The 288,358-nt window shown below is 38.3% G+C and overlaps 1 long non-coding RNA gene and 1 pseudogene across 1 annotated transcript; both read right to left on the bottom strand.

Annotated features, from left to right (window-relative positions):
- Positions 1 to 118,978: 118,978 nt before the first annotated feature.
- LOC114204754 (cilia- and flagella-associated protein 53 pseudogene) lies at positions 118,979 to 151,441 on the bottom strand (annotated as a pseudogene).
- A 34,600-nt stretch (positions 151,442 to 186,041) lies between these two features.
- On the bottom strand, positions 186,042 to 272,504 carry LOC148164411 (uncharacterized). The gene is made up of 3 exons (XR_015768264.1): positions 272,446 to 272,504; positions 263,466 to 263,617; positions 186,042 to 186,093 (listed from the first exon to the last, which is right to left on the bottom strand). It is a non-coding gene; the product is annotated as an uncharacterized LOC148164411 (long non-coding RNA).
- Positions 272,505 to 288,358: the final 15,854 nt, after the last annotated feature.

Raw genomic sequence — 288,358 nt, 5'->3', positions numbered from 1 at the left:
ATCACAAATTCAAGATGGTGGTTTCCTCTGAGAGAAGGAAGAAGAATAAATACATTTATTTTATTTTTTACCAGTAAAACTGGTAATTTTTTTCCTTAAGGCTTAGGCAAATATTGTTTTGTTTAACATCTTTTTATACAGATGTTCTTCTAAGCACTTTATAGATATTAACTTATTTAACCCTCACAACAGTGCTGTGAGTTAAAACCTATTATTATCTCCATTTTACAGACGAAGAAACTATGGAAACTGATTAAAGTCACAGAATTAGTAAAGGACAGAGCCAGGCTTCAAACCCAGGTAGCCTGATTCCAGGGTTTGTGACTTTACCCCTGTGCAATGCTGACTCTGATTAGAATTTTATAAAGAAACGAAAAGGCTGTAGGTGACATTAACTCTCCAACACAGCTTTGGAATGCCTGCTGATCACATTCTGCCTGCTTGTTCCTGTGACGGCCCTGCCTCCCGACCCCTTGTCCTTCTCTGTCCTACTTTGGCCTTGTACATCGGCTCCTGATGTTCTCCTGCCCTCCCGCGATCAATGGACTCATTTGGACTCATTTTTCTGGCTTTGATCATGACCTCAACACCCTTTCCAGGATGTCTGTCCCTGGTGTCTAGACTTTGACCATAAGGAGAAAGTTCTGTCCTGACCTGGGTCTGGCCCTGACAGAGAGAAAATGGGAAGTCTACACTACAGCTGAGCACAACAGTGCAGAGCCGCTGGAAAAAAAAATGTTTCTCTGAGGAAGGTTTTAAGAGAGATTGGGTCAGAGCCCCTGGGTGGTGCCATCAGTTAAGCATCCGACTCTTGGTTTCCACTTGGGTCTTGATATCAGGGTCTTGAGATCGAGTTCTGTGTCAGGTGAAGAGTTCACTAAAGTTTCTCTCTTCCTCTCCCTCTGCCCCTCCCCACTCTCTCTCTCTCTCTCCCAAATAAATAAATAAATCTTAAAAAAAAGAGAGAGGAAGATTGGGTAGAAGTAGAGGTGATCGCAGATGTATGTGAGTTTATGTGTTTGTGTGTGTGGGTGTGCACCTGTGTGTGTTGGTTCAATAGATAAGCTACTATTTTTTTTAGGAGAAATACTAGTGAAAGATACAAATTGTGGGGATGATCCCAAATAACCAATAATCCTTGAAACAATTTCTACCTGGCTTTCAGCATCCTCACTCCCTTTAAATGGAGCTACCCTGATCCCCCACCCCCACCTCTGCCCCATGACAGGGAAAGCATAGTTATTCTGGTTAATATTGAGATGGATTCTCCTCCTCAATCTATCTTTGGTAAAAGAACATTTCTCCAGGCCAGCTCAGGGAAAGAAACCTCATCACCAACTTCTGTTGGGAGAGAAGCCAAAGCTCCTGTAACCCATCAGTGGGCCTCTCCCCAGATTGCTGTCGCTTCAGTCTTCCATGGAAGAACTGAGCTCACCAAAAGTGTGTTTGCTGAAGAAACACCACCTGGGAAGGCTAGGTTGGGTGTGGGTTTGGATGGATGAAAAACCGGTCCAGAACAGTGCAGTTGTTGCTGAAAATGCTTAAGTCCTGAAGTCCTGTTGCCGAGACCAACCAGGAAATGTGTAATCATAAACTTTAAATGTGTTTATCTGTCCAGTGGACACATTCGTTATTTTGGTTTATAATGAGGCAGTTTTTAAACTAATGTTAGACATTAACTACACTCAGTAATTTGATAACACTGTCTCGTCTCCCTCTTTCCCTTCTCTCTCTCTCTCTTTCTCCCTCCCTCTCTCTCTCTCACCTCTGTCTCTCTCTCTCTCTCTCTCTCTCTCTCACACACACACACATACACACACACACACACACACACAACACACACCCCTTTATATTTTGTTGTGATTGCATTTGAGTTATAGGCAATAGTTTTTTGGTAAACCAGGTCTCTGAATAAAAAAGCTCTGATTTACTGTGCTTGCTGATTTCCATGGAATAACTACCCCGGCTTGGCTTATTTCAAGGCGTCATGTGATGTCATTGAATGTGGAGATGGAAAGAGATTTGCACATTCAGCTCCATGATAAGGTATAGACTGCCATGTTCTTTCCTAATATGTTGACTATGGAAGGGTCTCTTTTCACAATATTCCTGGTCAATAGTAATCAGTCAAATTGATTAATCAACTACCTACAAATGAAGAACACCAAGTAAAGTCTCTCTGGAACATTGGTGTTTAAAGATCTGGACCACAATGTTTAGATACTTAAATAGAATACTTGCTTTGTTTTCCTGATTCACCCTGTAGTACAGTGAAAATCACATGGGATCGAGATTCAGCAAACATAAATTAGAATCCCCGTCTGTCCTTAACTATTCATATGATTGAACAAACTGCTTAACTTCTCTAAACTTTCCATTTCTTACGTGTGAAATGGAAAACAAGGCATGTAGTGCAGGCTTATTTCAAGGATTAAACGATACAGGAATGGATATAAAATAACAAATTCTTGGTACATAGCAGGCCCTATGGTAGCTATCAATGTGAACTGCAGGAAAAAGGAAATGCTCAATTCTTCTCATTTTAAGATTTTCTCATAAAGCCAATTCTTAATCTTCTGGTGCTTGCCTCCATCCTCTGGGAATGAATACGAACAGGTGACAAAACACTTGATAATAAAAGAGATAAGTATTAATAGGGAAAAATCTGGACCATTTTTATGTGTTATTCTTATTATCTGATAGCTTCTAACTACTTCCACTGCTACTAGTGTAGTCCAAACCATCATCAAATTTCTCCCATGGGTCATTGAAATAACCTCTAAGTGCTTCTACCCTTATCTCTCTCACAGTCTGGTCAATATAGCAGCTAGCGGTTCTCATGAAAATGTCCAATAATATCGCACTTTTGTTTAGAAGCCTTCAATAATTCCTATTTCCATCAGAGTCAAAGCCATCGTCCTTAGAAATGGCTTTCAAGGCTGCGCTGCTCTACCCTCCACCCATTACCTTTGTCACTGTTGCTGTTACTGATCTTCCCCTCACCCCCACTTCACACATCAGGTCCGTTCACATCTCAGACTTTCACATTTGGCTACTCTTTGCCTGGACAGTCTTTCTCCAGATTCATGGCTGTTTAGCTCTCTAACCTCTTCAGTTGCTCAAATATCACCTTCTCATGGAGAAGTTTTTGACCATTGTATCGGGTTGGGTAGGGTCCTTCAAAAATTCATGTCCACTGGGACCTTGTGAACGTGACTTTATTTGGAAATAGGGTTTTTACAGATGTAATCAAGTTAATATGAAGTCCTATTGGGTTAGGATGTACCCTAAATCCAACAGTTGGTATCCTTATAAGAAAAGGGAAATTGGACACAGACACACAGGGAAGAAGATGACATAAAGATGGAGGCAAAGATCTGAATGATGCAGCTTACAAGCCAAGGTACACTGAGGACTGAGGTTGTTAACAGAAGTGAGGAAAGAAACATGGAATGGATTCTTCTCTGGAGTCTTTGGAAGAAGCAGGGCCCTGACACCTCCTTGATTTCAAACTTCTAACCTCCAGAACTGTAAGAGAATAAATTTCTCTTGTTTTAAACCACTTAGGTTTTCTTGTTTTGGGGGGGTGTTTTTGAGAGAGACAGAGAGAGCTAGAGTACGCACACATACTAGTGAAAGAGGAGAGGCAGAGGCAGAGAGAGAGAGAAAATCTTAAGTAGTTTCCACACCCAGCACGGAGCCCGATGCAGGGCTTGATGTCATGACCCTGAGATCATGACCTGAGCTGAAATCTAGAGTTGAACACCTAACCGACTGAGCGCTCCCCAAACCACCTAGGTCTTGGGAGTTTGTTAAGCAGCCTTAGAAAGCTAATGAAACCAATCAATTTTAAGTTGCTGCCCTACTACCTTATCCTTATTCCCTCTTCTCAGATTCATATTTTCCCTGTAGCACCTATCCCAATGGAGCCTGATGATTTCTAACTTCCCTTAAGCAATATGTTTCATTGATAGTAACTATCAGCAAATCATTGTAATCTCCAAGCATGATTTAGCTTTCCCTTCTCACCTTCCCTTGCAAACTGGAAATATTTATTCTTACCTGTAGGACATCCTTTTTTCGGTGAGGGGAATGCCCACTAAACTGGTCTGACTTCTACTGTTCCTCTTGTTCAAGGTTCAAGGAAATAGCTGCATGTAGTTAGTTACTGCATGCATACAGATCCATCAACACAAGTAAAACCAAAAAGAGAGGGTATATATTGTTTAATTTGAGGATGTGATTTCTATTAGGTCCGGAATATGAACCTATTATGTTCTATATTTGGCATGTAAGCAGGCCAAATAGATTCCCACTGTTTGGTGCTTTTTAAGGATCACTTCTGTGAGACACTGTAGGAAGTACACAGCTAACAGTGAAGTAGGCTGAATCCAATTAAGCCTCTAGATATATCTACCAGTTTAGGGGAAATATAGATAAAAGATCGAATTAAATGACACCCCGAGGCATGTCAACCAAATCCATAATGTGGTACATTATACTGGATAAATGGCCTGCTTTCTCTTACAAGTCAACGGTGTTAACGAAATAGAGTGGCGTGGAGTGGGAAGAACCACTATTATAGACACTTTAAAAGACAAGCTATGCAATTTTATGAGTCTTGTTTGGATTATGAGTCCAACAAATAATACACTAAAAGAGATTTTTGAGGCAGAGAAATTGGGATTTTTACAAGGTATTAAGAAATTATTGTTAATTTTGTCAAGTGTGTAAACACATTATCCTTGTATGTTAGAGATGTAGAGTACCTATGGATGAAATGACAGTATCTTGGATTTCCTTCAAAATAACCCACTCCATTCCTCAAATTGAGGGGGGATAGACAAAACAAAACTGTTTTTTGTTTTTTAGAGAGAGAGAGAGTATGCACAAGTGGGATGCAGGGAGGGGTGAAGGGAGAGGGAGAGAGAGAATCATAAGCAGGCTCTACGCCCAGCATGGAGCCCAATGCAGGGCTCGATCTTATGACCCTGAAACCACGACTGGAGCAGAAATCGAGAGTCAGACGCTTAACCTACTGAGCTACTCAGGTGCCCCAAAACACAATTGTTGAAGCAGAGTGATGGGTATATAATTCTCTATATTTTTGTTTACATTCAAAAATTTCTGCAATACAAAAAATTAAAGACCACCGTTACCATTAGGTATTTCATGGAGTTCATTTGTTCATCATTCCTTCACTCATTCATTCACTCAACATTTTCCATAAGCTAGTTGCTGCTCGTTCACCAGTTGGGTCCTGTAGATAAACAAGCCATGGCTTCACTGCCTAGGATTCGATGCTTCAGCGTAGAGAGCTTCCCACATGGAGCTATTTTATAGGAAAACCAATACGCTTTCAGCATTGAGAAGCCCAGAATTCAGATTCCGGATATCATGGTGCCCTCTGACTGAGAAAATGGCTTGGTTTCCCTAGCTCCCCGCCCCCCAAGCGGACGTAGACATCTGTGCGTGCTGGAGGAGCGCCTCCAGGGTCAAGGGCCAATGCAGTCCTATTAGCCACTCTCCACTCAACGTTACGCCGTATCAGAAGGCCCGGGCCTGGCCCCCTCTTTGATATCCCTATGCTCCCAAGTGCTTTTTCTCTGGGTTACTGATTTCAGGCTGGAGTCAGATGATTTGCAAAATGACCTGCCTTTCCCGTCTGCTTCACACCACAGGGGCGAGGAGAACAAATAGGTACAAAGTCTGGCTTCCCAGCCCTAGAAAGAGGCCTATATTGCTGTCATGTGCTTGTCTGCTGAGATGTTCCAGAGTTTGTTTTTTCTTTTTCCTGGCTTGATAAAGTTTGGGAATTAATCTACAAAGTTTTATGCAGATTTTCTTTTGGGGGTGTCTTTGGTAGTCAGAATATAGCAGCAAGAGGCAATTCTTTCTTGTGAAGGTACTGCTGATCTCTTGAGGGTGGGGGGAGGGGGACATCACTTCTGTTCCTTATTCTTCTGTTGCTCAAGCATGAGTGGCACCTCTAACCAGAGAGCAGAAAAGAAATGGGATAGGACTTTGACCATGAAGACGATGCTGAGTATGCATTTTTGCGTGCAACTTTAAAAAAACTTGCAAAAATATTCTCATTTGATCCTCATATCCTTGTTGTAAGTTAGAGCGGTATGATTGTCCCCACTTTAAGGGTGATAAAAATGGGTCTCAGAGAATCAGGCAACTCCTTCAAGTGCTTGTGAAGGTGCCAAGATTCAAACCAGTTCTTCTTATTACCCTGCTCAGTGACCTTTCAACTGCTCTGAATGAGCTCTTAATTTGATGAAGGAGAAGGAAGAAGGATATAGATATTTGAGTTTTAAATTATCCCTAATGTTTCTCTTAGCACAGATACTATGACTTTACCTATGTTTTTATTTTATTTTGCTAGATGTATACACTTTTTTTTTAAAGATTTTATTTACTTATTTGAGAGAGAGGGAAAGCACAAGCAGGCGGAGGGGCAGAGAGAGAGGGAGAAGCCGACTTCCGGATGAGCTGGGAGCCTGGACTCTGGGCTCCATCCCAGGACCCTGAGATCAGGATCTGAGCCAAAAGCAGACGCTCAACCGAGATACCCAGACAACCCTAGATGCATACACTTTTTAATCTCCAAGTATCTTTGAACATTATAATGTAAAATCATAATGCCTTTTATTTCTCTTTTGCCTAAAATATTTTAGTTTAATCAGAAAATTCTTTTGGTACTATTGTATATATAATAAATGGCACTATATATATAATATGTAGGACAACTCAGGGCTTTCTCCAAACAGGTTGTTCTCCAAAACAGTTGATTTTTTGCTCCATACAGGTAGGATTCTTCTGCCTTGTGTCTGCCATCAAGATAGGACAACTGTCCTTTGTTATTTGGATTAGTGTAAGTCTCAGAGCAGTGGTAAGTCAGCACACCTGTCCCCTGCGAAGAAGGATTGCCCAGAGGACATGTGAGGGAAACATTAACATCTCCTGGCCATCTGGTTCTTTTTAGCTGAGGAATGCTCACTGGTTAGGGCAGTCCTGAGGAAAGCTCATAGGGAGAGATAGAACCTTCAATCTAAGCAAAGGAAACGATGTGAGGGAATAGAGGGAGAATAGAGGTAGAGTTGGCAACAAAGTGCTACTCACAAAAAAACTAAAACCTGAAATGAATCAGGTGAAAAACTTATTCTTTGGATTGGGAAACGTCCGAGGCTGAAATCATCTCCTTGAAGAATTATTCACTATTCAAAAATGATTCATTGTTATTGAATAGTCCCCACACTGAACTGCCACTAAGTCTGGACTCAACAAAAAAATTTTTTTAAAACCATAAAAGTATTATGTTGATTAAAGAAGTAAGTAAAGGTATTTATCTGAATGGATCTTCTTAAAATATAATGGAAGATAGTCATTTCAAAGAATACAAATGTTAATGAGGACATAAAAATCATAAGATAATTTATTTAAAGTAAGGAAGCCTCAAGTTTGAGATTCCTCAGTAGAAAAGGTCCTTTTTCCACTCCAACAGAGGGTGTACTGGGCCAGGGTATTAGTTGACCTTGTGGCCAATATTGGCACAGCCACTACTTTCTGTCCTGTGTCAAATAACTACTCTCTGTGTGCAGCATTCTTCAATTTGAAAATTACCTGCCCTGCATATTATGGTAAAAGAGATAAAATCGATCATGATAGAAATGTTATATAAAATACTATCATTATGCATTTTTGATACAAAAAAAATTAAACATAAACATTTTGCTTTCAATTGATTTATGTAAATCCTAATATATTTTATGTTGCAAATAATTTGACCTTGTTCTGAGTTGGAGATCATCTTACTTTTTTAGGGGAGCCTCAACCTGCTTAGTTAGTAAGATTCATGTTTATTAACCCTTCTCCAAATTACAAATAAAAACCAGGCAGAGGGTGCCTGGGTGGCTCAGATGGTTAAGCGTCTGCCTTCGGCTCAGGTCATGATCCCAGGGTTCTGGGATCGAGTCCTGCATCAGGCTCCCTGCTCCTTGGGAGCCTGCTTCTCCCTCTGCTTCTCTCTCTCTCTCTCCCTCTCTCTCTCCCCTCCTCTGTCTCTCATGAATAAATAAATTTAAAAAAATCTTAAAAAAAAAAAAACCAGGCAGAAAAAGATGTTGTTATTTGCACTGAGTATATAATATATCTACAGAGTCTGAATAAATACACATCCAAAAGCAATTGTTATTGTGAAATTAAAAGTGGATTATAACCTATTTAATAATAATATTAGATGCTTCATATGTGTCTCCCAGCAACTAAATAATATGGATAGGTAAAGAAATTTTTTGAACACGCCTCCAATCATTATTATAATAACATATATAAATTGAGTATTTAAAAAAAATATCCAAATATATAATCTTTTAGTTATAACGTAAATATTATGCAGATCCAGCTACTGAATTATATAGCGATGACACCAATATTCCAATTAAACCTTCTAAGAAGCAATTAAATGGAATAAATTTTTTTCTCTCATTAAGTCTACAGGTGATATTGAATACAGAATAGATTTCTTAAGTCTTCTGATAGTTGAAGAATTTCTTACAAAAAATTTATTCTGGCATGAGTCCCAATTTTACTCTTTCATATCGCCTTCTCTCAGTGTCAATAGAAGTTGAATTTTCTAATATCAAAATACAGAGTTTCTCCTAAAATTGTTAGATTTTATCTTACAACATTATACACAACTGATTTAATAGAATAAAAAACATTCTGCTTCTTGGGAATACTTTTTGGAACTTACTAAATGCTAAGCAGTCTGTCCCAAATTTTTGATCTAAAAATACTAGGATTTACTTTCTCTTCAGCTTAATTTAATTTTACTTTTTGGAAGGTAGGGTGGGGAAAGAATATCCCTTTAAGAGTTCCTATACCACTCCAACTTGCTATTGAAACCTGTAAACGTTAATGAAAATTTGGAAGGTGACACTGCAAAAATATTTCAGTCATTCTGAATAAGACTTGAAACAACATTTCTACATTGAACTCCAGGTAAAAGCTGGAGGCCTGGGCACCCAAACAATGTTGCTTCTATCAGAAAGCAAGCCAAACATGAAATCCTATTTTCTTTCATTTCCCTCCCTCGACACTAGAAAGAGAGAAAGAAAGAAAGAAGAAAGAAAGAAAAGAAAGAAAGAAAGAAAGAAAGAAAGAAAGAAAGAAAGAAAGAAAGAAAGAAAGAAAGAAGAAAGAAGAAAGAAAGAAGAAAGAAAGAAAGAAGAAAGAAAGAAGAAAAAGAAAGAAAGAAAGAGGGAAAGGGAAGGAAGAAAGGAAGGAAAACGAGATGGAAAGGAAGGAAGGAAAGCTATCCAGCATACTTTAGGAATGCTGCATGCCTATGTGTGTGTGTTGATGATTGTGAGGGTATGTGTATGTTGGATTTCAGCTAGAGAGGATTTTCTATATCTCTACAATTTCTACACCAGCTTGAAACCAAATAATATTTAATCACTTCCATAAAAAAATGCCAAAATAAGAAAAACATGCATGAAAAAGACAGCAATACGAAGAAGGCAGCTATATATGTTAGAGCTGACCACAAATATCATTCACAAAGCAAGCAGGCGGCCTAACCAGGAATTTTCCAGATGCTTGTTTTGGGAGAAGTTAACTCCCAGACACAGAGAGCTTTAAAATAGAAGAGGAAAATGACAGGTTAGTGCCAACCCTTTTTACTGATTTATCCCTAAAATAAAGCAGCATCTTGAATTAAAATGCAAGTCTCCGGAGGGAGCTTATGAGAAAGCATCACATATACAAATAATAATTTAGCATGCCGACCCCTTTCTCAGACACAAAAACCCGGTCCAGACCGGGAGGAGACCTCTGGGTAAGAGGCTGATCCTGCTCTTCCAAGCTGGCCCACCTCCTCCTGGTTTCGGAAGCTTTTCCACTTTCAACTCTGTTCATTTCTCCTTTTGGTGTTTTTAGAGAACGACAGAACCTATCCAACAGGAAATACTGGAACGGTTTTTGCAAGACCTCCATTTCCCCACCAGCGGCTTGAACAAGAATAAGGACTACCATGTGGTGTGGCTGAACTTTACTAAGAGAGCTTTGAGGCATATACATAACATCAGTTTGACTTTAGTTACATTTGGGGAAAATTGGAATGGTCTGAGTCTGCTTAGCTCCTAGAACCATAGACTCTCAGGATCTTAATGAACCTTGGGGGCCATCCAGCCCGATCTCCCACCTGATACATTCCTTCCACCTTACCACTTCTCCCTGCCCCAATTTACCCCAGGGACACTTTCAGCAAAGGGGATTTCCTGAGCCATTCTATTGTGTCCTTACTTAGGTTAAGTACTTTTTCCATTTGGTCCTCCTCAAAAGCAGGTAGAGTATTAAGACGCAGCATCCTTCAGCAAGCTACATGCTTACCTTTTTTTAGGCTCTGAGACATTGCATAAAACTAACCCAGATGTCAGCTGATGTATTATGAATTTAGAGTGGGAACCTTGAGTTCCTTCCTGTCTCTCCGTGGATTTTCGGGGGGAGATGATTTACAGTTTTCCGGGCCACTGCTAGTTTGGAGCTCTTGTGTCTGCTACTTTTTTTTCCCTTCAGTTCCTGGTTTACTCTGCTGTTCCTCATCTGCCACCTCTATTTTGTACCATGCCAAACTCAACATTCTTCCTTGCTCAGTTCACTCTAACCCCCTTAGGAAACCCACCTAAATCAAGGCGTTTGCGTGTCTTTTCTGAAGGTGTTTGGAAATGAATGGGATTTATTTTGACATATATATTAATTAAATATACATTGTATTACATATGTTAATAAATATTAAAAATACATATTTATTGTGACATGTACATATACACATATTTGAATATTAGACACCCCTATAATTAAAAGTCTTATTCTTAAAAAAAAAGTCTTATTCTTTGCTCCTTTGCAAAGCCATATTCTTTCCTATCCTCGAATTCCTATGCGGAGTGATTTAGAAATCCCCTTTGTGTGCTCCCTCCTGTCTTTGCAAGCTTCTAAATTCTTGTTGGCAACATGCTGAGATATCTTTATTTCTTTGGTGCCAGCCTTTTTCATGCCCTCAGGTTCTTATCCACACCAAAGGTTTATCAAGACATTTTAAATAAAATGGCTTCCCTCCTTAAGGAGGATACCTACGTATATATTTTTAAAGGCTTAGTGTTTGAGAATCTCTCCAGGTCTTGTCTGGTGGAGAATGCATTTGTTGAGAAGGTTACAAGGAAAAAGGAAGGAATCAAACAATCAAGCGGGAGAATACAAGTATCCGATTAACCAACTAAACCTACTGCAAAGTGCAGAATTTTAAAAAATCTTAGTTGTCGGTTCAGTTGTGCTGTGCCAAATGTACAAAAGTAATAAAGATATGTTCTCTGACCTGAGAGTGGAAACGTTGACCTTCATCTAGATTAAAAATCTGCCAAAGTTTGCAGTTGTGTGTGTAAATTCCCTAAAGTATTGGTGAAAGTATCTGAGGGATCATAAGTGAGAAAGTTGGGATCGCAAGAGAGAGATGCCTGGGGTCAAGTTTTCCTGACATCTTATTATTCCATCTTGGCTTAGGACTTTAGAAAATTTAAATGAGGTCAAAAACAGCATAAAAATAGAAGGAAGCAGAGAGTAGGTGTTAACTAGGAACTATGACCACGGACTTTAATTTTTCAGGATAGCTCTGACTTCAAATGTCTCACATAATGTTCATATCACGCTCATTGATTTATGGTCCAGAAACTATGTTTATTTCATACATGAGCCTAAGGAATTATTTGAGCTAAAACATTGCAAATACAGTATTCAGTTAAAGAAGGCAGATTGAACTCACATGTTTATCCCCTCTTTCTCTCAAGCCCCCACTAAATTTACATGAATAAAAGGCTATACACCTAAAAGGACAAAGAAAAGAGAAGAGGGCTTCAGCAGGCAAGCTATTTAAACAAATCACTGAGGGATAGAAAGTAGATGAAGGTGTGGACATTGACTTATTAAGGCAGAGGAATCCAGACCTCATGCCCACGCAGGTAGCTTAGTAACTGTGGTAAAAGCAGTTCACACTGAGAGCCCCCAAGAGGCTTACCTCCCAGAAGTGGCCATTGTGGTAGATGGAGGGTTGAGGAATGGGGATGGACTGAGGAATGGGTGGTAAAGTTATCTAAGTTGGTCCTCTCCCCAAGGAATGGAACCCTAACAGGTTCTTCCGATTCCCCAGGGCCTGCCATGAACAGAACATTCGTGCCTACAACACCTCCCACTGTTTGCCCATTATTACCGCAAGAGACCAGAGCTTCATTTATTAACTAGAGAAACTGCACGAGAGTGGCTGGTGATTTGAAGACACCAGGCATAGTGACGGATGAGTGAAGGTGACGGATGAGTGATGACACCGGGCGCTGTGATGGATGGCTCAACAGAAGGGAACTAATAAAATTCTGTTCTTATTAGAAACTTCTAGAATGGTTTGATCCCACAGTCCCTTTTTCCCCATACAACTAGGATGCTGCCCAAAGACAAAAGATTGGAAGATTACTTTTCCAGAAAAACTGAGTCACCAGAAGAAAGACCCCTATAGACCAGAGGTTGGGAAGCCCTGACAAAATGGCCAGCTCTCTATAAGACCTCCCCGAAGGGGAGTCCGCTAACCTTGCATGTGTGCACTGAGCTGCCACTCAGATTTGAAAGTTCCACTCTTAACTGAAAAAAACCTTGGGTCACCAGAAATTTAAGGGGAATACTCATCATGGAGAAAGGAACCAAAGTAAATAAGGTGGAAACAGGGAAAAAGAAGAAAATAGAGATAATGCCAGGATCATGTAAATGCTTAACTGTTTATTAATATTCTTTGGGAGGACTATTCTTGGGAAGCTATTAAGTCCATAAACAATAACAGATTGCTGTAAAGAAAAAATACAATAGAGTTCTTAGAAATTCAAAATATGATAGTGCTGTTCCTCCCATAAAAATATGAGTAGTAGGGTTGAAAGATAAATTCTAGGAATATTCCCAGAAGTAGAACCATAAGATGAGGAGATGGAAATTTTGAAGAAGATAAAAATCATAGAAGATGAGTCTAAGAATATCTAACTGGTGAAACTTTCAGAAAGAGATATTAGAGGGAAAAAATTATAAAGTACTAAAGAAAATGAATCAAAACAGATAGATAGGCATCTCCAGAAGGAAAAGGCAAAAGTGGTTATCCAGTGCAATCATGGTGCAACTTCAGAAGCCAAGGCAGAGGGAAGATCCAGGTTATTATTCCTCATTAATTTGATCCTCACAAAATGAAGGTAAGACAAGTTAAAAGAAAGAGTTTCACTGATCTTGCCCCTTTAAACTTAAGCCTTTTGCTGGTTGACCATGTCCTCAGAACCAATTTCTATCTCCTCTGCACAGTAGACAAGGCCATTCAGGGGGTTGCTCTTAGCTCACCTCACTGCTTCCTGTCCTGCAGTCTTCTGGAACACTTTGCATTTGCCAGAACACAATGCTGACCTCTCTCTTGCTGCCTAGGGTGTTTTCTTCACCTGAGTATCTCTCCTTTCTTCACCTGAATATCTCTCTTTTCCTCATCTGCTTTGTCCCGTTGAATGGCCAAATGTTCTTGTTTGTTTTTGAGATCTTGGCTCAGATGCTGCCTTTCTGGAGTGCTCTCCATCACCTATGCTGGACTGGGTCAGGTCCCCCTTCGCTGCTCCTGTCGGGTTCTGTGCTCTGTCTAGTAGAGTGACAGTCACTCTATTGTAATTCTTAGCAGCTTTTTGTATCCATGCACCAAACCAAAAGCATCTTGAGCACAAAGACCGTCTCTTGTTTACTTAGTGGCCCTAACACCAACCGTAGGACCTGCACATAGTAGGCCTTTTTTTGTTGGTTAATAAAGAAATCAAGAGAAGGAACAGATAGGCAGGACTATAGATAATCAGGAAACCAAAATGAGAGAAAGCTGGCAGTTCTATTAATGCCCTTATAAGGATATTTAAAGCTCTTCTCTTTTCTTTTTGCCTTAAATTACCATAGTTCATCAATTCAAAGATAAATTTTTTTTTTCACAGCTCAATATTTCTGAAGTTAGAATGTATCATATACATGACGGTGCACGTAGATTTTTAAATTGGCAGCATTTTCATTCTTTTAGGTGGTAGATAAAATAATGGTGTGTCTTGCAATCAAAGGAGTTGAAGAGTTAATGAATTATGGCTCATGTAAATTAAACATAGATACAACACGTACACCAAGTCTGTGAAGGAATAAAATGGAATTGGAGTCTTGAGATAGACCTACAGAGCATGAGGGGCAAGGACTGAAAGAACTTCGAGCTACAAGGTTTCTTGGCGTGGAGAGAAAAGAGGGAACAGAGCCATGGAAGAAGAATGAGAGTGGTGTAGGAATATTGTGGGTTCTTTTTTTCTCCTCCCAAATAAAGAAGATAGGCTGCAGGTGGTTAGAACTCCTTATCCCCCTCTGCTTGCCCAGGTCTCTGACAGAGTAAGTGGAAAGGTGGCTGGTGAGTCTTCAGGTCTTCTTGTTTGGCAGTGTGGAAATAACAGGTTTTAATTAAGTCTCACAGGCCACCCTGCCGGAAGGTGGTGGTAGTGGTGGGAGGGGGGCAATTCTTGAAAAACAGGGATTCTTGTTTCAGGAGGCGTCACCAGTCAGTTAGGAAAACTTGGAAAAGTGGCAACCCTTTATGTTCTTATAGGCCACGACGCCAACACCAAACCCCAAATTAGCCATTGTTGGGTAACACCCCTGATGTTGCAAAACCCAGTCTCAAACCAGCTCTCACTGGGTACAATCAAGTGAGAGACAATATTTGGAAAATATTTCTTAGAAGAACAGCAGAACGTTCAGTCCAAGAGGAGAAAACCCAATCCTTGAGCCCGTAGTGAAATTAGTAAGGGCAGGTTACAATGATCTTGGCGACACGATTGTGCTAAAATAGATGTTTTGGCAATTTGTGAGCAAACGAAGTGTGCATACCACCAGATAAATAGGACTTCCATCAGCTACTGACTGTAGTGTCCTGTGGGAGGCTCTAAATAGAATTTAGTGGATATCCTGATGCATGTACTCCCTCTTTTCACCACGACTTTACTAAGGTATCTAATCTTTTACATTCTTTCTGGGTTTTATTTTGTTCTAAACATTACAGCTATGAGTAATGCTACAAAAATCATTGCTAAGGGAAAAACAAGGAAGGAACCCACAAACCATTTTTGAAATGTGAATTCTAGAAAGAGCTAAGTAATAGTGCCTCTTTTTAATGCTGAGTAAACTTACCTTTGGCAATAAACTGCTCACCCCGCCAGGAACCGAATCACCTATTTCCTGGTAAGAACATCTTATTGGAGCACAGCAGAAGAAACCCATGACTCTGTGTTGCTTATCCAGACAGCTGCATCATTAATGTGCTCACCGATGGCCTCGCCATTAGTTTTTACCACAAGTCAGCCACAAATATTATTGGAAAGGTAGGATTTTTGTATTTTAAGTGATACTTCTTTTTTTCTGGGAGGTTATCACTTCAAGGCCTTAATTATCATGGGGAGATTCTTTAAATTATAGAAGTAATGAAGAAGGACGCCTGAGTGGCTCTGTCAGTTAAGCATCTGCCTTTGGCTCAGGTCATGATCCCAGGGTCCTGGAATCGAGTCCCCCATCGGGCTCCCTGCTCAGCGGGGAGCCTGCTTCTCCTTCTGCCCCTCCCCCTCCTCGTGTTTTCTCTCTCTCTCTCTCTCTTTCTGGCAAATCAATAAATAAAATCTTAAAAGAAAAGAAGTAATGAAGAAGTGCTATCCTTTACAATCAATGAAGGAAAGAGGGTAAATTTAGACACTCACTTTTCTGAGTTACCTCCCTGCACAACTGGGTGGCCAAATGACTTTGATGCTGAGCTCCATTTGTCTTATTAGAACTTCCTCTTAGTATCTTAGGTTTGATTTTCTGGCAGTTGCTGACAGTCCCAGTGACTCAGGATTGCCCTTTCCTGCAGCACCTCTGGGAACTCTGGAGATATTTCATATTTCCAAAGAAGCATCATTGTGGTTTTTGTGTGAATTGATACCCCAAGCAAACAGTGTGTATCTACAAATTGAGCGAGTATTTCTTAGACAAAGATGGCCATTGTAGCCTCAAACGAGCCTATTTATTTGGGTGAAGGGAGTATTTTGTGAAGGAATGACAAGCTGACATAAATTATTAACGTCTCTCGGAGTGTGTGACAAAATCTGGCAGAGTAACTGTGAATGGAACAATTTGTCACAATTTTGTAGAATCCCTTCATACGCAGAATCCATGCCTTGTCCAAGCTGCCTAAAGCATTTAAGTTTTTAAAGAGATTTCTTGGCAAAATTCCCACAAAATCCCCCCTATTATTTTCAAAGCTTTTAGCTCTTTCTTATGTACATGGACTTGCTTTCTTTCTTTTCCCCATTCTCCCCAGGAGGATATATCTCTTTAGGAACATCCCGGCAAAAAGACTCGAGTTTTCAAAGAAAAGTTGTTGAATTTATATTTCTATTGGGTATTTTCTTATAAAAATGTTAATCAAATTACATGATGAGCATTTTCGGCTGGGAGATGTATTTGCAAGAATCGGTATCAGTGAGAATATGGCCACCTAATTGTTTTTTCAATAGCTGAGGGCTATTTCTCAATGCCTTTGCTTTCATGCCGGCTTCTGCTGGCCGCACTACTTTTCCTTTATCTAATTATTGGTTCTATAATTTTGATTTTTGCTATTTACCTCTAAGAAATTGGGTTATAATTGCCACTCAGGTAAGACATGGAATAGAGCCCAAAGATGTCCCCAGACATTTTGGTAGCTTAAATGAATACAAATCTATTTTTCATATATTTAAAAATATATTTTAGGATGTTTTATAAAATATATGCTTACACATAGATATGGTATGTATAATTTAAAATATAAAATATTAAATATATATGCAATTTTGCAAAGCTTAGATGGCTGACCAAAGACACAATGGTGAAAATTTTAGGGAGGCAGAATATGGCTCAGTGTCTGCTTTTTAACCATCAAGAATATCCTGGCACAGGAAGGGCTGCCCTGAGGAGCAGTGGGTTCATCCTTCCTACAGACGTTCAGGCAGAGACTGGCCTTTTGCTGAGGATATGGTCAAACACGGCAGGCATATACAAAAAGATCTCTAAAGGCCCTTTCGTTTCTGGGACTCTATGAAATAAAAATACCATTTGAGAGAAATTGAGTTTTTTACTTCATGCTTGTTTCAACTGAAAGGAAGTCTGAGGGAGAGAAACATCATTAAAATTAACTGAATGCTGAATGTTGAGATTTGGACAATCCATTTATACAGCATGGTATTTGTTGTCTAAATGTTTATCTTAGAAGGGATCAGGACCATAATAGCACTTAATCATGCCTGCATCACTTAACTAGTAGTCTTATTAACCAATTTTTGGGTTTTTCTTTAAGCTCTGATGGCCATATCCTTCTGTTATGAATTGAATTTGTCTCCCCAAAAAGCTACGTTGGAGTCATAACCCCAGTACCTCAGAATGTGACCTGATTTGGAAATAAGGCTGTTGCAGATGAAATTCATTAAGATGGGATCTTAGTGGAGTTGCATGGGACCTACTCCAGTATGACTATTGTCTTTAAAAGAAGCAGGCCATGTGAAAACCTAGAGATGTGTCATGAGAAGTTAGCGACAGGATCGGAAGAGATGCATCTACCAGCCAAGGAATAGCAAGGATTGATGGCCAGCCTTCCCTGGATTCTAGAGAAAGGCATGGAACCGATTCTCCTTCACTGCCCTCAGAAAGAATAAGCTGGCCACCATTTTGATTTCTGATTTCTTGACTCCAGAACGGTGAGAGAATAAATTTCTGTTACGTTAAGCCACTCATTTTGTGGTACTTTGTTATAGCAGCCCTAGGAAACTAATACATCTTCCTTATAGTCAAGGACATTTAAAAGTGTGCTTATATTCTTCCAGAAATCTTCTGTGCATATGCACACACACACATATATATATGTATATATATATATATCTTGTTTTTTTTTCCGGTAGATATTGGGAGTATATCATAAAGCTGCTCTGTGTTTGGCTTATTTATTTTTTAATTACTGTAATTGAAGCTTTTTATATATCAATACACAAATGACTACTTTGTTCTTTTGAATCGATGTATGCTAAGCCACTATATAGATTTAATAACATACTTAACTTGTCCTCTACTGATGGCCATTCCAATTTTTTAAATGCAAACAATACTTAGTGGACATTCTTGGATAAATTCCTTTTTGAACACATTCAAATATGTATATGTGATAAATTCTTGATAGTGCAAATATCAAGTCCACAGATATATGCATTTTAAAACATGATAGTTTTTGACAAATTGTCTTCAAAACAGTAGTTCTAGCTTACCTTTTTACCGACTTTTGGGAATGCCTGTGTCTCAGTGCTTCTACTGACATTGTATAGGACCACACTTTTGATTTTTTTCCCCTATCTTTAACTATGAATGAGGTTAAGTATGTTTTCATATATGGTTTTGGTTGTTTATATTTCATTTCCTTAGAAATTAGCCGATTTTTCTAATGGGTTATTCTTATTTATGTGTAGGAGCTCCTTTTAAAAATTTTATTTCTTAGCCCTAATGAATTATTGTGAGGAGGGGCTAATACGGGTGGCAATTCTTAAATGTGAATATTTTTGTCCTAAAAGTGGCTTTTGTTTGTGGAAGAGACTATTCAGAGGTTTACTTTTGCTTAAAAATTCAGCACTCAATTGATTAAAGTTAAAAATCTGAAACCCTACTAAAGTTTTTAAATTCAGTTTATAGGTTTACTAATCTATTTGTAAATTTGGGTAGTTTTAATAACCATTTTTTGGGGAGTTTTGAATGTGTATGATCACATTTATAGACTTAGTTAACTCAATTTCTATGTATATTTAGATTAATTTTGTAAATTTAATCTTGACCTCCTCTTTAAGCATGCCCATTATCTATCTGAAAAACTTTTTTTAAAATCTTAAAAAAATGCACAGAAACATAGTAATGTTTAATCCTCTTTCATATTCAAAGCTTTTATACCCATTGTATATGAGTAAACAATAGTTAAAATCAGCTACTGCATTATGCATTTTATTTTATTTTTATTTATTTTTTTAAACTTTATTTTTCTTTTTTTAAGATTTTATTGATTTATTTGACAGAGAGAGACACGGCGAGAGAGGGAGAGAGGGAACACAAGCAGGGGGAGTGGGAGAGGGAGAAGCAGGCTTTCCACTGAGCAGGGAGCCCAATGTGGGGCTCGATCCCAGGACCCTGGGATCATGACCTGAGCGGAAGGCAGACACTTAACGACTGAGCCACCCAGGCGCCCCTGCATTATGCATTTTAAATTGGAATTACCTTATCTCTCATTTTAATACGTCAAGTTCCCTTAAACATTAGTGATATTTTATATAGATGTATCATCTAACCAAAAACATTAGTTAGATTGTTTTGATTCTCTTAAACACACTTCTATACTTAATTTTAAATTTTTCTATGGTCGAAGAATGCTTAACTAAAGAATTATGCCATCTAATATCATTTTAGGGGTTACATTCTGAGCTCGCTTGAAGTTACATAACAACAGAAATTTAGGTCAAGACAGTCACTGAATTCTGATAGAACATACTGAGTCTTATAATTTATGTTTGTAACAGGCACTTCATCATTTGAAGACTGGTATTTTAGTCTTCTCAGCTCTTTTAGGTGGAGACCCATGGTCTGTTCAAAGCACCTCTTATCTTCCATCTAATTGATTACCTGAGAGATTTGGCCTTTTGGGGGGGAGAAGGGAGGGAGTTTTAAAGATAGAAATTATTTTTTGATCTAACTCCATAGGTGGTAAAAGTTGATGGGAACCTGCCTTCTTTAAATAGGCTTCCAAATATAACTCCTGTAGATATTAAAATAGCATCAACTGAACCTACTTATTTTCTCATGACTTTCTCTTACTATTCAGCTGCAACTTCAAAGGACATTGTATTGACAAAAAGAATGGCGGGGCATTGGTTGCAATTCATCTGTAGCTCAACTACTTTTGGTTATCCACTTGTGTAGAAGTCCTACATCTTGATAATATGGTCACCAAATTGATGATATGTATCCTATATACACATTCAAATGTGTTCACAAAGATATTTATCCAGAGATTTCCTTGGCAGCATTATTTATACTGAAATAAGGGGATTAATACTAAAAATAGGAGACGGGTTATATCACTTATTAAAAGGTATTTAAGATTCTGCTTCACATTTCATAGGGCTGAAGATGACCTAGTTTTTAGCTCTAATGCTGTAGTTTCTGGCAAGCTCAGCTCTGAATCCCCCTGACTCCTCACATCATGATACCCGGCTTGCTGGGGAACAATCTGAAATGCTGTTGCCATAAAACAGAGAAGGTAGGGAATGTGTTTTGATGCAGTCATCCTGATAATTCATCACACCACTACCAGGATCTGCTCTATTTCTCTGTAGTGTGATGTTTGTGATGAAAGAATGTTCGGCATTTGGAAAGGAGTAGATTCGAACATCCTTTTCTCACAAGTAATGTTTGGAACTACAGTCACTAGAATCTGTTTGACTATATATGTATATACTTAAAAAAGAGGGACCACAGAGGCATTAGGCACAGCTTTTGTTTTCAGAAATTTGTGATCAGAAGGAGAAATATTCATCTATTCTGATGGTACTTTATATTATGGGGAATAAAATGTTAGAACCAGAAGGAATCTGAAAGTTAATTGTTGACCTTCCTTATTGCATAAATAAAGAGAATGGGCCAAGGAACCACATTTCCCAAGATTTTAAAATTGCACACAATGTAGCACACAATACAGGATCCTTAGTTATAGGGGAGCAAAGAATGCCCTGAGATTTTATGCAGACTCCTGCATTTAAGTGAGTATCTTTCATCTGGATAGAAGATCCACAGTTTAAAAAAGGTTTTCAAAAGTCCATGCAACCAGAAACAGGCATCAGTAATTGTTTCCTCCTAGGCACTCTGACTAAAATTCTCTGCCTGGGGAAGAATGTGCCAGCAAGAAGTAACTGTTTCTAAGATGTAAAGGCTGAGTTCCCCCAATATTTCATCCACAAACCCGTGAATGCTTTATTCTTTTCCCTATAGAGATTGCAACTCTTTAATAAAAAAAAAAGTAAGGATTTCAAAGAGGTAATTATGAATTACTGTTTTTTGCAAGCTATAAATATACAGATATGATACCAGATGTGAAAACACCTGCATTGGGAATTAAGTAATTTCTCCCAAAGAACTTAAGTATTGTTAATCAATGCTTCTGGAATCCGAATGTCAAGGGGGTCCTCTCTTTAAGATTTAAATAAAAAGTGGTTCTATTCTCATTCCACATTCTTACTGTTTCTCCCAATATATCTAGAAATCGGTAGTGTGGTGGGAGAAAGGCTTTATGCTCCCCAACCCCAAATCAACTAAAGCTCCTGTTTTGTATCTGCTCCAGGCCATTCTAAACTTGAATAAAGCCTGTTACTTTGTTATTTTTCTAAAACACTTGGCTGACTTTAGGGAAGGTTTAGGGCCATGCAGGGCATTTCTATTGCAGCACTACAGATAACTTTAAATTGAGTATTGAAAACTCTGTTTATAAATGAACCCCAACTCCCACCCCTGGGCTTTCTCATAGAACCCTGCTTTTTTGTTTTCTTTCTTTTTAATTTTTTTAAAGACTTATTTATTTATTTTTAGAGAGAGAGTGTGTGCTTGAGTGAGGGTCGGGTGGGGGGAGGGACAGAGGCGGAGGGGCAGAGGAGAGACAGAGGGAAGAGGAAGAGAATCTCAAGCCGACTCCACCCTGAGCAGAGCGCATGCAGGGCTCCAGCTCCCCACCCTGAGATCATTACCTGAGCCAAAACCAAGACTTGGGCGTTCAACTGACTGAGCCACCCAGGCACCCTTCCTTTTCTTTTTTTAAGTGGAAGTGTAGTTGACACACAATGTTACCTTAGATTCAGGTGTAAAACACAGTGATTCCGCAACCCTATAGTTATGCTATGCTCACCACCAGTGTAGCTACCGTCTGTCGCCACACAACCCGGTTACAATACCACTGACTAGATTCTCTAGGATGTGTCCTGGAGCCATGCTTCTACAGGCTCTGCAGGCTGCCATGCTTCTTAGCCCCTGTTTTCCTCTTAACTTTCTTCCCTCTTTTCTCTTCTTCCTTTCCCCAGTCATTGCATAGCTGTTAGGTCTTTGTGAAGAACAGCTTATCCAATCTGTTAAAAAAATTGCCATTTTACACAACATGTTTTTGCAGGGGGCTCATTTTTTCCACCCAAAGCAACGTCTCAAGGTATTTTCCCAGACAAAGATAGTTTTTCTCTTTAAGGGACATTCAGGTGCCCACTATTAAAATTATATATGTGTATATAATTGTAATAATTAAAATTATAAGTGTACATACTACTTTAAAAATTAATATGAAAATAATAAAATTATTTGCTTTTCATCATGCTGCACTTTAACTTTCCTTTCCAGGACTTTCTCATTTCTTTTCACCTGTGTGTACCCAGCTGCACTGTATGAGGTGTAAACATCTCCTTGCTTTTATCTGCTGTTATTTGAGACCTCTTTATGATTTTCTCTTATTTCTCAGTTCTCAACATTTATATTTCTCTCTCAGAAATAATTTTCCTATGATCTTTAGGAAGGCTTATGTTTATGACTTCTCCACACTTAGAATGCCTTTCCTTTTTCTTCTCATGATCAGAAAAATAGGGGGGAAGAAATCCCACTCTCTATATTGCTAAAGCCATCCTCCAACCCCGAGATGCCTTCTTTCCAATGAAGAGAAGGCAACCAGTAAACACAGGACTGACTCACACAGTTTACTTTCCCTTTCTCTACACTACCACTACTCAATTTGTAATTCAATTTTTACAATTCTAAATCTTTAAAATAAACAATAGTCTTTATTTGGGAACTACGTCTTTCATTCTCTGAATGCTTAACGACACATTTGAACAAAGTGCAGCAAACCTATTTTATACTAAATGATCTGGGGTCCTATCAGCATAAGTAGCTAGTGATGTTTTGAAGATGTCAGGGAGGTTGGGCTTACAGGCAAGGCCATGTGGACGCTCTTTTGGACTAAACACATAGATGTAATTAGGAACGAGTAGGAAGCCATTCTAGGATATCCAGGTAGTAGGACAACATGGTACTTGGGGAATGGCAGTGAGAGCATACTTGAAGGGGTGATGGGAAGGGCTGCCCAGAAGGAGGAAGGTGGTCCAGGTGAGAGCAGATGAGAACCACAAGATTAGGAGTGTAGCAGTAAGACTAAAGAACAGCAGATGAGCCATATGGGGTAAGTGTTCTATTTGGTCAACTGACTGCACATGGAATGTCAAAGACAGTAAAAAGCTAAAGATTTCTCAGTGTAGATCCACAAGGGTATCTGAAAGACATAATACTTGCTCTGGTAGGGATGGAGGAAATGAAAGATAAACTGTTAAAGCTTTGTAATGTTCAAGGTCAGTTGATATTTATACACCCATTTTAGACAGTGCATCAAATATGATTTATTTCCTGGGAAAATTTTTGTCTTTGAAGGAAAAGAGTTCCTAATTAGCATCTGCTTCACTTAGACCATGTAAATGGCAAACACCATTCAGGCAATGTCATGGGTCCTATATTGTTTGAAAAGCTGTCTACATTAACCAAACTAATTGTGTAGCACTAGCCTTCAGATTCTCAGATTAATTTTTTAACACATGTACAAAATGTTTCTACTGGTGCTTTAGAAAGTCTATTTTTTAAAAAATAGCTATGTCTAATGACTTTTTCCTTCAAAATCCCATGTTTAGAATAATCACTGATGGCTTGCAATAAATTGCTTCCAATTTCATTCTCATCTTAGGCAATGTTATCCAGATCTGTGGTTTTAAAAACCATTCACATGCCAACAATTCCTAAATTTCTGTCTCCACCTCTAACCTCTCCCCTTAACTCTAGACTCATATACCCACTGTCTCTTATACATCTCTACTTGGAGGTCTAAGAGGCACTTCAATCTAACAGGACCCAAACCGAACTCTTCTGTTTCCCTTCCTTCAAACTTCTTCTTCCTCTTTCTTTCTCTTAGTTGAGAATACCAACGTCCACTTGGTTGTTCTAGTTCAAAATTTAACAAAGCCATCCCTGGTTCACTTTCTCTTGTCCTTTATGACAACACCACTAGCATGTTGGGTCTTGTTTATAAAACTCTTTATGAACCTGCCAACTTTTCTCCATCTCCTCAGCTACTACTCTGGAGTGTCTTCCCTTCTAACATTGGGTGCATTATCCACAAGGTAGGCAGAGTAATCTTTCAAAAATTCATATCAAAGCATCTCTGTCCATCTTCCTCATATTTAGAACTGGGAACTATTCGATACTATATCCATTTACCTCTCTGGCTTCAACTGATCACTTTCCCTTCTCACATGATGGCACAGCCACACTGGCTTACTTTATGCTCCTTGAAGAGCCCAAGATTATCCATGCTTTGTGGATTTTCATGTTTATCAGCCTGGACCTTCTCCTTCTAGAGCATCAGATATCTGGATTCTTTTAGCTCTCTAGTTCCTATTGTAAATCTCACTTCTTCAGTTTTGCCTTAAACTGGGGAGTCAGAGTCCATCCAGGAAAATGAAACCACTCCTACATATTTAAAATAGGAAATTTAACACCAGCAGTATTGGTTACCTATGTGGTGGAAATACTGAGAAGCCAAATAGGAGATAATAAAACAACCCAGAGATTAGCAACAGCAGAAAGCCACAGTCAACCTTTGGCAGGAGTGACAAAAAGAGAAGGTAGGTTTCCTGAAGTCTGAGACCACAGCAGAAGCTAGAACCACGTCAGGCATGACAGGAGAGAGCCAGGGAGCAGATGTATCCTCTGCTGGAGACACCACCCAAAGCAGGGGGGGGGGTGGGGGGTGGGGGGATGCACTGATTTCTCCCTTCTTCCAGCGCCCCAGTCTCATGTCAGTGATTTCATTGGTTAAGCCCAGCCATAAGTTAGCGAACATAAAAGCCTGTGGATTGTGACCTGCCAAGGTCAGCTCCACTGTGGTATAGAACAGAGCAGGACACTGAGGAGAAATTAATCTGAATGGAATCAGATCGAGGATGGGCATATTACCCAACTTAAAGTGGTCCCCCTTGCCCAGACAAGTCCTATCCCACCGTTCTGTTCTTACCATAGCACATTATCACATAGTTGCTTATCTGTTTACTTTTTATTGTCTCTCTCTAGGTCATGTCCAACACAGCATTTGGCATATTTTGTGGGCTCAATAAATGATTGTCAAATGAATATAAAGGGGAAATGATTTTCTCTATAATGTCATAGTAGAAAAGATACATAAAGGATTACTTAATGATTTTCGAAGTTTGTGCACAGTGTAACTAGAAATCAAAGCTGGGTTATTCAGTAAGTCAGTGGCAGATCCACGTTTCTTCTGGCTTCTCTACCTTGGGGGGAGGGCAGTGTCTCTACTGTTATACTTTACCGAAGAGATGATTATGTACTTTTTAAAATAAATACCTATTGATTCAGTCTTAAGAATTTAGTTTTTGTTTCCTTAGCCATTCTTCTTTAGGGAAAACTTACTGAAATAGCTATACCATGTTTTTAGAATATTATAGAATGTTTTTGTTTACAGGTGAATGTTTCTAAAATCAAGAAACGCCAAGGAAGACTTAAATATCTAAAGATTACAGAGTGCCTCTTTTTTCTTCAAGTCACCAATTTCTCCAATGAGTGATAAATCTGTTGTATCCAGGCTGTTTATAACATCTTTAGCACGAAGATCTCAGAACACTGTAGACACAGTTTAGCATTGCCTTTCTCCTGTTTTTAGTTGAAAAACATGAGGTTTAGGAATACCAAGAAGTTCCTCCCAGAATTATAGCTTCAGAGGTCCAAAGGAACCTTAACAAGATAATCAAATCCACTCCCTTTGCTGCCAAGGCATGCACTGAATTATTGAGCTAAAACAGGATTACATCTAAATCCACATTTGTTAAAGGGCTCTTGGGGAAGGAGTTTGTAATGACCCCATTCTAATAGCATTTACTGTTCATAAATGTTTCCTGATATTTATTCTATATCCCTCACACTACAGTTTCTTATTTGATCATTTGATCTCACTCTTTCCTCACCTCCCATAATACCCTCAATTTTGTATTTCTTTTTAATTTTTTCAAATACAAAAATCTCATCTCTATAACAAGATCATCAATAAGAATTACATTGTTTTACATTGTTTCAGTTCACCCTGGAGCCTAGGCTCAGGGATGTGTCAACTAGCTGATGGACTCCTTGATGGGCCTTCTGTAAATTTAGAAGTTTTGGAAAGGCATAGCAGCAAAAGCACTTAAGAATATCAGATTTCATTCACTTGGGAAATGGCACTTTTGTCAATTGCATCAGGTGCTAAAAGACTTCTATTGTTTCTCAGTTCTCAGTAAAAATTTGTCCCCAGTAGAAAGGTTAAAACTGAACGGTAATGTAGTATTCTCTCAGGCTCGGTATCGTCGTTCATACTGACACATAGAAATAAATATGCCGGTCTGCCTGGGTGGCTCAGTCGGTTAAGCGCCTGCCTTCGGCTCAGGTCATGATCCCGGGGTCCTGGGATTGAGCCCCACATCGGGCTCCCTGATGGGTGGGGAGCCTGCTTCTTCCTCTCCCACTCCCCCTGCTTGTGTTCCCTCTCTGGCTATCTCTCTCTGTCAAATAAATAAATACAATCTTTAAAAAAAAAATGGAAATAAATATGCATAGAAATACTCAACTACCTAGTTAAATGATAATGATAAAGATTATAATTTTAGAATCTATTTTAAATGGAGAAACTTAATGAGCGAATGAGTGAGATGCCATGCAATCTACATGATATCGGGGCAAAAGAGATTTAATAATAAGCAGAAGAATAATACGAAACAGCAGCAGATGACCTTTATCGAGTACCTGTTATGTGCCAGATAGTCTTCTAAATCCCTTTACATGTATTAACTTAGTTAATTTTCACGATCACTCTATGGGTTGGCACTATTATTACCCTATTCTAAAAAAAGGAAAGCTGATGTACAGAAATGTTAAATGCCCAAGAGTATGCAGTTGGTAAGTTGCAATGCTGATGTTCAAACCCAAGAACCCATTGCTCCTAACCACTAAACTACAGCTTCCGTGGGTGAGGGGAAGGGAACTTTCATAGGAAGTGTCCAGGAAATGGCCTATGGTGGTTCTGGTTTCAGTTCTCACTACAAGAAGAAGTGACTGTTGCTTGCCGCAGCAGACCGAAGACCATGGTTCTCCCAGAGGAAACACAGCTGCCTGAGAGAAGGCACAGACAGACTCAGAAGCTAGTGCAGCAAAGCCATGGTCAGAATTTGAGGAACCTATTGGAGGGAAGCAGAACTTTATGAAGAACTCAATCAATAAAGATGAAATAAAGGTGAGACTTAGAGGCAGCTGCAACATGGGTAGTGACCTAGACTTAGAAATAAGGACAAGGAAGCAAGAGGTGGACATTCCAGGCCAAACACTGCAGACACACAGACGGTCAGACAGGATCAGATGTGTTATCATAGCCCCTGAGCCACACAGATGAGGTCTTACGACTAGCTGCTTAGTAGAACACATGGGTGGTCTTCTACAGGTGATTGTTTATAATTAGAAAATTGAAGTGCATAAAATTTCTGTATGAGAATGTAAATCCCGGGTGTAAATCTCAGTAAAGCCTTTCACCATATTACAAAAGTTCCCAGTCAAAAGAGTCCTTCAATATATGAGTTCCTAGATAGAAGAGTAGAGTGCACACCCACTCTGACTCCAGAATTCTTTGAGTGTTGACAAAACTTGGTATGGATACAGAGTATATGTGTCAGCATTATTACCTGGTGTTACATTGAAAATGCAAGTTTCAATAATTTTTCTAGCTATTAAATAAATACACATATACAGGCACATATATCGCTATCTGCACACTCGCATCCATTCCTCTAATGCATTGCCCTCTCCCATTCCAGTCTCCTCAACTGATTGTCAAAATCTTCCCATGATACTGCCCCACCACACTGAATGGTTATATTTTTTAAATTTTCCGTTATTTTCTGCAGACACAAAATCATGCCATGTCCCTTCACCACCCCCACCCTAAACTTGTTCTTGCTACTTCTGCCAGTAATGGATTTCCAACTTCTAGCTTTATCCAAATTCATTTACTTTTCAAGGCACAAATCAAGTGCTATTTCCTCAGATGATATTTTCTACTGACCCTGATCATTCTCATCTTCATTCTCCTTTGGTACCTCCCTCTTTGGTAATCAATCACATGTTGTGTTGTGTTTCATGTGTGTATGACTTGTCCAAAAAATCAATCATATACTTCTTGGGGCTAGGACCTGACTTAAACTTCTTGCCCTTGCACAACTCTCCGGACAATGGCAGGCATATAGCTGATTCTCAATGCACAATTGTTTGTGATAAAACGAATTGAAAGCACTTAATTGTTTTACTTCAGACTTACTGACGTCAATAAGTAAATTATTTTTGAAGGCCTTTCATCCCCCTTGGATTCCAGAAGGACCTGTGGGACACACTCTCTGTCGGAATGACCCAGAGCTCCCTTTAAATCTATTGTATATTCAATGAGATAGACTGGGTATATCCTCTTCTCCCCATGTGTTTTTTAAAAAAGATTTATTTATTTATTTTAGAAAGAGGGGAGAGGGACAGAGGGAGAGAGAAAATCACAAGCAGACTCCGCACAGAGTGCAGAGCCTGACGTGGGGCTCGATCTCACAACCCTGAGATCATGACCTGAGCCAAAACCAAGAGTCGGACACTTAACTGAATGAACCACCCAGCCACCCCTCTCCATGTGCTTTTTAATTTGGGTAATTTATGCTTCTCTAATGTTGGACACAAAAGCATTTCATTGAAAGAGAAATGGAAGGGAAGGTTCTGTTATTATAGAAGCATGCAATTATGTGGGCACAAACATATTGTTATGATAGTCCTCAAGTTGACTTTCTCAAATGGAGTTGATGCCTTTGTCAGCTTAAGTCCTCTATGTCCAGAAATTGGTACACTTCAGTTTTACTCGCATTGATATTTGGGCAGGGAGCTGTTGAATGGACTATTGAGAAGCAATGGACATAAAATATAAAATTTACCTGACAGGTTAAACTCAGTAATCATACACCATAGTGATATGCCTCAGTTTCAAACATTCTAATCCGCCTTGATAATTGTAATACATGAGGATCCATCAGCTATATGAAATTACCTAAAAACTTCACATTATTTGTGCTTTCAGTCTGAACCACCTCCTAGAATTCTGACTTTAACAATACCAGTAATACTAGCAGTTAACATTTAGGAAATACTTGTTATAAGCTCACAATTATCACAATTAATTCTCTCGATAACCCTGTTATAAAGGTACTATTTTTACTCTCTACTAGAGGCGAAGAAATTGAGGCTTAGTGAGGTCGAGTTACCGTACCAGGGGCACACGGTTAATGGAACCAGGACTCAGTGTTCTTCTGACCTCGTTAAGCTCTGCTAGTCTAAACCCTTGCTGTGCTCAGCACCAGCATCACCTGGGAGCTTGTTAGGGATACACAATGTTAGGCTCCACCTAGACCTACTGAACTCTCATTGGAATTTTAACAATTTCCCAACCGATTCCAATGCACATTAAAGTTGGAGAAATGTCTGTTCATGTCTTCTGCCCATTTTTAACTGGATTGTTTGGGTTTGTGTGTGTGTGTGTGTGTGTGTGTGTGTGTGTGTGTGTGTGTGTTGAGTTGTATAAGTTTTTTATATATTTTGGATACTAACCCTTTCCTGGATATGTCATTTGCAAATCTCTTCTCCCATTCTGTCGGTTGTCTTTTAGTTTTGTTGATAGTTTTCTTTGCCGTGCAGAAGCTCTTTATTTTGATTAGCCCACTAATATATTTTTGCTTTTGTTTCCCTTTCCTCAGGAGACCTATCTAGAAAAATGCTGCTATGCCCAATGTCAGAGAAGTTACTGCCTGTGCTCTGTTCTAGGGTTTTTATGGCTTCAGTTCTCACGTTTAGGTCCTGAATTGAGTTTAGTTTTGTGTATGGTGTAAGAGGTCAGTTTCTTTCTTTTTTTTTTTTTTTTGCGTGTAGCTACCTGGTTTTCCCAACACCGTTTGTTGAAGGGACTGTCTTTTTCCCATTGTCTATTCTTGCCTCTTTTGTGGAATGGGAATGAGAGAAATAGGTGAAGGGGATTAAGAGTACGCTTATCTTGATGAGCATTGTGTAATATATAGAAGTGTCGAATCATTATTTGTACACCTGAAACTAATATAACACTGCATGTTAACCATACTGTAATTAAAAATAAAAAAGTTTGAGAAGCACTGTTCAAATGCAGCTGGTTATAACGCATCCATTCTCCACCCCTTCTCTGCCCGTCTCTATGAAGATAGAGTTTTGTCTCTTATGTGTTGTAAATTTCTCTCTCCAGACTTCAGGGGGTGTCACAGACTAATTTATAAATATATCTTTGATTATTCCTTGGACTTGACTTTTCCTTTCCTCAGTTTTCAGTATTTTACATAAACCTTTAGGAGATTTGTTCTAACTCTCAGCAAATTTCAGTTGCATTTCTATCGTCATTTTCCAGTTCTTTATGGGGTTCTTAAACATGAACAATGCTAAAAGGAGAAAGATGCTAAAAATACTATGTCAAGATAGAAATATAGTTTTACTTTGTGCGGGGAAGGCACAATGACTCCTAAAACCATTTCTCAACATGCCCAGCACTGTGTTGACTTCCCCACTCCCAGTTTTATTGAGATTGGATTGACATATAACTTTGTATTAAAGGATACAGTGTAACGATTTGATATATGTATATATTGGAAAATGATCAATGAAATAAATGTAGTTAATATCCATTGCCACACATAGTTACAAATATTTATTTTCTTGTGGCTTTTTTTTTTTTTTTTTTTAAGTTCAGGGACACACACAGACCAGTATCCATCAGGAGCAATGACTACCACAATCTTGGCCGAAAATAGGTGCTCACTAGGACATGAGGAAGAATGAGGCAAATGAGTATTTTCTGATTCTCTTTCCTGAACCCTAATTACTCACTCAGAACCGTTCATTCCATATGTTCAACCCAATCCATGAGTCCCTGTGCCACCCGGGCCTCACACTGCTTCCTAACTCAGGAAGTGACCATACCATCCTTTCAGTTATGCAAGCCAAGAATCCAAGAGTCTTTCTGGATATCTCCATCGCTCTGTCCTTTTATGTATGATGTCATCTTCTAGATTTCTCTTGAATGTGCCCACCCTTCGGTGACTACAATAATCCAAGTCACCATCATCTCATTATTGCAGCGGCTTCCCAGGTAGTACTCTCATCTCCTTTTGCTCTTCCCTCCCCACCCCAATTCAATAAGCAAAATAACAATTTTAAGTGCAAATCTGATTACGTTACCCTTCCTTCTGGCTTAAAGTACTCAGCACTTTCCCTTTGACCTTAAGATAAAAGCAGAACTCCCTAATTGGTCTTCGAGGACCTGTCTCCTGATGCTTCGATCCTTGTCCCATCTTGCACAAATGACTCCCTTCCTTCTTCATGACAACCACAGTCAATTGTCCTGCCTTTCCTCCCAACTGTCGTGCCACGCTTCCTCTCTTGCACATGTATTTCCTGGCGTAGTCTTCCCTCCCTCCTCTACTTGATGAGCATCCTTCAGAAGTCAGGGACTTCATTTAGGGACTCTCTTCTCTGACAACTCTATCTCATGTCCTTCTACTGTACACGGCCCTTCATTCATTCACTTATTCATTTATCCAACTAATTCAACGAGTATCTATGGAGCAACTCCTCTGTGCCAGGCTCTGTGCCTGGTGCTGGGGACACAACAGTGCATAAAGCATGTGTGGTTCCCCTCCTTTTGTCCAAATTAGAAATCAGAGCATAAATCTCTCCTTTCACAGGACTTATTGCAGACACAACTTCCTACTTTCATGATTTTTACTTTATGCCCATTTCCTATATAGACTATAAGCTCCATGCAAGCAAAGATTTTGCCCCATTGTTTTATTCCTAGTACCCAGCATGCTACCTGGCATATAACAGGTACGTAGTAAATATGTATTGATTAAATGAATTTTGAATATTTAGACCTAGATACTCACTTTAAAATTTACCTGCCACAAACAGACATTTTAGATCTTAAAATATTTTTCTTCTTAGTCCTATCATTTCATGAATCATAGTTTAATGTCAGTCACAAACATAGATTTTTTTATTAATTTATTCCAGAATATTTATTTATTGCTTACTCATCAGTGCTTGCTCATTCCTCTCTATTATCTCCCCAGATATTAAATAACTCCTGTTTGGGTAAAGACTCCTGAAGTATCTGGGAACATTATTTCCTGTATAGTAGTGTCCATTTATTAACCACGTTGAGCTTGCTATTTTTAAGCCTTATTCAGTCTCTGATTCACGTCTAAACACTGCACCCAACTTCACAGTGACTAAAGTTCAAAAACAGATTTTATAATGACTTTCAAAAATCTAAACATACTACACACACTTATTACTCCCTTTCCCTTTCTTGAAAAAAATAGCATTTCTCAATTTGTGTTCAAAGGGTTCCCTGGTCGAATACTATTGGGAAATAAAGGCTTAAACCAAGCAAAACAAGCTTCTTGCTGCAGCATTTTTTCAGAGCCCTTAACCTGTTGTTTCACATTGAGAATCTCCAAGTGTGTGTTGTTGAGGGGCGGTGAGGTATATTACATATTCAGAAGGCCAGTTTTTTCAAACACATCTGATAGGGGGCTCCTTTCTCCAAGACCACTTGTTGAGCTCTCTGGGAAATAGTCACTTTTAAACTAGCCTGATTCTAGCTAGGGAATAAAATGTCGGTAGTTCACTGTTACTACTTAAAAATGAACTGTTTCAGTTTTCTCTGGAAGTCAACCGACTCCTAAAAATCCATATGCCTAAATCAACTTCAAATGGTTCAAATGATTACTGAACATCTGTTATCTGACTATCTAGTGCTTGGCAACCCTCTTGACCAAGAAAATGACAGCCACCTCTCTGCTCCTAAGCGGTGGGAGGAAAAGATAGTTGGGACTGCGTTCTTATTATGTGCCAGGCCTACTGCAAATGCCAACACACAGTGTCTCTAAATGTAGAAATTATTATTCTTGATGATAAGACAAGGGGTGTTCAGGGTCACTGAGCCGTGGGAGATCTGGGAATCAAGGCAAGGGCCCTTCGCTTCTAAAACCTATCCCCCTTTTCCTGGCCATATCATCCCTGATTTACATATACTCTTCTGGAGGAACTCACTAAAAAATAATGTGAATATTGTATAAGTAAATGACTAAAGTCCTATGGAAACCATTGGAACTGTTTTGCTGTTTCCTAAAGATGGTATTCTTCTTCCCTACACTGGCTTTTCACCCAGAACCCAGCTTGGAGAGTATGTTCCTGGAGAAATATGTAGCTGGCAAATCCTCTGCCTCCACCACTCAGTCTTCTTTAAGTAAATTGTGAAATTTCCATTAATGCAGAAGTAGAACTACTGCTCAGCAGAAATGTATAACTTGTGTTTGTGGTTTACATTGGTGGCAGATGTGATTTCCTTCATAAAATCTTAGAACTGGAAGGAAGTGAAGAGACTGTCATAAGGTCCCACTCATGCATAACCAGGGCAGTTGAAGCCTGAAAAAAACTTAATGATTTGTCCAGAATCATATCAGAAATAATAATACAAGTAAATATTAATGATGATGTTAAAACAGTAACTCTTGTGTATTAAGAATCTACCAGATAACATGGCCTTTGCAATATACTTGTTGTGTATTATCTATTATCTCTATTTTCAAATGGGATGTCTGAGGCTCACACAGGTTAGGCAATTCACACAAAGCCACCCAGTTAATAGGTAGCAGATCCTGGGTTCAAATAGTTTGACTCCAAGGTTTAGGCCCTTTCCACCACGTTGCTCCCTGTCTCTATAGCATGGGCTCATCAAGATAAGCAGAAATGAAGTGATTCAGTCTAATTTTCTTCAAACCTAAATCAGATAGAAAAGGGGGGGGCAAGAAAACCTCGACATCACATCATTTACACGAGGTATGATTGAAGAAAAATGGGCCCAGATTTAAAAAAACATATGTCAAATGTCATTGCTCCAAAGTGAGGGGTATTCCCTTCACACACTCATTGGGGATGGATCTATTTCAGTGGTGATGTCACAACCTGAAACCATTGTCGAATTCCTTTCTATGCGGTAACTTGCAATATGTTTTGTTTTGTTTTTTAGTTGTAAAATTTTCACATAATTTTTTTATTATTGAAGTATTGTTGACATCAATGTTATATTAATTTAAGGTGTATAACATAGTGACTAGGCAATTCTATACATTACACAATGCCTACCACAGTAAGTGTAACTATCATCTGTCACCATACAACATTAGTACAATATTATTCACTATATTCCCTATGATGTACTTCTGTAGTTTGGGTTTGTTTGTTTGTTTTTAAAAACATCATTAGTGGTAAAATTCTTTTCTTGAGAGCATATTAAATTTTCCCCATTGTTTGGAATCTGGATTGGTGAATAAGTGGGGATCAGGCTGGATGATAATGGTGAGTATCATGTAATGGGACCAGTGTCCTTGAGTGACTTTATTTACAGACTCAGAAGCTCTTATCTAGAGTTAAGCTTGGTCCTTTGGATTAAAAGTGGTGTCAGTGAAATTCAAGACTCTTTCAAATCTGCATGGAATTTGAGAGAGCTTCTAGACTTGAACCTATATGTGCTATATAAAGTAATTCAAAACAGCTTCATATGAATATACATCTTCTTTATTATTCTTTATTTCAAGTGAGTGTGAGATTATGATAATTATAAACATTTAATTATTTTTCATGGTGTAACTAGTTCGTTATTTTGAAATCTTACCTATCATTTCATTAAAGGCTCAGCTATATCACACTTGGTTCAAGACAATGCCCTCCCAAAAAGAGTCTCTGAACCATTATAACATTGCTATCTGCTCTAATTTCTTAGAATCTAATCAAGTACTACACTATTTTTATTTTACCTTTCATGATGTTTGTCTTGTAAAGACTGTAATATTTTTTAATTTAATTTTATTATGTTATGTTAATCACCATACATTACATCATTAGTTTTTGATGTAGTGTTCATGATTTATTGTTTCCATATAACACCCAGTGCTCCATTCAATATGTGCCCCCTCTTTAATACCTGTCACCTGGCTAACCCATCCCCTCACCCCCCTCCCCTCTAGAACCCTCAGTTTGTTTCTCAGAGTCCATAGTCTCTCATGGTTTGTCTCCCCCTCCAACTTCCCCTTCATTTAATATTTTTAAGAAAATAAGAAAAATAATTCTAAAGTTCCTCAGTATTCCTTTTTTGTTTTGTTTAGCCCTGTGATGGATGCGTTATAAAATGAATGCTTTTAAGATGCAATTCTTCCCTCAATCACTTCCTCATTTTTGTATATCTGCTCTCTATGAGTACAAACTGAGTTCCTAGAAAATTGCCAGTATTCAGTATCTTCTTCCATTTGATGTTACTCACCCTGATCTTTATTTTTCCTGCAAGGTTCCATTTACCAACATTTCTTCTTTGTTATTTGGAAACTGCATTTACCATAATTATATTCAGTTGTTGATTCAAGTGCAAAGTTGAGCTGTTTTCAAGTGTTTTAGGTCAATGTAGGCAACCTTCATCACTAATTTAGGTTCAATCTTCTATAGAAAGTTCGGATATTCAGAACTAGAGAAGTTTTCTGGGATAAATAAAATTTCTGTTCTCCCGGGTTGAGAAGACTTTCTTGAATTTATCACCTAAGAATTGTCTGCCACAAACATCTGTTGTTGCTGTTTGATAAAACTGAGGTCAAGTCAAAGTTATTTATTGAAGTGAGTTTATACAACACCTACTCTCTGCCCAGCTCGTGCAGATTTCCTACTTTCAGCAGTGGGAGGTTGACGCATAGCTGTAATTCCATTCTGAGACAGCCTCAGAACAAAATGAAGCAGTATGGGTCAGCACCCAAATTCTAGCATTTAAAATCCATCCACTGCAAGCAGAGGAAGTCAGTGGTGAGTAAGAAGTAGATTTTTCTGCCAGTGGATAAGCCTCATCCCTGAAAAGGAAATGTTCTTGGTCTCAGAAGGACTGGCGAAAAATGCAGAGGGTGCCTTTCTACTTTTTCCATCATAGAGGAAGAATGAATTGAGAGGCCTACAAAACCACACAGGATAAAATACTGCTGGCCAATGGAAATAGACACATTTGGAAGTCAAGAAGTTGACCTGCTCCAGAAGTGGTGTCAATGAATGGAACTCCAGCATTGGAGGTGTCTTGGGAGAGGAGGGTAGTCTTTAATGCTTACTAATGAGAATCTTCAGAAGAATTAGTCCGTGAGGATAGACTAGAAAGTGGGGTGATAAACTGTGGTAGGGCTTGAGAATTCCATCCGTAATGGAGCTCAGTTTTTAAAAACCTGATAATTTTGTATTCTTCTTGGTTCACAGTAACAAATGGCATGAGCATTTGCAGATCTTATCTAGTAGGGAATTCCAAAACCTTAACACAGCTTTATCAAAGCAGTCTCATTATCTTGTGAATTTGACAGAGAAAAGCCATATGTAAAACAAATTTGAGTTGCTTTGCATCAAGTAAAATTGAAGAAATATTCTCAATAAGAAGGAAAACAATCTGAACTAAATAGTATGACCTAGTAGATGACTCATTTTAATAAGGCAGAACATGACATCAGAACTGTTCCTAGGAGTTTGGATAGTCAAATGAAGTGGTTTCCCATAAAGTTCTCTTAAAATACAGATTTCTGTTCCTTATCACCACATCACCACCACCAACAATCCCATCCTCCACCTGCTCCCATCCCTAAAGATTCTGATTCAGTCCCTCCATGCTTAGGAATCCTATTTTCAACAAATATTTAAACACCCATGTTTGGGAACTTCCAGTCAAGGAAACCAATGAATTAGAATAATTTCAGCCATTGGTTTTCCATTCTGACTGCATATTGAATCACTTGGGGAGCTTTTAAAAATAACCAGTGTTGGGGTGGGGAGTTCCTCTCCCAGACATTCTGACTGTTGACCTTCCTTAGGGAATTGCTTGGCTAGAGTAGCAGCAGGAGTGGGAGAGTCTGTGACAGACAGCTCTTTTCCCCCAAATGTTTGAATTTCTTTTGCAAATTTCTTATTTTTTTTAAAGAGTGTACTCGCCAAAAGATAGAGATTGTGAGGGGAACTCTTCAGAATAGATAGAAGATCCCCTTACCCCAAAAGGCAGCCCAAGAATGAGACTGAGCCAAGATCCTCAGTTGTCCTAAGAGAAAAGGTATTAGAAAACTTCCGGAAGCTGCAGTACAATTCTTGTCTGAAGCTATTCTTCTGCTCTGCATTTTGACTCATTTGGCTGAAATCTGCCCGTTTGCCCTATAGACTCTCCAGACACCACAATCCCAACTAAATTTGCATTTAAATTTAATGTGCTATTTTATTTTGCCATTAAAATATTTGCATCTTCTGTATTACATCTGAATCCTCAAGATGCCGGGTTCTGCCAGTGTGTTGACCTCCCAATCCCTTATCATTCTATTTAACTCATCAGAGTACATGTTGATAATTTGAAGAGTGTAATACCTGCCTACACCACTGGCCAGTAGACCAAGACCCAACAAAATAACTTGACTGTCCCTAGATGGTTATGGCATTCTCTTTAGATGCCTTTTACATGTCTTGTCTGGACCTTAGTAATAAATAGATGGGAACTTGAAAATAATAACCATTTTGGTTAGCCTTTTTGGTAAGAGTTCTAGGACACAATTATCTTAGAGTCCAAGAGGAATTTCTTGTTGTCAAAAGCTTGTAGAACGCATGTTGTGAATGAAGTAGTAAGAATAGATTTCTTTTCACAAACAAAACCTTCACAAGTGTTTTGGGAAAGGGAGGGTATGGGAAGGGAAGGCGATATTCAACCATCCCAAAATAGCTGGTTTATTACTACAGGAAAAAGATAAGACGAAGACAGATTAGTCACATTTCCTTATTTGTTATTGTACCAAAATTATCCTGTGAATTGCAGTGTCATTTTGTATTGCCATTGAGACTTCTTAAATGCATCAAATCACTGAGACTGGAGTAGAAAAAAAAATTACTTAAATCAAAGCACAAGTCTTTATAACAGTGAGTGACTAGGGTCATTAATTTGTATTTGCTTTTCTTCTTCTTCTTTTTTTTTTTTTTTCTTTTGGCAACAAGTCCAGCATTGTTCCTTTAAGCTATCTGGTTCACTCCAGGGGTGCATAGCTGATAATAAAACCGTATTAGCTTACTTCAACCTTCTTTGCCATTCATATACACATGCAGATTTGTTTTAGATCTTCTTGACCTGCAATTAGGATTCTCACTTACTAATATACTCATTCAACATATATTATTAATCATCTATCTTGTGCCATGCACCACTCTCTGATTTATCACCTTGGCTTATGTCACTTCATGTCATAGGAGTGACTCATATATAATAGTAATGTCTCCAGCTTCCATTTTGTTTCTCTATTTGTCTATAATAATAAAAAATAATGACAGTTGCTAATACTATATGGCATTCACCTTTTGCAAGTCACTGTTCCAAGTGCTTTATATATGTTTTTTATATATTTTTGATCCACATGAGAACTCCATGAAGAAGTCTTCATTTTAATGTTCATTTTTTGGAAAAGAAAACTGAGGTACAGTTGAGACATTAATTAATGAAATAATTTCTCTGAAGACAGCACAGCTAGTAAGTGGTTGGACTTGGTTTTGAACCTGGGCCATCTGGCACCAGAGGCTGTGTTCATAATCACTATGGAATTTCTTGTTGTGTCTCTAAACACACCATTAGTGGGCAAATATCTGGCCTTTGCTTTGAATTAGCCCTCCATGATAATGCTTCTACCTGACTTATTCCACTCTTAAACAGAACTCAGAAACTGAAGACCTGTCCACTGCATACTTTTAGCCTTAGTTATAAAGACAATTCCTTTTGATAAAGTCAATTTTTTTCTAAGCTGGTATTTTTTTCAACAGTGTTAGAACATTTGCTTTTTCCCAAATGAAGGCTATATTTTCTTTATTATAAAGATATCATATGTTCTCATCCCAGTTAATTCTAAGATTATTTGTTTCTCTAGTGTCAAGTGTTTTATAAATATGAGGTCTTTCTGTGTACTTGATTTTTCTTGGCTAATGTTTAGCATAATCATTTACACATTAAAAGAAGTAAAAGTTTTAAGTCAAGGTCAAAGCCTTTGGCTACACAATACAGTTAGACAGTTCCCTTTGTGGCCAAAGTCATGTTGTTCAGCTCATAATCCAAAGATGGCATATGAGCCAGTATCAAGTGACACATGAGCCATTTGTCACCACCACTCACTTCTTTCCTGACACCTTCTTGATTTTTCATAGACCTTCTCTTAGATTCACCGAGATTCCTCACCTTCCACTCATGAAATTATACTGATTTTGTCTGTTTCCTATCTTTTGACTTGAGAGATCTACTGGGATTTAATCAAATGAATGGTTAAAAGTTCTACATAGTTTTTTTTCCCCAGAATCTTAAAGCAAGAAATAGTTTCACAATATCCAGAAAATGGTCACATAGACCATGTCTAAAGAGGAAGAAAATGAAGACTTTACACTGAATGAAGGTAACAATGATTGCTGTTGTGATGCATGTTTTGGTAGAGAATGTTTTTGAAGACAATAAGAATTCCTGAGACCTTGTTGGGAAATAGTAGAATGGGAGGAACCAGGATCCTTCCAATACCACCTCCATGTACTCCTCTTGCACACACTCAGTCTTGATCTGCCACGAGTTGCCAGGGAAATCGTATACACACACACCACACCATATCACACCTTGTATGTATGCCTCAATTCTCTTTTCCTTTCTCTTCAGCAAGGTCTGCCACCTCCTTCCCTTTCCAAAATAGGCAAAGGAATAGGCATTTAATTTCAGATGACAGACTTATGAAAGACTTCTCTTGATGTGTTAATTTGACAAAATGCCTTCACTCAGAAATAAACAGGAAGTCAGGAGGTGACATTGTGGGCGCAGCTTCAGTTCATTGATCTCTGGAGAAAGATAAGTTGAATAATTGGAAAAAAAAAATCACTGAGTTATCCAGTTTGTATATCTCTCATTGATCCAATTAACTGGACAGACAGCAAATGCCCATTTTATGTTATGCTGTGAATGGCATTATTGTAAAAGTACTTTGTGGTTCCTGGGGAAAGTCACTCTGTGGTACTATCAGCAGTTTTTCTCCTTCTCACTTGTTATGATAATAACTTTTGTTTTTATAGTCAACACTCAGAAATTCAGGATAATGTGAAACATTCTAAGCTTATGACTCAATTTTTCTAGAACCATCCTGGTTTAAAATATTTCATCTTACCATCCCCATAAACCACTGTTGTAGAGAAGTGAAGCTGTACCAAATGCTATCTTTTGGATTTGGATGAACGAAAATTTGGATCCCTGCCACCCACTAGGCTGTGTGACCTTAGGGAAGATGTTTTACACTTTGAGGTCTCATTTTTTTTTTTCAATATGTTCCTTCTTCTTAGGGTTTAAGAGAGGATAAGATTATGAATGCAAAGCTGTAACATAACAGTGGCTGTCTATAAAATGTATAAATATTAGTCATTATTATTAGTTAATTTAAATATTTTTGTGTCATACCACTTATTCTAGACAGCTTTTCATAGCCAGAAAACTCCCCCAAATTGTTTTTGAAATCCGATATATTTTATTTGTAAAATACAATGGCTTGATCTAAGAGAATGCAGACTATATTAAAAAGAAAATCTCCATGTGTATTTTAAGTTAATACTTGGAACTTTTTTCTCAGTTACAAAGAAATGAATAAATAACAAAATGGACTTATTTGAAATTTACTTTTATTCTTTCTTTGGCTATTGATGTTTTGTGAAATTGCTAAGTGAAATAATGTGGGGAAAGAAAAGGAGAGGCACGTAACACAAACAACAAATTGCATAATTATTTCCTGAATATTTAGATAAGACAGAACATCTCTTCCAAGGTGTTAAACACCTATTTGTTCTAATTGCAATCTTGTGACCTGGTGAAAGGGAAGAATGATTAGCCTGTATTACAGAGTGGGGAGACTGAATGTGGAAGTGTAGGGAGTACATTCCCAGAAAACCTTGGCCCAATTATTAATTGCTTACTAATGCTGCTTCCTCCAATCACTGAATCATACTGTCTATCGGCTGAGTCATTAACTGATTTCTATTAAGCAAATATCTACTGAGTGTCAGCTATGTGCGATCTAGGTGTTGGGAATAAACAAGTGAGCAAAGCAGACCAAAATCCCTGATCATGTGGAGTTGGCAAAATAAACTGCATATTATGTTATGTGGTGATACAAACTACAGAACATCAGGAACACAAGATGGGGAGTAGTGTTCTTACAATCTTAACAAGTGGGGATTAGCAAGGTGCACGCTGAAAAGGTTGCATTTGAGCCAAGACTTGAACGAGGCAAGGGAGGGAGCCATGTGGGGATCTGGGGGATTTGCAATCCATGTGCAGGATACATGAAGGTTGAGGAAGAAGGAGGCCTGGGGCGAGTGGACAAAGGAAGGAGTAATGGAGGCAGGGGCCTGTCAGGGAGTGTAGGGTCTTGCAGGCCATTCTGATGACTTTGGCACTGGCTGGGACTAAGTTGTAAGCGTACTTAGAGGTTTCCAAACAGAGGAATGACATGATCCAACTTAAGTTTTATTGGGATCACTCTGTGCTGTGTGGAGAATAGATAAGGATCAAGGATCGAAGTGGGGAAATCAGCTAGGAAGCTATTGGAATGATCGGCGCAGGCTCCAGCAGAGGAGGTGGTAAGAAGTGGTCATTGCTGAAACAAGAGCCAAGCATTGGCTGAACATAACTGGATGAGGTTTGTGAGAGAAAGGGAACTGAGAATGACCTCAGGCTTTTTGGCCTGAGAAACTGGAAGGGTTGAGTGGACACCATTATGGGGTTATCTGAGAAATGCAATGTCTTGGTTCCAGAAAAATAGTAAAATCATTTTATTTGCACTGTACTTATTTAAAATGTGTACATTCAATTTGAGCAGGGGCTGAGATGACATCTACCACTGCTTTTCCTGGAGGTAATAAATTGCCTAAAGATATAAATCATATAAACAAGACTCCATCCAGAAAAGGTTCTTTGGACAGGAGGATGTATCAAAACGTACTAAACAGATTTTTAAGCAAGCATTCTCTCCTGGCTCCACCGCAGACTTAAGCAAGATAATGGGCAGGGTGGGTCCCAGGTTTAGCTATTTAAAAAAAATCTCCCTAGATGATTCCGATGCACAGGTCCTCAACCCTCAGCCTAAGCTTTCTCACTGCCACCCCTTCCCCTCAGACCGCTGAGAACTACCGTGTTTTATGGAGCTAGCTGATGTTTTAAGTACGGGTGAAGCAACTTGGAAATGGTTTGTATATTATAAACCACACACTGGTTACATTTTTGCCTTCCTCAGAGTGAGTTCTTCCAGGATCTATCAGCATATTGGAATTACAATGCTCCAAGAAGCTTTGAAATCATCTAGACCCACGAACAGACTTAGTAGAGTGGGCTAAGGCTCTAGACGGATGAATGCTTATTGGAGTTCTGTGTTAAGAAACATTCTGAGGCTGTTTCTTTGGTTAACAGAGAGTTTACAGGTTAGCAAAGCTGGCCATGGAAGCAGGAGGGAAAGTGACTCTGCACATACCACATACCTGCCATTCTGTTCTGGTCCCAACCTCTCATCTCAGGGGAATTTTGCACACAGCCCCACAGACTGACAGTGCTCCCGGTGCTGCTTCCAGAACATTCCACACACTAAGCCATCTGTGATACCCTAGAATATAAATGCCCCCCTACAGACAAGTGCACATACTTATACATATGATAAGAACTTGAATATTGGAACTCCATAACTCACAATCCGGACTTTTTACTAATCTGGACAGATCTGAATTATGGAGATTTTACTGTATACGAAGGGCAATTTCCTTAAACTTAACAAAGCCTTTCTGTTGTTTTTATTTGTTTTTCCTTTCATTTTATTTTGTTTTTTTTTTTTTAATTTTATGAGTTGGCCTAAAGTGGAAACAATGAAATAAAAATTGTATTTTATAGACTGCAGTGGAGTGGATTTATTACTAACACCATGACCTACAAAAACTGGCATAAGGAATTTTTTCCTTCTGTCTCCAGGGCCGTGGAATGTGAAGGAAGTGGCTGAGCAGCAGCTGCAAACAATTCCTAAGCATTTTCAATGGTCTTGTGAAATGCCGCGAATTCAGAGCCTCACTTCAGAAGCCCGGATTTGCACCCCTCTGAAGAAGTGCATCATTATTGGCCAAACCCACTTTCTGCCCCTCCTTGGCAGAGTTGACGGATCAGACTTTTATTGAGGTTCTGTCTTCTGACACCCTGACATAAAGAGCCTCTCTAGCTTTCTCTTCTCGACCTCTCCGTCCTTGCTTTGCTTTCGTTCCATCTTCTAGAATGTATTTCTTAGAATTCCTTTAGTTTTAGCACATTGCAATTCATCAATGCAGGAACTGGCTGGTAGAGAACAACTCCTTTCTGCGCATGCAGGAGGGAATTTTCCTTTAGTCCTGTCCAACACAAGTGAGCTAATCATGAAATGCTGCCTGTGTGAACGTTCCTATTCTTGCACTGGGAATTTCTTTCTGAGTTTTAGTGGACTAGAAGAGAGGCTTTTCTGAAGAAACTTAAATCCTTAGACTAACATGTGAAATCTGCCACATAAAATGCAACTGAAATGTGCATAGTAAACTATGGTTGCCATCGTCAACTTTAACTTGTGTTCAGCGAGAACGTGTTCCACAGGGGATTGGTAGGAGTGACAGGAGCCCGGAAAAAACCTCAGTGATGTAACCCAAGATTGGATGGACTGATGACATTCCCGGCCTGTTTGTAACTGTCACACCAGGCTCTTGATTACACGGGGGCCCCAAGTCACATCATGGAGACCGGAGAGGGTCAGCAATAATTATGGACTCATCTAGTCTTTGGTTAATGATTTACCTTTCTGTCATTGCCACAGTGAAAGAATAACTTTGCGCTGTAATGATTCAACCAAGCTAGGTCAGGATCTGAATGAGCAGAAAGCTGGCAGGGGCTTTAGAAAAGACCCTTTGATCTTTCTCCTTCCGTATTTTAAAGGAGTAAATAATTGGATGAAATTGAAACATGCACTCAGGTATCCTATGTGTAAGAAATACGTCAGATAAGGACTGACTTTGTTGGTTCCCAGAAGGAAAGGACTGATTTTCTGGCAGGCTATAGTAACAGTGTCCCCCTCCAAAGTTACAACAGGAGGAGTGGGAGAAGGAAGCAAGCAGACCCCACCCCCACCTCTCTGACCCGACATCTTACACACTTGGCAGAGACACTCTTATCCAACATCAGCAACAGGTTGTAGCTCTGGAAGCCTTGTCACTTCAATGCTGGGTGGTTTTCAGATCTCAGGGTGAATTCCATGTTAAGGAAAATGATCCTTGTGCATTTCCTTTTTTATGTGAGTCCAGTGCAAAATAAAATTTTCTGACAGTCTGTCCTCAAATATGGAAAATATTTATGAGAATGTCACAAGCTTGAGCAAAAGCGTGTTTGATTGTGAAGTATCAAAGCTGAAGTTTGGGATACAACCAAGAAAAGGAAATAAAAGTATTCAGATCAGATAATGAAAAGCATGTAGTTATAGGTCTAGAGTTAGCATTAGAAAAAAAGTATCCCTATGACTTTGGGATGAATTATTAGGAAACAAACATTTTAAATTGTGACCATCTGAAGCAAAGTTTTAGTTGTTGTTTGTCCCCTCTTCTCACCCCTCCCCCCAATATTTTTACTAAGAAAAGATGTGTTTATCTACATGTGGTGTTACTTTCCAGTGCACCACAGGACAGGGTCGTCACCTTCATATGCTGGGGGACCAGCAGTCTGCACTAAAAGACAAAAACATTCTCACATCAGGATTTTTGATAATGAATGACCTCTGGGTTTACTTATTTATTTTTTTGAGTAGTTTACATGTGTATATATTTTTAAAGATTTTTTATTTATTTGACAGAGAGAGAGAGAGAGACACACACGGCGAGAGAGGGAACACAAGCAGGGGCAGAGGGAGAGGGAGAAGCAGGCTTCCCACAGAGCAGGGAGCCTGATGTGGGGCTTGATCCTAGGACCCTGGGATCGTGACCTGAGCGAAGGCAGACGCTTAACAACTGAGCCACCCAGGCGCCCCTTGAGTAGTTTATATTTTTAAATTTAATAGGCAATCCTTGTAAGGAGAAAACAAACATCTGCCTTATGGTTTATGGATATTATAAAGGCTGGCAGGAAATGAACAAAAACAACAACAACAACAAAAAATGGAGAAATCCAAGAAGTCTTAAAACTGCTGAGATTCACAGAGAACCTGCCCCAAACTGGAGCCGTTTCAGCTCAAGTAGCTAAGGCTGAAGATTCTGCATTATTACTGAAAGATCTGAAGTTATACATGTATCTAAATCTCGTCCACTTCTGTCCTGTATGGAGATAAGCTAGATTAAATCAAAACAGTGGATACAAATGTAGGGATCCGAAGGGGTACGTGCACCCCAATGTTTATAGCAGCAATGTCCACAATAGCCAAACTGTGGAAAGAGCCAAGATGTCCATCGACAGATGAATGGATAAAGAAGATGTGGTATATATACACAATGGAATAATATGCAGCCATCAAAAGGAATGAGAGCTTGCCATTTGCAACGACGTGGATGGAACTGGAGGGTGTTATGCTGAGTGAAATAAGTCAATCAGAGAAAGACATGTACCATATGACCTCACTGATATGAGGAATTCTTAATCTCAGGAAACAAACTGAAGGTTGCTGGAGTGGTGGGGGTGGGAGGGATGGGGTGGCTGGGTGATAGACATGGGGTAGGGTATGTGCTATGGTGAGCGCTGTGAATTGTGCAAGACTGTTGAATCACAGATCTGTACCTCTGAAACAAATAATGCAACATATGTTAAGAAAAAAGAAAAAGAAGAAGATAGCAGGAGGGGAAGAATGAAGGGGAGTAAGTCGGAGGGGGAGACGAACCATGAGAGACGATGGACTCTGAAAAACAAACTGAGGGTTCTAGAGGGGAGGGGCGTGGGGGGATGGGTTAGTCTGGTGATGGGTATTAAAGACGGCACATTCTGCGTGGAGCACTGGGTGTTATGCACAAAGAATCAATCATGGAACACTACATCAAGAACTAATGATGTAATGTATGGCGATTAACATAACAATAAAAAATTAAAAAAAAATCAAAACAGTGGAATTAGGTAAACTCTACAAAACTATGCAATAGATTGCAGAGCAAATAAGGAAAAAAAGAAATAATGAGCTGAGGATGTAGGTGAATATTTAGATGGGTTCATTGGATGTAGGGATTGAAGAGAGAGTTGTTCTCTTTCCAAAGAGCCGTTCAGTTGATTGTCTAGCTTCCTTTGTTACTGGCTTTATAGACATTTTCAGATAAGTTACTTATTATGTTAATATTTATAATATGTTTAACTATTTTAATCAAGATGACTAGTTAATATAGTTTTACTTGTAGAGCTGGTTTGGGTCTCTGAATTCCTTTCCAAAGAAAGTAAAAGTAAAGCAACATGAAAGGAACATTTTTGGCTCATGGTTTGCCTAGTTCTGGGAAATCAGTATGCTCCTAATCTTAATAATAATTTTCTAAACTTTGAAATTTTTCTACATCAGATCTTTGACTCCCAGAGGTCTTTCATTCCCACTCGATTACCAAAGGTTTGATTCTTCAATATAGATTCTAATTTTCACACATCAACCTGCTAGTCTTTTTTAAAAATTTAAAATTTTAAAATTGTGAAGCATAATGTCCACTCAAAAAAGAACCAAACATCTAAAACTATCATTTGACAAAGTGGTTTGAAGAGAACATCCATGTCACTGTCACCCAGATAAGAAGTATAAAACACAACCCACCCAAGAAACTCCCTTCCTCTGCTCTTGCTTTGTTTCAATATACATTTTCCCCTACTGTCAGGACCTAGATGATACTCATTTCCTTGCTTTTCTTTAGAGTTTTATGACAGTTGTATGCATCCTCAAATGATATAGCTTTGTTTGCTCTATTGAACTTTATACCAAAGGAACCATACTATAAATATTCCTTTGTGTCTGGCTTCTCTTACTGAATATTGTGGCTCATTCATGCTGTTAATTAGCTGTAATTTCTTTTTATTCCCCTTGCTGTATGATATTCCAGTGCTACTGTTGGTTAACATTTGTGTTGTTACCAGATTGGGCTATTATGAGCATGCTATGAAAGCATTCTTGTTCATGTGCCCTGGAACATGCCATGCTTTTCTCTAAGATATATCCCTTGGAGTGTAAGTGTTACATTATAGGCTTCAACTTTACTATACGATGTTGAACTATTTTCCAGAGTTGCACAAATTTATATTCCTACCTACATTGTGTGAATATTTCTCCTGCTCCACATCCTCACCATCACTTGACATTGCAATACTTTTTAGCTTTACTCATCTATGTATTACCTTATCATGGTTGTAATTTGCATTTTCTGATTACCAAAGATGTTGAGTCTATTTTCATATGTTTATTGGACTTTTAGTTGTCCATTTTTGTGATATGCTTCTTCAAGTCTTTTGACCATTTTTACATAAGATTGTCTTTTTTTCCTTATTAATTTGTAGAAGTTCTTTACCTATTTTGAAATCTAGTGCTTTGTTGGCTATACATATAAATGTATATATCCCATATCTATCTATCAATACATATGTGATTATACATAAATTATAGACTATTAGAGAGATAGTACATATAATAAATATACAATATTATGTTTATTAATAAATACAATAAATATAATATATAATATATAATGAATATATAATTAAAAATAAATAAATATAATCTCTAGTCTTTTCTTTAGAGAAACTTAAGAATAGGAGAATAGGTATTCTGGTACATTCTGTACCAATGTAATGATTGATATAGATTTAGAAGACAAGAGAGTATTATGATCTACACTGCCTCAATATTAATAATGCACTGCCTTCTTATTTACTCTTGCATTGTCAAATTCAGAGCAAGTAAAATCATTAGTAGAGTAGTACAGAAGAACAAAAGAAGATTCTAAACCTAGAAGGGACCTTAAAGGTAAATATATCTCATTAAAAAATTCATGTTGCTCAGGGACGCCTAGGTGGCTCAGTCAGTTAAGCATCTGAACTGACTGAGTCCTGGGATCAAACCCAGTGACGGGCTCCCTGCTCAGAGGAGGGTCTGCTTCTCCCTCTCCCTCTGCCCCTCCCCCTGCTTGTGTGCTCTCCCCCTCTCTCTCTATAATAAATAAAAAATCTTTAAAAAAAAAAAACAACAACATGTTGCTGGAGTGCCTGGGAGACTCATGATCTTAGTGTGATGAAATTGAGCCCCACGCCCTCTGTGCAGTGTCTACTTGCGATTCTCTCTCTCCCTCTGCCCCTACTCCACTCTCTCTCTCTAAAAAATAAAATGAAACTAAATCTTTAAAAAAAAAAATCATGTGACTCTGCCTAAGGACCTGAGTAATAAAACCTAGGTCTTGACGACTCCAGTACTCTTTAAGAGTTACGTGTTAGGAAGAAATCTTCCCCTGACAATTTCAGTTAGCATAGGTCACCTCTTTGAGACTTACTTCATAGACACTTTTTAATCTATTAGGAAAAAAAAGTCGGAGATTCGAGGAGATGGCAGCAAGTTTCATTGTTGTTATATTCGGGGGGGAAAATATCCCTTATTAATTTCCTACAGAATGCTGGTTTTTCAAGTTTTCCGGATCGGGCTTCCTGCCTGGAGGGTTGGGATCTTAATTCCAGAAATCCGCATTGTTGATCAGATCCAGAATCCATCTGTGGTCTTGGGCTGCTGGGAGGCCCAGAGGCCCTGACCTATACAAGCATCTTCCCTTCTTGGCTCCCAGGGCTCCAGGCAGTATGTTTACTCAGGGCTTTGGCATTTATGTTTGCTCGGCACATTTAGTCACATGGAATCTTTAATGGCCACTCTGACTGCTCAGTGCCAATTTCAAAGCTGGGCCCCAAAGGAGAGCAATAGGAAAAGGGAATAGAACTTGGCAGGGAGGAAGGAAGCTTAGAGAAACTGCAGTTTTCAGTTTTTGTTTTCATTTTATTCTTTCTGGACTGTCTCTGCTTTCATGAGGGCATTGATAGAAGCATTTGTTGTCTTATGCTTGAGGTGTTATAAACTATATTTTATATGACATTGAAAATGAAATAGAGTAATAAAATTAATTTGGAACTGGCTGTATCTCCCAAGAGCAGAAAAAGGATCTGGTGAAGTGTAAGTGAAGTCCAAACTGACCATGACAAAATAATAAAACAGTGTCATTTTAAAAAGCAGGCTTGCTATTGGGACATATAAATAGACATAAATTGGCAGCTCTCTAAGTGTGGTCTGATGAGCATTGGTGGGCCCGAAGGATCCTCCCGGTGGCCTCTGAGCTGGTCTCTTATAATTTCAGCATTTAAATACTACCACATTTATACTTTCTTTGTAGTCTAGAATAAATCAGTTTATAGCCCTCATTAATGTCTCTTTAAAAACAACATGTCTCAATAATTTTGGTCAGGATATGTGGTCTATGATGTCCTGTGCCATATGGAAATGATACGTGGGCCAGAAATACATAAGAAGCCCTAGAATCACATAGATAAACCCTCTAAGTATAAGTTAACATTTAAGACATGCACAGTATGTGCCGGGACTTGCACCAGGTAGTCTTAGAAAAGGATTTAGTACCCCCCAACTACTTATTGCCCCATCCCAATTTATGCCAGAAGGGAATGAGTTGTAGAAGAATTAGAAGTGGGACTTTAATTCTTTTATTTTATAACCTCCTGAGTGTTTCACATTTTTTTTCAGAAAGCATGCATTTTTTTATTACTTACAAAAAATAACATGCTATCCCAAATTAACTGTTTAGTTAGCATCAAGCACCATTCTAAAGTTTACATACTTTAGCTCATTTATTTTAATTTAAAAAAAATACTAATTTGGGGGCTATTACTCCCCCCCCCAATTTTGTAGCTAAGGAACCTGAGGCACATGGACATTTCTTAGGGTTGCACCATTGGTAAGTAATGGAGTCAGGATTTAATCTCAAAGGTCTCACTCCAGAGCCCCACACTCAGCTGAGACTTTGTACTGACTTGGTTCCCTGAGGATTTTATATTTTGGAGGAAAATCAGCAATACAGAAATTTAAAAAAAAACAACAAAAGTAAATGTGAAAGTCTACCATAATCATCACTGGGTTTATCCCAACGATGGTGGTTATATAGAAGCTTTGTGTAGACTCTAGTTGGTAATAGAGAACAATTGATTTTACATGCTCACAGGTCCACTTGGACACAAAACTATGTGTCCAAAAGCTTACATCAAAATGTCACCCTAATATGGTGACATAAAAATGTCTTACTTGGGGGAGCAAGTATGACTCCATTTAACTGCCTGGCACCAAGCATTTTTGTACCTCTGGGAGGGCTTGGATTCATGCTACCAGTACAGAAGGCAGTGAATAGCAGGAGCAGCAGAAATGTGAGCAGAACCCCAGAGAAAACAGGTGGCCACCCCGGGTAGAAGGCAGGCCAGTCAAGGGCTGCGCCTGATGCAAAGGTCCATGAGACAGGAAGGCCTCCAGTCAAGCACTGTGGCTTCACCATGGAAGGCTGCTGTCTTGCAGAGATTTCAAGGGGCCTGAGTGTTCCTTGGGATTCTCCTCTCTCCTGCCACTTCTTAGATGGCTAGTAAGCCACATACGTCAGCCCTAAAGCTTAATAGCTGAGAAAAGATTTCTAAGAGTAACCTAGAAACCTAGAAGCATCTACCCATCCTGATTAGAGGAATTCCCCAATGTTCACTTTCTCACCCATAACGCAAATCACCAAACAAAACCGCATGGTGGAGGGGGTCCATTAAAAGTTTTCATAACATGGAGCAGAACATTTAAACAAAGGTGTGATGGCAACTACAAGCATTTGCAGAAATGAGCATTAATTTACAAGTACCATCTTTGAATCTTTATGAAAATCAAGAGCGTATGGATGCTGAGAGCTAAGAGATTAGGTATGAGATGGTATGAGAGCTGACAAGGATTTAAATACAAAACAAAACTTTTGTGGCTGGGAGGCTGGTAGAAAGAAACAGGGAACTGTAAATGTGATAAGTAGAGAATAAAAAAAAACCAAACTCTGACCCTGGGATTGCCTTTACCTTAGAAGCACTAGCACAGTGGAAACTGTCGGAAATAAATGGAGTGAGTTGGAGACACAGTTGAGCATGTGTTCCACAATCCGAAAGGGCAAAGAGACAAAAATGATCTCAGAAGAGATCAGATACGAAAGAGATAGATGGAGTCTCAAACTACGAATAATGTATGTTCCAGAGGAAGAGATCAGAATAAACGCGGCGGAACAGTGACAAATATCAGAAAAGAAAAAATGTGCTGAAGATGAATCTGACCCCGTAAGTTGATTCTTACCCTGTTTCTGGTAAAAACACCATTCAGATACCCCACACTTTAAAAGGTTTCTCCTATTTCTGCTGCCCAGGATCCATTCTCTTCCTTGAATTCTGAAACTGGAAGGACGTCTTAGTAGGACTAAGGGAGTGGAAATCAGAGAAAAATTAAGAAAAATGGAAGTGAGCTCTCAGGCATGGACTGTGTACCCCCAGGAAACTAAAGAGGGGTACAATTAGGGGTTTACGTTAAGGGTCTAAAGTACCTGGAACCCCATATATGTAGGTATATTAATAATCGAAGCCCCAAAACTAATCAGAATCTTTCATTTAGCGGTAAGAAGGGCCCAGGCTACACACTGAGAAGTCCTGAGCCCACCGCTGACCAAACACACACCCACGCGTTTCTATGCATCCTTGCTTTGCCTCACTGTCCTCCCCTGTGAAACAGGAGAACAGCTGGTAACTGTCTAGCCCACTGCAGAATGGTGTTACAGACCTATGAAGAAAACCACACACACAAAAGTTTCCCACAAATGTCGATGTTATTAGGAGCCCAGGGACCATTACGCCAAGCTGGGTGACTGGACTGCACCCCTTAGGTTGAAGGAGCCACTCCACACCAGCTGATTTTTTAAGAGTAACCTAAATTTTTTTTTCCCAAGTCACAAAGATTTTATTTTGTTTTTTCTTCTAGGAATTTTACAGATTTGGGTTTTACATTTAAGTCTGTGATACATTTTAATTTTTTCAGATGATGACATATATGGGGCACTTTTTTGGGGTTTATGGATATCTAATTGATACAGCGTCATTTGCTAAAGTGCCTATATTGTTTTTTTAAATTATTTTTTATTTTTTTCATTTTATTATGTTACGTTAATCACCATACAGTACATCATTAATTTCTGATGTAGTGTTCCATGATTCATTGTTTGCATAACCTAAATTTAAAAGCAAGGTCTTTGCTTTGTGGCTAAGCAAGCTTCACTTATTAAGAAAGAAGCATACACTAACCTAAGTAATTGCATTTCCACAGTTCCCAGACACATCAGCTAAAAAAAATCATTACACATACGTCAATCGTATAGAATAACAGAAACAGTCACAATAGCAGAAATTTGTTAGAGGATCCATATCTCCTGCTTTGAAAATAAACTTGTCAGCTTTGCTTTATCATTTCGTTTCCACAGTGTTTTCAATTTACTGGCTCAGTATTCACATACCAGCAGGAGACTATTATCTCAGAATAAGTAATAATATGTCCCTCAAGACATTCTCTTCATTGTACTTTATAATTTTATATTTATTATAGGAGCACCTCACTGTAAAACTCAATACAAGAACAAAGAAATAATGTTATAGAGAATGTGTCTTTAGGCAATACTCAAATCTTTTCTAGAACATTCCTAGAAGAAATGCATAGAAACATAGCTGTCAGAGGAGAGCTAAGCATGCTGTTTTCTTTCTGGGTTCCTGTACTACTGACTCTCATACAAAGGAGTTTATTATCGGAACCCCATGTCTTCACTGATATATTAATACTTTCAAAGAGCTTTGATTCTTGGGGCCGTGACCGAAGGAGGACAGTGTTTAGTCCAATCTTTAAAAGTATAACTCTGTGTGTTAACTTTACTGGAATTAAAATAAAAACTTACTTTAAAATTTTTTTGAAGTTAGAAAAAAAATTACGTTGCCTATCAGGGCTAAGATAGGGCAAGGTCAGGGAGCCACTTGCCTCAGGAGGAAATTTATGTGCAAAAAATCTCAGTCCATGAGGAGATGATATTTGAATGCAACATTTAAAAATATAAAAATTAGGGCCACCTGGGTGGTGCAGTCGGTTGGGCATCTGACTCTTGAGTTAGGCTCAGGTCAGGATCTCAGGGTCCTGGGATGGAGCCCATGCCGGGCTCAGCGCTCAGCGGGGAGTCTGCTTGAGATTCTCTTCCCCTCTGCCCTTCCGCCCCGCCCTCCCCCCTTACTCTCTCTTTGTCCCACTCTCTCTCGAATAAATAAATAAATTTTAAAAAATAATAATAAAAAATAGAAATTAATGCAAAAAACCCATGATGAACAAAATCTGGAGGGAACCACTGCATCACATTTTCACATAATGGCAGGATGAAAACATGATTTATGGTGCTGAAATCAGATGACGATAAACACAAGGTCTGTCTTGAAGGGGGAATAAAGGTGCGAAGGGGGCAGACCAAGGAGTATGTGCTGAAGAAATCACTCCTGATTGAGTGACAGTGAAGGGAAGGGGCTTTCTGATTGTTTATCGGCATGTGCACCTCAGAAATTCGTTTTACCCTTGGCTAGACAGAAATTCATTTGATCTCCCGCCCACTTGCCAACCAGTGTCTCTTAAGGCCTAGAATTTAGGAAGAGGTAGACGGGACACCTAGCTTCCTCTGCCTTCAAAGGAATTTATACAGATTTATTTGGAACCAGCAACATGCCCTCGTGTCTGAGGGGACTGGGGTGGATATTTAAGTGGATGTTCGCCCCAGAAGATAAGAAACTGCTGTTAGCCACATTCCCCTCCCCCCACCCCCCCAATCCCTGATACACAGACACTGGCCAGTGAGAGTGGGTGGAGCAATGTTCCTCTCAAGAGGGTACAGTGTGCTCTTCTGGGGGTGGCTCCACTGCCCTCCTGTGTGGTTGCTGGCTGTGCTGCAGGCCATTTGGATAATGTATGTGTGGCGTGCTGCCAGAGCCCAACAGGTTAGCTGCCAGGTCATGGCGGGGGAGGGGAGCTGTACTACCACCCATTCCCAGCCTACAACAGTTATGGTCGCTCTGGGCATTCATTCCATCTCCTTCTCTCAGTAAAGAGGAGGGAGACTGAGAGGAACACGATTAACAACAACAACAGCAAAAAAAAAAATGCATTTCAAGCTGAGAAGCGAACAGATGATTCAACAGTCTTCCACATTCCTTTTAGTGTCCTGCTCAAAGTAACTGGCAGTGGTTTATTTTTCTCCTGTTAAATTCGAGCATGGGTTATATGGCTTTCTGGGTGGGCAGTTAATTCTTTGGCCCAGGTTCAGCTTTAGTTCATATCTTAGTAGTGGAATGTATCTATGCGCTCGTAAATTAACCTCTACTCTAAATATCTGCCCAGACCAGAAGGCTTAGGTTCAAGCTCAGTGACAAAAGCCATGGTGATATGCAAATCACTTGTTCGGCAGGTGAAGGATGAGTGGTGGGATCCGAGCCGGGCCATTAGCCAGAGGGAGGTCTGCTGGCTCTGCCATGGGCTGCAGGCCCCCCTCGCTGCCGCCAAGCTTCTGATGAGGTGGCAACCTGGCCCAAAGTCGTGGGGGCTCATTTTGTTACTCTTTCTTTTCCTTCAGCGTGGTGGGATAGATCTGTGAGAACTGAATAACCCTCTGAAGTTGGTGGGGAGAAAGAATTTACAATTTTAAGCTAAGAAGGGCTGCTGTCTTCCCTTCTTCACTGTACATCTGGGACATTTTTAAGGGTTAACCTGGGATTCTTCTCTTCCAAGAAGCTTTCCCTGCCATGGGTGATGGATATTTCATGTGGCATTTTTATAGCCTTATGTTCGAATTACTCGTGAATATACCAACTGTACAAATCCATGTATATGAGTTTCTAGTGGGAATTACCACTGCATCCAACTCATCCTGAAATTCCTTGCATAGTATCTTGAATGTAAGTGAAGGTTTGTTGAAAGTATGTAAATGAATGAATGAATGAATAAAACCATAAAGTTGTATAAATCCAAGTTGGTCGACGTGTCATTAGGCAAGTACGTTTTTTAAAAAATGTGGGTATGTGGCTCCCTGATGATTCTCTATAGCCTGATGCTAGGCTGGCACCTGTGACCTTTGCCAGAGCCTTCCTGATGATTCTGATTTGGGGATAGTTGTAGGAACAGTCAAGATTCTGCATTTTCAAAAGGATAACCAAGTGTCTGATATGCAGTTATGTTTGTGATTCACTGGTTTAGGATATCTGACCTGGTATTAGAAACATTATAAGTAAAATAATAATCATAATAACTGTTACTTATGGGTTACTATATGTCAGATACTGTTCTTAATGCTTCACATATTTTAAGGCATTAATCTTCACAATCATCTAAGGAGGTGAATACCATTATTGTTCCCATTCTATAGGTAAAGAAACAGAGCCACAAAATGTAATTTGCTTAGTGGAGCTGGGATTTGAACTCAGTCTGGCTCCAGAGCAATTCTCACCTATTATACTTCCCTCCTTCTCACTTCAGCTTCTGGAGATAGTGGTTTAAGCCTGAATTTTTGCCTTTCCTTTCATCCCATATCCTACTGAAATGACAAAAAATATAAAAAATAAGAATAAATAAAGAAATGTCCACATGGCAGTGAGAGGAGCTCTGTTGATTTGCTGCCCAGGGAAACACCCATAATGGGTAAAAATTATAAAAGAAAAATCATTTAAAATGTCTGGAAATTGTCCTAAGGGCATAGAGCAAATGAAAGACTTTTTTTTTTTTTCAAGAAACTCTACTGCATCTCAGTAAGAACAGTGAGTCTGTGGCACTTGAGCTGTCAACAGATTAAAGGACAAAACCAAACTGATTATCTCCATGGATGCAGAAGAAGAATTCGACAAAATCTAACACTCCTTCATGAGAAAAATACTCAGCAAACTAAGAGCAAAAGGAAACTTCTTTAGACTGATAAAAGGCATCTATGAAAAACCCACAGCTAACACTGTACTTAATGATGAAAGACTGCGTATTGTCTGCTAAGGTCAAGAGCAAAACAAGGAAGTCTTCTCTTACCTTATATATTTAACGTTGTACTGGAGCTCCTGGCCAGGTCAGTTAGGCAAAAAAAAAAAAGGAAATAAAAGGCATTCAGATAGGAAAGGAAGAACTAAAACAATCTGTGGTTGACTTATTCTTACATTTAGAAAATCCTCAGGAATCCACTAAAAATCTCTTAGAATTTGATAATCAAACCCAACAAGGTTGGAGGGTACCTCTAATATACAATATACAAAAAGAAATTATACTTCTATATACTCGCAATGAGCAATCCAAAAAGGATATTAAGAAAAAAAATTTCCTTTACAATAGCATTAAAAGTACTTAGGTAGGAGCGCCTGGGTGACTCAGTTAGTTAAGCATCTGCCTTGGGCTCAGGTCATGATCTTGGAGTCCCAAAGATCTAGTCCTATGTTTGGCTTCCTGCTTGGTGGGGGCTCTCCCTCTCCTTCTGCTCCTCCCCCCACTCATGCTCTCTCTTTCTCTAATAAATAATAAAATCTTCAAAAAAAGTACTTAGGTATAAATTTACAAAACAAGTGCAAAACTTACATGTAGAGAAAAAGAAAAAAAAACCTTACACTCTAAAAACTATAAAACTTTGTTGAAAAAATAATTTAAAAAGATCTAAATAAACAGAAAGACATCCCATGTTCATAGATCAGAGAATATTAAAATTAATATTACTAAGATTGTAATACACACCAAATTGGTTTACGTATGCAATACGATCCTTATCAAAATCCCAGACGACTTTTGCAGAAATTGACAAAATGGTCAAAAAATTCATATCAGAACACAAGGGAGCGGGATAACTAAAATAATCCTGAAAAGAAACAGAGTTAAAGGACTCACACTTCCCAATTTTCCTCCCATTCAATGGTGAAAAGAATAGTGTTTTCAACAAATGGAGTTCGGACAATTGGTATCCACTTGCGTAAGAATGAAATTGTTCTCCTTCCTCACACCATATACAAAGTTACAAAATGAATCAAAGACCTAAATGGAAGAGCCAAAACTATACGATTCTTAGGAGAAAACATAGGAGTAAATCTTTTTGACCGTGGAGTAGGCAATGTTTTCTTAGATATGACACCAAAGACATAAACAAAAAAAGAAAAAAGATAAATTAGACTTTTTCAAAATAAAACTTTTATGCTTAATGTGCTTCACCATCAAAAAAGTGAAAAGACAGACCACAGAATGATTTTTGAAATCCTTTAGCCAAGAAATGAATCTCAAAGCAAAACACCCCTTTCCAACTAGACCAAAAGTGTTTCAGCCGTGGTACAATTCAGCTTTGGTGACAGTGCGGGGGTATAGGAGCCCTCATGCTCTACTGTGTATTAATGAGTACTTTGGCAGTGCCTATCACTCTATATGTTTTTTCCTTTTTCTTCAGAAAGTCTAGGTCTATGGATTCACTCTACTAACATGCTCACAAAAATACACAAAAATTAATGTGCAGGGATAGCTTTTAAAGGATTATTTACAATAGCAAATAAAAGGAAACAATCTGAAACTTATCAATAGAGAAGACATTTAACAAATCATGGTACAGTCACCATTTATAGGATTTATAGGATGTTTTCTTATTTCCATAGGAGTGAAGTAAATCCTTTTTTTTAAAGATTTTATTTATTCATGAGAGACAGAGAGAGAGAGAGAGAGAGAGAGAGAGAGGCAGAGGGAGAAGCAGGCTCCCAAGGAGCAGGGAGCCCGATGTGGGACTCGATCCCAGGACCCTGGGATCATGACCTGAGCCAAAGGCAGACGCTTAACCATCTGAGCCACCCAGGTGCCCAGGAGTGAAGTAAATGTATAAACTAACAAGCAAAGCTGTTCACAATAGACAGAAATAAGTGAAAAAAGTCCATCATATGTGACAATATGTACAATGATTTTTTTTATACTAAACATAAAACAAGGCTATTGTGTCCATTATTTCTCAGGAGACATCGAAATATTATTAAATACCTGCTCAACTTATCTTGGTGCAGACGGCAGATCAGTGCCCATATGAGAAGAAGCTCAATACCAAATAAAAAATGCATGGAATTTGAATATTTGCCCTTTTAATGTTTGATTCTGAGGCATATATTTGAAGCTACTCTTTGTTTATTCTCAGATGTCTTCAAATATGTACTCCAAATTTGGTGAATATTCATTCGGCAAATTTTATGTGATACAATGACAGAATAAGCAGAAATATGATTCAAATTTATAGATTTGAATATATATATAACGCATATATAATATGCACATATAATAACCTGGAAATATGTATACCAAAGAATGTTCCGTGGCTACCTTTTAGGGTAAGGGTAGAAAAAATAAAAAAGTGAATGGCAAGGATGTTGTATTTTACCTTGTACTCTCTACTCTATTTGAATTAATACTGGCATTTAATACTTTCATAATTAAAAAATAAAGAAAATGTGGTAAATTAAACATAAAAAACTGAAGGTAAAAAAGCAACTACGTTCAGAAGGTAATACATTTTTTTCAAAAGTAGCTTTGTTTGCTTTTAAAAAAAAATGTTACTCTTTTTATTCCTTTCTAGTCCTGGAGCCCTCAAAAATTGACCACTTCCTTGAAATTATTTTTGCTCTCTATAGATTTCTTTCTTTCTAGTTCAACAGTATTGAGACAGACTAGTTTAAACTTCTTCTATTTAAAGGCCCCCCATGTTGAAGTCTCTCATGTGCCTCGTATTCACTCTTTCTGTCAGGATAGCATCTCAGTTGTGTTCCACTTTCGGAACTCACTTTTTATTATTCTGTTGGCTGGACTGACTTCATTTAAGATTACATAAAAAGATGTGCCAAATGGCATGACCCATTATTAAGAATCTAGAGTGTTCCAAGTTTTGAGACTTGCACCAAGTGTTTTCAGTATCACTTACTGTTTTATGTGTATGCTTGTCAAAAGCAATTACTCCCGATTCAGCAAAATTCAATGCTTTCTAACAAATGATGGGAGGGTAAACAACTCATTTACATGGGGAGGTTTATATTTTCAGAAATGCCTCAAGGGAGCCTTTCCAAGAGGCTAGAAAGGAATTCAGCGAAAAGGAAACAGCAGGAGGATCCTGTATTTCTCTGCAATTCAGCGGTACTGCTTGCCAATACCAACATCATAACATTTCAGAGCTCAGTTTTCCATATTTTGAAACTTCATACAGAGATTCCATCAAGGAAGTCAATCTCCTATCAGACCCAACTTTCTCTGTTAGTGGCTGAATTTTCTACTTCATGACATGAGTTAAGCTGCAAAAGTTTTTACATCCTGAGAATAGATCAGAAATGATGGGCACTTGCATTAACTTAGTGGTTCTCAAACTTTGGTTTGCATCAGAATTGCCTAGAAGTCTGTTAAAACCAGCAGATTGCTGGGCCCAACCACAGAGCTGCTGACCCAGTGAGTCGCAGGGCGGGGGGGGGGGGAGGGGGCGGGGGGGGAGGGGGCGGGGGCGGGGAGCCTGAGAATTTGCATTTCTAGTGGGTTTTTAAGGGATGTTGCTGCTATTCTGGGTACCACTCTTTGAGAACCACCATCTTAACTCTTCAGCAACTAGGACTCCAATTAATAACTAGATGCTTTAGCTCACTACGAGTATCTTCTTGGCTCTCAAATATTAAGGAAGCCAGGTATTAGTGGCGTGGTCTCTGAATATGATTATTCTAAGAGAAAAGAATGATATTTACGGCTGCTGTTTTTCTAAAGGGATTCATCTGGGCGCTGGTGGAAAGTGATTCAGTGGTGCTGGGAGGGGTTTACAGGGGTGCTGATTATTTCAGTGTGACAACTTCTCTGACCTTTATTTCACACCATGGAATCAACTGGGAAGAGTGGAGACTTGGGGGTTAAATGTAGGCACCATGCTTTAAGATTTTATGGTTCTAACATTCTAAAATTCGTGGCCCCTAACCTTGTGTCAGTCCTTACTGGACTCGTCCGTGGCCCTCAGGGAAAGCGTGAGTGGAGGCAAATGTTTCTAAATCACGTCGTTAGAACTGATCATATAGATAGTTTTTGGTCTTTAAAGCAATATCTTTCTAGTTCTGACTTATAATTCAGCAAAATTACGATATTCCAGATTGGTTTGGCAACTCTGCTAGTTAATTAATAATCTTATTATTAATTAAAAGTGAAAGCTATTATTATTACAACAACTGGAGCTCTGCCGGGAACACTGGAACCATATAAATATCCAATTTAGTCAGCAAAACCAATGTGCCAGATGCTGTGTTAATTGTTTTATATATGCTTCAGTGTTTTCTTTTTACTATGTTTTATTGAAATGGGCAGAACTTTTATTTTATTACCAATTTAGTCAAATTGATTTGCAACTGATTCATACTCATTGGCACAGTTTTCCAGAGAGCTGTGGTTTGCCTATGAGAAGCCAAAGGCAACTCCAGTTTTCGCTTAAAACATCACTTAGAGTGGGAGAAGGCTGTATGGGCCTTCTCTTCATACACTTTTGGGTTACAAGAGGAACACTTACTCATCCTAACTGAGAATTTTGGAGAATTATAAAATTGGAGCACAATATTAAATTAACGCTGATTTTTAGTATTCATAAAAGTTTTCATAGCATTTTAATAGCTTTATGATCTTTTAAACATTCCTGTAAAAGTGTGGTTATCATTTCATTTCACAGTTAAGATAGATGAAACATAAAGAGGTAAAGGGTTTTTTTTAGGCCCCCAAACAGCTACTTTGTGTGTGTGAGAGAGAGAATATGAAGGCTAGACCCACACTGGAGGTTCCTTCATTCTTAATTTTTAGGTAGTAATATGATGGAAAGAACAGACTTTCTAGTCAAATACAGCTGGTTTGGATTTCCGCTCTGGTCCATACTAGCCACATGTCAGTGAATTAATGACTTAATCTCTCTGAGCCTCAGTTTAGTTAGCTGCAAAATGGAGCTATTGTCACTCCTTACTTCATACAATTGCAGTAAAGATTAGAATTCATTTATGTAAAGCATTGAGCACGTAAGTACTCAAAAAACATGGTTGTTAACTCGTGCACACTGGGGATTGGGATTGTAAACGGTAGGTTCCGTGAAGCCAGGAAATATGTCTCTCTTTCCCATCGTGTTCCCAGAATTTAGCACAGTGCCTTGCACAGAGAAGACATTCATTAAATGTGTATTGAGTGAATTAATGTACCACAAATAGTGGCTACTTATCATTTAATCAATCACAGGCTTGATTTAGATTTCAAAGTGCATGCCAGGCCATTCCTGTGGGCTAATCACATCTGCTTAGAAATCATACCAGGAGATCATGAAATAAATCGTTTGTCACTTGTGATAGTCTCTCCCAAACAAAAAGAATAATAGATTTCATTTTTTACCCGGAAACCTTATTGAAGATGGAGGCACAAACGCATGGGGGGGATACAGTACTGAGCTATTACAAAAAACTCAGATAGATCCCCAATTCTGGCCCAGGGTTAACTGATATGGAATGGGTCCTGTGTCAAGATTTCTCAAGCCCAGTCCAGTAAGCGTAAGTCACGTCTTCAGCTTACACACAAACGCATGAATTAACTAACACAAAGAAGCACAAGGAATATTCAGACTAGTGTGTGAGGAGGAACCACTCCCTAGGAAAGATTTTGGAACGGGCCCAGTGCCCACCACCCTGAACTGGCAGCCAAAATTAATCAAGTATGAGGAAGTGTATGGGCTTACTATCAGACAAGTCTGCATTTAAAACCCAACTCTTCTGTGCGAGTTACTGAACCTTCCTGAGACTCAATGTACTCATCCATGAAATGGGGATAATAACAGACCCTAGGCACCTGATGGGGTTGTGGGTGTTAAATGTGATAATGCATGTAAAATGCCTGGCACAGATGAAGCACTTGATGGGTATTGGTGTATTATTATTTATTATTATTATTAGTAGTAGTATGTAGGAAGCTGGAGATGATCCTGAGCATGATACAGTGGTCAGGGAGACCTGGGTAGAGCTCAGGATATAGGGTCTTCAGGTAGGTGAACAAAAAGGAACTGGTGGGTGTCAAAAGCAAGACAAGGGCCGTCCAAACCCATTTTCACCCATGAAACAATTTTACTTGAGGATAACTCTGAAGGTGGTGAATATGAACGGAAACTGCTATACTTATTCAAACTGATAGGTTGGTGTAATCTATTTTTCACCGTTGTACCTAATCAGGTTTGGTTTGAAATGTGTGTTGCTTTGCATACCTTTGCAATGACAACATAAGAAAAATGCCAGAACATGTCCAGAAATAATCCTCCTCCCGGGTTCTTGCAGACCAAGCTTACCATCACTGTCTGCCTCACTGATGATGTTGCAACTTCGTGTTTTTCACTCTCTCTGTCTTGCACACAGACACACTTGGAGCTTATCAGTTCTGACCCCTCACTTCCAGGCATCCAGTGATTCCAAAGTGACGTTCTTTCCCCTCGTCCAATGAACAGGAAAAGTGGGCTGATAGCCTTACCCACACAAAGCTGTTAGTGATGTGTTTATTATTTCTTTCAAAATAGTTACCATCTGAAAAAGAAAAATGCCTGGAGAGGCTAATCCTTGTCTCAAAGGGATTGATTTTTTTTTCAAAGGGATTGATTTTTAATGATGGAATTTCAGGCTTTGTAGTACATGGGGATAAGCATGAGCTAAGTAGGAACAGAAAATCAGTTTTGGGGAGGGCACCTGGGGTGGTTTCCTCTCACCCCTGCGATACTCCTCCTTCTCTCTATGTCTCTGTCATCCCCTATTTTAGATGTCACATTCAACTATTGGAGGAAAAAAATCACAAAGATACAGGGTTTGGAATGGTTGTGCGGGCAAACGCATTTGAGAAATACTGACTTACATAATTGCTCAACGCAATGTATTAAAATCAAAGGATGAGAATAGAGCACAGGCAGGATAATTTTATCTGGTTGTGATGAATTTCTGTGCAGATTCTAATAAGTAAATGACAACACACTTAACTCCAAAATAGACACCATGAATGAAGATCCAAAAATTGTCATTTTCTTAACCATTAGAAGAGGGCGATGTGCCTTTAGCCTAGGAGACCCTCAATTCTCAGGCAGTATTTTCAAGGGAATTACTATACTGTACAATCTATTCTATGAAGGCAGAGACCTTGCTTGTTTCCTGTAGAATCTGCAACACTGGGCATGGTGCCTGACACATAGTAAAGACTTAATAAAGATTTGTTCAACAAATGAATGAACCAACGCATTCCTCAGGCTTTGGTTATGCTGAGGCTTGTGTTGATACAGAGTGGGAACATTGAAATGGGCTGCTCATGTCAGCTGTTGCAGGGATAAACGACTGAGGTCTCAGGTGCTGTCTTTCTGGCTCCATCACTGGCTGTGCTGCGTCTTGCAGCTTAAGAGCTGCTCTTAGCTGATGATTGAGCTTAGGGTGCGGGTGGGGCGGCGGGGAACTAATGCAGGCCAATTGCTGTGAGATCCAGGTCTTTCCACCAACACTGAGTTCCCATCAGCCTGGCCAAAACGTTCTTGGAACTGCATTGCCATCTGCAACTTTTCAACCCAATCCCCCTTCCCTCCCTCCCTCCTTCCACTGACGGCAGACCTGCATTTTCCATCTTAAGTATCCCCTTGCCTTTTCTTGTCCCTCCTCCGGTAAATCTCTTGCAAATCCAATGCTACCTTGGTATCTACTTCTAAGTGATCCTGAAATAGCACAGACATATAGATAGTAGCTAAGTCACAGAGAAACGTGAATAGTTTAAATTTAACCTGTATAAATCCAGACCTGCAATTTATTTGTAAAAATTAAATAAGTAAGTACATTTTCATCGTATCAAAATGATCTTCTCACCCAAGGGGCAACCTCTTTTCTTAGAAACATCCTCTCCCCACTACTGCTATCACAAGGTCACCCAGAATATATGAAATAAGAAAACTATTGGTCTGGATATGCCTTGGGAAACAACAAATGCATTTATAGCACCCCCACAATTTCAGATTTAAATGACATTTAAAATTCAAAATTTAATTCATCCACCGTAGGTTAAAAAAGGTAGGGACAGCAGAGTGGCTCTCATTAAGCCTGTTGCCTAGTAACCCTACACAGAATCCAGGATCATCTGACATCCTCGGCGAGCATGTGAACCAAAGCTTGGTTTTACAGCTGGACTCAAGACCCCCACTTTGGGTAATTTCTGAGTGATGCCTCAGGTGCCCAAATACAGAATGAAAAAGAGAAAATTGTTTGGAATTTGAACATCTACCTAATGTTGACACTTAATTGTTTGGAATTTGAACGTCTACCTAATTTTGACACTTAATCCCATATCTAAGCTCACATGAACCAAGAATTCTTGGCTGTGTATGGGTCTTATATTTCCTATAGAATGCTTATGTCCAGATAATGATTATGCAGTGTAGAGCACAAGGTAGGTATTCAATGTCCACTTGTGGCTGAATATATGAAAATATCGATTGCGAAGACTTAGAAACAGATCCAAATGAGCAGGATTTAGGATTTAGGTTGAAGGGTCTTCAGCAGACAGTTGGTTAATAAAACCAACAACCGAAATGCAAAAGATGCTATTTGTTCTTTAACTGAAAAATGATTCTTTCCAGCAGGCAGAGAAGGCCATTACCCCGAGGACCCATCTTGCCAGGTCCAAGTTGTTCCCAGGGACCTCGCAGCAGCCAGCAAGCACAGTCATGAACTGGAATAACATTTACTGGAATGGGATGGAGAGGCCTCCTTTTGGATGACTTGAGGGTGATTCAGAGGAATACTTCATAAAATTTTCACAGGGTCTCAAATTCTTCCTTGTTTTCAAAAATATATGCATTTTTATGCACAGGGCAAAAGAAGAGAAAGAGGGGAACATGGACGATTCTGGCTCATTTTCTCTGATGATTTCAGTGTAGACTCTGCGGTTGCTCTTTTTTTTTTTTTTTTTTAATGTAGTCCAAAAGGCTAATGGAAACACGATCCATCAGCTGTGAAAAATGACTAAGTGCTAGCTGTTTGCAAAGGTATTAACCATGTGACTCTTACACTATGATGGTTAAAAAAAACCAACAATGTGGATTGCTTTTTCATGTCTGTGTGTGTGTGCACGCACATGTGAGCGTGTGTGTGTGGGTGTGCATGTGTGCATGTGTCAGGCTTGCCAGGTTTGCTCTTGGCCTAGGTCTGCACAGCTCAGGTTTCAGTTGGCGGCAGCCCGGGACAATTTGCCTTTTTCTTCTGCTTGGAAGCTCTGCTGATAATGCTGTTTAAAGGGCTCAGGTGCTGACAAGCTGGGCACTGCCAGGATCTAGGGTCACAGGAAGTCCATCAAATTACAGAGCTTCTTTCACACCACATACTGGAGCAAGGAAATGAATCATGCGCCTCTTTCCCTGTCTCCCTGTCACAGGCAGTCCAGACCCCTTCTTCAACTTCGGATTCAGTATTAATTCTTCATACTAGTGGCTTAGCAAATACTTAATTTGTTACTGTAAATGACAACAGTAATCCCTTGACTGTGTTTTTCCTTTAACTTGTACAAATTTTAAGGTCATCCTTTAAAAGTCATCTATCCCTTCCCCCCACCCCCAATCCCTGACCCCAGCACAAACATGTGCTCACACACGGGTTACGAAAGGCTGGGATATAAACCGAGTCTTTATGATATTCACATCAATAACGAGTGTCGCATTTTGGTCTACATCAGAAGCATGGGGGAAGAGGGTGTTGGGAAAAACACAGACTCTTGGTCACTACTCCAAAGACCCTAATTCTTTAGGACTGGCTATCTGTATCTTTTACACCAAAGTCTGAGAACAACTGGTATATTAATTCCCTGATGTGGTCTCTATGCAGGATCAGAAGACTCTTGCCTTTTGTAAAGCGCTTTCTCCTATCACTCTACCCTCTGCCACAAGCTATTTATTCACCAGCACCGTCTGCTTAGCTGCCCATCTTGGCTTTCCTGAGGCTTGGTGCCATTTCTCCTGTTTCCCTCAGCCCCCATGTGCTGGCTCTTCAAATAGCCAGCTTTGCAGTTCTGGAATTGCTGATCTGTGTCCCTATCTGTATAATGAGAGTTGTATTAGATACATTTCTGAAATTCCTTCTTCCTCTAAAATGCTGTCCTTCTCTAGATAGCTAGTCATTTTCTGTACTTGTGCTATGTTAGGTTATCGAACGATCCCACAGCAGCTGTTTTGGCTCATGTGACTTCCCAATCCGTCTGTGGGCCGCCTGTTTGGGAGGTGTCCTGTCCCATCAGACAGACTTAGCAGAAGTCGTGTCTGGGGGTGTGGCTCATCAGGAAGTCGAAGGGAAGGACACACCAACTGGAGACGGGAGGACGGAGCCCAGGAAGGAGCCCAAACGGCAAGTGGGGTAATGCTGAACACAGGGTGAACATTTAGGTAGTCTAGGCTGGTGGCAGGTATACACAGTGCTAAATTCAAAAAGCAAAATCCATTTAAGAACCAAAGGGAATTCAAGTACTACAAACAAATATTGGGGGTGATGTTTGCAAGAGGGATGTTTGGGGGGAACCCAGGCTACTGGTAGGTATGCTCAGATCCAAATCTCAAAAGCCCAACCTGTTTAAGAGCCAAAGGGATGGTGGGTATCATACACAAAATTTGGGGGATGGCTGCAGGAGGGTATCAGGAAAAGAACCACAAACTCAGAGTTGGCTGGCAATGACTTCTGAGTCCTCCTTCTCTGTAAAATACCAACTGTGCTTGCCACCTTTCCCTACGGGCAAAGGGATTTCAGCCTGTGTTCTCAGCCCCCTCAGGCTTTGGACTAGTCTGGCCGGAGCCCTCAGTGCAATGGGAGGTTTGGGTAGTGTGTGAGATCGGGCTTGCTCTGTTTCCAGGATCTGAGATTTGTGGGATGGGGACTAAGAAAGCTTGGACAAGCTGCAGCTGTCGCCCACGTGTGTCTGCCACACCCGCCTCGTCCCCACGACTGCCTTTAGTCCTTGGTGTCCTGATTTTTAGCCCAGTTTCCTGGAGGTTTGCCAGTTGACTTGAGGGAAGTTTGTATTAGTTCCTTAGGGCTGCCCTAACAATGTGCCATAAAACCAGTGGCTTCAACAACAGAAATTTACTGCCTCACAGTTGTCAAGGCTGGAAATCTGAGATCGAGGTGTCCGTGGCGTCAGTTCCTTCTGCGGACCGAGAGGGAGAAATCTGTCCCATGACTTTTTCCTAGATTCTGGTGGTTTACTGACACTATTTGGTATTTCTTGGCTTCTGTTATATTATCCCAATCTCTGCCTTTATCTTTACATAGCGTTCTCCGTGTGTGTGTGTGTGTGTGTGTGTGTGTGTGTGTTTGTGTGTGTGTGCATGTGTGTCTGTGTCCAAATTTCCCTTTTTCATAAGGAGACCGGTCATACTGGATTAGGGGCCCACCCCTACTCAGTATGTCCTCATTTTAACTAATTAATTCTGCAAAGACTCTATTTCCAAATAAGGTCATAGTCTCAGATCCTGGGGCTAAGACTTCAATATAACGATTGAGGGAGAGGCCCAATTCAACCTCTAATAGGGCTCTTGCCTAGTTTTTCCAACCTATTTTTCTCATACCTGCAACTCTCTACCTGCGTCCTTAGCTACTGACAGGAGTTTAGCTTTCAACCAGATAGACCACTTGGAATCACAATACTGATTGCTAGTCACCTGACTTCACAATGCACGCAGCCTAGAATCCTCCTGGCATACTCTGTATACCAGATCAGACTCTCCTGGATAGCAAGGTTGTTCCAGCAGAACATCGAGTGTGTCTGGAAACTTGGAGTCAGTGCTTTGACCTGTTTCCTTTCCCCTATTTTGAGGCCCATGCTATAGACAGGCTATCTCTCTCTACCTTCCTCTATTAACACCTCCTCTACTTACTCATATACTCCTTCTTGGGACAGCTCTGTGAAGGCACTATCTTGGAAGCATCACAGCTGACCTCCCAAAGCAATAATAGTGCTTCTTACAGGCTATATGCTTTATTAATTAAACTAATAAATCATGTAGGTTAAAGCAACACTTCTGTGCTTTAGAATTCACAAAGTACCACCAAGAATATTACCAAGACGTCACACGTGGACCATTGGTACTTGAAGTATGGGTAACCTACAGGAAATTTATAGGCAATGTGACTTCAACGATGGGTTGAATTATCAGAAAGTTAACAGGTATCTATATATCTACTTTACCTTTACGTTTAACTCACTGGATTATTCCTGAAAACTCATCAGTCATTCATTTGGCAGGCCTTCTGCTTTGAGCATTAGCTCTGCACAAAGTACGATGCTAGATTGGGGGAGAATGGACGAATGAGAGCTAGTTTCCGATGTAGAGGTCATCAGCTCCCCCATTCCCCTTTCATGGGATTATTCAGAAGACAAAGAATTTGACTAGATGATAGAAATGACTGAACTCGTCAAGTTCACGAGAAGAATGTGAAAAGATTGATTTCTTATAACTGGGTGTGAAATGAGCAGTAGAGGTGGGGGGTTTTGGCCTGTGACTTTTGTTTAAATATCAAGACCATCACATTCTCTGGAGATGGCTTTTTGTCAGAAGCTAATTAGTTCTCTTGCAGTGAACTTGGATAATGTCCTTCCTCTGACATAACTGTGAACCTTCTCCAGTGGCCCCATAAGGCTCTAGCACATCAAGGCCAATTACTATGGCTGTTTGACATGTAGAAGAACATCTCCAAGAAAAATAACAAGAGTCCAGAGAAGGAGCAGAGGTGGGGATGGGTGGCAGGGGTGTGAGGGTGGAAAGCTGTGGGGGGGGGGTGCTAAAAAAAGAGAGATTGGGAAGCTGCTAAATTTTCGTAAAAATACAGTAGTAACAGATTCTGCCAACACAGCTGCTCTGAGCTTTCTCCTGTTTATGGTAAAATGGCAATGAAGGGAAATTGTAGATGGATACTACCCAAGGAACAAATTTTCTTGGAAGCCTGAATTCATGCAGATAAATTGGTCTTTAGGCAAGTTAAGAAACAAGGAAAAGAGAAAAGTTCCTATATGGAACACAAGGCAGTTTTCTGTTAGGTTAGGCCGTACATCTTGGCCCCACCTCGGCTGCCTGGATGGACTGCTCCTCAACATCTGCTCCATTACCTGCAGGCTTGGGTGGCCCATGGCTACAAGCTCCCCATCCAGCACTATAGAGATTGGCTTGCAGCAAATCATTAGGCCGCCAACATGATCTCAGCATGGCCATGTTAAGTAGGCTGGAGTCAGAGACTATGAATCATTGTGGCCAATCTAGCTCCACAGGCTAGACTTCGATTTTAGAAGTCACTCCGATTGAATTACCTTGTTCTGGGTAGCTCTGGGTATTGTACTCTACTCTTAACCCTCACTCTACAGCTGAGACTTCTCTAGTGTTTTCATTTGAGCTGAGCTGGTCCTCCCTCAGCTTCACAAAGAGTTCTAGTCTTCTGAACCAATATGTTTTCCTCTTTCTCTTCTTCATCTTCTTCCTCTTCCACTTTCCTTCACTTTCCACTTTCATTCCTCATCTGTTTTTACTCTCATACTGGTTCTTTCCTCTGTGCTCCTTAAGTTCTTCATACGAGCACTATTATTACATATCTTGCCTTTAGGAGAGTTATACCTATGCAAGTCTTCTCCCTGATTATCTCTCCTCCTCCCCCTGCCCCATCTGGATTTCCTGGTGGCAGAGGCTGGGTCTCAGTCACCCGAGCCTCTTGCATGATACCTGGCGAGGATGGCCATTTATGCTAATCTGGAGGTGAGAGGGGGCAATCTCAATTTCCCAACATGTCATGGTGACAACACAGGCATTTTACACCAAATCAAACTTTATTTCTGATTCGAGTGTTTATAGAGTGAAAGCCACAGTATGCAGGAGAGTATACAAAGAACATTGTCATAGCTCCTGACCTCCGGCAAGTGAGCTTGCCATCCAGTTAAAGTGGCAGGACACAGATAAATGAATGGTTCTATGATAACTTATAGGCAAGGTAGGTAGATGATGTGGGTAGATGCACGGAGCTCAAGGTCAAGAAACCCAAAGACTACTCTCAATTTTTTCAGGAGCAAGTTATAAACCCATTTTCTCTGAAGCTCAATTCTTGAGCAAAGTGAAGGAAATGAACTCCATCAGTTTTTTCCCCAAAGTATAATACATAATTTTTTAGGTGATATATTGAACTCAGAATTAAACAAGAAAAAAAAAATCATATGATGGGAAAGTTATTTCCTTTTAAATTCTCTTTTTGGTCACAAAAAAAATGGGGCAAGAAGCAGTCTCAGACTCAAAATCTTTACCTATTATAGCAGTTAGGACTATTATAGGAACAATATAGGAACATTTTGTTTTCATTTTATTTATTTTCAGGCAATTTTTTTGCAAGTCTTTGTCCACTTATGCTAATAAGATGTACTTCTAAAATAACATGTTTTAAAATGTTATTTATTTATTTATTTATTTGACAGATAGTGGGAGAGAGAGAGAGAGAGCGTGCGTGCGCAAGCAAGGGGAGCAGCAGAGGGAGAGGGAGAAGCAGGCTCCCCACTGAGCAGGCAGCCCGCCGCAGTGCTCAATCCCAGGACCCCGGGATCATGGCCTGAGCCGAAGGCAGATGCTTAACTGACTGAGCCACCCAGGCACCCCTAAAAAACATGTTTAAAAAAAAAATAAATGAGTTGATTTCAATATCAAAAAAATAATAGACCATTTCATATGAGTGTGACAAAGTTGTAAATGTGGGGCTGGAATATTCAAAGTTTAGGAGATGCCAAATAAACAACTCCGAGATTCTTTTCAGCCCTATACTTTTTTTGATTTTGCAATTATTTCCAAAGGAATGGTGTGGCTAATAAGAGATAATAAGTGCATCAAGGTGATTTGCTGACAACACAATATGGCAAAGGATCCATTAAAGAAAAGTAAGATAAAAACAGAAAGAGAGGCAAACCATGAAAGACTCTTAACTCTAGGGAACAAACTGAGGGTTGTGGGAGGGGAGGGAGAGGGTGGGGTGGGGTAAATAATTAGGTGATGAGCATTAAGGAGGGCACTTGATTTAATGAGCACTGGGTGTTATGTGCAACTGATGAATCGCTAAACTCTACCCTGAAGCTAATAATGCACTATATGTTAACTGACTTGAATTTAAATAAAAAAAAAAGAAATAACCTATGATATGCTATAGATAATAGAGATGTAGATTTAGATTTAGATTGTTATATAAAGAGATATAGATAATAGATATGTAGATGTATACACAGATGTAGATAAGTAGATAGCAATAAATCCATAATTATGAATAATTATCTGTGATACAGAAAAAAGTGACCGATAGGTTTCCATCTTCCTCTCAAGGGGAGAGAGAAGTCTTTCAATTCTTCAGTTTGGATTTCTCTTAGCTCAGGGGAAATGTTACTTTTTCTTTATTTTTTCAAGTTTTAACCTGCAGAGGTGTTTAATCTGCCTTGTCTGAAATGGACAGGATTCCTGAGAGCTTAAAGGGAAGTGGCTTCACATCAAGAAAGTGGTTGGATGGTGGGAACCAGAGAAAGAGAGGGTTGCAAGTCTCTTCTTCTCAAAGGCGGCAGACTCTCAGATGAGGTGGTGGGTACTTAAAAGCTGGGGTGAAGAGCTGGGCTTCCCATGATCCCTGTGGGCCCTCGCTCCAGCCCCCCCCTCATCCAAGTGTGGCCTAGGCAGGCAGCTGAGCCAGTGACCAGGTGTGAGACCAGTGAAAAAGAATCGCGCCCAACCAGCTCCGGTGTTGTGGAAGAAGACATGGAAAGATGGTGATGGAGAGATCTCTTCTGGGGACATCTATGAGCTTTCAGATCCCAAGGAAAACTTCTCATCAACCTTGGTGAGTGAAGCACTGAAATTAGATTTTTAGGAAAAAATATAATGTGACCTTTTCACTTTAATTTGTGGAGAATTGCATTCACTTTATTGAGGAAGGAGGAATGGAAGAAGCTGGAAAGGCACGGGCTTTCTTTTCACACTCTCTTCCCTTTCTTCCTTTCCTCTTCCTCTTTTTCTACCTACCAGTCAATCACACAGATATGCATACAAATTAAATGTGATTTCATATAATATATACAATATATTATTATAACAATATAATAAGCCACATACCAATTTTTGCATGCATAAAAGATAGAAAAATAATTATAACTGAGACACAACCTCGTAGATGTAAAATAGACAGCTTATTCCACATCCAGCACTTGGAAATGACATGGCCTCAGCACACTGATGAAATGCAGGAGCATATGCTCTCAGGGCTCTCATTCTCATCTTATGAGCGCACATTTAATTAAACCCAGTCCGGTGCTGTGTTCTCACAGTTTACATCATTTCTGTGTTCCTCTCCAGAAGCATTGTGCACCTCCACTTGGATGTGTCACAGAAGTATAATTTGCAGTGGTACACAATTACTTTTCAAAAAAGTTTCCCCATAACACCTAGCAGAATGCCCCGTAGATAATAACTATTTGTGAAATAGATGGATGGATGGATACCAAATAAATTATTTTTTAGTCTAATTTTCTCTACAGTCAAAATTTCCCAAATCTTGACGAGGCCTTTCCTCTGACTTTTAGCTTCCAGCTTGGCAAAGTGGAAAACCATGATGAGCATGGCAGTTTATTGCACCATATTATGCAATTAGTCCTCCTCCAAAAACTGTGGCATTTAGAAACATGGTGTCATTTTCAGACACAACCAGTTACAGTGAGTCTGAGTAGAGACTGCAGAAAGAGAAAGACCCCAGGAAAAATGTCTGGCCAGGAGAAAAAGGGAAAATGGGCTCTTTTATCACACAATCTCATCTGGTCATTGAGCTTTGTAGCTGGACAGCACGTTAGCCTGTCTTTATTTTTGAGGATAAAACAGGAATATTTAGAGTTGCCAAGGGGAAGAATCTATAATTTTTTTCCATGAGAATTGTGACCAGGGGGACATTTTGATAAAATGAGTTCATAGATCCCAGTTGGTGCCTGGTTTCTATTAAGTATTCTCATCTTGCCAGTGAAAAATGGGAAGCAATTTCACGCTCTCATTATTCAACCTGATCTGGTTTCACCAGACACTCCATGGTTGTAGTCAGTTCAGAAAGATGAAATACGTTTCCTCAATTTTAGATTCAGTTAGGAGGGAAGCCTGCTGGCTATTGGACCCACCGTGGTGGCCGTTCTTGATGGCAGAAACACGTGACAGCAGAAGCCCAGAGATTATTTGTCTCTACTGGGAATATTCAACTTTACCTAATACTGCCCATTTAGTCTGAATGAGTTTTAATCAACTGAGACTACTTCCTCAGAAGGCCTCAGATTCAGTTTCCCTGGTGTCCCCACAACATCTACAGTGATATTATAAGGAGTTATTTATATTAAGAATTAACAATGTCATCAGCATTCTAATTTTTCTGCCCCATTTCCACCCAGTGGCGCCTGGAACCTCATGTCCTAGACCATTCCCTGCCACCTCCTCGTTATTCATTCCCTCGTTGGCTCTCTGGCTGACTTCCCTCAGATTTACTGAACACTGATTATTAGTGCATTCTGACTGAAAGCTAGAATTAAGAATAGAGCAAGGTGACGAACTATTCCAGAGTGAGAGATTCTGGGTTCTTCCTGAGGAAAACAACATTAACCCAATATCCTTAGATCATGTGTGGAATGAGCTGAGCTAAGCCACAGTTTCTCCGTCTTTAAAATATAAATCATAGTACCATTCTCAGGAGGCTGTTTGAGAATTGAAGAGCTATATGCCCAGCACCCAGCACCCAGTATGTGCATACTGTGTCCCTAACAAGTGAGGGTTAGCACTAGTTTTTGTTGAGAACAACAGTTACTCTCTATGTATCCTGCTCAACCTACCCTCCTGTGTACTTCTTAACTAAGACACATTTGAAGACTCTGGTGAAAAAGAAGCAAAAAAAAAAAAAAAAAAAATCAAAAATATTTCTTCACAGATGCTGAGAGCGAGATGGAGGCATCATAAGGAAATGTATCTGAGGAAGAGAGAGGCCAGTGGCTAAGGGCAGGAGAAGGAGATTCTAATGCAGGTTTTATGACTTCTCCTGGGTCGACTTTAATGCCCCCAAACAAGTTTGTGCAGCCAGCTTGTCTCCTGCCCCGGACCTTCCTAGATGTTCCTGCTGGGTGAACGTGGTTTTGCCAGATTAGGACAGTTCTTCGCTCAGAAACCTTCAATGACTTCCTGTACTATACAGAATTGTATCCCAAGCCACTTGATCAGTTTTGAAATTCCTTTAAAACTTCATCAGTCCTTTTCATACACTCCAGCCAGATCGGACATGTTTTCTTCTGATGGCATGCTCTATTCTTTCCTGCCTAGCACTTTTTATATGTGGTTTCCTTCTCTAGAAATTTCACAAGGAGATTACTTCAAAATATGATTTTCTTCCTGATATTCTTCCCTGATCCTACCAGTAAGAAGTCTCTCGGACTTTTGAATTTCTAAGTACTTTTTATGTACATCTGTAATGCATGTTAAAACATTCAGTACTGTATTGTGGTTATTTTTCTAAGTTTTATCTCACAGATTGGATGAATAACCACTTAAGGCACCAGTGACGTTTTAATTCTCTTCCATGCAATACCTAACACAGCTGGTGCTCAATACATGTTTGCTGGATAAATGAGTGAGTGGCAGTGATTGTATTAAAATTTCTCAGCATGGTTCAAATTTCCCAGTATTTAGTGTTATCTGAACTTCTGTCTTATTTTTATATTCCATATTTGTTTACTTTCCATCCATTGCTCTCAGGCTCCTCATGGAACAGGGCTCTTGGGCCATGTTGTAGATGCCTGGCCTATAGTAGGCCATGAATTAATATTTTAGTAACAATGATATTAATCATAATGATAAAGGTAAAAATTTCTGGGCACCTACCACATGTCAGACTCTATATAGATTCTCTCTCTCTAAATCTCAAATCAGCTCTATGAAGTAGATCTTCCTTCTAACAGATGAGGAAAAAAGTCTTAAGAGGTTAGAGAAGATAACAGGTTCAAGGTCTCAGTGTTCTAAAGAGTGTAACTGAGACTTTAATTTAGCCATCTGACTGCATTCCTCGCTATACGACCTCCATAAGCAGTCCATATTTAATAAATCAAGTAAAACACGTCCACTGCCTTCTATGAGCAGAAACTATTGGATTGCATTACTCTTCGTGAGCAACAATTCTTAACATTTTATCTTCAAGTTCTCTGCACCCCCTTCCCTAATGAACCCCGTTTCTGTAAGGAACTATGTGACCATGATGTATCATTTCTTACCATAAATAATAATTAAAAATTTTATTTATCACTTTGGACACCCCGATCACCTGTAGATAATATTTTCTTCAAAGAGACATGCTATGGACGAAATATTTGTGTCCCTCCAGAATTCGTATGTTGAAGCCTATTCCCTCAATGCGATGTATTAGTAAATGGGGCCTTTGGGAGGTGAGTGGGTCATGAGGATGCAGTCCTCATGAATGGCCAGTAGTGCTTTTATAAAAGAAACCCCAGAGGTCACCCTTGTCTCTTTTGCCATCTGAGGTCATGTGTCCAAGGCACAGGCCATGAACCACAGAGAGTAGCTAGCCCAGACACCGAATCTGCTGGTGCCTTGATCTTGGACTTCCCAGCCTCCAGAACCGTGAGAAATAAATTTCTGTTGTTGATAAGCCTCCCACCTATAGCATTTTTGTTGCAAGACAGATGTTGGAACAATGTGAAAGGTCAAATGCAGAAATCAGATTTTAACAAAAGGATAGATTGCATGACAGTAATTCAGAAGCCAATAAATTAAAAGAAAAAACAATTAGGAATAGCAGATTGGTGGGCGTACACAGATATAGTCTTGATTTTTGGCTTTTAAAGCGTTTCCTAAAATTTCCTAAAGGTTTCCTACTGGGTTCTAAGAAAGACTTGAGGTGATTCTTAAAAATAGAAATTCCAGGACCCAACCCCAGATCAACTGATTCAGAATCCCGGGGTGGGAATGGGGGAAGGAAGGAAGAGGTGTCCCAGAAGAATATTAGATTTAAGCAAATCTGGGAAGACACTCAAAGAATGCTTATTCATGTGAGGAATACAGGATGCACAGAGATGATAATATGAGGCAAGCAAGAAGGCTTTATGAAATTCTTTACCTGGAGAAAAAAACATTAAAACCTACTGCATACTTATTATTGTATTTTTTGGTCTCTTTCCATTGTTTCTCATATATTTAAGTTCCGAATTCAATAGTTACCTTAGATGAAAGATTTAAAAGTTCAAGTTTTTTTGTTCATTTCTTGACTCTAAGGGCCTGTTCCTTTCTTTTACTTGTAATGTACACACACACACACACACACACACACACACACACACACACACACACAGTTCCATGGCAGTAATGAAATCCTCACATTCCAGATATGTCTTAGTGAAGCATGATGGCTAAGAATTCTCAATATTTTCACGTTACTTAGAGCACCAGTAGGTAGGTTACCCTGGCCCTGTTCCCAGAATTTAACAGTAGGGGTCTTGTGAAATGCTAAACGATGTGTATAACAGTATTCAGGTCCTCCAAGAGCCAATCCGTCAAAACATTTGCTGCTTTGAAAATGTGTTCTTCAAAAAAAAATGGGCATATGGAACTTATTACTCTGCTTGGTGGAGTTCAGGCAGCAGGATCCAAAATAAGCAGAAAACCCTTTTGAGGGCACAATCCTACCTCAAGGTAATGGGGTCTCTAAAACTGTCCTTCCCAGACCTAAGAGGTATAGAATGCACAGGAAATAACAGAGTTCCAAAGATTTTCCTGGGATCCAAATGTTGGACTGGCACAAAAGTAGGCAGAAGCTCTGAAAAGACCAAAGAAGTAATATTTAAATAAAAATCTGAAAATATTTTGGCCTATTTCAGTAGTGATCTCTCAGTTGGTATCTCTTTATCTATTACTCCTTTCTGGCTCAGTCATTGGCCCATAATTGCTGCTTAATAAATATCTGTGAACAAATAAATCTGGCATTTTACAGCTATCTACTCAAGTGGAGACTAGAATGCATAATTATACACTTGTGGAAATTTGATGGATGAAAGAGAAAGCAAATTCTTTAATCCCCAAGGAAATAAAAGAGACATTTCAACAAAGAAGAAAACAGTCAAAAGAAGGACCATGATTAGCCTACTGTTATTTATCAGCCCCCCACTGCTGATACCTATGTCACTTGGATTTAAGAGGGTCAGATTTTTTTTTTAATTTACATGTCCTTATTTAATTGAAATATTAAAATATCAAAGGAAGCTAATTGGTAGAAGTTATGAAGGATTAACTTACTTTTCTTTGAACCTGCATAACACGTGCTGTCCTCGGTTGAAAAGAACACCCGTGTTTCATTTTCATTAGCAGCAAGGACAGAAAATGCTGTTATCAGTCATTGTGGACAGCAAGAACAGAATTTAGGCTTCAAAGCTGAAAAGCCTCAAACTCCTTGCTGTGTTTTATTATGCATAACTGAAATTCTTCACAGTTACAAAAGTGTAAACTCCTCTTGATTGCATCAATATGTACTTGGAACAGGGAGCTATGTAGACCACTCATTGTGAAGGAACTCTGTAGCTACATTTAGATTTGTTTTGAAGGGATAAAAGCAAATCTAGAAAGTGTGGCTTTTTGTAAATTGCACAGGCATTTCATTTCTAATTTCTTGAAGATCGTAAGACAAATTTGTTGCCTGGCTGTAGAATCTCCCTCACTTGAAATTTCCTGACAGAGAGATTTTTTTCTAGCATGTTTGATCCCCCCCCCCCAACCGAATAGCACTACATGGGCCACTCTTTGATGGTTTATATTCTCTCAATGCAATGCTCACTTGTGCTTGTTACCTTATTTTTCACTATTTCATGATTTGCCTTTTGTATTTTGTGAGTGCTTCCTTTGGGATTTTTTTTTTCCCCTAGAAAAATGACAAGAATGACCCACATAAGTCTATAAGAGAGGTTGTAAAATAAACATTATACCATGTGTGGGGTAAAAAAAAAAAAACTGCAAATGGCTGTTCTCACTTTCTGGCATTTACACACATGGCCATCTGTTTGAGGGCTGTTTTACTTGGCTCTTTCCCAATCTTTATGTAACTGGCCGATTGAAAGGAAATGACATCACCAAGTTGCCTGAAGACTATCACTGGAACCACAAAAAAGTTGGGAGACAAATTGCTTAGTAAAGAGAAAGATGTTTTCAAACGTCTCTTTTTCTTTCCACTCCTTTCATTCTTTTCTAGCATTTCTAACCATCTCTTTTCCCTATTCTGTACCTTCTATGTTAAAATACTTGTCAACATTTTCACTATCTGCTTTGGGGCTCTTTTTGTTTGATCTGTGAGGAAGTTAGAGAGAAAAACATGCTCTTTTGGGGGGTCTACACGACCAGATTATAAGGTGTTGAAAAGGAAGGAGTTTTGGGACCTCTCTAACAGCCAGTAATAGATTTGACTGACTTCTTCGTTCGGGTGACAGCAGATTTTGAACCAGCAGACCCAGCCTTGAGAGGGTCTGAGGTCATCCTCACAAGACCCAAATTGTTCTGCAACAGAGGGATACCCCAGCTATCCCCCCTGCCCAGCTCAGCTCACAGAGCATGAGGGAATGAAGAGGAACATTTGGAAAGTATATTGTATTTGTTGGCAGCACCAAGACATCAAAGCTAGCGACGGTGGAGGTTTTTTATAGCAGAGTTTATAGACCCTCTTCTTCCAGTGTCCCAGTAATTTGCACCACTGGACAAAGGAGCCCTTTCATCCGATTCCAAAATAAAGCCATCTCTAGGGGAACTCTAGCACCTGTTTATAAAGCTCACGGTTGTATGGAAAAAGTATTAGTGTTAGAGGAAATTAAATATACCTGCTTTTCAAACTTTCTCAGGATCTTCGAGTAATAGAGGGCCTCATTTAAGCAGGAATTTCTTTAGGCTCCTATGTTAAAACTTTTGGGGGATTTTTAAATGCCTTCATATTAAATGCCTTCATCAAATCCAATCTGCTTGTGGTCTACGATAATAATGCATCTGCATTCTTCCAATAGGGACGGGAGCATCACTTTAAAAGCATGTCCTTTTTGACTGTACCTGATTCATTTAAAACTGCCCCCCGACAATTTGCTTCTCCTCTTTTCCAAAATTACCATGGGCAGTAGATTCTTTTGGTGCCCTACCAGATTTCCTTTGCCAGTTGGCGCATCCTCCTAAGGTGTTCTGAGTTCTTTCTGGAGAATTGCCATTAGTTGATGAGAGCCACCTGCTGGGGAGGTAAAAGCGTCGCCATTCCCCCCACCCTCCAGAGTGGCCTATGACTGCCAGGTTTAGGGATACAAGAGCCTGGTCACATAGCAGAGCCGCAAGGTGAGACATCCGAGGTGTGACTTACGCTCCGGACTCCTGTTCACCAGTCAAGGCTACGCTTCACCTGACTCCCCATCCTTCCTTGGCTCTTTCCCCTTCACTGTCCTGCTTACTCTACTTCCTTTCTGGTTTATCCTAAAGGTCTCCCCCTCAAATCACATCTTTCTGAAGTCCTTTCTTAGGCTCTGTTTTCAGGACCTCCTACCCAAGGTGTGCTGATTATCGACTATGATATCTGAGCGAGGAAGTTACAAAGAGCTAATACACAGGTGTCTAAAGCATAAGGAGGGCCCCTATCAGAGTTTCTACAGAAGCAAGGCAAAAGGGGAAGTTGGGGAACTGAGTCAGCAGCAGTATCTACAGAAAAAAAATCAAGGTAAGAATGTTAGAAAGAAGGAAACATCAGTGCTAGTCACATTACTTAAAAGAGTTTAATAAAGTTGATGAAGATTACCGAGGTAGACAGCAAAATGTTGCTTGGATTTAAAAGAGTTTTTACACATGTGAGTTATGAAAATCTAGAGAACACAGAAAAGCAGAAAAATAATATCAAAATCATTTATAATCCTACAATCCAAATATAGCCACTATTTTGGTATATTTCATTCCAATTTCCTTCTGTCTATCTGTATTTGTGTTTTATTCATATGTACCTATTTACATATATTTATACATTGAGAACTGCTACAGATGCAATTTAATATCCTGAAATTTCTTCTTGAATATTGCATACACTTTTATGTCATGTGGTACTCTTTGAAAACCTGATTTCCGATGTCTACCTTGTATTAATTCCTATAAAGTGACTATACTTTAAATATATACCTATCATCCGAATGTTGGTTACCACCAGGCTTTTGTTGTTTGTAACACTGATGTAAGGAATAATAACCTTCTACATAAATCTTGGTGTTCATTTCAGATTTTTGTTTATAGCCTACATTTATAGTAGTAGAATTACTGGTCAAGCGCCTGAAAATTTTAAGTAGACTGCCAACTTATGTTTAAAATTTGCCTGCACTGTAGGAGTTATTTTCCAAGAATGATGTGTCGATGTATAATTACTCCAATAAGAATGCCATTTTATGGCACCATTACCAACATTCTATATTATCACTTCAGCAGATTAAATGAAAGCAGATTCAGCACATTAAAACTAATTTTCTAGTTAACATTGTATTTGTTGTGTGTGTGTGTGTTGCTTGGACCTTGTTTCCTCTTACTTGAAGATGAAAGTTGTTTTTGTTAACTTTAAAAATCAGCCTGTTCTTGATTGCCTTTCCCCTTTTTCATATGCCTTATTCAAGTCTAGAGAAAGAACCCCTAGAGAAACCCTAGGTTCAAAACCATGAAAACGAACTGAGTTGCTAGAGATAGAGGGAAGAAAAAGGTCAGTCAACTCCTTATTTTGGAGGCAGGAGGCCCAAACAATCAGTTGAATTCTTTCACTCCGCTAGAGTAAATTGATTCTTCCCCCCAGTTGAAATGTCTTGATATATTGACATATTACATCACAAAGGCCAACTACTGTATGCTTTGTCTTAGGGACATTTCATCCCCCAAATGAACTTTAGCACATACCTGAGTGATTGAGGAATTTTGAGCAATATCAACGGGACTTTGTAACAGTGAGACCATGCAAGTCAGTATGGTATAGGAGAATTTAAACGAATGTGAAACTGCATGGCAAGAAGAAGCCTGCCAACGACCTAATGGTGGCTGGCAGGCTGGAAGAAGAAACTCGGAAGGTGAGGAGTCTGGAGATAAATGCACAGGAGCTACGCAGGCCATGGGGAAAGGGAGTGAACCATCCTCAGGCTTCTCCCTTATTTCCTAAAGTGTCTCTTAAGGAATTGGGTCTGGCGTGTTCCTTAATTTAGAAGGCACCGAGGGACATGCTGGGTCATCCTTCACTTACTCATCTGATAAGAATGCTCTTACAAATAGCCCCCGAATGCTTTACTTGATTTACAATTGTGAGCAAATTGTTAATGTGTGTGTTTGCTATGTGTATGGATTTGGATTTGTGGGCATCTGATTTCAATGACACAACGTCGTTGTTAATTTTCTAACAAACGGTAGGTTTTGTCAACAGCGTGGAGACTAGAAGGGAACACAGAACAGAAAGGAGACGTGTGAGAAAAACAAATAGGGTAGGGGCGGGGAGGGTTCCTGGAATAACTGGGGAGGGGTGGAAAAGCAGAGGAAGGGGTCAGGGCACGTGCCTGGCAAAAGTGCAGCAGTGAACACTTTGATACGAGACAAATTTAAATTCCCTAGGACTGAACAGGCCATTTTCCATTCGCTGCTTCTTTGACGCTCAAATTCATAATGGCGGTCTTCCCCACAAGGTGCTTTCCCAAAACCCCCATTCTGGTTCCCTTGCTTTGTTTTTTGTTTTGTTTTTTTTTTCTTTTAGGTATGGTGCTGCCATTTTGTGACCCTGATGCTCATAAATTCCACACAAAAATACATTTTGCCACATAACTTGAATGAAATAATGTTTTAAAAGCAAAACACAGTTTGAGGAGTTGCAGGCTTTGCTTGCCTATCAAAAATAATTTGCTGAAATTTAATCCTTAAAAACCTGTTCGATTCAGTCAAGTAATGCTGGCTTTTAACTAAATTGTGTCCCTGAAACGAGTTGCTCTGGAATTGGGCACAGCTTTATTTACCTCTGCCCTTTGTTCTTGCCCTTTCCCTGTCTACCTGTGAGTTAAAATATGAACCCCACAAAGCTTAGCTCCCCGAAGAGTCACGGCTCTGTCAGATTGAATGGTGTCCACTTTCACATTCTCTAACTGGTGATTCAGAAATTTTATATGCCTTAAATATGAATTTGAAGCTGATGTTTGGCAAGTGTGCACCATACTTTATCAATTCCCTAAGATTGGTTTTCTACAGAGAAAAGATTTGATGTCAAAGGGTTATCTTTAGGTGGCAATTCTTCAGGGCACTTCTGACTTGTATGTGAACTCTTTAAAGCCCTTGGGTCCCTGAATTGCTTAGTGTGTGAAGTGCTGATGCAAAGATGGTGTCTGAGATAGGCTTCATGGTTCCCAAAGTGTCTGATTTTGCACCTCTTCCTCTCAAGGTGGGTCATGGGTATGACTGCTCTAAATGACCGGTGGGATAGGAATTGAGCTGATGGTTACTTGAAACACCCTTGTAGAAAGATTTTTAACGAGCTGACCGGGAGACCTTTCAGCTGAGGTAATTTTATATTACGTGGCACGGATGATTTAAAAATCTAAATCCAATAAACACATAGAAGACACACCCAGCTTTGGTTATGTGTGATTATGTGTGTGTGTGTGTGTGTGTGTATACCTTGACATTTACATACAGTATCTGTGTGTATGTGTATAATTTAGAAACCCTGCTTTAGCTAAGTGTTAGTTTTTTCCCTCTGACCATATAATTCTATTTTCAACATGAAGTAAGATGGCTTAAAAAATATTAATTATAGAAGCCAAGCTTCTCTGAGTCATGCAGTGACCTTCCTCCACCCCCACCCCCACCCTGCCACCTCCCCTGTTACTTTTGTGCATTTGGCATAACCAGTTTTCTTTAATGAGACAGAGATTTCCTTTCCAAGAAATGAGTGCAAGCTCCAGACTGAAAAGATGAAAATGCTAACGGGTGGCATCTGGCTCACCCAAACTGATTTCTCCAGGTGCATGTTACGTACGTGCTGTTATTTTGCTGGTAGCTTAAGAGTCTGTGTTTTTCAGCAGCATTGTCTATATCTGAGGCAATAAGAAGGACCTCTAAGAAAAAAAACACAATGAAATTACACTGAGGAGAGTTTTTATACTTTCTTTTTCCTTTTGGTGGTGGGAGGACCTTGGTCTTGCAAACGCCGAAACTAGCAAGAACTTTATACCTTTGGCTTAAACATTAAACAGAAATATATTCATTCAAAATGTTTGCCTTGAATGAGTAGACAGATGAGTTCAGCCTCAGGAAAAGTTGGAATGGGTTTCCTCCAAGTATGAAGTGGGCAGAAGACACTGTTTTATTTTTTTTTCATGGCGGAGCCTGGATCTAGAGGAAGAGGCTTTTTGCCTGAGTCTAAATAATTAAAGGAGGAGGAAAATGGGATTGCAGTATCTGATACTGGACCTGTTATTGTTTGTGTCACAATTTAAATCATTTGTTCACAGTTGGTCACAAGACCTCAGTCTCTATTCCGTGCTAAGGGAGTATTCTTTCAAAAAAACAGGAAGCAACACTTTAAGTAATTGCAGATTTGCAGTGACTTCCAGGCTGATCCCTGCTCTTTGTCGCTGCTTTCCGGTTTCAGTCTGGGGGAAGGGGCAGAGAGGAGAGAGGGTGGGGGAGGCGACTCTTATGTGCTGGCTAAACGGAGCCTGGCCTCACCTTACTGGATGAGTGATGAAAACACTTTAAACAGTTGCCAAAGAGTTCAGTAGAAAATATTTGACATCTCACCTACATCAACAAGCAAGAGTTAAAGGTTAAATCACACACACTCAAGTGCTGGGAAAAAGGATATGTTTATGTCATCAACTTTCTTTGTTCTAGGACCGCCCTATGTCAACAAGGAGATAGACACGTTCCCTGCTTGGAGCCACCAGGACAATAGAGGCTGATCCGCAATTTGTGCATGGTGACAAATCCACTTCTAAGCATTTGCAGTTTGTTTCTAGTGACATGAGCTTCTTCACAGGTCTTTACGTGCTTCCAGAGAGCTCTGTGTTTAGAACAAGGTGGTGGTGGCCTTTGCTCTTTCTCCAACCAGATTCTTGAGATCCCAAGCATGAAGCTCAGGGCAGAAGGAGGAGAAGCTGGGAAGGGGAAGTTTTGTTTTGGTTTTTTTTTTTTTCTTTTTTCTTTTCGTACATTTCCTGTGTTGAAATGCACCCCTTAGCATTCAACTCAAAATCTGCTGGGTGGTGGGGCCAGGGAGAGGTACTTTACAAAACGGGTGCTCACACATTAGAAGGGCTTTGCTGAAGAGACATTTAGTGCCTTTCTCAAGGAAAAAGGTAAAAGATTGGGCAGGAGATTTCTTGACCAAATCAATAAAGTTTTAATTGAAATTTGTGAGGAAAAGAAAATATACGCAGATGACTAAGATAAAACTATTGCCATGAAAACCCACAGGTGTGTCATGGAAGGAAAAAAAAATCGTCTAGAAAAACGCTTCTTATCTTTTGGTGGATCGAGTTCCCTTTTGAGAATCTGGTGCAAAGTATAGATTATCTGCTTACACTACAGTTTATACCCACGTTCAGGAGGATCAGAGACTCCTTGATGACCGTCTACAGAAGTCTTGGCAGTCAGGGGGCCGCTGGGTGGTACAGTTGGTTAAGTGTCTGACTCTGGGTTTCGGCTTAGGTCATGATCTTATGGCTCCTGTGTACCTGTGACCAACAGAGCCTATGGAAGAATTTGACAGTTTTGGGCAGCCGAATTGACTTATGTCAGTTTGCCCTCATTTTTTTTTTTTTTTTTTTTTTAATTTGTCTTAGCAGTAGGCAGGGCAGTGTTTTCCATGGGCAACTTTTTTGGCTTTTACTTTCTGACACTGTAAATCTTACAACTGTTTTCTTTCGTGTTGGCTGTTTGGCATTCAAGAGTTAAAACCGTTGGCTGCCTCTAGCAAGTATATAAAATTTCATGGCATAACTTTTGTACTTCTATTTCATTCTTAGGGGGCAGCATGATGAGTGATTAAGAGCGTGAACTCTAGAGACAGACCATTTGGGTTCAGATCTACTAGTTTACTAACAAAGTGACGTTGGACATGCTAATCTTTCAGTTTCCTTATCAATCCTCATAGGGGTGGGGCGCCTGGGTGGCTCAGTCGTTAAGCGTCTGCCTTCAGCTCAGGTCATGATCCCAGGGTCCTGGGATCGAGCCCCACATCGGGCTCCCTGCTCAGCGGGAAGCCTGCTTCTCCCTCTCCCACTCCCCCTGCTTGTGTTCCCTCTCTTGCTGTGTCTCTCTCGGTCAAATAAATAAATAAAATCTTAAAAAAAAAAAACCCTCATAAGGGTGTCTGTGATTGGGTGGGATAACACATGCCAAGCACTCAGAGCAACATCAGGGTTCCAGTAAGAACGAAGAATTGTTAGATATTTTCCCCGGCTTCAAATTCTTTTCCTAGATTATTTTTTCTCTGCCTCATGTTTTATTACTTCCTTTGTGCATTGAAATCTTGTTACTATACCAAATACATGTTTTATAAACCTCCTCCCTTCTTTCAGGCATCCTGACAGCAATGTGAAAGATGGATTTGTGTAGAATGGGATTAGAAGTATGGAAGTCAGTTAGAATAATATAAGAATAATCCATTTGACAGACGATAACTAAACTTGTAGCAGTAGGAATGTGGAGGAAGAGGGGTATTTGGGATATTTACAGGATTGAATTGACAGGACCTGGTGAGCCATTTTAGGTGAAAGATAAATAATAGGGAATCTGGGATAACTTCCAGTTTGCTACTTTAGATGACTGGGCAAATGATGGTACCATCAATCAGGATCAGGAATAGAGTAGTGTCCTAGAGATGGTTAGGGGTAGTGATAAACAATGAGTTAAGTTTTGGCCAGGTTGAATTTGAAGATTTTTGTGGGATTATGAATTGAAGCCCAATAAACCATTGAAAATAAGCATCTACAGGTCAAGAGAGCTTATAAGGCTGGGTACATTTGTTTAGGATTTAGCACAGTATACATTTTTAACAGTGTTTAGAAGTAAAATTCCCTGGTAATAAGTGAAAGCTATGGGGCTTTTGGGAAACAGGCTTGAGGACAAAGGCCGCGACTTACTCATCTTCATATTTCTGGTCCAGACACTAGCCCAGTCTCTGGCACAGAGGAGATCCCCAACCATCTCTTTCATCAGTTACCAGATGAATGAATTGATGACTAAAAAGAAGAAAGCCTCACAGGCAACTGAGAAGGAGCAATAAGAAAGATGACCATGAATTAGAAGAGAGTGATTTCTTAGAAGATGAGGGACCGGAGTTCAAAAATGAAGGTACAGTCAACATTTGGGGGTCTTGGATGACATAAAACTGAGACAACGAGTTAGTGCACTGTATGAGGGAACCAGGACTTAAAAAGATCTCAAGTATGGAAATCAGAGTTAAATCTCATGGTTACTTACTAAGGACAAATGTAAAATCCTAACTTAGGTTTAGAAAATCCAATGCCTAAGTACTGGAAGTATATGACCTGGCTTAATCACGTTCCTGGGGTTTAATAGTATGCTGAAAGGTCAATATAAATTAATTCTAGAGTCTGACTGCCAAAGTATATCATTGGGCAATGCTAATAAAAATATCCAGTATAGGAATGTGGAATAACTTACTATATGTCACAGATACAGTTTAGGACAATGCATTTCAAGAGGAAAAGTTATGAAACTACTGTATATGCAGGGAACAACAAGCGGAATGAGAAAGCATCTGGAAGTCATGCCATTCACTTGAAGACTGGTTGAAGGAAGACATAGGAGGGACATGGTATGTCCCAGCTTCATGCTGCAGAGACACTAATCTTATTCTGTGTAGTCAGGCTTTGATCAAAGGGTGGAACTATAAAAGTGATAAAGTGAGAGAATCCAACTCACTTTGAGAAATTTCGTATAAGTAAGCCTGACTCTTAATGGAATTAGCTCTTAGTGGGGGAAAAAAACAGTGAGCCCTCTCCTCTGTTTACTTATTGAACTAATATTTTGGGGACATCTACTAATGTTCCTAAGATAGAGGTCCCTAGGTAGTAGAGACCTAACAGGAAACTAGTTTGATTCCTGCCCTACTGGATCTTACATTTAGATTCCTTTATTTATCAAGTGTTTATGAGGCTCATGCTGGATATTAAACTAGTCCTAGTCTGCAGGGATATAGTGAAAAAGGTTTCTATTTGCATGGCCTTTACAGTCTGGCAGGGAAGAAGATATTAAGCAAATAAATATAAAAGTCTACATAAAGTTACAGACTAGGTGATCATTTGTACTATGCAGCAGGATGAATTCTAAAAGGGAGAAATTAATCAAGAGAACTAATGTGGTTGGGTGAGTTGTGGAATGGTCTCTCTAAGGATGGACCAATTGCAGGTAAATACAGAGGGAACAGTACATGAAGGGTATGTTCAAGGAATGGAGAGAAGGCAGGAGTCACTGGAGCAAAGTAAACAGGGGAGATAAGTTTGGTGAGGGCAAAGTCTCGTAGGTCTTTGTAGGAATTGGCTTTATTCTAAGTGCAAAGGGAAAGCACTGAACAATTTTAGTGAGTATGGTGATAATAAAATACAATACATTAAGAAAAAAGGAGTCCTCCGAATTCTGTGTGGAATCACAGAAGGGAAAACTGGATATGGAGAAAATAAGAACTCCATTGCCTAAGATTGTTGAGAAGTAATGGTGCTTTGTAGGAGAGTGGAGGTGGTAGATGGATTCAAAACATATTCTAGAGTAGGCTTAATAAGTAATTGGGGACCTGATTTGAATTATACTGATTTGACATGGGGAGTTAGGCCGAGGAGGAGGATTTGGAGAATAACCCTTCAGAATCTAGCTCCTGTGACTGACTGCACTGTGAGATGTGTCCTTGGAGGAGCTCAGCTCCATGTTGGGGGTGGGAGATTGACGATGAACATGAGTTCCTTTTAGACAGATGAGGTTTGCTGGGATGACTGTAGACATGCAAGTGATATCAGTTACAATCAAATAAAGGCCAGAGAGTCCATGACATGCCCCTAGGGACAGGTCGATATTTCTTGGTGCTCAGACGTGCCTTTGATCTGTCTCCCTTACATTGCCCTTTTTATCTCCGAGATGGAGGGAGAATTTGAAGCTCAAATATTTTGCCCTCATTTTGTTAACAGAAAAATGTGTGATAGTGACTCTTCAAGATTTTTTTTTTAAGAAGGAATTCAAACAGAAGACTTGTTACCTGTGTTGATTCAAATCAGAGCTATAAAAATGCTGTTTTTCAGATTATCTGTGGTCTTTTACTTGAGGTATTTATATTCCTCATTCTTTGTTAGTACTGAGGATGACCTCAGAGGTCTCTTTTTATAATGAAGATGTTCTCTAGAGGTTTGATTGTTTGTTAGCAATCTCAGAGAATTCAGTGGAATATATGTTGCAGATATTTCTTTCATTGGAAGTATATCATAGAAGAATCTTATGTGAGAAATTGAAAAGTTGCCCAGAAATTGTTAAACATCAGTGTTTTTTGATAAGATCGGTGGTGGGTATGAGAGATATGATCATTAAGTCAGGGAAGATAAGCATTCCTATGAATTAAAATATCGCTCAGCAACTATGATTAAATGCCAAAAGGTCTTTCAAATAAACACTTAAATAATAATAAGAGTTTATTATTATTATAAACTCTTACAGCCGTCGAGTAAGATGATGTGGAGTCTCATTATTCTCCTCCAACCCCCAAAACAAGTCATTTTTCTTTATACAATCTCTTGATCCACTGCTTCTACACTTAATGCAGCAATTTAGACTACTGCCTTATTTCAATCCATCATCTGATATGTGGGCTATTGAAATGGGGTCGGTCCTGCTTTCTGGTTCTTCCTTCTGCCCTCCTGCACACTGCCATCAAAACAAATTTTCTAAAATGCTTCTTTTGTCATGCTTCTTCTGCATTCAAAATCCTTCAGCCGTTTCACATGTTAGGACAGTAAAAGGTCCCACCTCCTGCAGCTGGGAGAAGCTTGGTAGGACCCAGCCAATCCTACGGAGTGTATTTTCCCCATTCATTGTCCTGCAAACACACTGGAGTGTTTCCACCTCTGTGTTTGTTTATGTTGTTTCTTCATCCTGGCATACCTAACTCCTGGAGCTGCCCTCTTCTCTTAAGGCCAAGACTGAGCTCCACCTCCGGGAATGCTCCCAGGGCACTGGGTCCTTACAGATTTTGCGTTGCTTGTCACTTGCTTCCTTATATCATTACATATTTTGTCCACTTACATGTCCCAGATTTCGCATCTGTGTTATTCTCTTCTACCGGGAGAGAACACTTCTGATGAGGCTTCCCTACCCTGTTTCTCAGCAACCCTCTCCACAGTGCCTGGATGCCTGGCCTGAGGTCAGTGGGATCCTTGAGATCATCTGTATCCAGATTCAAGGCACTTTCCACTGAGGAAAGAGCACAGGCTAATTGGAAAGCCTAGTTTTGGAAGTAAGAATGAAGAAAGATAACTTTTGCCAAAGGCTACAGTGCAATAAAATGCACTGCATGTTTCTCTTTCTCTGACTCGTGTCTCTGGCTCAATGTTAAAGCTTATTTCCCCCTTTCTTGTACTGAATCATATTTTTCTATTTCCTTCCAGAATCTGTTTTCTCCTTCAGTCTTTCATCACCCCTAAGCATGTGTCCCTACTCATCTAAGATTCTTTTTCTCTCCCAAATCGTCTGAACGGAGTTGTTAATTTCATTGTCTAATTTTTTTTCTCTTTTCAATTTTAACACTCAATTTCCTTTTTAGTTATTTATTTATTCCTTAAACTTCATTTTTATTCATTCTTATTTTCTTTCTGGGTCGAGAGACTTTGACTTCTTCTTCTCCTCCCTCCTCCCCCGCCCAACCCTAAATAGTTCCCTGTTAAAGGAATGGACATTTCTATATAAAACACAGTGTACATTCAGGTTAAATGGAGAGATAGCTTCTTCTTATTCTTCTTGTTCCTGGCCAGTCGGTTATAATTTTGTGTTCTTTTTTAATATTGTCTGAAGGTTTATTTGAAATTCAAGATAAGGTTTTATAATAGATTACTTTAGAGTACCCAGGTCTGCTCATACTCTGTATTACCTACTACATTACCTGCTATTTACACACTAGCTTGATTTCTGTTATTTTTTTTTTTTTGAAGATTTTATTTATTTGACAGAGAGAGACCCAGCGAGAGGGAACACAAGCGGGGGGGAGTGGGGGAGGGGGAAGCAGGCTTCCCGTGGAGCAGGGAGCCTGATGTGCTTCTCCATGTGGAGTTCGGTCTTAGGACCCTGGGACCATGACCTGAGCCAAAGGCAGACGCTTAACGACTGAGCCACCCAGGCGCCCCTTGATTTCTGTTATTAATGACTTGGAGCTATCTGATAATCAATGACTGTTTTGTTTGCTTTTGCCTTTACAATCCTGCCATTTAAATCTCTTATATCTGGAGGAAAACATTGGAGTGGCTTCTTCACATAGTATGCAGTAAACAATACTGTCAGTTACAGACAGAAGATGAGGGCTGTTGTCTTTTTTAAAATAAATGAATGCCTTTCTTAGCCATGTAATCACATCAACCCTCTTAGATGAAGTGATGATTTCCTTCCTTCTGATTAAAAGGAGTTCTTGTTGAAATAGTGCTAATCTCATGGACTCTATTACTCAGCATTATAATAGGGAGGGATAAACTCAGAATAGTTGCTCAACTGTGAGATCTATTCGTCCTGAGAGAGTAGGTTGGAAATGAAATGCATAAAAAATTTAGGTGAATATTTTTCATGTCAGCACAGTGGGTTCTTCTCCATGCCTGACTGAGACCAGAAAGTGAAATCCCTTCTACCCTGAAAGATTCCCAGACTGCAAATAAAAAATTCACCAAGGTGAAAATGCTACCTTTGTTCTTTAAGGCATGGTTTGAAACTATGCTTCTATTTCAATTAATTTATTTTTTGCCTTTCCCACCCCGTATTCACTCCACTCAGACTTCGCATGTATATGGCTGCCCTTGACAGGGACCTTGGCTTTCTTTAGCTGAGAAGCCTGGACTGTTACTTGAAACATGAGAGGTTTCCATGTATTTTGACATTCCATAGTATACCTTGTCTTAGCTTGTTGTCTCTTCAGGAATTGAGTAAGATAAAAATAATAACAATGCTAAAAATAGCTTATATTTATAAAGCACTTAATGTATACAAGGTACAGTTCCACCCATTTTATATAAACTGCCTTGATTCATCTTCACAATAATCCTATGATGTTGGTATCATTGTTATAATATCTGTTTTCAGATGAGGAAGCTGAGACACAAAACTAGTAAGCAGTTGGCTCCAGGGAGCCCAGACCACCACCGCAACCGCCGCCCCCCCTCCCGGTTGCTGGGGAAAAACGACAACAACAACAACAACAACTGGATTCCATTTCCCACTATTTTACTCACTACTTCATAATAAACTATAGTGATAGAAAAGATAAGAATACTTATATTTGGTGGCAAGGATTGCTTGGCTACGTAGAGGAGAAGATTGATCTTCCAAAGTTAGTAAATAAGATTTCTGGAGTCCCCAAAATGCTGGGTGAGGTCAGGGAAAAGGATATTTATTCACTGCTAAAATTCCATGCCCCCACTTTATCCAAGAACATCAGGGCTTAATGTAGGTAGTGTGCAGGTACTACAGAGAGGCGTCAATCTTTTGCTTCAGTGAATATGTAGTACCCACCAGGGAATCTAGTAGTGAGATATTCTGGGAGTCAAGAGGAAGGTGTGTTGTGAGAAGGGCAGTTTAGGAAAGGGAACAATGAAGGGCTTTATACCAAGCCCATGGATCACACTGATGCCAGTGTAGTTGGTTGTTATTATCCAGTTGAAATCATTCTTGAAACACATAAGTCATCTTACTATTTGCTTGTGATATGTGCCATAATTTCATACATTTGAAAATGCAAATCCTGGATGACCCATATTTCTTTTTAGGGTCATATGCATTTTAATGACAGCTGCATGAAGTGGGTAATGATGTCTGTTAATGGAAGCCTAAGTCCAAGGACAGTCATCCCTGTGTGTGCCTAATGGGGAGAAACAAGAATATATAATAAGAATAGCACTTGGGTTTTTAACAAAATAGTCTTCCTCTTAAAAAACACACAAACAAAACAAAACAAATAAAAAAACTTGTAGTCAATGCTCTAAATTATGCAAGAAATATGACTTTACTCCAGAACCAAAAGAACAAGGCATATAGAACAATATTTGAAACCAATATTTAAAAACTCTTAGGTGTCTTTCAATTCTCATAATTCCTGCTTAATATAATTCTGATATTTTCCTTCAACTGGGTCATCCTACTCTCTTCTTATGGATGGAAACCTCCAGATGACGCTCATTCCCTGAGAAAATTTGTTCAACGGCTCTTCAGTGATGTGTAAAATAGTTGCTCCTTCTTATGTCTTTACATTTATTATGTTATTCAATCCTCACAGCAACCCTACATTAACACTGAGGCATAGAGAAATTAAGTAATTGTTCCTGGGCCACATAGCTAGTGAAGGGATTTGGACTCCAGCAGTTACACAAGGAACACAGGTGTGAATTGCTATCAATCTGCAACTTTAATTCTATTAACTAGTTCTGGAGCGGAGCTCCAATGAGCTGAGTATGGGAGTGTCAGGGACAAACTCCCATTACTCCACAGAACAAGACAAAGGTAATGTACCATCTTGTAATAAGATTGCACTAAGAAGATCACTTGTACATTCCAGATAATAAGTCAGGTGGCTTGTAAGTCAGTTGAGTTACACCCTCCAGCTATGTCCTTTGGTTTTATCAATATTAAATCACACAGGTAGATTTCTTTTACAACCTGTTCTTAAGGGGAGGGGACACATTTCAAACATACTTGAGCAGAGGAATTTTCAAGCAAGTATGATTGCCCTATGTGATAGGAAAGAATGAGGGAAATTAAATGTTTTAAGGGTCTCCTGAAAGTATCAGAATGCCACTAGGAACTGGCATATAATTTATTTCAGTTCATCTGTCCAAAGAAAATATGAGGTAATAATTACTATCCCCACTTGGTAGATGAGAAAACTGAGATCAAGAAGGCTTACCGACCGAAAAAGGCAGAGCCAGAATATAAACCCAGGTGTTTTGGTATTCAGAATCCACATCTATCATTTTAGGGTGCCCAAAGATTGCTGTGTTAGATGCAGAGTGTGGTTTCCAATTTTAAGGATATATTTGCATTAAGCCATGCAAATTCCTGTATTCAAAGTTGCAGACTATGGTCTGGGGAAAGATGCCTTCTCCTAAAGATCCTGCAAGGAAATTAATGTGTCAGAGAGGTAAGGACTTGGAGATTTCTAGGATGGTGTCTCCATGGATGGTAGTGCATTCATAGGAGGATATGATTTGCTTAAAATATTGACTGCAAATGAATTTAGTGATTCCACTTTGGGACATGTTAAATTTGAAGTGACATTGCAACATATCGACAGAGCTGACTAGTAGGCAACTGAGAACAGAGCTCAGGAATGAAGTCTGGGCTAAATTATACACAGTGTATAGATGGAGATTTGAATCAAGGAGTGGATGGGATTTCCCAGGTTGAATACGGAGGAGGAGCCAGGGGCCAAAGAGAGTTCTGCAAATCACCTAAGGGCTGGGAGCTCAAGAAGGAGAGCCTGGGGGGCATTCATGGAGGTGGCAGACCTGCAGAGCCCCCAGTGTCTGCGAAGACAAAGCAGACACACTTCCAAGTAGAAGGGGACTGTCAATCACATGCAGTAATAAAGAGAATTTAAGAGGATGAAAACTGAAAAGGAGTCACGTGACAAAAATATATAGTAAATCACTGGGGCTGCGTTAAAAAGAAAAATAAATCAATGTGTTTTATTAATGGAGTTTTTAGACAATGTTCTCAAACCACAGGCAAAGCTAATTTTTCACTGCAGACTAACCTATTACAAGCAATGGAAATCATACTGAAAAGAGAAAACTTGCTACTAGTGAATTAGGCATATCTCACATGATCATTTGAGATGGGCCACATCTCCTGGTAAGCTCAAGGAATGACCAGGAAGCAGCGCGGTTGGGAATAGGGTTGGGGAGGAAACTCTGAGGATAGAGAGCCTTTTATGGACTCTGATCCCACTTGGGATGAGATGGGAAACGTTGGGGGCTGAGCAGAGGAATGATACGATCTGACCTGTGCTTCCACAGGATACATACAGATGCTATGTTGGGATTAAAGTGTGCGGAGGTGCAGACAAAGCAGCAAGACCAGTTCAGAGGCTACTGGACTCCAGGAGAGGAGAGAGATGGTAGTGGCGTGGGCCAGGGTGGTAGAGGTATGTGTCAGATAGCAGATGCATTTTGAAGGTGAAGCCCACAGAGAAAATACTGGAATAAGAACTGGACACTGCGTACACAAAACTTTTTTCCCTAGTGTAATTATTTTTTTTTCTGGTTGGGGGTAGAAGCAGTGTTAAGATGAATTGTTTCCAGACTGGGGGAAATCACAGCAGACGTGGACGGTAGCGAGAACTGTCGTAGTAAGGAAAAAGTTAACACGGAGGTGAGTGGCCAGAGTGATGTCCTTGAATAGAGCCAGAGGGGAAGGGAGCTCTGCCAAGTGAAAAGAATGGCCTGTTCCTCCTCATTGGTCTGTACTCTGACCTGGTAGTTCCCACACTTTTCAGGTATGGCTCTCTCTTTAATGTTAACAACTTTCACGGACTTTCTATGTTAGCAGTTGTACTTTGAGTACTCACAGGTGAAGAGAACGGAATTATAACCATATTACTAATTACAATAGCAGCAAAGTTATATTTCAGGAAAAGTACAGTTATATGTGAGACATATTTGTTGTTGTTGCTGCTCTATGTTTGGTGCATCTTTAGACTGAGGTCTCCTCTGAAACCCCGAAGATTTCATGCCTACAGCCCACTGTTCGGAAAACCTGCTTTAGCAAAACTGCACAACCAACCCCTTGCTTTCTGAATATGCCCGGGGGAGTTGCTATTTCGTCTGAGATTGTGTCTTCTGCATCCCTCAGGGCAGGGTGCGACTCCTCCACAAATTTTTTCCAATCATACACTTCACTTCTTTGTGTTCCAGTAATTGTTCTTGTCCTTTACACTGCTCATATTATTTGTATGGTAATTGAATGCACAGCACATACCTCTGGATACCTAAACACTTCAAATATATGACACGTGCAGGTATACAGCTATATACAGAGCTTCTCTCCTCTATTACCTGAAATTATTTCAGCCTGAAATTATGTTTCGTTCATCTCTGTTTCTCAGCAGTGGACTTTTCACTATTGAGTGGAACAGAAATACTTGAAAAACTGGTTTCATTTTGTGGTATTCCAGAGGACAGAATAATTATCAGTTGACAGATTAAGAATAAGATAGATTTTTGGCTTAATGAAAGGAAAGACAGTATACTCTTTTGAGACCTTAAGAATTGGAAAGACTATTATTTAAAGTAATGAGTTCCAGGTAAGTGAATATATCCAAGTCATTCTTTTCTCCTAACTGCCATTGAAGCTCTGTGCTATACAGATATACCAAGTGTAACAGATAGCATCACATTTCATCTTTATAATAGGCCCACAGAGAAGGCATTTTAATCATCCCCATTTTACCGGAAGGGGTCAAGCAGCTTGCCTTGGTGTACAGCTTATAAGAGACAGTATTGGTATTGAAACTCGAGTCTGTGTGATGATCCAGTCTAGATATTTGACTTGAATGCCTCACTGTGCAGGAGGGATGAAGGAGTAGATAAATCTCCAAGGTTATAAAAGAAGAAGATACAACTCTAGGAAGATGCGAGTTATCTAAGTAACACCCTATGCTTTTATTATAGTTTAGCAGGCTTGCTTTCCAAAAGAGAGCCATGAAATGGAATGCTGAAAAGGAGAAGCCATCCATAGTGAGGTACCTGAGATAATCTTTCACTTTGTTCATCCCCATTTACTCTTAGATCCAAATAATCCTTGATCCAGAATAAAAACAAGTCCAAGGTCATTGACAACCATATTATGATGAGATAACCATTAAGTGGGCCTGGGGAGTCTGGGAGACCTCTCCAAATGTTGAGGACACCTCGCTTTTGAGTAATGGACACAACTCTCAGACTATATCACTAATAATACCATAGTTCTCAATATGCATCTGAAGTATCTAGGTCCTTAATTAATCTTATCTCCCTTCTCCTTCATTCTCTTTGAATCCACATATATTCTGAGACTTTCTTAAATTCTGTTATTTCTGAGTTCTGTTATTTCTTGAGTAACAAATAAAAGAATCAATCATTTGATAATGTGTCACTTATGAATATAAGAAAAACTCCTGCAAATTAAATGGTAAGCCATTGGTCCAATTCTTCACCAAAGGAGAATGCCATACTTTTGAAAACCTTTTATTCTTGATGTTTTGTTCAAGAAAATGTGTATTTACTTGCATAGAATGGGACCAGGATATTGAATAGGGAAATATCCTACACGCACTTTCTTATCACATTTCAGTATGTTCGCTCTTTCAGCAAATAATCTAATTTGACATTTAGAAGCTTGGAGCACAGAGGGAGACATTACCACCCCATCCTTCTGTGTTTCTGCTGGTTATTTTGACAGTCTACTTCAGTATAACTGAAAAAAGCTTTATTCAAGTGAACATCAACTTCACTTTCCATAGAACTATGACCTTAAAAAAACCAATCTTTTAACTTCCTTTGGGGAGCCATGTGACTGACTGCCTTGTCAGCAAGCTACTTTTCCTGAATCTAAGTTATTTCCTTTCCTACAGAGAAAAATTGCTGTTATCACTTCCAACCCTTCAGTAATGGCCTTTTTCATGTATAGTATATGCTTTAAAAAAAAAAAAAAGATGAATGTCTCTTCCTTTTGCTTATTTGCTCAAAAACTGTTTATCCTAAAGAAAAATGTAAGGATATAAGCACATTTCATGTACTGTGAAGAAGAAAAAAGTCAGCATCTGCAGAGATTTCTGATCCAATAGACAGCTAAAATTCTCTAAAACAGCTATTTTAAGACATTTATTTCAAATACCTAAAACCAAAAAAAACATGGTCTGGTTAAAGCCAGCATCACCCAAGTACTTCCTGATTTCCTTATAACTTTTTCTTCAGTTTTTATCCCACATAACTTTTCTGAAACATTTAACACTGGAACTACTGTCCTGTGTGAGATTCCTCCCGCCTTACTTTTGAGTCCCTGGTCCCATCCTGATTTCTTCTCTTGATGACTTTTTCTCACCCTTCTTCACTAGCTCCTTTCCTATCTGGCACAGCCCTTGCAATGCTCTAGTCATAGCATCCTGCTTTCTTTCTACATATTCTAACTGGACATTCTCACATCAACTCGCCTAGCTTCAAGCCTCATCTACTCACTGATTTTTCCCACATTCAGCCTAGAGTTCTCTCCTGAACTCTCACCCAGTTGCCCCCTGGGCAGCTTCTCTTAGATCTCTTAGATGCTTCTCTTAGGTCACTTCAAACTTAACATGTCCCAAACTGCACTCAGTATCTTCTCAGCCAGCCCTTCCTGTGTTCCCATCTCACTGAGAATGTTTTTATACACCCAGCACTAAGCTTAAAATCACCAACTCATCCTCAATTTAATTCTATTAAAGATTCTCCTAGCTGCTCCCTCTCTTCCTTCCCCATTGCCATATGCTGCGTTCATGCACTCACAGCTCTCCTCCAGATGATCACAGCTGTGATCTCCTAAAAATGCCCTAGTTTCTTATCTCTCTTGTGCTGAAGTCAGACATTCTGCATATCATCCTTTCTTTAAGACCTTTGATAATTCCCCATTTCATATACAGAAAAATCCCAGGCTCCTCAACAGATACTACAAAGCCATTTACAGTTTAGCCTCAATGGCTCCGCCGGCCATCTTTCCGCACACTCTCCCCACCCGCCCCAAAGGCATATGCACTAGTCACCACCATCTCTATATCTTTTGTCCTTGCACATGCCATTTTTATCTTTGCTTAAAATGCATTCCCCCCACCTCCGCTTTTTGCCTGCCTGATTGTGCCATTCGTTTTTCAACAGCCGACTCAAATACCATCTCTTCTTTGAAGTCTACCTGACTTCTCCAGGCGCACGTTCTCCCTCTGTTTCTATTGCCCTTAGAGAGAGGTTATGGCAGAGCCTGTTAGCACGACCCTCTTCCCTTTTCTGGCCCTACCTCTCAGCTTAAAACCTTGGGAGTGATCCTAGAATGGGAATACGAGGTGGTGGTTCCTTGAGATAGACCTCCAAGCAGGTAGGGTGCCAGTTTATACTTGTACTGGGTAAAGTGGAGGAGGGCAAAAGGGAAGGATAAACTCATGCCTGATGACTCACTGGACCCAGGCTTCCTATCTGGAAGCAACTGGAAAATGATGGGGCCGCCTCGGATATCCTGAAGAGAATTAATTCTCGGTATAGTACAATCGGGAAGAATGATTTAGAAACATAAAAATTTCATACTTCTTATTGAGTTAACACTGCTTAGTAAACTAGGTACTTCTGTAAACCCATTTAAATGCGCAGAAACTCGGCAAGGAAAGAACAAATTTTAATCCCAAACCACTATCAAAGCAAATTTCCCATTACTGACTTATCCTTGATTCCAAGGAGTAACACCATCGTTATACCTCTAGTGAACCCTCTGGAGATCAAAGCATGGTCAGAAGGTCCCCGTGAAAGACACGTAGGAATGCACAATCATGTTCTGATCCAAAGTATGATTCTGACTCACAGTGTAAGGATAAAGCAAAGACAGAGGGCAGCTCCTACTCAGATCAGAGTTTAGAATGAGTACCTAACCAGTTGCCAAATGATCAGGAACTTGCTGGAATCACGGAGGACCCTGCTGATTAGGAGGTATATTACTGTAAACCAGCCATGTTTGGAAGTAGCTGATATGTTTGTTCATCTTCTCTCAAGGGCAGAAATGCAAGATATTTTATTATGTTATACAATATTAACAGTAATTTCTCCCAAAAGTATTCTGAGGGAACACTAGGCCATTCTTGAGCAACTAGTGTCTGATTCTTTCTCTGTACTCTCAATTCTTCTGCCTCCACTGCCTACCCATATATTCCATTCTATATCACTTGTCAACTCTGTTCCTGCCAGCCCTGTATTAATTTCATGAAAGTCTATTTTCTGAACGATATCTTGCTTTCTCGGATCATTTTCCCATAATCTGTCTGAAAACCTGAGGCACTCCACTATAATGGAATTCCTTGGACTCTATAATATCAGCCTTTAAGGTGATCATATTGCCCATACACTCGGCCAGAGAGACCTATGATTTTCAACTTCCTCCTGGAAAGATGCCTCTTCTCTGGAATTTCCTATGCTCCAGCTATTCCCCATTACCTCCCTCTTCTCCTGGACTCTGGTTTCCTGACTCTCCCTGGAAACAAACATTTACTACCCTTGGGGGTCATCCTTGACAATAATGTAGAAGAAATAGTCACAGAAATGTATATGAGAGATACCAATAATGTCAAATATAGCTCCAGCAAGTTCTGAATTTAAGGGTTCTGCCAACACTAGAAGGAACCAAGTAATCAGAGGTAGGTGAGCATAAAGATTGCCTAAAGTATTAGTAGTCTTTTAATTCTTAACAGTGTGTGATTTCACGTAGGACTTCAAACAACCCAACACGAAGGAGAACGGAGACTATTTCTAATGAGAAACAGTGAGGTTGGCTTCCTTACCTTCCTCCCCCTCAATTTTTAAATGGGCTCAAGTAATCTAAAAACCAGAATTACTGCACAAATAACTACTCTGGGCGCATCAAAATACCTTTATGTTAAGAGTAGGTAAATTTTGGCGAGGTTGTTATAACGGCTTTTTTATATACCCTGGGAATTGTATCTTAAACATCTACCTCCACCAGAGACTCTGGGATTGCAATACACTGTCTGAGATAGGCTTCATTACGTGGTGATGAAAGTAATTGTGGGATGCTGTTACGCTTTGCAGGCTGCCGGCAACTTGTACAAATACCTAAGACTCTTTTTTTTTTTCCCCTTCTGATTTAAACTATCACATATAAGGCTTTGCAGTGAAATCAGAGGTATAGAAGCTGCTGGTGTCTGTAAATATTTCATCCCATAGGTACTCCCCGGTCTGGAAAACAACCTGCTGGGCATGTTGACTGGGTATCAGAGATCACCTTGGTAGAGGAGGATCCACCCATTTCTTTATCATAACAGCTCCCCCTGCTGCTTCCAAGTGAAGACTTCAGGATTGTTTGCCATTTTCCTTTCAACTTTTGAGGGACTCTGGAAACATGGCTGGAAAACATTATCTTCAACTGAACCGTGGCCAGGAAAGTCTCAGGAGGGAATTCTTTCCTGACATAAAATTAAACCTGGCTTCAGCGTATCTTAGGGGGAAAAAGGAGGAAAACTTACTGTTGATGTTTCTTGGCTTGGTTTTCTCTCTGTTCTTAAAGCAACATTATTTTAAAAATCTGTAACAAAACCTGTCATCTGCCAAGTCAGTCCAAGTGTCCCAGCGGCTCACAGCTCAGGTTTCTCTGTCTTGCCCTGTTCTATCGCCTTACTCCACACACACTTTGCAAACTTTATTCATACACAGATGCTTTTTCACTTACCTGCGGTAGGAGCAGTGCCCCCCCCCCCCCCCGCCCCGGTTGTAGAAGGGATCCTGGTGCCCAAAGTCCCACAGAGTCCCAGACGGTGTGGCACCAATGTGGTGGTGGGACTTCCAAGTCACAGTAACTAGGCCTCCAGGTGACTTATCCAGCCAAGCTTCACATGACTTCAGAAGTGGCTCTGGAGTAGTTGACCCCAGACTATGTATGTTCAGGTCTAACAAGATGTACTACTTACTTCGAAAAGAAAATCTGGAAGCTGTGGTTGGCGGCCTCTGCCTCTCTGTACGTGAAGTAGATGGTTATTATGTGACCTGATGTCCCGGGTAAGAAGATGGGAGGTTATTTATTCTCCCAACGGTCAGATGTTAGAATTGAGTCAGAAGGAAATAAAAAAAGAAGAAGAAGAAGAAGAAGAAGAAGAAGAAGAAGAAGAAGAAGAAGAAGAAGAAGAAGAAGAAGAAAGAACTAGAATTGCCTGCACCAGAGCACTGATGACTCTGCTGGTGAAAGACATCTTGCGTTTCAAGAGGAGACCAGACCCACTTGCCAAATCAGTGCTGGTTTGGGGTCATCCCCCCTTTTCTGACATGACCTTCTTTTTTGAATCCCATGAAAAACAGGGACTTAGAAACAGTTTGTCCATGGGTGTGGAAGAAGTAGAGCAAGTGAATTGACACTGCTGAGAATTTCTCTAGGGTGGAGAATGGTCCTTACAGGCCCTTGGATGTTGACATTGGTCTCTGGCTCTGAATCTACTACTCACATTAAAATGCACTTACAGGATTAAAGAATGCTGTGTGGGTCTATCTGGTCAATCTGCACCCTGTGCGGACCAAGACACCATGTGGGACGCACTCCACAGGCCCTGCTGGGGAGTGGCTGAGCTGGGCCATAAACACACGGAGCACTCGCCTATTGATCTGGTTGAAGATCTGCTCCTAAATGGCCCTTGTTTAAGATTATCTCTTCCCACTGGCTGATATGATAAATTGCTTTTTTGGAGGTTAAGGTATTCTCTCTCTAAGGCATACGTTTACAATCTAAGTATTTCACGATAGGAGAGTAAAGTAACATTTTACAGCGAATGCATTTTTAAAGGCAACAGCTAGCCAGTTACATCGCCAGGCCATGGAGATGGGGGTCACAGTCGTGATGGCAAGGGTGGTTCTTTGAGGAAGGTGGGTTGAATTAGAAGGATCAGGCCAGAGGCAGCGGGTGTTGCCTGGGAGAGTCTGGGAAGGCCAGTTCAGAGTCACAGGTGGGGAGACCTGGCCACCTTGGGGGACAAAATGAGAGCACTGTGGGCTGGGGCTTGGTTGATGGGGATGGAAACCGTAGAATGCTAGAAGCATAGAGGTAGAGGGAGGAGAGTGGGCTCTGAAGCAAAATTCAACTTCTCTCTCCTAGTTTTCTGAGGCTTTATCTGAGAATTGGCCCTGCCTTCTCTAATATCCTGATACTTGGAGAGTAATTTGATTGTTCCTCGTCCTGACAAGTGATTTTCTTCTTCGTCCACCTGCTTGTGGAGGTCTCAGAATAAAGACTAGGGAGCTGGGTCCTGGAGCAGAGGGTCCGAGCCAATTCGGCTGTCACCACTGGAGCCTGCCTGGCATTTTCTCCCACGTGCACCTGTGCAGTATTCTTCTCTTCACACTCCCATTCCTTTTTTTTTTTTTTTTAAGATTTTATTTATTTATTAGAGAGAGAGCAAGAGAGTGACCACAAGCTGGGAGAGTGGCAGGCAGAGGGGGAAGCAGGACCCCTGCAGAGCTGGGAGCCCAATGCGGGACTCGATCCCAGGACCCTGGGATCCTGACCTGAGCCGAGCCACCCAGGTGCCCCTCCACACTCCCATTCCACTTGCACCTCCGTACATGAAGACGACCCTGATGATATCATTGGCCAACTAAAAGAAAACATTATATGTTTAAATTTGGTCAACTGATTAATTTCTTTCCTGTGGCAGATTGATTTATTGGTACCAACTATTCAGCCCCCCTTGCAGTGAGAGGATCACACATCCACATCCAGTGCAATGTGACATTTAGTGTCTCCTGTGTTGGAGGCGTGTTTTTTGCCCAATTGATACGGGGCTTGGCCATATGACTTGTTTCAGCCACTGGAATATGAGCAGGCATGACATATATCTGGCCTCTGGCAGAAGCTGCAAAAGCCCTTGTATGTTTCAGTCAGTCCTTTTCCTTGAGAAGCCATGGTTCCCCAGTAGGGTCTGCTCCTTCAGCCCGCGACTCTGAATAAGACAAGAAGATGCAAGAAATAGAGCCATAGCAGCTGATCCCCAGCCACCAACGTGTGACATAAATGAGAAACCAATGTCTGTTGTAAGCCACTGAAATTGGGGTTTGCTTGTTACAACAGGCAAAATTGACTAATATAAATCCCTCCCACAGTTTAGCCCCAACCTACTTGACTGGACTCACGGCACCACAACTGCACATGCACCCTACGTTCTGCCAATCTAGAAGCAACTCCACTTCTCTGTCTCTGTGTTCAGCTTTTATCATTCTCCTAGCTCAAACTGTCTTTCCCCAGTCTTAGCGAACCTTACTGTAAAGATTCTTCCAGCTAGCTCAAAATCTTTCTCCTATATAAAATTTTTTTCTGAATGTCTTGGTTTGAAGTGACTTGCCCTTCCTCTGAGTTGCAGCAGGCAGTCCATGTTTATGTTATCCATCACTCCCTTTAATAATGAGAAGTGATGTTTATTGAGCATGTACTATATACTAGATGCTGGTCTTTAATCAACTGTGTTAGTTTGGGTACATTAAGATGAGATGCAATGTAAGGTTAATTGTGAGTGAAAAGCCTGTGAAGGATAGAAGGGGAGGGAGTAGCAGAAAGTGGCAGGAGCCTTCCTACTACAATGATGGTCCTGACACTGTGGAAGGAGAGAAGGAGGAAGGAGGATTGGTCTCACGCTGCAGTATAATTCCAAGAAATGTTCTGCCAACCCAATGAGAGTCTTCAAGTCTAAGTCATTTTTCGAGAGTCCCCCATCTCATAGAAATGACCTGCATTGGTACCCCCACCGTGGTTGGTCATTGGCTGGGAGCAGCCCTGTGGGAATATGACAGTAGATCCAAAAGGAGAGTAGCTGGGCTTGTTCATCAGTTACACTCCCACAGACAGGAAACCTGGGCAATTCTTTCTCATGGCCACGAGGTCAACATTAGTTCATCGAATCTTCACAAAAATCTGATGAGGTCAAGATTGCTGTCATTCCTGTTTGAAAGTAGGAAAACTGAGGCCCAGGGTTAGCATCACTCAGCTAGCAATAGGATGGAGCCTGACTGGTCCTCCAAACTATGATGTGACTCTAACTCCAGGCATTTATTGTGTGAATGAGCAAATGCCCCATGAAGTCCCCTGTGAGAAGGTGAAACTCGAAGATGATGGTCATCAAAGCCACTCTGTTTTTATTGGACCCAGAAATGCACAGTCTTTCCTCCTTTCCTTGTGTGTCATGACACACAAGCTTTTCCCTCATCTGTGGGTCAAGGAACGGAACTGGTTGTGTTTTCAGAAGACTACTATTTGCTGTTCTGATAGAATATTCAGAAATATTTTACAAATAAAACAGCTCATTAGAAATGCTTCCTAAAACCCCAAGGAAACAAGACTCTTCTTCCTGTCATTCTCGAGCCATCCATTCCAGTCCACTTCCTGCTGAGTCTAATAGACGATGTGTTGTTAATCTTACAGTCTGTTACATCGTGCCTGTTTTTTTGGTCCTATGAATGCAAACTTCATTTTCTCCTAGGAAATCATTTTCTTTCTTGTTCTGTGACTATGTTTCCCTTTGGTGAGAAGTTGTGAATGATCTTGCTGAGAGAAGCAAAGACAGATTCAGATAGATAGTTTATATTTTGACAGGAGACCTAAACTACTTCCTCCCCACCTCAAAAAAAACAAAATAAAAAACAAAAACAAACAAACAAAGAAAAGAAAACAGAAGAACTTTTAGGGTTGGGGTAAGTAAACCATTGTGTCCTATCTCCCTATAAACCAAGTACTTTCCCTTTCCCTTTCTCATGAGTCCACTTTAAGAAAACAAAAACAAGAAAACCCAAACGTATATAAATAGATATATTCATAGAGATATACAGATAGATATGAATGTATCTTTATATGATATGATATATATGCACATATATGGATCTGAGATAGTTTTCTTTCTACTGCAGTGTGGGGTCATAGAGAATGCTGGTCTGTAGCTGAACGTATCTGCAAGAATCTTTTTCAAGGAAAAACTAGAAGACACCAGACAACCTCCCAAATCCTCCAAAAATTTCCATTTATTGCTGTTGCCCTGACCACAGTGTACGGGGGATTTTACTTGTAAGGTCAGGGTCAAGCCCTGCCCTGGACAGCACAGTGGCAGGGGTGTCAGCTCTCTTACAAACACCTTTAACTGGTACAATAAACAAGTCTACGTGTCAGGCCTATAATGAAAAGGCATTTTACCCCACTGTCGCTTTAAGATTAATTCACTGGGGAATGTTTTTGGTTTTTTGTTTTGTTTTCGTTTTTTGCTTTTTGTCTTTTTCTGCCTTTGGAAGAAAACTATCAGGCACCATGGCATTTCCGGTCACTTCTTATTTTATAAAAAGAAGTCCCAAATCGCTTAAGTTACGAAACACGGTCTTATTTCGGAAAGTAGGATCTTCAGTCATACATTAATTAACACTGCGATCTGCATTCAAAAATACGACTTGTCCTCCAGTTGCCAGAGCCGGCACCGGGCAAGTCTGTCTGATGAAAGGGGTGTCATGAGCTTCTAGCTTCCCTGCAGACCTTTCCTGCCACACGGCAGCTGTTCTTTCTGCCGCTGGGGCTGAAGAAGGGAGAAGACAGATAAAGGGGAGAGGAAGAGCTTAACTTGTCATGCCTGTCTGTGGCTCCTCGTTCTCAGAGCCTCACAGATACTCGGCTAGGACCCCCGACCCACTTGGCCCACTGGATAGTATCCAACAACTCTCTTCACCTTTGGCCTATTGTTCACCCCCCCCCACCCCGGCCTTCAAATTTCTGGTGCTTTATTTTGTACAGATCCTCTCAGTAAGGATTCCCTTGTCCTCAGGCAAAAATTCTTTTAGGCCTTTTATTAAGATCCCGTATAAAAAGGCCCCAGGCTAGCATTCCTCCATCTGGCCCTAGGCATTATGTATCTTGGCTTGCAGTTGGAGGGAATACCGTTCTGTCCTTGCTGCAGCTCCCTCTGCTCCCGTGGAGAAGCAGAGGGTCTTTCGCTCTGGCACTTGTTGGAGAAATTTCCCAAACTCAGGCAACAAAGGCCGATCCACAATGTCATCTCCTCTGAAATCCCTCTCGCTAGTGAGGAGCCAGGTCTCAACCCTGCCTCCCCCTGTGGTGGCGGCGGGAGCTCGAAGTACAACTCTCCCTATCTCAAGCTATTCTCCTCCATCTTCCTCTTAATTTCCCATCTGGGGACCCTTTACACCCTGGAAGTGGATGACAGGCCCAAGATCCCGTAACTGGTTCCTAGGGATTTCCTTGGAAGGTTGCACCTTGACTGAAGGCCTCTCCACTCAATATGTGACATTACTTTACGTGGCATTTCGGTTGAATCTTTCATTACTATTATGTATCAACTCCTTTCAGTGTTCTCTGTCTCTTTTAGTTTCTTCCTTGGAAATTTCCATGTTCTTCTACTGCACACTCTCCCAAGTACCTAAAATATGTCACCTTCCTGGGGCTTAGCCTTCCTTCGTCCTCCCCATCACCTCGCCCCATCACATTGGAGCTTTGGGGCTTCCATCCTTAGAGCCCTGGTCTTTGCTGAGCAAGTCGTGAATGCACTGCTCTTACCCTCTTGCTCCACACTGCACAGGGGCATTTTAATACACAGCCAACTGAAAGTGGCACCTTGACTCAGTAGTTTTTAAATTTGTGGGTGGTTTGTTCTTCTTGTTGTTGTTCTTACTTTTTTAGCAGAACCCCTTTTACGAAACTAAATATTTCAATCCGTTTGTTGGTAAATGTTTCAAACAGACTGAAAATGAGTAATGGGGATAAAGCTAGAGTGGGGTCCCCGAGACTGCCCACCTGGCTTCCTCCACAGCCCTGAATGCTTTGAGAAACACACTTGGAAAAAAAATCTCTGCTTTAAAACATGAAGTCACGTTTGAAATGGGAGCAAAGCGTGGAGGGTTGATTTGAAGAAGGGATTTGTCCTCCAAAATCCTTCAGAAGCCACCTCTCTATAAATGGTCCCAGCCCCCATGCTTACTTCCAGCATGATCAGCTTCTAAATGCCACCTCTTGGTGAGACCTCAATGTGCCTTGGAATTTGGTTTATTTATTTCTCTAAAACCCGAGCTTCTGAAACGAAATCCCCGTGAAGGAACTCATAAAGGAAAAAGGCCTCTTTTCTTTAAAAGACCAGAAAACAAAAACAAAATCCAATAGTTCTCAAAACTTGATTCTGTGGATTATGATGTTTATGGCATTTTAATGCCATTCCTTAAATCCCTAAACCATACTAACCACTGAGATTTTAACAGACTAATCAGGCTTCAGGTCTTTTGAACTTGCCAGCCCCTGTTATTGGTTTGAGTTTCCCCAAGGAGAGCCAAAATTTCACTTTACCCCTCCCACGTTGGTTTCTTCCTGTAAATGTACTAACACTGTGGTATCGACATCATCTGGCCCATAAAGAGGAATGGCCCCTACACTTTCACTGTCCTGCTCCCCAGCCTAGAGGGTGTTTAGATCTTCTGGTCAGGCATGTGGGGAGAATCAAGTGGTAGCTAGTTGGGGAAATGATTGGCAGGATGACTACTTCTTTTTGGGTGAGCAGAAGGGTTTATGAAGAGTAGAGGGGAAATGATTCAGAAGTAACACTAGAAAAGAACATAATCTTCTTTTCTTCCCCACAATATTTCCTCCTTGGTGACCCTGTAAGAGCTTGGGTTTGCAATACAGGGCTCCAAGGGCCCCGCTGCAGTGAATAAAACATGCTAGCGTGATCTTGACAGGCCACACGCTGAGCATGATTAGAGACTGGAAGTCATGGACCCACAATAATTTTGGACTGATTATTTTGCATTGCCCGCACATTATCCATGGGAGGGACTATACCTGGAGTTGAGCAGGGGGCCAAGGAGGAGGCCTTGTGGGGACATCTGGTGTGCTTTCCTTGCAGCCTAAGGCCCTCGATTATTGAGATTCTAAAGAGAGCTGAGATTCTAGGAGCTTAATTGGAGGAATGACACATGCCCCACACCAGCTGTGGAAAATCCTCTCAGTACCTATTCCTATTAACCTCCTTTGGACATCGAAAGGGGCAAGAACCCTCTGTACCAACTGAAAATGTTGAAAACAATTGTTACCTTTAGTACTAATTGTGGCCATTTTTGCTTAAAACAATTATTTCAGAAGAATGTTGAACTAAAGGATGGAAGCCAGAAGGGAGTCATCAAAACTCCAACTCTATCATCTTACCTCATCCATGAACACCTCTGGACCACTCTGACCTTTTTTCTTCTTTGATATCTGTAGTTCACACATGCAATTTGACACAGAAGTATGTATTATCTTACGTAGTGAATGACTGTTTTATACCTCTGCTTTGATCGAATGAAAATGTGTTAAAATTTTAAAGCCCCATGCAAAGTTTTCTGGGCTCAGAAACTGGGCACAGGACAGATTCTCAGAAAATCTCGGTGTGTTGATTAGTGGTTAGCAAATCACAGTGACCGTCAAAAGCTTTCAAGAGCCTAATGGCTAAAACTTGGCCTGCTTCTACTTATTGGCGATACTGACCACAGAAGCAAACCAGCGTGCATTGCACACAGACATTTGTAAAATTGTCAGTTTCATGGCATTCCTGGCAAAGAAGTATAATCTGTTGAAAATGCTTAAACCTAACTTATATATTAAACGTGACTAATTTTTCCTTCCGTGTCAATGAGAAAAAAATCCCAAACATTTGTGTGCCTACAGCATTCTCACTGCCATATAACAGAAAAATTAACGCATGCTCTGGAGCACTCACATCCCAGTTCTGCCACTTACTGGTGGTGACACTGAAGAATTATTTAAATTCTAATTTTCTCTTTCTTAGTTCTTTCTTTCCTCCTGTCCTCTGCAACCATAAAATTGTTGCAGGATGACTAGTTAGCTTGGAGGTTAAATCTCACACCCTATCCTCTTCTAGAGACCGATGTAATGCAAAACACATCCATAGTTATACATACATACATACCCAGATAGAGAATGACAGGTGATAGAGGATAGATAGATAGATAGATGGTTTTAACTGCTCTCTTAAGAAGTTAGATTATGCCAAGGGGAAGACTCACCCACAATCCCAATCCGGATGGGTTTAGGTATACAGTTTGGGGTACATACTTGGGATAGAACATTGATATTTGTAAAAATGGGAGGAGCACAGAAATGTTGGGGCAGGAAGGGGACCTGGGGTAGAGGGGAGCCGATGATCAGAGTGGAGCACAGCAAAGGTGGAGGAGAACTGAGCCCTCACAGGTAGAAGGGACCAGAAGGAACTTGGAAGACAAAAATTACTGGGAAATTCTGAACTTGTTTGCCGTGGGATATGTCGGCGTCTGTCTCCCTGTGTGTCACCCTTGTATCTTTTATAAAAACCAGATTGCTCGCTGAGGCTTTCCTGCGGAAGTTCTTCTTGAGGGAAGTGTTGGGGAGGGGTATACTTATCAGAGGATAAGCCTCACTTTTAAAATCTCTAGTGGTGAACATAACGGGGTTAGCGTAAGCATCGGATGAGCTAATGCTTATGAAACGCTATTCTGTAATACGCAATTATTTTTAAAATTATTTTAAATACATCGTGAATTGATTTATTTATAATTTCATAATTGCTTGTGATTTTGTAATTACTGTTGATTAGAATTGCTTTTGCGTGGCAATATAGTAAAATGGTTGAGAGTACAGGCTTTGGAGTTAGACAAACCTGGGTTTAAATCCTCACTGCCCCTTTTTGGTGTGCATTCAGGCAAATGACCTCTTTTTTATTTGTAAACTGGGGATTATAACTGTATCATACTGACATGGTGGAGGGGCGACGGCTAATAAGATAACACGCTAACACTGCATTACTCAGAGTTCTCAAAGGAAAGGGATGACGTAATCAAATGGGGGTAATTTGAAGAGAGTTTAAGAAAGGGACGATTTATAAAGTTGTAGGTAGGCTCTAAGGCAAGTGGCATAATGGTTAGTTGTGTACCCTTAGGCTAGCAATAGAGGAACACACCCCTCCCCCACTCACCCCTCTAAGACCAGAAGGTCAGGGTAAGGACTGAATTTATTGTGTGGAACAGAGGCTAAGGGAACCGCTTGATAGGACCCATAAGATCGGTATTTCTGAGCCACCGTGGAGGTGGAGGGCAGGATGGAGAGAAGACACGGAGAGGCATGGGAAGCATCCAGCATAGAAATGATTAGCAAAGTGCCTGATATAGTAACACTCAATAAATGATTCTACACATTAGACAGAATGTGATACGTAGTGTTTATGATCTTGGAACTACAGCTTTTTATCTGTACCCCCAGAAATCAAGAGTGTTTGGTTTTATATGCCTAGTGGAATCAGTGTGTTCAAAATACTGGTTCTTGCCAATTCACTGGGTTCATTAGAGTCCTCCTGTAGAGTCCCCATCCTCAGGAGGCACCAGCAGTGTTTTCAGATCCCCTGCTGAACTGCCTGTCTCATGACTGGGGTATAAACATGCCACATGATGAGGAACTGCACGGGCTCTGAGAGAGCACCCTGATTTGCTCACTTGCCAGCCGTACTGCCCGAGCCAAGCCACTATGCCACTCCGAACCTCATGTACAAAATGGTCTTTTAAATATTGGTAAGCCCCAAGACTCAGTCTCCTGTCCTTTATTTTCACAGCTTTAAGTACCATGAATAAGCAGATGACACCGAGCCCAGAGTCTGCCCTGACCACCATATTAGCATATCCTACTGCCAACTAACCATCTCTGATTGGATGTTAAAAGGCATCTTGGACTGAATCTGTCCCAAACCGTACCTTTGATTCTCCCTTCTCCACCTACCTACCACCTCCTGCCAAAACAGAGAGAGACAGAGACAGAGAGAGAGAGAGAGAGAGAGAGCAGAAAAAATCCTTGCTCCCGCCCAGTCATTCCATCTCATCTAACAGACCTTCATCCTTTTAGATGCTTCAGTCTAAGTGCACATTTACCCTTCACTCCTCTCTTTCTCTCATCCCTCACATGCTCTCTGTCAGGCAACCCTGTCGGCTGTGTCTTCAGAACACATTCCCACTCCTCCCCATCGCTACAGCTGTAGCCCTGGTCTGAGCCACTGTCATCACTCAGAGCAATTTGGATCCACAGCCTCTGACTGGTCTTCCTACTTGCACAGTTTTCTCCTTGCCCACACCATAGTCATATCCTCCACATAGATGACATTTATAAATAAAAGTCATATCATACCAGTCCTCTGCTTAAAACCCTAAGTAACTCCTCAACTCACTCCATGGACAGGTCAAAGTCTTACCATGTCCTGTGAAGCCCCACACGACCTGTGTCCTCACTCTCACTCTCCACGCTCTGACCTCATCTCTTACTTCTCTACTGCTTAATTACTCCACTCCAGCCACACTGGGCTTCCTCGCTGTTCCTTGCTGGAACGTCGCAGGCTGGCTGCTTGCATTTGCTGCCTCCTCCACGGCGCTCTCTCTTCTCCCTCCTCAGGTGTCCTGACGAGTCCTGCATTTCCATCAGGTTCTGCTCAAAGCCCCTCGCCCAGCAAGGCCCTCCCCGACAGAGCATATGAAACTACAGACTCACCTCGCAATTCCAGCTCTCGGCTTAATTTTTCTCCACAGTGTTGTCATCACCTTCTGTATGTTTATACTCATTTCTCTCCTTGTGCTTGCTCTCTTTCCTCTAAATACAAGCTCCAGGAGGCCAGCGACTATGTCTGTCACAGTCACGGCTATATTCTCACAGCCAAGACATATGAATGAATTGGCTCATAGCTCTGAATTGTTAGGACAGTTAACAGTTGATGGTCCAGTGAGATGTAAGTCCTGACTGGCTCTTTCTAATGTAAAAATAGATGTGCAATTCTGGACTAGACTCTTAAGTGCTTACTTATTTTATGTTCTATTGCCACTAAAAGTGCTAATAAATAATGTGATTTTAAGTCTTTTTTTAATTAAAGGAAATATATGTTCATACCTAAATATCTTTTTCAGATGTAGGTTTTAGGATGCAAACATTAAGACCACAAAGATTCCTTGAAATTAATCTGCCAGTCATGGGACCCAGAATGCAGAGGAGTCTTAGCAAATGTCAGTTTCCTTCCTGCCATCTTTCTGGAAGCAGAGGTACTTCTGTTGTTCCTGGACTGGCAGTGGGGGATGGGGCATACATTTTATAAAACCTGTCACTCCGGTTATACAGCTCTTCCAGCTCCAATCAAAGTAGCCACTTGGATGACAAGGAAAAGCAGCAACACCACCAGATGATTTCTGCGGAGTTCCCAAGAGTTCTCCATTTCGTCTTACGTCAACAATTCCCGAGTGTGTAACCTCAAAAGATGGAGTGTCCTACGGTGGCCTAGTGCAGTGTTTCCCAAACTTGCTCCCGAGGCAGACAAGCATTGTCAAGATATTAACTGGAGTTCATCAAAGGCAATATTTCATGGTCAAGTAAATTTGGGGGAGACAGTTAAATAAGACTAAGCAGATTCCAAGTTACCAGTCTTCCTTTTGCCTTTTATATATAATAGCCTGTGTTGTGAGTCTTCTGGAGAACAGTCATAAATGTAGGATTTTTCCAACTTGCTTCTCCCTAGAACCCATCTTTATAGACCCTCAAGTTCCTCTGAACACGTTCTGAAGTACTCAGTATAGTTTCAAAAAATTGAGTATTTCAAAACATTTGATTCAGTTTTCATATAATCCTCACAGTTGGCAGGAGAAATATTATTTTTCCATCTTCCAGTTTTCCATTTTATAGGTAAGACAAATAAAACTCTCAACATGATAAACTGGCCTTCGGCGTGGCTTGTAAAAGGGTAGACTGAGCCAAAGTCGTTTACTTAAAATTTCCATTTTCATTCCATTGCACCACGTTGCCATCTCTCTTCATCTTCTAGGGCTGTTGGAACACATTACCACAAACTGGACTGCTTCAACAAGAGAACCGTCTTCCTCTCACAGTTCTGGAAGGTCGGAGGGAGATCTGCCCCACGCGGCGCTCCTACCTGCTGGTGGGAGCCAGCTGTTCCTGGAGTTCCTTGCCCTGTAGCTGCATCCCTCCACCTCTGCCTTCATCTTCACAAGAGTTTTTTCCCCCTGTGTGTGTCTCTCTCGCCATACGGCACTAGTCACTGGTCTTTCTACTTCAGTGACTTAATATTTTTGAGTTTATTGTGTGTAAGCTTAAAGCCCTTGTTTTCCTAAGCTGGAATCTAATCTTTGTTTTATGACCCAATCTGGAGTCCTCTTCTCACCTTTAGTACAAGTAGTGGCCTTTGTGTGAACATCTGCCAGCTTGTTCTTTCTCCTTATTTGAATCTGCCTGAGTTCCACGCAGTATTCGAGGCACAGTGCGTCAATTTGACACAAAGAGGTTGTGATAATAACTTTCTAATGATTCTCAGGACTTCCACGACTTTTAGGTCATGCTAGCCTTTTGGGACATTGTTGAAGGTATTGGAGAGAAGTGTTCTTCCTTTTTGAGATTGCTCAGCTGGTAAAGTTTAAGTCTAGCGCTGGCAACTGTTCTTGTCCCTTCTGGAAAAAAGCCTCCGGAGAATCTAGCTAACATCAAGCGCGGATGAGGAGGGAAGGAGGAAAGGAATGAGGAGGAGGGGTCGGGGAAGGAGAAGGGGAAGGGGAATTTAGTAGACCTGATCAAACTGAGGCCCTGGATCCAGTCACTTCTGAAATTCCTCATTCCAAACGCCCAAAGGAAAAAATTCTTTCGCATTTAATGTAGTTTGAGGTAGACTTCCATCATTTGTCTGACACTATCCAGAAAATTACAGTATAAAATTCCTTATGCCCATTTCTAATCTGCTAGAGGTGAGGATGGTGGATCTAGGAGCAAGTTTCTGCTTTGGGTTAAGCCGTGTTAGACATACTCTATGTCATGTCATTTAAGCCTTAGGACACCTCTGTCAGGTATTGCTACCCTGTGAATACACAATTCGTAATATTAGAAGACTATTTTCCTTTAAGTTGTAAGAATAAAGTTTAAAAATGAAATGAATGTATATGTGTATATATTCATGTATATATAGATACATATAGATCTCTCTACGTATAAATATATGTACATATGTACATCTATATTTGTCAGGATGAAGCAAACAAGATTGACCGGTTAGTGGCAGAGAGACTTCAGCTTGCTGTCTAGAATTGGTGCCCGGGTTTCCAAGGTTGCCAGCTTGCATCAGGAAAGTCAACTCTCAAACGAAACCTTGAATTGCCTATTTAAATGCTGAGAAATACAGTTTCATTGTCCCACGGGCAGGCAGTCTGAATCAAAGAAACAATTGAGAAATTCTAAATTACTGGAAATCAGATGGAAGAAGAAATATAGCAGCAGGAGAGTAGGAAAGAAGCATCCAACTCTATGTTCAGTACCTTGGAGGGGAACGTGTGAGGTTTTTAACCAGAAGTTCTTCCTTCCTTTTAATGCCCCCCCACAGCCGCATGGCTGCCCCTGAGATGGTCATAACTGTTTAATGGCAAAATTAAGTGGAGCAACCTAACTGTGGAAAATAAGACAGTAGAAACTATTTTCAGTGTCTTAACCCTTGCTATGACCACCCAATTGTGTCACCACCATCCTCACACACACACTGAATGACTAGAACCTATTAGTGACTCAACATCATTCGTAGGATAAAACATCTAAACCTCTAAAGCTCCGGGAATACATTCTACCGAAGCCCCCCTGGATCAGAGATGATTCTTGTCTACCTGGCCAGCTTCATTTCATCACCTGTGGCTTATCCTCCAGCTACACCAGTCTGGCTCCAGTTACACAAACATGTCATACTCTTCTGCCTGCACCCCCCTTCCCAATCCTATTGCCTGACAAATGTCTCATTCATTTTCTTAATCTCTTGCAGATATCGCCTTGATATGGTGCCTAAACCCAGAGTTAATGACCTAGTCCTTAGACCTTTAGTTCTGTAACATGTACATTTTTTTTTTTTTCTGTCTGAGATAGTGATGATAAGATTTCCATTAGGTATCTATTGATACAATGGGGGATTTTGCCTTGAGAAATAGTTGATTATAGTAGATACAGCCAGAGGCTTTGGGTCAAACTACTTCAGGTAAAATCCTAACTCCACCTCTTATTACCTGTGAAACCTTGGAAATTTCTCTTGCTTGGGCTCAATTCTCTCGTCTGTAAAATGGAGGTAGTTAATATTAACACTCCATTGGATCACTATGAAGATTGAGATAATCTGTGTCAAGTGACTGTTACAGGTATGTTCTCAACACATAGTATATTATTTCGTCTATTGGCTTAAGGAAGACAGATGTTCATCATCAGGAACTGGACAAAGTTATGCCCAGAGCATAATCAGGCCATTGTCAGGACATCTGCTCTGTTTTCCACTCTTGCTTACACATCAGCGGTACACAAAGCTGACTGGAGGAAAGAACACCATGCTTACCAATCACCCAAGAAGACGTCTTTCTCTTGCTGTTCCCAGACTCCTCCAAAGGTTCCAATCAAGTTGTCAGTGTATGGTACTGCTAATTTCGGGACATAGATAGCCACAAATTCGGCTTTCTCCCAAATTCTATGCCTATTTTACTGGCAGAGCCTTAAAAATTTTACCTTTAAAAAAATTTTTTTTTTTTTTTTTTTGCCTTTTTAACTGTTAAGTAGCTCCTTGTGACCCTGTTTGAAATATCTTCTTTGGGAAGAATGAATGAAACACAGTTCTGACAGGTGCTAGCACCCCTCCTATGATCAAAAGACCTCAGACAGAGCCACCAGTCCATCCCCTGCTTCCCAAGAAAAGGCACATCAGTGGACAACCCCAGGGGGAGTTCTGGGAGCAGTGCTTCTTAGGCCTGCCAGACAAAAATGCTCATTTAAACCAGCCACATTGTTGTGGCTTCCTAACTAGTGTTGTTACACGGGAATGATTCCATGTTCTGGGGAAGTCCAGGATGCAGACCCGTGGAAAGGTCTATGGCCAACCTTTGTGCTGGTGAAACCTGGTACACCAGATGTATACCAGGAGGGACTCATTCCTGCCTATAGGTCAGTGTACATCGCAGAAGTTGCTTCTTCAACAAAATCAAATATTATTTATTTGGTTAAATAACCCAAAAGCATACTTTCATTGACCTGAGTCATTACATCTTTTCCTCCAAAATGAAAGATGCATTTAAATTCTCCGGGTGTCTCTTCAGTGTTTGATGAAGGCAGTTTTTAAAACTAATTTAGAAGAATTCCCCTTGGATTCATTCTTCTACCTTCCTTACAGGGCAGTATGAAAGATGAACCAGCATCATGCTGAACTGAGCAAGGCACCAGATTATACTTTAATAAAGTGAATGTGAACTTTGACCTTTAACCCTTGAATAGTGGTCACACAGAGCAATTTCATCTTATCTATTAGCATCTATAATAGAGTTTCAGGCATTTACTTTTAGAGAAAATAACCTGCTCATTTCAGTGGAACAAGATGGACAGCCAAGGTCAATGAAGCATCACAAGTAAGTTTTCCAGCCCATCCTGGAGGCGGAATTGGGGGTGGCTTTTTTTTAAATGGCATGTAAAAAATAGCATCTCAGTGGAATTTTTAATCAAAACCCGAGACGATAACTCTTGGCAGAAGAACTCTGTTTTTTTTTTTTTTTTTTTTTAGCACATTTCTCCCCCTGACATCTGTTCTTTCCACTTTCTGAAATAAACACTTTGCTTTGCTAATGCTGTGAGGTGTAGGGCTGGGAAGTTACTCATTCTTTCCGTCACCCACAGAAACAATTTCTTAAGGTGTAAGTGAGATTTTTTTTGCCCACCTCTTTCAAATGAGGTAGATCCTTCCCAAGCTTGAAAAGCAATCAAAATTCAGATAGAAAAGTCCCAGAGTCACCTGATGGAACCCTCACTTCCTTTTCTCAGGCAGAGGAAATATGTCACGTTCCCCATCTAGTGGTATGACTTGGAATCGTCCACAAAGTTGGTCTAACATGAATTCTGGGAGAAGAAGATATTTACTGAATTTGAAACGCCAACTGATCACCATGATAAAGAGAGAGCAGATAAGAGAGAATTAAAAGATAAAGTTTCTATTCTCAAAGAACTTATAATGTATGGGGGGGAAGGAAAACTACTTAACAATCAATCTAATACAGCAGAACCCCTTTCTCAGGCCGGGCTATGTTCCAAGACCCCCAGAGGATGCCTGAAATAGTACCAAACCCTATACATGCTGTGTTTTTTTCCTATACATACATACCCATGATAAAAATTTGATTTTTAAATTAAGTAACAATAAAAGTAAAAGATGAACAACAATAACTAATAATAAGATAGAACAGTTACAACAATATCCGGTAATAAAAGTCATGTGACTGTGGTCTCTCTCATGTCTTAGTGTCCTGTCTTCACCCTCCTTGCGACGCTGTTAGATGATAGCATGCCTACGTGAGGAGGTGCGGTGAGGGACTGACATAGGTGTCCTGACACAGAGTCAGGCTACTAATTACCTTCTGACAGTATGTCAGAGGGAGAATCATGTTTCCAGGCCACAGCTGATTGCAGGTAACTGAAACGGGAAAGTGAAACCATGGACAAGGGGGGAGGGGGAAACATCTATAAACAGTTTTCCATATATTTCGAGAACATGTAGGCTCAGCACAGGTGCTCAAGTCCCTTCTCCTCTCAAGGTTCTCACTGGGCCCTTGGGTAGTTGGTTTGTAGAAGTTTGGGGAAGGGGGAGGGAGGGAAATATTAGCCAATGGTAGTCAGGAAGGGGAGGGTGACCCACTTGCAAAGCAAAGATTGAGTGCTTCTGGAGACAGCCTGGGGACAACAAAGTGACTTTCCTTGTAAGGCTCCAGGACAGGGGACCTGAAAAACCCTCCACCTGAGCAGAGACTAACTGATTTGGGGGAGCCTGGTGCAAAACCCTGTACACTGTAGATGTTGGAGAAGTTCAGCTAGCTCCCAGGCCTGTCACCTCAGTGACCCTAGAAAGGGCTGCCACGGTCCACAGTTGTCCAGAGGAGGCCTGATTTGCTGAGCCAGACTGTTCCCCTCAGGTGCTGACTGTCTTCGCCTCGAGATCAGGGAAAAGCCCAGGAACCTAGTGGCTTCTCTCCCCATCCATTCATTCCCGGATCACAGTTTGTGGGCCTGTTGACACCGGCCTCTAGGAGTAGTAAAGCATATTTTCTTCCTCTGTCTGCTAAGCAATAGATGGGCCAGTTCTGAAGAATCTTCCTCCTAATAACATGCGGGCTGTGGGTCTGCAAGGGTGGTCATAAACTTGAAGAGGCTATTGGAATACTGTACTTTGTTTCTTTTCTAAAGGAACATAGAAGCATACTGTAGTAAAAATTACTTAAAGACTGAAAAAAATATATTGATGTGTATGAGACTCTTCTGAAAGGTTATTAGGGCATACTCTCTGCATGGGACGCATGTTTCCAGACAACACTTGATGGGTGGTCTAGATCTGGATCTTCTCCTGGCAAACCTTCTTTTACTGCTACCTCTGCTTCAAACTCTTGGCATTCTTTTTCCTCCTCTGCTTCCTGGGCCAGCTGCTAGCAGGACGTGTGCATCTGCAGATGCCTGCTGCACTCCTAGGCGGAACCTCAGCGTCTTGCAAAATTCTCCTGTTCGCTGTTAAGCTCTTTAAGACCTTCATTTATATGATCCTACTCCATAGCACATTCTTCCTGTTTTTTTGCTTTTCTTTGCAACCTTTCTTGAACTTGAACTTTTCTTATACACATGACCCCATTTACAAGTTGTCTCTTCGCTTTCTTTTCAGGTCTCAGCTCCCTGTCTTTCTCAGCCAACTTCTTTCCTTCTCTTCCTCTATTACTTGGTCCAACTTTTTCTCCTGAGTTTTCTCCTCCTCATGTTGCTGTGCCATTACTCATGGGATATCTTCTGTTTTCTTCTCATATCTTCTCTTTTGTGCTTCTTCTTTTCTTTAATCACCCTCTTCCTCTAAGCCTTGAAGGGCTCTTTGATGAGCTTTGTGTTCAAATCCTGCTCTGTTCTATATTCTTGCTGAATATGTTCTACCTTCTCTTGGAGGGTTTTTTGCAAAGGGTCCCAATTTCCTGCTTTATCTACTGTTTCTTTAGCTTATTCTGTTTATTCTCAAGTTTAGCCTTGTACTGTCCATTTACCACAAGGTGCACCTCCTTTTCCCTCAGCTTCTGCACCGCCTGCCTTTGTACCTTGACGTTGGTGACCTGGGCTTCCAGCCCCGGGTGTCTTCTCCAACAATTTCTGCCTCCTTGTTTCTTGAGCTTGTCATTTCTCCTTGGCCCATCGATCTTCTTCCCAGAGTTCTTTTTTTTTTTTTTAAAGATTTATTTATTTATTTGAGAGAGCGAGAGTGAGAGAGAGAGAGAGAGTACATGGAGGGGGGGAGGGTTAGAGGGAGAAGCAGGCTCCTTGCTGAGCAGGGAGCCCGATGTGGAACTCGATCCAGGGACCCCAGGATCATGACCCGAGCCAAAGGTAGTCGCTTAACCAACTGAGCCACCCAGGCACCCCTCTTCCCAGAGTTCTAAGAGCATCCCTTCCTCCACAATCTCTGCCTCTTCACTTCCTCATGAAACTGGCTTGTGCTTTCTGCCCCTCACCTCTTGTGAGGGACACAGAGCACTCGGCATGGAGCTCTTCCCTGTGCTCCCTGAATAGCTGTTCTGCTTTTCAGCCACAAAATTCTACCTTTATTTTTCTTTCTTCTCCTTTAGTAATCTGGTGTCCCTCCCATTCTATTTTTTTTCTTTTTCCTCCTCAATTGTTTCTTCTTTTGACTGCATTTCAGTAAAATACTCATTTTCTTCTGAGTCTAACAGTTCACATAGCTTATTTCATCTTGAGTCAGTGTTGAGGGACTACTGTACTTTTAATAAGTGTTGGTAGACGGACAGAGAGCCATTCCTCTGAAAAATTAGGGTAGGTGAACTTCATCAAGTTGGATTTTGGACTCAATGGTAAAAGTGGGGGCAACTTAAAAGATAAAAATAATAGCCTGGTGATGGGTATTAAAGAGGGCATATTCTGCATGGAGCACTGGGTGTTATACGCAAACAATGAATCATAGAACACTACATCAAAAACTAATGATGTAAGGTATGGTGATTAACATAACATAATAAAAAAGGAAAAATAATAAAATAATAAAATAAATTTGAAGCAAAAAATGTGTATATAATTAAAAAGAAAGATTGTGAACACCACCATAAATACTGCTGGTTATTGAGTTGGCAATGACCCAAAATGTTAGCTTAAAGAAGCACATCAGGATACAGAAAAAGAAAATAAAAGAAATGGAAATTAGGAACAAAAAAGAGGCAGGTAGGATAAACCAATGAAATAAATTATTCTAAATAATAAGACTTTCAGTAGGAGAGAAAGGAAAAGAGGAATAACAGAAACCAAAGACTTAATGGAAGAAATCCCCTTGAGTTGGATGAAGACTTCAGTTTTTAGATAATAAAGACCAACTGAGTGCTGGAAGATTTTATTGAAAAAAGAAACACTCCTGGCCATGTCCTGGACAAATGAATAAACTTGTGGGATTAACAGCACTCCTTATTGGGCGCCTGGGTGGCTCAGTTGGTTAAGCGACTGCCTTCGGCTCAGGTCATGATCCTCGAGTCCTGGGATCGAGTCCCGCATCGGGCTCCCTGCTCGGCAGGGAGTCTGTTTCTCCCTCTGACCCTCTTCCCTCTCGTCCTCTCTATCTCTCATTCTCTCTCTCTCAAATAAATAAAATCTTTAAAAAAAAGATTTTAACAGCACTCTTTATTAAGCTTTCAGACATAGAAACAGGGTTACAAAGTGATTGATAACACTAATGGTCTTCTTATTTGCAACACACTAAGACAGAAGACAGTGAAACACTATGGACTTTTTTTTTTTAAAGATTTTATTTATTTATTTGAGAGAGAGAGCATGAGGGATAGAAAGCACGAGAGGGAAGAGGGTCAGAGGGAGAAGCAGACTCCCTGCTGAGCAGGGAGCCCCATGTGGGACTCGATCCCGGGACTCCAGGATCATGACCTGAGCCGAAGGCAGTCGCCCAACCGACTGAGCCACCCAGGCGTCCCAACACTATGGACTTTGGAGTGAAAAGTGCTGTGATCATAGAATCTTGTTCTCAAGATCCTATTTATGACTTGAGGTGGGGGCGGGGTGTGCAGCATTTTTAGAAATATAAGAATTTAACAAGCAAACTGTCCCTGTATCACCTCTGGAAGTGTTACTATAAAAATTTCAGCAAAAATTGGATCAGAGTATTGATTTTAAGTTGAGGAAGGATAAAATACACCACAGAAAGAAATAAGTAATGAAACACGTATAGTGATTATTAATTCCTAGAGATTTCTGATAATTCATAAGAAAACACTCTTATCTCTAAATAAAATCTAGGACAGGCTTCATACTGGTCATTCTCAGATAATAACATTCTCTAGTCACTTTTTTTTTTTACCAGAATAGATTCATTCAGTAATTAAAATATCAATCCCATGGAAGAGTTAAACTTCTGAATTCCATTCTGAATTAAAGCTTCTTTCCTTCTTCTGCTTGGAATCACCTGACAAAGACTTTAAAATACCTATTATAGAAAATGCTTAAATGAGCAATTGTGAACATTTTTGAAACAAATATTAAAATTGAAAGTATCAAGAAAGAAATAGAAAACATGAAGAAGAACCAAATGGAAATTTTAGATGTAGGATACAGTGTCCAAAATTAAAAAGGAAAACTCACTGAGTAAACTCAACAGTGGAATACAGATGACAGAAGAGCCATAAACTTGAATAGAGAGAAATATAAAGAAATTATTCAACCTCAATAACAGAGAGAAAAAAAAATTTCAAAAAAGAAAAAAAAGCCTCAGGGAATAACCACACTACGTGAAGGTCTAATGTTCATGTAATTGGGGTTACAGAAGGGAAGGAAAATGTATGGTTGTGGAAAAAACTTGAAAAATAATGACTGAAAACTTCCCCAATATAATAAAAATATAAACCTACAGATTTAAGAAGCTGAGTGAACTCCACTTGTCAAAATTCATCAAATTGTCCTGTCAGAATTGATGAATTTTACTGTATGTAAATTATACTTCAAAAAATTGAAATCATTTTTAAAATAGCTAATAAAAATTTGTCATTTAATAATACTCATTGTAAACGTGCTGTAGGTGGGACTCACTGCTACCTGCTGGGGTTATTATGTGACGAAAATTCATATCTCTAACAATCTGATTGATACTAGCTAATAATTGTTAGGTGCTTCCTATATAGCAGGTCCCGCTTTGCATGATTTTGGAGTTTTTGCTAATTTAATCTTCCTAACGACCCTGTGAAGGAAATATTGTCGTCTCTACTTGACAGAGGAGGAAGCTGATTACGAAAATATTAATTAGTAGCTAGTAAGTGGCAAATTCACATTTTGAAACATGCAGTTTGACTTTAGAGACCAGATTCTTAATCACTACTGAGTATGGAGAGACAAACCCAGGCCATGTTTCATGCCAATACAATGCAATATGTTTAGTCTCCCAAATAATGGGCTTATATTATTATTATAAGCCAATAATAAGATACATAAAATCAGGGACAATAAGAGTAGGCTTGGGAATGCTTCACTGGAAAAGGTAATTCCAGTTCTGAGTCTCAAAGGTTGTGACAATTGTGAATTCTTACGTCGAATCAGAAAATATGATTTTCTGGAAGTCACCTGATATTAGATAAGATGCTTTATTTCTCCATAAAGACAATCACTTTCACTCTTGGGCTCACTAGGTTACTCTCAGTAATAAAGGGTAAATGCTCTTGGTCTGATATACGCAAAGGTCATGCTAATTTAATTGTAATTTTTGTGCTTTAAATAGAAGCTAATTCTTGGGGCACCTGGGTGGCTCAGTCGATTAAGCATCCGACTCTTGATTTTGGCTCAGGTCGAGATTGAGGCCTATATCTGACTCCGCACTGGGCATGGAACCTGCTTAACATTCTCTCTCTCTCCCTCTCCCCCTGCTCCTCTTTCCCCCCATTCTAGAAAAAAAAAAAGCGAATTTATATGAAACTCAAATTAGACATTAAAAGCTGTATTTAGAGATAATGTTTGAAAACTGAAGTCAAGGCTTTCATACTTGAAAAAAAAAATTGTTTCAAATGTGCTCTAACAATTCCAGCAGATGGCAATGCAATCATTGTTAAAAATTTGTTTCACCATCCAGCTGAAAAAAAAAAAAGACAAATAAAAACAATATTCTTTCTGTTTTTGCTTTGTTTCCCCCTTCTCTGTGTTGAATCCCTTAGGTTTCTAGAACAGTACATTCTACACAAGAATTTGTAAGCTTAAAGCTGGCTAACACTAACTATGAAGGACTGCAAATGCTAAACTAGACATTGATCTTTTCTGTGTAGAAAACAGAGTAAGCATAGATGGCTTTTGAGTCAGGAGTGACATGGTCAGAATTGTGCATTGAGAAAATCACTGACAGGGAAAGGATGAGTGGAAGGACGTGGGAAGGCAGGGTGAATGTTCGAGTGGTCTAGAACAGAGATAACGGGACGTAGGCCTTGAGTGTGGTAGTAAAAACAAAATTTTGATGAGGAATCACTGCAGACACAGAGGTGAGAAAACTGAGTGAATGATTGGATGTCAGAAATTCAAAAGAAGAGCCAAAGATAACTCTTGTGTTTTAACCCTGGTTAGGGGGGAAGCTGACTAGAAGGAGAAGGAACAGGTTTGGACAAAAGGGAGTTTGTTGAAGTTCCACGATGATGATTCAACTTAGCAGTTGACCAGTGGGTCTGCTGCTTAGATGAGAAGTAAGGATTAAGAGATAGAAACAGAAGTGGTGAGTATTTGCAGCCACAGGAGTGGATGAGGCAGTCTGAGAGAGAAAAAGCCTGAGGTTCTAGGAAACTTTTGGCGAATGCTTGCATTTGGGAGAAAATGATGATATGATTAAGTTTAGCAGGATTTTCAGGTGAACATGATATCTTCAGAACCCATCGACAAAGATGAATGGAACAAGAGTAACATGTATCAAAAAGTTTGACGAGATTGTTTGAAAGGAGGCCAATGGACTTTGAGAAACAGTTAAATTGTTCTATTAAAATGTTCTATTAAAACAAACTGATAGGGGCAGAAAGATTATTATGAGAAAGGAGTGGACATAATATGGAAAAGTGTACAATCTCTTTTGAGAAGTTTGACCATAACGAGAAGGAAAGAAATGGTTGCATAGGTTGACTGGACATTGAGAACAAGTGGAAATTTTTATACAAGAAATACTTCAGCATGGTTGTGTCTGACGTGAAGGAGACATTTGAAATTATACTAAAGTTGTTTTCTTTTTTTTTTTCTTAAATGACATCTAGGTAATTTAATGAAACAGCTTAACTTCATTTTACTAGAAATTTGTGGATGTAAGAAAAAATTGAAAATACAATTTGAAAGTGAATGTTGCAACATGTTTCTCATTATTTATTATTTATCCAGTGTCTGCTTGGCTCTTCTCTGTTGCTGATGTCTGAAGCTTTGAGACTATGAAAGTTAGTCATACTAATCAAGTCTGTCCCCAGTGCCCAGAGATCTGACACTGTGGCAAGTGATAGCTCTGTAGGGTCTGCTATAGCGTCAACCAAGCATTTAGCATCAGAGAAAACTCTGAAGCCCATCTCTCTGTTACAATATGTGAGTATGTCTCCTTGTCCCCGTTTTTTATTCTATCCTTTCCGTTTTTTTTCTCTAAGGAAAAGGAAAGATCAGTTGGCAATGCTTGATCTTGCTTGCAGAATTGCTGAGTTTGCTTCTTGCCACTAGAACTTTGGTGTCACTGTTTGTGCAAAGGAATCTTCAGAAGCTGCCAGTTGAATTTGTCTGAGAAAAAAAATAATATGACCTTGAATTGCAAACAACCGAGTCTGCCATTGAATATGATAAACATACTGGTTTCATTAAAAACTCATAGCAAGATAGAATTTTCAAACACAGAGGCAATGGAAAGTGGGATAAAGGCAGGAAGAAGATGGGAGAAAATTGTCCAGGAAAGTTGTCTGTTCTTTAGAGCACAGTTAAACAATTTGCTTATCAAATCCTAAACCCTTCTCTCTGCTCTTAATTCTTTGGAACCCTGTACCATTTCTGTCAACAGTCCCATCAAGTGAAAGATGAAATCACTCCCTACTGCTAGGTATCCCATCCCCCATGCAGACATGTTTGGAGGGCTGGCAGATGAGCGTCCCCCACAGGAGCTGTATAACATAAACTTTCATGCACTTCAGAACCCAATCACAGAGAAAGTGAAGAAATGGACTTTTACTTAGATCCGTAATCTTAGATCTGTAACAATCAGGGATGGTATTTTAACTCTGAGTTTTACAAACCAAAATTTATTTTTAATAGGGAAGACTCCTATTTTGCTCATTCACTCCTGTTCATATTTTTGCAGAAGCAATTGATTAGGTAAACACTTTATACATTTGTTGTCCTGATCATTGCTCTGAAAATAGTGGGAATCCAAATTCGCAGGGAAAACAGATTTTCAGAATAAATCCTCCCTCTTTCAATAAAGCTTGTTTCTTTAAGTTGGATTTTAAGATCCTTAAGGACAGGAACTTGTTCCTTTTTTGGTCATAAGGTTTGTTTATTTATTTATTATTTATTTATTTATTTTTCATTCATTTATTCATTTAAATTCCAGTGTTGTTAACACACAGTGTTATATTAGTTTCAGGTATACCATACAGTGATTCAATAACTCCATCTATTACCCAGTACTCATCAAGATATGCTCACAAGATATAAAGTGTATTTTAAAAGTACTATCTGTTTAACACTTAAATTCTGACAGTCACTTTTGGTTTCCTAGACAACAGCCATTCCCCACTTTTGTGCCAACAAAACCCTAATTCCATTCACCTCTCTGGTAGCAAGAACTCTAGGAAGAAAGGGGAGGTCTTACCCCAGCCCAAGCGATGAATAGTGATTATTTTAAACCAATCTGGGCCCTTCTACCTCCTCACTTACGATTGGCTTGGAGTGGGGTGTGGGAGCCAGTTCCGACCAACGAGATATGAAGGGAAGTCTGTTGGGACTTTCAGGGAGATTTTTCTTCCTAGTATAAAGAGGGAAACACAGGAGCAGAGGCCCTTCCCTCCTCCTAATTTCCAGTACAGTTGTGTGAGGACACGATGTTTGTAACCTTCCCAAACTCGTGCGGAATCCAGCGGAACTAGAGAAAGCTGAAGTAGAACAATAATATCGTTTAGTTCTGAAATCACCAATGCTGGCAATTAGTTCTTGGCCTCTGGTCCTGAGAGATAATAAATGCACTCATAATATTCGCCACATTTAGTTAGATATTTTGTACCTAGTAGTCAAAAACATTCCAACTGAGGTAGCAATTAAAAAAAAATCTCTCACATTATCTCACTGATTCTGCTAATGATCTTGTGAGGCAGGTGTTATCTGGAGTCCACAGAAGACACCAAGACTCAGAATGTTGAAGGGAAGTGACGAACATCAGAGAACTAGTAGGGAGCTGACCTAACATTGAAATCATAACTTTGGATGACCACTCACGTGCTCTTTGTAATGCGCTTTTTTGTTGAACTTGGGCCAAATAAGGTCTGGTAAAGTTTGCTGTAGTGAATGAGGCTGAAATCTTGGGAACATTTCCTTATCTCCAGTTAGGTTCTCCTAAACTTTCAGGTCTGCTGAAGCCTGGACTCTTCCTGAAACCTTGGGAGGGGGGACCCATTGTCAGTGTGCCCCAACATAAAGATTTGGAAGGAAATTTTTTTTCCACATTTGTTCTATTATCTGCCTCCCTTCTACTGATTTATACTGAAAACCCAGTCTGTTCTTATTTCTAATGAAACGCCCCTGTTCAGAGAACCTCAGAGTGATTTGAGAAGTTAGGTGGAGTGCAACCTCACAGAACCTTGCCCTTTCTCTCTCTGATCTCTCATCTTAGTTGGACACGGAAACATATGGTTCCCATTTCCACTTACATTTCCATGGGAGGGACTGGTTTTCTCTACTTCATCCTGGCTGTGGCTTAGACCCGTGACCATGCCTGGATCCTACCATGCCCATTTCTGCACATTTTAAACTACAAATGCCTAGCACTAAAGCCCTGTCACCCCTGCCTAATAAACTACTTCTGAGAGCAGATATGACTATTATCACTCTGTCTTAACATGGACTCCTCAGAAAATGACACCGGAGGCAAAAACTTACAAACTAATGCTTTATTGGGGGTTCAGTCCCAGGAAAACCAGAGTGAAGGACAGTGGGTGCATTACTGATCTGGCTATAGCTTTGTAAAAAAACACAACGGGTTGCTCACCTTGCAGAACATCTTTAGAAAAGTTGTATAGACCTACTGTGTATCAGAACTGCCCACAGAGGAAGAAGGGTGAGTAATGTAGCCACTGGATTTTCTTCATCTTCTGTTGTACATTGGTCTGAGTTCACCCTTCATGGGAATAACTCCTTTTCACTTCCAGTTTGTATTACCAGGCCTATCCAGGCAGGCTTAGGGGGACCAGAGCCTCTACAAATCCAATAAGGCTGGCTTAGGTTAATGTCCTACATGGGGTCTATGCTAGTGATTCTGTTGGCATTTGGCAGTCTCTGGGGCCACTCTTATTAGACAGAAATCAATGCAAGTGGTCAAATGTGGACATGGGAGTCTGGTAAGTGAGGCTCACTGGGTGATAGAGAAAGAAACTTGGTCCAAACCCAATCTGTGTTCCCAAAAAACTGAAAAGAGATCTCTTTCTTTTTTCTTCAGATTTCCTCACTTCGAAGGGGTTGGATCTCTGCCAGGGGTTGGTATCCTTACTCCTATTTCATCATGTTTACCTGTTCCTCCAGAGCTGTAGGTAGATGGACCAGTGCTTATTTTCATGGGTGAATAAAGTCAGCAATCCCGATCCACCCCACGAATATGAAAATTATAACATCTTATTTTGTGTGTCTTTACTGTTTTGAACATTCTTTAACTGTAAGAGAATGAATTCATTTTTACAATCTGAGATCCTCTTAATTTCAGCTAATTTGTGTTACTACAATTATTAACACTTTATCAGAACAAAACATAAATTTAAACGTGTTTTGGCTTGTACAGTGTTTTGTTGGGTGGGTTGAAATTTTTATTTTCTTTATTGCTTTCATTAGACATACACAAACTGATGAGTTTGAATTATACACTTCCAACAGGGACAGGAAGTACTAGATTAGTTCAATGGGAAGGAGATGAGGTAGAAGAAGATGTAATTCAGATAATTAGAAAATGGTTGTTTTAGTTCTGGGACAGATTTTTGAATTATATTTTTTCTTCTTGACTAAATTTTCCTATGTTTGTAGACACTTCTAACAAAAGATTTGTCTTCTTTCAAGAATAAGCCAATGCCTCCACCAATGGGATTTCTTCTGTGTAAAAATCTCTCAGCAATGTGTTTGGAAACTCGTGTCTGTAAGGGCAGATTTGAGGACATAAGCCTGACCTCCAAATGTCAGCAGCAATACTCAAGCTGCATTCCTGCTAGTGTTGTCACCAACAAATGCCATTTAACCAATGCTTCTTGGTGAAAAGTATCACAGGTGACACAGGAAGCCTGGGAAGCCCAGTCTCTGTGGTGAAGACAAGGTCTCAGGCTCATTGGGCTATATTTGCATTTCAACTGCATACTGCGATGTATCAGCCAGGACCTGCTTCTCATGGCATGTCTGTGATGGAGCTGGAGCATTTCAGCCGTCCCCATAACCACAGCCCTGGAGTGACTTATGATTCTGGTGAAGCACTCTGAGTTTTGGTCAACACTGCTAAGATAAAACAGCATTTGAAGAAGAGTGGCTGCTAGGGGAAAAAGTCAGCTACAGATGATCTAATGGGCCTGATAGTTCATTAAAAAATACTAGAAAGAGGGGAGGAGCAAGATGGCAGAGGAGTGGGAGACCTAAATTTCGTCTGGTCCCAGGAATTCAGCTAGATAGTTATCAAACCATTCTGAACACCTACGACCTCAACAGGAGATCGAAGAAAAGAATAGCAGCAACTCTCTGAACAGAAAAGCGACCACTTTCTGGAAGGTAGAAAATGCGGAGGAGTGAATCTGAGGCGATATTCGGGAGGATAGATGGCGGGGGAGGGCGCCTCTGTTGGCCGCTTCTGGCAAGTGATAGAGCCGCGAGCACAAAATCGGAACTTTTAGAAGTCGGCTCCGCTGAGGGTCGTCACTCGAGTGGCTAAGCGGGGGTTGGAACCCTGGCGAGACAGTGTGGTCTCAGGACCCTCGGGGTCACAGAAAGACTGGTGCAGAGCTCCCAGGTATCAGAGCAGGGAAGCCGGCTGCAGAGACGGAGCCAAGGAGTGGGCTCTCAGCTCGGGGTTGCCATAAACTGTGATCCGCAGCCCAGTCGGGCCACTGCTCCTCCAGCAGGGACCCAACAAGCAGCAGAGCCGGGGAGACTCCCCTTCCTCCCCCGGGAGGAGCGGCGCGGGAGCGCACCGCAGGGATCTGCAGGGTTTGGAGACTCCAAACGGGGTCGTGTGCCAGAGACAGAAACGCGCAGTCACAGGCCGGGTGAGCACGGAGTGCGGTGGGAGACCGGGGAGTGATTGACTGCTTTTCTCTGGGGGTGCACTGAGAAGTGGAGCCCTGAGTTCTCGGCTCCCCCAGGGCAGAGATTGGGAGGCTACCATTTTCACTCTTGTCCTCCAAAGCACGGAAAGCTTGCCGGGAACAAAAGCTTCCCAGAGCAAACCTGAGCAGATTACTTAGCCTGGACAGGCAAGGGCGGGGCAATTCTGCCTCCCACAAAGACATTTGGGAACCATGGCAACAGGCCCTTCCCCCAGAAGATCAGCAAGAATAGCCAGCCAAGACCAAGTTTACCGATCAATGAGAACGGCAGAACTCCAGCGCTAGGGGAATACTGCACATAAAATCCATGGCTTCTTTTCCCCCCGATTCTTTAGTCTTTCAAAGTTAATTTTTTTAATTTTCTTTTTCTTTTTTTTTGAATTTTTCTTTTTCCCTTTTTCAACCAACATCTTATCACCCCCTTTTTTAAAAACCTTTTTTATTTTTCATTTTTAGAGGCATATTCTATCCCTTTATAGTAGTTAACCTTATTTTTGGTATATATATATGTTGTTCTCTCCTTAAAATTTTGGGATACAGTTTCTTCTAACAGACCAAAATATACCCTAAATCTCTAGTGTATGGCTTTGTTCTAGTCTCCTGCCTGATCACATTCTCTTCCTTTTTTTTTTTTAATTTCTCTTCTTTCTTTTTTCAACCAAATTCTTATCTTATCAATTCCTTTTATAAAATCTTTTTTATAATTTTCATCTTTACAATCATATTCCATCCCTTCATCATATTTACACTTATTTTTGTACATATATAAGCTTTTCTTTCTTTAAAATTTTGGGAGGCACTTTCTTCTAACAGACAAAAATATGCCCAAAATCTAGTGTGTGGCACTGATCTATCCACCAGCCTGATCATATTTGATCATATTCTTTGTTTTTTTAATATCTTTTTCTTTCTTTCTTTTTTTCATTTTTCTTTCTTTCCTCTTCTTTTCCCCAGTTTCAGGTCTCTTCTAATTTGTTTAGTGTATATTTTTCTGGGGTCATTGTTACCCTGTTAGCATTTTGTTCTCTCATTCATCTATTCTCTGGACAAAATGACAAGACAGAAAAAAAATCACCTCAAAAAAAAGAACGAGAGGCAGTACCGACTGCCAGGGACCTAATCAATATGGACATTAGTAAGATGTCGGAACTAGAGTTCAGAATGATGATTATAAAGAGACAAGCTGGGCTTGAAAAAAGCTTGGAAGATATTAGAGAAACCCTTTCTGGAGAAATAAAAGAACAAAAATCCAACCAAGTCAAAATCAAAAAGGCTATTAATGAGGTGATATAAAAAATGGAGGCTCTAATTGCTAGGATAAATGAGGCAGAAGAGAGAATTAGTGATACAGAAGACCGAATGATGGAAAATAAAGAAGCTGAGAAAAAGACAGATAAACAACTACTGGGTCCCAAGGGCAGAACTTGAGAGATAAGTGATACCATAAGATGAAACAATATTAGAATAACTGGGATCCCAGAAGAAGAAGAAAGAGAGAGAGGGGCAGAAGGTATATTGGAGCAAATTATAGCAGAGAACTTCCCTAAATTGGGGAAGGAAACAAGCATCAAAATCCAGGAGGCACAGAGAACTCCCCTCAAAATCAATAAAAAGAAGTCAGCACCCTGACATCTAATAGTAAAACTTACGAGTCTCAGAGACAAAGAGAAAATCCTGAAAGCTGCTCGGGACAAGAGATCTGTAACCTAAAACAGTAGAAACATTAGATTGGCAACAGACCTATCCCCAGAGACCTGGGAGGCCAGAAAGAACTGGCATGATATCTTCAGAGCACTAAATGAGAAAAATATGCAGCCAAGAATACTATATCCAGCTAGGCTGTCATTGAAAATAGAAGGAGAGATAAAAAGCTTCCAGGACAAACAAAAACTAAAGGAATTTGCAAACATGAAACCAGCCCTACAAGAAATACTGAAAAGGGTCCTCTAAGCAAAGAGAGAGCCTAAAAGCAACATAGATCAGAAAGGAATACCGACAATATACAGTAACTGTCACCTTACAGGCAATACAATGGCACTAAATTCATATCTTTCAATAGTTAACCTGAATGTAAATGGACTAAATGCCCCAGTGAAAAGACACAGGGTAACAGATTGTATAAAAAAAACAAGAGAGATGATGGACTCTGAAAAACAAACTGAGGGTTCTAGACGGAGGGGGGTAGGGGGATGGGTTAGCCTGGTGATGGGTATTGAGGAGGGCACGTTCTGCATGGAGCACTGGGTGTTATGAACAAACAATGAATCATGGAACACTGCACCAAAAACTAATGATGTAATATATGGTGATTAACATAACAATAAAAAAATTAAAAAAAACGAAGAAAAAAAAACAAAGAAAAAAAAAAAAAACAAGACCCATTGATACGCTGTCTGCAAGAGACTCATTTTAGACCCAAAGACACTCCCAGATTGAAAGTGAGGGGGTGGAAAACCATTTACCATGCTAATGGATACCAAAAGAAAGTTGGGGTGGCAATCCTTATATCAGACAAATTAGATTTTAAACCAAAGACTGTAATAAGAGATGAGGAAGGACACTATATCCTACTTAAAGGGTCTATCCAACAGGAAGATGTAACAATTGTAAATATCCATGCCATTAACATGGGAGCAGTCAATTATATAAGGCAATTAAGAACAAAAGCAAAGAAACACATTGACAACAATACAATAATAGTAGGGGACTTTAACACCCCCCCCTTGCTGAAATGGACTGATCATCTAAGCAAAAGATCAACAAGGAAATAAAGACTTTAAATGACACACTGGATCAAATGGACTTCACAGATATATTCAGAACATTCCATCCCAAAGCAACAGAATACACATTCTTCTCTAGTGCCCATGGAACATTCTCCAGAATAGATCATATCCTAGGTCACAAATCAGGTCTCAACCAGTATCGAAAGATTGGGATCATTCCCTGCGTATTTTTGGACCACAGTGCTTTGAAACTAGAACTCAATCACAAGAGGAAAGTCGGAAAGAACTCAAATACATGGAGGCTAAAGAGCATCCTACCAAAGAATGAATGGGTCAACCAGGAAATTAAAGAATTAAAAAAATTCATGGAAACAAATGAAAATGAAAACACAAATGTTCAAAATCTTTGGGATGCGGCAAAGGCAGTCCTAAGAGGAAAGTATATAGCAATACAAGCCTTTCTCAAGAAACAAGGTCTCAAATACCCAACCTAACCCTACACCTAAAGGAGCTCGAGAAAGAACAACAAATAAAGCCTAAACCCAGCAGGAGAAGAAAAATTATAAAGATCAGAGCAGAAATCAATGAAATAGAAGCCAAAAGAACAGTAGAACAGATCAACGAAACGAGGAGCTGCTTCTTTGAAAGAATTAATAAGATTGATAAACCCTTGGCCAGATTTACCAAAAAGAAAACAGAGAGGACCCAAATAAATAAAATCGTGAATGAAAGAGGAGAGATCACAACCAACACCAAAGACATACAAACAATTATAAGAACATATTATGAGCAACTATATGCCAGCAAATTAGATAATCTGGAAGAAATGGTTGCATTCCTAGAGATATATAAACTACCAAAACTGAACCAGGAAGAAATAGAAAACCTGAACAGACCTATAACCACTAAGGAAATTGAAGCAGTCATCAAAAATCTCCCAACAAACAAGAGTCCAGGGCCAGATGGCTTCCCAGGGGAATTCTACCAAACATTTAAAGAAGAATTAATACCTATTCTTCTGAAACTGTTTGAAAAACAGAAATGGAAGGAAAACTTCCAAACTCATTTTATGAGGCCACCATTACCTTGATCCCAAAACCAGACAAAGACCCCATCAAAAAGGAGAATTACAGACCAATATCCCTGATGAACATGGATGTAAAAATTCTCACCAAAATACTAGCCAATAGGATCCAACAGTACATTAAAAGGCTTATTCACCATAACCAAGTGGAATTTATCCCTGGGCTGCAAGGTTGGTTCAACATCTGCAAATCAATCAATATGATACAGTACATTAATAAAAGAAAGAACAAGAATCACATGATCCTCTCAATAGATGCAGAAAAAGCATTTGACAAAGTAGAGCATTCTTTCTTGATCAAAACTCTTCAGAGTATAGGGATAGAAGGTGCATACCTCAATATCATAAAAGCCCACAGTGAATATCATTCTCAATGGGGAAAAATTGAGAGCATTCCCCCTAAGGTCAGGAACACAGCAGGGATGTCCATTGTCACCACTGCTATTCAACATAGTATTAGAAGTCCTAGCCACAGCAATCAGACAACAAGAAGAAATCAAAGGCATCCGAATCGGCAAAGAAGAAGTCAAACTCTTACTCTTTGCAGATGATATGATACTTTATGTGCAAAACCCAAAAGACTCCACCCCAAAACTGCTAGAACTCATACAGGAATTCAGAAAGTGACAGGATATAAATTCAATGCACAGAAATCAGTGGCATTCCTATACACCAACAACAAGACAGAAGAAAGAGAAATTAAGGAGTCGATCCCATTTACGATTGCACCAAAACCCATAAGATACCTAGGAATAAATCTAACCTAAGAGGCAAAGAATCTGTACTCAGAAAACTATAAAATACTCATGAAAGAAATGGAGGAAGACACAAAGAAATGGAAAAACGTTCCATGCTCATAGATTGGAAGAACAAATATTGTGAAGATGTCAGTGCTACCTAGAGCAATCTACACATTTAATGCAATCCCTATCAAAATACCATCCACTTTTTTCAAAGAAATGGAACAAATAATCCTAAAATTTGTATGGAACCAGAAAAGACCCCAAATAGCCAAAGAAATGTTGAAAAAGAAAAGCAAAGCTGGTGGCATCACAAATCCGGACTTCAAGCACCTTTACAATGCTGTCGTCATCAAGACAGTATGGTACTGGCACAAAAACAGACACATAGATCAATGGAACAGAATAGAGAGCCCAGAAATGGACCCTCAACTCTATGGTCAATTAATCTTTGACAAAGCAGGAAAGAATGTCCAATGGAAAAAAGACAGTCTCTTCAACAAATGGTGTTGGGAAAATTGGACAGCCACATGCAGAAGAATGAAACTGGACCATTTCCTTACACCACACACAAAAGTAGACTCAAAATTGAAAGACCTAAATGTGAGACAGGAGTCCATCAAAATCTTAAAGGAGAACACAGGCAGCAACCTCTTCAACCTCGGCTGCAGCAACTTCTTTCTAGAAACATTGCCAAAGGCAAGGGAAGCAAGGGCAAAAATGATCTATTGAGATTTCATCAAGATAAAAAGCTTTTGCACAGTAAAAGAAACAGTTCACAAAACCAAAAGACAACCGACAGAATGGGAGAAAATATTTGCAAATGACATATCAGATAAAGGGCTAGTATCCAAAATCTATAAAGAACTTATCAAACTCAACACCCAAAGAACAAATGATCCAATCAAGAAATGGGCAGAAGACAAGAACAGACATTTTTCCAAAGAAGACATCCAAATGGCCAACAGACACATGAAAAAGTGCTCAACATTGCTCGGCATCAGGGAAATCCAAATCAAAATCTCAATGAGATACCACCTCACACCAGTCAGAATGGCTAAAATTAACAAGTCAGGAAACGACAGATGTTGGTGGGGATGCGGAGAAAGGGGAACCCTCCTACACTGTTGGTGGGAATGTAAGTTGGTGCAGACACTCTGAAAAACAGTATGGAGGTTCCTCAAAAAGTTGAAAATAGAGCTACCATATGATCCAGCAATTGCACTACTGGGTATTTACCCCAAAGATACAAATGGAGGGATCTGAAGGCATACGTGCACCCTGATGTTTATAGCAGCAATGTCCACAATAACCAAACTCTGGAAAGAGCCAAGATATCCATTGACAGATGAATGGATAAAGAAGATGTGGTATATATACACAATGAAATATTATGCAGCCATCAAAAGGAATGAAATCTTGCCATTTGCAACGACGTGGATGGAACTGGAGGGTATTTATGCTGAGCAAAATAAGTCAATCTGAGAAAGACATGTATCATATGATCTCATTGATATGAGGAATTCTTAATCTCAGGAAACAAACTGAGGGTTGCTGGAGTGGTGGGGGGTGGGAGGCATGGTGGCTGGGTGATAGACATTGGGGAGGGTATGTGCTATGGTGAGTGCTGTGAATTGTGTAAGACTGTTGAATCACAGACCTGTACCTCTGAAACAAGTAATACATTATATGTTAAAAGAAAGAAGAAGATAGTAGGAAGGGAAAAATGAAGGGGGTGGAATTGGAGGAGGAGACGAACCATGAGAGACTATGGACTCTTGAGAAACAAACTGAGGGTTCTAGAGGGAGGGGGTGGGGGGATGGGTTAGCCTGGTGATGGGTATTAAAGAGGGCACGTATTGAATGGAGCACCGGGTGTTATATGCAAACAATGAATTATGGAACACTGCATCAAAAACTAATGATGTAATGTATGGTGATTAACATAATATAATAAAATTTAAAAAATGCAAAAAAAGAAGTACTAGAAAGATCACACTGTCTGGATTTAAGTTAAGTTTCATTTCTGTCCTCCCCACTTATTAACTCTGTACTAGAGTGTGTTTTTAATTTTTTCTGAGTCTCAGTCTTCTCTGCAAAATGGCAATACTAAGACTTTCTCAAGAGAACTACTGCTAAGATGAAATGAGAAAGTGTGAGGAACTCTCAGGCTCTCTGCCTGACTCCTGGCAGGCACTCAGTAAGAGTCCCACCTCTCTGCTTCTCTTTCCTCCTCTGCCCAGTACACCCTCCCTCCAACATTTCTACAGACCAGGTATCTTATAAACCCTGTTGGCTGGCTTACACAACAGTCATCCCTGATCTCCTATCTGGATGCCTTCTACTATCCACTCTAGAAAAGCTATATTTTTCTTTTTGAAGCCTCCCTGGTATCTCATGATGGAGGATATACTTCTAGCCAATAGAACATAAAGGGAATTCTCCTGAGAGGTTTTGGTTTACTGATAGACAGAAGCTGCTGGAAACATTCTCTCTTCTTCCTACCTCTAATGCCTGGGTCTTGGTCAGCGATTTTGTGGCCATGAGGAAAAATCATGCTAGAAGACTCAAAAGAACCACAGGACTTCTCAAAGATACAGATCCTGACCTGAGTGAGCCCCTCAACAAGAGCCGGCAGCTGCCTACACCATTCTTCCAAGTAGGTAAGAAAAAAAATATTTGGCCAAGCCACTTGACTTACATGTAGTTCAGCAAATGGGACAAGGTTTGGAGAAAGGGGAGAAAGGAAGAGAGGGAGGGAAGGAGGGAGAGGAGAGAGAGATTAAGAGACAGAGAGAGAGAGAAAGAGAGAAGGAGAACTACTTCCATAGTATTCAGCTGGGGAAGCAAATCCTTTAATTTTTGAAGTATTAAATGTTAATTGGTAGGCTACGTCCCCCAGAAGGTACCCAAGTCCTAGTCTCTAGAACCTGTGAAGGTTACCTTGCAAGCCAAAAAAGGAAGGCAGATATGATTATGTTTAAGAATCTTAAAAGTGAAGCAATTATCAGAGGGGGCCCTCAGTCCAATTGTGTGCATCCTTACAAGAGGGAGGCAGAGAGATTCACCAAAACACACCAAAGAACAGGAGACAAGAGGAGGACAGAGACAAGACATGGGACATAGTCACCGTAGCCAAGGAACACCAGCAGCCTCTAGAAAGTAGAAAAGGCAAGGAACAGATGGGATTCTCCACCAGAGCTTCTGAGGGACAGTGGCCCTGCCAACAGTGATCCTGAGGTTGGCCCACTGGTACTGATTTTGGACTTTTGGGCTCCAGAACAGTGACAGAATGGATTTCTGTTGTTTTATGCCACCAAATTTGTGATGCTTTGTTTTAGCAGCCACAGGACATTAATACTCTTAGCTATCAGCGGACTTTCTGATTTCATTTTAGGGTATGAATAAGAGTGATAACTGGTATTTATTGAATGCCCTTCGTGGACCAGGCAACCACAATCACCACTCTGCAAGGGCTGCCTCATTAGTCCTCACTCCCACAGTCCTCTGAGGCAGCTGCTCTTCTTCTCTCTGTCTCCTAGCAAGGAGAGCTACTCCAAGGAGGATACAAACCTGCCACGAGTCACACAGTGGGGGAGCACTGAAGATGGAATTTGCGCTCAAGCCACCATTCTAGCCCTGCTGTTGAAGAAATGATGGTAGACTTGCTGTGTATGTTCCCAGCCACATTCCTAAGTTACTAAGTAAAACAATTGTGTAGAATTGACATCCACAATTGGGGATACCAGGTCCTTTAACTCAGGTCCTCAAGAACATCCCTTCACAGATTAAAAAATGAATACCTACTAGGTGTCAGATGCTGGGCTGAGCATGGAGAGTAAGGCACACAGCCTGCTTCCAGAGGCTTCCATGCTTCCTACTCTCCCAACCCTCATTATTGCTTTATGACTGCATGGCAATATCGCCCTCACACCAAAAATTATGTATCAAAATGTAACTTCTAAAGGCTTTCACTAAACCAAATATAAATTAAGGTAAATTAATTATAACTTTGAATGATCTACATTGTTATTCTTCCCCATATGTCTAAACAATGAAAAATAAATAGAAACGTTGAAATTACTATTTCTAGTAACCTTCACAACATGGTTACAACTTACTTCCTACCTCTGCTGTAAATATCCTTGGTTATTCTTTCTAACTGGCATATCAATATTCTTCATTTGATAGTCTCATAGCCTGATGCTAAAGCAAGTGGCTGGCACAAAACCATTTTTTTAAGGCTAAAATTTCCTTGCACTTATTAAGCTTTTTATTTTTAATTAGCTTTTGTTGTTTCCTCTCCTGTCTAAAAAGTGAATAGCTGAAGAGAAGCTCTCTGTTACTTTCCAGTGTTCCACAGGGTGGCTCTATGATAGGCTAAGTCATTGAGACCCTGATTTGTGCATTTTATTTTTCTTTAGTTTTTTTGCCCCACTTCCCATCATGTCTAATGAGGTAGGTTTTGCAGTGTTTTATCTTAGGGATTTTGCTAAGGAAAAGTAGAAATGTCTTCATGTCGACAGTCTTCCTACGTTTTGTAAAGGCTACATTATGTGTCCATGAACCCAACTTTGATCCCTTGCATTAACACTTTCTACTAAGAGTGAAAAAAGGGGCCAGTATTGAAAGGTATTTAATCAACTAATATGTCAGTATAACATCAGTTCACATAGATGTTATGTATAGTTCTCATAGATATTAATGCATTTGCAGTGAAAGGGTATTTATACCATGTAATCAAACAGACAATTATTAATGCAACTATTACATTTTACAGCTGGCTCAAAGATTTCTTCTTAAATAATACAGTTGACAATACTTCATGAAAATAGAGTTTATTGAAACTGAGTTTTTTAACAAATGTTTATTTAGAGCCTTAGAGCTTAATTCTCTTAAGCTTTTTTATTTTTATGAATTTAAGTCAACTGTTTTTCCTTTTTTTAAGTTTTGTAATTGATTTTTAAAATAGCAAGATAAAAGGAATTACCTTCTGTAAACTACTTATTTGTTTAAGTGGGCAAATAATTAGTCATTGGTCTATTTAAAAAATATCTTCCAAATGTTGCTCTAGGAAACAAAGCCTGGATTTAATTTGTGAGAAGTGCACACACAAATACAAAAAACAATGGAATTCTGTCTTCTGCATTCTTTTTGCACTTTAAAAAACTGCTGACACTTTGCAACTCACCACTAAAAAGTGTTTTTGATCTACATTCATAATCTATGAGACTGTGTTAAATAATCTTGATATTATCTCCATGAAAGCGGTTGTGATAGACCATCTTATTCTTTTCCCTGAAGTCTTGAACAACAAAGATGCTTATAAAATGGATTAAACTAAAAACAGCTTTTCTTGGTGATTAGACTTGGAAGATTTCACATCTCTGTACCATATTGACATTCTTTTATTGAATTCTCTAAAATATTACAAAACAACCATTTAATAAAGAAAAACCAAATAGATTAGAAGTCACTGCAGTGAGTTAGACTACCACCTTGACAGATCTCAACAATATGTCACAAGAGGGAAGTCTTAATGTATGGTTATAGGGTGTTGGGGTCTGAGCAAATGTTTCAAGGTGGATAGATGATAGAAATTAGGCAAAATTTGTGACAAGATAAAATTTGTTTAGGATTGGTGGACAAAGTAAGGTGAGGGTCTTAAGGGAAGATTTGATGGATAAACTATTAGTTGATAAGACATCTCTTTGCCCAAATAATCAAACTATTGTCTCAGATAAATTAACTTACATGAATATCTTGAGGAAAATAATATTTATTGGTTTATAGTCTTATCTTTCCTGGGCAAAGTTTTATTGAACAACTAAGTCATGTTGCTACAGGTAGTCTCCATTCTCACTTTTCATTTTGATATATATTTCTAATTTATTCTTTTCACAAAGACTCAGAGTTGTGGGTCCGGGAGATGCCTTTTAGAGGTAAGCCCATGAGCTTTGGAGTTATTAACATACTGCTATTTTTACTCTACCAATCAAAAGGGTTGTAGAAGGGTTGTAGTTGGTGGAAAATCAGAATGAGGGAAAGAGAGAAGCATACTGGTAAATTGCTGGCAATGAACAATCTTGCCTGTATTTGAGGAGGAACAATTTTTACTGTTGAGAGTCATCTTCAGGGTATGACACACCAAAACTATTGACTTTGGCTCTACTTTTTACAAGCTTTCATGCTGAAGTGAGGCCAGGGAACTTACTCAGAAAAGGAGACAACATTTTCCAGCAAGACTTTTAATGCTCTTAGAAGAGGTGTTGATCACAAAATCTTTATATAAGGAAGGGACATGGTAGTTGTTGATAATATATCTGCTTGGCAAAGATGATGTTCACATTCATTTGCTCTCAGTTAATAAATGCTTTTGGCTGTTCAACAATAATGCATATTAGTTAGTTTTTATTTTTTAATAGCTGGACACTTTGCTTCAGATCTTTTATGTTAGCTAATGATTCTAATAACAGATTTGGTATATTTTGGATAGTAAAATTGATTCTGTTTGAATTATAAAAGTTAAGTCCTTGTCCAAATTCATAATTATATTTTTAATCACCTTAGTACAATTTCTGTTTGTAATTGGTCTGTGACTCTGGTGGTTTGACTTCTATTGCTCATTATTTGGTTTTTCTTCCAGGGAATAGGTGGCTGCAAGTCTGGCCATTCTTCAATATCCAGTAATAAGGCTGAAAGGAAGTCATTTCTATTCTTCCTGCTAAGGGGAGAGATGTGGCTGCTCAGGGGTATTGAATTAGAAGCGATAGCATGAATTACACAAGACAATCGATAGATGCTTATTGATAGTATGACCTTGGACAAGACACATAAGCTCACTTAATCTTAAATTCTTTATCTGTCAATGGAGATAAACACAATGCTCATTTCTTAAGATTGTTATGAGGATTAAAAGAAAAATATGCACATAAAACATTGAGCTGAGTACTTGGAATAGTTAACAGTGAATGACTGCTGTTATTGTACTTACTAAAGATGTATTAAAATATGTCATGTATTCATGATATATATAATAATACATAAGATGGAATAAAATAATTAGTATTTTATCTCTAATTAGATGGATTAGTAGCCTCTTCATTAGAAAATCATGAGGAAAAAAAAGTGCCAATACAGGGAAATGACTGGGATATGGTGTTTGTTTATAGTTACTGGCAGTTGAATACCTACAATATATGCATTAGTATTTTTTTTAAAGATTTATTTATTATTTATTTTGAGAGAGTGAGAATGAGAGAGAGAGAGAGAGTACATGAGAGGGGGAAGGGTCAGAGGGAGAAGCAGACTCCCCGCCGAGCAGGGAGCCCGATGTGGGACTTGATCCCGGGACTCCAGGATCATGACCTGAGCCGAAGGCAGTCGCTTAACCAAGTGAGCCACCCAGGCGCCCTATCCGTTAGTATTTTTATCTTATACCTTTATTTTTTTCACTGAATACTAATGGCATTCTAAGTATGTTGGCAAATATATTTTCCTCAGTGAAGTGTTAGTTTTCAACCAGAGTCTGAATAAAACCCTAAGTATTCAATAAATGCATTAGGGCTTCTTTGAAGAACATTTTGATCATAGTGATAATGCTTGAGTACTATTTGATCAAATCTTACCCAATGAATCTATTCTAATACCCCTCAGACTCAAATGATAGGGTATGGAAATTGAGGATAATAGACCTCCATAACTTCACCATTAGAAATATAGTCAAGTGGGAAGCCCATGAATCTATGTCTTCTCTTATTAAGATTTACCCCATAAAAAATGATTTTCTTCTCATGAAACATGGTGTTCAGTCTTTTACTTATGGACAGAGGCCTATTTGTTGATATACATGATGGTGTTGTGCGGCAACTTCCTGCCACAGCATCATAGACAACTGGCAATGGTAGCTCTGGAAATTGATGGAGAAAAGGTCGTTTATTAAGTGACAAGTAAACCTCAGGTAAAATGACAATCCCTGTGCCACAGGATGCCTATGGTCTCTGGGAGAAATACATAAATACATAAAACTATTGCATTTAGGATTTAGCTTAATACTCCGTACCTGTAGTTAAACTTTGCAATCAACTCTTCTCATGCCTTTGTTAAACCTTCCTTAAATAGAACTGAAAACTAAACTGAAATTGGAATTCTTTATAATGAAAACACTACAAAAGTCAAAGTCAAAAATATCTTTATAGTAATCTAACTGTAAAGATAGAAAAAATGCTATTTTTAAATACCACAGCTCAGAGTTTGTTTTGATCATATTAGATTTCTTTAAAAAAAACATGCAAAGTTAATTTATTGTCAAAATCTTTAGTGCCACTCCATTTTCATTGTCTTACTTCCCACCAGTTTCAATGAAGTGATCTACTTTAGTGTTTTAGGTCAGGTTTTTATTATTTGGTGGAAGGCTATCAAAGTAAGGAGAAAGTTGTTTTTCCTTCCTTGTTAAGTATACAGCCAGAAAGAACAACAATATTTTCAAGTTAAAAAGTCATTGCAACCTAATTGAAAACTTCAGGCCAAATGCTGGGAACACTGTGGCTGACCATTCTAAAACAAAAATTGAAAACAGATTCTAGTTGGATTTAAAAAATGATCTGGCTAAAAATCAAGATAGATAATGAGTAAACACATAAAGTACAAAATTAAAGAAGAAAATATTCTGAAATGAACAGAAAGAAGAAATAGGTTAAATAAATAAGGTCTAACAAATCCATTCACTTGGCAAAAGCATTAAGATTTTCATTTGTGTGGTTAATATAGAGCAACTTGATTTCCAAAGATAACACTGAATGTCTGGAGAGAACTCTGATGCATCTGGATTTTGCCCAGTTCTAAACAGGGATTAACACCAACCATGCATATATCTGCTATGAACCCAAACTATCTCTTAAAGCTGTTGCATCTTTCTTCCTATTCTTTGAGGACCAAAAAAAACAAATAAAAAATTTATGCCTTACAACCAAGAGATTGTGTACAACTCATGAGATGGCATCTTCTGTAAAATTTAAGCTACTGATCCACCATTAGTAGAACACATGTTTTGAATTATTTTCTTAGTTTGCAAATGAATTTAGATCATACCTTTTTTGTTCACTGAAGATGAACAGTGAGTGTGATATATATGTATAAGCATATATGTTTTATATATATAAGCATATATAAAACACATATGTATGATTTATAGTAGGCCACATGTATGTGTATATATAGAACACATGTAACACACACATATATATTTATTGAATATTGAATATATATATTTCAATTAACGAAAAAAAAAACCCCAGTAGAGGTGTGACCTAAATTCATTCACAAACTGGGAAAATAACTCAAAACATATGTTCTTCTAATGGTGATTTACATTATATATATATATAGTAGCTTATATATAGAGGACATACATACATCTGATATATATATATATATCCATTGAAAAACTACATATATAAACATAGATATGTTATATGTAATATATATAATGTCTAAACATATATATGTGTATACACACATAACTAGATATAGATATATGTAGAAGTTAGAAATCCTGAGATTCAATATTGAATTCTGGCTCTATCACTTCCTAGCTGTATGCCCTTGGATAAATTACTTAACTTCTCTAATCCTGCAATAATATTTGTAAAATGAGGATAATGCTGTGCTAGTTTCTTAAGAAACAGCTTTATGCCTTGGAAGAGAGATCAAGGAAAGACAGTGGCTACGTCATTTTAGATGCACCTCTACCTCTGAGTTAACATTGAGTGTACATGTTCTGCTGGTGGAAGGTCCAGGATATCATCTGTATTACTGACAAGCATCATCTTACAAATAAAGAACAACTTTCTCATCACCTCTAATTGGGTTTCTTCTTCCCTACCCTTTGTATATAACTTTCTCCAAATAATAAGAAAAATAATGATATAAGTTGAGAAAGGAAAATAATTGACTACCAAATTGAACTACAGCTATAGAATATTAACCCAAATCTTAAATGCAGTAGTTTCATGTATTCAAGCATTATTAGGAGACCATTAAACACCTCCGGTGACAATATTCCACTTTCATATTATGGATACCTACCTTGTGACACACATGTTGCAAATATCTCCCAGTGCATTATTTTTCTTTTAACTTAGTTCATTTTTAAAATATTCTACCTCAAAGCTTTTCATTTTGACTCATGCAAATCCAGTGCATTTTTTATTTCCAGCTTTTTCCCTTAGTGTCATAGCTAATTTCCAGGTCATCATAACCTATATTTTCATCTATGATTCTCCTTCAATATTTTCTTATGAAATATTTCAAACTTAGAAAACCTTACCATCTAGATTCTACTATTAACATTGCATTCTACTTACTTTTTAACATATATCTCTCCATATTTCCATCACTTTATCCGTTATATCAATCTATTTTTATGCGTTTCAAAGTAATCTGCAGGCAGATGACTTGTCCCAAATACTTCAGTATGCACACCATATGTATTTGATATATATTTTGTCTTTTTGCTTTTACATACGGTTTTTGTTTTTTTATGGCTGCTGGAACAAATTGCCACAAACTGGGTGGCTTAAAACAACATATTTATTCTCTTCCAGTTCTGGAGGCCGAAAATAAGAAATCAGTTTCACTGGGTTCAAAGTGGTGGCAGGGCTGCTTCCTTCTGGAGGCTCTGGGGAGAATCCTATTCCATAATTTTCTAGCTTCTGGACTGTGTTCTTGGCTTGTGAGCCCTTTCTCACACCACTCCAACTTCTTTCTTCCTTTGTCACTTCTCTTATGCAGTCAGATTTCCCTCCGCCTTCCCCTTTCTTATAAGCTCAAGGGTGATTACATTGAGGATAGTCCAGATATTCCAGGATAATCTTTCCATCTCAAGATCCTTAATCCATATTAAGGGATCCAAAATCCCTTTTGCCGTATAAGGTAACATTCACAGGTTCTAAAGATTAGGACCTGGGTACCTTTGGGGCTGTTACTCAGCCTACTGTGCATGCAAACATTTATTTCATCATCTTTTTTTAACAGCATCAAGTAAGACACTGATTGAATTTTTTCCAAATGCCCAAATTATTGAAAAATATAAATATAAATGATTTTAAAGTTAAGAATTCTCAAATCTAATTGAGATGATACTTTTATCATATATGATGTTCCTCATATTTTCTCCATACACTAAATTCTTCTCAAGTTACTAATGACAAAATATGATAATGATTTGGTTAATGAATCTAATTATAGGTGTTTTTTAAAATTTCTTCACAGTTGGGGAAAAAAGTGAAAAATTGAAGAATATAACTTAGTTGCTGCAGGAAAATGGCCATCAAATTCCCATGCACTGATTTATTCTCTGCAAGAATGTTTAGTCGATAATTATCAGGCTATTTGAATTCATATGTGAAATATAAGAAAGAACAAAATAACACCCACTCAACTCTGTCAGATATTAAATGATGAGGAGCTAAGACAAACAGCCCAATCAGAAAACAAGCCAGAAGGGCTAAAAGAGATTTACATCAGAATTTTCATATTAATTCTAAAATATTTAGAGCATTAAAATTTGAGTTATCTATCATCGTTCCAGTAAGGGCAGCACCTGTTCTTAATAAACATAATTTTTCCCAATTGTCTGATTTCTGAACGAGTTATGGAATCACTAGCATTAAAACATTTTAATTGAAACAAAACCTTTGGCATTGTATATAGTCTTTAATCTTTGGTAAACATATGACTTTGCAAGGGAACACATTACTGGATAAATGTTCCATGCTGAATTGATCAGGCCCATTTCTAGAGAATGTGTTGCCAATTAATTGGTTATAAGAAGCATGCTTTTTACAAAACAATGGATGATGCATCGATTCCCATGACCTCACCCTAAATAAGTACATTGCCATTTTAAGGTTTATTTGTAATTATTATTCTAAACTATGAAATTATTGATTGACGTGTTTATTTGCCATCCATATATCTTCTTTGCTAAGGTATCTGTTCAGTTCTTTGCCCATTTTTTTAATCAAGTTGTTCATTTACTTATTGTTGAGCTTTAAGAGTTCTTTGTATATTTTGAATAACAATCCTTTATCAGACATGTTTTTTGCAAATATTTTCATCTACTTTGTGACTTATCTTCTTTTTCTCTTGAGTGTCCATACATATACATATTTTGTTATTCTTGTTATGTTTGACATTATTTAAATATCTTTCTTTGTCCATTATAATGTTTGTTTGTTTAATGTTGACTATAATGATTGTTTAATTAATGTTGACTTTTAGAAGAATTCGAAAGAACTTCCTGAGAAATTCAGATACTCCTTAATGCAGAAGCAATATAAAATCTTTCCTATAAATTGTGTAGGTGACAAGGAGTTCACTGTAACAGAATCACACTGTGATAGATGTTGGGTCAGACAAGGCTTACTTATTAGCCAGTGACTCACTTGGGTATACCAGCCTCAAAGCAAAATTCAAATGGTTTCCTCTGCAAAATGACAAAGTACCTATTGCATGCCAAGAAACTTCTAGGTTACTTATACGTGGCTGAAATATGGAATGTTAAATACACAAATGATGAAAAACCTCTACATTTCAAGTAAAGAAATATACACATACTTAAATCACATTTGTTAGTGTTTGATTTTCTTCCTAAAGTTCTATAACCTGGATTTCATGGACTCTTAGAAGATACATAGATGCGTTACTAGTATTTCTCAAACTATCTGTTGTGAAAGACTATTTTTTTTCCAATTTATTGTAGACTGATACATTTGCCCCATATATACCACTCCTTTATTTACATGCTTGTGTGTGTGTGTGTCTGTGTGTGTGTGTGTCTGTGTGTGTGTGATAGTGATATAGGTCAGTGGAACATTTGCAGCTTTGAAAAGCATTTCATTAGCAATTTTCTGTTGTTTATAAATACTGACAGAGACAGTGTTATTGAAATCAGTTCCCACATTTCAGTAGAAATGAGAGAATCTCAGGCAAAGACCAATGGCAGTTCTAAACTCCCAGAACTTCTAGACAGCAGATGGGCTATGTTCATCAAAGCAGAGAGAGAGTGTGTAATAATAATTAGAAGGATCTGAACACAGCAGAAATATATGTGTGACCCACTAGTGTTACACTTCATTTGTGTAACTAGAAGGACTCTAGGTCTGGGCACGAGAGGCCTGATTTGAGCCACCATGATATAAAATAAACATCTCTCACCCAAGATTCAGATCTAGCATCCCTTGAATTAAAAAGAAGTTGGGTAACTTTGAGACAGGATAGATCAATCACTTCACAAGTACTTTCTGCAAATTTTCTCCTTATTCTCCTCTAATATACCTATGTTCACTTATCAGAGCAAACGTGCACTGGGCAAAAGAAAATAAGCAGAACTTTCAGGTTTCATTAAGCCAAGACTGTGAGTCAGATCTGGTTTCTGAGACCTCAAGCACCACAGCCAATCAGGAAGAGTGGAGACTTGCATAATGAGCTGATGAATGTAGTTTTAATCTGATTCCATCTCATAGGAGGCCCAGTAGTATCATAAGTACATCTTCCTTTCTAAGTGTATGCTTGAAATATATATTCTCAGCAACTAGATGTATCCTAGCTTAAGTTTCTGTCACTGTGGAGTGGCCAACCAAACTGGACAGGATATCTCCAGACCCTTGAATATGGGTTGCTAACTTGCTTAAGTCACTGTTATTTTGATTTTTTTTTCCTCTTACACTCAAAACTAATATTAATCAATACACTACTTAATATCCTTTCAATTATTTTTCTAAGTTAAATTCTTTTTTGTTTATAATCAAGAAGCAGAAATAAGATGTATCTACATGATCTCAGTCCTCAAAAGCACCACGAGTTTGGCATTAATATTTTCATTTCATTTTTATGTGCTAAGAATTTGGGGCTCAGAAAGGTTAAAGATAATGAAAAATACTACAGGGGTGGAAGTATAACGAGTTGGAAACCTTAGCTTTTTAATGCTAATAGCCATTCTTTTTTTTTTTTTTGAAGATTTTATTTATTTTTTTAGAGAGAAAGAGAAAGTGAGCAAGTGGGGGGAGGGGCAGAGGCAGAGAATCCTGAAGCAGATTCCCTGATGAACAGGGTGCCCCATATTGGGATCCCAGGATCATGACCTGAGTTGAAATCAAGATCTGGCCACTTAACTGACTGAACCACCCAGGCGCCCACCATTCTTTTGGTGCTCATACAATATTACCTCTTAAGTTAAGGGTTCACAACCTTATGAAGTCCATTTTCTCTGTAATATAGAGAATGAGGTGATTTCCTGAGAGTGATAGGGATGGTGCTAAGCTAGTGGAGAGTGATGACAAATATTTGAAAAGGAGAAGGGAATACAGTCTTGTAAAACCAAGTGTAGCAACCAATCAGGTGGCTTTGGCGCAGCCCCTAGTAGCTTGATAGAAATGCAAGTTTCAGGACACTACCCACTGAATCAAATCTGCATTTCTAAAAATCCCCAGGTAATTTGTGTGGACATTAAAGTTTGAGAAGCACCAGCACAAGGAGACATTATCAAGCAATACTGAAGGGCCAGCTGAAATGGAAACTATGCATTTATAAGCAACAATATTAATGTCTAGAAAACCCTGATTGTTGCCTATCCAGAAACTACTCAAGGCTTGGTAACAAATCCAAACTCCTACTAAAATGCCAGATCCTCACTTTGACTTTTGCACTTATGTCAATGGCTTATGGCCAAAATCTGACCAATGAAAGCTTAGGGGAAACACAGGGAGGATTTTCAGAGAGGGTTTCATCTTATTCAAATAAATGAATAGGAATAAACTCCTGTCTTCTTGGTCTGAATATTGTTCTATGTGTGATGCATGGAACTGTAGCAGTCATTTTACAATCTTGGGGGCATAAACCCAAAGACTAAACCAAGATAACAATCTAATGAATCAACATCAGAAACACAATTCCTTTGGATTTTTCTTGTACATGAGACAATAAACACCCATATTGTTTAAAGGATTTTCATCTAATTTTTCCACTACTTGCAGCTAAGAGTATCCTAAGTGAAAGGGAAGGAAGGAAGGAGGGAGGGAGGGAGGGAGGGAGGGAGGGAGGGAAGGAAGGAAGGAAGGAAGGAAGGAAGGAAGGAAGGAAGGAAGGAAGGAAGGAAGGAAGGAAGGAAAGAAAGAAAGAAAGAAAGAAAGAAAGAAAGAAAGAAAGAAAGAAAGAAAGAAAGAAAGAAAGAAAGAAAGAAAGAAAGAAAGAAAGAAAGAAAGAAAGAAAGAAAGAAAGAAAGAAAGAAAGAAAGAAAGAAAGAAAGAAAGAAAGAAAGAAAGAAAGAAAGAAAGAAAGAAAGAAAGAAAGACCTATGCTGCTAGAGCAGAAAGAAATATAGGTTGGAGCCAGCTTATGGAATCTTACATGTTACAACAGGGAGTTTGGATATATTCTGGTTAACAGCTGTTAATGATAGTTTTCTAAGCTTAAGGAATTGAAAGCTTTATTTTTTGTAAAAAGGGAACATTCTCCATAATGCAGATAATACAGATACTCCATCTTCTTTCTTTTTGTACTTGATGCATTACTTGCGGCAGTTAGGAGGCAAGTAGACCTGACTTAATTACAGTCCTATCTCCTTTGTTTTATGAACCATTCATTTGGTAATGAAGAGATGTAGTTTACATCCCCAGGATGAATGAAGAGGAGGAAGGATGAGATGAATAAGCATCTTCTCAGACAATGAGTCCACGGTATATCAGTCAGCTTTGCCACAGCAGTAAAGAATTTCAATGTTGGTGGCTTACGGGAAAGAGCATTATTTCTTGCTGTGATTATCTGCCACTCTTTTGGTCTCCACTGGGTTCTGTTGAGCTTCTTTAGGACTTTTAGAACTCTGTTGGATGCCATTTAGATCTACTAGTAGGATTTTCTGAGCTCTATCGGATTCTGCTGGGCTTAATTTAGTTTCATGTATCTTTTGTTAGCTACTTTTGGGGATATACCATTATCATTTCATAACTAGGCCTCCATTTTATTCTATAAAAACATCAGCTTCTCAGCACAAATGATTTTGCACTCCTCCCCTCCCCCCCCCCCACCTAGGAAACTTGAACAAACACAAGCTTAGTTTGTCATAGCTCAAGTTCCCACCCTAGGATGACCCCAGCTTCTCCTAAAATGCCTGCCTGAGAAAACTCAATCTTGCCAGGAAAATTTACAGTTTGTTCCAGCCCAAACCTGGTGATAAGTAGGCTCCTGAATCCCTCTGAGAGCAGTTTCTTGAGAAAGCTTGCAATTATAAATCCTATACATCCTTTGAGATGTAACTCTTCCACCAACAAGAACCTTCTCCTTAAGGACCTGAGAGTTGTCTCTTTGTAATACAAACATTTAGAGAGATAACTTCAGCTCCCAGTCCCTGTGGGAAGGTAAGGGCCTAACTTCTTACATAGCTGACTCCTGTCATAAAGATACAGAATTTTTTTTCTCCTCCAGTTAAGCACCAATGAACAAACCCAGAGGCCTGGTCACGTTACCCAACTCGCCTTCCCACATTTTGTAAGTTTCCACCAGCCTGGCTGCTAACGTCTCTGCCATCCTCCCTCGCTGCTCCCACATTCTCCCTTTAAAAAGCGCAGGCATCTCTGCACAAAGTAGAGTTCAGTTCGCATTGGACCCTTTTCCCTATTGCAAGGGTTCAGTACAAAGTAAAATCTATCTTCACCACTTTAGTGTCTGGCTTTGTTTATCTTTGACAGTGGCAAGTGTCACATCTTCGCATATGCCAAAGCACATCAAATGATCAAGCCCAAAGTCAATGAAGCTCAGGAAGCATGACAAGGGCAGAGAACAAGCAAATAGACAAACAAATGATAACACATACAGCTTTTTAAATAAAAACGAGTACTAGATATCCTAGAAAGTAGTTTTCCTATCAGATTTTCATAAAAGAAATGCTAAAAACAGTATTTTTGTATATTTTTACAAAGTACTTTGTCAAAGTATATTTTCGACAAAGCAAATATAAATAGGAAAAGTTACAGCAATGTTGCTCTCTGAATTGGCAAACATAAAATTTCCTCAAGGGAACTAAAGCCATAAATTTAAAAAGTGTATAAACTTTAATATCAGGAATATGTTATTCATTTTTATTCTTAACTGATGAGTAATGTTCCAATGTTCTTGAAATGGAAGTCAATTAGTTGTACTGCCTTGTTATTATTAAAAATGTGTATTTGATAGTGAAAAATAGGAAAAGCCATAAAAATTACAGACAAATCAGAAGTCTGGAAAGCATCTAAGATCCCTGCTTCCTGTAAATCTTGTTAAAATCTTTCCACCAGACTTTATTTCCAGTTAACTTAAGAAAATCAAGAAACACTGTGTGATTGCCACTTGATGTGTCTTATCACATCTTTTACAGTCCTGGAGGGGGGGGCTACTAGGAAAGATAACACCAATTATTTAAGACAGTAGCATATTGAGTGAGATTGTTCAACCTTTTAAATTTCAGTCTCACTATTTTCCAATGGACAGGACAGAATGTCCTATTTGGATGACATTCACAGCCCAGCGTCAACAAACAGTCTCAGAAAATTAAATTCCAGGCTAGTATGTGTGTCCTCATGTTCTGTGAAATTTGACTTGAAGGCAAAATAACTTTGCAATGTAGTGACAAATTTGAAGTGACAGAGGTAATATATCTTTTTTGAAGATTTATTTATTTATTTGAGAGAGAGAGAGTGTGTGTGTATGTGTGCATGTGAGTAGGGCAGGGGCAGAGGGAGAAGGAGAGAGAGAATCTCAAGCAGGCTCTATGCCCAGGGCTTGATCCCATGACCCGAGGTAATCTACCTTAACTTCAAATTCAATATCCTTAACGTCTTCATCAATTAGTGGGAGGAGAAGGGCAATAGATCACAATAATAAATGGATAATTATATTGATGATGGGTAGTTAGTGGTGAAACATTCTAAATTACTTTGTTCAGTGCATTAAGTAATCATCTCTTAGGTGGAAAGTTTACTTGCATTTCATGGATGGGGGAATGGAAAGGAAAAGAAAAAAATTAATTAAGTATGGTCCTTGCCCTTCATGAATTTGTTGGGTAGTGAAGAGTTCCAGGAATTGATATTAAACATTTATGTGTTTGTCGTCGATCATGACATAACCTGTGTTCATAACAATATCACACTGAGGAGAAAATAGGGAAAGAAAGAAGAGGGTGGCTTCCTTCAGAATTATTAAAACAAATTGGAGACATGAGTGAATACTGCCAGAATAACATTTAAAGGAAAACAAATTTATTTAAAAATAAATGGTACTTGTAGTAAATTACGAAAGATTGTTTTATGTAAGTATGATTAAAATTCACACAGTTTATTTATTTGAGAGAGAGAGAATGAGAGACAGAGAGCACAAGAGGGAAGAGGGTCAGAGGGAGAGGCAGACTCCCCGCTGAGCAAGGAGCCCGATGTGGGACTCGATCCCGGGACTCCAGGATCATGACCTGAGCCGAAGGCAGTCGCTCAACCAACTGAGCCACCCAGGCGCCCTAAAATTCACACAGTTATGGCAAATTGTATAGAAGCCAAATAATCTAAAAAATTAGGTTAGATTTAAAATAGAACTAATGACAGAAATAACAATATTAACAACTGTAAAAACTACACATTCCCTCAATATTTGTTCTGGTGCCAGTTATTATGCTAGGCCATGTATATACATTATTCTTCTAATTCTTTTTTTTTAAACAAGTAATGACTAATAATTAATGTTTCTTTTAAAAGTTACCCATTTTTTAAAAATTCTGGTATAGTTAACATACAGTGTATTATTAGTTTCAGGTATACAGTATTGTGAGTCAACAATTCTATACATTACTCAGTGCTCATCATGGTAAGTGCACTCTTCATCCCCCTCACCTATGTTACCCATCCCTCCAGCCACCTCCCCTCTGGTAACCATCAGTTTGTTCTCTGTAGTTAAAAGTCTTGGTTTGCCTCTCTTCCCCACCACCCCTCCAAGTTTATTTGTTTTGTTTCTTAAATTCCAAAGATGAGTGAAATCCTATAGTATTTGTCTTTCTCTGACTGATTTATTTTGCTTGGCATTACCCTCTAGATCCATCTGTGTTGTTGCAAATGGCAAGATTTCATAGGTTTTTATGGCCGAGTAATAGTCCATTGTATGTATATACCACATCATCTTTATCCATTCATCTATTGATGAACATTTTGTTTGCATCTATAATCTGGCTCTTGTAAATAATTCTTCAGTAAACACAGGGGTGCATATTTCTTTTCAAATTAGTATTTTTGTACTTTTTGGCTAAATACCCACTAGTGGAATTACTGGATCAGATGGTAGCTCTAATTTTAATATTTTGGGTAACCTCCATACTGTTTTCCATAGTGGCTGTACCAGCTTGCATTCCCACCAACAGTGCACGAGGGTTCTTTTTTCTCCTCATCCTCACCAACACTTGTTTCTTGTATTTTTGATTTTCGCCACTCTGACAGGTAAGAGGTGGTATCTCATTGTGGTTTTGATTTGCATTTCCCTGATGATGAGTGATGTTGAGTATCTTTTCATGTGTCTGTTGGCCATCGGTATGTCTTCTTTGGAGAAATATCTGTTCATGTCTTCTGCCGATTTTTTAATTGAATTACTTGGTTTTTGGTGTTGAGTTGTGTAAGTTCTTTATATATTTTAAACATTAACCCTTTTTCAAATATATCATTTGCAAGTATCTTCTCCCCATTCAATTCAGTAGATTGTCTTTTAGTTTTGTTGATTGTCTCCTTCACTGTGCAAAAGCTTTTCATTTTGATGTAGTCTCAAAAATTTATTCTTGCTTGTTTCCCTTGCCTCAGTAGACAGATCTAGAAAAATGTTGCTATGGTTGATGTCAGAGAAATTACAGTCTGTTTCTCTTCTGGATTTTTATTGTTTCAGGTCTTAGATCTAGGCTGTAACCCATTTTGAGTTTATTTTTGTGTATGGTGTAAGAAAGTGGTCCATTTTATTCTTTTGCATGTAGCTGTCCAATTTTCCCAACACCATGTGCTGAAGAAACTATGTTTCCCATTGCAAATTCTTGCCTTTTGGTCAAAGATTAATTGACCATATAATTGTGGATTTACTTCTAGCCTTTCTATTTGGTTCCACTGATCTCTGTGTCTGTTTTTCTGCCAGAACCACCTTGCTTTGATTACTACAGCTTTGTAGTATCTCTTGATATCCACGATTGTGATACCTCCAGTTTTGTTTATCTTTTTCAAGATTGCTTTGGTTATTTGGAATCTTTTGTGGTTCCATACAAATTTTAGGATGATTCATTTTAGTTCTATAAAAAATGCTGTTGGTATTTTGATAAGAATTGCGTTAAAGCTGTAGATTGCTTTGAGTAATATGACCATTTTCACAATATTTGTTCTTCCAATCCATGAGTATGGAATATCTTTCCCTTTGTGTCATCTTCAATTTCTTTCATCAATGTTTTATAGTTTTTAGAGTACAGGTCTTTCACCTGCTTGTTTAAGTTTATTCCTAAGTATTTTGTTATTTTTGGTGAAATTGTAAAATGGGTTTGGTTTCTTAGTTTTTCTTTCTGCTACATCATTATTACTATACAGAAATTCAATGGATTTCTGTATGCTGATTTTGTATCTTGTGAACTTACTAATTCATTTATCAATTTTAGTAGTGGTTTTGGTGGCGTTTTGAGGGTTTTCTTTATATAGTATCATGTCATATGCAAATAGTGAAAGTTTTACTTCTTCCCTACCGATTTGGATTCCTTTTTTTTTTTTTAATTGTTGTTGTTGTTGCCTGATTGCTATGGTTAGGACTTCTGGTACTATGTTGAATAAAAGGGGTGAGAGTGGACATCCCTTGCCTTGTTCCTGATCTTAGAGGAAAAGCTCCCAATTTTTCACCATTGAGTATAATGTTAGCTGTGGGTTTTTCATATATGGCCTTTATTACATTGAGGTATGTTCCCTCTAAACCTACTTTTTTGAGGCTTTTATCATGAATTGATGTTGTACTTGTCAAATGCTTTTTTTTTTGCATCTATTGAAATGATCATATAGTTTTTATCCTTTCTCTTGTTGATGTGATGTATCACATTGATTGATTTGTGAATATTGAACCACACTTGCATCTCAAAAATAAGTCTCACTTGATTGTGATAAATGATTTTTTAAATATATTGTTGGATTCATTTGCTAATAATTTGTTGGGGATTTTTGCATCTGTGTTCATCAGAGATATTGGCCTGTAGTTCTCTCTTTCTCTTTCTCTCTCTTTCTCTCTCTCTCTCTCTCTTTTTTTTTTTTTTTTTTTGTAGTGTCTTTACCTGGTTTCGGTATCAGGTTAATACTGGCCTCATACAAAGAGTTTGGAAGCTTTTCTTTCTCTTCCATTTGAAATAGTTTGAGAGGAATAGGTATTAACTCTTCTTTAATTGTTTGGTAGAATTCACCTGTGAAGCTATCTGGTCTTGGGAATTTGTTAGGATTTTTTTTGATTACTGATTCAATTTTATAATGGTAACTGGTTTGTTCAACTTTCTATTTCTTTTTGGTTCAGTTTTGGGAGGTTATAGGTTTCTAGGAATTTATTCCTTTCCTCTAGGTTGTCCAGTTTGATAGCATATAATTTTTAAAAAATCCTCTTATAATCCATTGTATTTTTGTGGTGTTGGTTGTTATTTCTCCTCTTTTATTTCTGATTTTGTTTGAGTCCTCTCTCTCTTTCACTTTGTCTGGCTAAAGTTTTTTTTTTTTAATTTTATTATGTTATGTTAGTCACCATAAAATACATCCTTAGTTTTTGATGTGGTGATCCACAATCCATTGTTTTCGTATAACACCCAGTGTTCCATGCAGTACATGCCCTCCTTAATACCCATCACCAGGCTAACCCATCCCCCCTCCCCCCTTCCCTCTAAAACCCTCTTTGTTTCTCAGAGTCCATAGTCTCTCATGGTTCATCTCTCCCTCCGATTCCCCCCCTTCATTTTTCCCTTCCTTCTCCTAATGTCCTCCATGCTATTCCTTCTGCTCCACAAATAAGTGAAACCATATGATAATTGACTTTCTCTGCTTGACTTATTTCACTTAGCATCATCTCCTCCAGTCCCATCCATGTTGATGTAAAAGTTGGGTATTCATCCTTTCTGATGGCTGAGTGATATTCCATTGTATGTATGGACCACATCTTCTTTATCCATTCATCTGTCGAAGGGCATCTCCACAGTTTGTCTATTGTGGACGTTGCTGCTATGAACATTGGGGTGCATATGGCCCTTCTTTTCACTACATCTGTGTCTTTGGGGTAAATACCCAGGAGTGCAATTGCTGAGTCATAGGGTAGCTCTATTTTTACATTTTTGAGGCACCTCCACACTGTTTTCCAAAATGGCTGTACCCACTTGCATTCCCACCAACAGTGTAAGAGGGTTCCCCTTTCTCCACAACCTCTCCAACATGTGTTGTTCCTTTCCCTGTCCATTTTTGCCATTCTAACTGGTGTAAGGTGGTATCTCAATGTGGTTTTGATTTGAATTTCCCTGATGGCTAATGATGATGAACATCTTTTCATGTGACTGTTAGCCATTTGTGTCTTCTTCAGAGAAGTGTCTTTTCATATCTTCTGCCCACTTTTTGACTTGATTATTTGTTTTTTGGGTGTTGAGTTTGAGAAGTTCTTTATAGATCTTGGATACTAGCCCTTTATCTGTAGTGCCATTTGCAAATATCTTCCCCCATCCTGTGGGTTGCCTCTTTGTTTTGTTGACTGTTTCCTTTGCTGTGCAGAAGCTTTTTATCTTGATGAAGTCCCAAAAGTTCATTTTTGCTTTTGTTTCACTAGCTTTTGGAGATGTATCTTCAAAGAAGTTGCTGTGGGTGATGTCAAAGAGGTTACTGCCTATGTTCTCCTCTAGGATTTTGATGGATTCCTGTCTCACATTGAGGTCTTTCATCCACTTTGAGTTTATCTTTGTGAATGGTGTTAGAGAATGGTCGAGTTTCATTCTTCTGCATGTGGCTGTCCAATTTTCCCAGCACCATTTATTGAAGAGACTTTTTCCCATTGCATGTTTTTTCCTGCTTTGTCAAAGATTATTTGACCATAGAGTTGAGGGTCCATATCTGGGTTCTCTATTCTGTTCCATTGGTCTATATGTCTGTTTTTGTGCCAGTACCATGCTGTCTTGGTGATCACAGCTTCGTAATATAGCTTGAAATCGGGCAACGTGATGCCCCCAGCTATGTTTTTCTTCTTCAACATTTCCTTGGCGATTCGGGGTCTTTTCTGATTCCATACAAACTTTAGGATTGTTTGTTCCAGCACTTTGAAAAATGTCATTGGAATTTTGATCAGGATGGCATTAAAAGTATGGATTGCTCTGGGTAGCATAAACATTTTTACAATGTTTATTCTTCCGATCCATGAGCATGGAATATTTTTCCATCTTTTTGTGTCTTCTTCAATTTCTTTCATGAGTGTTTTGTAGTTCCTAGAGTATAGATCTTTTACCTCTTTGGTTAGGTTTATTCTGAGGTATCTTATGGTTTTTGGTGCTATTGTAAATGCAATAATTTCTCTAATTTCTCTTTCTACAGTTGCGTTGTTAGTGTATAAGAAAGCAACTGATTTCTGTGCATTGATTTTGTATCCTGCCACATTACTTACTGAATTGCCGTATGAGTTCTAGTAATTTGGGGGTGGAGTCTTTTGGGTTTTCCACATAAAGTATCATGTCGTCTGTGAAAAGAGAGAGTTTGACTTCTTTGCCAATTTGAATACCTTTTATTTCTTTTTGTTGTCTGATTGCTGTTGCTAGGACTTCTAGTACTATGTTGAACAATAGTGGCGAGTGTGGGCATCCTTGATGTGTTCCTGATCTTAAGGGAAGGCTCTCAGCTTTTTCCCATTGAGGATGATATTCACTGTGGGTTTTTCATAGATGGATTTTGTGAACTTGAGGAATGTTCCCTCTATCCCTATACTCTGAAGAGTTTTAATCAGGAAAGGATGTTGTATTTTGTCAAATGCTTTTTCTGCATCAATTAAGAGGACCATATGGTTCTTCTCCCTCTTCTTATTAATGTGTTCTATCACATTGATTGATTTGAGAATGCTGAACCGCCCTTGCATCCCGGGGATAAATCCCACTTGGTCATGGTGGATGATCCTTTTAATGTATTGTTGGGTCCTATTAGCTAGGATTTGATTGAGGATTTTGGAATCCATATTCATCAGGGATATTGGTCTGAAATTCTCCTTTTTGATGGGGTCTTTACCTGGATTGGGGATTAAGGTAATGCTGGCCTCATAGAATGAGTTTGGAGGTTTTCCTTCTGTTTCTATTTTTTGAAACAGCTTCAGTAGAATAGGTATTATTTCTTCTTTGAATGTGTGGTAGAATTCCCCAGGGAATCCATCAGGCCCTGGACTCTTGTTTTTTGGGAGGTTTTTGATCACTGCTTCAATCTCGTTACTGGTTATTGGCCTATTCAGGTTGTCAATTTCTTCCTGTTTCAGTCTTGGCAGCTTATAGGTTTCCAGGAAGGCCTCCATTTCAACCAGATTGCTCAGTTTATTGGCATATAGTTGTTGATAATAATTTCTAATAATTGTTTCTATTTCCTTGGTGTTAGTTGTGATCTCTCCCCTTTCATTCATAATTTTATTAATTTGGGTCCTTTCTCTTTTGGATAAATCTGGCCAGTGGTTTATCGATCTTATTAATTCTTTCAAAGAACCAACTTTTAGTTTCGTTGATCTGATCTACTGTGTTTCTGGTTTCTAATTCATTGATCTCTGCTCTAATCTTAATTATTTCTCTTCTAATGTGTGGCTTAGGCATTGTTTGTTGCTTTTTCTCTAGTTCTTTAAGGTGTAGAGTTAGTTGGTGAATTCAGGATTTTTCTACTTTTTTGAGTGAGGCTTGGATGGCTATGTATTTCCCCCTTAGGACTGCCTTTGCAGTATCCCATAGGTTTTGGACCGATGTGTTTTCGTTCTCATTGATTTCCATGAATTGTTTAAGTTCTTCTTTGATTTCTGGTTGACCCAAACATTCTTGAGCAGAGTGGTCTTTAGCTTCTAAGTGTTTGAATTTCTGCCAAATTTTTTCTTGTGATTGAGTTCCAGTTTTAAAGCACTGTGGTCTGAGAATATGCAGGGAATAATCTCAATCTTTTGGTATCAGTTGAGACCTGATTTGTGACCCAGAATGTGGTCTATTCTGGAGAAAGTTCCATGTGTGCTCAAGAAGAATGAGTATTCTGTTGTTTTAGTGTGGAATGTTCTGTAAATATCTATGAGGTCCATCTGGTCCAGTGTATCATTCAAAGCTCTTGTTTCCTTGTTGATTTTCTGCTTAGATGATCTGTCCATTGCTGAGAGTTGGAGTATTGAGGTCTCCTACAATTAATGTATTGTTATCAATATGACTCTTTATTTTGGTTAACTTATTTGGTTGGCTTATGTAGATGGCTGTTCCCATGTTGGGGGCATAGATATTTACAATTGTTAGATCTTCTTGTTGGATAGACCCTTTAAGAATGATATAGTGTCCTTCTGTGTCTCTAATTACAGACTTTAGTTTAAAATCTAATTTGTCTGCTATAAGAATTGCTACCCCAGCTTTCTTTTGAGGTCCGCTGGCATGGAAGATGGATCTCCATCCCTTCACTTTCAGTCTGGATGTATCTTTACGTTCAAAATGAGTCTCTTGTAGCTAGCATATGGTTGGGTCCTGTCTTTTTATCCAATCTGCAAGCCTGTGCCATTTTATGGGAGCATTTAGGCCATTCACGTTGAGAGTGATTATTGAAAGATATGAATTAATTGTCATCATGTTGCCTGTGATGGCATGATGCCATGGCAACATGTTGCCATGTTGCCCGTTGTTTTTATAGATTGTCCCTGTAAATTTCTGTTGTCTATCACTCTTGGGGTCTTTCTCCTTTTATAGAACCCCCCTTAATATTTCTTGCAGGGCCAGCTTAGTGGTCACATATTCTTTCAGTTTCTGCCGGTCGTGGAAGATCTGCATCTCTCCATCCATTCTAAATGACAGCCTTGCCAGATAAAGTATTCTTGGCTGCATGTTCTTCTCATTTAGTACCCTGAATATGTCTTGTCAGGCCTTTCTGGCTTGCCAGGTCTTTGTGGATAGGTCTGACGTTATTCTGATGTTCCTCCTTCTGTATGTAAGGAATCTCCTCCCCCTAACTGCCCTTAAGATGGTTTCCTTGGTTCTAAGATTTGCAAGTTTTACTATTACATGTCGGAGTGTTGGCCTGTTTTCCTTGATCTTGGGAGAGGTCCTCTCTGCCTCTAGGACGCGAATGTTTGTTTCATTCCCCAGATTAGGGAAGTTCTCAGCTACAATTTGCTCAAATACATCTTCTAGTCCTCTCTCTCTCTCCACTCCCTCCGGGATTCCAATAATTCTGACATTGGAATGCTTCATGGTGTCACTTATTTCTCTGATTCTATTTTCATGGATTCTGAGTTGTTTTTCCCTGGCCTCCTCTTTTCCCTTTTATCTATTATATTGTCTTCCGGGTCACTTATTTGTTCTTCTGCCTCAGTTACCCTAGCTGTTAGATTATCTAGATTGGATTGGATCTCATTGATAGCATTTTTAAGTTCTGCCAATTCAGCTTTCATTTCTGCCCTTAGAGACTCTATGTTGCCATTAATTGATTTCTCCATTCTAGCCATTGTCTTCACGATTGCTAGCCTGAATTCCATCTCTGACATCTTGGTTATATCTGCATCCATTTGTAAATCTGCAGCATAAGTCATGATCTCTGAGTCTTTTCTCTTTTGGGGGCTCCTCCTCCTAGTCATTCTGTTGATGGGTGTTTGAGGGAATGTATAGAGTACAAAGTATTGACCAGAACCCAAGCAGGATGCATCTGTTTCCTTGGGACCTTAGGGTTCCTGGCCTCTTGTTTTCCCAGCCTGTCTTCTGCGGGAGGGACCTGCCGCGCTGTTACTCAGGCAACCCTGTTTGGGTCGAGTTGCCCTGCCCCCCTGTGGCGGGGGATGGGCTCAGTGGGAATCAGTTTTTGGGGCTTTTGTTCTCTGGCGGCTTTCCCTGGTGGCTTTCCGTGTCTCTTCCACGAGTCAGAGCAGAAGAGACCGTTTCCAACCCTCTGCCTCAGAGCAGAGAGACCGCAGTCTGTTCTTCAGTGAGCTCTCCAAGGCCACACTGTTTCCGTTTCTGTCCATGTTCCTATAAACTGCAGCGTCCTGGGTTGTGCACTCCTCCACAGCAGCCCCAGTCCTGCCTCCAGGTCGGGGCACGTCTCTGCCCTTTGTGCTTCTAAAACTGCCAGCCGCCCCCAGATCACACGCACGACCCTGCAGCTCCGGGTTTCCGCCCCGGGGACTGCCCTAAAGTCCTTTCCCAGCCACTACCGGTCTGCGAGTCTGTGCCCCGTCCCCAGCACGCCAGTCTGTCGGCTCACCGGCGGTGTAGGATCCCCACAGCCAGCCTCCCTCCTGCTGCCATTTATCCTCCGGTATCTGCCCGCGGAATCACGGGTCCCCGCTTCGTACCTCAAAACCAACTGCCTGCAATATTCTGTTTGTAGAAATCCAGATCTTCTTACATCTCAGCCTGGTTTCGTGGGTGCTCAGAGTGGTCTGGTAGATATCCAGCTCAATTCTGGGGACCAGTTGAAATAGGGTCCCCTACTCCTCCGCCATCTTTCCTTCCGCCCTGTCTAGCTAAAGTTTTATCAGTTTTTTAGATCTTTTCAAAGTTCTAGCTCCTGGTTTCATTAATCTGTTCTTTTTTTTTTTCTTAGTTTCAATTTCATTTATTTCTGGTCTATTCTTTATTATTTCATTTTTTCTACTGGTTTGGGGTTCTGTTTGCTCTTCTTTTTCTGGGTCCTTTAGGTGTAAGGTTAGGTTGTTTATTTGAGATTTTTCTTGCTTCTTGAGGTAGGTCTGTTTTGCTGTACACTTTCCTTTTAGAACAGCTTTTGTTGCATCCCAAAGACTTTGAACCATTGCGGTTTTTTTTAAGAGTTTATTTATTTGTCAGAGAGAGAGAGAGAGAGAGAGAGCGAGCACAAGCAGGGAGAGTGGCAGGCAGAGGGAGAAGCATGCTCCCCGCTGAGCAAGGAGCCTGATGCCGGTCTTGATCCCAGGGTGCTGGCAGACATTTAACCGACTGAGACACCCAGGTGTCCCTGAACCATTGTGTTTTCATTTTCATTTGTCTCCATGTATTTTTTTTTATTTCTTCTTTGACTTCTTAGTTGACCCTTTCATTGTTTAGTAGCATGTTATTTAATCTCCATGTATTTGTGTTCTTTCCAGATTTTTTCTTGTGGTTGATTTGTAGTTTCACAGCATTGTGGTCAGAAAGGATGCATGGTATGACTACAGTCTTTTTGAATTTTGTAAGACATGTTTTGTGGCCTAATATGTGATAGTTTCTGGAGAATGTTCCATATGCACTTGAAAAGAATGTGTATTCTGCTGTTTTAGGTTGGAATATTCTGAATATATCCGCTAGATCCATCTGGTCCAAAGTGTCATTCAAAGCCACTGTTTGTTGATTTTCTGTTTGCATGATCTATCCATTGATTTAAGTGGGGTGTTAACGTTCCTTACTATTATTATATTACTATCAATTACTTCCTTTATGTTTGTTATTAACTCCCTTATGTATTTGGGTGCTCCCATGTTGGGTGCATAATGAATTTATAATTGTTATATCTTCTTGTCGGGTTGTTCCCTTTATAATTATAGAATGTCCTTCTTTGTCTCTTGTTACAGCTTTTGTTTGAAAGTTTACTTTGTCCAATGGAGGTATTGCTACTCTGGCTTTCTTTTCACTCCCATTTGCATGATAAATGCTTTTCCATCCCTTTACTTTCAATCTGCATGTGTCCTTAGGTCTGAAGTGACTCTCTAGTAGGCAGCATATAGAGGTCTTGCTTATTACCCATTCCATCACCCTATATCTTTTGATTGGAGTATTTAGTCCATTTCTATTCAAAGTAATTACTGATAGATATGTACTTATTGCCATTTTTTACTTGTTTTATGGTTGGTTTTGTAGTTCTTCTCTGTCCCTTTCTTCTCTTGCTCTATTCTCTCATGGTTTGCTGGCTTTCTTTAGTGATATACTTGGACTCTTTCTCTTTGTTTTTTTTTACATATCATTACTGGTTTTTGATTTGTGATTACCTTTAGGTTTATATATAACATCTTATGCATATAGCAGCCTATAGTAAGTTGATGGCCACTTAAGTTTGATCGCATTCTTTATTCCTCCCTCCCCCACCCAAGTTTCAGATATATGGTGTCATGCTTTGCATAATTTTTATTTTGTGAATCCCTTGACTGATTTTTATTTTTATTTATTTATTTTTTTAACGATTTATTTATTTATATTGAGAGAGTGAGAATGAGAGAGAGAGAGAGAGAGCACATGAGAGGGGGGAGGGCCAGAGGGAGAAGCAGGTTCCTCGCTGAGCAGGGAGCCCGATGCGGGACTCGATCCTGGGACTCCAGGATCATGACCTGAGCCGAAGGCAGTCGCTTAACCAACTGAGCCACACAGGCGCCCTTGACTGATTTTTATAGATACACTTAATTTTACTGCTTTTGTCCTTCCTATTTTTCTCCCTCTTGCATATGGTCTTTCCACTCAAGGAGTCCCCTTTAATATTCTTTGAAGGGCTGGTTTAGTGGTGATAAATCCCTTTAACTTTTGGTTGTCTGAGAAACTTTATCTCTCCTTCTATTCTGAATGATAGCATTGCTGGATAGAGTATGCTTGGTTGCAAGTTTTTTACTTTCAGCACTTTGAGTATATCATGCCACTCTCTTCTGGCCTGCCAAGATTCTGCTGAAAAATCAGCTGATGGCCTTATGGTGTTTCCCTTGTATATAACTGTTTTCTTTTCTCTTGCTGCCTTTAAAATTATGTTTATCACTACTTTTGCCATTTTAATTACTATCTGTCTTGGTGTGGACCTCCTTGGGTTGATTTTACTGGGGGCTCCCTGGGCCTCCTGGATCTAGATTTCTGTTTCCTTTCTCAGACTTGGGAAGTTTTCAGCATATTATTTCTTCAAATGCATTTTCTGCCCCCTTTTTTCTCCCGTCTCCTTCTGGAATCTCTATAATACAAATGTTATTACACTTGATGGTGTTACTGAGTTCCCTAAGTCTATTTTTATTTCTTCTCATTAGTTTTTCTTTCTCCTGTTCAGCTTGATTGCTTTCCATGACCCTGTCTTCCAGGTACTGATCCTTTCTTCTGTTTCCTTTACTCTACTATTTATTCCATCTAGTGTATTTTTAATTATAGTTATGGAGTTCTTCATTTCTGATTGGTTCTTTTTATGTTTTCTATCTCATTGTTAAGGGCATCATTAACACCATCCACTCTTTCCTCAAGTCCAGTGAGTATCTTTATGACCATTACTTTAAATTCTCTATCAGGCATATTCCTTATCTCCATTTAATTTAGCTCTCTTGCTGTGATTTTGTCATGTTCTTTCATTTGGGACCTATTCCTCTGTTGCTTCATTTTGTCTAACTCTCTGTATCTGTTTTTATGTGTTAGGAAAGTCAGCTACATCTCCTGCTCTTGAAAGTAGTGGCCTCATGAAGAAGGTGACCTGTAGTGCCCTGTAGTGCAATGTCCCCTGTTCATCAGAATCTGGCGCTTTTAGGGCGTCTCCTATGTGTGTTGTGTGCACCCTACTGTTGTGGCTGAGCTGTGTTTGCCTTCAGTCCAGTAATCTGCAATGGCTCTCTTTGCCTGTTGTGGGATGAGTTTGATTTCTGTGTTGTTAGTTGGCCAGACTAGGGCAGCCTTGGGCTTGAGTTGAGTCAGATTAGGTGTTTGCCACAGGCAGTAACATGGAACTGCAAGGCACTTTCCCTGTGTTGTCTCCTGAGAAGCTTTTCTTGGTGGGTGGGGCCTGCAGTCTAACCAGATGTTTGCCGCTAGCCCACTGCTGGGGCTGCGGTGGAACTGGTGTGTGTGGTTATCTTCCTTTCTCTCTGGGGAAAAAGTCACTTTGGAGTGGTCCTGGCTCTTATCTAGCTGCTTGCATGCTGCCAGGCTTATGGCATGACTTTGGATAGGCTCTAGCCAATGGCATTTTGGATGGGGCATATCTGTAGGAGAACATGGGAACAGAATGTGTGGTGCCAGCAAGGTCCATGCTGTTCTGCTGCAGGAGACCTGCAGCTGCCTGGGAAAATTACTTCCAAGGCCTACCAGTTTGGTGGGGGTGGATCCACAGGAAACTTGGGGGGGGGGTGTTGCATGGTGCCTTCAAGGTCTATGCTGGTCCACTCCAGGAGGGTACCTTCAGCTGCCTGGGAAAATTCAATTCAAGGTTGGCCAGGTTGTTGGAGCTGGATCTGCAGAAATGTGCAGGCTCAGGGCTATTAGTAAGCTAGGTGGAGAGTGTTGGCACTGAGCTGATTCCCATAGATGTTCAAGTATCTAGGCAGGGGGGAGGCAGGGGAGGGAAATGGCACCTCCCAGCTCTTTTGTTCTTGGAGAAGTCTCCCAAGGATCCCTGCCCATCCAACCCATGCTCTAAGATTAGTAAATTAGTTTCCTTGCCATATACCCTAGGTGTTTTTCAAACTGCTGTTTCTGTGTTGTATCTCAGCATGGCTGTTTGTTATGTTGTTTCTTTCAGGGTGGGAGTTCAATTACCTATGGCCCTCAAGCTTTCACAGAACTGAAACCACTCATTTTTAAAGTTCCAATTGCTAAGCTTCTCTGATTGTAAGAACTCGTAAAGCCAAGCCAAATGTTATGGGGATTTGTTTTCCTTGTGTGGGTCCCTCATGCCTGGGGTGCCTCATGTGGGGGTCTGCTTCTCCCCTTCTCCACATCTGTTGTGTCTCTCCCTCCTGTGGACAGTCCAGTGAGTTCATTTAGCTCCTGACTGTGTCTCTACCCTTCCTACCCTCTTTGATATGGCCTCTTTCTCTATATTTAGCTTTGGAGAGTCTGTTCTGCCAGTCTTTGAGTTCATTTTCTGGTTTATTTACACTGATGTGGGTGTTAACTAGTTGTATCTGTGGGACAAAGTGAACTTAGTTTCCTCCTACTCTGCCATCTTCCCTTTTGATTCTTAAATTAAATAAAACTTCCTATGGATTTAGTGCTATTATTATTATTACCATTTCACTGGTAGTAAAATCTAAGGTTTTGCATGATCTGGTAACTTTCCCAAGTTTATAAGTATTAAGTTAGTGGGACAAAATTTTGAGTCTGATTCCGGAGTTTGTGTTAAATACCTGAATAATTAGCTGGGACACTTTTCACTAGTAAGAAGTAAAAGGTCTCTATTTTAATGTGATCATAACAATATAATACTTCACAGACAACCAAATAGAATACTATGGGGTTTTGTTTTCTCTATGTAAACAAAACAAAACACAAAAACAAACCAAAAAAATAAAAAAATAAAAATTTAACTGGTCCCAGGACAGTAATTCTTTATGATGGTCCTGTCATCTTAGGACAAATTAAGTGAAGGAGATGAGATTTTCTTTAGATGATTAATGGGGGTGAAGAAGATGAGATTCTCTTTAGATAATTCAGTAAAAGGGACATGTTTTATTTTTAAAAAGGTGAAACAATCTTGTTCTGTGATCTTTCTCGCTAAGAAGCAGCTATTTACAAGTGTTACTTTGCTCCACTGGGATTCTGCCATCTAAGGGTGAAGTTTGATTTCTCCCTGATATTGTGTGGAGTTTTTGAGGGGGCAAACAATCTTGAGCCTAGGCATTTGGGAAATAAATGTGAGATTATACAAGCTGTGTGCTATGACATTACTGCCACTCTAAATTCCCTGAGTGGGTATAATGTCTTGGTCCCAACTAGAGTGATGCTTCCTTTTATCATCTGCTCAAGAGAACTACCGTGTGAAGTCAACTCAGTCAAGGAAAAATATTGACAAAATAGATAAAGTCTGGTTTGTGTAGAGAAATTCTAGACTGAGAGCTTCTGCTTTCTAGTGAGACACTTCTACCCAGGGAATGATTTCACTGTGCTTTACTGCTAATGCCCCTTCCCTGATAGATCTATCTCCAAACCTAGAGAATGTTCTAGTTTTCACAGAGATTTTCCCAGGATAAGCTCAGTTCTTGGTACAGCTTCCTGGATGTTGTCTTCTATAACCGTAAATAAACTGGCCCTGTCAGGACACAGAGGAGCCTCAACAAACTCAAGAAGGTCTCCAGAGGCTCTCTGGGGGCAACTATTATAGTAATTTCAGTAACATTATGGTTTTAAAATGGTTAGATTAAATGATTTTTTTAAGTTCCACTAGCTCTAACATTCTGTGAATAAATAGAGTTTGTGGGCAGGCCTGGAAATATGCTCATCACATTTCTCTGGGAAAATGCATTACAAATCCAAATAGACTCAATTAATGGACTTCTGGAACACAGTTCATTAAGTTGGGAACAGACTAAGTGGGAAAGAAATATATAGGCTTTGGAGGAGAATATATTGTGTTCATGTTTGGCAGAGCCCAGAGTCACTTTGCTATTTCAAATGCTGAAATAAGCATGGTGCCCATTTGTTGGGGCTGAGAGATCTCCTGAGTGTTTTGACTGACTTTGATGATGATTTATTTTTTCTCTAACTTGATCTTCTTAGCTGGCTATCTTAATTGTTGCAATGATAATATTCACTCACAAGGAGAGTTGTAAAAATAACAGAAACTGGAAAATTGGCTTCATGAAGAAGGACTTAAATAATTTCTCTTATTAAGTATATGATGCTATAAAGGAACTTCAAAATATTCTTAATGAATTTGAAAGGATGTTTTATAGGTAGATACATAGATAAAACATATTTTGTACAAAACGTGAGGACCCACAATCAGCTAAACATGAATATTCTCAAAGGCAAACTAGCAAATAATTTTTACTATCCTTGAAATTCTGAGAATCATATGAGTGTGGAATTTATGAGCTACCCTTGTATTTATTTCCTAAGCTTGGGAAATGAGAGTGTGAGATCAGTGGTCTAAAAGCTAAGAATGACACCAAATCTGGTTATGAAAAACAAGAGGTTTAAATGATGAACAACTGCAGACTCTCCTTTTAAACTTTTTGGGAATAAACCCCACTCCCCTCTTCTTCCTCTTCCTTCTCAAATATTATAAATCACTAAGAGGTGAGGAGGTGAGGCCTGATGCCACAAGTGAAGACAGATAGTATGTGTCATGAGATAGTCGTGTTCTGGAACCTAAGAATCATTAATGTTGTTAGTAAAATTTTTGAACTGAGATGGAGAGAGCACCCAGCGTGGCCAGAAGTTTAACCAACCCCAGAGATAGACTATGATACCGGTAAAGTGATGAGCTAATGGTAAGAATGCAACTGAGAAGCCCAGCCATCATACAATGTAAGGTCAATACCCATTAAATATCCAGCAAATGAAAGATCCTTTACATCAGGGATTCTCAACTGGGATTGCAAGAAGATGGGTCATACACCCTGGGGAATAGATTATTCAGAATCATGAATCATGAATCATTTGGGGGATTATTTTTACACCACTTACTGAACTTCAGAAATTCTAATATTTACCTAGGGTTGTGTTTTGATTTTTCTATCCTCCTTCTCTCCTGCCTCCACAGTAATCATCCTGCGTGTTGGGATGGGAAAAAGAAATCCTGACAACTAGTGACTTACATGGAGAAAGAATGTATTTGAGAATAGTTGCTGGAAACAAACTGGTTGGAAAAATTTCCTTTTCTAGATCTAAAACTTCGGTCACTCTATTATCTCTAAAGCCTAGTTTCTACACACGTACTCACATCCTAATTTCTTTTTGTTTGTTTGTTTCTTTCTTGTTTGTTTTGTTTGTTGTTGTTGCTTTGAGTATGTAACCAAGGTAACAGTTGAATTCTCTGAGTCCTGGGATCATAATATGACCCTTGATGAGATTTTTATTAATTATCAGAATTTTTTCTCTCTTGAGGCTGTTTAGATCTGTCCACTGGTGCGATTTGGAGTAGATCATTTTTTCAGTAAAACTCTCCTTCTACAAGACAAAACATTTTCAGTACTAACCATGAAGCTCAGTAAACAATACTAGTGACCAGAAAAGATAATGGCAATTCTTGGTTATTGTACTTCATATATATATATATATATATGTATATATATATATATTAAGTATATTTAATTATGCTAGCAAAAATAGATAAAAAATAAATATAACCGTACAGAAAGGGAAAATAATGGGCTAATATTTTTAATTATACTGATACGCTTTTTGCAATAAGAAATAAAAACTTTTAACCACATTTGGCCTGTCACAATAATGAATAATAATATTACAATATCTGGTTTCAATCCCTAACTTCTGAAAAATTGAAATGACTTCATAGATATTATTTTTCTTTGTGCATTTATGTTCAATAGACAGCATAGTCTAATTTTTCATGGATACTTGCTCATAATTGATCAAAAAACAATTTTTTATTAATTTTAATTTAAAATATTTCTTTCACATGCAGCAACAGTCATATAAATTGTTAGAAAATTGCTAAGAGTTTTCAAAACTTTATTTTTTAGAACAATTTTAGATTTACAGAAAAATTATGAACGTGGCACAAAGAATTCCCTTGTACACACACCTAGTTTTCCCTATTAACATTATACATTGGAATGGTACATTTATTACAACTAATGAACTGATATATGCATTATTATTAACTAAAGCTCATACTTTATTCAAATTTCATTAGTTTTTTACCTAATATCCTTTTTCTGTTAGGAAAAAATCATAAACATAAGAATGTTAGGAAGAGATCCAAAAAAATCCCATTTCGTAATACATTCAGGAAATTGCAAAACTATCATGTCTGTTTGGACCAATTCTAGCAATTTTCAAGTGATATATTCACAAAAAGTTAAATTTCTATGTATTTTGTGGGGAAGCTTGAGATCACTTTTGACATAATGCATTTGTACTTTTGAACAGTCAATTTGAAATAAAAAAATGATAGCCCAGGGAATATCAAATTAAAGAAATAGAAATTGAGTTCTTAGTCTTGAGACAACCACATGACCCCGAGTCTGTGTGTGTTGAGGGCTGCTGGTTTAACTGGGATTTCTCCAAATTAACTCCTGTGTAGAGCACAATGCTTATTTGAAGATAAGTATTAGACATGTGCTAATTTGTAGCTTATTTATATATTATTAAATTTCAACAGTACTAAGGACAGTTAGCACTTAGACCAACAACAAAAAGAGTTTTTTTCAAAGATGAGTATGGTGTCCTTTATGTTGTTTAAAATTGCTCATCAAAGCAGACATTTCGTTGATTTATTAATGTCTTTAAATCTTTTGCAGAAAATCCCTCGTCCCCTTAGTGACTGCACCCACCACTCTGCACTTAGTAACTCACTGGGTACCTCGGTTCCCACAGCACAGAGATGCCAATCTCGGCTTCCTTCAACTGTTTTCGTAAGAAATCTGTTTACTCTAATCTAAGCAAGTATTTTGCAGAGTTTTTTTTTTTCCAGCTTCATTAAAGTATAATTGACAAATAAAATTGTAAGATATTTAAAGTATATAATGTGATGGTCCGATGCAGGTAAACAGTGTGAAAGAGTTCCCCCCATCAAGTTTAAGAACACATCCATCATCTCACATATTTACCTTTTTTTGAGAACATTTTAGTTCTACTCCATTAGCAGATTTCAATTATCAGATAACAGTGTCGACTATAGTCACCATGTTTTACATTAGACCTCAGACCTTATTCATCTTAGAGCTGAAAGTTTGTAGCCTTTTACAAACTTCTTATCTACCAAACTCCAGTCCCTGGCAAATGCTTCTCTTCTGTTTCTCTGACGTGGCTTTGTTTTTTTTTTTTTTTTTTTCTAGATACCACATATAAGTGATACTCTGTTGGCTTATTTCACTTAGCATAATGCCTTTCAGGTTTATCTGTATTTTTGCAAATAACAGGATTTCCTTCTTTTTCAAGGTGTTGATATTCCATTGTCAAGTTTTTAAAAATGTGCTGATGAGGAGGTGGGTTAAGGTCAGGCTCCCACGGTTTAGTCTTTTGGTGTCATGGCTGACACCCCCCATGCTCCCACCCTCATCCACCTTTCTCTTTACCTCAGAAGCAGCACACAAACCACTCCTGCCCCCGTCACTGCATGGACTCCTAGGTGCCTTACCATCTGCTTTTTTCTCCCCCACGGCCAAGATTATTAATGACTTTTTAAATATCATTTCTCCCATCAAAGGAATTCTCATAAGGACTGCCAACAGAATGGCACTTATCTATTTCTTTGTATAAATGATCAGGCCAAATGTAATTTTTTTTCAAAGAGTAATTAATCTTTTCCCATAGGATTTTAGTTTCTAGAATATCGTGTATCAGTAGTTGTTATCCGTCAAGTTTGTGATTTTTTTTTAAGTTTGTGATTTTCACCTAGAAAAACATCAATACTAAGAAGTGAAATGGTTTCTCCTTACTTTCAAAACTGATTGTAAATTCTCCTTACTTTCGAAACTGATTGTAAAACTAATTTTACAGCTTGTCTCAGGTGCTTAAAAATCATCATACTTAAAACATTGTCATTGGTTAAGCCCCTTTATTCACATTTTAGGAAAAGCAAAGGAAAAGCAGACATTCTTTTAGAAACTCTTTACATATTTATAAGCAATTATTAATAAATAGTTGACTGTTTTTTTCCTTTTGACCAAATTACATAACTTTCATGTGTCAAATTTCCCCTCCTACTTACCATTTTCCAAAACTTTAATCACTCCTCTTGTTCTTTCCTTAGCCTTTCTGCATTTACCTTTATTTGTATTTATTTGATTAACTGTGATTAAATAGTAATAATATACACAAATATTTTAATATTTTGGCTGCTTGTAATGTTCTATAAATGCCACTTGATCCTGATCTCATTGAATTAGTGTGTTCTAATTTGATATAAGTACTTTAAGTGTCTTCCATGCTCCCATTTTGGTTATTTCCTTTATACAACCCATTTCCTGCTTTTGCTGGATACAGAGCAGGGTGTTTCTATTTTTGTTTTTAATTTTACTGTTCCCCAAGGCTTCCTTAACTGTGTTTTTCTTGGGTAGACAACATCTTGCCTGTGAATATTTAAGGCATGACTAAAGTATACCCACACGGCACTTGATTTGTTAAATGAAGGTTTTTTTTTTAATGAAATATTTGGTTAATAGGTAACAAAGACAATTTATAATATATCATTCCACAGCCTACTATCTAGAATTTTCTCAGTGGAATAAATTCCAGAAATAATCTCTTTTCATATTTGTTATTTATCACATTGTGGATCTTGAAGTTTGGTGATGATAGCCAGTAAAAGGCAACGCTCAAGGAAGGAGGTAAATAATGTTATTTGAATGCATTTGATAGCTTTCTGATTTACATACAATACTTTACTATATTCTCCCAACTGTCATAATATAATAATTTCAATTTAGAGATGAGGAAGTTAGGGTTTATCGATGATCAAAACTTGGTCTTGGCCATGGTCGTATGACCACCTTCTGCTCAAGTTAATTTTTTCCTGATTTTTGCAGAGCCCATAAATTCAGAGACTGTAATTTGTTGATATATTTTGGCCCCCAGTTTTTAAAATAATAATGTGTCAAATATTGTTATCAAAAAACTTTTCATATGAAACCAGCTCCATAGAAAATTTTTGCCCCTTTCCCTTACTCACTCTTGTGATAGGGATGACTGCAACAATATGTTCTTTCTACATGGTCTTCTTACAACTTCACTTTGACACTGCCTCTATCAAGGAGGAGGGTCTATATTCTCTGCACTGGAATCTGGTTGTCAGTAATAGTAACACTTCATGATTTTTCTGTGCTAAATCATAAAAGGTGATTTTTTTGCCTTGTTCTTTTGGGACATTCACTCAATCCAGTCACTATACTGTTAGGAAGCCCAAGCAGCTTGCAGAGAGGTCCATATGAAGAGAATCCAAAGCTCAAGTCATAGCTACACATGACTGAACTCCCAGCCAACAGCCAGCCCCAACTTGTCAGCCATGGAAGAGAGTCATCTTGGAAGCGACCCTGAGTCCGCAGTTGAGCTGATGCCACATGGAGCAGAGGGGAGTCTTCCACACAGACCCTTGCTGGAATTGAAGATAGGAAAGTTAAATAACTACTGCTGTATTTCTAAGTCACTAAGTTGCTTGACGATTTGTTGTTCAACAGTAAAGAAGTAGAACAAGTGTCAATCATTCTTTTTGATTCATGGAAAACTTACTTTTAAACGTCATTTTCATTGCACTATAGTTCTGAAAGTTTCCTTCTATTAGATGAACTTAGACCTAATCTGATAAAAAAGAAACCAACCCCCCAAATTTCCCAACTCCAGGAAGGCTTGCATAAATCCCAAATCATTTTTTTTTTGTAGTTTCATGCTTATCCTGCTCTATTATACAACCTGGATTGTTTTGAGAAGAAACATTCAGAAAAAAAGAAATTAGTTATTTTTTGCAGGACTTGCTGCAGTGGTATGAATAGGGAAAGTAAGCTTTGCACTAGTTAACATTTTAATAAGAATCTATTTGAACCTCAAACTATTCCATCAGTACACATTATTTAACTTCTATTAATTCTGTAATTGAATAGGTGTATTATTAACTTGTGGATTGTTCCTTCTACCAAACCTATTTTCTTTCACTCAGAGTGTATCTCCTTTCAGTCCACTTTTTTATATCATATTCACAAATTTCTTAAAATTTGACTTTTTGATTTTTTTTCTTTCCTTTTTTTTTAGTCTTACCATGATAATTGTTCATGGTCATGATTATCCAGACATAGACATCCATTTGACAGTCTTGTAAAATCATCAGTTATATTGTTCATCTGCATATTTTATCATAGCATAAGTAGACCATATTCTGCAATGGTGTTGAATAATAAATATATGACTCATATTAATTATTCAAAAGGAGTAGGTGGAAAGGAACTCAGGAAAGTCACACAGGTGGCCTCACTTTATTATTACTTTCTGGGGTCTGTATTCTGGGAACACTGAACCTTAGTGTCTAGTGTCACAACTGCCTTAATATTCATTTCCCTTCCTTGGAAAACAAAAGTTTAAGTGGGGACTTGAGCATAGGTAATTTACCTAGGAAGTATCTCTAGGTAATGGGTATGGGGACTGAAGGAGTATAACCTGGAAGGAGGGAAAGGAACAATAGGAGCAATTTATTGATTTGGTATTGCTGTAGCCATAGGAGCTCAATTCTTCTGAGAGCTTCTGATGAGCTGTTTAGAAGGTACACACTCCATTGGCCCATCAGAAATGCAAATTGAAAGATAGAATGATTAAGAATTTCAAGGCAGTTAACCGGGGCACTAAACTCAGGACCCTGTGTGACTGCACTGGTTACACAGCCATGTAACTGGCCCTGCTTATGATCTTGGAGTTGTGGCACTAAAGCCTGGGGATGCTTGGTTTTCTTAAGGCAAAGCAGAGACTGAAGGTGTGAACGCAGGAGCTGGGAGGCCAAGGGGGTCATAAGAACTTGAGCTCATGAACTTTAGGACCACACACAATCTCAGGGAAGCATTTAGATGCAAGCAACTTAGAAAGCAGCAGTTCAACGTACACTCACCTAACTCTAATGAAAAGGCAGGTGCCAACTGACATTTCAGTTATACCTGGATTAGAACAACTTGGCCACATTCCTTTTTGGAACAGCTTTAACATATTTCAATTCATGTGGAGTTTTTGATAAGAAGTTCTTGAGTCTAAACACTTTGCTATTTATCTTATTTCTTCATCCTGTATTAATATTGCATTAGCCAGATAAGGCTGCCATAACAAAATACCATAGTCCAGGTTGCTTAAACAACAGAAATTTGCTTCTGACAGTTCTGGAGACCAGGAAATCCAAGATCAAAGGGTCAGCTGACTTGGTTCTGTTGAGAGCAGTCTTCCTCATTTACAGGTGGGCTATTTTTTTTTTTGCTATATCCTCACATGGCTTCTCTTCGGTGCATGCACACGGGGAGTGAGACAGAGAGAAAGGCATCTTTTCCTTTTTTTCCCCCTGAACATCTGTTTATTTATGTTATATATAGTGAGAGCATGAGTAGGAGGAGCAGAGGGAGAGGGAGAGAGAATCTCAAGCAGACTCACCGCTGAGTATGGATCCCAACTTGGGGCTTGATCCCAGGACCCTGAGATCATGACCTGTGATGAAACCAAGAGTTGGACACTCAACTGACTGCACCACCCAGGAGCCCCCGTTTTCCTTTTTTCTAAGACCATTAATCCTATACTATGAAGATCCATTATTATGACCTCATTTAACCTTAATTACCTCCTAGAAGCCCTATCTCCAAATACAACCACCCTGGGGGATCAGGGGACTATGGCTTTAACATACAAACTTGGAGGGGACACTATTTAGTCCATAGAAAATATGTATTTTAAAATCCTAAGTGATGAAGGGCGCCTGGGTGGCTCAGCCATTTAAGCATTTGACTCTTGATTTCAGCTCAAGTTGTGATTCTGGGGTCCTGGGATCGAGCCCCAGGTTGGCCTCCGTGCTCAGCAGTGAGCCTGCTTGAGATTCCCTCTCTCCCTCTGCCCCTCCTCCTTCCCTCTCTTAAAAAATAAAATAAAATAAAATCCTAAGTGTTGAATTATTTATTCACATTCAATTTGAAGTTTTATTTGGCTCATTTTTCAAACTTGCTGCAATACTTGGGGTTCTTATTCTACAGAGTTGATACCTACTCAGTTTTATTGCCATCCCATGCTCTTGTATTTTTTTAGATTCTTCTATCTTCACATGGAAAAAGTGATGGACTCTAAAATTTGCCCTAACCCCAACTACATCAATATGCTAATCAGATGAGATCAGGCATGTTCAGGGTAGTATGGCCATGACAATATGTTAATCTGAATAAACGGTTCTTCCTTTTGTTAAGATTTACTTCATTGAGAGACCGTTTGGGCTATAATAGTAACAGTTTTCTGTTTCAGAAGAGGTGTATAGAGAGCAAACAAGCTGGCTCTGTTTTCATCTCTTCTAAGCAGCTATGCTGGAAATTTGGCATTCAGTTCTGGGTGCTGCCCTTAGAGGGACACGGATTCACTGACATCTGTCCAGTAGGGATAACGAATGGTTTTGGAGCATGATCTATGAGGAACATTTGAAATTCTCAGAAGAAAAGAGAATGTGGGGTTATCTCTCTGATTTTAAGTGTTTAAAGTCTTGTGATATGAAAGAGAAATTAGACAATCCTAAGTACCTTCAAAAAGCAGAACTTGTATTAACGGATGGATGTGGGTGGAAGGCCAATTAGTTTGAGGAAGAAATTTCAAACAGACAGAGTTGTGCAAAAGGAGGAGTTCTTTGAAGCATGATTTTGGAAGCTTTTCCTTATTGGCAGTATTCACACAGGGGAAGAATATTTTATACCATCGTCACTGGCCAAGATTGAATTTGTCCAACGCAGTGGAATTGAGTTGGAATAGCAAGGAAAGGTTCTTATATTGTGAGACGCCATTTGGTGCTCTGAGAAAGCTTATTTTCTGTTATAAAGTCTTGTGTTAAGGACTGCATAGTGTCTGTGTTCATTTTCTAGGTATGTCATAACACGGTACCACAAACTAGGCGGCATCGCACAACAGAAATTCATTATCTCAGAGTTCTAGAGGCTAGAATCCTCATCCTCATCCTCCAAAAGCAAGATGTTGGATCACGTTCCCTCCGAAGTGTGTAGGGGAGAGTGTTTCCTTGCCTCCTCCAGCTTCCGATGGTTCCCATCACCCCCTGGCATTCATTGGCTTGCTAACTATCTTTGTCTCTGTTGTCACATGGCATTTCTCTTCTTACAATGACATCAATCATATTTAATTAGAGCTCACTCTAATGAACTCGACTTGACTACATCTAGAAAGACCCTATTCCTAAATAAGTTCACATTCATAGGCGCCAGGAGTTAGGACTTCAACATATCTTTTTGGAGGACACAATTCAACCTGTAACAGTGACCCAAGGAGGCTGACAAACTGCACTTTGATCCTGGCTCTGTCCCTGCCATGCCTCTTTATGTAAGCAAGTCATTTTACCTCTTGGAACTACAGTTTCTGCTTCTGTAAAATGAAAGCAGTAACTTTCTCTGGCCATCTGACAGGGTCTGATGTGACTATATAAAGAGTTGGCATGTAGACATATGATCTCAAAAGCTTCATATATGGATAACTTTACTGCAACTCTCTCAATATAAGTGTGTCTCTAAACAATAACTTATTTTTTCTTCTGAGCGTAATCAGAGCATGGACTGCTTACTTTCCAGCCGGTATAAAAAAAAAATCTCATGAACATTAGCTACAAAAGGCCAAAAGGCAAGATCTGCAAAGAGCACATGAGAAACAGCACAGCTTTATTTCATTTTGCAGGAGTCTGAGAAAGTGAGCTAACTTAGTCAACACCATCTGCCCAGTCCACATGAGGAAAAGAAAAACACAAGGAAACCGTTTTAAGAATTTATTCTAAAAAAATAAATAAAAAAAGAATTTATTCTAAGATTTATGGTCCAACATTTCACTATGACAGTCACTTTGTTCCCACAACATCCTATTCAAAGACTTGCTGGCGACCTAAGTCTGTCGTTTTCTCTGAACAGGCCCTTGTTTCCCATCCTGTCCGTGATTTCCAGCTGCTTTTTGTGCTCACTGTTGACTACTGTCCGTGATAACTTGGGGAGGCACGCGGCATGTTTCCAAACCAAGGGATGAATAGTCTGGCATTTGAGGAAGGACTGAAAAAGGACACTTCGGTCTGGAACCATATAAGCTGGGAGGATGTGTTCTCAAAGGCTTAAAGTAATGGATATAGACTGAGAATGGCAAAAACAATCTTGAAAAAGAAGAACCAAGTTGAAGGACTCATACTTCCTGGCATTAAAACTTATTACAAGGCTATAGCAATCAAGATGGTATGGTACTAGAATAGACATATAGACCAACGGAACAGAATCAGAGTCCAGAAATAAACTTCCACTGTGGTAAATATATTTTCAACAAGGGCGCTAAGACAATTCAGTGGGAGAAAGAATGGTCTTTTTTTTTTTTTTAACTTTTCTTTTCTAAGCATGCACTGCCTAGAACCTCCAGTACAACGTTGAAAAAAAAAATATGTGAGAGGATATTCTTGCCCTGTTCTCAATCTTATCAGGATCGAGTTCAGTCTCTCACTCTCAAGTACAATAGCATGGTAAGTATTTTATACTGTCCTTTACAGATAGAAGTTTCCTTCTGTTCTTAGTGTGCTTATTTTATCATGAATGATGGTTCAATTTTGTCAGATGTTTTTACCTGCATCTCTAGAAATGATATAATTTTTCTATTTTAATTATTATGATATTATTTTAAACAATGTGTTTTTTTAAAGATTTTATTTATTTATTCATGAGAGAGAGAGAGAGAGAAGCAGAGGGAGAAGCAGGCTTCCCCACTGAGCAGGGAGCCTGATGCGGGACTCAATCCCAGGACCCTGGGATCATGACCTGAGCCGAAGGCAGACGCCTAACCATCTGAGCCACCCAGGCGCCCTCTATTTTAATTATTAATGTGGCAAATTGCATTTGGTTTCATAAAAATGTTAAATTTTATATTTCTGCAATAAGCCCCGTTTAATCATGATGCACCATTCTTTATATATTGTTGAATTTGATTTGATATTTTCTTTAGAATTTTGCATCTATTTTCATGAGAAATATTGTTCTACAATTTTGTTTTTTTCTTTTTTTTAAGTTTCTATTTATTCATTTGAGACACAGAGATACAGAGAGAGAGAGAGAGAGAGAGCATGAGCAGGGAGAGAGGCAGAGGGAGAAGGAGAAGCGGGCTCTCTGCTGAGCCAGGAGCCCGATGTGGGGCTCGATCCCAGGACCCTGGGATTACGACCTGAGCTGAAGGCAGATGCTTAACCATCTGAGCTACCCAGGCGCCCCTAATTTTCTTTTTTTCTAATGCATAGTTGGTTTTGGTATCAGGGTAGTTCTGGCCCCCTAAATGCATTGAGAAGTGTTCCTCTATTTTCTGAAAGTTTATGTCAAATTGATTTTTTAAAATTTTAAATATTTGGTAAAATCCACCTGTAAACCCTCCACCCCCCCCAAGGAAAAGGACAGTAACAAATGTTGACAAACATGTGGTGAAGTTGAAACCTTCCATACATAGCTGATGGTAGTGTGAAATGGTAGAGCTACTTTGGAGAATGGTTTGACAGTTTATCAAAATAGAATTACCTTATGACTCAGGCATTCCACTCCTAGAGATATATCCCAGGAGAATTGAAAACATATGTCCAGACAAAAACTTGTGCATGAACATTCACAACAGCATTAGTCATAGTAACCTCAAGTTGGAAACAACTCAAAAGGCTACAACTGATGGATAAATAAACAAAATGTGGTATATCTATACAACTGAATGTTACTTGAATTGAATTTAGTAAATAAGAATGAAGTGCTGATAACATGCTACAACATGAATGAACCTTGAAAACATCACGCTAACTGAAAAAAGCCAGTCATCAAGGCCACATATTTTGTATGATTCAACTTGTATGAAGTGGGTGACGGTATAGAGACAAAAAGTGGATTCATGTTTGACTAGAGCTGGTGGCAGAGAGGGATGGGTAATGGCTGCTGATGGGTATAGAATTTCCTTTGGGGATAATGAAAATATTCTAAAATTAGATGATGAGTACACAACTCCATGCCATCGCATACTTTAAATAGGTAAACTGTATAATATGTGAATTTCATCTCAATGAAGCTTTTGAAATATGCTATGGCAAAAAATAAAAGCATGTAGTATTTATAGGATAGTCCAGAAAGGAAAATGAAGAAATAATATGCAAACTGAACTCTGAAAAATGTTTAGGAATTAACTAGGTGAAGAGCAAAAGGAAGAGTCTAATAGACTGAAGCAACAGTGTAGACAAATCTTGACATAGGAAAGATTGTATTGAAGGCTGTAGTAGGCGGAATGCTATAATGGCCCCCAGAGCCCCAGAGTCCCCACCCTGATGTTTACGCCCTGTGCAGTCTCCTCCCTGTTAATGTGGTGGAGACCCATGGCTTACTTCCAGACAATAGAATATGACAAAAGTGAAGAGATTTTCTAGATGCTGTTGAAGTTCCAAATCAGTTAATTTGAGTTAATCAAAGTGAAATTATCCTGAATGGGTCTGACTTAATTAGATGAAAACTCATAAGAGAGGGCCTGGGGACTCTCTGAGGAGAGAGACTCTCTCTCTGTTGCTGTTTTTGAGGAAGCAATGTGGCCTGTTGTGAGAAGGCCTCCTGAGAGAGCAATGTGGCACAGAGCTGTGGCCTCTAGGAAGCTTCCTAGTGTGGCCTCTAGGAACTGAGAGTGTTTCTCAGACGAAAGCCAGCAAGAAAACAGGGACCATACTCTAGATGCAAGAAAATAAATTTTGCCAACAACACAAATGAGATTAGAAGTTGCTTCTTCCCCAACTGATTCTGTAGATGAAAATGCAGCCCTGCTGCCCCCTTGACTGCAGCCTGGTGAGACCTGAAGGCAGAGGGCCAAGCTCAGGTGTGACTGCAGTCCTGGCCCACAGGAACTTTGACAGAATATATGTGTGTGTGGTTGCAAGCCTCTAAATTTCTGGTAATTTTAATACAGCAAATAAAACAGAACAGTGTTGCTAGAGCTTTAGGAATGGGGTGATAGGAAGTAGGGAGTATGGGAGTGCGGGAGAATGGAACAAGACACACCAGAGAGGGGGCATGGTCAGATCAAGTAATTTCTCCTTTTACAGGTGAATGAGAAACCATGGCTGGTTTCTGAGCAGGTGATAGGATACGATTCAAGGAAAAAATTAAAAAGATCTCTCTGGCAGTTTTCTAGAGAATGGATTGGAGATGGGCAAGACAGAAGTCATGGATGGTTAGAATACTTACAATTCTAGGGAGGGATTTAATTAGGTGGTAACTTCTAAGGTAGGACAATGAGCTGAGAAGGAGGAAAGCTTGTGTGAACTGAATGAATCCAGGGTGAGGTGGACATTCCAAGTTGGGACTATTTGGGATTCATTTCACTGATTGGAGCAACATCATACAAGACAACTATATTTTCTATTATCAAGAATTGTGAGTCTATATCTCTCAAGTGAAATGTCTCTTTCCAAAGGCATCCAGGACCTCTTGAAAAGAATCTTCTCTGGCACCATCCCAGGCCCCATCCTCCCCAGTGTGTCTCTATCAACCATCTTTCTCTCTTGAAATGGCTCCTTTTCCTTATACATGATCCACAATGTGGCTTTTCCACTTCTTTCTCTTCTTCTTCATGTCCCTGGCTTTTTCTGACCCCTCTTCCTCTTTCTGCCCCCTAGCTGTGGACAAGCATCAACATTTTCCAAACCACCATGGTAGAATTGTGAGGCATCTTTCACTTTTCCATGTCCCTTAGTTTTCTTGTCTTGTCTTGTCTTGTCTTTTTTAAGATTTATTTATTTAATTATTTGACAGAAAGAGAGAGAGAGAGGGAGAGAGAGTGAGCTCGTGCAAAGAGGGGGAGCAGCAAGCAGAGGGAGACAAAGAGGCAGGCTCCCTGCAAAGCAGAGAGCCCGATGTGGGGCTTGATCCCAGGGTCCTGGGATCATGACCTGAGCTGAAGGTGGATGTTTAACCGACTGAGCCACCCAGGCGCCCGCCTGTCCCTCAGTTCTGATATCGACATTTCTTGATGATACTTAGACTCAAATATTTTGCAGTCACAGTTTGGAAAGGTATGAGAGATCATAACTCTAGTTCAACAATCCTTATTTTACAGATAAGGATTCTGAGCCTAGTGAGGGCAAACCAAGCTTTTATATCCTTTCTTCTTCTTTCTTCTTTCTTTTCTCCTCCTCCTCCTCCTCCTCCTCCTCCTCCTCCTCCTCCTCCTCCTCCTCCTCCTCCTCCTCCTCTTCTTCTTCTTCTTCTTCTTCTTCTTCTTCTTCTTCTTCTTCTTCTTCTTCTTCTTCTTCTTCTTCTTCTTCTCCTTCTCCTTCTCCTTCTCCTTCTCCTTCTCCTTCTCCTTCTCCTTCTCCTTCTCCTTCTCCTTCTCCTTCTCCTTCTCCTTCTCCTTCTTCTTCTTCATCTCCATGGTGGTCATTTCAGGTTAATCTATTACCTTTTATTTAGATTACTGTAATAGATTCCCATTTATATGCTAATCTGCCTGAAATTCTTCTTTAGTTATTTGTTAGTTAGTTATTCTATTAAGATGTTATTAATTCATTTAATAAATACTTCTTGAACATTCCTTTCTACCCATTTTCTAAGCTCTGGAGTAAACATGACAGAGTCAGGATACTCATGCTGCATTAAATTTATTTTTCAACTTCTTATACAATAGGAGACAAATGACAAATAAACAACAACAACAAAAATGTATGTGTCCCTGAGTGACAAAGAGATATGTTAGGATGCTATGAAGAAAACCTAAGCAGTGTATACAAGTATAGAATGATAGAATCCTTATTTGAGGAACATGCTGAACAGTGCGAGAATGAAGTGTGGGACCCAGCTAAACAAAGATCTGGAGGAAAAGCATGGCAGTAGTAATGCACTAATCAGCAAGTACAAAGGCCCTAAGGCAGGTAAGTCTTGATGCCTTTGACAAAGAGCAAGAAAGTCGTTATGGCTGGAGTAGAGGAAGCAAGGTGATGGTTGGTAGGAGGTCAGGTCAGAGAAGGTACAAAATGGCCAGGTCATTAGAGGCTACCCAACCTGTTCAAACATGTTTCCTCATGCTTCAATGAATAAAATTCAGTCTCCTTGAACAGGTAACCAAGGCTCTCTGTTGGTTATTTTATTTGAATTTGTCCAACTTTATCTTTCACAGCTCTCTTACATGAATTCTATATATCAGTCCAACTAGTCTGTTCATTAGACACTAAGTTACTTTGCATGGCCATGCTATGAGAATGTTCTCCCTTCCCTATGCAATCTCTGACTATTGAAATTGGCAGGATCTATAGGGTCTAGTTCAAGTCTCTTCAAAGAATCCTCCTGATTGGAAAGTTCTGCTTGTCAGTGTCATTACAAAGTTATATCTTCTTTACATTAGAGTGTGTGTGTGGGTGTGTTGTCTTCTCTATGATGCATTTCAGGCTTCTAGAGACTTGCTAATCATAGTTTTGTATCCCCTTTGTATCTTGGGTAAAGCCTTATAGAAATTTAAATATGATTTAAAAGTGACTCGATTAAAGAATCACATGTAATAGCTTTGAAAGAAAAATGATTGCAAAGTTTCATCCTTTCATTTCTGCAGGATACAATGGGATACTGATATAAACATACAATGTAATTTATTTTTATTTTTTTATTTTTTTATTTATTTTTTACTTTCCAATAACATTGTCCAATAACATTGGGATGTTCATTCATTCACATTTTATTTATTTGACAAATATTTATTGCATATCATGGTAAGAGTTGAGGAAACAAAACAAAAAGGTCAAAATGGCTATTGCTCCAAACTTCATGGAACTTGCAAGTACATAGGATGGTTTATTTTAATGGGAGTTGTATATGTATTCAGTGATTTTAAAATCAGAGGCTGTGTAATATAGTGGAAAGAGGGAAACAAACAAACATTTAATGAGTACCTCCTAATAAAGGCATATGTCATCTCATTTCTCACTTTTCGCTATAGTACACCATCTTATGTCATGAATGCATAGATGCACATGTTTACCATTTTTAAACAATTATTTATAAATTTTATCTGGTAGGAAAATGTCAGTATGTCTCCTAATTATAAACTCTATTCATAAACTTACTCAACAACAAACATTTGTTGAAGGACTTTACTGCCAGATGTGGTGAGGTGGGTAGTCTAGTAAATAAGATAGGCAATTTTCCTGCTTTCAAGGAGATTGTCTTTGAGTAGTTGTAGCAATTTTAAATTAGCACTATAAATATACTATTTTAGTATTAATTAGAATTAATCTTCGTGGCAAAGAAGAGACATTCTTTCTTCTGTGGATATAGGATTCTTGAATCTGTATTCCATAAATCAGTGAGGCCAGCTCTGCAGTACCAGGAAGGTTAGTGGGCAGAGGAAGAGGGACAGCCATGTCCACCTGTGCCAGGGTCTCCAAGAGAGCTGCACAATATGGGTCTTATGCCCAAGATAAAATTTGTTTTCCACCCCATTTCATAATAAATGTAATATTAAAACAGAGGACAGGATTTATATAAAGAAATAGATATTTGCCCACTCCTTTCTTTAAGTGTTGGAAAATTATATTTTTTAAAATGTTTTTGTGGGGGGTGGATGGGGTGGTATACAAACTGAAATCTGTTTTTATTTATTTATTTTAACTTAAATTTTAGGTAGTTAACATAATTTAGATTGTTAGCTGATATTCAATAAATACTGGTTATATTAATGAAAGAATTTATAAAATATTAGGAAGAATGGTTTAGTTTTTTTCCAAGCGTGATAAATTCTTATATCCTTAAACAAGAAACATTCTTATATCACTTTTCATTCGCGGGACTAGACTGTGTAAACAATCTATTATTTATGAATCTTCCTTTGTAAATAATGAAACTATAAAAACTGAGGACACCTAACAATAATACACATTTCTTCTAAGAGTTCTAATACTCTCAGAAGGTTTTATCAGTGTTAGTGTTGACGAGGAGATTGCACAGCTTGCTACAAACACTCTACGGAAATTGAAATCGATCTTTCCTCAAGGCTTCTACGAAGTCATCTTTCAAGACCTGCCATAATCTCGATGTTCCCAAAGCAATCCACAGAAGTTTTTGCAGTCTCTTTTTCTGTTTTTCTTGTTCTTATTCCTTTCTCTTTTCTCCCGAATTGTGAGTTTTCGTGCTTGTAGTTTTGTTAAAAGTATGCATACTAACTTTAAAGATCAAACATTATGGAGTAAAGAAATATAACCAAAAGTATCATTTGCACAAAAACATTATTAGCATTCTGGTGTAATATTCCGTAATCTGTATCTCTGTATTTCAGTTACTATTATTTCATGACTATCAATAAACAAAGATCTATGTCATAATCGTAATTACCACACAGTTATTCTTTGTATATTTGTGCATACTTAATCAGTTCCCACTTACCACTGAGGACCATATTTCTGGTTTCAGAAGGAACTCGTGATCTTCCACTGAAATAATGGGAGAATTATTATGAAATATTGCTTCCATGACATATTTTCAAAGAACGCTGAACAAATAATGCTTTGATATTTTTAGAGACATACATTTTCCAGTAAAAAATATTTGGCTAGGTGTGACATACACAACATATACTGGGTTGGGTGAATTTCTAGAGGTCAGTTAAATGCCACGTAATAAAGTTATTTTTACCCTGGGTCACTGGTTCTTAATCCTGGCTGCAAATGACACACATCCCTTGAACTTTGAAAAAAATAACCATACTCAGATTGCACCCTGAACCAATAAGAATGAATCTTTGAATGAAACCAAGGCTTCTGCTGGATTTAAAATCTCCTAGGTCGGGACGCCTGGGTGGCTTAGTTGATTGAGCATCTGCCTTCGGCTCAGGTCATGACCCCAGGGTCCTGGGATTGAGTCCCACATCAGGCTCCTTGCTCAGCAGGGGGCCTACTTCTCCCTCTGCCTGCCACTCCCCCTGCTTGTGCTCTCTCTCTCTCTTTCTCTCAGTCTGACAAATAAATAAATAAAATCTTATAAAAAAATAAAAATAAATAAAAGCTCCTAAGTGGGGGCACCTGGGTAGTGCAGTGAGTTAAGCACTGACTCTTGGTTTTGGCTCAGGTCATGATCTCAGGGTCATGATCTCAGGGTTGTAAGATCGAACCCTGAATGGGGCTTTGCGCTCAGCACAGAGTCTGCTTGGGTTTCTCTCTCCCTCTCCCTCTGCCCTTCTCCCCTGCTCTCTCTCTAAGATAAATAAATAAATCTTTTTTTAAAAAATTAAAAGCTCCTAAATGAATGTGTAAAGTGAAGGTTGAGAATCACTGAGTATGATTCCAAAGTAACTTGGATCTGTAGTATGCAGAATTCATACTACAAAGGTTGATAAATAAAAGCATCTTTTCTTTTGGGGAGAATGGAAGTTCATCTTAAAATAGGGGAAATATTCATACGTATAGTGCATACACAGAGTTTGTTCATCCTAGCTTGTAGAATCTCTTTTTGTGTATGCCACTTACCTGTAAGCATTCTCTGAGAATCAAGTTTAATGCTAACGGATGGTTTGAAAAGAACAACTTATGGCTATTTCTCCTTTTACCTGAGGACAAACCACCATGGTTTTCCTTGTAGGCTCAAGGCTAGACTTGTGGATTATTTATCCCAAGTGGAACATTTTGATAATGTAGCATTTTGGATTAGCTGAATTAAAATTATGATATGGGCTTTCTTTGAGAGACACCAAAGTGTAGTGTAAGAAGGGGAGGAAAACAGGAAAGATGAAGGGAAGTTTACTGTCATTTGAAGTGACTGAACTAGACTTTGATAGGAATGGTGCCTCAGAGCTATAGGGACAATATCATATTTTTCATTTTACCAAGGTATAGAAAGAAATGGAAATATGTCTACTTGCACAAACCTCAAAGCATACAAATCTAAAAGCATCCAAAAAAGGTGACTTTCACTGAAATAAAATCTATAGAAAGCAATGTTTCCATGGGACACTGAAAAGTTACAGGCAAAAATGTCTCACAAGCATACCGATATTTTTTGGTATTTCTTTTCTTGTATTTTTTTAATCACAGATAAAATGATTGTAGGTTAAAGGCTAAAGGGCAACTTTGAACTAAATGGAAAACTTTTGTCTTTGAATTAGTATTTCCTTAATTCTCTAATGCCAGGAACATTTGCATTTTGAATAGAATTTTAAAACATACTGTAATTTTTAAAAAGCAATAAAAACACATTTACTGTAGTTAAGAATATGTGAAATAGGTTAAGGTACAAGAAATAATCAATATAATTGGATATTTTCAGCCAATTATTACTGTACAGGCATGATTGTTTTTTGAATCTAGTTTAAGAGTATTATAGAATACATCTCACACAAAATAATTCAATGATGTTTTTCGTTCTTTTTTAAATTTCATAGGCAGTTATAACAAATTGGAAAAAATTATTTCATGACATTTAATGATGATGAAAATGTTCTTTGCATATTTTGTTTTTTAATTGTTTGTGTTTAAGTTAATAAAGAACCCACATTGCTGCTATAGCATAATTTATGGTTGTAACAAATATTCCCTGGTCAAGACATTGACTATATAACATCAGGCAGACCTATGATTTTATGCAAAAGTTTTATGAGAAAAATGAATAGGATAACCCAAACAACTGTGGAAGTTGTCAATATCTAGAAATTTGACAGTATGTAGACATTATCTACAAATTTGACGGATATAGATGGTATATAAATCTTTAAATGATTATTTCAATGTTTTTAATTGTTGAGATAATCCTCAGGTATAAAGTTATATTTCCTATTCTTCACAAAGGATAAGATCTTTTATGTACAGGGTTTGCTTTAGATAGTAGCACGTCACAGTTATAAGGGGCTTGCTTGCAAGAGCTCTTGAGATTCAGACAATTAAACGTTCCTAGAGCACTGGGCTCACAAAATGATTCAGAAAACCATCAAAAATAGAAGAGGTAAATGAAAAGATTCAAATAAGCAGAATTTCCAAATTCATTAATCAGAGTTTTTGTCATTTTTCCTGGGAATGGTTTAGGACAGAGTTATGAGGCACTGGGACTAGACCAAAAATTGTTCTTTCTCAATCCTAAGAACACATACTTAAAGCAGTTAAAGAATTGAGTTATGAACATGTGTTTTTTTTTTTTTTACATCACTGTTTTTTGTTCCAGTTTTATTCTAGCCTGAACTCAGAATTGTACTGTTTTGGGGGGTGCCTGGGTGGCTTGGTCGGTTAAACGTCTGCCTTCAACTCAGGTCATGATCCCAGGGTCCTGGGATGGAGCCCTGAATCGGGCTCCCTGCTCCGTGGGAAGCCTGCTTCTCCCTCTCCCTCTGCTGCTCCCCCTGCTTGTGCTCTCTCTCTCTCTCTCTCAAATACATAAATAAAATCTTTAAAAAAATTAAAATAAAATAAAAGAATTGTACTGTTTTGAAGCAGTTTTAATTTTAGTTTATGTGAAAGTTTTGTGTTAGAGTTAAGTATTGTTTTTATTTTGTATTACATATGATAGTGGGTGGAGGGATGCTAGGAAAAAAATGCATCAGGCAAGCCTAATTGAATTTGGTGATGAGACCATGTGAATAACAGCCAGGAGCCCTCAGTTCTAGCTTAAAGTTTGCTTCATTCTCTTTGTGTGGCCGTGGTGAATCATTCACTTGTTCTTGTGTCTCTTACCTCATCTATCAGAGAGAAAAATATTTACCCATTCATATACAGATTACCTATTTCTTGAGGGTAGAGACCTTGTCATCTTTAAGAATTTTTCCCTAACATTTTTTATAGTGCTGATCATTGGCAGTTACTTGAAAACAATTGGTCTAATATTTAATACATGAATGAAATGAATTGAGATGCTAGGTGCATAAATTATTAAATTATAAGTATTAAATAATTATACAATGGTATTATTAAAGAATACATGTAGATGGATTATGGAGACAGCTGTCCATCCATTTTGATTACTTTGATCAAATCTGAGAAAGTAACTGTATGATTTCGCAGAAATATCACTGAACTGCAGATCAGGAGCCATAGGGTCTAAGAATGGCCTAGAGTCTCACCAAAGTCACGGAGTCTTGGAGTTGAACAGATGGAGATGTTCTCCAAGGTCTTCTTCTTTCTCTCATTTTATGAATGAGAAAAGCAGTGGTCACTTATCCATAGTCTTACAGTTACTAATACCCAGTTCTCCTTGTTTCCTCTTCAGAGACCTTCCTTCCAGAACTTGGCCAAGTCCTTGACCATACTAGCCAAATGTCTTCTTCTCTAGGAGGCTGCATTAGGTGATCATTGGAGTTTCTTAGTATTACAAATCTGGATCGTTTAAAGGGGAAAATCTCTTTTTTTGTTGGTTTCTATTTTCTATTTGTATCCCCAGTAAATTAAAACAGTAAAGGATTCTTCAGTAATGCTTATTGTCACTTTGCTGACATTTTATTTCTAAATGGAATAATGAACTACAAAAGAACAACAACAACAAAAACTCTATAACACATTTAAAGTGAGAAATAAAAGAGTTTGATTCTGAGACTTCTTTGCCAAGGAATTTGTGTGGCCTTTTCCCAATCCAACTAGTAAAAGGCTTAATCCTGTTTCCAGGCAAAACACTTCCAAAGTTGCCAGTGAATGTGGAGGATAGAGTTGGAATCACTCCTGGTAACTTGAACGAATTATTCAGCAAATTTTCAATGCTGTAGGGAGAGAAGACCACAGTAACAAGAATGCCTTTCTTGCCAAATGGGTAAAGTGGGGGAGGGAGGGGCAGAATGTGATGTTGAGAAGGAGAAGAAGCTATCCCAAAGAATCGCCTGAATTCCTTGGGAGAGTGCGGAAGACTCCAACAGTTGTTTTACTCTGGTAATGATTAAGGGTACTTTAGATTTGTTGTGCTTAGAAAGTTAGGGGTTCAAACAGACTGACTCTCCATTAACATTTTAAAATAGTATATTTTTTTCCTGTCTTTCTCTTTTTAAAGAAAATCCCTTCCAAGAGATTTATTGGTTTTTCAAGGTTCAGACCCAACCTGATCTTTCTGTGAGGGCCCCAACTCTCTGAGGAATCCATATTGTTTACTGGTGTGTATTTAGTGAGGGAGTAGGAGACTAACCCATTATTTCCTGGTTTCTTACGCATTCAGGCAGTAGGCAAGGCAATAAATAGAAAGATGAGTCTGAACACCTGGGTCTTACTATTAAATCTTACTTGGTGAGATTGAGCAAGAGCCTCCTCTAGGTTGGTTTCTACACCTATGTGATTCTCAAACTGGGGGCTCCAAACTCCCCTGAGTCCTTTAGGATGTCAAGGGAATCCAAAAACCTTAATGTATTTTAAATAAAGCTTAGTTGAAATCCATTATGTCCTCCTCAATTAGGGCACAGTGTCTGCATAAAACTGTCTCTTTATTTTTTATGGCAATAACAATAGCAGCTTAATGTGGCCCCACCAGTTGTCCTGTGCTGAGCAGCTATTCTGATAGAAAGTCATTATGTGCATTAAATTATTTAATTAACAAGTTTTTTTGGTAGATACAATCTTTTAAGACAAAAGGCACTGGGGGGGGGGAAGAAGTATATTTTTTGAAGGATCAAAGATGGGAACCCATGCACTGGGTCATTTCTGAAGTGTTTCCTGGTCCAAGACTGGAAGTCAGGGATTGGTGAACCTTTCCTGTAAAATGGCCACATAGAAGTATTTCAGGTTTTGTGGGCCAAACGATCTCTGTCACTACTCAGTTTTGCTATTACAGAATGAAAACAGCCATGGACAATATATAGGTGAATAGATTTGTCTGTGCTCTCAAAAAACTTTATTTCTAAAAATAAGCAGTGGGTTAAATTTGGCCAGCCGACAATAGTTTGCTGATCCCTCCCTTTGGTGATCCCTGAAACTCTGAGACTGCTTACTCATCAAGAGAAGAGATACAGAGACAGAAGGAAAGGTAAGCAGGAAGGAATACGTCTCATGTCTATTAAAGCCTTATGCTTAAGTTTTTTATACCAGGTGCATTGATAAAATGACATCATAGGAATTAAGTTTTTAATAAAAATTTTCAACTTTTTTCTTGTCAGTTCAGATGGAAGAATAAATAACGGGGAGGTGGGGGTCGTATCAACCCCAGGCACAACCAGACTGGCCAAGAAACACACCGGCCTAGGCTCAAGGGATAGGAATGTTTGCTTATCATTCAAATAAACCTGTAGGACAAGTAGCTAACCAGTACTACCCTAGAGATATAATCACCAGATGTACCTAATGGAGTCTCTAACATAAATAATAAAGACATCTATTTTTTTTTCAGATTCTAAGTCTCTTGGGATGGAGAAGACTTCCTGGGGTACCAGATGAAGTGGCACGAGAACACCTGCTAGCATGACTCATGGTCTTCCAATCAATGGTGTTTACCTTCTCAGGAGATTTCTGCCCCAAATTTTGCCCTTAAAAACCTTCACTTGCAAGCCATCAGGGAGTCTGAGACTTACAGCATTAGTTCCCCATTCCCATGGACGATGCTCAACCAATAAATAGCCTATCTTTCTTCACTGCAAAAGCCCGGTGTCAGTTTTTATTGAGTTGCTGTTGAATCGGGCAGAGAAACTCTCCTTTGGTTTGGTTACAATAAGCAATGCCCTCAAGTTGTTATATTTGTCTTCATAGTGTCAAGCCTACATTCATACTAGCCCACATTGAGCTGGATGCAGTATAAGCAGTAGCAGTTTTACCCCAAAGAGCATGCTGCAGGGCTCCAAGCTCAGCTCTCCTTTTGAGATTCCTAACTGGGGCAAGTAAAAGACTCAGTACTGTGGACAGAAAGTCCCAGAAGATGGTTTTGTTCTGTATAGCAGAAGCCCTAGTTCAGACCAAATATCTGTGTTCTGTTCCTTCATTTTCACTAGAACTTCTCGTTTGTAGCTGCAATCATGGCTGCCTGGATTAAATATTTTTTGGCCTTTTGAGGCTGGTTTGGTTTCATGACTAAGGTTTGGCTAATGGGAAATAAGCAGAGGTGTTGTGTATGACTTAATGGAAATATTCTGGGAGGGAGGTGGTGTGCTTTTCTTATTCCCTTTTTCCTATTGGCTAAAATGCAGACACAATGGCTGGAGTTCCAGCAGGTATATGGATTAGGAGGAGAAAGTCACATGCTGAGAATGACAGAGTTGCAAGTTGAAAGGAACCTGGATCCCTGATGATTTTGTGAGAGAGAAATCAATGTCTAGTTTCTAAAGAACATCATTAATTTAGATTTTCTTGCTTTGGAACAAAATTCTAACTGAAACATCCACTTGCTCTCAGAAAAGAGGGCAGTCCTGGCCTCAATTTAGAAATTTATATTCATCTAGACTTGGGAAAATCCCTACTTCTATTTTGATTTGAATAGTCCTAGGATTTGCCCTGCACTTCTAAATCATTCATTGGTCAGGGGACTTTCCAGAAATTGGTTCTTTGACTGGGGGTGGAGGATGAGGGAGTTGTGGTCCCTCTGGCATGTTATCTCAGATACATTCCTCTATCCCATGAGATCCACAGGGTTATATTTGGATTTGTATTAAAATATGTTGTAAGCCTTTGCTGCTTTCTTGTACTACTTACTGTTCATCCAGCTGTAGAGTTTCAAAGGAAAAGGTCAAGCTCTTCCTTTCCATTGGTTCTGTGAGATTTCTTACCCCATTTGTCTGACCTACTAGTTTTTTCTAGTAAGCCTCATTTTTTTATATGCAAGTATTGGCATTGTCTTCCTGTTGGGGAAAGCCAGGTAAGCATGAGAGTTGTGACTACATAACTCACAAACAAGAAGGTCTAGTTCTCTGGAATACAAGAAGACCTACCCCTATAGACTCTGGAATGAACCACAACTTACTGTACCATTTCCAAAACGTGAAGGCAAGTGGGGAGAGAGTGAGTTCAGAGTGAGACAGACTTAGATTTAAGGCTATTGTCCATAGATGTGTTATCAATTCATCCCAACATTTGTGTTTTCATTAAGTATTGATTGAGTACTTCTTATATTCCAGGTACTCTTAGAGAGGCTAGGGGACTGGTGGCAAACAAGATATGCAAATTCACTATTCTCACTGAGGTTATATTCTAATGGGGGTAGACAGAAAACAAAACCACAAACTCAAAAAAAGATGATTTTAAGTAATGTATGCAAAGAATAACACAGGGAGTTGTTTGGGAGGGTGAAAAATCTAGATTGGGTGCTCTAGACAGCTTTTATGAATAGGTGATATTCCAGCAGAGAATTGAATGGCAAGAAGCACCCTGCCATCTTGAACTTCCAATGCACAGGCTCTAAAGAAAGAGAGATCTTGGAGGGTTGGAGGAGTAGAAAACAGATCAGAATGGCTGTGGAGCAGTGAGGGAGGAGATAATGGTGGGAAGGAAGCTGGAAGGGGAGAGCACACCCAGGATATATATACCTTGAAGACCATGGAAAGGAATTTGAATTTTATTCAAAGAACAATGAAAGCTATTAGAACTTTTTTAGTAGACGATTGACACAATGTATTATAAAATATAATTCTGATGGTCATGTAGAAAATAGAATATAAATGAAATGACTTGAACACTTAAATGTAAAATTAGACATTTTTGAGGTACTGATATAAGTCTGTTCATATTAGCCAAGCTAAAGGAAGTTTGACTTGTTCACAAAATGGTGTTCTTCATGTTAATTCAACTTGAAAATAAAATAATATAAATAAAATAATGAACCTCTTAACTCTGAGTAGACAAGAGTCTTTATTAATCTAGAAATTAAGATGCATCAGGAAGTACAGGCCTATTTAGACCAGTCACTTCCAGCTCAGGAAAAGTTTACAAGGCTGTTTCTGAATTTGAAGGCCATTCAAATGCTTTGGACGACTTGCTATCAAGGAAATTAAAATATTTTCTGCAACAAACAGGATGCAATAAATGGTAATAGTAATAAAAATAAATTAAGGAAAAGGTTTTGGTGTGTGTTTGGTTTTTGAAAGAAATGGTCCATGATAGGAAACTATGTGATATATTTCCTTCGTTGGGAAAGAGGTGTCTACCTTGCTCCAAGTAACAAAATATGACCAGGTAGCATAAAGGAGAGAGTCCCTAAAACACTGCCCACATTCTCAGAGCAAAATGGAAGGATCAAAGACAAACAAAATTATTGAATGTCAGATGATTTCAGGCATATGTGTGCCATGCACTTTTACCGGTTATTTAATTTCACTGAATCTCAACTGTATTAATTAGAAATAATGTTGCCTGCTCAAACATACCTCATAAAACTCTTTTATGTATGTATGTATGATGAGGTAAAAACATTCTAAAAACCATGTAGCCTAAAAAACGTAGCATATTGCTATTATTACATGTAGTAACAGTGATCAGCTTCTTGGAATTAAAGATCCACATTGACATGAAATTTGTTTTATGACATGTTATTACTATACATTTTAAACATAATACTTAAAAAGTGTTTCCCAGAGAATGGTAGAAATTATACTAACTTGCATATATCGAGCATTTTCCCTGTGCCCAGCACTAGGACAGTTTTCATGATTGTAAGGGCACATTCTCACAAAACTAGCTACTGTTGTCCTTCATTATGATGAAATTGAAACTTAAAGAGGTTATACAGCTTGCCAGGGTGAAAGTTAAGTGGTGGTAATAAGTAGTGACTCTCGAAGTTAAACCCAAAGTGGTCTAACTCCAGAATTCAAGGCTTTAACCAAACTGCCTTCTTGCTTCTCCATATTTTAATCTTTAATTTAATTATTAGAAAATCATGGGATTGGTCAGTGGTGATACTTAGAAAAATAACTGTTAGTTCAATATAACAAAACATTCAGAAATGTTGTTGCCTGTGACAATCGTGCCTCAAATCTGGTCCAGGCCTGCATGAGCCAGGTCATCCTGGGTGGGGACCAGGCAAGGACATAGGGTGGCATGGGCTCCATGGAGGTTATGGCCAGGGGCCTTGCTTTTTGTTTGGGTGTGGTGGGCCCATCAGGCTTAGTACATTATTAAAAATTATTAATTCAAAAACTTAACTAACTAAAAGCAGACCTTGCTTTAAATGCAACAGCGATAACTATGTCATGAAGTAGGATTATGACTAACCCAAAATTTGAATCTCTGTACTTGATGTCAGCAAAATAAATGAAAATAAAAGAAAGAGAGAGGATTAAATATGAGTGTTCTCAGTTTGAGAACATTCCTTTAAATACCATTTTAGAAGCATCTGAGGAACCAAACTCTCTTTCCCCAAAGGGTGGCACTGTTCTTCTAGCTAAGCCATCTGACTCTCTGCCCTCAGGAAATGCTTGCTTCAGGACTTAAACAAGGGCCTCTCTTGCTTTTCAGTTTCACCTGATGACTCATCTTGGCTGGAGTCTAGTTAGAAGTTGGAGTTGAGTTTTTTCATTAAATAGAAAACTTTAAGCAAATTATTTAATTGAAGAATCTTGAAGAGAATTTAGGAAACTGGCCATGTGGGGAAATTTTGGATGATCCAGTTTTAAACTTGGTTGCGAGAGGGGGAGTGGAATTAGGAGAAAAGGAGACCTGCCCGATGGCCATGGATCAACAATTTTGGAGCAGGACCAAAGCTTCTAGTGAATTGACTGAATGTAGGGCATGGTTGCTGATGCGTGGTCTTTTCCACCTGGGAACCAGAACTCCTCATTTCTAACTAGCTCTGTGAGTTAGAAAATGATAAATAATCTGGGCTTAGATTTTTTTTTTTTCTTTGAAATTAAGAGGCTTGGGACACCTGGGTGGCTCAGTCAGTTAAGTGTCTGCCTTTGGCTCAGGTCATGATCCCAGGGCCATGGGATCAAGTCCCATATTGGGCTCCTTGTTTGGCCGAGAGCCTGCTTCTCCCTCTGCCTGCCACTCCCCCTGCTTGTGGTCTCTGTCTCTCTGACAAATAAATAAATAAAATCTTAAAAAGAATAAAATAACCTTTAAAAAAATAAAATTAAGAGGCTTGAGCAGATAATATTTAAGCTTCTCTTTTCAGATACATACATACGTATATATGGAGAGAGAGAGATCCCTGAAGTACTTTGGCATACTGAATTACGAGCCAGATTTATATAAAACTATTCTTACTTTGCAAATTTTTTATTGAACGTTGAATACTCTTCAGTATAACTGAATGTCATAAGAAGATAAAGTTTTTGCTTTGGAAGTTTATACTGCACACATATTCTCTAAGTAGCTTGCTACATATATGAATTGAATGCATGTTTACAAATCACTTTTTTTCAGACTGGGTTCCCTAGACTCTGATATACTTTACCCCTTTCTTTCTGTTTCTGCTCTGTTTGTTCACCTAACTCTTCCCTAACAAATTTGTATCCCTCTTTAGGATATTGCAAATGTGAATTCTTGTTCAGTCAGCTTGCTTAAAGGAAGATGGATGATTGAACATAAATCATTGTCCATTTGTTTCACTCTTTAGTCTCATCCTGTGAGATTCTTCCACCTTAGTTGGGGGGTAGGGAGGCTGAAAGTGAGGGTAAGGGTACGGGATACTTCCATTTAAATACAGGAAATGTTTTTGTTTTAAATTTTGCAGCTGGTTTGGCTTTTGGTGGTCATAGGTTAATGGGAAATACATATCTATAAAACTCAAAATGAGCAACATAAATTTAAGATCAGTGCCTAGCACTCATTACTTCTTATTTTCCCAATAACGCCACAAGATAGACTATGAGTATCTTTATTTTACAAATGAGTAAACTAAGGCTTACTGAGTTACATAAATTGCCTCTGATTGCACCATCAGCGATTGGCTAAGCTGGAGTTGTGGCTGGGTCTACTGGCTGTAGGGTGGGCACACCATGGATATGCCCTCCTGAAGTTTATCCACAAATGCCCTGTCCATTAGGTCAATGATCAGAGAGAGAAGGCATCATCTAATTATTGTCATCAGTGGAACTTCAGCTTCCAAACCATCATATCAAGGAATTTTGGAAAGAAATACTTAAATTTTTTCCTGAATTATAAGAAGGCAATGATTTATATCACTTATTTGACTAATAATATTCTCACTTGGTTTCCCCACACAATTAATGATATTGTTTCTTCAAGTGTTTGGTTGAATTTAGTGGTATGATTATGGAAAAGAATCACTTCTCATATCTCACTGATATTAACATGGGAATGAATTCACTTTAACCATGAAACATTCTGAGGCAAAAGGGCATATTAAGAGAATTAAATTCAACCCTGGCTTGACCTCTTGTTACTTTTGGCTGTTAGTGACAATTTATCTAGGAGTAAAAACACAGATGCCTTACTTATTTCAAGTAGTAAAGAGTCAAATTAATGGTGCTACAAAATGCCCCAGAAGCTTTTTTTTTTTTTTTAGTTCTAAGATAATTTCTAAAATTTGATTCTGGCCCTAATCACCAGTTATTAATTGCTTTTAACTTTCCTTTCTGATTTGTATTCTTTCCTCATTTTGAAGTCTAGTTTCTTAAGGAATGAACTTAAATATACATCCTCAGTGTCCAACGACTTTCTTGATATTTAATGATAAGACTCATCTGCCATTTAACACAGGAAAAATCTATGCATTTTGGGCTTCTTACTAAGAAATATAAGTACTCCTTAATAGAATATGACTAGCAGAGCCCATTTAAAAATGCCATTCAATATGTGCTCAGTAGCAAATCAAAATCAAATGATTCCAGTGTCAAGGATGTCCCTTTTCATACTCTATTATGTGGTTGATGATTTGAAAGTGAACAATTTGTTTTTCTCAGTCAACGACTGTTACATTTACTTTGAGCTCTTAGTGCTTTATGAAAGCAGACAAAATAAATGACTGGGTTTTGTCTACTAGGGTACTTTCCAGGTAAATTAACTACAGACTAATTTTTAAAAGTGAATTGTCCTCTATGGAGCACTGGGTGTTATGCACAAACAATGAATCATGGAACACTACATCAAAAACTAATGATGTAATGTATGGTGATTAACATAACAATAAAAAAGTGAATTGTCCTCTAGACAGTTTTTCTTATAACTTTTAGTACACAAAGTAACTTTTCTGGGCAGTATCCCCCAGGAAAAAATGAGAAAGATGTGTGAAAAGGTTGTCCCTTACATGATATGATGTGCATAAATAGGAACAGACAGATGAAAAGTAGCAAAGGGGCACATTTTGCCCTGAGCACCACTTCTATTTTTAAACCTCTCATCCACATCAGTTGAAACATCAGCCATCACAGGCCTTCCCTGGGTAACAGGACCACTTGGCTTGTTCTGATCAGGTGTCAGCCGTAGGCAGTGTCACATGCTCCGAGTGAGACTGTCATTCATCCTCACCTTCCCTTCTCCTTGCACCCCTGTGTTGGTGCTCTTTACGACCTTCTCTTTGCTAACTTCCAGGGCAGTTTGCCCTGGATAAACTTTTCCATATGAGATCATTTTTGGCTACTAGACTGAAAACAGGGTTCTTCGTTTTAAATTTCATCTGATGCGATGGTGCCTTGTAGAAGCAATGCCTTAGTAGTGGAATTTTAAATATCCTGGAGAGGAAGGAGGAGAGACGAATTTAAAATGCAAAGCCTTCCCGTTTCCTCTACTCAAATTATATCGGAAATCACCATAGCAAGCTGATCAATTCCAATAATTTTAATCTCCCATGTGGTTTGCATTTGAATTAATTCATGCATTCAACAAATATCTGCTGAATGCTAACAAAAGGCCAGGCACTGTCCTGGGTGTTGGGCCAACAACAATGAACAAGAATGGGTGAGGTCTTTGCCTTTGTGGAATTTATAATCTGACAATGTAGACATTGATGCATGTGCCAAGTAAGATATATCTGATGCATATAATGAAATGTGAAGGACAGTTTGCTATGGGAACACATGACAGGGAGAGCTAACCTACCTGGGGAGGCAGAGAAAGACTCTGGGATGAATAAGTCAAAAACAAGGACTGATAGGTAAGTTAGCCACCCGACAATGCCCCACATGCCTGCCATCTCATTACCCAAAGATACTTCTCTGCTTTCTGTCAGCCTGTTTCTGTCATTCCCAACCTAATGATGGTTGGCACAGGAATGAGAAAAGTCATACACTTTGCTAAGGACTAACATTTATTCTCACTCTTTATTCTTGATTTGGTGTGTGCTTTATTAAAAGGTAGCATCTTAGGGCATACACCCCCATAAATTCTTTCAGTGGCTGTGTGTTTCTCAGAAGGTTAGAAGAGTGCTTTAGTAACAGGACTGTGTAGAACATTGTGCTGTTCGGTTTTTGTTTTGTAACAAAGTCAATATTTATTAAACAGACACTTTCTGGATGGTCAGGTTCTAGGCACCTTGCCACACACTAAAAACAAAGAAGGACCCGAGACAAAAGCAGTTCTGCTTCTGGGCTGCTTGCGATACATTTTTATTGTTTCCCTCACACTCAGAGTGTTTTCAGTGCTCTAAAAGCTACTAGATATGCTATTTTATTGCAGAGGTCCTTCAAAACATAATTTGAAAAATATAGCATATAAAATTTTGTCATCTACTTCATCTTAAGTGTGCCATAAAATTCCCTCAAGTTCAACTGGGTATGGTTTTTGCTTGACCAATCCAGCCAGCAAGCACTCCACTGCCTTGACATCACGTGGAAGACATGCATTGTTTTATAAATATTGCCATTGAGAAGTGAGAAGTAGGAACTGTTGAAAAGAATTGTATCATCCTCAGCATTTATTTAAGTTGTTCAATAATTGAAATTGAGCAAACATTAATGTGTGAGTGTTTTTAGTAATCATACAGATTTTGAAGTGTTATTTGTTTAAACAAATATGTTATGTGTCTCTTCACATTGATATACTTAGTAAAACATTTGTTAAGTCTAAGAAGTATACAGATAACCAACCCATGAGAAAGACCACTGAGAAACCACAGAAGCGCCCTTGAAACAGAAGCTAGGTTGACCAGGAAATGAAAAAGAAACTATGACAGTAAAGATGAACAGAAAACGCTGAAGAAAACAAAGATTGAGAATGAGAAGAACAAATGCCCTCTGATTAAGGAAACAGAAGCACTAGATACAAATCATCAGAAAGCTCGAATCGGCTTGGAAGGGTAGAAGACAAGAGTAGGTGTTTAGCTTCTGCGCACTGCAAAACAATATATCAGAATTTGAGATAAACATTAAACACAAGTGTGAATATAATACCATTTAATAAAAACTACTAAGATAAGCCAAGACTGTGAGTGGTACACTGGAAAAGTTAGTTTTTCCATCAAGCACATATGGATATGGTAGTCTACCAAATTGGAAAAACACAAACAAGACAAGACTTTGTTATACAAGCTAAAGCTTTAAAAGTCAGGTTTTATGACTATGATGTTTATAAGGAAGTCAAAACGTGTAATTCAAACCTGCATGTAAGAAACACAAAACTTTTTTATTCTGGGGAAGTGCATTTATGTATCCATTTCTTTAAGTTCAAAGCCTACTCATCATAGTTATTTGTATTGTTAAAAGGACCTCCTCTGAAAAGCACTTAATGAGAGGATGATAGTATCTATTGTTGCGCTCAGTCCTTGTACATTCTGAGCTGAATGCCAAGCTCACGTCAGTTGTCAATTACTAAAGTTTTACTCAATATCTAGAGAGAGGGGCCAAAGAGATAAATGTGAAATCGGAGTGATAGCTTATTCCCAGGAGAGAACACTATTTTTGCAAAATATAAAAGATCCCCAATGGATGAATATTATTTGAAAGATGCTGAACAGTCTTGGTGTATTAGGATGTTTACATCCTAGGACAAGTTATAAAAATTGAAAATAAGATGAATTTTAAAAATTAATTTTTATATTAAAAGCAAATTTTGAACATGTTAATATTGAACACAATATGAAAATATGGTAAGCTAATGTGAGCTAAATGTCGGATTTATTTGAATATTTATAAGAAAGTATGCTTAGAAAAAAATAGGGTGAAGATCTAGATGCCTTCTTTGATAAAAAGATTTCTAAATGTGATAAATAAAAGGGATTATTAAAAATAAAATAGAGACATGTGTATCTGAAATTATGTATGTTACTTTATGTTGGAGGAGGTAATCAAACAGGCATGACCACATCTTGACCCAAGAGCTAGACCCAGGCAGCCAGAAGCCCCTCACCCCCTACCTCCCATCCTTGAAATACACATTTTGCCCACGGTTCCCACAGTGGGAGCTGTTCCAAGGATGCTGCCTTGAGAGAGTATGGTGTTGTTGAGACCACCGGGACTGAATACATGGCAAAACCCAGTTAAGGCCTCTATATAAAATTTTACGATTCTGGTGGGCAGGTCCAGATCTCTCATGAGCCAGGTCCTCTCCAAAGTCTGTATCTTTTGTTTGTTTGTTTCTTTCTTTCTTTCTTTTTAATTTTTAGATTAAATTAAAATTTTAAATTTAAATTTTGATAGTTAACATATAGTTCAATATTAGTTTCTGGAATAGAATTCAGTGATTCATCCCTTACATACAGCACCCAGTGCTCATCACAAGTACCTTCTTTAATCCCCATCACCCATCCAACCCATCACCCACCCACCTCCCTCCATCAACCCTCAGTTTGTGCTCTGTTGTTAAGAGTCACTTATGGCTTGTTTTCCTCTCTCCTTTTCTTCTTTTCCGCTTCCCATACATTCAACTGTTTTCTTTCTTAAATTCCACGTATGAGTGAGATCATATGGTATTTGTCTTTCTCTGACTGACTTATTTCACTTAGCATAATAAAATCTAGCTCTGTTGATGTCGTTGTAAATGGCAAGATTTCATTCTTTTTGATATCTTTTGTTTCTGTCTGGACTATTTTTTTCTGAGTTTGAACTCTAAGAAGAAAAGCATCATCACTTTTTACTCCACTCAGCACAATGCTTTGTAGGTTAAAGCCAATTACTCTGAGAAGAAAGCTAACTCAAGTTAGGAATTGTGAGGAAGTATTGTGAGGAAGAAGCTACATACCTCCTTTTAAGAAATATTCAATAAGTATAAGAAGTATAGATGTGTGAGGCACTAGTTAAAATAGGAAGAAGTTAGTTTTAGAATGAAAACGGTGCTAATTTTTATTTTAGAATAAGCCAAATAAAACAATCTATAAAACTCATTAATTTAATGCCTGGTATAGGTCTCAAGCATTCTCTAGATCAGGGTTGGCAAACTTGTCTTGCCGGTCAAATCTGGTCCACGGTGTCTCTTTCTAAATAAAGTTTTATTGGTACACAGCCTTGCCCATTTGTTTGTATATTGTCTACGGCTGTTTTTACACGAAAATGTCAGAATTTGAGTAGTTGCAGCAAAAACTGAATGACCCAGAAATTTGAAAATATTTACTATCTGACACTTTAGAGAAAAAGGCCTACTCTAAAAAATATACTCTATTTCTCCTTCTATGGTCATCATTAGGCCAATTTCTGTTATTCCAAGACAGTGGTCCAATAGAAGCTCTTCAGAATTATATAAAATTGTGCAAGAGAATCAGATTTATAAGCTGATCATGGGTTATATTGCTTTTTACTACCAGCAGTGAGTTATGTGATATATGACCTCCACAAAATTCTGCAAAATTCTTGGAACCCAGACCCAGGGAACCAAATGTTTGTAAAAATACAAAATTCAGGGAAATTACGTCACTCATTATGAAGCTAAATATTTCAGAGAAATGCCTTTGTGACTTGTTTCACGAACTCAGCTAGATATAATGATGACAGCCTAGGGCAGCAATTTGCTTTAAAAACAACCCATGAGTACATCTGCTTTGAATTGTGAATGATTTTCTAGGTGAGCGTTTATATAACAAATGACCTGATACTTGCAAATATCAATTTCATCTAGGACTCAAGTAGAAAAAAAAAAATAGCTGTGCTACAATTGCAGGATGCACATCTCATAGATTTGTACCTGATTTGGGCTTAATCCATCAAAAATCATCTTTTCTAAATTATCTGCCTTTCCAACCTATGCTTTTTTTTTATTGTGCATGTTAATCTTCATATTCTTATTCTTTGTGTGTCTTTCTATTCTTTCTATTTCTACAACCTCACGTCTGAGCTTGGTATATAGGTTATAAGATAAAATAACAACACGATCCCATATCAAATTATATCAAATATAAATTAGTATAGCTCATACGGGACATGTAAATATTATCTGATACCCTCACCAGCCCCTTGAGATAGAGCAGATAGCTTCAATTTGCATGTGGAGAAACTGAAGCGGAAAAAAGGTAAATGGTTTGTCTACAGTTAGATAATAAAAAAGTAGAATCAGTACAAAAAGGAGGTCCTTTTAATCTAAATCCAGGCTCAGGTCGCTGAAGTGATAGCCTTCTCAGAGAACCAGGTTATTTTTAATCTGTGAAATAACACGACATGTAATCATTATGTTTATTACTATTATTGTCATTTATAAGGCAATGGTTGGTTTTCACATGGTGGACAGGGGCTAAAACTTGAGGATTGATAGGATTGCAATAACTATGTTAAAAATATTTGTATAACTTGTAACCAGTTTAATTAGGCACCATACTTGATTTTCACAGAAATTGTTTAGGGTTTCTTGGAAAGAATCAGTGGGTTGGATGAGAACATTATAGGAATTTCATTCGTATACTATTTCATTATCTCTATAAGGCATATTGGATAAATTTACAAGATAGAAGCAGTTGAAGCAAGATTTTTCGGGGCAAGGGTGAGACACAGAGACCAATGCTATGTATATTGTAAGCTCATTTTATACATAAGTTGGTATACCCTTCTTTGTAGCCTTATATTGTACCTCTAAAATTTTTATTATGCTCCTTTATCAGGAAAAAATACTCGAGCATGTACCTGTTGTGCATGTTTTTAAAATCAACATATATATTCGTTTAGTTTATAATTTGTGTATGTATTTTTATCCTAATACACTGGAAATTTTAAATAAAAATGAGATGGAAACTAAAAATAATATGAAGAAATGATTTTAAATTAATTTTTAATTTTAGCTATTTGTAGTCCACCCTTTTCCCCCCACCAAAATAAAAACAAAACTGAGTTCACACAGGCTGGTGGACTGGGTTTTTTTTGGGGAGGTTAGGAATGTGACTAAATGTAAGTCAGTACTTTTTCCCTTGATTTCTGTGTAATTCCTTGTGACACTTACTACTCCTGGCTATTATGGTGGCCAAATGTATGCAAACCCAAATAAAACAAATGCATGATTGGCTATGTTTATGAACTCAAGATACTATTTTTAAATATCAGTCACAAACTAAATAAAAGGGTTATTTGGTAATTTAATTAGTAAATTTGTATAGTCCTCAAGGTCAACTGGTTATTCATACAAAACAATTGGATTTTGTACAATTTTAATAATGAGTCCAAAATTCACTCAAACCCCTCATTTGAAAAAATTTTAAATGAGTCAGAAGATTTTAGATCCAGGTGATTTTTTCCAAAGTTTTTAAGCATTGCATACGTAATAGCTTTCTGCATCAAAATCATATAATGATGGAAACCTCTCCAAACGTCCATTTTCAAAATACTCTTTCCACAGCAGAGATTTCTTTAGAAAAGTGTTACTTTTTCAATCATTTAAAAATTGTCTTCTTTACAATAAAGAAATCAAAGAATATCTTTTAATTTTTTTCCCCAGGTACATCCTAAGTGACATCAGCTTATGAGATCATTACCCTCTACCCCCTCCATCCCATGTGGGCTAACAAAGACAGGAGCAGTCAGCTCTGCCACTTTAGGATGGATCACTTGGGCTTATAGGTGCAATATTATGTTCAATTCCCAGTTTCTTAGAAGGGTATTTTATAGACTTTTCCCATTTTTAAAATAAGGATTATTTGAATTAAAATCACATAGTGTAGTCCACTTAACTGCCTTCCTTGAAGACTCTGTGACTTCCACTTTTTCCTTCAGGATAGTTCTCCCTTTCTGTTACAGAGGTCTGAGAAAGCCTGAGAGCAAGAAGCTTTACATTAATATTAGCTGAGCTTAATTTTATTATTTTTTTCATAACAATGAAAAATATACATGGTTGCTCCCAAATTTGCTTCTTTTGTTCCAGTCTAGCGGATGAGCATGTCTATCAGTGCTTGCCTACCGTCCACTGTGGGGCAAATGGGGATGCCGTGAGACATCGCAATTGACGATCAAGCATTTCAAATGCAGAAGTCTCCCAAACTGGATTATCCAAGGGTTGGAACACCACTTCAATTATGGTATGAGTCTGGGGCTTATGAAACATCAGGGTCCCAGGGCAACATTTTATGCCCCCACTCTGCTACCCTTTGAGTCATGGCAGGAGCTTTGGTAGCATTGGAGTTTGTCATACCTCGGCGCTTAGAGTATTTTACTGCCCTGTTTTACCCTAGGATCTCTGTGTGACAGCTAGAGAAAATGAGCCCTGACTTTTCAAAAATACTTACAGCAAGATAATGTCCAAAAGGCGCTAACGAACAGGACCGCTGACTTCACTTAATGCTCTATTAGACCAGGCTAATGAACACATAAAGTCATCACAGCTTTCTGTCAAAGTGAACTTTATGTGAACCTGTTTCAAAGCCAACACACCAGGGGCTGACATGGACGCATAAAATTTTGATAATTTAGACATTAAAATGAGCCAGATGCCCTTTTATTAAATACATACTTCATATTCTGAGTGTAATCAGCATTAAAAGAGGTGAGCAGGGGTGGGGAGCACTCAAAACAACAACAGTAACAGTGTGGTTGGTGGTGCAGCAGTTTTAGTTCTTGGATTTGACCATGGCCTGTCTTTGATTCTGGAAATTGAAATTATTTTATAGCAAATTTTATTAAATATATATGTCTCAGAAGGCATAGAGTCATAAGATGGAGGAAGCCTGTGTCCCTGAGTCACCCACTGGGAGATTCCCCAGGAAACCCCCCATCACACTCTGAGGGACCTCATATGGATGTCCAGGGGATTGTGCTAAGCCACTGAGAATTGTCTGGTTAAGCAGCAAGACAATGCTAGCTGGTCTGATATACCTTGTCCTGCTTCCCTTCTCCTCCATGAAATGGTACCATGGCGGTATCACGTACAAGAGAGGAAACGGTCTATTCTACTTAAAGAGATGGAAGATACTATCCCTGAGTAGTAGCTTGAAAAGTCATAAAGTGGAGAGCAGCCCTGTGTACATTAGGACAATTCCTCTAAAGAGAGATTTGGCTTTTTTTCTAAGTTATAAAACAACTTTCAATTTATAAAATTGATGTTTTATGTAGAGTAATGTGAAGGACAATAAAAGCCCTTCCCTTCCCTTTCCAAAAATGCCCTCTCATCTTTGGTTTGATATGGTATACAAAAGCCCATTTGGCTAAAGAGATTATCTTCAGAAATCTGGTACTAAAGTATCTATTTTAACTAAAAGGGAACAAAGCTATGTGGACTTACCTTTTTCTCTAAAATGGTACTGTGCCTGTTCACTTACACCATGCGAACGTGGCACTTTGGGAAACCATAGTAGGATCCTAAATGTATCTAAATGCTCCAGTGGGATTTCTCTTCATTAACATCCACATAAAAAGCCCGACCTTTCAGTCTACACTTTGTGAGGGGTCTCCACTTCTCTCAAATCTCTGGAATTTCACGGGATTATATTTACTCCTCACTCCATATTTCGGATAACGCTGAGTTACGGGACCGACTGTTGCCCCATTTCCTTGGTTGTCTTCCTAACACCACTCTCAATGCCATTCTTCCCCCTTCTCTTTCTTAATTCCTCAAAATGATAATGTAAAGGTTTTGAGTGGATCAGACTGTGAAAGCAACAGAGATACCTTGGCCTTGCAGCCTTATGGGTGAGAACCTCACTTTGCATCCTTACAGAAGTCCAAACAACAAAACAAAACAAAGAACAACAGCAGCAGCAACAAAGCAGACCTCTGAACTCTAATCTTCCAAAGAAATGAAAAGTCTAACATTTCTTTGAAATTGCTGACTCTCTACCACGAACAGTTTCGTTCCTGTATTTTACAGTGCAGTCCCCGATGATAGGAAGACATTCGTGGCTATGACGTTCCTGGAAGAAAATTGTTGTTTTCCATTATGAGTAGAGGAAGTCTAAACGTGCTAATATGGTTAAACTTTGGAAGTTTTATCAGGAAGTACTGGTTTATTTTTTATTTGGTGAGTCAGTCTTCCGAAGTCTAGACCCCTTGTCAACCTTCTTTGCAAATAACTGTCTTTTCCAAATGCTTTATCTCTGAGTATTAGAGAACAGAGAAAGCTTTCACACATTTAAGTTAAGAGAAATGAAGGAGCATTTTTTTTTTTTCTCCTCTCTGACCGGGAGTATATGTTTTCTAAAATACATATGGTGGCCAAGCCTACAAACATTAACTTGAAAGGTATTTGTGGAACCATTTTATGTGAATAAATTTATGCTAAGTAAAATCAGAAAATAATTTTCTTTCTTAAAAGTTAGAGTTCAATCCAGCGCTGTCACTTGCTATAGTAGCAGAAACTTTAATACAAGATGATTATTATATAGAAGACAATAAGATAAAACAACCACTCAGAAATTCTTATATTATGTCTCTCAGTGTAATTTGGCCTAAAGCCCTAGGAATATGGGCAAATTTTCTCATGATCTTAAATGTGATTGCTGCAGAAATAGGCCATATGGTACTCTACTAATGAAGAAACAGGAAACCGGGCTGTGATCGCAAGCTCATGAACATGAAGACAGTTCCTGGCAGCTTAATTTTTGTTGTAGCCTGGTTGGGCTCCCCGGTTATACGTGAACAGAAACAGAATTTTCCAAATGAAGACAAGTGCACACTGCTGGATTGTTGGGTCCTGTCATCTGTTGTGCATTTGTTTTTCATTATTTTAGAGTCTCCATTTTAGACAGGCTGCCTTAATTCAATTTTCATTTGCAAGGATTACTACATTAAAAGCAGCAGCTCTATTAAGTCAAATGTGCAATAACAAAGTTACCTGCTTTCACAGGGAAGGGGCTGTAGGAAGTGGTCCTATACCTCTAAAAAACAAACCAGTAGATCTTGATTTTATCTCAGAATGAAAAAAAAATAGCGAGAACACAAGGGAAACAACTGGCAAGTGGACCTGCTCCCCATTTGAACAACCTAGACCCTTACAGACATGGAAATCTGGCTCCACTGGGCCTTTCCCTGAATCCCTCCAGTACAAGGAAGGGATTCAGGATTTGGATAGAGAACTCTCAATGAGACCAGTGTTTGACCAACTTCTAATAAGATATTTTTACGTTTCCTCTATGATATTCAGTTCTGAATAGATCCCAGTATTATAAGTTAGGAAGCAGGGAAATGGTCATTGGATTATGGTTTGTTTGTTTGTTTCCCTATTACCCAACTCTTTGAAAGGGGTCCTGAAAGTAGAAATGTACCTTTTCATTTGTCTCTGATGAAGCGGAAATGGATTCTAAGTTTTTGGAAAACTTGGTTCCTTCTAGAAAAGAAGCAGTGATGCCACAACAAGAAAATGAGGAATTGCTATGTGGTAATGGGAACAAACAAACTGGTACCAGGTTCCTTGTGGGATGATTTACTCATTTGACGGTTGTCTTCACCCTTCATGCTCTTCCTACCCATCCAAAGGAAGACACCACCAACCTTATGTCTTCCCTTTCTGGCTTAGTTCCAGTGATGCAAAAAAGTTGCTCAATTTAGTAAACTTGGGGAGACATATTACTAAAACGATTTTGATATATTATTAGATATTCAGTTGATTGAGTATTTATGTTTCAGTTTTCACCTGGGTTCAACAGTGTGTTTTCTCACATGGAGAGAGTATTACTGAGAAGTAAATTGATTTGATTTCAAATGCCAGATTTGTGACCTGAAAGCAATGTGGAGGTCAGTAGAAGAAACAAATCTCTGATCCCAATGCCTCCTCTTTTTACAGTCAGCTCACTGTTCTTTTTTGTTTTTTCCTCACCTCCACCCAAAGGTACAAAATGCTTTCCTAATGCTTCTGGTTAACCCAAGCATGCTGTTTGAGCTGGCCTCCCTATAGGGGTGCTGAGCCCCTATGCTAGTCCGGTGCCCCTTATTCTTCTACAATCTACTCTTGATGTACATACTTAGAAAGAAATTGATGTACTTAACATGTTATTCACTTAAGGAGTGTTTAAAGTTAAAAGACATATTAATCTTATAATCAAATGAAGCTCTAACAGTGAAATGTTGGCACCTAAAAATCTAAGGAGAGCTAATTTATAGAGGGATTGTCTCATTGAACCTTAAAATCCCAAACATGGGTGGTTTTCTTTACCTCCTACAAGGTCATCACAAGACAACACCCAGATCGATTCTTAACATAGTTTATTTATCTCCCCTCACCCAGACCTGAGTGCCTAGTCATAAGGTATGTGTATAAACATTCAATGCTTATTAAAGTCCAGCAGAAACCAGTGTAATTGGTGAATTAAAGACCCACTGCCTTCTAAATTTTAATTGGCAACAAAATTCAATGATCTTGGGTATTTGGTCCCAAGAATGGTAAGAACTACAAAAACTATTCTGAGCTTGGGTAGGTCATGTATGAGCCTTGCTGTCTGCACACTTACATGTCACATTTACAAGAGTTTTGTTTTCCTAGCATTCTCCTTTGATTTCCATAACTCTTTTTTTCCCAGTTTTATTGAAAAATAGTTAACATACATCACTGTATAATTTAAAACCTAACGGCATGATTATTTGATTTACATAAACTGTGAAATGATTGTTGCACTAGGTTCGGCTAATATCCCACCTCTCATACAGATCTGATATAAGGAGAAGAAAAAAGCAAAAATAAAAATTTTCTCCCTGTGATGAGAACTCTTGGGATCTACTCTCTTAACAACCTTCCCGTATTTCGTACAGCAGTGTTAACTCTAGTCATCATGTTGTACTTTACATCCCTGGTACTTATCTTAAACTGGAAGTCTGGTTTTCATTACTCTAAGAAAAAATGATCTTATGATATAACTTATATACTCTTGTTAGCAAATCAAAGGCAAGCCAGTTCAGCTCTTTCCTAGGTATAAAGGCACAGAAAAAAACTCCCAAGCAGTCATATTTTGAAGTGAATCAAGGCTACGCTTTTAAAATTTGTAAAAAGCAATCCAGTCCAATTTTACAACTGAATGTCATTTAGGATTGAAGTCATTTTCATTTCATGATCCTGAGTCATGCGTTTTCCCACCAATGTGCTATTACAGAAAAAAAAAATCAGTTACAGTTTAGCAATAGCTCTCCATTCTTAGTACTCTGATAAGAGATCATGTTGGTATAAAATTGGCATTTTCAGGGACTGCTGATAAATGTAAGTTCTCTGACTCAAGGCTGGAAATCTATAACAACAAAGAAGTATTTCTAATTTCCAATCTACCACCAGGGGAAAAGAATCGTGAGGATGAATGGTGGTACTGGTAGTGGACTTCTTCGGTTTTTATTTTGTGTGTGTGTACATAGAAAGTTCATATCATTGCATTAATTGAGATTAGGTTCGGTTGCAAGTTACAGAAAACCCCAATAACAGTGGCTTAAATAGAGTGGAAAATTATTTTTTCATTCAGGTAAAAGCTCAGAGGCAAGTGTCTAAGGTGTTCCAGTATCAAGGACTCAAGAGTCTTATGGCATATTGCATTAGAAGGCTGTTTCCAATGTCATCTTGAGAGCCCAACTGGCTGCTGAAGATCCAACCATTACATCTGCATTACAGCACTCAGGAAAGAAGGCAAGAAAGACTATAGTCTTTCCCTATAGGGCAACTTTCCTCCACTTCTACTTTTACATCAGTGGTCACAATATAGCCAAATGGAGGTACCTACTTGCAAGGAAGGATAGGAATGTAGTCACTGTTATTGTGAATATCTCTTCAGCTAAGACTTGGGGTTTAGCATCAGGAGAGAATGGATATAAGAAGACAACTGGAAGTCTCAATTCCATGTATGTGTGACCTTGGGCAAGTTACTTTTCTCAAGCTCAGTTTTTCACCTATCTAAAGAGGCTGATAGTTCCTACTTTTTGGAGTCATGGGTAGGATTATTATATAAGATAATATATGTAAACACCTTTGCAAAGCATCTGATGTGACCAATTCACAACAAGTCCTGTTACTGCAATATACAGCATTTTGGGACATTTTTAGCAATGGTTCTTTACATCTTAGAGATCCAATAATGATAGTTAACTAAGAACGGCTCTGCCACGTAAATTAAACAGGCTCCAGGCTGGCCTAGCTACCCACACCATACCTCTAACTACACTCCTAGATTTCCCTGTGATCCTTTCATACCAATATGACCTCAGGAATAAGAAGAATAATTTTCACATTCTAAATCATGATATTATTTTTCAAAGACATAGGAAGCAGTCTTAAAGAGGATGAGAAGCAATGAAGCATTTAGTAGTAAATCATTTATAATAATGTTAGTTCCTCACAAGTATTAGTGTTAGCTATTATCATTATTATTGTTAGTAGTATCATTATTATCATCATAAATTTAGTGGAGAAATTCTGTGTCAGAATGTGTTTGGAAATGTCTCATCCGAGAGGGTTGAAATTAGAGATCATAGCTCCAAAACAATAGGAATGAATCTGTCAGGGTTAAGCCAGGAAAGCAGAGCCACTCTGAGTATTTGGGAAATAAGAGATTTATTATAGACATTGGATCTTACAGAAATGGAGGAGGAGCTCGGGCAGGGAAGATCTGGAGCAGAGAGTAGGGATCGGGCACAGAGTCACTAAGTTCATCTGTCAAAACCACGGGCACGATTGGTGAAGTCAGAGCTTGAAGGTTAATAGAGAAGCTAAGCATACCCAGGCTACACAATAGGTGCAGAGGGGGATGCCATGGAGATGTCTACAAGAAGCTCTCAACCCCCGTGTGGTCATTGCCAAGCATCTGGAACAGTGGTGTGCAGCCCGGTGCTTGGTTGGGAAGGCAAGCTGATCAGAGAGCAGGGAGGAGGAGGCACAACCTGGGATCTGCTAGGCACCTCTGCACATGAACATCGCTATCACTTATCCCAGAGTCCTTCAACAAGTCGCAGCCACTAATTACCTTTACCCTTCCAAGTCACATCTAGAACCGCACAGAGAAGGAGAGTCAGAAAAATGTAAATTCCAGCTTAATCAAACAGATGTAGCTCAATCCAGCACAGGGATTAAATACATAAAAACTTTTTTTTTTTTTTAACTAGAAGGTCACTTATGTGGCAAAATTTGCTCCCCTTCATGTATTTATTTAGTAATTTTAATTTCTTATATACTTCAATATTTGTTAAGGATGTTACAGAGAATTGTTCTCAGCTTGAAAATAAATAAGCACGATGATTGTGTACCATTTTAACATGAGGCCAAAGTATTATCCAACACACCTGACTCCCTTGGAAAATGGAACTTTCACTGTGGTAATCACAACTGACTAGGACTCAGGCATTGTATAGCTCTGAAATATAGAATTTAAGTTGTAGAAAACTGGTAAGGCACAACGATTTAGTTTTCTTCTGTCAGAGTTGATGACTTCCACAGTCACAGTTTTGTTGTCCCATAGAACATAGTCTAATCGGCGTTGAATTCAGGAGTCTGATCTCAGCGCCATTCTTCACTGCCCATATACGATTCCTGTTTTTTATTCTACTGGTTCCCTCATTAATGAGTCAAACAAAATTGTTGTGTATGCTCACTATCTCTGTGTATGGCAATTATGTTTCTAATATTTTGAAAATTATGCTTCAACAATCACCATAAGGCTCTTATTATCTTAACAAACAAGAGTTTTCAAAGGCATCTTAATAAACAAGAGTTTTCAAAGGCTGATAACACACAAGGTAGGTAGGACTAAATGTGGGGAATCTGAGAATATCAGCACGGAGGGTCTCACTGGAACAGTGCACTGCAGAAAGGACGCAGTTGCAGAGACCTTTAGCAGGAATCAGGAAAACAGGAGTGTTTGGAGGAAATCTAAGCCCTAGAGAATGAAGGGGCAACAAAGCAGTCACCTGATTCAAAGAGAGCCTTGTTCCAATGTGCTGCTATAATTTTGGAAAAGTGGGGACTCATGGGATATAATTAGAAAAGTCTTTTCTCCATTTCTCATATGATCTTGCCCATCCCTGAGCCTTGGGTGAAGTCAGGAACAAACTTTACAACTCCTAGCTAACAAAATATCCTTTGGCCAGTCAGTCCTCAATCAGTTCGGCAGCTAACCTATCCAGGTCAGCCTGGCACTGGTTTGGGTTGGACCCCCGCAGTTGGAAGAAGGGGCCATGGACTACTTCATCTCTATTGTTCTGCCTTTATTCCGAAGCTAGAACTACATTCCTCCCCCCCCCCTCCACTAAATTTCCCCACTGGACCCTCCAGAATTGAAGAAGGAGAGGCAAGGAAAGCAAAACCAGGTTCCCACTGCTGCTGCAACAAAAGACTACAAAGCTAGTTAAAACAACACATATTTCACAAATTTGTTTTCTTAAAGTTTTAGAGGTCAGAAGTCTAAAATCAGGGTGTTGTTAGGGCTGTGTTCCTTCCGGAGGCTTCAGGGGAAGATGTGTTTCCTTGTCATCTCCAGCTTCTGGTGGTCACCTCCCTTTACTGGCTCACAGCCCCTCCTCCATCTTCAAAGTGCGGCATCCCAACCTCGGCTTCCATTGCTCCCATCTTCTCCTGCCTGTGACCCTCTGGCCTCCCTCTTATAAGGACCCTTGTGATTATTCTGGGCCCATTTGGATAATCTAGGATAATCTTTCTATCTCAAGATCCTTAACTTGGTCCCGTCAGCAAAGTCCCTTTTGCCATGTAGGGTAACATTTCACAGGTTTGGGGGATCAGGACAGGGACGTCTCTGGGGGAGATGGGGCACGATTCTCCCTGCCACAGAGGGGAAAACCTTATTTGTGTTTTGTAAGTTATCTAGCACTGGTGTTCTCTGGGTTTGGTAGGTGTTTAGAATTGATTTTCTCTTTTGGAAACTTCCCATGAGTTCTTTGAAGACCACCAAGCCTCAGCCCCATTACTGGGAATCTGGTATTCACAGGCCCATCCTTGAGAGAAGCAAATACATCTCTGCATCTAGCAGAATCCCTAGTTTTGTGTTTATGTGTTTGTTTACTGCTGAGATCACATTCCTTCAGGAAGCCCTCTTGGGTAGACTCTAAATCAGTTCTAGCTGGCTGTCTTACCTGAATGGCTTATATCTGCATCATGGGATACATCCTTTGCCCTTAGAGCATGTTTTAGAAGTCACAGAATAGGGTTTAGAAACAATGGAGTATGACATAATAGGGAACAAAATGGCTTTGAGGGATTAGAATGTAACTGAAGTTTTGTTGTATCATGTAATAATGGTGTAATCTTGGGCAAGTTATTTCACCTTTATGAAGCTATTTACTCACATTTTAAAATGATAAGATAATAATATTTATGAAAGCACCTGGCACATTTTTGGCTCACGGTTGTCCAGAAAAAAAATGTATTTGCTATTATATTCATTCATATGGACAATGCTTTGCCTACAGCTGGCTTAATTTAAGGGCTCCTTCACTTCCTTCCTGACTGAGCATTTCCCTAAGTAAAGGCAAGATTCTTCATACCTGTCAGGTATTCAGTGTATATTTCCAGTTATACATTCTTTTGGTTACCAGGCCTTTTAGTGATGATTATCAAATATTTGGGAAGGATTCTGATAAAAGAGATCAACATTTTCACTTCAAATAGTTATCTCAAACTTCAGTAACAAACATTAAAATACTGAGTAATGACATACTCCATACATGACAGGGTCAGCTGTAGAAATTAATTCTTATGAGGTTTGAATTATAATCAATTCCAAGAAGATAATCCAGGGGTTGGAGAAACACACATATTCTCAACAGGGACTCATGTGCAAGTCTGTGGAATGGAATGCGAACAAGGCGATCCAAGAAAGGGTACAACATATCTCAAGAAGAGCATAACTATTAAAAAATTAAAAGAGACATTTAGTACATATACTCTTGCACAGTGAAATAAAGCCTAATAAAATAAATCAGCAGAAATAGAGAGCCATGTAATCTAATCTTTCACATTTCCAGTTGGAAGTCTAACCTTCTGTGTTCGTACAAAACACTTAAGAGATTAAGACTTTCTGTTCTTAATTCATTGTCATATTTCTTATATATTATAATGCTTTTTGTATTTTTTATTTTATTTATTTATTTGAGAGAGAGAGAGAGAGAGCACACAAGCAGGGAGGAGGGGCAGGGGGAGAGGGAGAAGCAGGCTCCCTGCCGAGCAGGGAGACTGATGCAGGATTTGATCCCAGGACCCTGGGATCTGACTGAGTCACTCTGGTGCCCCTTCTTGTATATTTTGTATTATACAGGACAATATCTTTATAGTAAGAAACACATTTCAGTGGAAGATTTTAACAATGTATTCAATTTCTCCTACAATGGAGTCAAAGGTCACTACCAAAGTCACATTTAATTCTTATTCCCTCATCATGGAATCCATCACCTGGTACTTGGCAAAAAAATATAGATATATAGTTATATAGAACAATGAGATTAGTAATCTTTATCCTCATTTGGTCCCAGTACTTAATTCCTTAGTATCTTCTATTTCTTAGTATCTTCGATTAATTCAAAGTAGAAAACACTTAAAATTTTATTATCTGTTCAGGTTTTCATAAGATAGGTATTCAGGGCGATACAACATGCAAGTTTGTTACCCTGACTTGTTCAGGTAATGAACAGGAAAAGCACATTTTTTAATTTTCTTCATTATGTGCTTATTATTATTATTATTATTATTATTATTCAGATATCATGGTAATTATGGAACATATACAAGAAAAAGGACTGGCATAATCCAAAATCCTTTAGCTAATTTTTCAGCATGAATTTCTAGTCACAGACTTTACTCAATCCCAATTCATTCCTCACCTGAAAGATCTGCCTTATATCACTGGAGCCCAAACCTTCAAACCCTGTAAAATTCTCCCTTAAACTTTCCATTCTAAGACACAGTTCAAACTCTATCCAGCTGTTATTTTCTCTGGTTGTTTATCTGTAGTTGAGTCTGGTTAACTTAAGTTCATTTGATTACCAGTTTTTTCTGGTGGTCTTTTGGGGAGTTGAGAGTAGAATTGAGGAAGTCATAATGTCATTAGCAGTGGTTAGCTGTGGGTCAGCATGTTCAAAATCTATACTGTCTTTTCCCAGAAGGATCTATGAGCTATATACTACTACTACTTTTTACAATAGATAAACATCTCCTGAGTTCCATGTATGTGCATTTACATGTATTATCTTTTAAAATCTTTACAAAACCCTCATCAGGTTTACAGTATGGTTATCTCTAGTTTTCCGAAAGAAAACTGCGGCAAAAAGAAGTTGATTAGTGGGGCGCCTGGGTGGCTCAGTAGGTTAAGTGTCTGCCTTTGGCTCAGGTCATGATCCCAGGGTCATGGGATTGAGTCATGCATAGGGCTCCTCAATCAGAGGGGAGCCTGCTTCTCCCTCTGCCTGCCACTCGCCCTGCTTGTGCTCTCTCTCTCTGGCAAATAAATTAAAAAAAATCTTAAAAAAAAAAAAGTTAATTAGCTTTCCCAAAGTTATCCAGATGATATGCATCAGAATCACTTACAAAGTTCTGTCCAGGCACAAAGGGCCCAGATTTCTAAATATAGCTTTGTGAGAAAAATGGGACTAAGGGGCTCCAGCTGGACTCAGATTTCCCTGGGTCCCACATCACTCACCCCAGCCTTAGACAGTGTTCCACTTAAGATTGCTGGTACTGAACAGACAGGAAGACAAGCAGGTTCACATACTGGCCCCATCCTCACTCACCATAGCCATTCCCTTTCTGTGCTTACTGCCTGCAGACTTGTCCCTCAAAAACTGGTGGGACTTGTCTTCCAGGGAATAGTCTTAGTGACAATTCAAACCAAACTATCTCCCCAGAAAACTTAAAATTTTATCATTTTTGTTCAGGTTTTCATAATATAGATGTTCAAAGGGAAACAATACACAAATCTTGTTTCCCAGAATTATTTAGATAACAGGAAAACCAGATTATTTAAAAAATTAAACTTATCAACATTGGTGTCTTTATGGTGTAGAGTTGTCAACCTGCCCATCATTTCCTAAGACTGGATTTGCAACAGGGGCTCCCACTCAATCTACTCAGCTAGTGATTTTATTGGCAACAAAGTCTTCAAGGGACAAAACAGTTGATACTTTTACAAAGTTTTTGTTGCTATCAATTTTCTATTTATAAATTCACTGCTTGTATAAATATTTTCTTGTGATTTTTGCCCCAAGATTTATTCCTATAATTATTCATGTCTACTGGGGTCAGAGGGAAAGAAAGAGAGATTAAAATGCTCAGATTTTAGCCCTTGGTGGTTCCTCAAAAGATTTAAAATACAAGTGCCAAATGATCCAACAATTCCATTTATGCATGTATACACAAAAGAACTAAAATCAAGATCTAGAAGAGATACTTATACACCCATATTCACAGCAGCATTATTTGCAGTAGCCAAAAAGTGGAAGCAGCCAAATTGCCCATCAGTGGATGAATGGATAAACAAAATGTGGTATATTATTTACAAAGGAATATCACTTAGCCTAAACAAGGAAGAAAATGGACACATATTACAATGTGGACCAACCTTGAGGACATTATGATAAGTGAAATAATCTTGTCACAAAAAGATAAATACGTGATTCTCCTTACATGAGGTATTTAGAGTAATCAAAATCACGGAGACAGAAAATAGACCAGTGGTTGCCAGGGGCTGATGGGAGTGGGGAATGGGATGTTGTTTAGTGGATATGATAGTTTTGCAAAATAAAAAGTGTCTGTTTTGCCACAATTTAAAATTTTAAAAAACTATTATCACTAAAAAAAAAAAAAGAAATCAACCATGATGCCAGGCTCATGGTAAGTGATACAAAAATTCGCTATTATAATTTGAAAGTAGTCATAACATAGTAGTCATAGTAAATAATTAATACAGCAAGGGTGAGGAAAGGCAGAAATTTTGTTTATTTTTCCAAGTGAATAAACTGAGGAGGGAAGTGGGATAGCTGAGTTCACACAGAACCAATCCTAAATATCAGATGAAGTGTGGCGTAGTGAGAAAAAGGCTGGAGATGCCGTTTAAGAAGACATTTGTTCTAGTCTTGATGTTCTCAGTAACCGACTGGGTGATCTGAAGCAATTCCCTTTGCCTCTCTGAAACTGAGTTTCTTCATCTAAAATCTGGTTTTAAAATGGCTCATATCTAGATTTCCTTGCCCACAAAGATACACATTCAGAAATCATGATTTAACTCCACTGCTTCTCCATTCCATACATACATGTGTTCGTTGTCAACAAGTTTATAGGCAAGAAACCAGCCAATTACTACTATTATGGGCACAATGTTGACTGTATGTGTCCATGGTGTATGGAATTTTATTTCCTAGTAACTAGATGATCTTACAGTATTTCCTTATAAAATAATTCCAGATCCATGAGAAGTGGTATGAGTATAAAGGGCACACAATATAAAATGCAGGACCGAGCTTGAATGTTGGATTGGACTAGCTGTCTAGTTCATTTAGTAGAGAACAGATGGAAAAATCCTCCAAAGAATAAACAACCCAAGGGAACTATACTTGTGGAAAAAAAGTTGCAACATTGAAATAAGAGTGTGTGAGTACAGATTTTTATATATCAGTCTGTTAATCATTTTCATCCCTTGAGAATACAATACTTAATAGTAGTACTTACAGTAATATCAGCCAAACGTGTCATCCAACGGTTCATGAAAATCCAAGCATATTAAATGAGTTTCAAATGACTTGAATACATAGTCTTCTATGTACCAAGACTCTAAAAGAAGATGTGATTTGCATTTGTAAAACCTCATGGAAAAAGGGGATGATTACACAAGTGGCAGCAAATGGTAAAATATGCATACACTTTCACCTGATAATTTCATATGAAAACTCATCTCATAGAAATAATGCTTCTAATGCATAAGCTAAATGTTGAAGGATGTTTATTGCAACACTGTTTATAGCGGTAAAAAGCTATAGCCAGTTTCTTTATCAGTTAAGGAATGGAGAGATAAACCCACACAATATAATGTCATGCAGTTAATTAAAAATGATGCATTAGTGCGGCACATTTGTTACAATTGATGAGCCGATATTGGTACATTGTTATTAACTAAAGTCCATAGTTTACATTAGTAGCCATCAATGTGAGATGTTAATAACAGGGAAAACTGTGTGTGCATGTGTGTGAGGGACTGGGTGGGGAGTTAGGTGTATACTTTCTGGAAAAAGATCTTTTGTTTTTTTCTGGTCCATGTTTTATTTTTTTAATTATTATGTTCAATTAGCCAGATCTTTAATGTATTGTTAGGTAAGAAAACTGGTCAAAGGTCAGCATATATCGGTTGACTTGTAAAAACAAACATCAATGAAACATCCTAAATATTGTTATTACGATTATATGAAAATAGACAAATGAGTGAAATAATACACACTAGGATATTGACCTGCTTATTTGAATGTAAATATGTGTTGAGAGGATGGAGATGAGAAAATGGTACTATAAAAGTGGAAAAAAAAAGTGCTATCATGTTAAATAAAAGCAAAGATTTTTTCTATTTTATTATTAAAATAAATGGTAACAAATACAACAAATATGAAACTGAATATTTACCATCTTCCATAACTATGGTAAACCTCTAAGCTCAGGCTTTTAATAAGACTTATTCTTAATATGTAAAGGAAAGCTTTTGTAATATAGAGAAAAAGTCTATATTTCAAAAGAAAAGCTTTCAGGACCATAATGTCATTACAGACTCAAAAATATATTTTTAAATTTGAAGTTACCATTCACTTTTTTGTTCTGCATGATATCCACGGTCTGTGGGAAGCTACAGGGAAACTTGATCTATGGAAAAGTAATTTAATATACCTGTTTAATATTTTTCAGTGATATTATTTTTGTTATGCAAGACAAATCATTATGAAGCCACGTTTTGCCCTCCCCAATAGAAGTGAAGTAAAATAGTAAGAAAATACATTCTTCATTATGGTTAGTGTGCCAATAATCTTGTTTATGCAGAGCAAACATTTCTCAATCTAAATCTTAGAATGACAGGTAAGTGGGTGGTAATGACTAACTGTCCTCACAGAGACCTTCCTCACCTTAACAGAGAAGGAGTTGCCTGCTAGGGTTGGTTGCCTGCCCTCCAGGTTATAGGTAGAAGCAAGTACAGTGGATTAAGGGAGGATAATGCTTCCTGATTCTGTCTACATCCCTCGGCCCTAAATTTCTATACAATGATCGTCAAGTAAATACTTAAGTAGACTCTGCCACACAGGCTCTGTGTGGTGAAGGGGGTCAGGGGATGAGTTGAGTGCAAAGCGAGAGTGGGCTCTTATAAATAGGAAAAGAAGTCGTCACCAGTGGGGGAGTCAGCTGGAGTTTGGGGTTTAATTGCACTCCTCTCCCCATCTGAGATATTTGCACATAAAATTTCAACTGATGGACAATAAAATATCACTACTATGTTTGGTAGAGTTGGTTTTGGAGAATATGACTTGGATTAAGAGCCAAATAGACTTCCTAAAAACTTGTTCATAGTCCCTCAAATTGGAATAATTACCCAAATAGTCCTAGACCTCACCATAGGGGCAGACCTCTTATAAAATGGGCCGAAATAAGTGTGCTTGCTGCTGGCCAGTCATTCCAAAATAGAGAAGAGATTGCGCTCCACATACAACTTCTCCCAACCTCACAAGTCAAGGGAGGTGAAAAGAGTGGCTGTAAGTATAGATTTAATGGATATTTCCTCAAGGAAATAGGATTGGGGATGGGATTCCTTCAACAGGAGGAGTGCCGTATGAGGTGATGGGTAATTACCTCACACTTCACTCTCTGAGAGCAAATAAGTAAGTAGAAACAAGTAAGGGTGACTAATTATAAAAGGGACAACTATTGACTGTAAATATTGTTCCAGCATTTTGTGAAGCCAGCAGCTTCTGGGTGGTATGATTAGTGGATTCCATGGCATGGGCCCACTCCCACTCCCATATTTTTTGTGGTAAAGTGGGCTGCCTGGTCTGTTGTGATGGTATGTGAGATTTTATGTCAATAGATCAAACATTTTATAAGCCCTTGGATAGTGATGCTGGTTGCAACTCTGTAGGCAGGAAAGAAAAACCAATACTAAGAATACATAACTACTCCTATCAAAGCAAATAGGGGGCTTGTGCACTGTGATTAATGATGCATCATATGGCCAGTTGGTCTCTTTGAGAAATGGGGCCATATTTTGTGTATGTGTGTTTCTTTTTAATTTATTTTACTGTGATAAGAAACTTAAATACATCCTCTTAACAATTGTTAAGTGTACAATACATTATTGTTACTATAGGTAGAGTGTTGTATAGCAAATCTCTAGAACTTATTCAGCTTATTTAACTGAAACTTTATGCCTATTAACAACTCCCCATTTCCCCCTCCCCCCACCCCTGGTAACCATCATTCCAGTCTTTGGTTTTATGAATTTGACTACTTTACATATCTCCTATAATCTGAATAATGCAGCCTTCCTTAGGCTAAAGAGTATTCCATTTTGTGTGTGTGTGTGTGTGTGTGTGTGTGTGTGTGTGATGTTTTCTTTATCCATTCATCTGTTGATGAACATTTAGGTTGTTTCCACATCTTAGCTATTGTGAATATCTCTTTGAGATCCTGACTTCAATTCTTTTGGATATATACCCAAAGTGAATAATGAGATTACTGAATCAGATGGTAGCTCTATCTTTAACCTATTGAGAAACCACCATACTGCTTTCCACAGTGGCTGTAGGAATGGCACCATATTGGGGTTCAGTGTTATTCTCTGTTGAGAACACTGTCAGTTCTCTGTTCTTGCTGGCAGTTTGAACATTCAGTGGTGGCAGTAGTTATTTCAGCATTGGTCCATTTTTGCCACTGTGGCCACTTTTGTCATGTGCCTGTTTTGCCAGCATTGGAGTGGCCAACGAAGAAGCCAACATCAGCTTCTGTACTTGGTGGTTTGGTACCTTTAGAGTAATAGTTGATTTCTTGTGCATGATGACATATGACACAAAAATCCTCATATTTAGTCTCCTCTGATAGGTCTAGACACCTACCTCAATCTTAGTTATCTTGTTCCTGGATCTTCCAATCTTTCTTCCAGGCCTTTGACTAGCTAACTAAATCATTTGATAATGCCCATGAGTCCTTTTCTTGGAAATGACAATGTTTTTAATTTGGTACCTTGGTCAGGAGTAGGAGGGATAGTTTTCTAGGCTTTCCCATGGCTTTTCCCACTGTGATACCTCTTGCCTCACAGGCCAAGGATCCAAATTGGGGGTTCTTTCAACTCTCAAGTATGTCGGTGGCAATTACCACCCAGTCCTTAAAAGGGAATCTGCGTCCATCACACATTAGTAGTACAATGTTTTGAATTCAATGGATATTGAATTCAATTGTGTTGAGGAATTACATTTTAATTTATGATTATAATTATATTTTAATTTGTTAAGGAATTATATTTTATCACACATTTACTATGGCCCTAGTAAAAGGAATGAACTAAGTTTTTGGTAAGTCTGTGTTACCATTGACTTCTGATTTAACTGTTTTCTTCTTTTTTCTTCATCAGTGGGGTTGAAATGGTCTTAGCAAAATTGGCTATTTATGATCCAGACCCTAAATTATCAACAATACTGTTTTTTTAAAGAATAAGCATAATCACATAGTCCCTCTGTTCTGAATCTTCCAGTAACTCCATACAGTTTCCAGAATAATCAAACAAACAATTCATTGAAATAAACCAAATGAGGAAGTTTAAGTTTATGAATTAATACATTGGTAGTGAAAAGAAGGGAAACAATCAGAAACATTTTGAAAATAAATCATGTAGATCTTATAACCAATGTTGTATGATATGAGGGAAAAGAGAAAGTTGAGGGTGATGTAAAGATTTCTAGCTTGAGCTAAATCAATGGGAACTGCATTCTCCATGGAAGAGAATAAAGCATGTATAAAGTTATTTGTGTGTAGGTGTTAATCTCTTCTATCAGACTCTGATCCCTTTGATAAATACACTAATTCAGCTTTGTACTCCCCACAGGATTTACTATAATATATTGTGTATAATGTTAGTCTCAAATTAGTCTTTGATTTACGAGTGGGTAAATGTGGACTACCAAAATCTTATCCACAGCAGGTTATTGGAGAAATCAGTCAGAGCAAAAAAGCTGTTTTTAAAATCCTAACATTCAGATATACATGTAGACAAGCCATATCGTATCAATAACGCCAAGGCGAAAATGAGGAAATATTTCTCCTCCCTTATGACCCCACATTGACCAGAATAGGATTTTTATTTTGTTTAAAGACTATTCTTAATGTTTATATGAATAAGCAGGAAACCCTGGGGGCAAGGTTGTGTGTGAAAAGGAGACTTGTTCATCAATCACATCAGCTGTGCTAGAAAAAAGTACAAATCCCACAATCATGGGCTTGTGAGTTAAAATGCAACTTCAAGGTCTTCTTCCCTCAGACGTCAGCTAAATATAACTACTTTGTCCACTCACGGGCAAGGTCAGTCTTTTACATTTCATGTTTTGGGGAAGAAGAACAAATGATAAAGGAAGAGTGACAAAAATCTAGCTAGAAATGGTGGCAGGGACAAGAGTGGTGGCTTTGAAAACTAAAGTGGAAAACAAAACAAAACCCATTTGTACTGTTTGGACCCCAAAGGGCATCCAAAGCCTAAGGATATGTCACATTAACAACCTGTGGATAAGGCAATTGCCATCCTTGGAATAGGTCTAACCCAGACTCTAGGCAGCCTGGCTCTTTGTTAATGGGAACTGACAAGATATTTGGCACTGAACAGACATCATAGAAAAAGAACAAAACCCAGCCCTGGGCAATGGCATCACCGAGGAGCACTAATTCACTTAGCCTGGGACTGCTAGATCTTTCTTTTGTTCATACCAGCATATGGGGAGTATTCTTGGAATAGCTGTTTGGCTCCGCTGATTCTGTTGCTAACAGCAATAAAGCTTCTCTGGTCACCTTATTTATACCTTCTGCTCACATGACAAAGATAATGATTTTCAGTTCTGCCGTGGCATATTTCATAGCAACACAAGGGTGTTGTTATAAATAGGCTAGTTTAACTCTCTTGCCTCCCCCAAATGTGAGGAACAGTTCATGGCCTGTGCAGGCAGAGCTACAGGTTTGGATAGAGATTCCAGAAGCTAAATGCATTATAACAGAGGGGATTGGGGATCAATTGCCAATGAGAGAAAAAAAATTACAAATGAGGAAGGATGAGTCCTAAGGAGGTCCATTATATCAAAACACTCCCACAAACAGGACAAAGCAGTACAGAAGAAATAGGTTTAGCTGGAAATGGATTATTAAATCACTATGTGGTTTGGTAACAAAACAAATAAGGAACCAGTGTGGAAATACTAGATTTTGGATTTATATATAGAAAATAAACTGCTCATTGAGGAATATTAGATTCTTTCTAGGGCTGAGTCAAGTTTTTGTTTTTGTTTTTGTTTTTTAATATATTTTGCCCACCATGCTTTCTACAAGCCAATTCCAGCCCTTAAAATAAAAGTCAAGCCAAATAAACTAAAATATCAACAATAAAAGTTGAAATAGTTTCATCATTTCATTATGCCTGCACTGTTCATTCCTCTGTATGTTTTCATCAAGAATATGTGAACAGTGCATGTGTTGTAGTATTTGCTTATACGAAGATTACCAAGCTCATTTCACCATTGGGCCCATTGAGTAATATCAGAGTCTCAGAACCCATAGAAAAGATCATCAGTGTGTAATTTAACATCTTGGAAGATGAGGCACTTACCTTTTCTGTAAAGATCTACTGGATTTCCAGAAGAGGCAACAATATGAAAAATCATCTCCACTACCATTTGCTTGACTGGGAGTTGAGTGGAAGAAGCAGCGCCATTCCCGTGAAGCAGAATCATCCAAAAGCACTAAACTATCCCCCACCTTTTTTTTTTTTTTTTTTAACCAGGCACAAAGCATCAAGCAGGAAGGCGTGGAAAGAAAAATCAGCAGGACACCTAACTGTCGCTCATCCTACTGCCTCATTATTCTCCTTTTATTTATTCCATGTTTTTCTCCTTCTCCTGCTTTCCCAAACCTCGTCTCTCGATTTTATTCATTCTGCCGTCTTTTCTTTTTGCCTGTCTCCCATTTCCCTTCTGTGTTTCCAGGAATTTGAAAACAGAAGCTATGTGGTACAATGACTACATGTGTTTGTAACACCCATTTCAGAGGATTTTTACATTATTATTGTTATTAGAAAGAGAGAGAGAGCACAGCAGAGGGAGAGGGAAAGGCAGACTCTCCACTGAGTGGGGAGCCCGATGTGGGACTCGATTCCAGGACCCTGGAATCATGACCTAAGTTGAAGGCAGATGCTTAACCAACTGAGCCATCCAGGTGCCCCACATTATTTTTAATTAATAACATTTTTACATGAATTTGAATCCATGGTGGTCAGATAGTCCACTTTAATCTGCACTGTACTTTTTACTTATTTTTTGCACGTGATACCTCATGTTTAGATTAGTTTTTATCTCAGCAATTTTGAGTTTGACTGAAAATATGAGTATGAGATAAATTACAAACTTGATCGTTATCTAAGTCCTATGAAAAATATATGCATTCCATATCAACAGGAAAATAATAATTCAAAATCATATGTTCATATTAAAATAATTTTGTACATATATTATATATATATGAAGAGAGAAAAAGGATAATTAAATAAAAAATCTTGATTTAATTTTTAATGCTTTTTAAATAGAATATGACGTTTTTCTTTGTTAGAACATTTGACCACTAAACTTCCAGTTCAGAGGATAACCTTTTGATTAACTGGCATAGGTAAGAGACAGGCTTTCTAGCCAATACCACATGGCAAGGCTAGACTAAACCTGGAACCCAAACACTTTTCTCACTGACAATTACACTTCCTTTGAGTTGCCAATGTTTACCAATGAAACTAAAAATGTAATTAATTGAATCGCTGTTAGTTTGAGGGAGAATCCGTGGAAAAACAAAGTGTAAAAAAACCTGTAATTACTCAAAGTTACTCAAGTGAATTTGTGGGAAAATAAAAAAGCACAAAATCTCCAGAGAAATTTTCCAATACAATTTTAATTCACCTAACCTGGCAAAATTTACATCTACTAAAGACAAATGTCTTTAAATCCATGACTTGTTAGAGCTATATTTCTTTAATATCACAAAGTTCAGAGTTGTTTTCTTTTCAGTTAGGGAGTTCTGATTTTCCCAACATGCTGTGTCAAAGTGTGTACATTCCTTTTGGAGCCTGATAAACAGAGAAGCCATCTGTCATCTCTGATATCATCTATGATAACAGAAGTCTGGGCAAATATTTAAAGAAATACCCATGAGCAACACTGAGATTATGAGCTATAGAAGGTATTTATAATTATCCTTTGGAATTTTCCAAGAGACAAAGGTGCTTTCCCACCCTTATCTCATATAATTTTCAAAACACTCTGGAGTTTGGGGACCAAACTAAAGCAAAAATTCCCAGAGGTCATTCAAAGAGTTTGCAGTAAAGCTAGCAACTGAATCCGGGCCCATCCACCTTCCCTTCTACCTAAAGGCTATGTGTGTTGGTCCTTGATAGCTCCTTCCAGCTTTCTGTCACTGTCCCTTTTTGGTCTGTAGCTTCTCCTATCCTGGAGCTGGTCTCTCAGAAGATGTTCATGGAATTCCAATTCCAGAAGGTGAAAGACCTTGGGGTCATCTAGGTCATGTCCTATACCTTTCATTTTTTTATGGAAAAAGAAATTTATCCCCAGAGAAGTGGAAGATTCCATCAGAGTTAATAAATTCTAAATCCAGGAATAGCATTTTCACTTTTTGCTTTGAGATCGCTGCTTTATTTTCAACTGGACAGAACAATTCTGGTCATTTAATTTTCCAGTAGATCGTTCCAATAGATCTTTGCCTCTGGTCAAAATTTAATCTATGGATTTTCAGATAAACATACCTGTCATTTTAATTGGTTAATTGTTAGTCATTTTTATCTTTAAATCAGTTGTGTGATGGAGTGGCAATTTGAATTTAACAGTTGTCATTTTGCTGAAGTGTAGCCTTTATTTCCTTTTTTGACTCAAAGGTTTTCCCATGATTGAACACCAGGCGTTTGTTCAAGCAGATAGCAAAATGATAGAGTCAGGAAGGGCCATGGTAGTAAGGCCAAGGTAGATTTTTTCATAAGTATCACGCCTGGGATATCAAAATTTAATTAAGAATGTTGAACAAAATTCTCTATGGATGTTTCCCCCTTAATTACAGTAAATTGCATGACAACCAATGTTGAATATTATTTTCTTATCATTGAAAAAAAGAGTAACACAGTAACGTAACCTTTCAAAGATCAAATATTATTGCACAAAACCTTTTTTCTGTAGTAGAAGTTGTCATTTTCACTTATTTTTTGGCCTATGCTTGGGATAAAACTCCAACTAGTCTTTACAGGATTTTAATAATGTAGGCAATCTGTATAGATGGTGACTGGAGTATAATTATAGTATTTTATGGTTTATATAAAACTTTTCATTGTGTGATCTCAGTTGAGGTTCATTATAGTCCTCTAATTTATAGGCCTATTATTGTTATATTATGAAATTAGCATTTAGTGATGTTAAATAATTTACTCAGCCACAAAATGAGTTCATGGTGTAGTGTGAGATTTAGCCATGTTGTCCAAGTACAACTGAACCAACATGAGTTTGCTACTTGGTGAATCACAGAAAATATACCAGGTGAGTATAAGAAACTATACCAGTTTCTTATGCAAAGAAAACTTTATTTGCTGTAAATAAAAAGATCATGGTGGGGGGAGGGGATAGCTTCCAAAGCTGTGACTCCAGTAGAGGGTGAATGAGTACCTTTTGTTTAGGGTTGGAGCGAATATTTAGATAGGGAAGGCTTGTCGTCCTGTCTATCCAGGGCACAAGGTCATGCATGCACCGTGAGGAAACATGCCTATACATACATTGTATGTTATGTAAATGAGGCTGAGGCTTCTCCTTGGGCAGGGATTTTAGTATTATAATGAGGTAAAGGTAAGTGCGGGTCATTTCAGGGGTCACTCCATGTTCCATCTCCACAGGCACAAGGTGAGTCAGGGTTTTAGCTCAACTGGTCTGGATGGTCTAGGCCAGTGGGACGTCTTGTCAGGGCAAGTGCTATCCTAGGGGTGGTGGATCCAGGTTTCATTTGCCTGAGTTGAGAGGTAATGGAAAGAAAAACAAAACCAACAGAGAGGGAGATAAACCATAAGAAACTCTTAACTCTAGGAAACAAACAGGGTTGCTAGAGGGGAGGGGAATGGGGGGATGGGGTAACTGGGTGATGGGCATTAAGGAGGGCACGTGATGTAATGAGCACTAGGCATTATATGCAACTGATACCTCACTAAAGTCTACCTCTGAAACGAATAATACACTATATGTTAATTAACTTGAATATAAATTTAAAAAAGAGATAAGCTGGAAAGAAGAGCTTAAGGAAAAATGTAAGACAAATTAGGGAGTACAACAAGCAGGTGGGCAGTAAAGGTCAGTCTTGGGGTCTAACAGGTGACACAATTCCAAATTAGTCAGAAAACAAACATTTCTTCAGCATCTACTATGTGTCAGATACTGTTCTAGGTACTAGATATGGAATAGCAAATAAGATGATCTTGCCCACAAGTTTACAGTCTTCTAGGTAAAGACAGATAAAGATATTAACCAAAAGCAAACAAACAAACATAAAAGAAACAAATTTCACGTACTACTTATGTGTAGAAAATCCTGGAAAATACATCAGTGCTCGGAGGCAGGGACAAGCTAATTGCTCTGGAAAGGGTGAACATGGAAGGCCTGAACTGGTATCATTTAAGACTCCTAGTTCCATTAGGAAAGGATGGAAAACAGAATTTGGGTTTGTGGAGTTGGTGGTAGTTTGAGAAAATTCATAGCAGGAAAATGTGATTAGCTTTTTTTTTGTTGAGATTTTATTCTTTTCAATGAGGAAGTTGTTGAAAACTGTATGTGGGAGGCAACTGAGCTTTAGAGATTTAAGGAGAACAAGGTGTTAACTAGTTGTCTGTTAATTAATTGTCTCAGAGAGGAAAGTGGATTTACTAGAGCAGTGTCAGATGCCCATTAGCATAAACACAAATTTATAGTGAGTGCACTCAGTAAGTATGTGGAATTTGTCCAGGGTTTTTAGCTACTAAGACACAGCTATATCAAGTAAGCAGATGGTTGAGTTTAACTAGGGTTAGGGTTTTCCAGGTCCAGTATGATGAAAGGATTTTTGTAAAGGAGTCATTATAGTTTTGGACAATGGAAACTGTGCTTGACAGGGAAGAAAGTAGGGACCTAGAAAGGGGATTATAGACAATAAAAAAAAGAAAAAAGTAGCAGAACCAATAGATTAGAACTAGCTTAGGGAAATAGGAGAGAAGAGTATAAGTAACTATCAAAGAATGGAGATTTGGGAGGATAATTGAGGTAAGGAGGAGGAAAAGTCCATTGGGTCCTAAAAGGTCCAAGTATTGAGAAGCCAAGATGTTAGATGGCTATCTGTGGATGTTGAATTCACAATGACTGATGAATGGAGTAGCAGGGTCCCTCGATGAGATAGAGTTTGAAGGTTTGCTAGCTGACATATCATGATATAGTGAAAGTGGTAAGCACTCTGACATGTGCTTCAAAAAAAGAAGCCGTTTTGAAAGAAGTAGAACAGTTTGGGGGCGACAGTGAGGGAACTATGAGAAGACTCATTCAGTTTCTGGAATGTAAGGACCACAGGGAGCAGAGAATAATTTATGCTTGTATTTGAGAGAGAAGCAGGAAGAAATGTATGCAGGCAAGAGCCAAATTTCATTTAGAGCAAGAAGGGGTAGGAAATTTTCAAAGAAGAGATTGCGGGATGTGGGAACGACAGACTAGGAGTTCCAGAAGTCACAGGAAGCATTTGGGAGGATAGAGAAGGGTGGGACATGAAGTTAGAATAACAGCATTACAGAAGAGGAGGGGACTGGCATCCATGTGACGATCCACGAGACTTAGGCCGGACTCATGATGTTGCCTGAAGGGAACGGTATTGTGCTGTGAGCCATGCTGCATTTGGTCCAGAGCATGTGGCAACTGGAGATTTTTGATGGCTGGCTCAGTCCATAGTTGGAAGTACGAGGCAACGGAGTCACATGAGGTAAAAGCCTTGGGTTATTAATATCACCGACTTATTCCAAATTTAATATTTTCCTTTCCTCTTAGCTCGGTCTCTTATACCAAAATATTTTTTCAAAGCTCCTATTTGATATGTGAGTATATTATATGCTATACGGAATGTGAGAAAAGAAAATTTTGCTCCCAGTTGTGAAATGCACAGAACAAGAAAAGGAAAACAACTGGACAAAATAAATGATGGTTGCTTTACACAGTACAAACCACATTTATATTAGGATGAGATATAAAGGATAGGCAAAAAGAATGCTGCTTGGAGAATGTAAATTTTGATTTTGAATAATGCCTGGAAGAGATTTTTCTTTGATGGAAAATAGAATATAGGGTTTTTTGGTCTGCTTCTCATAGCTGCAACAAACGGAAAAAATTCAAGCTAATTCAATTTATTATGAGGCTGCCCTTGGGAAAATAAATGGCTTCTCATGGAAATTTGGGAAGAGACATTACACCAAGGTCTCACTTAACTTAGAGCTTGATAGGGAGGGTTTGGATTTCTCAGGAATCCTTGAAAGCCTAGAATTGGTAGTTAATAGAGTTTATCTTCTAAGACTTTTCAATTATGACTTGGCCATATTGTAGGAGTTTTGTTCCTAGTGTCTCTCAGCTTTCCAATTGTGAATGCTTTACTTCCACCTGTAGTCAACAGAGAGAATCTGATTAACTTTCTTGTCAGACCAAAGGATTCAACATCCCATGGATTCAACATCCTATGGATTAACTGCCTCTATTCAGGGACTAGTCCTGCTTCAATTGGCCAAGCTTGGGAATGAGAGGGGTTTGAACATGTGGCTGCAGGTGTTGTGGGCGGGCAGAATGCCTTAGGGGGATATACGAGCAAACAGGTGATGGCTACCATCACTAACTACTAAATTATTCCAGGCCAGAGAAGAACATGATCAAATGCCTGAAATTATTTTTATTTTTGGATGGAGGAGTGGTCATCGGCATCCTGAATTCATGTATATTTCGTCTTCCAATTGTAATTTTTATTGCATAATGCTATGTTCCATTTTGGCTTATACTCTAGAACCCTTTATAAACTTGTACATGAACCAAAGGAAGGGAAATGAGTTAATAAGATAGTTCTCAGAGGATTGTCTTATTACTTTTTCTACAGCCTGCTGACTACTTGGTGTGGGCACATACAGGAAGCATAGAGTTAAGAAATTTATAACTTACTACTAAAATATGCTTCTGTTCTAGAATTATGCCAAGTGAATGGATCAGATGGTCTTTTACTAACATAATGAACGTATTCCTTAGTTTAGCTATGAAAATGAGGAGAAGATAATTTGAGGAAGAGAGGTTTTGGGATACTCAGCGTTGGCTCTAAGCTTTGTTTTCCTTCTCCTTAGAAAACTAAATTAAATGTCTTTTACTGAACAGCCTGGCACTTCTCACTTGTATAAACTCTTAATCCAATATTATAGAAATAAAAGTTTCCATAAACTTTGCAAATAAAATTAAAACTGTTAAGAAATATCAACTAATGTTTTTCATTGCTAAAATCTTTTCTAAAGTCATGCAAAACCAGGCCAGGCACCCATGGCCTTCTTTTTTCTTTTCAGTAGGTCCCAAAGGACTCACATGCTTTCTTCTTCTTTTGTAAATGCTACCTTATCTTCAAGCTCCTTGGGGTTCCCTTCTGTCCTCCAAAATTGAGCTCATAAATGTGATACAGTGACCCCAGTTCCTTTGGTATTTTTTGTTCTCAAGGATAAGCAGGAAAGCTGCTAAATAACAACAAAAAGTCACCATACCAACTACAAAATTGCAAACACAGGGAATCACAAACCTTGCAAATTTCTCAGAATGGTAGTTCCTAACCTGAATCTAAAGTGGTAACTGACACTCCCGTGGACTGCTATTTTTAGATTTTTAATCTTTGGGATAGGATTTACCAAAACTCTCTTTTCTCACATTACATCCTTCCCTGCTGACAGAACAGAACAGGTGGAACACTATCATCTTGGCTCAAGGGGACAAGTCCGAATTTTCAAAGGCCACCCGACTAACCGACGACTACTGCACGAGACACTGGCCTTGCTCAAGAAAAGTCTTCAGTGCCTTTCCCCCTAAGGTTCACAAAGATTGTTTCCTGTTGATTAAGGATAAAACGACTCAATCAACGCAAAGGTCCTTATGGCCTTCCCTGTTCGCCCTGTTCGCCTATGCCGTGAGCTCAGCTCCTTGTCCTCCCTAAGTCTGAGATCTTCTATCAGTCTCCTCCCCTGGGGTTTCTTTCTTAGTCAGTCTAATGCCATTCTTTTGCAGGTTGGGTTTAGCTAGAAAAAAAATCTCCCATTCTATTTTATATTATAGAACAGAGAAATCTAGAAAGCTGGTAAAGAAGAAAAATACGACATAAATTTTGTTTTCTCTCTTCCACTTCTGCTCACCAGCACTGGCCACAAACGTTGCTGCCGTTCTTTACACTTCAAGTTTGCATTCTTAGGGCCATGTTTACTGTTCTTTCTGTAGAGTATCTGAGTGTGAGTTGGGGTAGGGGGTGGGAATACAGACTTTTTTTCTTTCTTGGGAGTTATTTGTTCTAAAAGAGGCTCATAAATCAGATCAAGGATAAGTTAAAGAGAAACAAATCACTGCAATCTCTATGGGCTACACAACTGACTTCACCGGTTGTAGCTTTCAAGGAAATATATGAAATATTGTTGCTATCTAAAAGCAAAGTAAGAAATTGTATGTTACTATTTACAAAATAAATGGGATCATTTTTCACAACCTGACCTTTATACCGGGTACTTTTTCATCAGAAAATGTATCAATAGTAGAGAAAGAGAGAGAATGAACAGTGGAGATTAGTATGATAAATATGAAACTAAATCTACTTTCAAGACAACAGGTTTGAAATCCTTGAACACTGGCTGGAGTTTCTTGTTTTCCACATTAATCAAATGGTTTATCTAAGACAGTGCACCCTACTTTTGACTACATCTTATACAGAACAGAAGTGGGTTTTGAATTTATAGTTAATGGGTTCCTTTCCCACTTGTAATGCAGATAATTTCAGGTTCCAATAAGAAAGCAACTGAATTTTATCTCATCTGATAGTTTGAGGATAACATTCAAAATGGAAAAACTGGACTATACTAATATCATTTTAGCAAATAGTAAAACGTTTAAATTAAAAATAATCTGTGGCAAAATAGTTGATGTTATTTCTATTACTTCAAAATCTAGAGAAGCTATTCAGTATAAATGCCGTGTCGTTTAAAAGGTACACATGCCTACCCTAGAGGTGCAAATAAATTACTGTGTGTGTTTTTTAAAGATTTTATTTATTTGAGAGAGAGAGAAAGAGCACGAGCGGAGGTGTTGGGGTTAATGTAGAGCATGAAATTAGCCGTAATACCTGGCTCGCTAAAATGTAACACGCTGAGGGCAGGGGAGGTTTCTGAGAAGGGCGTAGGCCTTTGGAAAGCTGGGGGCCTGTGTGACCCCTCTGCCGTTGGAATGCGGCGGGGAGTTGCCTTCCCCGAAGCTCTCTTAGCCCAAACCTCTGTCCTGTGATCTAAGAGATGTATGCATTGTCCCCTAGGCTATGTTTAGCAGAACACACAGATTAGTGCATTGTATCTTTCCCATAAACAGATCCTCCTGGTTTCAGTAAGACCCCTTGTCACACATCACATGCTTGAGAAACAGTAATAAGGATTTGTGATTATCCTGAAGGACCAATAAAAGCGGGAGCAAAGAAGAGCAAAGGGTCTTCGTCTCTGAGCATTGACCCCCTTGCCTTCTCTCTTTCACGGCAAGGTTTGAGTCATCTTTCATCCGTCGGTACAGGGATGGCTGGCCATTCCGGGCATGGAGGGAGAGGGAGAAGCAGACTCTCTACCGAGCAGGGAGCCCAGTGGTGCAGGGGGCTACATCCAAGGACTCTGGGATCATGACCTGAGCCAAAGGCAGACACTTAACCAACTGAGCCACCCAGCTGCCCACATTACTGTTCTTTTCATTATCTTTTTTCTCATATTACTGAAAAAAGTAAAACAGCCTCAACCACACCATTTTACAATTATATAAAGGGTGAAAAAATTACCAAATATTTCCTCTGAAAACATTTCCAGCATAACCACTGTTAGGATGTCAGCACATCTCCTCCTTGATTTTCCCTGTGCTTTTTCTCACTCTTTTTCTCACACTTTTACCTTACATAGTTCCATACTGTTTTATTTAATACTTTCAGGTATTTACTTTTAATCAAAAAAGATAAAAAGTGTATAGATTATCTCTTACTGCTTATGCAAACAATGATATCACAAGCAAAAAGTCAGAAACATTGACAAATCTGAGAGTTTTAAAAGTACATGCCTACATAGCTGGCTAACTACTCTTTGGTCTATGAATTGCAACATTTTATTTAGTTAAAACATAAAAAGTTGAAAGGGGGTGAAAAACAGAGCTACCAACTTCATTTCTTGGGAATGAATATATGCTAAAGGTATATTTATTTGAAATTTATCTGGGGTGGATAAGAGCTTTCACTCCTATATCTTGTAAGAGTTTGTAAATATCTTATCTCTCTGAATCTACTAATGGGCAGAGAGGTTGACTTCCTGGGGTTGAGGAAAGAGACTGGAAGCCATGTTAATATACTAAACAATGATACAGAAGTGTATTTGATCAATTTGAATGCCCCAACAATGCACAGATCACAGAAAAAGACAACAGAACCCCAGATGGAAGGAAGAATCTGGAAATGTGAGTCCACGTTTAGCAAAAAGTTCTGTTGGTATAAGGACCATAAGGTATAGCTGATTTTGAAACTCATTCCAGTTGGGGACTGTGGGGGTATTTGCATGACCTGGGACCAATGATGAAATATGTGAGCCCAGAAAAAGCTACATGTGGGGACTCCTGCACCTTTGCTGTGGAGTATTCCCTGATAGAGCACAATAAATGAACATAAGAGTTGGCAAATATTCATCTCACCATATATAATATTGATTCCTGGGTAAATCAGGAGGTATTCCGTGGCAGAGGGGACGGTGGCAGTGGTGACACTTAAGGTCAAAGAAACTGGTGGCTGCATGGAGCTGCCCCTCTCAGTGGGTGCCTGGGCCATGAGACCCTGCCTTGGCCATGTACTCATGCAGCAAATGGGAGAGCTCTATCATTAACTACTAGAAGATTTTAAAGCAGGTGTGCCCTTGCTAGAAGGCCTTTCTCCAAACTGAGCATCCCGCAGAAAGCATGGTGATATGGTAATGGATCAGGAGTAGGGCTTTAGCTCCAAGGTGGCAACTTGGCTAAGAAGTCAAACCACACTGGGGAGCAGCACCAGTAGCAGAAGGAGGCAAAAGGCCAGAACTGATGAGACACAGTTTGTAAGCACCCTTGAGACTCCTCAAAGACATTTAAAAAGGTGCTTTCCATTAATAGGCAAATAGGGATTTGGAGCTCAAGATTTTAGTATTAACAGATATTAATGTTAATGTTCCTAGATTGCATTTGCTCTGTTGCGAGTGTGTTGGTGGAGGGGATGTCTCCACATTACCTAAGACAAATCTTGAACAAGTGTTTCATAAGTGATAAATTAGAAATTATTTTTCCAAGTCACTGTAGCTATTCTTCATTTATGTATGTCATCAGATTATGATTTGTGGCTTTTAATGGTCTTAGATAACTACAGCTTATTTACTAAAATCACAAAACGTTATTTTCAACAAGTGAAGTTACTATTGCATTAACATTTTCTTTAGTTTCTTCCTTTAAAAAATAATGTCAGAGTTTGTGTTTGCTAGCTTGTTTTAATTTTTGCTGTAGAAGTGATACTTGCTTGGCTTACAAAAATGTAAAGATAAAGAAAGCATGAAAAAGAAAATAAGTATTACTTATAATTCTACCACTAATTCCTTCTAAAACTCTCACATGGCTAGTGATCAGGATGTGTCAAACCTCAGAACTCTTTTATTACTCTGTTTTTGACCCATCTAAGAAAGCAATGAATGCCCCCAATTCCTTTTATCTCAGATTCTTTAAATCGGAAGTTAAACTGACTATTCATAATCTCTCAAAATAAGATGTCCTCCCTGTGAGAATTATCTATCCTTCCTACTTCTTGACTTGGTAAGTTGGTTGAGTGATTTCATGGTAAGAGTAATAATGAACAAAAGGATGTCACCCAAATGTACAGAATTTGGTAGCAATGATATTGGTAGCTAACACATTTTGAACTTAGTGTCAAGCTCCATGAGTTTCACAGGTATTGTCTTATTTGGTCTTCACAAGAACCCTGTGAGTGGATGCTATTATTATCTCTACAAATGAGGAAATGAAGGCACATAAAATTTGAGTAACTTGTCTACGGCTACATAACTCCAGCCAGTGGTCACATAGGCAAACTACCTTAATGTATTAACTATGGGAGATTAATGGATAAGCTGGCATTTACTAGTACACTTTTCATTTGGTATTGGCTATTGATATACAATTCCTCGCAATTTTTAAAGTGGAGAGCTTCTAAATTACAATAGGGCATATATGAAGGGCTGCATTTCAAAATGCCAGATTGGCAAACATCATAAAGGAATATAACTCACTTTGGAAGATGCCAATCATTGATGTCTCTTCTGTGGAGGATAAGTTGCATCATCGTGCTTTAGTTACAGATCACATTTCCAAATCACTCTGAATAAGGAAGGGACATATTTGTTGTATTTTAAATGTTATCCTTAGGCAATGTGAAATTGTGAAATTGGCCATATTCAGGTCAAAGGAAAGAGGTATAGAATTGAATATTATAGTAAATTCATGTTGGGTCATACAGCTTTTTTTTCCCCAAGAATCTAAATTTAACTGTATGGTTGTAGTAAATCTAATAAATTGTATGAGAACAGATAGATCAAGTTATTCCAGATGAACACAAGTGAACCATTTCCAGCAAATGGAAAGCATTATTATACCACACCAGCCTGTTACTCATTCAAGGTACAAAAATGTTAAGCAATGAACTTTATACCTGGGAAGTTTATTCATGTTACCTTTATCAGAAATCACACCTGCTATGATCCGAATTTTGCCAACGTTGTTTATCTGGGGCCATGAAGTATAGGAAGTAGAAGGATGAAGATATACTAGGGGAATTTAATCACACAGAAATCCAATTTAGATAACTTGCACACTGTGTAAAAGGGACTTTTCCACTTAAAGCCGCACTTGCCTACCAGGTATCAAAACTAAATGCTATTTTTTATCACAACTCTTTGAAACTGATGACCATGAACTTTGAGAGGCCATCTGCTGAAGGTGATAAATGACAAAGTATTTTGAGAGATATCAGTACTCTACACTCTCACCAGATCTAAGCGAAGATTCTTTCCTGAACAAGGAACAACAGGACTCATTTTAACCAGTTAAATACAAACTTAGGAACCCATTCTGTCCTATCCCGAATATGATTTTCAGTTCTTAGTTAGCATTACCCTAATTTCCAGCACGTTAAAACCCTTTGATTTTTTCCACAAAGGTAATCCACTAGGCTAAAGACATTCCACTAAGGTAATGATAAGTTGCTTGGCAAGGAAATAAACTTACTGATCACATTATTAATTACTGAAGTAGTCCTTGTCTTTTCTGTAGTATTTTCTTCTGTTCTTCTTCCATACGTTAATATGCTACATTCATTGTTTAATGCTTAAACTTTCACTTTTTCATTGAAAATCCAGATAGAAATTTATGCCAAAAATATCATTTTAATGCATTTAATTCTTATAACTAAAATATTCTAAAATTTTTTCACCTTGAAAGGAGACTTTGTCACCTTTTGCTGGAAAGTTGTGTGGTGGAGTTACTGCATAGATTATAAGTGTTGTTGGCAACATCAAAATTACGTTCCAAGGGCGTAGGCCTGCCATCCTCACCTCATTAGATTCTCTTCATACTGTAGTTCTCATGTTGATGCCTTATCTATGTCATCTAGGCTTTTCAACCTAGAGAACTTCTTCATCTATCTAAAACATTAAGGCTTGTTCTTTCAAACTAGAAAGAATCTGATTCTATTAATTCAGTCAGACCTCTTTCTTCCATTAAGAGTTGATTTTTTAAACTTGATTTTTTTTAAATTTCACTTTTTTCACCTTTTTTTTTTTTTTACCATTTTGTCCCAAGTGTAATCAACATACAGTGTTATGTTAGTTTCAGGTGTACAATATAATGATTCAACAACTCTATACATCACTCAGTGCTCCCTGAGATAAGTGTACTCTTTTTTTAATTTTATTTTAATTCTGGTAGAGTTAACCTACAGTGTTAGATTAGTTTCAGGTGTACAATATAGTGATTCAACAATTCCATACATGACTCAGTGCTCCTTATTCCCCATCACCTATTTCACCTATCCCTTCAACCGCCTCCCCTCAGGGAACCACCAGTTTGTTCTTTATATCTAAGCATTTGTTTGGTTTTGTTTTTCCCATTAAGATCTGATTTAAAGCTCATTTCCAGCAAATTTTCTCTGATCAACCCCATTACTCTTTGATTCTGCCTCATCTTTGTTATTGGCATACTTAGATATATTGGTTTTAGTGTTTTGCTTAGTAATTGTATTTTACCTGTGGTTTAACTCACAAGACTATTCCAAGCTTCTCATTGTTGTTCACAACATCCCCTCCATCTTTTGTAATCTCTTGCATCATCTTCATCGCCTTTGGCAATGGTTATAGTATTTCATTGCCTTTGGCAAGCTTCGAGAACTGATTGATTCAACCATTTATCAATTGTCAGAACTTTCTTTTTTTTTGGAGGTGATAAATATCAGTCCCTCTAGCTTTTAGAAGATCCTTCATAGCCTCTTTATAAGGTGGAATACTGTAGTTAAAGCAAGTTTAAGCCAATATCTGTCAAATATCAAATAATTATTAGAAATAAAGCACAAAACAGTCATAAGTCCTGGCGTGTTTTCTGTTTGTTTGTTTGTTAATCTCAGGGAATCTTTGAACTCCATCTTCAGCCACTTTGGACAATTGCCTTACAGGAACAAAATATAAGAATACAGGATTTGTGGCATTATAATCCCAAAGCTCTGTTTTGTCTGGTGTCTCCACTCCTATCACAGAGTAATTTGTTGCCATATCTGATAAAAAGGTGGATTTATCCTGCTATTAAATACAACTTCAAGATAACTCCTTCCTTCACACAAGGACCCAGGGGTAGTGAATATTCCCAACTAACGTGGAAAATCCCTGCTAGTAGAAAACCATTCTGCAAGTCAAAGCATCAGCCAAAAGGTATTGAGGGACACTGTTTAGATGTTACAAAACACATTTTGGATATACATGGGAATTGGAAATGGACCAGGTGATGATATATTCAGGAATAACTTTTATTTGTATTAGGCATTATTTTGTTATTTTGTTTAACAAGAGCTAATGTTATTCTGACAACATAAAAAGACACTTATCTTTTGGAGTGTGACTTTAAATTGTCTGTGTAATGTGTTTGGTAATGTTATGACTCTCCCATACTACCACTCCATCCCATTTCACAGAGGAGTCATTTTGTGGACTGCCTAGAGTGCTGGATGATTCTGCCAAAGGACTGACATTGCACTTTGCTCAGGAGAGTCCATGAGGACTGGGTGGGCATGCTCCTGGCTCGCCTGACTAGGTAAGGTGATTTCTTGCTTGCTAATAAATGAGTATTTGTCAGAAGATAGTTTAAGACTTGTTTCTATTATAGCAAGCCACCTGTTAGTGAGAAGTGCTAGCTGAAGACTTTCTACAAATGACAAAAAGAACTCTGAAATTTCTGAAATGCAAAATTGGCTTGTGTTGGTTAGCAACAATAGGATTTTATCATTGACTGGGCATTTGAATGATATGTTCTCTAAATCTTCCCCTAATCAGATACTAAACCATCTAAGAAAAACTATACTGACCTATTAGTAATGAGATTTTTCTCCCAGACCTTGTCTTTGAAATAGTACCTGCGTCACAAGTATCTTCTTATCTGAGTTTTTAAAAAAAAAAATTTAAGATTTTATTTATTTATTTGACAGAGAGAGACACAGCGAGCGAGGGAACACAAGCAGGGGGAGTGGGAGAGGGAGAAGCAGGCTTCCCGCGGAGCAGGGAGCCCGATGCAGGGCTCTGTCCCAGGACCCAGGGATCATGACCTGAGGCGAAGGCAGATGCTTAACAACTGAGCCACCCAGGCGCCCCTGAGTTTTTTTTTTTTTTAATCACCACATTCTCTCTAAAAGTATGAGGGTGTTCTAGCGGCACTAACAATCTAATCCAAGGTCTTATTTTGTAATATCAGTCAGTATTTCATTTTTACAGAAAGAATGGCTGGTGTGGGTTAATACAGCACATCAGGTAAGTGTAGGTCAAATAGGTTTCTGTGACAGTTCTTTTCCCCTCACCCTTCCGTGCAGCAGAGGGCAGTAGTGAACTGTGCATGTTTCCTCTAGGAACAAACCAAACAAATATAATTACATAATTTAAAAATCTATTGAAAATGATGCACATTCAGTAGTATTTTTGGTCCCCTGAACACATAGTAATTTACCTGGGTTACAATTTAGTATATGGTAGCTAATTTCATATCTCAGACTTACGGTCCCATTCAGACAAATTAGGATTTCAGTGTAACATTGTATTGCATCGTCATTCACAAATCAGATGTGGGCTGAAATTAAATATTTTTTTCCTAAGAAAAATATAATAGCCTAAAGGAAATTTTATAGCATAGAGGTATTTAGCTATTTCTAGACTTAAAACATTGTCTTCTTCAAGATAAATATAATACTGTAATGAAATTTTGTCTTCCTTAAAACGTTTTTTAATAAATTAATTTAAAATATTTTTTTACCAAATAATCACATTTATGGAATTTTTATTAACTTTTTTTATTTATGCAATTGAACTGAAGTATTAAATTTCAACTTTTAGACATTATTTACCTACATATTTTCATACTTATCCATATTTTCCCTTAAATGTCATCTATTGTCTTCCTAGTAAAGAAGATGAAAAGTTAGTGCCCTTACCACCCTCTGGTATTCACCATATTCCTCCAAAATACCACTTTATATTATTCAGTTTTATGCCCTATGCCTTACTCATAGAGGGCAATTATTAAACATATGTCTACTGAGTATTCAAAAGAAATTTCCAATTAAGGAAAGGCTACTCACATTTACTCAGTCCTGACCCTGTGCATAGGGTTTCCAGTTGCTGTTAAACCACCATCACACAGAAAACCATTTCTGTTTATCTTTTCAGATTGTAGCATCTGAATAGATCTTTTCAAAGTAGAAAAAAGTTCATGTGGTTCTTGGGGAAAAGCTTGTTAGAAGAGAAAAGATCTTAGAGTTTAGTTACACAGCTCATGTTTAAATCCTGGCTCCACTCGTCAGTTGCCAGACTTCACCACTTTTGCTGCCAATCTAAGTCTTCTCAGAGATGTGCAGCAGTGGCAATGAACATTTTCATATTCTGCTTATCTTGTTTGCTTCCATTCTTACTTGGAGGAACCTGCCACTCCCTTGAGGAGGCCCAGTATTTAAACTCAGATATCTTAGTAATTACATTACATATAAATGGAAAATATTCCAATTAAAAGACAAAGTTTGCTGACTGAATAAAAAAAGAAAATTGAACTATATGCTATTTGTAAGAGGCACACATTAATCACATTAATTAGAAAAATAGAGAGGATGAGGAGCACCTACCTGGGTAGCTCAGTCAGTTAAAGGTCTGACTCTTGGCTTTGGCTCAGGTCATGATATCTGGGTCATGAGACAGAGCTCTGCACTGGCTCCATGGTCAGCAGGCAGTTTGCTTGAGATTCTCTGCCTCTGCCCCTTCTCTCTTTCACTCTCTCTCTCAAATAAATAAATAAATAAATAAATAAATAAAATATTTAGAAAAATAAAGAGGATGAAAGTACAAGAAAGAAAAAGATTTCCCATGCAAACACTATTTAAAAAAAAAAAGCTGGTGTAAGTATATCAAGATCAAAGTAGATTATAAGATAGTAGATATAAGTGAGACATTTCATATGGGAACAGGGTCAATTCAAGAGAAAGATGTAACAATTTAATATTTATATTCACTTAAATATATATTTTAAAATGTAAAAAGGAGAGCTGACAAAATTGAATGAAGAATAAAAGCAAAGTCAATATTGGAGATTTTAACACACTTTTCTCTGTAACTCATGGGAAAAAATTGCTAAAATCAATAAAGATTTAGAAGATTTGAGCAACACAATTGACTTTATTGACATATATTGATTATGACTCCTAAAACCATAAAATATATGTACTTTTCCATCTCACAGGGAACATTTACCAAAATCATACAAGTCTTGGACCACAGAGTGAATATCAACAAATTGTAAAGAATTGAAATCATGCAGAGATCTCTAGACAACAGAACTAAACTAGAAATCACCAAGAGTAAAATAACTACAAAATCTGTAAATGTTTGGAACCAATCAGCACACTTTTAAATAAACCACTAGTCAAAGAAGAATTTACAAAGGAAGTTAGGAGATATTTTAAATTGAATGATAATTTAATATATCAAAACCTATGGAATGCTGCTAACACTGCATTTAAGGAAAATTTTGATTTGTCTCTCTGGTTTCATCTTGTTTCATTTTTCCCTCCCTTCCCCTATGATCCTCTGTCTTGTTTCTCAAATTCCTTGTATCAGTGAGATCATATGATACTTGTCTTTCTCTGATTGACTTATTTCGCTTAACATAATACCCTCTAGTTCCATCCAACTTGATATTTTTAAAAGCCAATTTTCTTAAAATTTATCTACAGATGCTATACCATCTCAATGAAAATTCTACTTTATGTGTGTGTGAAATTGACACATTTTCTATGGGAATGCAGAAGACCTAATAAAGTAAAGCAATTTTGGTACAGAAAAACAAATAAAGTATGTTCAGTACCAGATACAAAGATTAGCTATAAAGCTGTAATAACTAAAATACTGTAGGATTAGCATAAACACAGACAAACAGACCAATGAACTATAATAGAGAGCCCAGAAACAGTTCTGCACATGATGTTCAGTATGTTATATGACAAAAGCACCACTGCAGTTGAGTAGGGTAAATAGTGCTGGGTTCATTGGATATCTATATGGAAAAATGAACTTTGATCGTTTACATATTTGATTAATTAATGAATTAGTTAATTAACTTGAGATGGATCATAGACCCAATATAAAAAAGGAAACAATAAAGCTACCCGAAGAAAACAGTAGAAAATCTTCAAGACCTTGGTATAAACAAAGATTTCTTAAAAAGAGTGCAAAAGAATAACTGGCAAGATGGTGGAGGAGTAGGAGACCTGGATTTCATCTGGTTTCAGGAATTCAGCTGAATAGGGACCAAACCATTTTGAACACCTACGAACTCAACAGGAGATCGAAGAGAAGAATAGCAACAACTCTCTGAACAGAAAAGCGACCACTTACTGGAAGGTAGGACGTGCAGAGAAGTGAATCCGAGGCGATAATCGGGAGGATAGACGGCGGGGGAGGGGACCACCATCAGCCGCTTAGAGCCACAGAGCACAAAATCGGAACTTTTAGAAGTCGGCTCCGCTGAGGGACGTTGCTCCAGTGGCTAAGCTGAGGGTGGAAACTTTGTGGGACAGTGTGGTCTCAGGACCCTTGGGGTCACAGAAAGACCGGGGGTGCCTGAGTGCGGCAGAGCTCCCAGGTATCGGAGCAGGGAAGCCGGATGCAGAGACGCAGCCGAGGCGCCGGATCTCAGCTCGGGGTGGCCATAAACTGTGATCCGCGGCCCAGTCGGGCCACTGCGCCACCAGCAGGGACCCAAAAAGCGGCAGATCCGGGGAGACGCCCCTTCCTCCCCCGGGAGGAGCGGTGCGGGAGCGCACCGCAGTGATCTGCTGGGTTTGGAGACTCCACACAGGGTCGGGTCGGGTGCCAGAGATAGAAACACTCGGTCACAGGCCGGGTGAGCACGGGTGAGCACGGAGTGCGGTGGGAGACCGGGGACACGGGGTGACTGACAGCTTTTCTCTGGGGGTGCACTGAGGAGCGGGGCCCCGAGTTCTCAGCTCCTCTGGGTGGAGATTGGGAGGCCACCATTTTCACTCTAGTCCTCCAAAGCTGTACCGAGAGCTTGCCGGGAACAAAAGCTCCTGAGAGCAAACCCGAGCAGCTTGCTTAGCCCAGACAAACAAGGGCGGGGCAATTCCGCCTCCGGCAAAGACATTTGGGAACCACGGCAACAGGCCCCTCCCCCAGAAGATCACCACGAACAGCCAGCAAGCCAAGACCAAGTTTACCAAACAAGGAGAACGGGAGAACTCCAGCACTAGGGGAATACTGCACAGAGAATTCATTGCTTTTTTACCATGATTCATTAGTTTTTCAAAGTTAATATTTTTTTAGCTGTTTTTTTTTGAATTTTTCTTTTTCCCTTTTTCAACCAACATCTTATCAATCCCTTTTAAAAAAAATATTTTTTATTTTTCATTTTTAGAGTCATACTTTATCCCTTCATAGTAGTTACCCTTATTTTTGGCATATATATATATATATATATATATATATATATATATATATATAAGTCGTTCTGTCTTTAAAATTTTGAGATACAGTTTCTTCTAATGGATCAAAATATACCCTAAATCACTAGTGTACGGCTTTGTTCTAGTCTCCTGCCTGATCACAATTTCTCCCTTTTTTTTTTCTTTTCTTTTTTTTTAAATCTTCTTTCTTTTTTCAAACAACTTCTTATCTTATCAATTCCTTTTATAAAATCTTTTATAATTTTCATCTTTACAGTTATCTTCCATCCCTTCATTGTATCAACCCTTATTTTGTACATATATAAGTCTTTATTCCTTTAAAATTTTAGGAGGTACATTCTTCTAACAGACCAAAATATGCCCAAAATCTAGTGTGTGGCACTGATCTATGCACTAGCCTGATCACATTTGATCACATTCTGTTTTTTTTGTTTTGTTCTGTTTTTGTTTGTTTTTATCTTTTTCTTTTCCTTTTTTTTTTTCCTCTTTCTTTTTTCTTTCTTTCTCTTTCTTTTCCCCTGGTTTCAGGTCTTTTCTGATTTGTATAGAGTATATTTGCTGGGGACGTTGTTAACCTGTTAGCATTTTGTTCTCTCATTCATCTATTCTCCTCTGGACAAAATGACAAGATGAAAAAAATCACCTCAGCAAAAAGAACAAGAGGTAGTACCGTCTGCCAGGGACCTACTCAATACGGACATTAGTACGATGTCGGACCTAGAGTTCAGAATCATGACTTTAAAGATACTAGCTGGGCTTGAAAAAAGCGTGGAAGTTATTAGAGAAACGCTTTCTAGAGAAATAAAAGAACTAAAATCTAACCAAGTTGAAATCAAAAAGGCTATAAATGAGGTGCAATCAAAAATGGGGGCACTAACTGCTAGGATAAATGAGGCAGAAGAGAGAATCAGCGATATAGAAGACCAAATGATGGAAAATAAAGAGACTGAGAAAAAGAGAGAGAAACAACTACAGGATCACGAGGGCAGAATTCGAGAGATAAGCGATATGATAAGATGAAACAACATTAGAATAATTGGGATCCCAGAAGAAGAAGAAAGAGAGAGAGGGGCAGAAGGTATATTGGAGCAAATAATAGCAGAGAACTTCCCTAATGTGGGGAAGAAAACAGGCATCAAAATCCAGGAGGCACAGAGAACACATCCCAAAAATCAATAAAAATAGGTCAACACCCTGACATCTAATAGTAAAACTTATGAGTCTCAGAGACAAAGAGAAAATCCTGAAAGCCGCTCGGAAAAAGAGATATGTAACCTACAATAGTAGAAACATTAGATTGGCAACAGACCTATCCACAGAGACCTGGCAGGCCAGAAAGGACTGGCATGATATCTTCAGAGCACTAAACGAGAAAAATATGCAGCCAAGAATACTATATCCAGCTAGGCTCTCATTGAAAATTGAAGGAGAGATAAAAAGCTTCCAGGACGAACAAAAACTAAAGGAATTTGCAAACATGAAGCCAGCCCTCCAATAAATATTGAAAGGGGTCTTCTAAGCAAACAGAGACCCTAAAAGCAGCATAGATCAGAAAGGAACACAGACAATATACGGTAACAGTCACCTACAGGCAATACAATGGCACTAAATTCATACCTTTCAATACTTACCCTGAATGTAAATGGGCTCAATGCCCCAATCAAAAGACACAGGCTATCAGATTGGATTAAAAAACAAGACCCATCAATATGCTGTCTGCAAGAGACTCATTTTAGACCCAAAGACACCCCCAGATTGAAAGTGAGGGGGTGGAAAACCATTTACCATGCTAATGGACACCAAAAGAAAGCTGGGGTGGCAATCCTTATATCAGACAAACTAGATTTTAAAACAAAGATTGTAATAAGAGATGAAGAAGGACACTATATCCTACTTAAAGGGTCTATCCAACAAGAAGATCTAACAATTGAAAATATCTATGCCCCTAACATGGGAGCAGCCAATTATATAAGGCAATTAATAACAAAAGCAAAGAAACACATTGAGAACAATATAATAATAGTGGGGGACTTTAACACCCCCCTGACTGAAATGGACAGATCATCTAAGCAAAAGATCAACAAGGAAATAAAGACTTTAAATGACACACTGGACCAAATGGACTTCACGGACATATTCAGAACATTCCATCCCAAAGCAACAGAATACACATTCTTCTCTAGTGCCCATGGAACATTCTCCAGAATAGATCACATCCTAGGTCACAAATCAGGTCTCAACCGGTACCAAAAGATTGGGATTATTCCCTGCATATTTTCAGACCACAATGCCTGAAACTAGAACTCAACCACAAGAGGAAAGTTGGAAAGAACTCAAATACATGGAGGCTAAAGACCATCCTACTAAAGAATGAATGGGTCAACCAGGAAATTAAAGAACAATTAAAAAAATTCATGGAAGCCAATGAAAATGAAAACACAACTGTTCAAAATCTTTGGGATACAGCAAAGGCAGTCCTGAGAGGAAAGTATATAGCAATACAAGCCTTTCTCAAGAAACAAGAAAGGTCTCAAATACACAACCTAACCCTACACCTAAAGGAGCTGGAGAAAGAACAGCAAATAAAGCCTAAACCCAGCAGGAGAAGAGAAATAATAAAGATTGGAGCAGAAATCAATGAAATAGAAACCAAAAGAACAGTAGAACAGATCAACGAAACTAGGAGCTGGTTCTTTGAAAGAGTTAACAAGATTGATAAACCCCTGGCCAGACTGATCAAAAAGAAAAGAGAAATGACCCAAATTAACAAAATCATGAATGAAAGAGGAGAGATCACAACCAACACCAAAGACATACAAACAATTATAAGAACATATTATGAACAACTCTATGCCAGCAAATTAGATAACCTGGAAGAAATGGGTGCATTCCTAGAGATGTATCAACTACCAAAATTGAACCAGGAAGAAATAGAAAACCTGAACAGACCTATAACCCCTAAGGAAACTGAAGCAGTCATCAAAAATCTCCCAACAAACAAGAGTCCAGGGCCAGATGGCTTCCCAGTGGAATTCTACCAAACATTTAAAGAAGAATTCATACCTATTCTCCTGAAACTGTTCCAAAAAATAGAAATGGAAGGAAAACTTCCAAACTCATTTTATGAGGCCACCATTACCTTGATCCCAAAAGCAGACAAAGACCCCATCAAAAAGGAGAATTACAGACCAATATTCTTGATGAACATGGATGCAAAAATTCTCACCAAAATACTAGCCAATAGGATCCAACAGCACATTAAAAGGATTATTCACCACGACCAAGTGGGATTTATCCCTGGGCTACAAGGTAGGTTCAACATCCGCAAATCAATCAACGTGATACAATATATTAACAAAAGAAAGAACAAGAATCATATGATCCTCTCAATAGATGCAGAAAAAGCATTTGACAAAGTACAGCATCCTTTCTTGATCGAAACTCTTCAGAGTATAGGGATAGAGGGTACATAACTCAATATCATAAAAGCCATCTATGAAAAACTGACAGCGAATATCATTCTCAATGGGGAAAAGCTGAGAGCTTTCCCCCTAAGGTCAGGAACGCGGCAGGGATGTCCACTATCACCACTGCTATTTCAACATAGTATTAGAAGTCCTAGCCACAGCAATCAGACAACAAAAAGAAATCAAAGGCATCCAAATTGGCAAGGAGGAAGTCAAACTCTCACTCTTTGCAGATGATATGATACTGTATGTGGAAAACCCAAAAGACTCCACCCCAAAACTGCTAGAACTCATACAGGAATTCAGTAAAGTGGCAGGATATAAAATCAATGCACAGAAATCAGTGGCATTCCTATACACCAACAACAAGACAGAAGAGAGACAAATCAAGGAGTCGATCCCATTTACAATTGCACCCAAAACCATAAGATACCTAGGAATAAATTTAACCTAAGAGGCAAGAGATCTGTACTCAGAAAACTATAAAATACTCATGAAAGAAATTGAAGAAGACACAAAGAAATGGAAAAACGTTCCATGCTCATGGATTGGAAGAACAAATATTGTGAAGATGTCAATGCTACCTAGAGCAATCTACACATTCAATGAAATCCCCATCAAAATGCCATCCACTTTTTTCAAAGAAATGGAACAAATAATCCTAAAATTTGTATGGAAACAGAAGAGACCCCGACTAGCCAGAGGAATATTGAAAAAGAAAAGCAAAGCTGGTGGCATCACAATTCCGGACTTCCAGCTCTATTACAAAGCTGTCATCATCAAGACAGTATGGTACTGGAACAAAAACAGACACATAGATCAATGGAACAGAATAGAGAACCCAGAAATGGACCCTCAACTCTATGGTCAACTCATCTTTGACAAAGCAGGAAAGAATGTCCAATGGAAAAAAGACAGTCTCTTCAACAAATGGTGTTGGGAAAATTGGACAGCCACATGCAGAAGAATGAAACTGGACCATTTCCTTACACCACACACAAAAATAGACCCCAAATGGTTGAAAGACCTAAAGGTGAGACAGGAGTCCATCAAAATCCTAAAGGAGAACACAGGCAGCAATCTTTTCAACCTCAGCCACAGCAACTTCTTCCTAGAAACATCACCAAAGGCAAGGGAAGCAAGGGCAAAAATGAACTATTGGGATTTCATCAAGATAAAAAGCTTTTGCACAGCAAAAGAAACAGTCCACAAAACCAAAAGACAATCGACAGAATGGGAGAAAATATTTGCAAATGACATATCAGATAAAGGGCTAGTATCCAAGATCTCTAAAGAACTTATCAAACCCAACACCCAAAGAACAAATAATCCAATCAAGAAATGGGCAGAAGACAAGAACAGACATTTTTCCAAAGAAGACGTCCAAATGGCCAACAGACACATGAAAAAGTGCTCAACATCGCTCAGCATCAGGGAAATCCAAATCAAAACCTTAATGAGATACCACCTCACACCAGTCAGAATGGCTAAAATTAACAAGTCAGGAAATGACAGATGTTGGCGGGGATGCGGAGAAAGGGGAACACTCCTACACTGTTGGAGGGAATGCAAGCTGGTGCAACCCCTCTGGAAAACAGTATGGAGGTTCCTGAAACAGTTGAAAATAGAGCTACCATACGATCCAGCAATTGCACTACTGGGTATTTACCCCAAAGATACAAATGTAGGGATCCGAAGGGGTACGTGCACCCCGATGTTTATAGCAGCAATGTCCACAATAGCCAAACTGTGGAAAGAGCCAAGATGTCCATCAACAGATGAATGGATAAAGAAGAAGTGGTATATATACACAATGGAATATTATGCAGCCATCAAAAGGAATGAGATCTTACCATTTGCAATGACGTGGATGCACCTGGAGGGTGTTATGCTGAGTGAAATAAGTCAATTAGAGAAAGACATGTATCATATGACCTCACTGATATGAGGAATTCTTAATCTCAGGAAACAAACTGAGGGTTGCTGGAGTGGTGGGGGGGGGAGGGATGGGGTGGCTGGGTGATAGACACTGGGGAGGGTATGTGCTATGGTGAGCGCTGTGAATTGTGCAAGACTGTTGAATCACGGATTTGTACTTCTGAAACAAATAATGCAATATATGTTAAAAAAAAAAGAAGAAGAAGATAGCAGGAGGGGAAGAATGAAGGGGAGTAAGTTGAAGGGGGAGACGAACCATGAGAGATGATGGACTCTGAAAAACAAACTGAGGGTTCTAGAGGGGAGGGGGGTGGGGGGATGGCTTAGCCTGGTGATGGGTATTAAAGAGGGCACATTCTGCGTGGAGCACTGGGTGTTATGCACAAACAATGAATCATGGAACACTACATCCAAAACTAATGATGTAATGTATGGTGATTAACATAATAAAAAAATTAAAAAAAAGTTTTCCAATAACTGAAAAAAAAAAAGAGTGCAAAAACCCAATCCATAATAGAAAACATTAACAAGTGGACTGCATTAAAATTAAAAATGTATACTTATTGAAAGACATTTTTAACATTAAAACTGCTAAAGGCAAATAACAGAGTGGATATTTGTGACACATACATTTCATAAAGGACTTATATTCATAACAAAGAGCTGCTACAAAATAAAACAGACAAAAAAGAATGACATGATGTTTAAAAATGGCCAAAGACTTAAACAGACCTGTCATAAAAGGATGTATCCAAATGATTGCTAAGATATTAAAATACACATTTCACAAAGAAAGATGCCCAAATAGCCAAGCAATCAGGGAATTGCAAATGAAGGCACAATGAGATAGAGATACACATCTACAACAAGAGCTAAAGTTAAAAAGATTGTCAATTCCAGCAAGGATACAGAGCAGGTAGGGAAAGTAAGTGGTGGAGACCAGGGAACCATAGACACCCTTAGTCTGTGAGAGCTCAAATATCGAACCTAGAAGAAGCCCAGGGGAAGAGAAACCCAGGCAGGGACTGCCAAGTTAGGCTCACCATGGAGGGAGCCCTCTCTTCCAGTATGCTGGTGCCTCCATTGGCCAAACCTAAGTTGGAAGCCAGATAGCACTGGATGTGGTGATGTGGTTTATAAAAGTCAGGTGTCCCATTGATCTATCTCTCTATTTTTGTTCCAGTACCATACTGTCTTGATGATTACAGCTTTGTGATATAGCTTGAAGCTTTGCTTTACTTTTTCAACATTCCTCTGGCTACTCGGGGTCTTTTCTAGTTCCATACAAATTATAGGATTATTTGTTCCAGCTCTGTGAAAAAAGCTGGTGGTATTTTGATAGGGATTGCAATGAATGTGTAGATTGGTCTGGGTAACATAGACATTTTAACAATATTTTTTCTTCTACTCCATGAGCATGGAATGTTTTTCCATTTCTTTGTGTCTTCCTCAATTTCTTTCATAAGTGTTCTGTAGTTTTTAGAGTACAGATCCTTTACATCCTTGGTTAGGTTTATTCCTAGGTATCTTACAGTTTTTTGGTGCAACTGTAAGTGGGATCAATTCCTTAATTTCTCTCTCTTCTGTCTTATTGTTAGTGTATAGAAATGCAACTGATTTCTGTGCACTGATTTTATATCCTGCCACATTGCTGAATTCCTGTATGAGTTCTAGCAATTTTGGGGTGGAGTCTTTTGGGTTTTCCACATGAAGTAGAATGTCATCTGTGAAGAGTGAGAGTTTGACTTCTTCTTTGCCGATTTGAATGCGTTTTATTTCTTTTTGTTGTCTGATTACTGAGGCTAGGACTTCTAGTACATTGTTGAAAAACTGGTGAGAATAGGCATCCCTATCCTGTTCCTGACCTTCGGGGAAAAGCTCTCAGGTTTTCCCCATTGAGGATGATATTCACTGTGGGTTTTTCATAGATGGCTTTTATGATAATTGAGGTATGTTCCCTCTGTCCCTACACTGTGGAGAGTTTGGGACCCTCAACTCTATGGTCATCTAATCTTTGAAAAGCAGGAAAGAATATCCAATGGAAAAAGGACAGTCTCTTCAATAAATGGTCCTGGGAAAATTAGACAGCCACATGCAGAAGAATGAAACTGGACCATTTTCTTACACCTTACACAAAGATAAACTCAAAATAGATGAAAGACCTAAATGTGAGACAGGAATCTATCAAAATCCTAGAAGAGAACACAGGCAGCAACTTCTGTGACCTTGGCCACAGCAACTTCTTCCTGACATGTCTCTGAAGGCAAGGGAAACAAAAGCAAAAATAAACTATTGGGACCTCATTAAGATAAAAAGCTTCTTCACAGCAAAGGAAACAGTCAACAAAACTAAGGGGCAACCCACGGAATGGGAGAAAATATTTGCAAATGACATATTAGATAAAGGGCTAGTATCTAAGATCTATAAAGAACTTATCAAACTCAACACCCAAAACCCAAATAATCCAATCAAGAAATGGGCAGAAGACATAAACAGGCCCTTATCCCAAGAAGACATATGAAATGGCCAACAGACATATGAAAAAATGCCCCACATCCCTTTGCATCAGGGAAACACAAATTAAGATCACAATGAGATACCACCTCACGAATGGCTAAAATTAACAAGATAGGAAACAATAAATGTTGGCAAGGATGCAGAGAAAGGGGAACCCTCTTAACCTGTTGATGGGAATGCAAGAGGGTACAGCCACTCTGGAAAACAGTGTGAAGGTTCCTCAAGAAGTTAAAAATAGAGCTACCTTATGACCCAGCAATTGCACTACTATGTATTTACCCCAAAGATACAAATGTAGTGATCCAAAGGGCCACGTGCACACCATTGTTCATAGCAGCAATGTCCACAATAGCCAAACTGTGGAAAGAGCTGAGATGTCCATCAATAGATGAATGGATAAAGAAGATGTGGTATATATATATACAATGGAATATTACTCAGCCATCAGAAAGGATGACTACTTAACCATTTACATTGATGTGGATGGAACTGAAGGGTAATATGCTGAGCAAAATAAGTCAATCAGTGAAAGACAATTATCATATGGTTTCACTCATATATGGAATATAAGAAACAGTGCAGAGGATCATAGAGAAAGGGAGGAAAAACTGAATGGGAAGTCATCAGAGAGGGAGAAAAACCGTGAGACTCCTAACTATAGGTTAAGGTTATATATATATATATATATATAAGGTTCCCCTCCTGCAGGTGGCTGGAGGGGAAGTGGGTGGGAGGATGGGCTAACTGGGTGATGGGCATTAAGGAGGGCACGTGATGTGATGAACACCAGGTATTGTACGCAACTGATAAATTGACTGCTACATCTGAAACTAATGAGGTACTATATATTGGCTAATTGAATTTAAATAATAAGAAATAAATAAATAATTTTTAAAAAAAAGGTGGATCTGAAGGGGCAAAGATCCAGTACCATTTATTTATTTATGTATTTGTCATATCTATCAATACATCAATTTATCTATTTATCTACCTAATCTATTTATTTTTGAATTAGCTTGAGTGTGTGTGTGTGTGTGTGTGTGTGTGTGTGTGAAAGTTGTTGCATGTGTAAAATGAAATCAAATGGCCAAAGAGATTGAGAATCACAAACAACTAATATTTATCTACTTACTACATGCTAAGCATATTGACAGAAACTTTCAGGCTTCTTGCTTAAGATACAGAATGATTAGTTTTTTTTTCAGTATGATTAAATTTTGGCGGTGGGAAAAGGAGATTAACTAAAAACAGTAACATAAGCTGCAACAGAACTTTTTTAATGTTTCAAGGGAAAAATGGTCTCATAGCATATTTTATTAAAGTTCCATAATCAAAATTTATGGGAAAAGAGAATCAAGCATTGCCTATGATAGCTAGTAGCTATAATTAATTTGATTAATGCTATGGGAATTTAATATAACAATAATTAATATTATTTATAATTTGAATGACATTATTTGGGTATCTTATTCTCCTAAAGAAAGTATAGAAGGAGTGTTAAAACAACTACTACATTTTGCAACTTAGGGTTTTTCACATTAAGTACCTGGTTTTTCCTTGGTATGTAAGACATGTTTGTTGTAGAAAATGGAATATGTGCACAAAAAATACTTGTCATGTTCTAACCATCAAAAACAAAATTACATTTTGATATGTTCTGTAGTCTCTTTCAACAAATTTCTGAACATATAAACTTTAAAATAAAAGATCCTATTTTATGTATAGCTGAGTGTCTTCAACTTTCACCTATATCACAGACATTTCCCTATCTGAATAGTAATGCATATATTTTTATTGTTCATATCAGTAATAATTTCCTAATGAGAGATTTCTAGAAGTAACAGTATTTCATTAAGTTCACATAAATTATCTTAAAAATCTTGATACATAATAGCAAATCATTTTCCTGAAAAGATTCATCAATTTACATTCTTAGCAACATCTAATTAGAATGCAGATTCATAGTTCCTTCACTATTTTTTGACAACTTGATAAGTAAAAAAAATGGTATGTCATTATTTTATTCATTTTTTTAAAGACTCATTTACTGAACAAGTGTTGGGGGGGCGAGGGAGAATCTAAAGACTCCCCAGTGAACACAGAGCCTGACACAGGTCTTGATCTCATGACCCATGCGATCATGACCTGAGCCAAAACCAACAGTTGGACGCTTAACCAACTGAGCGACCCAGGTGCCCCATGGTATGTCATTATTTTAATATGGATTTGCTTAATTGTGAGATTAAATGTGTTTCTTGTTTCTTGACTACTCATATTTCTCCTTTCACTGAAATCCATTTAACTGACTCCACATCTTCTGTTCTTTTGGCTAATGAATATTTTTAAAAATTATTTTTTAACAAAGAGTAGAGATACCCACATTTGTTATACAAGTGCCAAACAGTGTTATAATTTTTAACACTAAGGCAATTTTGGCTTTTGCTGTAGTCAAATGTATGATTATTTGTTTTATCTTTAGTATTTTGGGGTTTCACTTTGTTTTACATTTTAATATTTAACCCATGTAAAATTTATTTTAATGTATTTGTGAGGGGAGAATCTAATTTATCATATATATTAAAATTTTTTTGCAGATAGAAAAGCTTTCAAACAGTGTTTAAAAGTAACCTATACTTTCTTCACTGGATTGTTTTGTTCTTTACAAAAGCTATACTTTTGATTTTTGTTTCATGCTTTACAGCAATTGCCAGAACCTCTAATATAATATTAATAATGCTATTTATGTAAATCCTTATTTCTTCTTGATTTTCATAGAAATCCTTTTGCTATTTGTTATGCAAAACTTATTATTCTATCATAGTCTACATTTTGATTTACAATTATCTTTTAGATGTACTAGTTAATATACAGTATTTTAAGTTTTTTAATTGTGTGTATATACCATGATGAATGAGATTTAGAATTTATGTTTTTCTTATTTCTTTTTAACTGAACTGTATTGTGGTAGAATAATTGATATCTAAAATTTCTGCACTTTATAATTTATTGAGGGAGACTTTCTGATCCAGTGTATATGTTCTCTCCAATCTTCAATGAATACTTGAAAATGTAGATTGTAAAGTTAAATTTGTAGCTGTAACATTTTAAATTATTTTTTATTTACTTTTTGTCTACTCGATTGATTAAGAAATGTGTATTATGGTTGTAAGAGCAGAAATCCTCATGGTAGAACATACCAATACAAAATAGCCCTTAATTTAATTCCTTTTATCTCAGATTCTGCACTGATATGAATAGCACTTCAATGTTTCAGAATTTTTCAACTGTATCTTAGTCCATCTCTTTATTTTAACCTTTTATTGCTATTTTGTTTTAAATGTAATTCTTATAAGTCAAATTCTTTTAAGTTTAATTATTAATTTTTTTTTAACTTTTCATATGTAATTTTATTTTTGCCTTTACTTCTACTCTGTATAAACAGTGGGCCATATTTGAGGTGCTTCTCCCCTCTATTTGGAAAAAAGGCTCTGTTGGATTGGCGTGCCCATGCCAACTTTTTTTTTAAGTTTTTATTTAAATTCCAGTTAGTTAACATACAGTATAATATTAGTTTCAGGTGTATGATATAGTGATTCAACACTTCCATTAAACACCCAGTGCTCAACACAAGTGCCCTCCTTAATCCCCATCACCTATTTAACCCATCTCCCCACCCACTTTCCCTCTGATAACATTCAATTTGTCCTCTATAATTAAGAGTCTGTTTCTTGGTTTGCCTCTTTCTCTCTCTCTTTTTTTCCCCCTTTGCTCATTTGTTTCGTTTCTTAAGTTCCACATATGAGTGAAATCATACAGCATTTGTCTTTCTCTGACTGACCTATTTCACTTAGCATAATACTGTCTAGCTCCATCCATGTCATTGCAAATGGCAAGATTTCCATTCCTTTTCATGGCTGAGTAATATTCCATTATATATATTGGTTTTATATATATATATATATATATATTCCATTATATATACCACCTTTTCTTTATCCATTAATCTGTTGATAGACACTTGGGCTGTTTCCATAATTTGATTATCACAGATAATGCTACCCTAAACATTGGGGTGCATGTATCCCTTAATGCAATCCCTATCAAAATACCAACAGCATTTTTCACAGAGCTAGAACAAACAATCCTAAATTTGTATGGAATTATAAAAGAACTTAAATAGCCAAAGCAACATTGAAAAAGAAAAGCAAAGCTGGAGGCATCGCAATTCTGGACTTCAAGTTGTATTACAAAGCAGTAGTGATCAAAACAGTATGGTACTGGCACAAAAATGGACACATAGATCAATGGAACAGAATAGAAAACCCAGAAATGAGCCCACAACTATATGGTCAATTAACATTTGACAAAGCAGGAAAGAATATATCCAATGGGAAAAAGACAGTCTTTTCAATAAATGGTGCTAGGAAAATTGGACAGCCACATGCAAAAGAATGAAACTGGACCACTTTATTACACCAAACACAAAAATAAATTCAAAATGGATGAAAGACCTAAATGCGAGACGTGAAACCATAAAATTCCTAGAGGAGAACACAGGCAGTAATTTCTTTGACATTGGCCATAGCAACTTCCTTCTAGATGTATCTCCAGAATCAAGAGAAACAAAAGCAAACAGAAACTATTGGAACTTCATCAAAATAAAAAGCTTCTGCACAGTGAAGGAACAATCAACAAAATTAAAAGGCAACCTATGGAATGGGAGAAGATATTTGGAAATGACATATTTGATAAAGGGTTAGTATCCAAAATATGTAAAGAACTTATGAAACTCAATATCCAAAAAACAAAAAATGGGCAGAAGACATGAATAGACATTTTTCCAGAGAAGACATACAGATGGCCAATAGACACATGAAAAGATGCTCAACATCACTCATCCTCAGGGAAACACAAATCAAAACTACAATGAGATATCACTCACATCTGTCAGAAGGGCTAAGATTAACAACTCAGGAAACAACAGATGTTGGCGAAGATGTGGAGAAAAAGGAACTCTCTTGCACTGTTGGTGGGAATACAAACTGGTGTAGCCACTGTGGACAACAGTATGGAAGTTTCTCAAAAAGTTAAAAATTGAACTATCCTACAATCAAGCAGTTGCACTACTAGATATTTCCTCAAAGAATACAAAAAATATATTATTAATTTAATATGAGAATTTTTAATAGGAAAATTTAATCTATTTCTATTCATTTCATAACAAATTAGCATGTCCAAAATAGAATTCCTCCCTACGCATTGTTATTCTCCAACAGTTCTCATCTCAATAAATGATACTGACATCCATCCAAATCCCAGGGTACCAGTCACAATTTCTCCCTCTTGCATACTTTGGAAATTCAATCCATCAGCAAATCCTGTTGGCTATACCTCCAAAGTGAATTTCAGTTCTACCTCTCCCTATCTTCCTTACCATTCTTTCTCACTTGGATTCTCACAATATTCCTTCTATTGCCTCCTTTAGTGGATTTTCCATTTAGGAGCCAGAGTTATATCTTTAAAATGTAATAGGGTTATGAATTCTTATGCTTAAAAACCTTTCTATGGATTCTCATTGCATTTCAACTTAAACGCAAACTTTTTACTTTTTCTCACACGGGACTTACACTGTTTTACTTCTGTACCCTTTTCCAACCTCCATGTCAAGCTCTCTCAATTTCTCCAGCTCCTTCACACTGGCCTGTTATATCTTTGAACCAGTCAAGTTCATCCTTACTTTAAGACTTTTGTGTATGCGTTTCCTTTGCTTCAAATCATCTTCAACCCACATTTAGTATCATGGCTCTTTTTCATATATAATGCCTCAGTTCACATATACCTCAGTCATGAGGCTTTCTTCTACAACTGTTCTATCTAAATAAGTTACTCCATCTTAATCCAGTAGAGTTACCACAGTGGCATTCAGACAGGAGAAGACATTCCCATGGATATTTGAGCAAGAACAAATTTAAGGGATTCTATGAATTGACTTAACTTCCAGATATTTTATTTTCCCAGGGTTTATGAAAATCTCCCAGTTGCCAAGCAAAGGAGCAAAGAAAGCTTACTGTAATGTTTAATCAGGACCATAAACCATAAACCTTTAAGGCCACTTCTCTTTCCCTGTGTTATAAACATTTCTCTTAATAGTGAAATGTGGCACTGGCAGCAGGGTATTTTGGCTCTGTTAGGGTGTTTTGAATGTAGATATATGGTGGAGTGTACAGGTAGGAATAACTCATTTAATAAATTCATATGAACAAAGTCAAAGACTGCATCACTCTTTTTTTTTTCTTACAAGGGAATATTAGCCATAAAAAAGAATGAAATCTTGTCATTTGCAATGACATGGATAGAGCTACAGAGTATCATGCTAAGCAAAATAAGTCAGTCAGAGAAAGACAAATACCATATGATTTCATTTATATGTGGAATTTAAGAAACAAAACAGATGAACATGGGAGAAAAAAAGAGAAACAAAGCAGGAAACAGACTCTTAACTATAGAGAAAAAAGTGAGGGTTACTGGAGGGGAGGTAGGCTGAGGGTGAGCTAAAATAGGTGATGGGCATTAAGGAGGGCACTTGCTGTGATGAGCACTGGGTGCTGTATGTAAGTGATGAATCACTAAATTCTACACCGAAACTAATATTATGCTGTATATGTTAACTAACTGGAATTTAAATAAAAACTTGAAAATAAAAGACTGCACCACTCTTTTATAAAATATTTATTTATTTATTTTTAGAGAGAGGGAGAGAGTGGGGAGAGGGGCAGAAGGAGAGAATCCTCAAGAAGACTCCCTACTGGGGTGCTTAGGTATCTCAGTTGATTAAGCGTCTGCCTTCGGCTCAGGTCATGAACCCAGGGTCCTGGGATTGAGCCCCGCAGGGAGACTGCTTCCCCCTTTCCTCCCCACTTTTGCTCACTCTCGCTATCTCTGTGTCTCTCTCTCAAATAAATAAAAATAAATAAATAAATAAATAAATAAATAAATAAATAAATAAAATCCTAAAAAAAAAAAAGAAGACTCCCTGCTGAGTGTGGAGCCTGGTGCTGGTCTTGGTCCTAGGACCCTGAGATCATGATCTGAGTTGAAATCAAGAGTCAGCTGCTTAACCAACTGAGCCACCCAGGTGCCCCAAGACAATCACTCTTAAGAGAGGGTACAATGAGAGCAAAGCTAAGAAAGCATAAGAAAGAAATGTTGAATGCAAGAAAAAAAATTTTAAAAACATATTTAAATTCAAGCAATTATTTTCAGAAATTTTAATGTTCATCTCTAAAATGCTTTATCTTCTCTTAAAAACAATCCCTTTCAAAGTGTCAAAGCTGCATCAATGCTAATGCTAATCCTCATAGTTACTTGCTAACTAGATGTTCTTTAACACTATCAAAATTTTCAATATACATTTGATAAAAATATATGGACAAAACTCATATATAAGTTTATAGCTTTAAGTGAACATTAGCCAATAAGGTAAACAAACTCAAATCACATCTTGACCTATTTTTCTAATTTTAATAAATGCTCATTATTTTATCTCATAAATTATTTAATATTTTCTACCTCCTACTAACAAAAAAAGAGAAATTACATAATGTTGCAATTTCTGTTATGTTTCATTACTGTGTACTAACATTAATACATAGAAAAAATTTTATCATGATGTTTAACGAGATTAGTGACATTATTACAAATTTTTATTATCAATTCTTCTTTTTCCCCAAAAGCCAACCATTAGAATTTGTCTTTGTGCTCACGTACATTTAAGTCTGTATCAAATCTTTTATCATGCTCTACCATAAATAATTTTAGTTACTGATATGGTATCATTAAAAATTAAGCAGAAAAAACTATAATGATATATTATCTCATTTTTATAGTGTATAAAGGTTGATTAGATAATTTCTGTATCTTTTTAACATTCACTGATTTTACTGAACTATCTTTCACAGTGTATACTATGATTGACTTCTTAGTGATTTTTATGATACTTATTGTGATACTTATTGAAATGCTTTATTAACACTTGTCTGATTAAAAATCAACTGTTCTTCTAAAATAAAATAGGACTAATCTGTATATTTGAAATGACAGTGAAGATTTGATTTACCAACTTAAATTTAACAAGGCAAATATTTTCCACAATTTGAATATGCTAATGCTGCAGCTTCAAGATTTTAATAAAAATAGATTTTGTGCACATAGTAAGCTAAAAACCTCTTATTAGGAATATTGTGTTGGTAACTGTGTGATACATAATAACATTTTGATTTTGCAAAGTTTTCTGAGCTTACTGAATTAAATGTGAAAATGTAACCAATGTAATCAATAGTTATTGGATAGTTCTTGGAAAGGGCATTTGGGTATCTATTGAAACAAAAAAATGTATGTCATTGTGGTCTATCATCAACACTATTTTTAACAATATATTATTTGAGAAGTCAATTAGGACATCCTGATGTCATTTTTGACATATAACTTATAAGACGTTCAAAGAAATAAAATTGCTCTAATACAGTTCTTTCAATTACCATCTCATTATGTATGTTAAGAAGTATTCTCAAAGCTTACAAATATTAAAATGAAAAATAACAATGGAACTGACTTACTCTAGCAAAGTATTATATTTAACCAGTGACATATAAACTAATTGAAGTGTTAAAAAAACAAACTCTATTCATCTCATTAAGAAGTGCATATTCTGGTGTGCCTGGGTGGCTCAGTCGGTTAAGTGTCTGCCTTTGGCTCAGGTCATGATCCCAGGGTCCTGGGATCGAGCCCCACATCGGGATCCCTGCTCAGCGGGGAGCCTGCTTCTCCCTCTTCCTCTCCCTCTGTCCCTCCCCCCTGCTTGTGCACTCTCTCTCTGTCAAATAAATAAAATCTTTTAAAAAAAGAGGTGCATTTCCAAACATATACATTTGCATAGGACACATTTAAAAGTATTGCAACTATTTTATTTTAAAATGTCAATATATGCCATATTACAGAAATTACATTCTCTATTAGTATTTAGGCTCCTATGAAGAAATTGGATGTCACTTAAAAACATGCTGGAGGTCCATACCAACTTAAAATTTCTTAAGGGGGTTTGGGGACCACTGCTTTTTCTTACCAACCGGTTTGTTTTCTTCACAGTAGTTAGCATTTTACAGTAGATTACTTTATTGCTCAGAGGTTCTCAGGTGTAAATAACAAAATAACAGGCTGCTTTCTGACTGGTATGAGAGGGCATGGAAATTATTAACTATTATAGACAACTTTCAGAATTCCCAGGAGGGCTCAAGTATGGACCCCAAGGCTGTGCTAAACTGGTAACAATTCTCAACCATGCTGTGTGGTCATCTCTGGCAATAGCACCCTGCCACTATCACTCAGTCATTTGACACTTTGAACTGGAGGTCCAGCCCTGTCACCCTGGGATTCACCTGCATCTGCCCCATCTGCCAAGTGACTGGTTCTCCCCACACATTTGTCTCTTCTATTTGCTCATTTGTTTGGATGCAAATGATGGGTGAGACCTAGACTGTATACCTTAGCTACAGAAACTGGATATGTGAGTTTTTTGTTCTATATTTATTTACTTTTAAAGATTTATTTATTTGAAAGAGAGAGAGAGCGGGGGCAGGGAGGAGCAGACAGGGTGGAGAACAAGGGACAAGCAGACTCCGAGCTGATAGTGGAACCCACCATGGGGCTTGATCACATAACTCCAAGATCATGACCTGAGCCAAAATCAAGAGTCCGCCCCTTAACAGACCAAGCCACCCAGCAAACCCCCCCAACCACGTTCTATATTTGGAAGCCAGAACTCATAATATGGAAAATTACTAAAAATCAAGAAGGCAGGTAATGATTCTGGACAAGTACAAAGGAAAAATATCTACTATAGAGATATCACTGTCTTTTCCAAAGGGGAGTGAACTCCTTGAAAGCTGTGCCTCTGTCTTTTACACTCCATCTACCACACTGAGGAGACCATACCTTCAAGGATAGATTGTGTCACTTCCCTTGGTGGATTTAGACAATAGAATTGGGATGAGGAGAGATTTTCTCTGGCAATATCAGTGAGCAGCATGTTTGCAAGAGAAGGTCAACTGCTTCATATTTTCATTGATACAGCTCGGGCCTCTGAGCTATGAGACATAGAAGGAAAGAAAAAAAAAATATTCTTTACCTTTCTTCATGTGGATGCTACTGGTTTTTCACGAGAGAAGCATAAAAAGGCCCAAACTGGCAATTCACACTCAGTTTTAGGGACAATGCATTGTTTACCAGTTTTTGTTTATTTTTTTAATTTAAATTTTTAATTATTTTATTTTATTTTTAAGATTTGATTTATTTATTTGACAGGGAGAGAGAGGGAGAGAGGGAACACAAGCAGGGGGAGTGGGAGAGGGAGAAGCAGGCTTCCTGCTGAGCAGGGAGCCCGATGCGGGGCTTGATCCCAGGACTCTGGGATCATGACTTGAGCCAAAGGCAGATGCTTAACGACTGAGCCACTCAGGCACCCCCAGTTTTTAAATTAAGCATTGGTTCAAGGCTCTTTAGATTATGCCGGGCTGAGCACTGTATAAACGTGTGTGTTTTATGTCTTCCCTGTACTCACTCAATTTATTCTAATTTCTCATAATCTGGGCATTATCAACCTATTTATCACACCATTTTATTAGCCCAAGATACATGAAAATTGATCTTGCTTTCTTTTAACTTCCAAAAACATGTATTATTACCAAAAACACACTTGCAACCACTAATAAATGTTCTTAACGTTTATAGCACATTATGAAGCCAGCTTCCTATACTTACTGGTATTAAGGTTACATTGTCCTTTGTTACGAATTGAGTTGTGTTTCCCCCACTCCCAAATTCATATGTTGACGTTCTAACCTCCAGTACTTCAGGATGTGGGCTATTTGGAGATAGGTAAGGTCTTTACAGAGGTAATCACATTAAAGTGAGGTAATTGGGATGGGTCCTCATCCAATATGACCTGTGTCTTTATGAAAAGGGGAAACTTGAATACAGACACGGGTTCCAAATGCCACATGAACATGAAGGCAGAGATTGGGGTGATGCATGGGGTGAAGACAAGGCATGCTACTGGTGCCAGCAAACCACTAGAAACTAGGAGAGAGGCATGGAACAGATCTTTCTTATAGCCCTCAAAAGGAACCAACCCTGCTGACTCTCCAGAATTGTGAAAAAATACATTTCTGTTTAAGCCACTCGGTTTGTTGTACTTTGTTACAGCAGCCCTAGTGAATGAATAAAACCTTGTCTGACATCAGCTTTCTTCAGATTTTCTTTTGTACATGTGTCTCTGTCACCTTGAGCTTTTTTTAAATCTCTAGAACATTTAAGTTTATTTTTACATCATACTTCATTTTCAGGAGAGATGCTTTCAGATGCATCATGTCTAAGACCATTTGTGGGACCACTGTGCTAGATGTCAGCTTTTCTAGGGAACTAAGGAAAAAGGATAAAGCTCTGGGGGCGCCTGGGTGGCTCAGTCGGTTAAGTGGCTGACTCTTGGTTTTGGCTCAGGTCATGATCTCAGGGTTGTGAGATCTAGCGCCATGACCAGCTCTACACTCAGCACGGAGTCCGCTTGAGATTCTCTCCCTTTCACTCCCCCTCTGCCCCTCCCCTCATGCCCCTGCCCCTTCCCCTCTCTCTCTCTCAAACAATAATTTAAAAAAAAAAGGATAAAGCTTTGGAAGTCAAAGAATTCTAGTCTTCTTGGGGGCTCAGCATTTACTGGGATGCAACTTTTTTTTGAGTTATTTGTCTGCCATGCAGCTGGTGGGAGATGAGCCTCTTCCTATGTCTGAGGGGCTCTATTCCAGGCAGCCTGGAAATGCTTTGAGAACAGCTTTTCTTTTACTTTGTCTTATCTTTCTAATCTTTCTTTGGATTTAATTTTCTCACTCCTTTGCAATGAAATAGTAACATGAAAATAGCTGAGACTCTGGTAGGAGCCTGGAAGGACCAAGGAAGCAGCTCCTTCTTTATTGGCCTGGATGCTTGCTTGCAGCTCCATATTGTCCATCTTCATTTAACCAGGACACCAGACTGAATTTATAGATGAAGTTAGGAAGAGTTAACATCTTGATGATACTGATATTCCAACCATAAATATACTATATCTCTCCATTTATTTACATCTTTGATTGTTTTCCTTAGAGTTTTGTAATTTTCTAATTATAGATCCTGTGCATATTTTGTTAAACTTGTAACAAAGTACTTCTTTTCTTGTGTTTTTTTTTGTACTATTGTAAATGGTATGTTTCTAATTTAAAATTCCAATTGTTTATTACTAGTACCTAGGAGAGCAAAAATAACTATTACATATTAACCTTTTACTCCATGATGTCACTATTTCTGCTTATTAGTTCCAGAAAGTTTTTTGTTGATTCTTTGGCATTTCCTGCATAGGCAATTATGTCATCTGTGAACAAAGACAGGTTCTTTTCTTCCTTTCCAATACGTATACATTTTATTTCCTTTTATTACCTTATTGCAGTAGCTAGGACTTCCAGTATGTTACTTAATAGGAGTAGTAAGAGAGGACATACTTGTCTTCATCCTAATGTTAGGGGGAAAGCATCCTGTTTCTTACCATTAAGTATTGATGTTAGCTCTAATTCTTTTGTAGGTGTTCCTCATAAGGTTGAGAAAGTTCTCTGTTCTTAGTTTTCTGAGAGATTTTATCATTTATAGGTGTTGAATTTTGTCAGCTTCTTTTTCTGCATCAGTTGCTACAATCACATGATTCTTTTAAGACTATTTAGGTAGCAGATTACATTAACTTTTTTAGATATTAAGCTGGTCTTGCATACCTGGAATAGCTTGGTTTGGTGTACAATTTTTTCATTTACTGTTTGATTGATTTGCTAATGTTTTTGTGAGGATTTTGCATCTAACATTTTTGAGAGACATTGGTCTGTAGTTTCCTTTATTGTAATGTTTTTATCTGACTTTGACATAAAAATAATGCTGATCTCTTGGAGCACCTGGGTGGCTCAGTTGGTTAAGTACCTGACTCTTGGTTTTGGCTCAGGTCACGATCTCAGGGTCGTGAGATTGAGCCCCACATCGGGCTTCATGCTGAGCATGGAGTCGGCTTAAGATTCTCTCTCTCCTTCTCTCTCTGCCCCTCTCCCCACTCTCTCTCTCTCTCTCTCTCTCTCAAAAATAAATAAATAAATAAATAAAAATAATAATAATGCTGGTCTCATAGAATGAGTTGGGAAGCATTCCCTCTGCTTCTATCTATTGAAAAGGATTATAGGGAGTTGGTATGTAATCTTCTTTAAATATCTGGTAGAATTTAGCAGTAAACCCATCTGGGCCTGCTTCTTTCAGCTTTGGTAGGTTATTAGTTTCTTTAATAAATTTCTTTAATAAATATAAGCCTATTCAGATTGTCAGCTTCTCCTTGTATGGGTTTTAGGTAGATTGTGTCTTTTGAGGAATTGGTCCATTTCATCTAGGTTATAAAGTATGTGGGCATAGAGTTGTTCATAATATTCTCGTGTTATCCTTTTAATGTCATAGGATCAGTAGTGAAAGGCCCTCTGTCTTCTTATTTTTTTCTTCTTGAGAGAGAGAGAGTGCAAGCAGGGAAGGACAGGGGGAGGAGAGAGAGAATCATAAGCAGGTTCCACGCTTAGCACAGAGCCCCACATGGCTCCATCTTATGACCCTGAGATCATGACCTGAGCCAAAATCAAGAGTCAAAGCTTAACCGACTGAGCCACCCAGGAGCCTTGGCCCTCTTTCTTATATTAGTAATTTGTATCTCTTCTATTTTTTATTAATCTGTCTAAAGGTTTATCAATTTTATTGATCTTTTAAAGAACCATCTTTCAATTTTGTTGAGTTTATCATTTTGTTTTTAATTTTATTGATTTCTGCTTCAATTTTTATTTTCTTCTGCTTTCTTTACACCTAAATTCATCTTCTGTTCTTCTTTTGTAAGATGGAAACTTAGGTTATTTACTTACATCTTTCTTCTTTTCTAATTGACATGCTTAATGTTGTAAACTTCCCTCTTGGCACTGTTTTTGCTGCATCTCACAAATTTTGATGTTATGTTTTTATTTTCATTTAGTTCAAAAAATTTATAAATTCTTTTAAGACTTCTTATTTGACCTGTGTTATTTATAAGAGTGTTGCTTAATTAAAAATATTTGTGGATATTTTCCATCTATCTTTCCATAATTGATTTCTAATTTAATCCCTGTGGTCTGAGAACATACTTTATGTGATTTCTTTTAAGTTTGTTAAAGCTGTGTTTGATGGCTATGAACGTGGTCTCTTGGTGAATGTTCCATGTGAGCTTGAGAAGAATATATACTTTGCTGTTGTTGGACAGAATAGTTTATAAATATCAATTATATCAAGCTGTTCATGTCAACTATATCCTTACTGATTTTATGCCTGTTTGATTTATCAATTAATGGAAGAAGTCTCCAAAAGTAATAGTGGACTTGTCCATCATCTATTTCTCTTTTCAGTTCTATCTGTTTTCAGTTCTCTATCAGTCTTTGCTTCATGTATTTAATGCTTTGTTGTTAGATACATTCATATTTAGGTTTTTTTAGGTCTTCTTGGAGAATTATTCCTCTTAAGATTATTTAATCTGAATAATAAATAATACTAGGATTATTTAATCCATGGTAATTTTTGTTTTTCTGAATTCTGCTTTGCTTGAAATTAATATAGCTACTCCAGTTTTCTTTTGATTAATGTTACCATGGTATATTTTTCTCCATGCCTTTACTTTTAAGTTATCTGAATTTTATTTATTTTTTTATTTTATTTTTTTAAAAAGATTTTATTTATTTATTTATTTGACAGAGACAGAGACAGTGAGAGAGGGAATACAAGCAGGGTGAGTGGGAGAGGGAGAAGCAGGCTTCCCACCAAGGAGGAAGCCCAATGCAGGGCTCAATCCTAGGACCCTAGGATCATGACCTGAGCTGAAGGCAGACACTTAACGACTTAGCCCCCTGGGCACCCCAAGTTACCTGAATTTTATATTTAAAATTGGTTTCCTTGTGAAGAAAATATAGTGGGGTCTTATGTTTTAGGCCACTCTGATGATCTCTGTCTTTCTGCTGGCATATGTAACCATTTACATTTATTGATATATCTTTGGATGGATGAATATCTTTATTATTATTAGTCCAAAAAATAATTAAAAAGAGAAAAATCTTTGAAAACCAATTTGAGAAGTTTCTACTGACATATCTTCAAACTCACTGATTCTTTCCTTGGCATTATCCGTTTTACAGATCAAAAAGCATTTTTCATTTCTGTTATATTTTTTTATTTCTATTATTCCCTTTGATTATTTCTGAGATATTTCATATTTCTGCTTATATTATCTGTTTGTTCATGCATTTTGTTTACTTTTTTCTTTTGGAACTCTTAACAATCTTTTATAGATATTTAAGTAGTCATTATGAGAATTCCAATATCAGTCTCATATATGAGAATATGGTTCTGGTGCTTGCTTTGTCTGTTCAGGCTCTGAAATTTTTTTCTTTTTGGCTTGTCTTGTAGTTTTTATGAAAACCGAACATGTTGCATTAATAACAGAAAGTACAGTAAATCAGCCTTTAGTGTGAGAATTTGTTAATCTGGCTAAGAGTCGGGATGTATTTAACACTGCCATAATGCCAGAGGCTTCACTTTCCTCGATTGTCTTTTTTTTTCGTGTCCCCTCTTGACTCTGGGCTTCTTTCAAGTATTCCTCCTCTGAGGGAGTCTGTGTCTTGTAGTTCTTTTAGCTGTTATGCACTGTTATTACGCCAGAGCCCTGTTGACATGGTGGTCAGTTGTGGAAGAATGGAAGTGTTCTATAATCTATGATTAAATCTTCATTGTTTAGTTGTGTTATGTATTTCACAAGTATTTCTCAAGTGATACAGCTTTTCTCCTCCTTACATAAGAAAGGAAATCTAGAAGGGGCTGGAATGGCAGAAATAGTCTTGAGCTGGGGGCAAGCTCTGGCAAAATCTTTCCCTTAGAGAATAGACTTTTTAAATGGAGAATTATCTAGATTGTGTCACAATGATTGCTCTTCCCTTCTTCCTGCCAGAGCCTAGAAGGTGTCTTTCTAGGATCTCCATCATGAGAATATAGTGAGGTTACTAAAGGTAAACCAGTGAAAGTGTAGGAGACTCACCAAGACTGCAGCCCCTAGAGATTCCTTATTTTAAAGCTAGTCCATAGTCTGCCTTCAGAAAATTATCAAAATTACCACTGAAGTGTTCCTACCAGTTTATGCCTCTAAAAGCTTCTGTTCTTTAATAAAAATAATGACAATAAGAAATAGTAAGAGCAGCAACGGTATTAATTCTAAAGGCACAGTTGCTTTAGATTTATATACATATTAAACAATGTCTTTGCTTGCCATTCATTCTTGCATTTCAGAAAACTTTCTTATTCCTTCCGGGACAATTACTTTTTTTCTTAAAGTATATCCTTCTGTAGTAGTGGCTAATTCTCTCATTTATGTGTTTATCTGAAAACAAATCTTAATTATATCATTTCTTTCTTCCTTTCTTCAGAGAGTATGAATAGGGGGGTGGTGGGAGGGGCAGAGGGAGAGGGAAAGAATCTTAAGCAGGCTCCACACTCAGTGCAGCATCCCACATGGGGCTCGATCTCACAAACCTGAGACTGACCTGAGCCGAAATCGAGAGCTGGACACTTAACTGACTGAGCCACCCAGGAGCCCCTTAATTATATTTTAATTGTAGGATGATAGTTCTTTGTAGGCCACAATTTCAGATTAACATATACTTTGCAGCAAAATGTTGAAGTTTTTTTTTTTTTTTTTTTTGCCTTCCCTCAATGCCATTGACGATATTTTTGTCAGCCTAAAGTCATTCCTTTGTAAGGCATCTCCTTCTCCTTTTCTGTTTCTCTTCCTTCTTCCCTTTCAGCTCCTTCTCCTCTTTTTTCATCATTTTCTTCTCTGCTTTTAGGTATTTTCCTTTCTTCTTATAAGCTCAGAAATTCTTTATAGAGGACACCTCTTATAGTTTATACAGTATCTAATTGTACTATAGTCAAAGGGCCCCTTTTATTGTTTTGCCTGCAATGTGTCACACTTCTTTTGCAACCCTAGCCTCTACTCATCCTTTTACTGAAACGTTTATGAAATTATTCCCATGTGCCAGCATTCTACATTAAGTTTCCCCACCTAATCCTCTCAGCAATATTATAAAGTTAAGGATTGTTATTGTCTCCATTTTACAGGTGAAAAAAAAAATAATGAGCTGAGACATGCTAAGTAAGGGAAAAGCTTGGACTTTGAGCCCAGATCTGTCTGGTCCCAGAGTCATCTCTCTTAATATCACCACCATATGACCTTTCAACATAAATTCTCAGCCTGGCTTGTCTACTGACTCCTCTTCATTTGAATTTCCCCAATTATTACTAGCTAAATTATGAAGTTGACTGATAATAATTGCTTAGTTACTTTCATTTTAACTGGCATATATTTTTTTCTTTCCAAATGTGGTTTTGGACTCTCAGGAGAATAAAATGTATTATTTGCCATGCTCCATAGTACCATCTAATACAGTGTTATGAAAAAATTAAGTGTAAATAGTAAATACTATTTCAGTCATGAAAAAGTCCAATTTTGTTTCAAATCTTAAAAGGAACTGGCAATTTTTATTTTCTGAATAAACATGTCGATCAGAATCATATAATAATTGTTTTGAATTAAAATGCATGTATGTATGGGCACCTGGGTGGCTCAATCAGTTAAGTACCTGACTCTTGATTGCAGCTCAGGTCATGATCTCCGTGTCATGAGTCATGAGTCACGTTGGGGTCCATGCTGAGTGTGGAGCCTGCTTATGATTCTCTCTCTCCCTCTGCCCCTCTCACGGCCCCCCACTCAACTCACTCTCTCTCTCTAAAAATAAATAAATAAATAATAAAATAAAATAAAACGCATGTATGTAACCATTAACCAAAAATTTAAAAAAATGATCTATGTCCACTAAGGAGAGTGCCACAAAAGGAAGAGTGATGTTTGGGTTAACAACATGTCATTTAAATGACTAAAAGGATGATTGTCTATTTTGTCCCTTGTTAATATATGTCAATATATCAGGTTATGTTCTACATTTCTGAGATTTTGTTTAACTGAATTGTCAATTTTTAAACACACCTAAGGTTTCCACATTTCTCCATGCACCCTGGATGATAATTTTAAAAGCAGGCATCAGAAATTAGCCTGTGACCAGGACCAGTCAGTGTGGACAAAAAATGTGTTGTTAGCATTACCGTAATAGGCTGACTTCTTTGACATCAACAACATGCTTTTCTTACCACAATTTGTTCTGCGATATTGTTTCATCATTAAGAGTGCTTGTTTAAAACCCATTTACAAAGCTGATTGCCAAGTATTGTCTAGAACTATTGCAAGACATTTTGATGTGTGAAATTTACACTTGGTTATTGGACTTCTAACTGCTTTTTGCTTGCCAAGCACAGTTAATACTTGAAAACACTATAACCAAGATGATGAAAGTTCAAGTTCCCGATGGCTGTCTTTACTTGCCTATCCTCCCCATTCACCTTTGATTATAGTTCCAGAAAATATACTGCCTCTCAGTAAATTCTTACATTCTTGGAACCGATTCCAGTAAGGCTAATTATGTGGTGGTCTAATCCCGTCTTGCTGTGCTCCAAGTTGGCTTTTGATTGTTATTTCAAATAAAATTCTTTTACTGCCTTCCAAATTTGTCCATGTAGTAAAAGTCCCAGAATAGTCTCAATGCCTCTTTTTTTTTTTTTGAGATGAATAAATTCCGCCTTGGGGAAAGTGTGGTGAGATTTGGGTGGTTATAGATATCATGCAAAACAGCTTATGATGAGTCTGTGATTCAGAAGCAACTAGCCATGAGTGTGTGACCGCACACATACTTACCAGCCCTGCGACCAGAGGTGTTGGCAAGAATGGGTGGCAGTCTGGTGACAGTGAAGCAGGGATCTGGGCAACGGGGCCAGAGGGCTGCTGGACTGCAGGCTCCCCTGAGTTCTCAACCACTTGGAACTGCTGTGACGCAAATGTGCTATCAAACTAAAATCAGGAACACAAAAGAATTGACAGAATGATAGCCAAATATCGGGAGGAGGACACATGAAGGAAGACTGGAAAAGAACAAAGAAAATTAGAGGTCAGTGTGGGGACTACATTTCTCGGCCATCATCAACACTATTAGCTGTGTGTAACAAGGTTCCCAAGAATCTAAACAGCCAGCCCCTTACCCGTGGTGAGAATCACTTCATTTGTGTCATTCAGTTAGAGATGCTGAGAAAAATATTGATTTGCTCTTACGGGACACAGACTAGGTTGTGGTTTGCAGGCCAGTAATATGTTTAGTGTGAATTCAAAGCTTCATTGTGATTTGACTCACTAATAAAATGATCCGTGAGACTGTGCAGGACTGCTGTATCAGGCAAATGTGTTTCTTGCTTGGTGCAGGCAGCTCTCTCCTTTCTTCTCCCTGTTCATCTAGCCCACAACGACACTTGCTATTCACCAGACAGCTCCTTTGAAAGCATTAAAAGACATAAATAACTATATATTAGTTTCGTCCCTCAAAACCAGAAAAATTTACTTAAGTCTTCAAATAAGTACTTCTTTAGTATTTAAAAAATAACTTTGGTTATTTTCTGGGTTATAGGATTTAGGAATTGATATAAGAGTAAACACACACACACACACACACACATTATAATGCTGAGGGTTTTTTCCCCAAAATGTTTAGGGTAAGAGCAATCTGATGATACTTATTTAATTTAACCAAATTTAAAGCAAATAGTCATAATATTTGTGGGACTATATTATAAGTATTAGGTCACTTTAGTGTAATGTGTTGACATTTTCCTGCTGCTGATTTGTAAAATTGGTGATTTTTTTTAAAAAGATAGGATAGACATAATTAGAGTCTCAAAATTAAACAAAAAATTTGTTAATTTTAAAATTCTCTCTTTAAAATTTGGCATCCTGTAAATATATTTTCTTGTTGATTTTAATAGATAATTTTAAATGTTTCAGAAAAAATAAACTAATAAATTTATAAAAATGATTTCAATAATTTCCTTTTACTTCCACTATAGCTTACATTTCCAATGAAACTATGTCCAAACTTGTTATACTTTAACTACATTCACGTGTTATTTTTAATCCTTTAGATCGCCACTGACATTGGAACACTAATTATGTGAAAATTTTAATTATAACAATATATAGTGATTAGAATTCTTCTAAGTATCACTGAAACATCAACAGAATGATAGATGTGCAAAAATAATTTAATAGCCTGTCTTGTATATGTCATTTACTCTTAGTTAAATAAAATCCACAGCCTTACACATATTTTTCATTTTATTGTTTTGAATGTGCATTAATCGGTGTAGGAGGATGGGGCATATATTATTAAATAGTTTGTGGTTTGTTTCATACCTTCTAAATATACAGACATATGGTACATGAGCCTTCCTTTTTACTTTTGCCCCAGGCCCTGGAAATGTTGAGGCGGTCTAAGTTTTGACAGCCTCCATATAATACAAATTTTACCTTTGCCAGATGTGTGAAAAGAGCTGTTTCTCCATGGATGTTTTGTTAAGGTGAAAGTCCTAAAAAGACTGTACTTCCTAATTTATTTTGAATAATAAAATATAGAAATCAATTCATACAACATTTTAAAGTTGTAAGATAAGTGACTTAAAAGTTTTTTTGAAGTTATTTTTTAAGTATGAGAGATTATTTACAATTTCAGCAAAGATCCTGGATATTGAATTTGGAATTATCTAGTAATAGACCACGAATAAAGCAGATCGCATGAACAATCTTTATTTAACTGATTATTCATTGTTTTTTGGTTGTACATTATGTCTTTTTATGGGGCAGTTCCATGTGATGTATTTCTTCCATCTGAAGAATGAAGACTGAGACCATCCACAGAGGACCATGGTGATGAATCTGTCTCATCAGTCACCTTTTCTCTCTTCCACCCAGTTGTCTGGCCTTCTTGACTCAAGCTTCATGATTCAAGATGTGAGATTCTCTAATGCTACAAGAGACACGTGGTGGGATCACTGTGTTTCAGTGGTTATCTTTGGTCACTGACTCAGTTGAAACCCCCCCTCCTTTTGATATTAACTCCACAGCTTTCACTGAAATATTCTATAGTTAGTTTCTTTTTCTAATTTAAGCCCTTAAATTTCCTGCTTTTAAATTGCTTCAATCTTTACTTTCAAAGAAATCATAATCTGTAATCTTTTATCTAGCTTCCACTTCTCCTGGGCCTGGAGTCAGTGCATTAAGGTAAGACATCTTGTCATTAGCTAAAGGACGTGGTGACTAGTCTTACTCAGCCTTTAACAAGTTCTCTGTGTGATATCTTTACCTCTCTGGGCCTCTTACACTGGGAAAGTCTATAAAAGTAGTGACTGAATGGGCTTTTATGTCTCTTGAAACGCGCACCTTTTCTGTATCATCACTATTCTTTCAGATACTTTGGTATTCATTTGATCAGTTAAAGAATAATGGGTAGATTAGTTATACCATTGAGTAAGTTGATACATATAAGAAAAAAGTAAAAAAAAAAAACCACTTTGTTTTCTTCAACTGCCTCTTTCTAATTTCAAGAAATACTGCACAGTTTTAGAATTCTATAATAATGTAATGTTCTTTTTCATTTGTGTGATTGCATAAGCATAGATATTTTCAATCTACTTCTTAATCTTCATGAATTAGAAGAGCTCTTGTGTATAGATTTCCCTGTATTAGTGGTCCTTACTCTACTGAGAGGTTATTCATTCTAATATACTTCCTTTTTTATTATTAGAGTTTTATTGATATGTAATCATATATCATACAAGTCACCTATTTAAAGTGTACAATTTAATAGTTTTTAAGAATAACCAAAGATAAGCTATATCCATAGTCAATGTGAGACTGAATCATAGTTTTATACAGGGATAAGCTAATGCAACAAGTTAGAAGTGTATCTTCTACTTACAAATGTTTTGTAATGACACTTCTCCCAAGCTCTGCAACACATGCACACGCACACGCACACACACATGCACGCACACACACACATGCGCGCACACACACCCATTTTGTTGAATTGGAGAAGATAGCAGGGATGAGATGGAAGCATAATATTTTGTGTAGCCATGTATTATGTTTGTATCTAAGAAAAGAATGTTGTACTACATCTGGTGTGACATAATAAAATACAGGCCAGATACTAAGTATGGGTAGAATATACTGAGCAATTACAAAATAAAAGAGATTGGTTGGGTGCTAAGATACCGTGGTTTAAGTTGGGATGTTCAAGAGCAACTTTGCACATCTGTATGTAAACAAACAAACAAATAAACTATAATTTCCATACAATGTATTTTATTCACGCTCCAAATTCCAAGCCTTATTTTTAGGGACTCTCGTCCTACTCTAAATAATCATCACTATTTTGAGATTTTCAAAAACAGCATTCTTCAAACTAGGGTATATGTGTCCCTAGAGTATGTAAGAAGGGAAGAATAATGTGGTAAGAAGGGAAGAATAATAAATTTAAGAGATTAATTTTAAGGAAATCAATTACTAGATCTTTAACATTGACTCCTAAATTTTAACTCCTAAAGTAAATCTTCTTGAGAACTCATCTGTGATCTAAGGATCCCCTTCCAAGTCACTCTTCTCTCACTTTTACACAACAAAGGCATACTGTTCACTAATATTCAATCTTACCTTGGCATATACTCCTGGGTATTAAAATTTTTGTGGCACCAAAGAGATAATTTCAAATATAGGTGATAGTGAAGAGAAAATGAGTAACTAAAAAATAGGTAAAAAAATCCTTTTTGCAGGTCTGGTGGTATTCAATTCTTCATTTTTAAAAACATGGAAGGAAAACATAATAAAAATGCTAGCCAATACATCATTAAAAATAATTCTGATGAAAGATTACTATGTGGCTTTTGCCAGAAAACTAGGATGGAACTTAAAGAATTGAGTGACACTGCACCAGGAAAACTCTTCACATTTTTATTTCCTTACTATGTAAGCATAGTTTCTCAGCATTTACATCTATAAAAGCAAAAAATAGGAATTGAATTTATGTTGTCTAATCTAGCAAAAAATATACTATTCATAATCATATTAACTCATTGCTGAATAAACCAGTACAAGTCAACAACAGATGCAATTCCAAAAATACTTTTTATGATTAATAGTTTTTTTAAAATGTATAATATTTGCATCATTTTGATCAATTGTGGACTAATAATCATTGTAATGACTTTTCAACACAAAACTTTCTATCACTTAGAGACTTATGGGTCAGAGAATTTAACAATTTTAACTTTAATATGTACATATTTTTCTTAAATAGAAGTATGAGTGATTAGCATAAGACTTTCAAGCGTGAAATTATATTACATTGGGATAAAATGCTATGTGGAAATTAGAATGAAAATTATAGCTCATGGGGAAAAAAAAGACAGATATAAATTTTAAGACTATCGAAAAGATTGTTTATGCACTTGTAAATGGATGATGTTGAGTATCAAATCATCATGGTATACAGACTATAGTGGATACATTTATAATAGTTTTTCTTGTCATTATAATCTACTAATTTGTCTTTTCAGCTAATTAAACTTGTTGAAAACCTATTGATATCAACTTGCAAATAAAAGCATTGGGGTATTTTCTTCAATATTCCTTTATTAGTAAAAGAAAAAACATTTTGGAGACTCTACTCTTTAGTTATTGATGAAATCAACACATAGCCTTTAGTCCCTTTTAAAGATAAGAAGTGAATGAGACTGGGTTAGCTAAACTACCCAGAAAACCTCCAGACATCATGATTTCATGAAATTATTAAATATTTTCTTTAACATAGCCTAAATATCAAATGTTTTCTCTTAAATGACATATTTCATGTTTGGTTTTGGAAATTAACTTCGTTGTTATTCTAGAGTTACTCAGGAAAACTGTACTTTCAAATAAATATGTCTTTGGTATCCTCACCTCTAATTAATGGCACTCACTGTTGCCAACCCCTGCCATAATATCAAGGCCATGATTTTTTTGTGATGCTTCTCTGGTTCTCTAGAACTCCAAATTCATCTTGGCCTTGCTGGGCAGTTCTATACTGCCCAGCAAGTATACAGGGTATATACTTCTATACCCTTTAGTCTACTGAAATCACTGTGGGTTTTTACAAAATTATTATTATTTATTTCACCTATTTGCTTTTAAAGAGCTCTTGTTATTTCCCAGAAGCCCATAGTTTTAATTATCATTTGGTTAACATTGGATAGAAAGGATTATCAGTATTTTCTAACTTGCTTAAGAGTCCTAAAAAGATAATAACAAAAATAATGATAGTAATAACACCAATAATATCACAAACAACAGTAAGAAATTTACCCAAGGCTACATGGCAACTAAGTGGCAAGGTAGTTTGATACCAAACCCAAACTCTTAACTGTTTTATCAAAGTAGTAGTTGAGGTTATTAGTTCATGTGTAGATTTGTGTAGCTATGTGTAAAGTTACACAGATAATTGGCTTTCCAACTTTCTAATTTTTTTGTCTAAATTTATTAATCCAACTTTTAAGTAGCTAGGTCGTAAAAATAAATATTAGGAATAAATGATCAGATTCCATAGATCCTGGATGGAAAATCACAGAGCTTTGCCTTGATATAGTCCGTTTGTCCTCAAAATGATGCCATTGGTTATACTGGGGACCAGTGTGGCTGAGGTTGAATCACCACTCCTAAAAGGTTTAGAGTTCAAATTTTACTGACTGACACTATTTAGAAAGTTGTCTTTATTAATATATTATTGGAAAGGCAGAAAAGTTAAAGGTTCATTTCTGTTGGAGAGTTTATTTCCTCTTTGTAAGCCTGCGTTCCAAAATCAGTCTGAAATCAGATTTTGTTGCTAACATAAGTCTTAAATAAAAAAAAAAAAGTCATAGTGTGTTTCTTAAAGTTGATTTATGCCAGTCCCAGCCATGTTAAGGGAGAAAAAAGACAATCAAATGTTATAGTTGGAGGACATTAACACCTTTTATGTAAACCACCACTCTGAAATATTTTTTAAAAAATAGTCATGGGAATTGCAAATATTACTTTATGCTCTGAATCAGATATGAAGGAATCAAGTGATTTTTGGTAGCTTTTTTCTTTTAATGAGAAAGTGTTTACCAGGTTTTATATACATTGCATATCACTGTAGGTTCTCTTGAGTTATCCTTCATAGAAAATATTATTAAGCATTGTTCTGAAACTATCACAATAGAAAAATGATCTGTAGATATGGCAACCACAAAACAATATGAGTTAGAGATACAATATTCAGGACCATAGTAAGGGAATGAAAACCAGCCTAAATTAGATGAAATTCAAAGAAGAAAGAATGTAGAAGAAGTTGACTTGCTCAAAATAAGTCCCAGAAATGGGGAAGAAAATTAAAATTACATATTGTGCTAAAATAAGACAAAAAGCAATGGACAGATAGTTTTGGAATTGAATGCTTCCTTCCAAGGTTTTAAGATCATGGAGAGAACATTAATGATCCTGTACAAAATGGAAGACCAGAAAATCACCTTCTGTAAAATTTTCATTGAAATTATTTTTAGACAAATATCATATGATTTCACTCATATGTGGAATTTAAGAACTAAAACAGATGAACATGGGGGGAGGGAAGGAAAAAAAAATAAGATGAAAACAGAGAAGGAGACAAACCATAAGAGACTCTTAACTCTAAGGAACAAACTGAGGGTTGATAGAGGGAAGAGGGGTGGGGGGAGGGGGTAACTGGGTGCTGAACATTAAGGAGGGCCCTTGGTGTAATGAGCACTGGATGTATATGCAACTCATGAATCACTAAATTCTACCTCCAAAACTAATAATACACTATATGTTAATTAAATTGAATTTAAAAAAATTTTTAAAAAGAAAATATTTTTAACTTTAGTATGACTTGTTCTTCATTTTAATTTGATATCTTTGTAGAAGGAAATCAATATACACACTGGATTTTATAAATGGGAATTTATGAAGGATTGTGGAGTTGAAGGGAAACTTCAAAGTAAAGTGCAGCCATCATTCATTCATCCATTCATCCAATATTCTTTTATTCACTCAACAAATACATTCTTCAATAACTGGGGACGGAGCCATGAATAAGCAGATGAGCCTTATTTATTCTCATGAGGAGATATAAACAACAAACAAGTGAATACGTGAAATGGCAACAAAGGCTCTGCATAAAGAAAATAGTGAGGGGAAGTGATCCAGAGAATGGAGATCATCACGTTCATACACAAGATGATGGAGGGAAGGTTTACTGGGAGGATGACTCCTGAGTAAGGCTGAAGATGGTGAGGGGCAACCCCTGTAGGTATCTGGGGTAAGAGTTACTCGGGAACAGCAAATGCAAAAAGCTTAAGACTGTGGTGTGTCTGGTATCAGGGCAAGTACTGATAGTATAGAGCATGCCAAAGGCACATTCTGGGTAGGAAAATCATTAAAAGATGTTTTATTTTATGAACTGATGCGGGATTTCAGTCAGGGCCACCCATAGGTTGTATGGAGTCCTAGGCAAATAATTTTTGTGGACCCCTTTTTATAAACAATTTGAACTATATTACATTTTAACGGGCGCACACATGAAGATTTAGAATAATGGGTAGATAAGAGGTATTTATGTTTATAGTTAGCAGTGATCCTAGGTGCAGATGAGACAAGGATTATTATTCAACCTTTCTGTTCCCAGTCCCCAGTACCCAGATCCTTCTATAAGGCACTTTTTGCCATCCTTTTAATTCCATTGTTTTGTTTCATTTGCCCTTCTACCTAATCACTAATTCAATCTCTAGCCCGGGGCAAGATTCTGTACGATTGCTTTGCATTCTTTCTAACCAAATAGTGTGTTTGAAACAGAGACATCAGTTAGGAGACTATTGGAATAATTCAGGAAATAGATGATTGTGATTAGCTATGTCAAATACTGCTGATACATCAAAAATGATGAAGGCTGAGAAGTGATCATTGAATCATCCATCAGTCTTTCCTGATGTTCATGTTGGCTAATGACTGAATACCACCACAGATAGGAAATTTCTTGCTAAAGTACTCATTCCATACTTCTACACCTCTGTTATTTTTCTGCTTAAGGTATACAATGTCTAAAAATTAATGTTTAATTCCCTGGTGTCTATGCACTAGTTTAGTTTTTATCTTCGGATAACACCAAAAAGAACAGATATGCATGGCAAATCTTCCTCCTTCATCAACCCTGTTAATAATGCAGAGGTCCAACTGAAAATGTAGAGACTAGTCCAAATAAACCTTAAATTCTTGTCCACTTTCTTAGTCTCCAAAGAAACTAATCCTTCACTGCTTTTTTTGCTGAGGGCTAGAGACCAAATTGGTGATGTAGGCAATGGGGCAATTAAATAGGCAGTAGAATTAACAGGGTGGTAGAAAATGGCTCCATAAGGACCTGAGGACCAGGGGTTGGAAATGAAGGGGACTGTACCAAGCTCCTGCCCCATACTACAGCCAAGGTGATTCCTGACACTGAACGACATACCCAGTTAGGCAAGAGGTACCTACATGCGTTTTGCCTTGGGTCATAGCTAGTCTCAGGATGTGGGTTAATTCAAACTCATAGGTAGAGGTCAATAGGGACATTTGTCAGGCGGTTTCTGACATCAGAAAATAGTTAAGAGAGGCTGTAACTGGAATGACCCCCAAGAATAGCAACTTCCAGCCTTCTGACAGTAAAAGTATATTCTACATGCAAAACGTGGCCATTACACGTTCACATGAACTGATGTGTGTGACATATTTTACTATATAAATATAAAATAGTATTATGATAGTTAAGGGACCATTTTCTTTTATAACTGTCATGTATTTTATGGCATTTTCCAGCCTCACTTGAAATATTTCTGTTAAATAAGGTACAGAACTCAAATTATCAACTGAAGCTGCAGACAGTAGATTTTTCTCTTTCTGTTTTATTTTCTTAAAATTCTGTTAAAGAAATAACTTGAGGCTTTGGTTCAAGTTATAAATAAGAAGCATCCAAGGATAAGACCCATCCATGAGTCAGCATGAGTCAGTAATTCAGTAAGCCTGGGAACTGGAAATGAGTTGGAATGTAAGAACTTGCTAGCACTTACATGAACAAAGCTTTGAACGCCTGAAATTTCAAATGTCTGTGGTTGTCTGTTTGAAGATGATTTTGTAATACAAAGTAATTCAGGGAAAGGTCTTTCAGACAAGACAAAAAGTTGCCACCCTGTCGTATTAAAAGAATTACGTTACTTGAGTAACTCAAACATGATGAAATAAGTTAATATCCTGTGAAATCCTGCAGCATCCACTACTAGTGAAAGCTTGGACTGCTTACAGTGAAACTCAAAATAAATCGTTTCTGGGACAGATTTAAACAAGCATAATATTATAAAACAAATGGAACTTTCAAATCTTCAAACATTGTGGTCATATAAAGAGGGGTTTCCACCTATTGAAGGAAGTAGTTACATTTGGTTTTATTAATATCTTCAGATCTATGGCGGGTGGTGATGATATAGACATCTAAATAAATTGTTTGTGAATTCCTGTTATAGAAAAGCAAAGAATCAAATAAATAGGCAGATAATTACCCACAATCAACTATTGAGCTAATTAACTTAGAGATGCAAACAGGGACATTGAGAAGTTGTAAATGATAAATGGTAATGACATCCCAAGTGATTAAAACACCCAAGTAACACAATCACAGTCCAGTCAGAATGGGGGGTACAATTATTCAGAAAGAATACCAGTAGTGCCTTACTGGTAAGTTTCTGCTGACTATTAGTCCAGGTTATGAGTAAATTCACCTAGCAAGTTAATGATACAGGAGAGACTTTGATTTCAACTAAGTTTACGCAGTAAACTTTTACATACCATAATCTTGTTCATCTTCATATGTTGGAATTTGATCACTACTTCATAAGCTGTTTGAAAAGTATACAAATTGTTTAGGTTGCTGAGAAATAATTATTTTTTTCAAACAGTAAGTAAATTAACTTGGGTAAGTGTAGATAATAATGGACTTGCAATTATTTCTCAAGGTCCTTGTAATAGTGTGATAGTTAATGTGACTTCAAAAAAAAAAAAAGAAACTGGCTCAGTGTGTAGAATATATTGAATCTTAGCTAGAGTATATGCTTTCCTATGACTTTGAGTAATATTCTGTGGTTTACATTGAATGCTTGGTTAGAGAGATAAGATCAGCGTTGCTGGTTTCTTATTTATGGTTCTGTAACTCTAAAAGCAGCAACTTGGAATTACTGATGTGGCAGCTGATATCTTACCCCACTTCTAAATCATAATGTTGGCTGTAAATTAGAGCTTGATGATCCTGGATGTATTCCCAAACTCCTTCAGACCCACTTGTGTTGTAGGTCAGTGCTAAGTTACCAAAAGCTTCATGATAAACTGTTCATCTGAACAGGGAATTGCTAAGTAAATGCTGCAGAGAAAGAAGTTTAAGAGAGAGAAGGAGTCCACTCCCTGCCCCCCACACCCCCATTTTAAACTATTATGTTCAATCTGATTATATTATATTTGATAATACCAAAAGGCTTTTGATTTTTACATATTATTGCATACTTACAAACTACCCAAGATCTATCCCATTTTTTTTTCATTCTTCTAGAGTATCTGGAAATATAATGTATACAAAATAGGAAAAACTCTTTTGCAAGGTGAAAAGAATTCTGGAGATTGGTTGCACAGCCGTGTGAATGTACTTACTACTGAAATGTATGCTTAAGAGTGGTTAAGATGGTAAATTTATGCTATGTTGTGTGTTTTACTATAATTTTTTAAATGCTGAAAAAAATGGACCAAAGACAAGCAAAAAGTGAGGACATGTACTGGGGAAACATTTAAGTCACTTCACTTATGGAAGGTCCACAAGTAACTTAGACTATCTTTAGTCATGTAGCTAATCAATTGGTCTTTTTAAAGCACCATAGTAACTTACTTCCTAGAGGTTGGATACATGAGGGTAGAGGATGTTGTCTACTTTGTTCACTGCTATATCCTCATTATCTAGAACAGTGCCTGGCGTAGAGTACACAATAAATACAACAAATGGGAGACCACTTTCTTATTTTCTATGTTACATTATCTGTTAAAAGTAAAAAAAAAAAAAAGGTCAATTCGTGAGGATATTTTTATGACTCTCAATTCTAGAAGAAATGTATTTTAAAGCCCTGTTTTCAAGCATCATATTCAGGCCACTTCAAAATATTGTTTCTGCAACCACGTTTTTCATTCCCACGGCAGTATCTCCCAAACTGATGTCCCACACAATGCTTTCTGTAAATTTAGCAGATGTGTTGAGCACAAAAGAATTTTAGATTACAGAAGACTGGGAAGCTGTAGGTTACATCTTCCCACTTTTCTTTACAGTAAGAATACTCATCACTTTTATAAGCCAATGAGCATTAGGAACCCTCAAGAGGAGATTGACAATACACTTAGCTTCCCAAACACTTTTAAGCATAGAGCACTGTGAGTGTGTGTATGTACATAGTACTTGTTATATATTTCCTCGAGGAATGTTCTCTAGCCCAGCCTTCCACAGAACAGAGCTGGAAAATGCTGTGCCAGCTACAAATCAGCATGTTGACCTCCTCTGATAGACGGACCCATATTAAGTTTCTACTTCGTGGGTTAGTGTGGTCCAGGTGTCCTTTTGGGTGATCTAATCAGGTTTGAAATATACTGAATCTCGAAGAAATCCATAAATCTCCTTTCAGTACTAATTTAGCTTTTGAACTAAGATATGCTTGGAGAAACCATGTTCTCAGGATGATTCATTTCAAGCACACACACGCTCCAAGCAGATTCTTCCTTCCCAATATTTTTATCATAGCTCTCCACTCTTCATCTCCAAAGATCAACACAGTGGTTCTGATATAAAGCAATCCACCTGAATTTCATTTCTGCAACAGGAGAGTACTGTTTTTCTGTTCAGGAATCTGGTAGAAAAACATTTTATTTTGGAGTCATGTTTTTGTATTATATTTAAAACCACAAAGATTTAAATATATATATATTTTTCTAGTTGACATGTATGCCATAAATTCTGTTTAAACTGATGTTTTATTATAGGGTATTGTTGTTGAAACATATGATTAACATGATTTATATGGAGCAACCCAGGAGCAAATTCTTTTGGTAAGGATATGAATCCTTTCTGCCTTCATTTTAAAGAATATATGTATTTGATTATTTTCATAAAGTAGGATACAACTGCAACCATGAAATTTTGGTTGTGGTGGTGTTGGTAAAAACACTATCAATAATTTGGAATTTCCAAAGAGATTCTATCTATTCCCATTTAATTTTTGTAAATAAGAAAGATAGATACCATTAGAAACTACAAAATGATACTGAGAATCAAAGTTTAAGTGCTTGCTCAAGTTTCTGTAGTTAATAAGATGAGCTGAAACTTAAACTTAGGTTTACCAAAACCAGTCTTGATTCTTCTTTCATTAGGCTACAGCTTGCATTCTTGCTAAAAATATGATGTAATTCAAAGAATTCAGCAAGTGCATTTATATGATGAATTCTTAGGAAAGGAATTGATGGGTCAAAAGATACATGCACAAAAAACTTGATATATATTGTCAAAATCTTTCTAAAGGCTGAGTCAATTACATTTTCACACAGGAGTTTCTGGTTACTCATGTCCTAGACAGCTGTGTATATTATAAAATATTAAACATTTTAATAAATTGTTCTTCCAGTAATTTTGATTTCTTAAGTGGTGAGCTATTTTGAGGGACTTTTAATGTGTTTTTAGACATGTATAGCTCTATTTCTATAAAATACCCTTGCTTTTCTTTTGCTCTTTTTAGAAAAACTGTTAGTTTTCGCCACTAATTAATAGAAACCTGTTGTACCTTAAGAAGATTAGCCTTAATTTATTGGCACGTAAATTAGTGTGGAACCAAATTTATCCTTATAATAACACTTTTCTCGGTCATTCTGATACATTTTTTCTTTAGAGGGTGAGAAGGGTTAGAGTGCTGGCTAATACACTAAGAATTCACTGTAACCCGTGGTCTGTTTCATCTGTGATTTGGTCTGTCTGCAGCACCATTTATTTTATTTCCCACCAGATTTTCTTGTATGTCAAAATATAGACATGCTCATGGGAAAGTGTCACATATGTGAAAATCATCTGCTATGAATGTCACAGAAGAAAAGAGTTTGAGAAGTATTTATTGGGTGCATCATTCCCTTTTACTAGCTCGGGCCTGGGGGTGGAGTGAAGAGGTGAGAGGCAGAAGAGCCCAGAGGCACGGAGGTCAGGTGACTCACCAACAGTCATGGGATCAGTGAGAACCAAAGCCAAAGACTACGAGTCTCTTAGAAGCCTCACATTTCTATCCCTACTCCCCAACAAATAAATTCTACTGCCCTGGCATTCCATTTCTTTTTCAGATCCAAGCAAGGAAAAACAGCATCCTAGGAAGCTCTGCAACATTCTTGATATGGTTTCCCAAAAAATCCCCTTGACAATTAGCTAATATGAAGCATTCACATGAGTTTATTTGGGAATTGGCCGCCGCTGTGTTTTTGCTGTTATTGCTGCTGCTGAAATAGTTTGATTCTGAAGTCATTATAGCTGTGGTTACATTTCTTTGGCCAGAGGATATTGTGAAAGCCTACATCACCACAGAAACAGATGAATAGTCCTCCTCTCATCCTGGAAAAAAGCGATGACAGTCGCTCCAGCAGCTTCATGGGAGGCCCTGAGTGGTGACTCAGGCTCGTGAGTTGATGTCCCCAAACATGATGACCCATTTCCTCCCCTGCTGGTCCTTGATGCGGCTCACAGGACCCTTGGTCTTCTTTGAACAGTCTCTGAAAAGTTACTTTTCTCCCAATTATTTTCTGGATTTTGAATAGTTTTTGTAAAGAAAGGATGGCCTCATTATCCTATCTGGAGAAAGAGACTTCTTTCATGAAGCTTAAGGATGAAAATGGCTAGGTTCTTAAAAAAAATAAAAGCTGAGGTTCTGATTCTTGAAATTTTCCTTTACTCTTCCAAAATAATAAATGTAATTATAGAAAATTTACAAGATTCAAACAAACAAAACCCAAGGAAATCACTGGCTATGCCAGCCCCGGATATTAATTCTGTTGGCTGTTACCAACAAGGAGTTTCTTTTCTATGAATTTTTGTCTTATAGCCTTTTGAAGCTTTGGTTTAATTACAGGTAACCTAAAAGAACACAAGGATAATTATTTTTATATACTCAGATAATAAAATATAATATTTTTATTTGGCAAAACATTCATCTCCATTGTATGAAAAAAATCAAATATGCAATGTGGCAGTGTGGCTAAATTCGGCTGATTTTAGAAGACACGTCTAGATCTGGTCTCTCAGTTCACTTAGTTGTGAATCTTTCAGTGAAAATCACTAAGGTCTTCAGGCTTCTCTTTCCCCCATCTCTGAAATGGGATTTGATGACCCCTAAATTTTTTTGAAACCCATACTTTTATGATTCCACTCAAAAGCAAACATAGGGAAATCCTCCAACCCAAGCTCCTGATTCTATAAGCTTGTGGGAGGCCTCATGGACTAGCTAGAAATTCTTACTTAGTTTACCATCTCAGAAACATGAACAACATCAGACCAAGTCGTTATTTTTAGTTACAGATATTATGGTTTTCAGAGAAACCAAGAAAATGACTCTTTCATTGCAACAATGCTATCCGTTGCATCGTTTAATATTTTCTTTTAAAATGTGGTCAACTACCCAAAGGCTTCTGGCATGTATCAAGATGGTATCTTGCCTTTTTTTTTTTCCGTGTATGCAATGATCTCATTATTTTTATTTAAAAAAACGTGAGTTCTTTATGGAAAATACAAGCAATTCCAAAAAAAGTTTAAAGAAGCTGTAAAAATGACTCCAAACACCACCACCATAAAATAACCAGAATCGGCATTTGGTGAGCATCAGTACAAATATTGTCTGTGCATGGACAAACAGACTAACATGAAGATGTAGAGGAAGTGTAACAAATATATGTAGTACATATATTCCAGCCCTACATATAGCATTAATTTTATAATACTTCGATAGTTTTACGTGTACCATTTTAATAACACTTTAAAGTTTAAATGTACTTGAACCTAATGGGAAAAAATAAGGAAACTGCATTTGAAGTGAAGGGAATGCTGAATATCATTCTGATCAATGGTTCTTCAACTCAAGGGATGGGGGAAACAATTATGTAAATATAAAAATGTTATAATCCATTTTTTCCTTAATTTCTTTTTTCAATTTTCTGAAAAATTGACTCCCTGATATAAAAGGTAAAGAACTTAGGAATCTTACATCCTCTCTACCCTTTCTTCTCCCATCTCACTTTATTAGCTTTATTATTACTATTGCTTTCCAAGACTTTTACGATTTCTGTAGACCTAAGCATTCTTACATTTAATATTTGTCATATGTTCAAATAGTCAATAATTATCATCATTTATTTTCCCAAAGCTTCTCCATTTCTGAGTATGTTACTTTAATTCATCTCTTGATTATTCTGATTTTATCCACAACATAATTGTTCAAGATGGGCTGTGGTATCACATTCTTCAACCTCTCTTATTTAAAATTGTTGAACTCTTGCCTTATATTTGAATTATTATTTTTCTGGATAAAATTATGGAATAATAGTTTTTCTTCCCTGATTTTTATGGTTAATAGTCACGATT

This window comes from Eumetopias jubatus, unplaced genomic scaffold, assembly GCF_037043125.1.
Source record: "Eumetopias jubatus isolate StellerSeaLion01/CBP00866 unplaced genomic scaffold, mEumJub1_p1.0 scaffold_5, whole genome shotgun sequence".
Classification (NCBI taxonomy): Eukaryota; Metazoa; Chordata; class Mammalia; order Carnivora; family Otariidae; genus Eumetopias; species Eumetopias jubatus.
This window is presented reverse-complemented; position numbering and strand designations above follow the sequence as displayed.